This window comes from Cherax quadricarinatus, chromosome 31 (assembly GCF_038502225.1).
Source record: "Cherax quadricarinatus isolate ZL_2023a chromosome 31, ASM3850222v1, whole genome shotgun sequence".
In the NCBI taxonomy this organism is placed as follows: Eukaryota; Metazoa; Arthropoda; class Malacostraca; order Decapoda; family Parastacidae; genus Cherax; species Cherax quadricarinatus.
In genome coordinates, this window is record NC_091322.1 from 20,824,776 (window position 1) to 21,096,288 (window position 271,513).

The 271,513-nt window shown below is 42.0% G+C and overlaps 1 protein-coding gene across 3 annotated transcripts; it reads right to left on the bottom strand.

Moving 5' to 3' along the window:
• Positions 1 to 92,628: 92,628 nt before the first annotated feature.
• Positions 92,629 to 221,354, bottom strand: LOC128699059 (uncharacterized). Of its 3 annotated transcripts, none has more exons than XM_070090242.1 (6): positions 221,117 to 221,354; positions 164,495 to 169,613; positions 146,912 to 147,081; positions 114,589 to 114,733; positions 103,172 to 103,363; positions 92,629 to 97,121 (listed from the first exon to the last, which is right to left on the bottom strand). In XM_070090242.1, the coding sequence occupies exons 2-6, from the start codon at positions 169,606 to 169,608 to the stop codon at positions 97,031 to 97,033; spliced, it is 5,712 nt and encodes a 1,903-aa protein (XP_069946343.1). In that variant the 5' UTR covers positions 169,609 to 169,613; positions 221,117 to 221,354; the 3' UTR covers positions 92,629 to 97,030. The 3 variants fall into 3 exon arrangements, with proteins under 3 accessions (XP_069946343.1, XP_069946342.1, XP_069946344.1); XM_070090241.1 differs by having other exon boundaries at positions 164,495 to 169,695; XM_070090243.1 differs by lacking the exon at positions 103,172 to 103,363 and having other exon boundaries at positions 164,495 to 169,695.
• Between the last annotated feature and the right edge of the window lie 50,159 nt (positions 221,355 to 271,513).

Below are 271,513 nucleotides of genomic sequence, written 5' to 3' on the forward strand. Positions count from 1 at the left end.
CTAAGTTCTCATCTCTCCATTCATTGACCAACTGATAGTGATTATTATTAAATCGACGACTGTTATTGTGGGAGAGAATTTTCTCCCATACATCACCCATCAAATTAGCCTGGTCCTGAGGATCATCGAGTTTAATCTCAACGCCTTCATCGTCATCATCAGTGAAGGTATGAATTAGGCCTTGTGCTTTGTACCTAAAAGTTGCCGAATCTTGCTCCAAAATTTTGCAGGCTCTCGTTTATACTGATTAGCTTTTAGTACTAGAAATTTCCATAAGTCACGTTTGTGATGACTAATCATGTTAATTAATTCTTGCCTCAATCTATACAATGCAGCTACTGGACAATCACCTAAAGTCGGTGCCTGACCAGCCGGGCTGTGGCTCGTACGTTGGTTTGCGTGCAGCCAGCAGTAACAGCCTGGTTGATCAGGCTCTGATCCACCAGGAGGCCTGGTCAAAGACCGGGCCGCGGGGGCGTTGACCCCCGGAACTCTCTCCAGGCAAACTCCAGGTAAACTGGTGGTTGTCGTGTTTGAAGATGCCTTCAACATTCTGTTTGATAATTTCTCATACTGTCTCTAATTTCCCTCGTAGGTTTATATTGTTGGCAGATCTTTGTGGAAGTTAATTGGCAAGTTGCATTAGTAGCATCAATTATTCGATTATGAAGGGACCTGATCGCAACATCAATTGCATTGGAAGGTAGATTTTCCAACGACATAATTTCATCTTCACCCAGAAATGCCCTGAAGGGGTCAAATTCTAGGATGTTGAGATTGGGTTTAGGAGGTACAGGTATTCTAAGTGGAGAAGTTTGTAGTTGTATTATAACTGGGATATGGTCAGATCCTACGTTTCCACCAGGAGAGATACGACAATGAAAGAGGTCACAATCTCTGTTTGTCAGGACTATATCTGGTGTTCCTGGATAAGGACCAATATACGATTTAAAGAATGGGCCTTGAAATGACAAGTTTCTGGCTGTCATGATATTAAATAGTTGTTTTCCTTTCAAGTCACACAGTGGATTACCAACTCCACAGTTAAAGAGGGCAGGGTGATGAGCATTAATTAAAATCTCCCGCTAGAATTGTTGGAATATTTCTGTTTAATATCCTATGTAGAGGAATTGACTCTATATATGGTTGTCTCGGTGAAAAATATCCAGTTCCTATCACTAGTTGGCCATGATACGTCGTCAGTTCTATTGCAAGAATGTTATCTTCATCAACATGAATATTTCTAAATGCACAGCCTAATTTAACTAAGATGGCTACGCCACTATAGGGTCCTCTCGATTTCTCCACAGTAGAGTAACCACGTAATTTAATATGTTGATCAACTCCCGCAGATGTCTCATTCAAGAGTATAACATCGGGATTGGAATTATGTAGTTTAACTTCAAGGAGGTAACGGTTATTAAAGAAATGTTGAACATTAAGTTGGAAAATTGAAATCCCCATTATTTCTTGCACTTCGCACGTGTACTGCGGTCTGAACGTCTGCAAGTAATTTCATGTTTGGTATATACACTATCCCTGCTGGACTCGTCAAGGGGACGGAAATTCTGAATCGTTGCTTGTGTATTAAAAGTGTCACCATCCTCACTAGAATTGGTAATATTAACAGAATCATTGGAATCATTAGAGTCATCATCAGAAAACTGAGGTGTGATATTCCCAGTTTCAGGAAGCAGAGGCTCATGAGAGTTAATGGGAGACTGTGGAGGCTCCAAGGGAAAATTTGGTAGGCCAGGTGAATTACCCTGAGAAAGTTCCTGTTCAACAGGATCAGCTGCAATAGCGGAGGTAAGCACAAATCTCTGGGGCATCGTTAGGGTCAGGTATTGACTCGGGTTGAGGGGAGTTGACCACCTGGTTATACGAGGAAGTGATCCCTGAAAAAGGGATGAATTAGGCTTATTTGTAGAAGTAGAGTAGGGCACATACTTCTTGTTATGAGAAGGGTGAGCCATAATAACATTATCTGGGATAGTGATGGGAGTGATCCCATTAGCCATTAACAAATCATTTAAAATCTTAGAGCAGAGTCGAATGTCACCACCTGCTATGCCTGTGGCCATCATATACATTAGTTGCGCTCTCGTCATATCCCCGGCTGTGGATACCTGAGACATGGGAGGTGAGGCTGAACTTTGTTGTTGCGTTTGTGTATGTTGTAGGTGAGGGTTATATTGGGGCACTCCAAGAGGGGCAGAATTCCAAACATTGGAACCAGTGGAAGAGACCTGAGGAGTCCCACTAGAACCAGGCAAAGCTGGGAAGGAAGTTTGGGACATTGTTGGAGGTGCCTGGGGAGTGGTCTTCTTAGAATTGGATAGTTTCTTGGCATCAATAATTTTTTGCATTTCCTTTTTCCTCTCAGGACAGATAGCAGAAATAGCATGGTGTTTTCCATTGCAGAGGACACACTTGGGCTTAGTTTTGTTATGACAATCTCTATGAGAATATTGGCCAGAGCAAATGCTGCAAATCTGTGCTTGAGTACTGAATTTGTTGGTGGTATGACCAAAGGCATAACATTTGTAACATTGTATAACGCTGACAAATCGTTCAAGAGAGATTTGGTCAGGTGTACATCTGGTGCCAAAACATTTGAAGCCATCTTGACACACTAGTTTGGCTGCTTCAGGTGTATTAACTTTAATGTTACCTGGTTGTTGCCAGGTTTAAAGAATTTATGTGCTTGGACAGCCTGAAAGTCAGAATTCTCTGTATTAAAGTCAGCAAGTTCATTCACTGAGCTATCTCTCATGATACTGTTAATTCTGGCAACAAACAGTTAGCTGGGCTTGATAGCTTTCAGGTGCAATTGGGTGGATGCCAAAAGTCTTCAATTTGTCCAGGACGTCCTGCTTAAGTAGTTGAAGTAACTTCTTCAGAAGAGAGGAGAAGTACTACCCCAGCGTGGGTTTGAAAAACATCCACTGGAGCAACAGCTGAATTTGAGCAAATGCATGCTAGAATTTCTTTCCTCGTCTTTTGGTTGCCATCAACCCGTAATCTTACTCTTATGCGCGCCATGATGTCCAGGAAGGTACATCTGACACATAAGTTACTTTAACAAAAAGGATCTTTCCTTAGTGTTAGTCTAACATCCTATTTCACCTGACTTATGAAGGTCAGCCCCTAAGATAGCCTACCCTCGAGTGGTGAGGAAAAAAGGGCCCAAGGCAAAGATCGGCCGGATTTTAAAAAACCACACGGGCTACCGGATGGTCAAAATGCCTTGTGTTAACTCGCCAAAGGCGAAGTTGCCGAAAAAGAAGAAGATAGGAAAGTCAGAAGGATAACAATGTAAGTAGTGTGTTAGTGTGTGGGCCAGTGTAGATGTTTGTGAGGGGAGGATGGGGAAGGATGGGGGGATGGGGAAGGATGGGGGGATGGGGAAGAGAGGGGTGAACAAGCAAGCAAGTCACCGCCTTACCCTCTTGATGGGATGGTGCTCGAAGTGACTGCAAGCAAGTTTCCTCTCAGTTCTGGTCAAGAACAACTCAGGATAACCCTAGAAAAATCTCGAGTAACAGTGTTCAGAGTTGCTCAGCTTGAGAATTACTCAGGATCACTGAAGAGCAGGAACGACGACGTCTTCTCTCCACGGCGGCTGGACGGCTTCTCCCTGTGTATTGTGTATCGTTGTTCTTGTTCGATACACCAGTGTTGGATGTATCAACACAGTCAGAAGAAGCTTTCTCAGGGTATCATCATTGTGGAAACGTTTCGCCAGCCAGCGGCTTCATCAGTCCAACACAGAGAAGAACGGTGATAGATGAGGAAAATGAGGTAATCAGGAATAATGTATATAAAACTGACCAGAGAGCACCTGCACAATGGCAATAATTCCACAAACTTTCGCTCATTTACATTAAATCAGCTCTGAAAAATTTGATGCCGATCGGATGAAGCGTTCTCAGGTTATAAATTAAAAACTTGGAAGCAAAAAAATGATCTCTATCGGGGATACTTAGTAATATCAATAAATAGTTGATGAGATTTAGTTTCTCTTGTTTGGCCAGCAGTATTACCTTCCCGGCCTGGTTAGCCAGGTTATTGGTGCTACCAGCATGCACTGCAACGTAAGCATGTCAGTACCATTGACACTTGTAATAAAAAAGGCCAATTAACTTTCTGCGCGCTGCCTAGCTGGAAAAAATCTAAAATTTTATTCTGGCAGATAGTTTTATCTTTATACTCAGGTTGTTGACAACTGTCTGTCACCTGTAAATGACCATAATTTTTAAAGGGGTGGACCGGTAAGCCAGCGGAAGGCCTCGGTCAGATGACCAAAAGCTCCAAAGGCGGGTCATCATCTGACTAAGACCCGCGTCAGGAAACATTTGTCCTGTTTCCTGACGAACCTTACCTAACCTAACCTAACCTCTGTCACCTGCAACCTAGCAGGAAAAGTGGGGGTAATGAGCAGCCAGTGTGAGAGAGAGAGAGAGAGAGAGAGAGAGAGAGAGAGAGAGAGAGAGAGAGAGAGAGAGAGGCCAATATTGTCAAAATACCACACTTGGATCCACTTCGAGGACAGCGTGAAACAAGCTTTTATGCCACAAGACGGGCAGAAAGCAGCAACTTCACTCTGGCTGTACCCTTCTCCAGAACATCGCTCCATCTGAGATCATACATACCCAGGATGACTCGAGTATGGAACACATTCGTACAGCATAATGATATCAACGAGATAAAGTCAGTTGATCAAATGAAAATGCTGGCCCACAGATGGCTCCAACTTCATCCTGTCCCGTACTTGTATGTCTCATAACAATAAAAATGCTTTCAAATGAGCTGATGTAGGTAACAGCTCTTAGCTTGCCAATAAAATTAGGAATCCTTAACCTGTAATATAGCTGTCAATAAAGCTAGGGATCCTTAACCTTGTCAAACCCTGTGTAAAAAAAAAAAAAAAAAAAAAAAAAAAGAGAGAGAGAGAGAGAAATACAGAGCGCCGAGACCAAAAGGTCATTTGGTGATGTGTGCAGCAGTAAAAGGTCTCACACACACATGCATGTATATCAAACACTAACAAGAGTAATATATAAAAGCAGGGAAAACAGTTCCCAGAAAAAAACACACACCAGTAAACATAAGAACAAGATAAAGAAGGAATACTGCAGCAGGCCTACTGACCCATGCGAAGCAGGTCCACCCCCAGGATAAACCCAATGACCCACCTAGTCAGGTCACTTCCACTTAAGGAAGGAGCACGGCACCAGACCTGGTAGCACAAGCTAGTCAGTTCCAACTCACACCCACCCACACCCACTCATGTATTTATCTAACCTATTTTTAAAACTACAAAACGTCTTAGCTTCTATAACTGTACTCGGGAGTTTGTTCCATTCATCCACAACTCTATTACCAAACCAGTGCTTTCCTATATCCTTCCTGAATCTGATATTTTCCAACTTGAAACCATTGCTATGAGTCCTGTCTTGGCTGGAAATTTTCAGCACGCTATTTACATCCCCTTTATTGATTCCTGTTTTCCATTTATTCACCTCGATCATATCGCCCCTAATTCTACACCTTTCTAGAGAGTGCAGATTCAGGGCCCTCGGTCTATCCTCATGAAATAGCAAATGATCTGAAATATCCAAGAAACGTAATTGATAAATCTTTTAAAATTGCTAGAAATACTTTTTACAATCCAAAAAGGGAAAACCAACCTTATTCAACTAAAAATATGTTGGTTCTCCCTTACCATGAAAACTTGGTTGATATGCCTTCTTTTCTTAAGACTTTTAATGTCAAAGTTGTATTTAAAAATCTCTTTACAGTAAAAAAAACTTTTGATGAAGAATTCCCCCCAAAATGCACCAGTCAACTATAGTGATAATATAGCATTTATTGTGGTGGAGACGGAAAAACAAAAATAGAAAAGCCAGATACAGCGATTGATAAACAAAGAGGTCGACTGTACGTCATTGTAGGAGCTGCCAGATATCACCGGCTCTTCAACACGCAAGTTATACTTTTGTATCAGTCAAATCACATATTACTCGGGTAGATAATTTCCAGTAGATCCTTCATGTGTTAGCTCAAATCACCGACCAGTATGTTTTAAATAAGTGACCCACTGATCAGAGCAGATCGACTGGTCCGAACCCTTGACTGGTCCGAACCCGGGACTGGTTTCAAACAGTTTCGTTGGACAATAAAGCAGACTGTAAACGGATGGGTTTGTAGGCGCCCTTATAAACACAAACATTAAAAATCAGGAACGTGACGGTAAGCTGTCCAATATACAAAAAGAGTTAGAAACAGAAATACAAATAGCTAGAGCTTCATTTAAGGTTATTAATATAATATTCAAGAGGTTGCTAGTAGACTTGCAGTAAATCAACCATTCAAATCATTATGAAGCTGTGTGTAGTCTGTGGTCAGTCAAACAAACGGGCTACCACATGGATAAATTGTCATTTTTGTGGAAATTGGTGTCACGCCCCTTGTGCAGATATCCCAGAACTAGCTACAAGCAGTATTAAAACAGAGAAGTGTTTTTGGGTATGCCCAAATGAGGAAAATCTGTGGACTAAAATCACAAGGGTATTAAAAGAGGATAACATCAAAGCTGCTTTCATAGAAAACCTGGAAGCTTTCTACAACAGATGGGAACATAAAAAGTCCGGGCTGAATGGTACTGCCCTTGATACTGGCCATGTAGTCACAAACTGTAAGGCTGGAGGTGATGTCCTGGTAGTCAGTAAATGTGGGGCTGATAGTGCTGTCCTGGGAGACAGTAATGGTGAAGCTGGAGGTGCTGTCCTGGGAGACAGAAATGGTGAAGTTGGAGATATTGTCCTGGGAGACAGTAATGGTGAAGCTGGAGATTTTGTCCAGGTAGTCGGGAATTATACGCAGGAAGGAATACATATAAATGACCTCATAGAGGACAGGAGCCATAGTAGGGAAACAAGTGTAGTCAAAGATAAGATAAAACCAATATTGCAAACCAGAAATACCGCAGGAAATAGCAAACAAGAGGACTCCAATAGCAATAGTGAGGATAAATTACCAAAAACAACTGGTGGGAGCTCCATTGTTGGTGCTAAGGAGGATAGGAATAAGACAGGGAAACATGCACCAACAGGGAATACAGTCACAGAAACCCAAGGCAAACGGAAACCAAGCCTGTGCACATACTATGCACTTGGTATCTGCTGGCATGGGAAATCTGGAAAAACAGATGGGACATGCAACTATGACCACCCTAGAAAATGTCATGCCCATATGACAACAGGAAAATGCAAACTCCCTTCCTGTAAGCTTTTTCACCCTGAAATGTGTACCTCTTCAGTACAGGAAAGACTGTGCTATAACTTAAATTGCCAGGCATACCATCTAAAGGGGACAAAAAGATACAAAACATCCAGGCCATGGGAAAACCTGGGTAGCCACAGCCACTCAAGAGGGAGAGGTTTTTTAGTGCCAGGAAGGAAAAAAAACTGGCAGGAAATGGCAGAAATCGTACACCAAATCCAGTCATTCCTGGAGTGGAACCACAGTCGATGGCCTCCACTCCAAACCAACAGATACAGATACTAATGCCGGAAAAAAAATCCCCCCCCCAGTACCAACAATACCACCAGTCCGATAACATTCTTCTTTGCAAATATACAGGGTCTAAAGCCAGCAATAAACAACAAAATACCTTTCATCCGTGGACTGCTTGCAGAGGCAAAGGCAATGTTCGCGGCTTTCACTGAGACCCACATAAAGGATCACTTGGACAACGAAATATGGATCCCAGGTTACAACCTATACAGATGTGACAGAGTGAACAGGCAAAAGGGGGGGGTTGGCCTGTACATTGCAGAGTCACTTGTTTGCACAGAACTGCTTAATGCCTCAAATGACGTAGTGGAAGTTTTAGCAGTAAAGGTCGAGAACCAAAACCTAGTCATTGTGGTAGTCTACAAGCCTCCGGATGCAACATCCCAGCAATTCCAGGAACAGCTGTTAAAAATTGACCACTGTCTGGAAAATCTTCCAGCTCCTGCACCCAACATCTTGCTCCTGGGGGATTTCAACTTAAGGCACCTAAAATGGAGGAATATAGCAAATAATATTGTTGCAGTAATAACACCAGGAGGCAGCTCTGATGAAAACTCACACTCACACGAGCTTTTAAATCTCTGCACAAAATTCAATTTAAACCAGCAAATAATAGAGCCTACTAGACTGGAGAATACACTAGACCTCATCTTCACTAACAATGATGATCTGATAAGAAATGTCACCATATCAAAAACAATATACTCAGATCACAACATAATTGAGGTTCAGACATGTATGCGTGGAGCCCCAGACCGACAAAATGAGACTAGTCACGAGGGAGCATTCACCAAATTCAACTTCAATAACAAAAACATAAAGTGGGACCAAGTAAACCAAGTCCTAACCGATATAAGCTGGGAAGATATACTAAGCAACACAGACCCAAACTTATGCCTAGAACAGATTAACTCGGTGGCACTCGATGTATGCACAAGGCTTATTCCTCTAAGAAAAAGGAGGAGTAGATGTAAAATAGAAAGAGACAGGCGCTCCCTTTACAGGCGACGGAAAAGAATAACAGAGCGGCTAAAAGAGGTCAATATATCAGAAATGCGCAGGGAGACACTGGTCAGAGAAATAGCAAGCATCGAACTTAAGCTAAAAGAATCCTTTAGGAGTCAGGAATCGCGGGAAGAACTAAAAGCCATAAATGAAATCGAAAGAAACCCAAAGTATTTCTTCTCCTATGCCAAATCAAAATCGAGAACAACGTCCAGTATTGGGCCCCTACTTAAACAAGATGGGTCCTACACAGATGACAGCAAGGAAATGAGTGAGCTACTCAAGTCCCAATATGACTCAGTTTTTAGCAAGCCGCTAACCAGACTGAGAGTCGAAGATCAAAATGAATTTTTTATGAGAGAGCCACAAAATTTGATTAACACAAGCCTATCCGATGTTATCCTGACGCCAAATGACTTCGAACAGGCGATAAATGACATGCCCATGCACTCTGCCCCAGGGCCAGACTCATGGAACTCTGTGTTCATCAAGAACTGCAAGAAGCCCCTATCACGAGCCTTTTCCATCCTATGGAGAGGGAGCATGGACACGGGGGTCGTCCCTCAGTTACTAAAAACAACAGACATAGCCCCACTCCACAAAGGGGGCAGTAAAGCAACAGCAAAGAACTACAGACCAATAGCACTAACATCCCATATCATAAAAATCTTTGAAAGGGTCCTAAGAAGCAAGATCACCACCCATCTAGAAACCCATCAGTTACACAACCCAGGGCAACATGGGTTTAGAACAGGTCGCTCCTGTCTGTCTCAACTACTGGATCACTACGACAAGGTCCTAAATGCACTAGAAGACAAAAAGAATGCAGATGTAATATATACAGACTTTGCAAAAGCCTTCGACAAGTGTGACCATGGCGTAATAGCGCACAAAATGCGCGCTAAAGGAATAACAGGAAAAGTTGGTCGATGGATCTATAATTTCCTCACTAACAGAACACAGAGAGTAGTCGTCAACAGAGTAAAGTCCGAGGCAGCTACGGTGAAAAGCTCTGTTCCACAAGGCACAGTACTAGCTCCCATCTTGTTCCTCATCCTCATATCCGACATAGACAAGGATGTCAGCCACAGCACCGTGTCTTCCTTTGCAGATGACACCCGAATCTGCATGACAGTGTCTTCCATTGCAGACACTGCAAGGCTCCAGGCGGACATCAACCAAATCTTTCAGTGGGCTGCAGAAAACAATATGAAGTTCAACGATGAGAAATTTCAATTACTCAGATATGGTAAACATGAGGAAATTAAATCTTCATCAGAGTACAAAACAAATTCTGGCCACAAAATAGAGCGAAACACCAACGTCAAAGACCTGGGAGTGATTATGTCGGAGGATCTCACCTTCAAGGACCATAACATTGTATCAATCGCATCTGCTAGAAAAATGACAGGATGGATAATGAGAACCTTCAAAACTAGGGAGGCCAAGCCCATGATGACACTCTTCAGGTCACTTGTTCTATCTAGGCTGGAATATTGCTGCACTCTAACAGCACCTTTCAAGGCAGGTGAAATTGCCGACCTAGAAAATGTACAGAGAACTTTCACGGCGTGCATAACGGAGATAAAACACCTCAATTACTGGGAGCGCTTGAGGTTTCTAAACCTGTATTCCCTGGAACGCAGGAGGGAGAGATACATGATTATATACACCTGGAAAATCCTAGAGGGACTAGTACCGAACTTGCACACGAAAATCACTCACTACGAAAGCAAAAGACTTGGCAGACGATGCACCATCCCCCCAATGAAAAGCAGGGGTGTCACTAGCACGTTAAGAGACCATACAATAAGTGTCAGGGGACCGAGACTGTTCAACTGCCTCCCAGCACACATAAGGGGGATTACCAACAGACCCCTGGCAGTCTTCAAGCTGGCACTGGACAAGCACCTAAAGTCAGTTCCTGATCAGCCGGGCTGTGGCTCGTACGTTGGTTTGCGTGCAGCCAGCAGCAACAGCCTGGTTGATCAGGCGCTGATCCACCAGGAGGCCTGGTCACAGACCGGGCCGCGGGGGCGTTGACCCCCGAAACTCTCTCCAGGTAAACTCCAGGTAAACTCCAGATGTGTCTATAAGATTCCTTGCGATAAAGTTTATTACGGTCAAACTGGTAAAAGTCTCGAACTTAGATTAAAACAACATAAATATAGCATTATAACTGGTCAAGATTCCAATGCTCTATTTATTCATGTGAGAGATTTTAACCATCCAATTGATTTTCAAAAAGCTGAGAAAGTTGTATCAAGCAAGTCCATGGTCGACAGAAATATAATTGAATCTTGTTTCATAAAACAAAGTTTTGATGAATATTTCCTTTGGTTTATATAAATTAGATCCATTTACACTTAACAGAATTTGGGAAGAATTTAATAATACATTAAATAAGTGGGACATGTGACCCACATGTCCCACGCTGGGGGGACATGTGACCCACATTTCCCACGCTGGGGGGACATGTGACCCACATGTCCCAATCTGGGTGGGACGGTTGTGTGCGACGTCACAATTGAAGTGCAATATCAGCCTTGCAAATCTTCTGTTCACTTATTTTTACTCTGTTTTCTTGAAAAATATTTTTACGGAATATGTTCATTGTCATACAAATAACTTGACTTGATGTTGGACAAATGAATGTGCAGGACAGGTTTGTGTGAGGTGTTGTCACCTTCTCTGAGTGAGGTGTTGTCACCTTCTCTGAGTGAGGTGTTGTTACCTTCTCTGAGTGAGGTGTTGTTACCTTCTCTGAGTGAGGTGTTGTTACCTTCTCTGAGTGAGGTGTTGTCACCTTCTCTGAGTGAGGTGTTGTCACCTTCTCTGAGTGAGGTGTCACCTCAGTGTCTAACATTTAAAATGTACTTCTCGTGCCTCTTTTTCCTTTTCCTCTGAAGATGTGTAAGCACAAGAGAGCGCTCAGGTTTTATTTCCTTTTTTCATTGTGGTATTTTTACCATGTATACATACGTACATTAATGCATACATACAAATATTCATATATTTAAAAGCCTTCATCACTCATTCTTCAATGTTCTCCAGAGTTCATTGCTCCTTATATTAATAATGACTGTGTAAACGAGGACATAACCCATCACGCTGTGTAACGAGCTGTTGTCACAATTATGACGAGACGTTAAAGATCTTTATACGTGGAAATTAATTAAAAATTTCTCATTAAGTACTGACATAAAGCCAATACTGCAAATAAGTAATTATTTGCAAGTAGCCAGAGGCTACAATTCAGTTTATTACGAACTCTGAGATCAGCTGGACTCTTGTTACACTCAGTGTGATCCATTAACCTGTAGATAAGCTCCTAGACAACCTACTGCATAGTAACAGTATATTACACGAATTCCTATAAAAAATATATATTCAGAGAACTTAATTTTCTGTAGTATTCAAGAAATACGAGATGATAAAGGAAGCAACAAACAGCGCTGGATCTTGGCCTTGGCGTTTAATAATTATTGGTTGTCAGATACTTGGTATATTTCCATATACTTTGTCTGAGACAGAACATCGCTGCCGTTTTAAATTCAGTCTTAGGATCTGCCTCTGGGGTGTCTTGTTACAAGTCGCCATTTTCTCACTTAACTGTTTACGTGTAAGACACATCATTTCACTGTATAAAAATCTCGATATAGGATCTGCAACATTTGTTACTGCCATTTTTTCTTTTTCATTCTCACTAATTGTTATTATGATTTTATTGTTGGCGAGAAGTAAAGACTTAGCAGATTTATTGGAAGACCTTTCGAACATCTTGGGAAGTTATGAACGCGTTGAACGAAAACCAATAATCTTAATAATGCTGGTCATATTAATTGTACCATTCTATATAATTCACAATACATTTCACTATGGAATGACCACAATCATTGAGATAGCTTACGTTGTATTCTGCTCCTTGCTAAACGATCTCTGCTGGATTGCACCTCTTGAACTCTTCATGTTGACTTGCAAGCTTCTCGCAAGACATCTTTATCTTAGTACAGAGAGAATTCACAGAATTTCAGTGAGTGAGATCTCTTCAACATCAGCTAATGAGTTGATGCACTCAACAGAATTCCTCAACACTGAAAGCAAAATAATAATATCAAATGCCCTATATTTTATGGGACACACGATTCGCAAGGTGAGTCAATTATCTATAAATCTGTATGTCTCATATATATATATATATATATATATATATATATATATATATATATATATATATATATATATATATATATATATATATATATATATATATATATATATATATATATATATATATATATATATATATATATATATATATATATATATATATATATATATATATATATATTGATAAATAACAATACACAGTAACTCATAGAAGAAAACACATTCACCATCATGAATTCAATTATGGTCTTGCCGGAAGTGTGTTGAAATCACAATTCATATTACTGCAACATCCTCCCTCCTCCTTCAGAGTGCATTTACTACCCTTCCCGCGTCTAGAACACAACTCAGGGAGAGCGATTTATCTGATTTTCGTCATAGATGTTCTCTTGCTCACACTCTAACAGCAAATCCATTACAAAACCACCTGTCTTCATTTCAGTGTATCACGGTTACAGAAGACTTGGATTCTCAAGTCCTCAAGTCTCTAAGCCTCTTTTACTCCCTCCATTCTCTCCTGGAACGACCGCTTTCCTCCTACCCTCCGCCATAACTTCATGCATCCTCTCCGTCATTCTATCCCTCTTCACCCTCTATGTATGACCAAACCGCCTCAACAACTTCTCCTCACTCCTCAACATTACCTTATAATTTTTACGTTCCTAATTTTTCTGCATGATAATCGTCTAATACATTGCAGTCCAACATAACTTCTCCATTGCTTGTAGCCTCTTGGCTGCAACGTTCAAACACTATACTTCACAACCACTTAAAATGGGTATCACAACACATTCCGCTGGTAGAGAAATCTTAAGATTAATAGCCTGATTGAAGAGTATAAAAGCAGTTTATGATAAAGCCTTCAATTTACCTCCATTCCTTTGAGCTGTTTGAAATTTTTATTTATCTTGATTAATTTTTAGTTGTGTTGACTTCCCACACACAGTTTTACACAAACAAAATTGATCAAAATTTAAGTTTCGCATGAAGCCTAAATGAGATTCTTTTCCTTTTCCTTGGCACAAGAAATCAAAACAAGTTACCGAAATATAATAAAAATTAATTAATTAGCGATGTTTGAGACTAATTCATTGATTTTTATCAACAGGTCGAGGTCCTGCGGGAGAAAATTGTTGGCTTCTTTTTTCACGGGATCAGCTTGTTACTTGTGGTGTCTCTGGTTCTGGCCATCGCCACGTCTTATGCTTTATTCCAGGGAGTCCTGGTGAACGGAGGAACGGTGCTTCTCTTCACCTACAGCTACTATCTTCTCTGGCAAATTAATCGCGTTGGACAGAATTTTGTCACTGAGGTGAGGCCACCAATTATTTTTTTTTTAATTTGCCCAGAAGCAACACTTAATCACGTGACCTGAACATATGCTGTTCAATATCTGCTTTTGTAAAAAAAAGTGCAACTGAAAATTACAGTTTCCAGAGGAAGGCTGGAGTAATAAAGTTGCGACTATCTTAGCCAAGTCCCTGGAACAGGTAAGTGGCTCATTTAAAGAGTATTATCCAAAAAAAAAAAAAAAAAAAAAATGGCCCAAAGCTAGACCCACGTAATTTCTTGCAATTGTCACGGTTTTGGCTGAAACCAGACATTTTAGATAATATGCAAATTTTGAAGTAAATATCTTCATATGGGTCTCTTCTAAGTGATGAATAACTGAACCTAAATTTACCCTGGGAACCATAATTTTTCGGTACATGAATAATATACTCCATGAAAAATTACGTAACAATATTAAAAATTCACGTAAAAATATATTAAACTTTTTTTTTCTATTCAAAACGTTTTTAATACGAATTTGGCCCCAAAAAAATCTTTAAAGCATTCATTAGGTACCTTTAAGACATTACCTGAATTTTATTTATTCGTCCAACAACATTTCAATATTATTTTACTAGTAACTCTTGAAAGCCTCATCGAATCGGCTTCAATTTTTCAAAACTTTATGATAACGAGGAGCAACTTTCTGGAACAACTGGCAAGTTCAGATGACCTGTGAAGAGAGATGATGAACCTTTCCAAGCATCCTAGAATGGCTTGAATAACTTCCAAAATCCTCAGCTTCAAACGTTCAAAATAAGTGTCAAAAATATGCCGACGGCGGAGAGTTAAGTTTAGATGTTTAGGTGAAGACGTATCAGTTTCGTGTGCTAAATTGTGAAATGTTTATTGCAGTTAAATCACGATAAATAAACTACAGTTTCCCTCTTCTGAACAGTTTCAATATTTAACGGCTGATGCATCTTAGGACCAGGATAGTACCTATAAAGTCTAGTTTGATGCATCTTAGGACCAGGATAGTACCTATAAAGTCTAGTTTGATGCATCTTAGGACCAGGATAGTACCTATAAAGTCTAGTTTGATGCATCTTAGGACCAGGATAGTACCTATAAAGTCTAGTTTGATGCATCTTAGGACCAGGATAGTACCTATAAAGTCTAGTTTGATGCATCTTAGGACCAGGATAGTACCTATAAAGTCTAGTTTGATGCATCTTAGGACCAGGATAGTACCTATAAAGTCTAGTTTGATGCATCTTAGGACCAGGATAGTACATATAAAGTCTAGTTTGGCTGCAAACAAATTGATTGATGTAAAATTGTATAAAACTTAGAATCATTGTTGTGAGGGAAAAGTTAATTAGATAGGAGTGGTGGAAGTATGAATGAATGGTTCTGAAAAATTTTTTGGGGGCGGTATGCTTGTTTTGTTAGGTGTGGGCATAGTTTCCACTACCCCCCCCCCTTTCTTTCCCTGTCATCACCCGGTGGGAGGTGACATGTGTCCCTCCGACCAGTTTACAGTCACTTGACTTTCGGCTCCCATCAAGTCTGTAAGTATTCATTCCATTCTTGCTATATTTATAATGTGTTTAGGTTAATTTAGTTTAAACAAGACCTTTACTCTTGTTTAGGTTTCTATCGCTAATTCTTCCTGTCCTGATTTGAACTTACGTAATTTAACATTATCATTTATGTCTTCACCATTTCTTGAAAGAAATTGTGAGGACATAAATCATTACGGCTATCATGAGAGATTTCTCGACTGATGTGTAATTTTGTTCATTTGATTGTCGGTTCGGGTCGTCCGATACAAGAGATATAAGAGGGGCGGCTTTGATCTTTAACAAGTTTTACATTCAATCTGGCATCTGTACCTTCACTTGTCCCTTTCCACTCCTAGCCGACTCGCAAGCAGCTACACACCATTCCAGCAGCCGGTGGTTCTCGACTGGCAACTCACCTGCTTCACAAGTGTTGTGGTGGTCAGAGGATCCCAGTACCTTTGTTTGTCAGAACCTTACTCGTGTTGGGGTTACTGTCTACTGAAAGTGTTATAACAATCACGTTCACCTCCCCCCCCCCCCCCACGTCACCAACGCTCCAAACTATGATACACAGCTACTCACCCAGAACATCGGCACGACAACTTTCTTAATTAATATATTGTGTACATATTAGCTTTGTCACTAATTTATGTATTTCATTTTTCATTTCCTTGTTTCAAGTAGGATTAATTTTATGTTTAAGTGTTTTATATTTTACATAATATAAACAATTTTAATAATATGCTATTAATTTTTCTATCTTTCCATTTCTATAAGGGGGGACCAGCCTTATCAAATACACTTTGAGGGTCTGATTGGCTTGTTGAACCTTGAGTTCTGTTCCCTTCAATATCTGAACAATAACTCATCTGATCAGCTTCAAATTTTCGCCAATAGCCTGGTTTTCTAAATACAAGGTTCACACTGCCATTAGATGGCGTAAGTCACAATTTTCCGATGTTATTGAGGAAATAATGATGATTATTAATTATAGAGTGCCTCCGATTGGCTTCAAAATTTTAACGAAGATGTATTCTATAATAAGGATCAAAACCCATAAGCTTAGCCCTATTACGCGTAACTTTCAAATTTTACTGAAAGTCAAAATAAACATGTAATAGTTGGAATCAGATCAAATACTAAAGAATCTCATTGGCTTCAAACTTTTACCATCAATGAGTTTTATTCCCACAGAGACTGACACTTGGAGTCGTGAAAATTTCAATTTGCCAATTTTCTTCAGTATGTTTCCCTTGTAACAGTTAACACTTCCTCGAACCATAAGTGTTGGAGTTCCTTAATAAAAAAAATTTTTGTATTAATTCTGAGCTGTGTAACTGCCAGTTTGCCGGGGGGGGGATCATTGCTTGAATAGAGCTTGAATGCCTCGGATTACACAGGCGCTATACGACTTCAACGGGTTTAGCGCTTTCATCTAATTAAAACGTAACACTTGTGAAGAGTATAAAATTTTCAGTGGCTGATGCATTGCGTAAACTGGAATAATCGTTTCCTAGAGTATGTTGTGTGGCCTGGTGGCTAAAGCTCTGGCTTCACACGGCGAGGGTCTGGGTTCCATTCCCAGCGAGGGTAGAAACACCGGGAGTGTTTCTTTACACCTGTTGTCTATGTTCCCCATCAGCAAAATGGGTACCTGGGTGTTAGTCGACTGGCGTGGGTCGCATCCTGGGACAAAACTGACCTAATTTTCCCGAAATGCTCAGCATAACAAGTGGCTTTCTATATAGTAGTATGTTAGTGATGTCAGCTAGGACTGTATACCTTGTATATGTACTTGTAGTAAATAAAGACATTATTGCTATTATTATATTATTTTCTCAAAAGTTGGTCAGTCCTAGAGAAAATTTGGACCAATTATGACCTGTGGGTTGCTATTTGCTAGTATTTTTTTTTTTTAAATTGGAAAGTTTTTAATAATGCTTTTCATGTAATAATTTCAGTGTTGCTACTGATGAGCCTCGACCCTTCAATGCTAATTACTTGCTAGTACATCTCTTCAATGCTAATTACTTGCTAGCACAACATCTCTTCAATGCTAATTACTTGTTAGTACATCTTTTCAATGCTAATTACTTGCTAGCACAACATCTCTTCAATGCTAATTACTTGCTAGTACAACATCTCTTCAATGCTAATTACTTGCTAGTACAACATCTCTTCAATGCTAATTACTTGCTAGTACAACATCTCTTCAATGCTAATTACTTGCTAGTACAACATCTCTTCAATGCTAATTACTTGCTAGCACATCTCTTCAATGCTAATTACTTGCTAGTACATCTCTTCAATGCTAATTACTTGCTAGTACAACATCTCTTCAATGCTAATTACTTGCTAGTACATCTCTTCAATGCTAATTACTTGCTAGTACAACATCTCTTCAATGCTAATTACTTGCTAGCACATCTCTTCAATGCTAATTACTTGCTAACACAACATCTCTTCAATGCTAATTACTTGCTAGTACAAAATCTCTTCAATGCTAATTACTTGCTAGCACAACATCTCTTCAATGCTAATTACTTGCTAGTACAACATCTCTTCAATGCTAATTACTTGCTAGCACATCTCTTCAATGCTAATTACTTGCTAGCACAACATCTCTTCAATGCTAATTACTTGCTAGTACAAAATCTCTTCAATGCTAATTACTTGCTAGCACAACATCTCTTCAATGCTAATTACTTGCTAGCACATCTCTTCAATGCTAATTACTTGCTAGTACAACATCTCTTCAATGCTAATTACTTGCTAGTACAACATCTCTTCAATGCTAATTACTTGCTAGTACAACATCTCTTCAATGTTAATTACTTGCTAGTACAACATCTCTTCAATGCTAATTACTTGCTAGTACAACTTCTCTTCAATGCTAATTACTTGCTAGCACATCTCTTCAATGTTAATTACTTGCTAGTACAACATGTCTTCAATGTTAATTACTTGCTAGTACAACATCTCTTCAATGTTAATTACTTGCTAGCACAACATCTCTTCAATGTTAATTACTTGCTAGCACAACATCTCTTCAATGTTAATTACTTGCTAGCACAACATCTCTTCAATGCTAATTACTTGCTAGTACAACATCTCTTCAATGTTAATTACTTGCTAGCACAACATCTCTTCAATGTTAATTACTTGCTAGCACAACATCTCTTCAATGTTAATTACTTGCTAGCACAACATCTTTTCAATGCTAATTACTTGCTAGTACATCTCTTCAATGTTAATTACTTGCTAGCACAACATCTCTTCAATGTTAATTACTTGCTAGCACAACATCTCTTCAATGCTAATTACTTGCTAGTACAACATCTCTTCAATGTTAATTACTTGCTAGTACAACATCTCTTCAATTTTAATTACTTGCTAGCACAACATCTCTTCAATGTTAATTACTTGCTAGCACAACATCTCTTCAATGCTAATTACTTGCTAGAACAACTACTCTTCAATGCTAATTACTTGCTAGCACAACATATCTTCAATGCTAATTACTTGCTAGCACAACATCTCTTCAATGCTAATTACTTGCTAGCACAACATCTCTTCAATGTTAATTACTTGCTAGTACAACATCTCTTCAATGTTAATTACTTGCTAGTACATCTCTTCAATGTTAATTACTTGCTAGTACATCTCTTCAATGCTAATTACTTGCTAGCACAACATCTCTTCAATGCTAATTACTTGCTAGCACAACATCTCTTCAATGTTAATTACTTGCTAGTACAACATCTCTTCAATGTTAATTACTTGCTAGCACAACATCTCTTCAATGTTAATTACTTGCTAGTACAACATCTCTTCAATGCTAATTACTTGCTAGCACAACATCTCTTCAATGCTAATTACTTGCTAGTACAACATCTCTTCAATGCTAATTACTTGCTAGTACAACATCTCTTCAATGCTAATTACTTGCTAGTACAACATCTCTTCAATGCTAATTACTTGCTAGTACAACATCTCTTCAATGCTAATTACTTGATAGTACAACATCTGAACGACTCTAAGTTTAACATGTTGTGCATTTTAGAATGTTGATACGTATGGTCCCTCTGAAAAAACCTGAATTATATTTGGCCTATGTATGTCTAAATTTCCGATTTTTTCTTAAGAAATTGGATACTTGTTTCCATATGATTTGTGAATGCCTCTTCTGATTCCCTTCAGATCTTCAAAGGTAATATGTAATTGCATTATCAACTTATGCCGCACTCTGCACTATTCTATTCGCGTGTATTGAGACACATTGCACTGGGGTTATGGAAGTATATATAAATATATATATATATATATATATATATATATATATATATATATATATATATGTATATATATATATATATATATATATATATATATATATAATATATATATATATATAATATATATATATATATATATATATATATATGTCGTGCCGAATAGGTAAAACTGGTCAATTAGCAAGAACTCATTTAAAATTAAGTCCTTTCTAAAATGCTCTCTTATACGTTTAAAGATAAAAAATTTTCATTAATGTTAATGCAAAAATTTTTAGTTTTGCACCAAAAGAATCTTAGAAAACTTACCTAACCTTATTATAACAAGAACAATTTATTTTAGCCTAACCCAACTAAATATATTTTAGATTTGTTTACAATAATTTAATACTAAACAAACACAGTGAAATATATTTTTTTCGTTAGGTTCAGAATGATTTTGGCGAAATTATTGCAAACACAAATTTTCGCTTGTCCTATATGGCAAGATGAGCGTTGCTATTTAAGCCAAGATCGCAAGTTCTGCCTATTCGGCACGACATATATATATATATACATACATATATATACATATATATATATATATATATATGTATATATATATATATATATATATATATATATATATATATATAATGTCGTGCCGAATAGGCAGAACTTGCGATCTTGGCTTAAATAGCAACGTTCATCTTGCCATATAGGACAAGTTAAAATTTATGTATGCAATAATTTCGTCAAACTCATTCTGAACCTAACGAGAAAAATATATTTGATTGTGTTTGTTTAGTACTAAATTATTGTAAACGTATTTAAAACATATTTAGGTGGGTTAGGCTAAAATAAATTGTTCTTGTTATAATAAGGTTAGGTAAGTTTCCTAACATTCTTTTGGTGCAAAATTCAAAATTTTTACATTAACATTAATGAAAAAAAAGATATCTTTAAACGTATAAGAGAAAAGTTCAGAAAGGACTTAATTTTAAATGAGTTCTTGATAAATGACCAGTTTTACATATATATATATATATATATATATATATATATATATATATATATATATATATATATATATATATATATATATATATGCAATAAGATCACAGTAAACAGGTGATTTCAAAATATGCAAAACAACCACTCTGAAAAAATAGAGAAATTCCAAGCGCTTTCGTGACTACTCACATTATCAAGGAACTATCCTTGATAATGTGAGTAGTCACGAAAGCGCTTGGAATTTCTCTATTTTTTCAGAGTGGTTGTTTTGCATATATATATATATATATATATATATATATATATATATATATATATATATATATATATATATATATATATATATATATATATATATATATATATATATATTCAAGAATACGCAAAACTGATCAATTTGCAAGAACTCATTTAAAGTTAAGCCCTTTTTAAAATTTTCTCCTATACGTTTAAAGATATCTTTTTTTCATCAATGCTGATGTAAAAAATTATAATTTTGCACCAAAAGGAACTTAGAAAACTTACCTAACCTTATTATAACAAGCGCAATTTATTTTAGCCTAACCCAACAAATTATATTTCAGATTTGTTTACAATAATTTAATACTAAACAAACACAGTGAAATATATATTTTTCGTTAAGTTCAGAATGATTTTGGCGAAATTATTGCATACACAAATTTTCACTTGTCCTATATGGTAAGATGAGTGTTGCTATTTTAGCCAAGATCGCAAGTTCTGCCTATTCGGCACGACATATATATATATATATATATATATATATATATATATATATATATATATATATATATATATATATATATATATATATATATATATATATATATATATATATATATATATAATGTCGTGCCGAATATGTAAAACTGGTCAGTTAGCAAGAACTCATTTAAAATTAAGTCCTTTCTAAAATTTTCTCTAATACGTTTAAAGATACATTTTTTTTCATTAATGTTAATGTAAAAAAATTTAATTTTGCTCCAAAAGAATCTTAGAAAACTTACCTAACCTTATTATAACAAGAACAATTTATTTTAGCGTAACCCAACTAAACATATTTTAGATTTGCTTACAATAATTTAATAATAAACAAACACAGTGAAATATATTTTTTTCGTTAGGTTCAGAATGATTTTGGCGAAATTATTGCATACACAAATTTTCGCTTGTCCTATATGGCAAGATGAGCCTTGCTATTTAAGCCAAGATGGCAAGTTCTGCCTATTCGGCACGACATATATATACATATATATATATACATATATATACATATATATATATATATATATATATATATATATATATATATATATATATATATATATATATATATATATACGTCGTGCCGAGTTAGGGTAATGTCGGAAATCTGTCATAAATTGATGGAGTCTTGAGGCTCATTACAACCCAGGAGTCCCAAAGGCCTGTTATCCTGGGTGTAAAGGGAGCAAATTAAACACAGCAGAAAAACTTGACTTGTATTATCCTTCACCAAGTAAGAACAGAAGTATGTACACTATATACACTATGTACAACAATAGGTATTAGTGCACTCCACGGTAAGCAAGGCAGAACAGAAGCCACTAGAGAGCAGACCGTGCTTCAACCTGCTCTAGAATGGGAATGACAAGGACAGACAGGTGAGTGGTACCCACAACACCTCTGCGATTGCCAAAACCATCTTCTCATTGGCTGAAACCTCAACCTTAGTACCTTGTTCGCTGGTTGGGGAAGATAGCCTTTCAATGAGGGTGTGTACATGGGCCGAATAAAGGTTACGTACTCTTTGCATGCCACAAGGCTCATTCATGAAGAAATCATTTGGATTGTCGATCTTCAGACTGATTAGTGGGTCACTAAACACAGAGTCATACTGGGATTTCAGTATTTCACTCATTTCTTTGTTGTCATCTGTGTAAGTCCCATCCTGTCTGAGCAAGGGCCCGATGCCAGAAGTGACATTTACCTTGGTTTTGCCATATGAAAAGAAATATTTCGAATTTCTTTCAATTTCACTAATCGCTTTAAGCTCCTCCTGTCTCTCCTGGTTCCTGTAAGAGTCCTTTAACTTAAGTTCGATACTTTTCACTTCCCTGGTCAGCGCTTCCTTCCGTGTATCAGATAATCTAGCGTTTTTTGTAGAGGGAGTGCCTTTCTCTCTCCAGTTTACTCCTGCTCTTCTTCATTCTCAGGGGAATATGCCTAGAACATACTTCAGCTGCCAGGAAGTTGATCCTTTCAAGGCATTGGTTTGGATCCATGTTATTTAGGATATATCCCCAACATGTTTCATTTAAGATATGGTTTACCTGGTCCCAGTTGATGTTCTTGTTGTTGAAGTTGTATTTTGTGAAGACACCTTCACAGATACATGCATTTTGCTGATTAGGACCCCTGTGCATGTAAGTCTGAACTTCGATTAGATTGTGATCGGAATCAGTTGCTTTTATATTGTTATGTCTCTTACCAGGTCCTCATTACTTGTGAAGATAAGGTCAAGTGTGTTTTCTAGTCTTGTTGGCTCCACTGTCTGCTGACTTAAGGTGTGTTTATCGCAGAGACTTAGTAGCTCAAGTGTGTATGACCTTTCATCGGCGCTACCCCCAAGGATTGTTTCTGCCATAACATTATTCTCTACATTCTTTCATTTTGTATACCTTAGGTTGAAATCACCAAGCAGTAAGATGTTTGGGGATGGAGCTGGAAGACTTTCCAGACAATAATCAATTTTCAGTAGCTGTTCCTTGAACTGTTGGGAGGTTGCATCTGGTGGCTTGTATACAACTTCAATAACTAGGTTTTGGTTCTCGATCTTCATTGTTAGAACTTCAACTACATTATTTGTGGTGTTCAGCAACTCCGTGCAGATGAGCGACTCTTTGACATACAGGCCAACCCCTTCCCCTTGTTGCCTGTTCTTTCTGTCACGTCTAAAAATGTTGTACCCACTTATCCATATTTCGTTGTCAAAGTGATCTTTTGTGTGGGTCTCTGTAAGGCTGCAAACATTGCATTAGACTCCTCTAGAAGTCCACTAATAAAAGGTATTTTGTTGTTGGTGGATTGCTTAAGGCCCTGTATATTAACAAATATAAACGAGGTTGTATTCTGTGTTTGTTGAGAGGATTTTGTTATTGGCATCAGTAGTTGTAGTTCTGGAGGGCCATGGGTGGCCACTGGCCACTGACTATTTTTGTTATTTCCTTCCATTTTCTTTTTTCGTTTCCTGCCACTAAAGAATCAACTGGTCCGTTTTAGATGGTATGCAGTGTAGCTGATGTTGTAACACTGCTTTTGGAGGACCGAAGAGTGACACATTTTTGAGTGAAAGAAAGTACTGGAGGAAGAACGACACATTCCTTTAGACAGGAGGTCACTACATTTTTTGGGATGCTCAAAGTTGCATGTCCCATTTTTTTTCTGATATTCTATGCTTGCAGATGCCCCAAACAAGGAATTTGCACAATTTCACTTTTGGTTGGGTAGAATTGTTGGGAGGTGTGTTGTCAGTTTCTGCAGTTTCTGGGACTGCACTATAATCCTCAGTATCCAAGCCAGGGTCACTCCGTCCTGGATTCCATCTACTTTCCCCTAGAAGGAGACTCCTTCCCTACATCTGTTATGTGAGCTATGGTCTTGTCCAATGATGGTTGTATATTTAAAGTTTTAGTGGTGACTATGGTAGGGTCTCTAGTAGAGTCTGGACTGGCACTAGGGATGGGGGCTGAACCTGGGCCAGCACCAGCGCTGTGGGCAGAAGTGCTATGACTGGGGTCTGGGTCTGGGTTAGCACTATGTGGGGGGTTGGGTTAACTGACGTTTTTGCTTCCTGTGTTTTTTTTTTCAGTGGGTGACCATATAGTTTCGAGTCATCTGTTGTGGTATGGGCATTATGCATTTTTTGGTTCACTCCTATCTCTTTCTCCAATGTTTTATATAATTTTGGTAGACTGTTCAAGAGGTCATCTTTGTTTTCTTGATTATTTTTATCATTTATTACTCTTCTTAGTACCTTTCTGATACCTGCCCAAAGTTCTATATCTTTATTGCACAACCAGAAGCACCTTGCTAGTTCCAGGTAATTTTTTGAGGCTGTGTTTAGTCTAGTACAACTCTCAAACATCCCAGGTGAAGGATGAAGAAAGTACGGTGTGTACACAACTCCCAAACATCCCAGGTGAAGGATGAAGGAAGTATGGTGTGTATACAACTACCAAACATCCCAGGTGAAGGATGAAGGAAGTATGGTGTGTACACAACTCCCAAACATACCAGGTGAAGGATGAAGGAAGTATGGTGTGTACACAACTCCCAAACATCCCAGGTGAAGGATGAAGGAAGTATGGTGTGTACACAACTCCCAAACATACCAGGTGAAGGATGAAGGAAGTATGGTGTGTACACAACTACCAAACATCCCAGGTGAAGGATGAAGGAAGTATGGTGTGTATACAACTACCAAACATCCCAGGTGAAGGATGAAGGAAGTATAGTGTGTACACAACTCCCAAACATCCCAGGTGAAGGATTTATTTATTTATTTATTTATTTATTTAAAAATTTGAGCACACATACAGAGGTACAACAAATACAGGTAAGAGCAGTATGCCAAAGCCACTTATACTATGCATAGCATTACGGGCTGGCTTAAAATTAACTTAAGATTAACTAAGCAATGATGAAATCAGTGATAAAACATTAATGTAAACAGGTTACTATAAAGCACAAGTGAGTATTACAAAGACAGGTCATATGGTTGTATGCATTGTTGTACATTCAGTAGAATGGAGTATTCTGTTAGGTAGTGTATTTAAAAAATAATAAAGTTAGATTGGGTTTTAGGTTTAACATTTATGTGATATAATTGTGAGAAACATTTAAGATATACAATTTATAAGGTTCAGTTATTCAGTATTTATTTGGTTTTGGGTGAGTAAGTGATCTTTGAGAAGAGACTTGAATTTATAAACAGGTAGTGTTTCTTTTATATTTACAGGTAATGAATTCCAGATTTTAGGGCCTTTTATGTGCATTGAGTTTTTACATAGTGTGAGATGGACACGAGGAACATCAAAGAGTGATCTGTGCCTTGTGTTATGGTCATGTGTTCTGTTGAGGTTGGCAAGGAGATGTTTGAGGGGAGGGTTAATATCAGAGTTAAGTGTTCTATGTATGTAATAGGTGCAGTAGTAAGTATGGATGTTTTGTATGGTGAGGAGGTTTAGTGTATTGAATATTGGTGGAGTGTGCTGCCTATAGTGAGAATTTGTTATCATTCTAACTGCAGCCTTTTGTTGGGTAATTAGTGGTCTGAGATGGTAAAGAGTGTTGCAATGATTGGTGATAGCACTTGTGACACTTTTTTGTATATAAAGGGTGGTAAGGTATTTAAATCTCCTGCCTTGTTTTTTATTGTGTTGATAATAAGGAAGACTTCGTATGGGTTAGTCGGAGCTAGGAACAGTGTGTTCGGGTAGTTGCCGGTGAGGTAGTCATTTGGTGGGGTATCTGAGCTTGGGATTTTATTGGCAAGGTTTTGTCCTATAGTGGAGAAGAAATCATTGAGTCTGTTTGCTGTTTCTGTTGGTGGGAGTTGGGGTTCATCTGATTTTGCTAATTTTATTTCGCTATTTCGTGATATCTTTTTTGTTCCTAGAATTTCTGATAGGGTTTTCCAGGTCTTTTTTATATCACCTCGTAAGTTGGATAATCTGTTCTCATAATACAATTTTTTTGCCCTTCTTATCAGGCTGGTTAGGATTGACGAGTAACGTTTTGTTTGGTCTCTGGTTATGTGACCCATTCTGTACTGTTTTTCATATTGGTGTTTTGTATTTATGGATTTGAGAATGCTGGGTGTTAGCCAGGGACTGTTCAGTCTCTTAGCTGTCATCTGTTTAGTTTTTTTAGGGCAGTGCTTGTTATAGAGGTATTGGGTCTTTTTTAGAAAATTATTAATACATTCGTCAATATCTGTATAGATTTCTAGCTCAGTGTGCCAGTCAATGTTTGCTACTGCTGTTGTGAAGTTATTAATGGCTGCCTCATTGTGAAGTCTGAAGGTGACTTTAGTAGTGTCTTGGGGTAATTTACCAAGGATGAAGGAAGTATGGTGTGTATACAACTACCAAACATCCCAGGTGAAGGATGAAGGAAGTATGGTGTGTACACAACTCCCAAACATACCAGGTGAAGATTAGATTTTAGATTTTGCCACCGAAGTGGCTAGTTTATTGTGCACCCCATATCCATCCTGTGGACGGTAGCGCGAGAGCATATGGATACACAAAAGGCCTAGGAACTAGGCCCCAAAGGGTTAACAGGAATACATATGGATTTATATCTACATATCTATAGTTCACTTATCTGTTACAAGCAAATTTAGGAAATTTGCTTAGTATATCTGGTATCTTATTTTCATTAATAAGATATCTTGACATGTCACATAGGTTATTATACTGTCTGTCTCTGTATTCCTCAATAAGTGGACAATTAAGCACATAGTGTTCAAGAGATACCAGGTGAAGGATGAAGGAAGTATGGTGTGTACACAACTCCCAAATATCCCAGGTGAAGGATGAAGGAAGTATGGTGTGTACACAACTCCCAAACATACTAGGTGAAGGATGAAGGAAGTATAGTGTGTACACAACTACCAAACATCCCAGGTGAAGGATGAAGGAAGTATGGTGTGTACACAACTACCAAACATCCCAGGTGAAGGATGAAGGAAGTATGGTGTGTACACAACTCCCAAACATCCCAGGTGAAGGATGAAGGAAGTATGGTGTGTACACAACTACCAAACATCCCAGGTGAAGGATGAAGGAAGTATGGTGTGTACACAACTACCAAACATCCCAGGTGAAGGATGAAGGAAGTATGGTGTGTACACAACTACCAAACATCCCAGGTGAAGGATGAAGGAAGTATGGTGTGTACACAACTCCCAAACATCCCAGGTGAAGGATGAAGGAAGTATGGTGTGTACACAACTACCAAACATCCCAGGTGAAGGATGAAGGAAGTATGGTGTGTACACAACTCCCAAACATCCCCATAAGTTTCACATTACTGTTTGCGGGTTATTTGTGTTTATTAATGCAACTAAAATATTTATACAATTTGTGTTATTATGAAGTATTTAGTTTACGAGGGTAACTGTGCTTAAATTTAGTATTGTTAATTATCTGCTTATTATTTTCTAGAGAATAATCACTGTGCATATAGGAGCTTATTTTTTCTGAATTAAAATACAAATAATGCATTTAAATTTCTTATTTTTATCAATAAAATTATTTTAATTTAGTGAATTTATTGTTTATTTTCAGATAAACAAAACTGTGGGAATCTTGAAAGATATAAAGTGCCGGATCAAAGATCTTGATCTTAAGTTACAAGTAAGTTGAATATTTACTTGCAATGTTTCACAGATGTAAGTTGAATTTGTCATCTTTGAGATGCGTTGCACAATGATTTTTTTAATTTGAAACTATGACGTAATTTCAAGTGTGATGTTGCAAATGAGTTGAAGGATGATTTAATGAGCTGCAGGTTGCGCTTGAGTTGTTTCGTAGGTTTAAAGTGATTTACATGGAGCATTATTATGATTATTAAAATAATTAAACAGACTTCCTAATGATGAAGTAAATGTAACAAAGGTGACAGCATCAGAGGGGAAGAAGGACAGATAAAGTTTCAGACCTTTCCTGAGGTGAACTTCAGGAAGAACGATCATGAAATATTAGTCTCTGAGGACGACACAGCTGCACGTGTGTGTGTGTACTCACGTAGTTGTGGTTGCAAGGGTCGATTCACAGCTCCTGACCCCGCCTTTTCACTGGCCGCTACTCGGTCACTCTTCCTGCTCCATGAGCTTTACCATACGTCTTCTTAAAGCTATGTGTGGATCCTGCCTCCACTACATCACCACCCAGACTATTCCACTTCCTGACAACTCTGTGACTGAAGAAATACTTCCTAACATCCCTGTGTTTCATCTGAAACTTCAACTTCCAACTGTGTCTCCCCTTGTTGCTGTGTCCCATCACTGGAACATCCTGTCTCTGTCCACTTTGTCTATACCTCTCAGTATTTTATATGTCTTTATCATATCCTCCCTATCTCTCCTGTCTTCCAGTGTCGTCAGGTCGATTTCCCTTAACCTCTCCTCTTAGGACATACTCCTTAGCTCTGGGGCTAGTCTTGTTGCAAACCTTTGCACTTTCTCTAGTTTCCTTACGTGTTTGGCTAGGTCTGGGTTCCAAACTGGTGCCATATATTCCAATATGGGTCTAACGTACACAGTGTACTGGGTCCTGAATGACTCCTTATTTAGATATCGGAATGCTATTCTTAGGTTTTGCTAGGCACCCTAGATTGTACTCCGTCTGTGGTCTTCTTTGCCCTTCCCCAATCTTCATAACTTTGCACTTGGTGGAGTTGAACTCCAGGAGCCAGTTGCTGGACCAGGCCTGCAGCCCGTCTAAATCTCTCTGTAGTTCTGCCTGGTTCTCGTCCGATTGAATTCTTCTCATCAACTTCACATCATCTGCCAACAGGGACACTTCGGAGTCTATTCCTTCCGTAAATGTCGTTCACAATTACAATAAACAGTACCGGTCCTAGGACCGATCCCTGTGGCACCCTGCTCGTTACAGGTGCCCACTGTGACACCTCGCCACGTATCATGACTCGTTGCTGTCTTGATAAATTAGACACATGTGCAACTCTTGGGTATCTTTATTGAGGAAACGTTTCGCCACACAGTGGCTTCATCAGTCCATACATAGGAGAAACTTGAAGAACAGGAGGAGAATGAGGTAATCAGTCCCTCAACCTTGAGTCGATGTGTTCAGTCCATCAATCTTGAATAGAATACTTACCCTAGAGTTGCACATGTGTCTAATTTATCAACATGTCGGTTCTCTGAACCATTCATCTACAAACTCGTTGCTGTCTTCCTGACAGGTATTCCCTGGTCCATTGTAGTGCCTTCCCTGTTATCTCTGCTTGGTCCTCCAGCTTTTTCACTAATCTCTTGTGTGGAACTGTGTCAAACGTCTTCTTACAATCCAAGAAAATGCAATCTACCCACCCCTCTCTCTCTTGTCTTACTGCTGTCACCTTGTCATAGAACTCCCGTTGAAGGAGATCTTGCCGAATTCTTATTCGAGTCATACTAGTTAAAAAAATAATTATTAAAAGTCTTAATGTATTGTATTAAAAAGAATGATGACTGTAATTTAACAAGAATAAACGGTTTATATTTTAAGAAGATTCTCTCATTCGACTATTTTTCACATATACAGAAGTGAAACGTTAAAAAGTCTTACCGTATGTTGTGCATGTGTTTGTCAACAGGTGCACCAAGTGATCACAAGCCTGAAACCTTTGCAGGAGTTCGACATGTGTGGCTGGTACACCCTGGGCTCCAGCTCCTTCCTCTCGGTGAGTCTCAACCCCAGATAAAGGTATTCATTTTTATTATTCACAAAGGGCAATGTTTACTTTAACATCTGTTACCATGTAAACAAAAACCTTAATGTTGTTTATAAATGTTAATGTTGTCAATTTAACTCCTTGTTTCAGTGTATCTCCGGATTCTTGTATCCATTATCAGGAATTATTAAATATGTTAGGTAAGACACATATACAACAGTTACCTAACTGTTGCACATGTGTCTTACCTAACAACCTGTCGGTATTTCATACCATTTTAATATTCATTATTAAGTATCCCTGAATAGAGAATTTTAAGGAATTACCAGATTTCTCGTTTATTTTCTTCCTCCAGCTTTTTGCTTCTTCTTTGCTTATAGCTCAAGAACGCTTCATTCGAACGACTTCAAATTTCGAATGTTTGCGTACGGTAACGGGGACTAGACTGATTGAACAACTGGCATATGCAAATGTCGTATGACCAAAGTTAGTGAACATATTCCCAGCATCCTGGAATGGCTGAAATAACATCTAAAATCCTGAGAGGAGTAACATCAAATCATGCGATGTGGATAATAATAATAATAATAATAATAATTATAATAATAATATCTTTATTTACTACAAGTGCATGTACGAGGTATACAGACCATAGCTGACATATAGCAAGTCGCTTGTTATGCAGAGCATTTCAGGCAAATTAGGTCAGTTTTGTCACAGGACGCGACCCACACCAGTCGGCTAACACCCAGGTACCCATTTTACTGATGGGAAACATAGGCAACAGGTGTAAACAAACACGCCCAATGTTTCTACCCTGGCTGGGAATCGAACCCAGGTACTCGCCGTGTGAAACTAGAGCTTTAGCCACCAGGCCACTCAGAAGTCAACGACAGAAAGAGGGGAAACTGAAGAGTAACAGTCAGAAATTTTTGTTTCTATTAAACCATGTTAAATAAGTGTCAGTAAACCTCTTCTAAACAGCTATAATATTTAATGGACGATGCAACTTACGGCAGGATAGTACCTACTGATTTCTTTTTGCACGTGGGAAAAATTTATCAGTATTGTATAATAGTTAAAAAGAAACTGGTATCTTGGAATCTGTGTCACATCTAGCGAATGCCTCTTCTGATCGGTTGCCAACTTTCACCAGTATCCTGGTGTTCCGAACGCATGGTAAGTGCTGCTATTAGGAGGTATCAGTCCCAATTTGCCAATTTTATTGAATAAATAGCGATGTTGACTGATGTTCAATAACTAATGGATACTTCTTCTGTTCGTCTTCATAATATAATTAAGATACATTGTGCATGAAGGTTGTTGTACCATAAGTCTTGGCTATTTGATATTTTGCCGGAATTTATAGAAAAAGATATCTTAAGACTCAGATCAAATTACTTGGTGGTTCATACGTTACTGTGACGAGCAGTGTGGTTCATACGTTACTGTGACGAGCAGTGTGGTTCATACGTTACTGTGACGGGCAGTGTGGTTCATACGTTACTGTGACGAGCAGTGTGGTTCATACGATACTGTGACGGGCAGTGTGGTTCATACATTACTGTGACGAGCAGTGTGGTTCATACGTTACTGTGACGGGCAGTGTGGTTCATACGTTACTGTGACGAGCAGTGTGGTTCATACGTTACTGTGACGAGCAGTGTGGTTCATACGTTACTGTGACGAGCAGTGTGGTTCATACGTTACTGTGACGAGCAGTGTGGTTCATACGATACTGTGACGAGCAGTGTGGTTCATACGATACTGTGACGAGCAGTGTGGTTCATTCCAACACACACTGAATAAACCCGTCCACCATTACTCTCACACTCTGATTCATCTATTCTTCTCTATCCAGAGAAGAATAGATGAACCAAATTGTCGCTCTCATCCTATTCGTGTTACTCAATATACAACGCATTTACAACTGCGTTCAGTGTCCACACTTGTGACCAATACTGTCCACACACTTGTGACCAATATTGGCCACACACTTGTGACCAATACTGTCCACACACTTGTGACCAATACTGGCCACACACTTGTGACCAATACTGTCCACACAATTGTGACCAATACTGGCCACACACTTGTGACCAATACTGGCCACACACTTGTGACCAATATTGGCCACACACTTGTGACCAATATTGGCCACACACTTGTGACCAATACTGACCACACACTTGAGACCAATACTGGCCACACATTTGTGACCAATACTGGCCACACACTTGTGACCAATACTGGCCACACACTTGTGACCAATACTGGCCACACACTTGTGACCAATACTGTCCACACACTTGTGACCAATACTGGCCACACACTTGTGACCAATACTGGCCACACATTTGTGACCAATACTGGCCACACACTTGTGACCAATACTGTCCACACACTTGTGACCAATACTGGCCACACACTTGTGACCAATACTGTCCACACACTTGTGACCAATACTGGCCACACACTTGTGACCAATACTGGCCACACACTTGTGACCAATACTGGCCACACACTTGTGGCCAATACTGGCCACACACTTGTGACAAATATTGGCTACGCACTTGTGACCAATATTTGCCACACATTTGTGACCAATACTGGCCACACACTTGTGACCAATATTGGCCACACACTTGTGAGCAATACTAGCCACACACTTGTGACCAATACTGGCCACACACTTGTGACCAATACTGGCCACACACTTGTGACCAATACTGGCCACACACTTGTGAGCAATACTAGCCACACACTTGTGACCAATACTGGCCACACACTTGTGACCAATACTGGCCACACACTTGTGACCAATACTGGCCACACACTTGTGACCAATACTGGCCACACACTTGTGACCAATACTGACCACATACTTGTGACCAATACTGACCACATACTTGTGACCAATACTGACCACACACTTGTGACAAATACTGGCCACACACTTGTGACCAATACTGACCACATACTTGTGACCAATACTGACCACATACTTGTGACCAATACTGGCCACTCACTCGTGACCAATACTGACCATTAATCAGTAAGATTGGATTGTTAAATTGATTGGTTGGCGGAGCAGTGTTGCTATAAGCAGTGTTGCTATAAGCAGTGTTGCTATAAGCAGTGTTGTTATAAGCAGTGTTGTTATAAGCAGTGTTGTTATAAGCAGCGTTGTTATAAGCAGTGTTGTTATAAGCAGTGTTGTTATAAGCAGTGTTGTTATAAGCAGTGTTGTTATAAGCAGTGTTGGAAGTCTGTCTAATTGATTTACTTCTTGTTTTGAATATCATTAATATACGATCACTAACAATATAAAGAACGAACAGGGTATAACAATAATGTGGGCAACATACCCATGTACGAGAGGGCACTGATCCCATGAACAGTTTTCAAGTAACTTACCCAACATCTCACCTACTCCAGTTCATGTCGTTTTCCGAACCAATTTCGACCCTCTCATCGTTCAGTGTTCTAATCGATCAAGCAAATGGAAGAGCACCTATGAAAAAAATATTTCTGTACACAGTCTATGATATCATAAAGTTAAATTATTTCCACGAGCTTAGAAAACCTATAATTATCACATAAATATATAAAAATGGAAGAGCAATGATTCTAGGCCGGTCAATGTCAAATCCAGCAGTTTTCACTCAAAAAATTTATCTAACCTATTTTCAGAGATTCCAAACTTTTAGTTTCAATGGCTATACTTGGTACATTGTTCCACTAGTCAACTACACTCTCCCCGAACCAGTACTTATTATCATAGCTAAATCTGAATTTATACTACCTTGAATCCATTGTTCAAAGCTCTTTTTTTGGTTACATATTCTTAGCACCAAATATAGTAAGTGGGCACTTTATTAGATACACCCATCTAGTGCTGGGCAGGGTCCCCATTTTTCCCAGAACAGACTTAATTGTTTGTGGTGTGGATTCAACAGGATGCCGGGAACATTCCTTAGACTTTGTGGTCCGTGTTGACATGATAGCATGACGCTGTTGCTCCAGATTTATGGGTTCCTCGTTCATGATGTGATTCTCACTTTCCACCACATTTCAAGGGTTTACTCTAATATCTGACTCTAACATATGCATGATGCAGATTCGTAAGACCAGGCGACACTTGTCGAATCTTCAACTGTGCTCTTTTGGTGAGCCTGCGCCTGCTATATCCTGGGTCTAATGTTTTTAGCTGACAGGAGTAGAATTTGATGTGGTCTTCAGCTGTAGCTCATTCACTTGAATGTTCGACATATGCTTTCTGAAATGTAACACTTTCTTATTTGACTTACTGTCACCTTCTTGTCAGCTTGTATCAGTCTGGCCATTCTCCTCTGACCTCTCTCAGTATCATGGCGTTGTTGCTCACACAACTGTCTCTCACTGGATATTTTGTGCTTTTCGTATTCTCTGTAAACTCTAGAAACTGTTGTACTTGAAAATCACACAAGATCAGCAGTTTCTGAGATACTCAAACAACTCAGTCTGGCACCAACAAGCATTCCTCGGTCAAAGTCACTTAAGTCACATTTCTTTCCCTTTCTGATGTTCAGTCTGAATAATATCAGCTGAACCTGTTGACAATGTCTGCGTGCGTGTAGGCACTGAGGTGCTGCCACGTGATTGACTAATGAGATATTTGTATCAAGGAACAGGTGTACCTAATAATGTGACATATATATATATATATATATATATATATATATATATATATATATATATATATATATATATATATATATATATATATATATATATGAAAAAAACAAGTACTGTGAAAGAAGAGAGAAATTGCAAGCGCTTTCGTCACTACTCACATTATCAAGGAACAATAAAAGTAATGCATCAAAGGAAAGCATATAAAGGGTCTAAACCACACCTCACTATCACATCCCACAACAAAGCAACACCTGACGCACGACTCATAAGAAAGGGAACACTGCAGCAGGCCCGCTGGCCCAACTAGACAGGTCCTTCACACAACCCACCAACAAACTATTCTACAAAAGAATTAAGAATTTTAAAATTTATTATTAGTCCAATGTATTATTAAATTATTCCAAAATTCTATTAATTATAAATGGATCTAATTTATATAAACCAAAGGAAATATTCATATTACTGTCAAAACTGTTTTTTATGAAACAAGATTCAATTATATTCCTGTCAACCATAGACTTGCTTGATACAACTTTCTCAACTTTTTGAAAATCAATTGGATGGTTAAAATCTCTCACATGAATAAATAGAGCATTGGAATCTTGTCCAGTTCTAATGCTATATTTATGTTGTTTTAATCTTAGTTCGAGATTTTTACCAGTTTCACCGTAATAAACTTTATCGCAAATTTTACAAGGAATCTTATAGACACATCCGTCAGTATTTTGGGGGGAATTCTTTATCAAAAGTTTTTTACTGTATCAAGATTTTTAAATACAACTTTGACATTAAAAGTCTTAAGAAGAGAAGGCATATCAACCAAGCTTTCATGGTACCTGGAGTTTACCTGGAGAGAGTTCCGGGGTTCAACGCCCCAGCGGCCCGGTCTGTGACCAGGCCTCCTGGTGGATCAGAGCCTGATCAACCAGGCTGTTGCTGCTGGCTGCACGCAAACCAACGTACGAGCCACAGCCCGGCTGGTCAGGAACCGACTTTAGGTGCTTGTCCAGTGCCAGCTTGAAGACTGCCAGGGGTCTGTTGGTAATCCCCCTTATGTATGCTGGGAGGCAGTTGAACAGTCTCGGGCCCCTGACACTTATTGTATGGTCTCTTAACGTGCTAGTGGCACCCCTGCTTTTCATTGGGGGGATGTTGCATCGTCTGCCAAGTCTTTTGCTTTCGTAGTGAGTGATTTTCGTGTGCAAGTTCGGTACTAGTCCCTCTAGGATTTTCCAGGTGTATATAATCATGTATCTCTCCCGCCTGCGTTCCAGGGAATACAGGTTCAGGAACCTCAAGCGCTCCCAGTAATTGAGGTGTTTTATCTCCGTTATGCGCGCCGTGAAAGTTCTCTGTACATTTTCTAGGTCAGCAATTTCACCTGCCTTGAAAGGTGCTGTTAGTGTGCAGCAATATTCCAGCCTAGATAGAACAAGTGACCTGAAGAGTGTCATCATGGGCTTGGCATCCCTAGTTCGAGGGAGGGAGAACCAACATATTTTTAGTTGAATAAGGCTGGTTGTCCCTTTTTGGTTGTAAAAAGTATTTCTAGCAATTTTAAAAGATTTACCAATTACGTTTCTTGGGTATTTCAAATCATTAGCTATTTCATAATTTTTGGATATTTCTTCATCTATGAACTCTGGACTACAAATACGTAAAGCTCTCAAAAACATTGATGAGAAAACAGACAATTTAACTCTATCTTGATGTGAAGAATATTCTGAAATCACCTGTTTACTGTCATCTTATCATCTTATTGCATATATATACATACATATATATACATACATATATATATATATATATATATATATATATATATATATATATATATATATATATATATATATATATATATATATATATATATATATATATATATATATATAATCTCAATAACAACACTGTGACTAGCCAAGGAATCGTACTCATGCTGCTTTGGCCCGCCTCATGGTGAGCAAAAGTGCTCTAACCCACAGTACCACGCAATCCTACAAGAATGACGCACCCAGCCAAGCTAGGTGTTTTACCATCATCCGAGGACATACGGTGGTGTGGGTGCCTCTGAGCTAATTTCATTCTACTCCCTGTTTGGTATACTAGCCCAACGAGCAGTATTTTATATTGTTGTAACCACGAACGAGTAGTATTGATCAATAACAACACTGCGACTAGCCAAGGATTCGAACCCATGCTGCTTTGGCCCACTTCATGATGAACGAAAACACATGACGCTCTAACACACAGGACCACACAATCCATGCTTGGCTGGGTGCATCATTCTTTCAGGATTGCGTGGTCCTGTGGGTTAGAGCGTCATGTGTTTTTGCTCACAATGAGGCAGGCCAAAGCAGCATGGGTTCGAGTCTTTGGGTAGTCGCAGTGTTGTTATTGATCAATACCGCTCGTTCGTGTTTATAATATATATATATATATATATATATATATATATATATATATATATATATATATATATATATATATATATATATATATATATATATATATATATATATATATATGTCGTGCCGAATAGGCAGAACTTGCGATCTTGGCTTAAATAGCAACGTTCATCTTGCCATATAGGACAAGTGAAAATTTGTGTATGCAATAATTTCGCCAAAATCATTCTGAACCTAACGAAAAAAATATATTTCACTGTGTTTGTTTAGTATTAAATTATTGTAAACAAATCTAAAATATATTTAGTTGGGTTAGGCTAAAATAAATTGCTCTTGTTATAATAAGGTTAGGTAAGTTTTCTAAGATTCTTTTAGTGCAAAATTAAAAATTTTTACATTAATATTAATGAAAAAATATATCTTTAAACGTATAAAAGAAAATTTCAGAAAGGACTTAATTTTACAGGAGTTCTTGCTAATTGACCAGTTTTACATATTCGGCAACACATATTATATAAATATATATATATATATATATATATATATATATATATATATATATATATATATATATATATATATATATATATATATATATATATATATATATATATATATAATATTTCGCAAAAATCATTCTGACCCTAACGAAAAAAATATATTTCGTTGTGTTTGTTTATTATTAAATTACTGTAAACTTATCTAAAATATATTTAGTTGGATTAAGCTAAATTAAATTGCACTTATTATAAGGTTAGGTAAGTTTTCTAAGATTCTTTTGGTACAAAATTATTATTTTTTACATTAACATAAATAAAAAAAATATATCTTTAAACGTATAAGAGAAAATTTTAGAAATGACTTAATTTTAAATGAGTTCTTGCTAACTGTCCAGCTAGCAAGTATTTGCTAGTTGTATCATGTATCATCTTACTAACATTAAAATAATTTGTTGTGACAGTGTGTGAGTATGGTTGTGACATACCTGGTGATACTACTACAGGTGAGCTCAGATGCAGCAGCCAACAACTGTACGTCCACCAACATCACCAGCTGAGATGCAGCAGCCAACAACTGTACGTCCACCAACATCACCAGCTGAGATGCAGCAGCCAACAACTGTACGTCCACCAACATCACCAGCTGAGATGCAGCAGCCAACAACTGTACGTCCACCAACATCACCAGCTGAGATGCAGCAGCCAACAACTGTACGTCCACCAACATCACCAGCTGAGATGCAGCAGCCAACAACTGTACGTCCACCAACATCACCAGCTGAGATGCAGCAGCCAACAACTGTACGTCCACCAACATCACCAGCTGAGATGCAGCAGCCAACAACTGTACGTCCACCAACATCACCAGCTGAGATGCAGCAGCCAACAACTGTACGTCCACCAACATCACCAGCTGAGATGCAGCAGCCAACAACTGTACGTCCACCAACATCACCAGCTGAGATGCAGCAGCCAACAACTGTACGTCCACCAACATCACCAGCTGAGATGCAGCAGCCAACAACTGTACGTCCACCAACATCACCAGCTGAGATGCAGCAGCCAACAACTGTACGTCCACCAACATCACCAGCTGAGATGCAGCAGCCAACAACTGTACGTCCACCAACATCACCAGCTGAGATGCAGCAGCCAACAACTGTACGTCCACCAACATCACCAGCTGAGATGCAGCAGCCAACAACTGTACGTCCACCAACATCACCAGCTGAGATGCAGCAGCCAACAACTGTACGTCCACCAACATCACCAGCTGAGATGCAGCAGCCAACAACTGTACATCCACCAACATCACCAGCTGAGATGCAGCAGCCAACAACTGTACGTCCACCAACATCACCAGCTGAGATGCAGCAGCCAACAACTGTACGTCCACCAACATCACCAGCTGAGATGCAGCAGCCAACAACTGTACGTCCACCAACATCACCAGCTGAGATGCAGCAGCCAACAACTGTACGTCCACCAACATCACCAGCTCAGATGCAGCAGCCAACAACTGTACGTCCACCAACATCACCAGCTGAGATGCAGCAGCCAACAACTGTACGTCCACCAACATCACCAGCTGAGATGCAGCAGCCAACAACTGTACGTCCACCAACATCACCAGCTGAGATGCAGCAGCCAACAACTGTACGTCCACCAACATCACCAGCTGAGATGCAGCAGCCAACAACTGTACGTCCACCAACATCACCAGCTCAGATGCAGCAGCCAACAACTGTACGTCCACCAACATCACCAGCTGAGATGCAGCAGCCAACAACTGTACGTCCACCAACATCACCAGCTGAGATGCAGCAGCCAACAACTGTACATCCACCAACATCACCAGCTGAGATGCAGCAGTCCACCAACATCACCAGCTCAGATGCAGCAGCCAACAACTGTACGTCCACCAACATCACCAGCTGAGATGCAGCAGCCAACAACTGTACGTCCACCAACATCACCAGCTCAGATGCAGCAGCCAACAACTGTACGTCCACCAACATCACCAGCTGAGATGCAGCAGCCAACAACTGTACATCCACCAACATCACCAGCTCAGATGCAGCAGCCAACAACTGTACGTCCACCAACATCACCAGCTGAGATGCAGCAGCCAACAACTGTACATCCACCAACATCACCAGCTCAGATGCAGCAGCCAACAACTGTACGTCCACCAACATCACCAGCTGAGATGCAGCAGCCAACAACTGTACGTCCACCAACATCACCAGCTGAGATGCAGCAGCCAACAACTGTACGTCCACCAACATCACCAGCTGAGATGCAGCAGCCAACAACTGTACGTCCACCAACATCACCAGCTCAGATGCAGCAGCCAACAACTGTACTCAGATGCAGCAGCCAACAACTGTACGTCCACCAACATCACCAGCTGAGATGCAGCAGCCAACAACTGTACGTCCACCAACATCACCAGCCATGTACAGTGATGTAGACTTTACCTTAACTTTGATTGAAGAAACAAACATATAATACTTAGTGTCCCTCATCTGTACTAGAAACTTGCGCCATTAGACGGACACATGTATGGTGAGGGTTGTATGTAGTAACAGGTGATTTTAAACAGTAACTAACATAAGCGACATTAAAAATGTTAAAATGTATGATACTCATCAACTGAAAGGAAAAATCCAATATATATATATATATATATATATATATATATATATATATATATATATATATATATATATATATATATATATATTACAGTAGTAGGTTGGTAGACAGCAACCACCCAGGGAAGTACTACCGTCCTGCCAGATGACTGTGAAACAGAAACCTGTAACTGTTTTGCATGATGGTAGGATTGCTGGTTTCTTTTTCTGTCTCATAAACACGCTAGATAACAGGGATATCTTGCTACTCCTACTTACACTTTGGTCACACTTCACAGACACGCACATGCATATATATATATACATACATCTAGGTTTTTCTCCTTTTTCTAAATAGCTCTTGTTCTTTTTTATTTCTTCTATTGTCCATGGGGAAGTGGAAAAGAATCTTTCCTCCGTAAGCCATGCGTGTCGTATGAGGCGACTAAAATGCCGGGAGCAATGGGCTAGTAACCCCTTCTCCTGTAGACATTTACTAAAAAAGAGAAGAAGAAAAACTTTATAAAACTGGGATGCTTAAATGTGCGTGGATGTAGTGCGGATGACAAGAAACAGATGATTGCTGATGTTATGAATGAAAAGAAGTTGGATGTCCTGGCCCTAAGCGAAACAAAGCTGAAGGGGGTAGGAGAGTTTCAGTGGGGGGAAATAAATGGGATTAAATCTGGAGTATCTGAGAGAGTTAGAGCAAAGGAAGGGGTAGCAGTAATGTTAAATGATCAGTTATGGAAGGAGAAAAGAGAATATGAATGTGTAAATTCAAGAATTATGTGGATTAAAGTAAAGGTTGGATGCGAGAAGTGGGTCATAATAAGCGTGTATGCACCTGGAGAAGAGAGGAATGCAGAGGAGAGAGAGAGATTTTGGGAGATGTTAAGTGAATGTATAGGAGCCTTTGAACCAAGTGAGAGAGTAATTGTGGTAGGGGACTTGAATGCTAAAGTAGGAGAAACTTTTAGAGAGGGTGTGGTAGGTAAGTTTGGGGTGCCAGGTGTAAATGATAATGGGAGCCCTTTGATTGAACTTTGTATAGAAAGGGGTTTAGTTATAGGTAATACATATTTTAAGAAAAAGAGGATAAATAAGTATACACGATATGATGTAGGGCGAAATGACAGTAGTTTGTTGGATTATGTATTGGTAGATAAAAGACTGTTGAGTAGACTTCAGGATGTACATGTTTATAGAGGGGCCACAGATATATCAGATCACTTTCTAGTTGTAGCTACACTGAGAGTAAAAGGTAGATGGGATACAAGGAGAATAGAAGCATCAGGGAAGAGAGAGGTGAAGGTTTATAAACTAAAAGAGGAGGCAGTTAGGGTAAGATATAAACAGCTATTGGAGGATAGATGGGCTAATGAGAGCATAGGCAATGGGGTCGAAGAGGTATGGGGTAGGTTTAAAAATGTAGTGTTAGAGTGTTCAGCAGAAGTTTGTGGTTACAGGAAAGTGGGTGCAGGAGGGAAGAGGAGCGATTGGTGGAATGATGATGTAAAGAGAGTAGTAAGGGAGAAAAAGTTAGCATATGAGAAGTTTTTACAAAGTAGAAGTGATGCAAGGAGGGAAGAGTATATGGAGAAAAAGAGAGAAGTTAAGAGAGTGGTGAAGCAATGTAAAAAGAGAGCAAATGAGAGAGTGGGTGAGATGTTATCAACAAATTTTGTTGAAAATAAGAAAAAGTTTTGGAGTGAGATTAACAAGTTAAGAAAGCCTAGAGAACAAATGGATTTGTCAGTTAAAAATAGGAGAGGAGAGTTATTAAATGGAGAGTTAGAGGTATTGGGAAGATGGAGGGAATATTTTGAGGAATTGTTAAATGTTGATGAAGATAGGGAAGCTGTGATTTCGTGTATAGGGCAAGGAGGAATAACATCTTGTAGGAGTGAGGAAGAGCCAGTTGTGAGTGTGGGGGAAGTTCGTGAGGCAGTAGGTAAAATGAAAGGGGGTAAGGCAGCCGGGATTGATGGGATAAAGATAGAAATGTTAAAAGCAGGTGGGGATATAGTTTTGGAGTGGTTGGTGCAATTATTTAATAAATGTATGGAAGAGGGTAAGGTACCTAGGGATTGGCAGAGAGCATGCAGCAGCAAGGCAAAGGGGATAAAAGAGAGTGCAAAAATTATAGGGGGATAAGTCTGTTGAGTGTACCTGGTAAAGTGTATGGTAGAGTTATAATTGAAAGAATTAAGAGTAAGACGGAGAATAGGATAGCAGATGAACAAGGAGGCTTTAGGAAAGGTAGGGGGTGTGTGGACCAGGTGTTTACAGTGAAACATATAAGTGAACAGTATTTAGATAAGGCTAAAGAGGTCTTTGTGGCATTTATGGATTTGGAAAAGGCGTATGACAGGGTGGATAGGGGGGCAATGTGGCAGATGTTGCAAGTGTATGGTGTAGGAGGTAGGTTACTGAAAGCAGTGAAGAGTTTTTACGAGGATAGTGAGGCTCAAGTTAGAGTATGTAGGAAAGAGGGAAATTTTTTCCCAGTAAAAGTAGGCCTTAGACAAGGATGTGTGATGTCACCGTGGTTGTTTAATATATTTATAGATGGGGTTGTAAGAGAAGTAAATGCGAGGGTCTTGGCAAGAGGCGTGGAGTTAAAAGATAAAGAATCACACACAAAGTGGGAGTTGTCACAGCTGCTCTTTGCTGATGACACTGTGCTCTTGGGAGATTCTGAAGAGAAGTTGCAGAGATTGGTGGATGAATTTGGTAGGGTGTGCAAAAGAAGAAAATTAAAGGTGAATACAGGAAAGAGTAAGGTTATGAGGATAACAAAAAGATTAGGTGATGAAAGATTGAATATCAGATTGGAGGGAGAGAGTATGGAGGAGGTGAACGTATTCAGATATTTGGGAGTGGACGTGTCAGCGGATGGGTCTATGAAAGATGAGGTGAATCATAGAATTGATGAGGGAAAAAGAGTGAGTGGTGCACTTAGGAGTCTGTGGAGACAAAGAACTTTGTCCTTGGAGGCAAAGAGGGGAATGTATGAGAGTATAGTTTTACCAACGCTCTTATATGGGTGTGAAGCGTGGGTGATGAATGTTGCAGCGAGGAGAAGGCTGGAGGCAGTGGAGATGTCATGTCTGAGGGCAATGTGTGGTGTGAATATAATGCAGAGAATTCGTAGTTTGGAAGTTAGGAGGAGGTGCGGGATTACCAAAACTGTTGTCCAGAGGGCTGAGGAAGGGTTGTTGAGGTGGTTCGGACATGTAGAGAGAATGGAGCGAAACAGAATGACTTCAAGAGTGTATCAGTCTGTAGTGGAAGGAAGGCGGGGTAGGGGTCGGCCTAGGAAGGGTTGGAGGGAGGGGGTAAAGGAGGTTTTGTGTGCGAGGGGCTTGGACTTCCAGCAGGCATGCGTGAGCGTGTTTGATAGGAGTAAATGGAGACAAATGGTTTTTAATACTTGACGTGCTGTTGGAGTGTGAGCAAAGTAACATTTATGAAGGGATTCAGGGAAACCGGCAGGCCGGACTTGAGTCCTGGAGATGGGAAGTACAGTGCCTGCACTCTGAAGGAGGGGTGTTAATGTTGCAGTTTAAAAACTGTAGTGTAAAGCACCCTTCTGGCAAGACAGTGATGGAGTGAATGATGGTGAAAGTTTTTCTTTTTCGGGCCACCCTGCCTTGGTGGGAATCGGCCAGTGTGATAATAAAAATATATATATATATATATATATATATATATATATATATATATATATATATATATATATATATATATATATATATATATATATATATATATATATATATATTATATATATATATACATATATATGTATATGTATGTATAATCTAAATCTCCTTTTAAAATTATTAGTCAGAAAAACAAGAGAATACGATTAAATATAATAGTTTAATAATATTTGATCATGTCTGTATAAATATTAAGATTTGACGAACGTGGTACACCTCAAGTACATTATTAACGTAATTTTTGTATGATATTTGAAGCTAAACTTGAAGATGTGTCTGGCAGAGGTGCATAAAATTTCTGCAGTGTTTCCCGTGTACACGTCTCTGATAGTCTCATTGTCTTGCAAATCAGCAAATTCCATCTGAATTATTTAATACCAGTCCTGTGGTGAAACTTGGAAAGGTTACAAAACACGTTCACGTGATCATTATTGTGGTAATCACCAAGACTTTTCTGGAAGTGAAGCTCCAGATTTCACCGTGAAATGAGGATTTAATTAATTGTTGAATGTAAGGAAGGACAAGTGTGAACAATTACCGTCACTCTCAGTGAATGATCTGCCTTTCTTGTCAATATATTTGGCTACGTAATAGGTATCCCTCACGGTGCATACATTTCCACCACTACCCCTGGTATCCCTCACGGTACATACATTTCCACCACTACCCCTGGTATCCCTCACGGTACATACATTTCCACCACTACCCCTGGTATCCCTCACGGTACATACATTACCACCACTACCCCTGGTATCCCTCACGGTGCATACATTTCCACCACTACCCCTGGTATCCCTCACGGTACATACATTTCCACCACTACCCCTGGTATCCCTCATGGTACATACATTTCCACCACTACCCCTGGTATCCCTCACGGTACATACATTACCACCACTACCCCTGGTATCTCTCACGGTACATACATTACCACCACTACCTCTGGTATCCCTCACGGTACATACATTTCCACCACTACCCCTGGTATCCCTCACGGTACATACATTTCCACCACTACCCCTGGTATCCCTCACGGTACATACATTACCACCACTACCCCTGGTATCCATCACGGTACATACATTACCACCACTACCCCTGGTATCCCTCGCGGTACATACATTACCACCACTACCCATGGTATCCCTCACGGTACATACATTACCACCACTACCCCTGGTATCCCTCACGGTACATACATTACCACCACTACCCCTGGTATCCCTCACGGTACATACATTACCACTACCCCTGGTATCCCTCACGGTACATACATTACCACCACTACCCCTGGTATCCCTCACGGTACATACATTACCACCACTACCCCTGGTATCCCTCACAGTACATACATTACAACCACTACCCCTGGTATCCCTCACGGTACATACATTACCACCACTACCCCTGGTATCCCTCACAGTACATACATTTCCACCACTACCCCTGGTATCCATCACGGTACATACATTACCACCACTACCCCTGGTATCCATCACGGTACATACATTACCACCACTACCCCTGGTATCCATCACGGTACATACATTTCCACCACTACCCCTGGTATCCATCACGGTACATACATTTCCACCACTACCCCTGGTATCCATCACGGTACATACATTTCCACCACTACCCCTGGTATCCATCACGGTACATACATTACCACCACTACCCCTGGTATCCATCACGGTACATACATTACCACCACTACCCCTGGTATCCCTCACGGTACATACATTACCACCACTACCCCTGGTATCCCTCACGGTACATACATTACCACCACTACCCCTGGTATCCCTCACGGTACATACATTACCACCACTACCCCTGGTATCCATCACGGTACATACATTACCACCACTACCCCTGGTATCCCTCACGGTACATACATTACCACCACTACCCCTGGTATCCATCACGGTACATACATTACCACCACTACCCCTGGTATCCATCACGGTACATACATTACCACCACTACCCCTGGTATCCATCACGGTACATACATTACCACCACTACCCCTGGTATCCCTCACGGTACATACATTACCACCACTACCCCTGGTATCCCTCACTGTGCATACATTACCACCACTACCCCTGGTATCCATCACGGTACATACATTACCACCACTACCCCTGGTAAAAACTCTTTCCTGTCAAGTTTTGATAGAAATGGTCCCACGTATTTACACTTTCTGCCGAAACAATGAGTAGCTCTTGCGAGGTGCCTTTTAACATTGTATTTCTTAGAACAAAACATTTATTTTCAATATATTCCTGGTCAATGTCTCTGTTACTCCTTAAAACAACTAAATCATTACTCCACTTCTCACTGACTGCACGACATTCTTTTGTTCTGTTTTTTTCAAGCAAAGGTGTTTGTTCCAGCCATCTTTTTTTAGCAACTTCCTGGAAAGCATAATAGGCACCATATTACCTTCATTTCTATCTCTACTACGTCGCCTTTAATTGTGCCTCCATGTCTACGGTATACCTCTATATTAACTGTGCTCAGCATCACAAGCGGCTTTCTGTATAGTAGTATATCACTGATGTCAGCTAGGACTATGTACCTTGTTCATGTATTTGTAGTTAATAAAGATATTATTATTATTATTATTATTATTATTTTTATTATTATTATTATTATTATATTATTATTATTATTATTATTATTATTATTATTATTATTATTTTTTTATTATTACAATCACTATATTAACTGCTCTTCTCTAAATTAACTCTACCTTCTGCCGTCATAGATTTATAGATCTATATATTATATTTAACAATATAAAGGTTTAATGCTAGGCAGGAAGCTAGAGTCCTGTGTTAGTTGTGGCCACATGACAGTGGCACTGTGGCTGCCAACACTTGCACGGTCACATGACAGTGGCACTGTGGCTGCCAACACTTGCACGGTCACATGACAGTGGCACTGTGGCTGCCAACACTTGCACGGCCACATAACAGTGGCACTGTGGCTGCCAACACTTGCACGGTCACATGGCAGTGGCACTGTGGCTGCCAACACTTGCACGGTCACATGACAGTGGCACTGTGGCTGCCAACACTTGCACGGTCACATGACAGTGGCACTGTGGCTGCCAACACTTGCACGGTCACATGACAGTGGCACTGTGGCTGCCAACACTTGCACGGCCACATGACAGTGGCACTGTGGCTGCCAACACTTGCACGGTCACATGACAGTGGCACTGTGGCTGCCAACACTTGCACGGTCACATGACAGTGGCACTGTGGCTGCCAACACTTGCACGGTCACATGACAGTGGCACTGTGGCTGCCAACACTTGCACGGTCACATAACAGTGGCACTGTGGCTGCCAACACTTGCACGGTCACATGACAGTGTCACTGTGGCTGCCAACACTTGCACGGTCACATGACAGTGTCACTGTGGCTGCCAACACTTGCACGGTCACATGACAGTGGCACTGTGGCTGACAACACTTGCACGGTCACATGACAGTGTCACTGTGGCTGCCAACACTTGCACGGTCACATGACAGTGGCACTGTGGCTGCCAACACTTGCACGGTCACATAACAGTGGCACTGTGGCTGACAACACTTGCACGGTCACATGACAGTGGCACTGTGGCTGCCAACACTTGCACGGTCACATAACAGTGGCACTGTGGCTGCCAACACTTGCACGGTCACATAACAGTGGCACTGTGGCTGACAACACTTGCACGGTCACATAACAGTGGCACTGTGGCTGACAACACTTGCACGGTCACATGACAGTGGCACTGTGGCTGCCAACACTTGCACGGTCACATGACAGTGGCACTGTGGCTGCCAACACTTGCACGGTCACATGACAGTGGCACTGTGGCTGCCAACACTTGCACGGTCACATGACAGTGGCACTGTGGCTGCCAACACTTGCACGGTCACATGACAGTGGCACTGTGGCTGCCAACACTTGCACGGTCACATAACAGTGGCACTGTGGCTGCCAACACTTGCACGGTCACATAACAGTGGCACTGTGGCTGCCAACACTTGCACGGTCACATAACAGTGGCACTGTGGCTGACAACACTTGCACGGTCACATGACAGTGTCACTGTGGCTGCCAACACTTGCACGGTCACATGACAGTGTCACTGTGACTGCCAACACTTGCACGGTTACATGACAGTGGCACTGTGGCTGCCAACACTTGCACGGTTACATGACAGTGTCACTGTGGCTGCCAACACTTGCACGGTCACATGACAGTGGCACTGTGGCTGCCAACACTTGCACGGTCACATGACAGTGGAACTGTGGCTGCCAACACTTGCACGGTCACATGACAGCGGAACTGTGGCTGCCAACACTTGCATGGTCACATGACTGTGGAACTGTGGCTGCCAACACTTGCACGGTCACATGACAGCGGAACTGTGGCTGCCAACACTTGCACGGTCACATGACAGTGGAACTGTGGCTGCCAACACTTGCACGGTCACATGACAGTGGAACTGTGGCTGCCAACACTTGCACGGTCACATAACGGTGGCACTGTGGCTGCCAACACTTGCACGGTCACATAACAGTGGCACTTACTTTAGTAACTGGTTCCCAGGTTTATTTTAATTTAGGTTATGTAATCCCTCTTGTTAAACCTTTCAATGGGATTGCATTTTTGTCACACCAGGTTTAAAACCAATTCACAAAAAATATTTTCAGAGAAAATATTGATTTCTATTTATCAATTTAATAATTAGACAGTAATATTTATTTTTGATAATGGGTTTAATACCCACTTAAACCTTGGTGGATCATGGACTGACTTCCTTAGTAATTTCAATTTGTATTGATCCTGAAATTGTAATTCACAGTACGTAAGAAAGTGGTTTAAATCACAGTTTGTAATCTGGTGCTTTGATTTGTTGTTACGAGTGTAAGACAGTAGCCAGAGTCAAGCTGAGACCATTGTTGTCTAAACGAGTGTAAGACAGTAGCCAGAGTCAAGCTGAGACCATTGTTGTCTAAACGAGTGTAAGACAGCAGCCAGAGTCAAGCTGAGACCATTGTTGTCTAAACGAGTGTAAGACAGTAGCCAGAGTCAAGCTGAGACCATTGTTGTCTAAACGAGTGTAAGACAGCAGCCAGAGTCAAGCTGAGACCATTGTTGTCTAAACGAGTGTAAGACAGCAGCCAGAGTCAAGCTGAGACCATTGTTGTCTAAACGAGTGTAAGACAGTAGCCAGAGTCAAGCTGAGACCATTGTTGTCTAAACTTGTGCGAAATTTGTGGGGAATGTTCTTTGGTTGGATGTGAATGTTTATAAAAATTATCGCATTGTAAAGTGGTGATTACTCTGAATATTTATTATTATTGTTATTATTGTTATTATTGTTATTATTATTATTATTATTATTATTATTATTATTATTATTATTATTAGTAGTAGTAGTAGTAGTAGTAGTAGTTGTATTATTATTATTAGTAGTAGTACTATTAATAGTAGTAATACTATTAATAGTAGTAGTAGTATTACTATTAGTACTATTAGTAAAAGTAGTACTATTAGCAACAGTAGTACTAATAGTAGTAGTAGTAATTGGACGCCTGAGGAATGGGAGACAATCAGGTTCGATCAGAGAGAAAAAAGAATAATCTCTATTATTCTGATCAAGAGACCTTGACTCTCATTAATGCTCCCAAATGTTGATGATAATTGAAGTACCTGTATGTTTAAGTCTAATACCTTTATTATGTACCCCATACCCATCCTGTGGGCGGTAGTCACCCCATACCCATCCTGTGGGCGGTAGTCACCCCATACCCATCCTGTGGGCGGTAGTAACCCCATACCCATTCTATGGGCGGTAGTCATCCCATACCCATTCTACGGGCGGTAGTCAAAACACCCTTCCTGTGTGCGGTAGTCGCCCCATACCCATCCTATGGGCGGTTGTCACCACATACCCATCCTGTGGGCGGTAGTCACCCCATACCCATCCTGTGGGCGGTAGTCACCCCATACCCAACCTGTGGGCGGTAGTCAAAAGATTACAGAGGTACATAATGGGTCCAGTGACTGGACCACAAAGTTATGATCACAATCATGACAGGTTACAAAGGTAATGGAACTGTATGCACACATGACTTGTATGTTTACTAAAACATTTACTAACTTCAGGTTAATGGAAGCAAATACTTTGCTATGTGATTCCATGATCTGGTGTTGTATGTCCGTTTAAATATTGGTGGTGAGACGCCCACTAGGTAACAGCGTCTCACGGAATTGAATTTCTAAATTTGTGAGATCATATTTCCACTCTAGTGTTCTCTTGAAGCAGTTATCGTACTGACGTTACCTTGAGTATTGCCACATATGTTTTACTGTTGCTTTATTAGTTTTAGAGACTATATTTGCACAAAGGTAATTGCTATTGAATATCACCAGCACACAGCTAGTCAAGAAAAATTTATTCTTACAAATAAAGATAAAAATGTGTTATTGGTGTATATACATTAAGAAAAATAAACATTGTGGAGTATGTATGTTATATACAATGTCCTCAATTAAAAGAAAAAATCCATGGTTTGTGATCTATAAACATTCTGAGAACGATATCCCAAGTATCTAATAAGATATACTATAATTTAGGTTTTTAAATAACACACTCAAACAACTCTTGACGCTTAAGTCACTTCAGTAGTTTCATAAACATTCTAACCATCAACGAATAAATGTTAACACATAATGAAACATACACGAAGGATCTTAATGAGAGCAAGAAGTTAATGTTCCTGTACGAACATCAAGTGCTCTCATTACTATACATCATGGTTAGATTTTTTTTTTATATTTTATTTAAAAACTTTACAGCTTAATATTAAATAAAAAGATATAAAATGGGTACAGTAGGATCCTCAATCCTATTGAACATACACTAACAAGTTTTAACAACACATTGTAATTGACATAAAAGAGGTTACACATATACACTCACAACTTTTTCCATATAACATACTATAATATAAACAATATAAACTATATAACTATATAAACTATATAAAATATAAACTATATAAACCTTTCAGATTTGTATAGTTAACATACTATGACTGACATATGACAAAGGTTCACAACCTTCACTGTAGATAATCAGAGGAATGACCTACATCACAATCTCAGTTAAAAAAAATAAAATACATGCACTTCCCAAAATTAACTCCCTATACAATAAGAATTACCTAAACACATACATACGTGCCTCACTACAATCCCTCTTTAGGCATTGAAAAAAATGAAAATCCTAAGCCTCACACTTATACTAAATAAATATTAATAAATATTACTAAATATTAATACAGCCTCTTCCACCTGCTGAGCACATTATATAAAGTAAGAGACTAAACCATACTCTCCCATTACAAAATTTTAACGAGTCATTACAAATTTATGGAAGTCATTAGCGTTCCATCTCTCATCAACTGGATGAGCACATTATATAATGCTAAAATAAAGTCAGTACACTCGCTAAAACCCCAACTCTAAACACAAACAACATAATTTAAATAACCTCTCATTGCGATACGATTATCGCACATGAAATATGCCCAATAAAGGCTATAAACGCACACTCTACATCAGCCCAAAAGCTCTTCAAGGTATTACACCTATAATCTTGACACCATTCACACTTAATACATGAAGAAGGTCATGACGACCCTGACACAAGTATTGTCTGCATCGCTCTTGGGCCGTGTAGACCTCCTGCGCAAACGCACTTCAGTTCCCTGACAGCAGTAGTGTGAGGTGGTGCTTCGCGCCTCTTCCGTCAGCCCAGGAGAACCACCATTAGTCAACATGGCGTTCAGTTATAGACGCAGGATCAACACTGTCGGCGTTGGACTTCTCAGTGGGGCAATAACGCCAGCTTCAGCCCAGGTATTACTACCTAAAATCATCAGAGACACGTATGGCATTCAGGATGGCGAGTTGTACGGAGTAGCATTGAACGGGGCACCTAGATTTTTTGTGAAACTGCTCTCAGCAACGGTTTATAAGTCGTTGGTCAATCGTTTTCAGGACGTAAGTCTTGATGCAACACCAGCTGTGCATGTGAGGATGATCGATGTATCCAGACATTATACATGGATTAAACTGCGTAATGTCCCCTCTGAGGCTGATGAGACAGATATCAGAAAAGCTTTTGAGGAATACGGAACTGTTCATTTGGCCCAGCATGGTAAGTGGGTGACAGGTGCCTACACAGGTCTGCCGGAGGGCACTTTTAACCTAAAAATGACATTACGACACCCCATACCGTCTTACGTGTACCTAAAGGAATTCAGGACACAGGTCATGGTGTCATACGCCGGGCAAAGGCGTACATGCCGACTTTGTGGGGAATATGATCACATAGCGGCAGAGTGTGGGAAGCGGCAACGAGCTCCTGGCCCTGGGGAGGAGACATCCGCTTCTACACCGGGAGAAGCAGGTGATGATCAACGACGTGAAGGAGGGCGTGGTCGTCTATGGAGCGAGATAGTGGATGAGGCGCATAAGGCTGGGGGAGAGGGTGAGGCCCTTGACCAGTTACCTGGCCCAGAGACACTTCCAGTGGATCGGGTTGAGGAAAAAGTACAGGAGGAAGTGTTGGAAATTGAGGAGGAATTAGCCGAGGTTCTGAAGTCCTTGTCACCGCCTGAGGAGGTGGCTGCTCCTGGAAAGGTGGTAGAAGACTGAGTTGAAGGCTGTGGTGCATCAACAACAGAACTATTCGGACGACGGGAGTGACAGCGTGACTGTGGTGTCACCGAGATCATTGCCACTGTGTACAGTGGAGGTTGAGGTACATTGTGAGGCATCCCCACACCAAGCCATGGAGGATGCGCCTGTCACAAGAAAGAGAGCCGCTGCGTCGGATTCAGATGATGTCCTAACGCCAGCGCAGCGGACTGGGAAGCAAATATGGGCAGAAGGTGAAGGTAGTGGTGGCCATGACAGGAGGCACCGAAAGAAGGGGGGGGGAGAGGGAAGTGTGCAGGTGACAAGTGGTCCCACACGTTCTGGTGCCCATCGGAAGAGTGAAGAGAGGAGGCAGGGGTGGAAACTTTAATAGGCCTCCGGTGTATGACAGTAAACGTTAATGGTTTATGTAATAGTGTAAAGAGAGAATGGTTTCGAATGTTTATGAATAAATTTAGAGTGGATGTTGTGTTCCTTCAGGAGCATAATTTTAAGGAGGGTAGGGTGTTGGAGATGGAGGGGTTTCGAGTGGTAACCCTGCCATCTGACCGTTTGAAAGGAGGGGTGGGTATATTAATTAGGGAGGCGAGCCCGTTTGTTTTGCAGAGAAGTGAGGGGGGGATGGTGAAGGGTGTTGCGCGTAGATGGTTTGTGGATGGGAAAACGTGTGGCCTTTATTAACGTATATGTGCCTGCAGAGAATAATGTACAGGTGAAGCAGGAGTTTGTGTGTGAGGACCTTGTGTTTTTTTTCCGTGCATTACCAGAGGTGGCAATAGTAGGAGGTGATTGGAACTGCATCATTAGGAGGGCTGATGTGGAACCGAAAGGGGCAGGTTATGTGTCGGTGGCCCTACGAGATTTATTGAGGGATATTAGGTTAAGGGACGCATTCGAGGGGGAGGGGCATGGGAGACAGAGCATACATTTGTTAGGGGAGGGTATGCAGCGAGGTTAGAGTGTATCTTTCTCACGGGGTTGTAGTGAGATCTTTCAAAACTGTTGAAGTAGCATGGTCGGATCATAGAGTAGTGTTGGTGGAGGTTGGGTGGGAGGCGCTTGCGGAAATATACAGGAGTTACTGGAAATTAAATATAAGTGCATTGAGTGATGAGGAGGGGTTAGTGGGATTTTCTGTCCTATGGAAGGAGCTTAGCGAGGAGGCACAGGGAGTGGAAGATGTCGTACAATGGTGGGATTGTGTAGCCAAGGAAAGGATTCGGAAATATTATGTGTGGGTGGGCAAACGTATAAATGATTTAAAATATGGCCTTTCAAATTATTTAGAGGACAGGTTAAGGGGCTGTTATTGGAAGGGGGCTGTTGGGGGCAACTATCCTATGGATGAAATTGTCGAGGTCAATGGGAGACTGAGGGAGCTACAAAATGAGAGGTTTCAAGCAGTAAGGGTGCAGGCAGGGGTAGAGGAGGTGCTTTGGGGAGACAAGCCATCGGCGTGTGTGTTGCGACGTCAAAAACAAAGACAGCAGGTTACAGCTATTCCGAGGTTAGAGGTACATGAGATGGCGGGGGGTTATAGAATGGGTCAGGAGATACTAACTATGAAAGGAATGTGTGCATATGCGAATAAATGGTATGAAGGGTATTGGACAAGTGGGAATGTGGGGAATGTGGATTTAGAGAAGGTGTGTGAGTATGTGATGTGTAATTTAGGGAATAGTGATAGAAAGGCTTTAGGGGGGGTAATAATGGAAGAGGAAATAGAGTTGGCTTTAAGGGGAATGAGGAAGGGCAAAGCACCGGGAATAGACGGTCTCCCGGCTGAATTTTACCTCCAACATTGGGAGGTGATAAGGGGATTCATGGGTAGGTTATTTAATCAGATGAAGGAGAAGGGTGTAATGGGGGACAAGCAAGCAACAGCAGTTGTAGTGTTGGTCCAGAAGGGTAAGGGGCAGCACACCCTCAAGGAGTACCGTGCCATATCTCTGTTATGTGCTGATTATAAGTTGTTCACTAAAGTCTTGGTTAATCGGTTTAAATGTGTGGTAGGGAGAGTGGTTTAGAAACACAGTATGGTTTGCCTGGAAGGTCGATGATTGAGGGTCATGGAATACTGAGAAGTTTTGTGGAGTCAAAAGGGGGGGAAGGGAGGGCGGTGTTGTTGGCCTTAGACTGGCAGGGGGCCTATGACAGAGTGGAAAGGGGAGCATTGGAAGCTATGCTTAGGAGGCAGGGTTATGGGGAAGAAATAGTTAATTGGGTAACCACGTTGTACAATGGAGCTAAGATGAGGGTACAGATTAATGGATGCTTGGGGGAGGAGATTGTAATGGGTAGGGGACTTAGGCAGGGGTGTCCCATGTCACAAATGTTGTTTGCGTGCATTCAGGACCCCTTCTATAGAATTGTTGAACGTTGTGTATGTGACACGAGTGGAGGTGTGGGGGAGGTCGGGAAAGTGTGGCCTGGAATAATAGGATATGTAGACGATACAACAGTCCTGGTTCGAGAGGGGATGGCGTTGGGTGTTTTGTATCGTTTTCTGCATGACATACTACCGTCGGGGGAGGTACTAAGGACCAGAGGGGTAATTGTGGGCGGAAGGTGTGGAATCTGTGGGGAGGATGAGACGGCGTTCCATGCAGTATACTTTTGTGGGGGACTGGAGGGTGTTAGGTATTGGTTAAGTAGGGTTGTACAGGGGGTGGGGGGCCGAGGGGTGTCGGTTCTGCGTGCACTAAGCCTAGATGTGGGAGGGTTCGATGAGAGTGTTATAAGAGCTTTGGATTATATAATAGTGGATTATATATATATATATTGTGGGTGATGAGGGGGAGGGGGGATTGTGAGGTGCAGAGGCGGGTACTAGCGGCAACGGTTTATCGTATGATGTGTCGTAATAGAGAACTGTATTACCTGGAGTTTACCTGGAGAGAGTTTCGGGGGTCAACGCCCCCACGGCCCGGTCTGTGACCAGCCCTCCTGGTGGATCAGCGCCTGATCAACCAGGCTGTTGCTGCTGGCTGCACGCAAACCAACATACGAGCCACAGCCCAGCTGATCAGGAACTGACTTTAGGTGCTTGTCCAGTGCCAGCTTGAAGACTGCCAGGGGTCTGTTGGTAATCCCCCTTTTGTGTGTTGGGAGGCAGTTGAACAGTCTCGGGCTCCTGACACTTATTGTATGGTCTCTTAACGTGCTAGTGACACCCTTGTTTTTCATTGGGGGGATGGTGCATCGTCTGCCAAGTCTTTTGCTTTCGTATTGAGTGATTTTCGTGTGCAAGTTCGGTACTAGTCCCTCTAGGATTTTCCAGGTGTATATAATCATGTATCTCTCCCTCCTGCGTTCCAGGGAATACAGGTTTAGAAACCTCAAGCGCTCCCAGTAATTGAGGTGTTTTATCTCCGTTATGCGCGCCGTGAAAGTTCTCTGTACATTTTCTAGGTCGGCAATTTCACCTGCCTTGAAAGGTGCTGTTAGAGTGCAGCAATATTCCAGCCTAGATAGAACAAGTGACCTGAAGAGTGTCATCATGGGCTTGGCCTCCCTAGTTTTGAAGGTTCTCATTATCCATCCTGTCATTTTTCTAGCAGATGCGATTGATACAATGTTATGGTCCTTGAAGGTGAGATCCTCCGACATAATCACTCCCAGGTCTTTGACGTTGGTGTTTCGCTCTATTTGGTGGCCAGAATTTGTTTTGTACTCTGATGAAGATTTAATTTCCTCATGTTTACCATATCTGAGTAATTGAAATTTCTCATCGTTGAACTTCATATTGTTTTCTGCAGTCCACTGAAAGATTTGGTTGATGTCCGCCTGGAGCCTTGCAGTGTCTGCAATGGAAGACACTGTCATGCAGATTCGGGTGTCATCTGCAAAGGAAGACACGGTGCTGTGGCTGACATCCTTGTCTATGTCGGATATGAGGATGAGGAACAAGATGGGAGCTAGTACTGTGCCTTGTGGAACAGAGCTTTTCATCGTAGTTGCCTCGGACTTTACTCTGTTGACGACTACTCTCTGTGTTCTGTTAGTGAGGAAATTATAGATCCATCGACCGACTTTTCCTGTTATTCCTTTAGCGCGCATTTTGTGCGCTATTACGCCATGGTCACACTTGTCGAAGGCTTTTGCAAAGTCTGTATATATTACATCTGCATTCTTTTTGTCTTCTAGTGCATTTAGGACCTTGTCGTAGTGATCCAGTAGTTGAGACAGACAGGAGCGACCTGTTCTAAACCCATGTTGCCCTGGGTTGTGTAACTGATGGGTTTCTAGATGGGTGGTGATCTTGCTTCTTAGGACCCTTTCAAAGATTTTTATGATATGGGATGTTAGTGCTATTGGTCTGTAGTTCTTTGCTGTTGCTTTACTGCCCCCTTTGTGGAGTGGGGCTATGTCTGTTGTTTTTAGTAACTGAGGGACGACCCCCGTGTCCATGCTCCCTCTCCATAGGATGGAAAAGGCTCGTGATAGGGGCTTCTTGCAGTTCTTGATGAACACAGAGTTCCATGAGTCTGGCCCTGGGGCAGAGTGCATGGGCATGTCATTTATCGCCTGTTCGAAGTCATTTGGCGTCAGGATAACATCGGATAGGCTTGTGTTAATCAAATTTTGTGGCTCTCTCATAAAAAATTCATTTTGATCTTCGACTCTCAGTCTGGTTAGCGGCTTGCTAAAAACTGAGTCATATTGGGACTTGAGTAGCTCACTCATTTCCTTGCTGTCATCTGTGTAGGACCCATCTTGTTTAAGTAGGGGCCCAATACTGGGCGTTGTTCTCGATTTTGATTTGGCATAGGAGAAGAAATACTTTGGGTTTCTTTCGATTTCATTTATAGCTTTTAGTTCTTCCCGCGATTCCTGACTCCTAAAGGATTCTTTTAGCTTAAGTTCGATGCTTGCTATTTCTCTGACCAGTGTCTCCCTGCGCATTTCAGATATATTGACCTCTTTTAGCCGCTCTGTTATTCTTTTCCGTCGCCTGTAAAGGGAGCGCCTGTCTCTTTCTATTTTACATCTACTCCTCCTTTTTCTTAGAGGAATAAGCCTTGTGCATACATCGAGTGCCACCGAGTTAATCTGTTCTAGGCATAAGTTTGGGTCTGTGTTGCTTAGTATATCTTCCCAGCTTATATCGGTTAGGACTTGGTTTACTTGGTCCCACTTTATGTTTTTGTTATTGAAGTTGAATTTGGTGAATGCTCCCTCGTGACTAGTCTCATTTTGTCGGTCTGGGGCTCCTCGCATACATGTCTGAACCTCAATTATGTTGTGATCTGAGTATATTGTTTTTGATATGGTGACATTTCTTATCAGATCATCATTGTTAGTGAATATGAGGTCTAGTGTATTCTCCAGTCTAGTAGGCTCTATTATTTGCTGGTTTAAATTGAATTTTGTGCAGAGATTTAAAAGCTCGTGTGAGTGTGAGTTTTCATCAGAGCTGCCTCCTGGTGTTATTACTGCAACAATATTATTTGCTATATTCCTCCATTTTAGGTGCCTTAAGTTGAAATCCCCCAGGAGCAAGATGTTGGGTGCAGGAGCTGGAAGATTTTCCAGACAGTGGTCAATTTTTAACAGCTGTTCCTGGAATTGCTGGGATGTTGCATCCGGATTCTTGTAGACTACCACAATGACTAGGTTTTGGTTCTCGACCTTTACTGCTAAAACTTCCACTACGTCATTTGAGGCATTAAGCAGTTCTGTGCAAACAAGTGACTCTGCAATGTACAGGCCAACCCCCCCCTTTTGCCTGTTCACTCTGTCACATCTGTATAGGTTGTAACCTGGGATCCATATTTCATTGTCCAAGTGATCCTTTATGTGGGTCTCAGTGAAAGCCGCGAACATTGCCTTTGCCTCTGCAAGCAGTCCACGGATGAAAGGTATTTTGTTGTTTGTTGCTGGCTTTAGACCCTGTATATTTGGGAGGAGGTGGGAGAAGGATTTTTCGGAAGGGTATAGAATGTTAACGTTAGGGTTTCTCATGAATCTACGACTTGGGCTGAATGAGTAAGGGGGGGGGGGGTTTGGGGATTACATACGAGAAGGGGGAATTCAGCAGGATACAGCGGGATCGCCTCCTGGGGAGGGGTGAGAGTGAGGTGTATGTGGGTATAGAAGGTGTAGATGTGTGGCATAAGTGTATGTAGCATGCAAGTGGGCACAGAAAGCATAGGTGATATCAAGTAATTACGTAGTAACGAATGGAGAATTCTGTGTTTGATGTGTCACGGTCGTCATGACCTTCTTCATGTATTAAGTGTGAATGGTGTCAATATTATAGGTGTAAAACCTTGAAGAGCGTTTGGGTTTATGTAGAGTTTGCGTTTATAGCCTTTATTGGGCATATTTCATGTGCGATAATCGTATCGCAATGAGAGGATATTTAAATTATGTTGTTTGTGTTTAGAGTTGGGGTTTTAGGGAGTGTACTGACTTTATTTTAGCATTATATAATGTGCTCATCCAGTTGATGAGAGATGGAACGCTAATGACTTCCATAAATTTGTAATGACTCGTTAAAATTTTGTAATGGGAGAGTATGGTTTAGTCTCTTACTTTATATAATGTGCTCAGCAGGTGGAAGAGGCTGTATTAATATTTAGTAATATTTATTAATATTTATTTAGTATAAGTGTGAGGCTTAGGATTTTCATTTTTTTCAATGCCTAAAGAGGGATTGTAGTGAGGCACGTATGTATGTGTTTAGGTAATTCTTATTGTATAGGGAGTTAATTTTGGGAAGTGCATGTATTTTATTTTTTTTAACTGAGATTGTGATGTAGGTCATTCCTCTGATTATCTACAGTGAAGGTTGTGAACCTTTGTCATATGTCAGTCATAGTATGTTAACTATACAAATCTGAAAGGTTTATATAGTTTATATTTTATATAGTTTATATAGTTATATAGTTTATATTGTTTATATTATAGTATGTTATATGGAAAAAGTTGTGAGTGTATATGTGTAACCTCTTTTATGTCAATTACAATGTGTTGTTAAAACTTGTTAGTGTATGTTCAGTAGGATTGAGGATCCTACTGTACCCATTTTATATCTTTTTATTTAATATTAAGCTGTAAAGTTTTTAAATAAAATATAAAAAAAAATAAAGGCTATAAACGCACACTCTACATAAGCCCTAAAGCTCTTCAAGGTCTTACACCTATAATCTTGACACCATTCACACTTAATACATGAAGGTCATGACGACCCTGACACATCAAACACAGAATTCTCCATTCGTTACTACGTAATTACTTGATATCACCATTGCTTTCTGTGCCCACTTGCATGCTACATACACTTATGCCACACATCTACACCTTCTATACCCACATACACCTCACTCTCACCCCTCACCAATGGCGACCCCGCTGTGTCCCCCTGAATTCCCCCTTCTCATATGTAATCCCCAAACCCCCCCCCCTTTACTCCCTCAGCCCAAGTCGTAGATTCATGAGAAACCCTAACGTTAACATTCTACACCCTTCCGAAAAATCCTTCTCCCACCTCCTCCCATACAGTTTTCTATTACGACACATCGTACGATAAACCGTTACCGTTAGTACCCGCCTCCGCAACTCACAATCTCCCCTCCCCCTCATCACCCACGATATATATATATAATCCACTATTATATAATCCAAAGCTCTTATAACACTCATCGAACCCTCCCACATCTAGGCTTAGTGCACGCAGAACCGACACCCCTCGGCCCCCCACCCCCCTGTACAACCCTGCTTAACCAATACCTAACACCCTCTAGTCCCCCACAAAAGTATACTGCATGGAACGCCGACTCATCCTCCCCACAGATTCCACACCTTCCGCCCACAATTACCCCTCTGGTTCTTAGTACCTCCCCTGACGGTAGTATGCCATGCAGAAAACGATACGTTACCTCCCTTATCCTAGGCTTTAACTTCAACTTGCTAAACCTATACCAAATACTCTTCCATGCGTACATGGGGAACAATCCCTCAACTGGTACAACACTCCTTTCTGCAAGCAGCCTACACAAAACCCCTACTCGAATTTTCCTGGGTTCTCTAACCAACATCAAAGCCCTCAAAACAGTTTCACATTCCCTCAACTCCACACCACCATACAACTTACCCAACCTATCATGTACTTTTCCCAGCTGCCCTCCACTCACACCTTCGCGCAAAACCTCCCATTTAAGAAACACACATTTAATCCTCCTTCTCAGATCCATCAACCCCAACCCACCCTGGAGCACAGGTAACATTACAACCTCTCTCCTCAGCCAATCGCACCTTGAACCCCACAAAAAGTTAAACACTCGTCTCAGAATTCCCACAATCGCCGTCTCTGTTAATGAGAACATGGCTGCTACGTGCCAAACCTTACTATACAATAATACATTTATAACAATCACTTGTTGCACGAGAGTCAGATGATGAGGTCGCAATGCACCCAGATGCCCCTGAATCCTTTCCATTAATCTATTCGAGTTTTCCTCTCGAGCAGCATCCAAGTCATCCTTATAGGTGATACCACAAATTTTTAAAGACACCGTTTGTTTCCTCACAACGTTACATCTCCCCCCCCCTCCACCCAATCACCCAACCCCATGATCATTGACTTCTCTCTATTTATCTGCATCCCTGTTGCATTTCCGAACTGTTGCACATCACCCAAAACACTCAATGCCATCCCCTCTCGAACCAGGACTGTTGTATCGTCTACATATCCTATTATTCCAGGCCACACTTTCCCGACCTCCCCCACACCTCCACTCGTGTCACATACACAACGTTCAACCATTCTATAGAAGGGGTCCTGAATGCACGCAAACAACATTTGTGACATGGGACACCCCTGCCTAAGTCCCCTACCCATTACAATCTCCTCCCCCAGGGATCCATTAATCTGTACCCTCATCTTAGCTCCATTGTACAACGTGGTTACCCAATTAACTATTTCTTCCCCATAACCCTGCCTCCTAAGTATAGCTTCCAATGCTCCCCTTTCCACCCTGTCATAGGCCCCCTGCCAGTCTAAGGCCAACAACGCCGCCCTCCCTCCCCCCCTTTTGACTCCACAAAACTTCTCAGTATTCCATGACCCTAAATCATCGACCTTCCAGGCAAACCATACTGCGTTTTCGAAACCACTCTCCCTACCACACATTTAAACCGATTACCCAAGACTTTAGTGAACAACTTATAATCAGCACATAACAGAGATATGGCATGGTACTCCTTGAGGGTGTGCTTCCCCTTACCCTTCTGGACCAACACTACAACTGCTGTTAGGTAAGACACATATGCAACAGTTAGGTATCTTTATTTCGAAACGTTTCGCCTACACAGTAGGCTTCTTCAGTCGAGTACAGAAAAGTTGATAGAAGCAGAAGATACTTGAAGACGATGTAATCAGTCCATCACCCTTAAAGTTTTGAGGTGGTCAGTCCCTCAGTCTGGAGAAGAGCATTGTTCCGTTGTCTGAAACAATATGAAGTTGAAGTGACAGAATGGGGCCTTATATAGTGCCAGGAGGTGAGACGTAGGTTGCTTTGGGAGGGCAGGTCCCTTTCAAACCCAGCCGTTCTCACTAGTAGAGGTTGTCGAAGTGGTCTGTACCAAGATACCCTTGTGTTGATCCTGCGTCTATAACTGAACGCCATGTTGACTAATGGTAGTTCTCCTGGGCTGACGGCAGAGGCGCGACAAGCACCACCTCACACTACTGCAGTCAGGGAACTGAAGTGCGTTTGCGCAGGAGGTCTACACGGCCCAAGAGCGATGCAGACAATGCATGGTTAGATTAAGACCTAGCAAGACCACACCACTACCTACCATGTATCTGCATCAACACCCAGTGAGACAACACCACTACCTACCATGTAGCTGCGTCAAGACCCAATTAGGCCACACCACTACCTACCATGCAGCTGCGTCAAGACCCAGTGAGACCACACCACTACCTACCATGCAGCTGCGTCAAGACCCAGTGAGACCACACCACTACCTACCATGCAGCTGGTTCAAAACCCAGCAAGACCACATCAATACCTACCAGGCAGCTTGGTCAAAACCCAGCGAAACCATGCCACTACCTACCATGCAGATGGGTCAAGACCCAACAAGACCATACCATTACCTACCAGGCAGCTGGGTCAAGACCCAGTGAAACCAAACCACTACCTACGATGCAGCTGGGTCAGGACCCAGCAAGACCACACCACTACCTACCATGCATCTGGGTCAAGACCCAGCAAGACCACACCAATACCTACCATGCATCTGGGTCAAGACCCTGCAACACCACATCACTACCTACCATGCATCTGGGTCAAGACCCAGCAAGACCACACCACTACCTACCATGCATCTGGGTGAAGACCCAGCAAGACCACACCACTACCTACCATGCAGCTGGGTCAAGACCCAGCAAGACCACATCACTACCTACCATGCAGCTGGGTCAAGACCCAGCAAGGCCACATCACTACCTACCATGCAGCTGCGTCAAGACCCAGCAAGATCACATCACTACTACTTACCATGCTGCTGCGTCAAGACCCAGCAAGACCACACCACTACCACAGTCGATGGCCTCCACTCCAAACCAACAGATATAGATACTAATGCCGGAAAAAAAGTCCCCCCCAGTACCACCAATACCACCAGTCCGATGACATTCTTCTTTGCAAATATGCAAGGTCTAAAGCCAGCAACGAACAACAAAATACCTTTCATCCGTGGACTGCTTGCAGAGACAAATCGCGGCTTTCACAGAGACCCACATAAAGGATCAATTGGACAACGAAATATGGATCCCAGGTTACAACCTATACAGATGAGACATAGTGAACAGGCAAAGGGGGGGGGGGTTGGCCTGTATATCGCAGAGTCACTTGTTTGCACAGAACTGCTTAATGCCTCAAATGATGTAGTGGAAGTTTTAGCAGTAAAGATCGAGATCCAAAACCAAGTCATTGTGGTAGTCTACAAGCCTCCGGATGCAACGTCCCAGCAATTCCAGGAACAGCTGTTAAAAATTGACCACTGTCTGGAAAATCTGCCAGCTCCTGCCCCCAACATCTTGCTCCTGGGGGATTTCAACTTAAGGCACCTAAAATGGAGGAATATAGCAAATAATATTGTTGCAGTAATAACACCAGGAGGCAGCTCTGACGAGAACCCACACACACACACGAGCTTTTAAATCTCTGCACAAAATTCAATTTAAACCAGCAAATAATAGAGCCTACTAGACTGGAGAATACACTAGACCTCATCTTCACTAACAATGATGATCTGATACGAAATGTCACCATATCAAAAACAATATACTCAGATCACAACATAATCGAGGTTCAGACATGTATGAGCGGAGCCCCAGACCGACATAATGAGATTAGTCACGAGGGAGCCTTCACCAAATTCAACTTCAATAACAAGACCATAAAGTGGGACCAAGTAAACCAAGTCCTAAACGATATAAGCTGGGAAAATAGACTAAGAAACACAGACCCCAACTTATGCCTAGAACAGATTAACTCGGTGGCACTCGATGTATGCACAAGGCTTATTCCTTTAAGAAAAATGAGGATTAGATGTAAAATAGAAAGAGACAGGCGCTCCCTTTACAGGCGACGGGAAAGAATAACAGAGCGGCTAAAAGAGGCCAACATATCTGAAATGCGTAGGGAGTCACTGGTCAGAGAAATAGCAAACATCGAACTTAAGCTAAAGGAATCTTATAGGAGTCAGGAATCGTGGGAAGAACTAAAAGCCATAAATGAAATCGAAAGAAACCCAAAGTATTTCTTTTCCTATGCCAAATCAAAGACGAGAACAACGTCTAGTATTGGGCCCCTACTTAAACAAGATGGGTCCTACACAGATTACAGCAAGGAAATGAGTGAGCTACTCAAGTCCCAATATGACTCAGTTTTTAGCAAGCCGCTAACCAGACTGGGAGTCGAAGATCAAAATGAATTTTTTATGAGAGAGCCACAGAATTTGGTTAACACAAGCCCATCTGATGTTATCCTGAAGCCAAATGACTTCGAACAGGCGATAAATGACATGCCCATGCACTCTGCCCCAGGGCCAGACTCATGGAACTCCGTGTTCATCAAGAACTGCAAGAAGCCCCTATCACGAGCTTTTACCATCCTATGGAGAGGGAGCATGGACACGGGGGTCGTCCCACAGATACTAAAAACAACAGACATAGCCCCACTCCACAAAGGGGGCAGTAAAGCAATAGCAAAGAACTACAAACCGATAGCACTAACATCCCATATCAAAAAATCTTTGAAAGGGTCCTAAGAAGCAAGATCGCCACCCATCTAGAAACCCATTAATTACACAACCCAGGGCAACATGGGTTTAGAACAGGCCGCTCCTGTCTGTCTCAACTATTGGATCACTACGACACGGTCCTAGATGCACTAGAAGACAAAAAGAATGCAGATGTAATATATACAGACTTTGCAAAAGCCTTCGACAAGTGACCATGGCGTAATAGCGCACAAAATGCGTGCTAAAGGAATAACAGGAAAAGTTGGTAGATGGATCTATAATTTCCTCACAAACAGAACACAAAGAGTAGTAGTCAACAGAGTAAAGTCTGAGGCAGCTACAGTGAAAAGCTCTTTTCCACAAGGCACAGTACTCGCTCCCATCTTGTTTCTCATCCTCATATCTGACATAGACAATGATGTTAGCCACAGCACCGTGTCTTCCTTTGCAGATGACACCCGAATCTGCATGACAGTGTCTTCCATTGCAGACACTGCAAGGCTCTAGGCGGACATCAACCAAATCTTTCAATGGGCTGCAGAAAACAATATGAAGTTCAACGATGAGAAATTTCAATTACTCATATATGGTAAACACGAGGAAATTAAATCTTCATTAGAGTACAAAACAAATTCCGGCCACAAAATAGAGCTACAAACCAACGTCAAAGACCTGGAAGTGATCATGTCGGAGGATCTCACCTTCAAGGACAATAACATTGTATCAATCGCAGCTGAAATATTGCTGCACATTAACAGCACCTTTCAAGGCAGGTGAAATTGCTGACCTAGAAAATGTACAGAGAACCTTCACGGCGCGCATAACAGAGATAAAACACCTCAATTACTGGGAGCGCTTGAAGTTCCTGAACCTGTATTCTCTGGAACGCAGGCGGGAGAGATACATGATTATATACACCTGGAAAATCCTAGAGGGACTAGTACCGAACTTGCACAAGAAAATCACTCACAACGAAAGCAAAAGACTTGGCAGACGATGCAACATCCCCCCAATGAAAAGCAGGGGTGTCACTAGCACGTTAAGAGATAATACAATAAGTGTCAGGGGCCCGAGACTGTTCAACTGCCTCCCAGCATACATAAAGGGGATTACCAATAGACCCCTGGCAGTCTTCAAGCTGGCACTGGACAAGCACCTAAAGTCGGTACCTGACCAGTCGGGCTGTGGCTCGTACGTTGGTTTGCGTGAAGCCAGCAGTAACAGCCTGGTTGATCAAGTTCTGATCCACCAGGAAGCCTGATCACAGACCGGGCCGCGGGGGAGCTGACCCCAGGAACTCTCTCCAGGTAAACTCCAGGTATCTACCATGCAGCTGCGTCAAGACCCAGTGAGACCACATCATTACCTACCATGCAGATGGGTCAAGACCAAGCAAGACCACATCACTACTTATCATGCAGCTGCGTCAAGATCCAGTGAGACCACATCACTTCCTACCATGCAGATGGGTTAAGACTCAGCAAGACCACACCACTACCTACGATGCAGCTGGGTCAACACCAGGCAAGACCACACCACTACCTACCATGCAACTGCGTCAAGACCCAGTGAGATTACATCATTACCTACCCTGCAGCTGTGTCAAGACCCAGCAAGACCATATCACTACCTACGAGGCAGCTGAGTAGAGACCCAGTAAGACCACACCAGTATCTACCATGGAGCTGGGTCAAGATCCTGCAAGACCACACCACTACCTACCATGAAGCTGGGTCAAGGCCTAGTGAGGCCAAATCACTACCTACCATGCAGCTGGGTCAAGATTCAGGAAGACCACACCAATACCTACCACGCAGGTGCGTCAAGACTCAGTGAGACTACATCTCTACCTACCATGAAGCTGTGTCAAGAACTAATGAAACCATATCACTACCTACCATGCAGCTGGGTCAAGACCCAGCAAGACCACACCAGTATCTACCATGCAGCTGTGTCAACACCCAGCAGGACCACACCACTACCTACCATGAAGCTGCTGAAGACCAAGCAAGACCACATCACTACCTACCATGTAGCTGGGTCAAGACCCAACAAGATCACATCACTACCTACCATGTAGCTGGGTCAAGACCCAGCAAGACCACATCACTACCTACCATGCAGATGCGTCAAGATCCAGTGAGACCACATCACTTCCTACCATGCAGATTGGTTAAGACCCAGCAAGACCACACCACTACCTACCATGCAACTGAGTCAAGACCCAGTGAGACCATATCACTACTTACCATACAGATGTGTCAAGACCCAGCAAGACCACATCACTACCTACCAGGCAGCTGGGTCAAGACCCAGTGAAACCACGCCACTACCTACCATGCAGATGGGTCAAGACCCAGGAAGACCACACCATTACTTATCAGGCAACTGGGTCAAGACCCAGCAAGACCACACTACTACCTACGATGCAGCTGGGTCAAGACCCAGCAAGACCACACTACTACCTACGATGCAGCTGGGTAACACAAGGCAAGACCACACCACTACCTACCATGCAACTGCGTCAAGACCCAGTGAGATTACATCACTACCTACCCTGCAGCTGTGTCAAGACCCAGCAAGACCATATCACTACCTACCAGGCAGCTGAGTAGAGACCCAGTAAGATCACACCAGTATCTACCATGCAGATGGGTCAACACCCAGCAAGACCACATCACTACCTACAAGGCAGCTGGTTCAAGACCCAGCAAAGCCACATCATTACCTACCATGCAGGTGGGTCAAGACCCAGCAAGGCCACATCACTAACTACCACGTAGCTCGGTCAAGACCCAGCAAGGCCACATCACTACCTACCATGAAGCTGGGTCAAGACCTAGTGAGGCCTCATCACTACCTACCATGCACCTGCGTCAAGTCCCAGTGAGACTACATCTCTACCTGCCATGCATCTGTGTCAAGGAATAATGAGACTATATCACTACCTACCATGCAGATGGGTCAAGACCCAGCAAGACCACACCACTACCTACCAGGCAGCTGGGTCAAGACGCAGTGAAACCACACCAATACCTATGATTCAGCTGGGCCAAGACCCAGCAAGACCACACTATCACCTACCATGCATCTGGGTCAAGACCCAGAAAGACCACATCACTACCTACCATGCAGCTAGGCCAAGACCCAGCAAGGCCACATTACTACCCACCATGCAGCTGCGTCAAGACCTAGCATGAGCACACTACTACCTACCATGCAGCTGGTCAAGATCCAGCAAGACCACACCACTACTTACCATGCAGCTGCGCCAAGACCCAGCAAGACCACACCACTACCTTCTATGAATCTGAAGACCCAGCAAGACCACACCACTACCTACCATGCACCTAGTCAAGACCCAGCAAGACCACACCACTGCCTACCATTCAGCTGCGTCAAGACCCAGTGAGACCACGTAATTACCTACCATGAAGATGGGTAAAGACCCAGCAAGACCACATCACTACTTACCATGCAGCTGTGTCGAGACCCAGTGAGACTACGTCACTACCTACCCTGCAGCTTTGTCAAGACCCAGCAAGACCACATCACTACCTACCAGGGAGCTGGGTCAAGACCCAGCAAGACCACACCAGTGTCTACCATGCAGCTGGGTCAACACCCAGCAAGACCACATCACTACCTACTAGGCAGCTGCGTCAAGACCCAGCAGGACCACACCACTACGTACCATGAAGCTCGGTCAAGACCTAGTGAAACCACATCACTACCTACCATGCAGCTGGGTCAAGACCCAGCAAGACCACACCACTACCTACCAGGCAGCTGGGTCAAGACGCAGTGAAACCACACCAATACCTATGATTCAGCTGGGTCAAGACCCAGCAAGACCACACTATCACCTACCATGCATCTGGGTCAAGACCCAGAAAGACCACATCACTACCTACCATGCAGCTAGGCCAAGACCCAGCAAGGCCACATTACTACCCACCATGCAGCTGCGTCAAGACCTAGCATGAGCACACTACTACCTACCATGCAGCTGGTCAAGATCCAGCAAGACCACACCACTACTTACCATGCAGCTGCGCCAAGACCCAGCAAGACCACACCACTACCTTCTATGAATCTGAAGACCCAGCAAGACCACACCACTACCTTCTATGAATCTGAAGACCCAGCAAGACCACATCACTACCTACCAGGCAGCTGGGTCAAGACCCAGTGAAACCACGCCACTACCTACCATGCAGATGGGTCAAGACCCAGGAAGACCACACCATTACTTATCAGGCAACTGGGTCAAGACCCAGCAAGACCACACTACTACCTACGATGCAGCTGGGTCAAGACCCAGCAAGACCACACTACTACCTACGATGCAGCTGGGTAACACAAGGCAAGACCACACCACTACCTACCATGCAACTGCGTCAAGACCCAGTGAGATTACATCACTACCTACCCTGCAGCTGTGTCAAGACCCAGCAAGACCATATCACTACCTACCAGGCAGCTGAGTAGAGACCCAGTAAGATCACACCAGTATCTACCATGCAGATGGGTCAACACCCAGCAAGACCACATCACTACCTACAAGGCAGCTGGTTCAAGACCCAGCAAAGCCACATCATTACCTACCATGCAGGTGGGTCAAGACCCAGCAAGGCCACATCACTAACTACCACGTAGCTCGGTCAAGACCCAGCAAGGCCACATCACTACCTACCATGAAGCTGGGTCAAGACCTAGTGAGGCCTCATCACTACCTACCATGCACCTGCGTCAAGTCCCAGTGAGACTACATCTCTACCTGCCATGCATCTGTGTCAAGGAATAATGAGACTATATCACTACCTACGATGCAGATGGGTCAAGACCCAGCAAGACCACACCACTACCTACCAGGCAGCTGGGTCAAGACGCAGTGAAACCACACCAATACCTATGATTCAGCTGGGCCAAGACCCAGCAAGACCACACTATCACCTACCATGCATCTGGGTCAAGACCCAGAAAGACCACATCACTACCTACCATGCAGCTAGGCCAAGACCCAGCAAGGCCACATTACTACCCACCATGCAGCTGCGTCAAGACCTAGCATGAGCACACTACTACCTACCATGCAGCTGGTCAAGATCCAGCAAGACCACACCACTACTTACCATGCAGCTGCGCCAAGACCCAGCAAGACCACACCACTACCTTCTATGAATCTGAAGACCCAGCAAGACCACACCACTACCTACCATGCACCTAGTCAAGACCCAGCAAGACCACACCACTGCCTACCATTCAGCTGCGTCAAGACCCAGTGAGACCACGTAATTACCTACCATGAAGATGGGTAAAGACCCAGCAAGACCACATCACTACTTACCATGCAGCTGTGTCGAGACCCAGTGAGACTACGTCACTACCTACCCTGCAGCTTTGTCAAGACCCAGCAAGACCACATCACTACCTACCAGGGAGCTGGGTCAAGACCCAGCAAGACCACACCAGTGTCTACCATGCAGCTGGGTCAACACCCAGCAAGACCACATCACTACCTACTAGGCAGCTGCGTCAAGACCCAGCAGGACCACACCACTACGTACCATGAAGCTCGGTCAAGACCTAGTGAAACCACATCACTACCTACCATGCAGCTGGGTCAAGACCCAGCAAGACCACACCACTACCTACCAGGCAGCTGGGTCAAGACGCAGTGAAACCACACCAATACCTATGATTCAGCTGGGTCAAGACCCAGCAAGACCACACTATCACCTACCATGCATCTGGGTCAAGACCCAGAAAGACCACATCACTACCTACCATGCAGCTAGGCCAAGACCCAGCAAGGCCACATTACTACCCACCATGCAGCTGCGTCAAGACCTAGCATGAGCACACTACTACCTACCATGCAGCTGGTCAAGATCCAGCAAGACCACACCACTACTTACCATGCAGCTGCGCCAAGACCCAGCAAGACCACACCACTACCTTCTATGAATCTGAAGACCCAGCAAGACCACACCACTACCTTCTATGAATCTGAAGACCCAGCAAGACCACACCACTACCTACCATGCACCTAGTCAAGACCCAGCAAGACCACACCACTGCCTACCATTCAGCTGCGTCAAGACCCAGTGAGACCACGTAATTACCTACCATGAAGATGGGTAAAGACCCAGCAAGACCACATCACTACTTACCATGCAGCTGTGTCGAGACCCAGTGAGACTACGTCACTACCTACCCTGCAGCTTTGTCAAGACCCAGCAAGACCACATCACTACCTACCAGGGAGCTGGGTCAAGACCCAGCAAGACCACACCAGTATCTACCGTGCAGCTGGGTCAACACCCAGCAAGACCACATCACTACCTACTAGGCAGCTGCGTCAAGACCCAGCAGGACCACACCACTGCGTACCATGAAGCTCGGTCAAGACCTAGTGAAACCACATCACTACCTACCATGCAGCTGGGTCAAGATTCAGCAAGATCACACTAATACCTACCATGCAGCTGCGTCAAGGCTCAGTGAGACCACATCTCTACCTACCATGCAGCTGTGTCAAAAACTAAGGAGACCACATCACTACCTACCATGCAGATGTGTCAAGACCCAGCAAGACCACACCACTCTTATGTTCTTATGTTAACTCTACCAGCAGCTAAAAGAGGAGCTTAGGGTTCGTAAGCTTGAGATACGGCGTTTGACGGAGGAAAACAAGAGGAATCGAAGTAATCCTCCTTTTGTGAGTCCTCAGGTCAAGAGAGGAACCTGGTCAGTGGCCGGCCAACATGGAACAAAGCTGAAAATCAAGAAGACTGTTGGAGCGGTGGAAACAACGAAGATCCAGAAGACTGCTGTGGAGACTTCCAACCCATTTTCGGTGCTACCAGACGAATGTGTGTTGTCTACTGGAAACGTCGAAATGAATACCAAGAATCATTGACAGAGGAGGGTGAGCCGACATCCCGTGAAACCACAACGAAGACCATCGAAAACGTCACTACGAACTCCACCAGTGAAGGTAAGAACATTGTTTTAGTTGGGGACAGTTAAGTGAAATTTATGGATAGGGCATTTTGTCTTAGGGACAGGAAGAGGTGGTGACGTGTACTTAGCTCAGTGAGGACGTTAGTGTACTCTTCTTGGACTGAACCAAGGTGCCCTCCATCGAGCAAATTTACCAGCATATCAGAATGGTATACAATACCGACAGGTTGGTAGGTAAGACACATAGGCAACATTTAGGCAACTTTATCCCGATACGTTCTGTACTCGACTGAAGAAGCCTACTGTGTATGCGAAACGTTTCGGAATAAAGTTGTCTAAATGTTGCCTATGTGTCTTACCTACCAACCTGTCGGTATTGTATACCATTTTGATATTCACTCTGTCAGACACTGCAACACAATGGCATCTTGGTACAGAAGAGAAAACACCTTGGACAACTTTTTCAAGTGAGAATTGTTTGATCTGAGAGGGACGTGACCTCTCAGTGGCTACATTCTCACTACTACTACTCTGCACCTCTCCTGCCGACAGTACTTAAGTCTCAACACTGTCGCTTGATCTTCCGTTAGTTCCAGACTTTGGAACAGAAATTCTCCAGGCTGAGGGACTGACAACCTCAAATCTACGACTTCAAGGGTGATGGACTGATTACATCTTCTTCACATCTCTACTGCTCCTGCCTACTTTCTGTACTCGACTGAAGAAGCATACTGTGTAGGCGAAGCGTTTCGGAATAAAGTTGCCTAAATGTTGCTTATGTGTCTTACCTACCAACTTTACCAGCAGCTTAAGAAAGAATTGAGGGTAGTGAAGATAGAGATACGGCGATTGACTGAGGAAAACAAGAGGATTCGTAGTAGTCCTCCTGTTTTGAGTCCTCAGGTCAAGAAGGGAACCTGGACAGAGGCTGGACAACATGGAACGAAGTTGACGATCAAGAAAACGAATGGAAAGGTAGAAACGATGAAGAAGAAAGAGACTGCTGTGAATACTGTTGTGGAAACATCTAATGCATTCTCCGTGCTACCCGACGAATGTGAGTCGACTACTGGGAACGTCACGACGAACGACACCAAGGAAGGTAAGAATGTTGTTGTTGTTAGGGATATCCAGGTTAGGTATATAGATAGGGCTTTCTGTTTGAAGGACAGGAGTAGAAGACAGAGGGTTTGCTTTCCTTGGGCTGGGATGGAGGATATTGTTAGCCAGCTTGACAACATCATGAACGGTAATGGGATAAATCCTATTATCTGCCTCAGTGCTGGAGGCAATGATGCAGGCAAGCGTAGAAGTGAGGATTTAGTTAGAAGGTTCAGGACAGCAATAGACATAATTAGGAAGATGGGGGCACCCTGTTATATGTGGCATTTTGCCAAGAAGGGGTGTTGGAAATGAATGGTTGTCGAGAGCAATTGGTATTAATTGTTGGCTGGATAAACACTGTAAGGATAATGTACTACCATTCATTGACAACTGGGACAACTTCTGTGGCCGAAATGACATGTATGCCAGGGATGGGGTTTACTTATCCAGGGCAGGTGTGGGTTTTCTTGCTAGCTCAGTTGAGGGGGTTGTTATTCAAATTCAAATTCAAATTCAAAGTTTATTCTCTATAAGGATTACAGTGCTGAGTTTACAGAAATTTGGTTATTGTTAGGTTTACATGTAGTAAAATTGTGATTACAGAGTGTACCACTAGAACGCTTAGCATGGCTAGGCATTTCGGGCATACTTAGTTTTATTCTTAATTGTAAAATATTACAAATTATGAGGTAAGTTGGTATTATGGCTAAGTGACTAAATACTAGTTTGTGAGTTTAGCAATGTGAATGCTTTTGTTTTGGCACAGTATATAGTTTCAGTATTGGAGTATCACAGGATACATTATTTTAAGACTGAGATTAATATTTCTGTTTATGGTCAAATGAGTGAGCGAGTGTAAGTGTGAACCACCAGGTGGTATTCGTGTAGTTAGGGCTTTAAACTAGGATTAGTTAGAGGTATGGGTTTAGAAATGATAAATAATGAGTATGGATATATTGACTTATGCTCTGATATTAAGAATCTTAATAGTAACTGTCATGGAGTAACTCTGGGCAATGATAATTTCAGAAATTGTGTAAAAACAAAGATGAATAGGAAAAATGTGCAGAAGAAAAAACATATGATGGTAGTTTATGCTAACAATCGAAGTGCAAGAAATAAGATTAATGAACTACATTTGGTAGTATGTGCTGGGAATTTTGATGTTATTGCATTAACTGAAACGTAGCGTTATTTAAAGTGTCGGGATATGATTGCTGAGTGTAATATTCAAGGGTTTAGGCTGCTCCATGTGGATAGATGTAATGGGAAGGGGGAGGAGTTGCATTATATGTTCGAGAAAATATTAATTGTTGCATGGAAACAGGTATAAAAATAGATGGAACAGTAACAGAATCTGGGTAGCGTTTGTAGAAGGTCAAGTAAAACTAATTCTAGGTGTAATATACCGATCTCCAAGCTTAGATCACGATAGAGGGAGACTTCTATGGGACGAAATTGTTAGGGCTTGTAGACTCAATAACTCAGTGATAGTAGGGGATTTTAACTTCAGTCAAACTGACTGGAATTCTTTGACCGGTAATCTGGAGTCCAGTGACTTTATGGAAACAGTTAAAGACTGTTTTCTGAAGCAGTGCGTAACAGAGCCTACCAGGGGTAATAATTTGCTAGACCTAGTCTTGTCAAATAAGGAAACACTCGTAAATAATCTAGAGATCACTGAAGAGCTTGGCGCAAGTGATCACAAATCCATCACTTTTAGCATTAACTGGGAATACAAGAATAATGATAATAAGGTAAAAAAATCCCTGATTTTCATTCTGCCGATTACAATGTACTTAGGGAACACCTGTTTAATCTCGATTGGGGTTATCTAGCTAATGATTATATTGACGATTATCATACTTATGATTACGAAGGGATCTCCATTTATGATTTTTTTCTTTATAATATACACCGTGCTCAGAGTATATACATTCCCCAGAGAGAAATTAGGTCTAATAATAACGATCCCAAATGGACTAACAGGAGGCTGAATCATCTATTAGGGGAGAAAAGGGGAATTTATAAGCGCATCAGAAGGGGAGAGATTAACCTTACTGACCAATATGTTCAGCTTAAAAGAGAAGTGAAAAAGGGAATTAGAAAGGCTAAACGTGACTATGAAATTAGAGTTGCTAATGAATCAAAGATTAATCCAAAGGGGTTCTTTCAAGTGTATAGGACGAAGGTGAAGGAAAAAGTAGGACCTCTGGAAATTGGGAATGGACAGCTCACGGATAATGAACTGGAAATGTGTTCCTTATTTAATGACTATTTTTTATGAGTTTTTACACAGGAAGACATAAATGAGATTCCAGAAATTAACAATTATTCAGTTCCTGACAAACTCCAATTGACTAATATTACTGTCCTACGAATTGTTCTCCAGGGCACTTAAGGAATGCAAGATGGAACTTAGTCAGCCATTAACGAGTGTATTTAATGCGTCCATCCTTACTGGTGTTGTGCCAGAGTTGTGGAAGCTAGGTAATGTGGTTCCTACATTCAAATCTAAGGATAAGTCCACTCCTTCAAATTACCGTCCAATAAGCCTGACATCTATAGCGGGCAAGTTACTAGAATCAATTATAGCTGACATTATTAGAAGTCACCTTGAAGAGCATAACTTGATAAATGAACCTCAGCATGGGTTCACGAGAGGTCGTTCCTGCCTGACAAATTTACTGATGTTCTTCAATAGAACATTTGAGTCAGTTGACAGTGATAAAGAATATGGTATTGTTTATTTGGATTTTAGTAAAGCCTTCGATAGAGTACCTCACAAGAGACTCTTAAGAAAAGTGGCAGCTCATGGTATGGGAGGTAAAGTTCTAGCATGGATAGGGGCATGGCTTACCAATAGAAAGCAGAAAGTTTCGATTAATGGGGTCAAATCTGAATGGGGATTAGTTACTAGTGGCATTCCATATGGATCAGTTTTAGGCCCTCTCTTGTTCATAATTTACATTAATGACCTTGATGAAGGGATTACGAGTGACATGAGTAATTTGCTGATAATGCAAAGATAGGCCGTATGATTCATTCTGAGGAGGATAGCAATGAACTCCAGGAGGATTTGAACAAATTAATGTCTTGGTCTGAAAAAATGGCAGATGAAGTAGAGCTTGATCATACAGAATGTGAAAGAGACTTAGGAGTCATGGTAAGCAGAAACCTAAAGCCAAGACAGCAATGCATAAGTGTGTGCAACAAGGCTAACAGAATACTTGGATTTATCTCAAGAAGTATAAGTAACAGAAGTCCAAAAGTTATCACTAGTGAGGCCTCCTTTAGATTATGCTGCTCAGTTTTTGTCTCCTTACTACAGGATGGATAGAGACTCATTAGAGAACATACAGAGAAGAATGACTAAAATGATTTACTGTGTAAGGAATCTCCCGTATGAAGATAGACTTAAAGCCTTAAATCTCCACTCTCACTACTTTACTACATGTAAACCACACAATAACCAAATTTCTCTAAACTCAGCATTGTAATCCTTATAGAGAATAAACTTTGAATTTGAATTTGAAAAAAATAAGTGGATGACGGGAATAAACAAAGGAGATATTGAACATTAAAATGGTATAAAATACCGACAAGTTGTTAGGTAAGACACATATGCAACAGTTAGGTATCTTTATTATGAAACGTTTCGCCTACACAGTAGGCTTCTTCAGTCAAGTACAGAAAAGTTGATAGAAGCAGAAGATACTTGAAGACGATGTAATCAGTCCATCACCCTTAAAGTTTTGAGGTGGTCAGTCCCTCAGTCTGGAGAAGAGCATTGTTCCATAGTATGAAACAATATGGAGAAGAAGTGACAGGATGGAGCTTTTTATAGCGCCAAGAGGTGAGACGTAGGCCACTAGGAGAGGTATGAACTCAGATGTTGAGAGGTCAGGTCCCTCTCAAATCCAGCCCCTCTCACTAGTGGAAGTTGTCGAAGTTGATTGCAGGTCTGTACCAAGACACTGCAACACAAGGGTATCTTGGTACAGACCTGCAATCAACTTCGACAACTTCCACTAGTGAGAGGGGCTGGATTTGAGAGGGACCTGACTTTTCAACATCTGAGTTCATACCTCTCCTAGTGGCCTACGTCTCACCTCTTGGCGCTATAAAAAGCTCCATCCTGTCACTTCTTCTCCATATTGTTTCATACTATGGAACAATGCTCTTCTCCAGACTGAGGGACTGACCACCTCAAAACTTTAAGGGTGATGGACTGATTACATCGTCTTCAAGTATCTTCTGCTTCTATCAACTTTTCTGTACTTGACTGAAGAAGCCTACTGTGTAGGCGAAACGTTTCATAATAAAGATACCTAACTGTTGCATATGTGTCTTACCTAACAAAGGAGATATTAATAAAGTACTGAGGGTGTCGAACCAGGTAAAAACCAGAAATGTGTTGTTGTTAGGTAAGACACATATGCAACAGTTAGGTATCTTTATTCCGAAACGTTTCGCCTACACAGTAGGCTTCTTCAGTCGAGTACAGAAAAGTTGATAGAAGCAGAAGATACTTGAAGACGATGTAATCAGTCCATCACCCTTAAAGTTTTGAGGTGGTCAGTCCCTCAGTCTGGAGAAGAGCATTGTTCCGTTGTCTGAAACAATATGAAGTTCATATTGTTTCAGACAACGGAACAATGCTCTTCTCCAGACTGAGGGACTGACCACCTCAAAACTTTAAGGGTGATGGACTGATTACATCGTCTTCAAGTATCTTCTGCTTCTATCAACTTTTCTGTACTCGACTGAAGAAGCCTACTGTGTAGGCGAAACGTTTCGGAATAAAGATACCTAACTGTTGCATATGTGTCTTACCTAACAATCTGTCGGTATTTTATACCATTTTAATGTTCATTCTTAAAAACCAGAAATAATGGATTTAAGTTGGATAAATTTAGATTTAGAGAGGACATAGGTAAGTAATGATTTTCTAACAGAGTTGTGGATGCGTGGAACAGTCTTCCCAGTAGGGTAATAGAGGATAGGACCTTGGTTAGTTTTAAGAAGAGATTGGGCAAATATATGAGTGGGAGGGGCTGGGTTTGATTGGTGTCATTGGGTACGGGAGTTAATTTTTGCGTTGCTTTGGGTAGAGGTGGTTTTGATAAGGACCTGCCTTGTATGGGCCAGTAGGCATTTATCAGTGTTCCTCCATTCTTATGTTCTTATGTTCTTAAGAGGAGGCAGAGGGTATGTTTTCCTGGGGCTGGGATGGGGGTATAGTTAGCCGTCTGGAAGATATCATGAGGGGTAATGGGAGCAATCCTATTATCTGCCTTAGTGTGGGAGGCCATCGAGTGTGATTCCACTCCAGAAATGATCGGATTTGGTGTACGAGTTCTATCATTTCCTACCAGCTTTTTTTCTTTCCCGGAGCTACAAACCCTCTCTCTCTGGAGTGGTTGTGGCTACCCTGGTTTTCCCATGGTCTAGATGTTTTGTCTCTACTCGTCCCCTCTAGGTAGTGTGCTTGGGATATATAAGTTATAGCATTGTCTTTCCATAACTGAAGAGTGACACATTTCAGGGTGGAAAGGCTTACAGGAAGAAAGGATGCACTTCCCGGATATTCCGTGCCTGCAGATACCTAATGCATTGAATTTGCATAGGCCTGGTTTCTGTTTGCCTTGCTTTTTTTGTCACTGCATTCCCTACTGGTGCATGTTTTCTTGTCTCATATAAGATATGACATTGTTTGGATTTTTAATGCCGCAGGGTTAGCCATCCAGGATAACCCAAGAAAGGCAGAATGTTATTGATGGACTCTCTTATTTCTATTGAGGTCCTCAATCTTGTCCCCCAGGACGCGGCCCACACCATTCGACTAACACCCAGGTACCTACTTGCTAGGTGAACAGGACAACAGGTGTAAGGAAAAGCGAGTGAAGCGAGAGCTTTGCCAACCAGACCACGAGTCCTGACTACTTCAGTAGGAAGTTGCTTTTCTGTTAGAACATGGATTGGTGGAGGAATCATGCAGCCCGTGTGCTTCACCATGCATCCTTGTTAAGAAGCCTGATGGAGGATTCTGAGTGTGTACCGATTATCATAAGGTGAATGAGGTCACAGTACCGGATACTTACCCTCTTCCACGACTGGATGATATGGTGGACTTTATGGTTAAGGGCCCTTTCATTTCTAAAGCAGATCTTCTTAATGGATACTATCAGGTACCTTCAACAGATAAAGCACAGGAGATTTATGCATTCATAATTCCAGGTCACTGGAATGCGGAACTCACTTGCCTTTCCAAAAAATGATCCATAAGACTATTAAAGGATTTAAGGCACAGTAGCTCATCTGGACGATATAGTTTTAGTTTTCGATAAGTATGATCAACGTGTCCCATCTTGAATCCCTCTTTGAGAGGTTCAGAACCTTTCAACTCACTATAAACCTGAGTAAATCCTCTTTTAGCCATTTTCTTTTCTTAGGTCATGAAGTAGGTAGTGGCAAAGTCGCACCTAAATTTGTTAAAGTTTTGGCTATTAAAAATTATCCTGTTCCTCAGGATAAGAAGTTCCTGCAAAGTACCTTGGGAATGATAGGATTGTACAGAAAATTGTACAACAACTTTGCAGACTTCGTAACCCCCCTAACATTACTTACCAGTCACAAGAATAAATTTTGTTGGACCCCAAATTGTCATTAGGCATTTGACAAGTAATTTTGTCTCTGATTTCTCAAAAAACATTTGGTTGATGCTTTTTAATCAGGAATTTGGGCAGTGTTACTCCAAGCTTCTGATGAGGGTGGCCTGAAGCCTATCAATGGGCCTATTCCACTATAGAGGAGGCCCTGGCCCTTGTACTTGTGCTGGAACATTTCGACGTGTTTGCCATCAGTTTATTCCATGTGGTCACTGTCTTCATTGACCACAATCCTCTGACATACTTTACTTCAATGAAGAAAAAGAACACATGACTTATGCATTGGATGATACGGTTGCAACTGTACAACATCTCCAACACCACAGAGCCAGCAAAAATAATGTGCTGGCTAATGATGTCTTCAGAAACTAATTTGTTAGGATACATTAGGGACAAAATGGGCAGTAAACTCTTGTTTTCCCCTTATGGCCACAAAGTAAATTTGAGTTAATTTGACCACACAAGGTTTTTTTTAGTGAGAGGATATTTGCTTCTGACTGTGTAGAAAATACTGTATATTTTCAAAAAATACAATGTATTTTATATGCAAATTGATGGCCTATATTGTAGGTAATAACAATTAATTTGTAAATAAATAAAGAACCAGCAATGGGTGAGCATCGCTGGGGGGAGACGTCATTGTTTTGAATAGGGTAAAAGCACGCTAGTGAAATGTGCATAAATTTCATCGCTCTGGAAGTTAAATTGTTGTTGAAACTTCCCAAATAGGAGCCGAAATTGTTGGATTTGCAGTCCTGCATAACGTGAGCATTAAGCAGATGGACAGGACACCTTTAGAACCCCAACTAAGTTGTCTAGTTATGTTGAAATTCTGGCCAGTATTTTCTTCATATTTTAGGCAGGGGGGTTTGTATGACACACCGTAATCTCCAGACTAATTGGTGAGTCTTATTATTATAAATTCTCCTTCAATGTATATATATTCACATTTTAAATTTAATATACAGTCCACATATTTATATTAATGTTTTTACCAGAATTCCTGGTGATGTATGTTTCATTTGAAATTAATATAGGTCCAGAGTGACTTGTCGAGAGATAGATTATCATAGGTATCGAAGGAGGACATTTTTTGCTGCCCAAGTGCCCTAAAATTCCTACTTGTCTCTGTAACCTTGATAAAGAATAATTATCTTTGTTACCATTTACTGGCATGTATCTTATGAGTTACATCAAGGTAAATTAAATTTTCCACAATAGTAGCCCGTTGCTCCTTGATCAAACTGGATGTAATTAGCAAAGTCATTAATTAGTGAATTAATTACTTAATAATTATATGCGAAATAAGAGAAGGAGGTGGATGTTAGGTCCATAAATTTAATTAATGTGTAGTGGATTATAATTTTTACAATACTAAATTTGCTAAGCCAAAGTCTGGCTAGGATTTATATTAGTGTATTTGTATAGCATTAATTTTCCTAAGCCAAAATCTGGATAGGATTTATATTAGTGTATTTGTATAATATTAATTTTCCTAAGCCAAAGTCTGGCTAGGATTTATATTAGTGTATTTGTTTAATATTAATTTTGCTAAGCCAAGGTCTGGCTAGGATAAGCCAAGTCTGGCTAAGATTTATATTGATGTGTATTTAAAATTTATATTATAATTTCCTTACATGAGTAATTGCTAAGCTCAAGTGTAGCTAAGATTATTTGTGTATATTTAAAGTTATAATATAATTTCCTTACATGTAATTGCTAAGCTCAAGTAGCTAGCATTTATTCAAAGTAAGTTATAAAGTGCATAATTAAGTACATAATCAGTGTTATTAATTAAGTTGAATTTAATACATTGCACCATGGGTGAAAATGAGGAAATTAATGTAGATGATGAACACTTGGAAGTTAGAGCAAAAAAATCATCATTGCAGGCTAGAAAGGGTCATGTAACAAAGTCATACAATAAATGTTTGGAATTAATGAATCAAGAAACTGTGAATACTGATGATTTAAAATTGTATTTAAGGAACATAAGGAACATAAGGATGTAGGAACACTGCAGAAGGCCTACTGGCCCATACGAGGCAGGTTCTTATCAAAACGATCTCTACCTAGATGCTTTAGGGAATGGATATGATTCATACAAATTATATTACAACAAATATGAAGGAGACTTGTTAGTAAATTGTCGAGATGAGACAGAAATAAATCTTATGATTAACCAGCATTATGAATTAGAAGAAAAGATTCTTGTAAAAGCCAGCCTTTGAATAAATTAAAAGTTTAAACCAGGCAGTTAATCTATTCCAACAAATAAGATGTCTTTGCCAAAACTCTCAGAATTATGTTTACCTGTATTTAATCCTGGAGAAAATTGGGAGGAGTTTTGGTCAATTTTTAAAGCAGCTGTGCATAACAGGAGTGACCTGGCCTGTGTAACTAAATTATTTTACCTCAAAGGACAGATAAGAGGAGATGCTCACATGCTCATACAAGCCTTTCCCAATGTAGATGACTCTTACAAGGAAGCAGCTGACTTGTTCAAAGTCACTTATGGTAATATAGAAGAAAGTAGGTTGGATCTAGTGAATATCATTGTTAATTTAAAACTCCAGATCACACTTACGAAGGTTTACAACAGTTTAGAGTTAAACTGGAGAGCACTCTCAAAACTTTAAGTAATAAATATAATCTGAAGGAATCAGACTGGTTATTGAGTGCCATTGTACAGAATAAATTAAGCTGTAAAACACTTGAATGACTCTCGAACAAATATCACAAAGGTTATTTTGGTCTGGAGGAAATAAGACTAGGTCTACAAGAATTAATTGTTCAGTTGCAGACCAGCCAACCAACTCATTTTAAAGATGCAACACATTATAACTCTTAGGTATCTGTCAAGTTTCACAAAGGGAAAAATTATCCCAATAGTAATAATCAAAATTCGTTTCCTAAAAATAGTTGCATAGGTGCATATCAAGTAGCAGGAATCAGAAATAATGATTCTCCACAAGGTAAGAAGAATAAGTACCCTCCTAAGAGTAGCTCAGTTATCAAGAAACCAGTCAAAGAAAAGAGAGATTCACTTCTCTGCAAGGGTACTCATTTTTCTAAGAATTGCAATGTATACAATTCATGGAATGATGAAATTGAAAAATTTGAAGAACTTGACAGATGTATCAGATGTGTAGGTAATCACAATGTAAAAGATTGTCATGCCAAATTAAACAACTGTTATCAATGTCACAAAGGAAGACACCATATAGTCATGGGTAAGGGTCTATATGATAATGTTGATAATAATGATGATGTTGACAATCCTGACACAACAGTAGCTAATGTAAAAATTGCTGCTAATGTTAATAACGATGGTTTTGCTGAAGTAGTCTTACCTGTGTTACAGGTAAAAATTGATGATAAAAGGCATAAATCAAAAAATGTAACTGCATTATTAGACCACTGATCCCAACGTACTTTCATAAAACGTAAATGTCTTAATGGGATGAAAGTACAGATGGGAGATCCTACCACTCTAAAATTATCTGGTTTTCTCTCGGATAAAAGGGCTCAATTGTATGACACTGTTTATGTAACTGTCAGGTTGGGCAATGAGGAGAAAAAACGTGTTAATGCAGTAATTGTAGATAGACTTCCAGAGAAAATATCTACAGTAGGACTTAGTAAAGCTACAGAAAGACTTTCACATAATGTAAATTTAGCACCTTCCGTAGGCCCAATAAATATTTTGATAGGTAGCGACTATTATGCCTCCTTTGTAAAGGGTATGGTAAAGAAATGTGGTGTCACTGCAGGAGGCCATATAATGCATGGTAGGATTCCTCGTAATAATAATGCATGACTAGAGGAAACTATAAATACTATCACTGTGTGTCTTGCTCATGAGATCGTGCCCCAGTATAATTCTTCCATAGAGGATGATGTTGAGCCAGTGCATAAATTGTGGGAATTAGACAGCATTGAAATAAATGTAAATGAAGAAAGTCCAGACGATTCTTTTACTCAGGAACAGTACCTGAGAGATGTAAAATTTGAATCTGGACAATACTGGGTACGACTTTCATGGAGACTGAACCATTCAGAATTGCCCACTAATTACAGAATGGCATATGGACAATTAAAGGCTCAGCTCTGCAAACTGAGTAAGACAAGAGAATTGTTGACTGCCTATAATGATATAATTACTGAACAATTAATTAATAAATTTATAGAAGTACCTCCTGAGGAAGCCAAAATTTATGGTCACTATTTGCCACATCATGGAGTGAAGAAGGATTCTAAGACCACTCCTCTGAGGATTGTGTTTAATTGTAGTGCCAGGAGTAACAAAAATGTACATAGTTTAAATGACTGTTTGAAGACAGGTTCATCGTTGATGGAAAAATTAGGAGATACATCATTAAATTTCATGGTGAAGAATTTTGCCTTTACGGCTGACATAAGTAAAACTTTCCTCAGAGTGGGTTTACAAGAGGCTGACCGGGATTGTACCCGCTTCTTATGGCCTGAGAATCTTAGTGACCCACTTGGCCCTTAGGAGTATATTATTTGGGGCTACATCCAGTCCGTTCCTACTTCAAGCGGCCATAAATGCACACCTTAAATGTACGGGAAGTCCATTGAGTAAAGTAATGAGCAAACAATTTTGTGTGGGCAATTTCATGGGTGTGACGTCAACTGAAGATGAACTGTTAATGACTTATGGAGAGGCTAATAAAATAATGCAAAGTGCAAATATGCCTCTGAGTGAATGGAATAGTAATTCGTCCAAATTAAAGGACAAAATAAGTAAAGATTACCTTAGAGATGAAGAACCAAAATGTAGTAATATTGGGATTAACTTGGGATACTGAAAGAGATTTGTTAATGTTAAAACCTAATAATTACAGTATGCCCAATAAATTAACTAAGAGAGTTTTGCTTGCTGAAGTTTTCAAATGTTTTGATCCACTAGACTTAATATCACCCCTTACTATAAGAGGGAAATTATTAATACAAGAGGCATGAAAGCTTAAATGTGCTTAGGATGAAACTGTACCTGAGGAATTCATTAACAGGTGGGATGAATTAATTGGTAATTATGAAAAAATTCCAATGTTGGAGTTCCCACGTCAGGTGGCCAATACAAATGGAAAAAATATTCTCCACATTTTTTGTGATGCTTCAAAATTGGCATATGGAGCAGTTGCTTATCTTCATTGTAATAGTGTTATTTCTCTTGTTATGTCTAAGGCTAAAGTGTCTCCAATTAAATCACATACCTTACCTCAGTTGGAATTAACAGCCATTTATGTAGGTGTCAAATTAGCTAATTATATAAGAAATAAGTTGCAGGTGATAAATATTAGTGACACTCTAATATGGTCTGATAATGAGGTATCCTTACAATGGATTCGTAATGGAAACAGTAAAATTGTGTACGTACAAAACAGAGTCACTGAAATTAATCAGATGTAAGAGAAGTATAATAGTTTGGGTCAGCATATGTTAACATTTAATCATATACCTAGTGAGGAGAATTCAGCTGATTTCTTGTCTCAAGGTTTACCTTATGCTAAATTTGTAAATGCTGTATCATGGTCTGAAGGACCGAGCTTGTAGGTAAATAAAGTTAATTGGCCTGTGCAAAGGTGTATACTGCTCCTGTTGAAATTACTGTGACCACCGCTCCAATAGTTTATCCTTCCTTAGCCATTGATATAAATAGGTATTCTTCTTTACCCAAACTAATCAATGTAACTAAGTTGGTGTTTGAATTTCTAAACAAGATGAATATCTCATATAAGTTTTCACATCCTCTTGAATATTGGATATAGAAGGTACAAGAAGAAATCTATGGAAATGAGATTAAATTGATGGTGGAAAGGAACAATTGTGAAAATGTCCATAATAGAGAAATTGGGGTTGTATTTAGAGAACACTGTAATTAGTTGAAGAGGTAGGTTACAAAATGCTGAATTGGGTGATTATGCTAAACACCCTATCTTACTGCCCAAAATTCATCATTTAACAAATTTAATTGTTATAAATGCCCATAAATATGTAATGCATGGTGGGGTACAAGATGCCTTAAATTGTATTAGGGAAACTTTCTGGATTCCACAAGGATGGTGTGGAAAATTAAATTTACCTTGATGTAACTTATCAGATACATACCAGTAAATGGTAACAGAAATAATTACTTTTTATCAAAGTTACAGAGACAAATAGGAATTTTAAGACAACTAGGTCACAAAAAATGTCCCCCTTCGATACCTACTACTGTCATATCCTCAAGTCACTCTTGACCTATATTATTTACAAATGAAATAAACATTACCAGGAATTATGGTAAACATTAATATATATATATGTGGACTGTATGTTAAAATTAATAAATGATTTCATATACACATTTAGGTAACAGAAGGAGAATTTATAATCATAACACTCACCAATTTGTCTGGAGATTACTGTGTATCTTACTAACCCCCTTGCCTAAATTTATGAAGTAAATACTGGCCAGAATTTCAATACAAATAGACAACTTAGCTGGGGTTCTGAAGCTGTCCTGTCCATCTGCTTAATGCTCACGTTATGCAGGACTGCTCGTCAGCGCAGGCACAGAGCTTCCCTGTCGGTTCACTTCTTTAAAAAACACTTTAGAACAATAGTAATGCATTAATCAGGTTTATTTACACAGCATAATTTTGGGAAATTATTTTCCACACTTTGGCCGGGCGGAGGTCGTTGCTAAACAACTCAAATTACTCCTTCCTTTAGGAGACGATTCCAGCCAGTTCTGGCTTGAGTGGCTGTTCTCCTAGTAGGTCTTACTACAATTTCATCTTCCTGTATCACTTGGTCAGCGTTACCTTCAATATCACTCATGTCACTTTCCATTAGATTTTCATATACCTTTGATTGAATACCATTTAATTCCATGGGAATAAATTTATTAATTGTATGTAAACTTTCCTGGCCACAACACAACACTTTGACATTCTGGACAACACCTTGTGCATCTGGGTACAATGTCAATACTTTGCCCAGAGGCCACAATGTTCGATGTTGTTCAGTATCAATTAACACAATGTCACCTTGTTGAATGTTCTGTTGATTTATTGCCTCTGTCACACCATAAAAGTGTTCACGTAGTGTATTCCTTACACCACACATTAGACCAATGATTAATTACTTTAACATTTTAAATTTATCACACAATGCTGCCACATCACTGCAATCTTCATCACTTTCCTCAGGATTATCTCTATAGACAGGGGCAGCTTCCAATTTCCTTCCACATATTAGGTGAGAAGGTGTTAATACATCTGTATCAGGTGTATCACTCATGTACGAGAGAGGTCTATTATTTATACGATTCTCTGCCTCCACTAACATTGCATGGAATTCTTCCAAATTAATTCTCTTCCAGTGAAGTGTGTAGTACTTTACGGAGACACCTCTTCACTGTGCCTATCAGTCTTTCGTACAGCCCTCCCTGCCAATGGGCTCTAGGGGTAATAAATTTACATGTATACCCTGGTTGGGTTAACAGAGATTGAACATCGTTACTGATATTTAATTCTATCAGGTGTTGAGCACCCGCTACAAAATTTTAGGCATTTTCCGAAATCATCAATTTCGGACAGGATCTCCTACCTGGAAATTTTCGAAACAGCTGTATAAACTGTTCTGTAGACAAGTCCTGAGCCACTTCTAAATGAACTGCCCTAGTAGCAGTACAGGTGAACAAGCATACATACACTTTCAGTGGAACACCATCTGAAGTACCTGTTAAAATGATTGGACCACTATAGTCTACACCTGCTACATCGAATGGTTTCACTAATTGTACACACTCCTTTGGCAATGGTGGAGGACCTGGGTACACATAGGATCTGGCATCCACATGGCGACATATTACACACGATTTTATCACCCTTTTCACACTTTGCTGTCCTTGTGGAATCCAGAAAGTTTCCCTAATACAATTTAAGGTATCTTGTACCCCACCATGCATTACATTTTTATGGGCATTTAAAACAATTAAATTTGTTAGATGATGAGTTTTGGGCAGTAAGATAAGATGTTTAGCATAATCACCCAATTCAGCATTTTGTAACCTACCTCTGCATCTAATTATATTGTTCTCTAAATACAGCCCCAATTTCTCTATTATGGAACCTTTCACAATTTTTCTTTCCATCATCAATTTAATCTCATTTACATAGATTTCTTCTTGTACCCTCTTTATCCAATATTCAAGAGGATGTGAAAACTTGTATAAGATTTTCATCTTGTTTAGAAATTCAAACACCAACTTAGTTACATTGATTAGTTTGGGTAAAGAAGAATACCTATTTATATCAATGGCTAAGGAAGGACAAACTATTGGAGCGGTGGTCACAGTAATTTCAACAGGAGCAATATACACCTTTTGTACAGGCCAGTTAGCTTTATTTACCAACCAGCTCGGTCCTTTAAACCATGATACAGCATTTACAAATTTAGCATAAGATAAACCATGAGACAAGTAATCTGAATTCTCCTCACCAGGTATATGATTAAATGTTAACATATGCTGACCCAAACTATTATACTTCTCTTGCATCTGATTAATTTCAGCGACTCTGTTTTGTACGTACACAATTTTACTGTTTCCATTAAGAATCCATTGTAAGGATACCTCATTGTCAGACCATATTAGAGTGTCACTAATATTTATCACCTGCAACTTATTTCTTATATAATTAGCTAATTTGACACCTACATAAATAGCTGTTAATTCCAACTAAGGTAAGGTACGTGATTTAATTGGAGACACTTTAGTCTTAGACTTAACAAGAGAAATAACACTATTACATTGAAGATAAGCAACTGCTCCATATGCCAATTTTGAAGCATCACAAAAAATGTGGAGAATATTTTTTCCATTTGTATTGGCCACCTGACGTGGGAACTCCAACATTGGATTTTTTTCATAATTACCAATTAATTCATCCCACCTGTTAATAAATTCCTCAGGTACAGTTTCATCCTAAGCACATTTAAGCTTTCATGCCTCTTGTATTAATAATTTCCCTCTTATAGTAAGGGGTGATATTAAGTCTAGTGGATCAAAACATTTGGAAACTTCAGCAAGCAAAACTCTCTTAGTTAATTTATTGGGCATACTGTAATTATTAGGTTTTAACATTAACAAATCTCTCTCAGTATCCCAAGTTAATCCCAATATTACTACATTTTGGTTCTTCATCTCTAAGGTAATCTTTACTTATTTTGTCCTTTAATTTGGACGAATTACTATTCCATTCACTCAGAGGCATATTTGCACTTTGCATTATTTTATGAACCTCTTCATAAGTCATTAACAATTCCTCTTCAGATGACATCACACCCAGGAAATTCCCCACATAAAATTGTTTGCTCATTACTTTACTTAATGGACTTCCCGCATGTTTAAGGTGTGCATTTATCGTCCCTTGAAGTGGGAACGGACTGGATGTGGCAACAAATAATATGCTGCTAAAGTGAAAGGTTTTCAGAGGGCTAAGTGGGTCACTAGGATTCTCAGGCCATAAGAAGCGGGTACATTCCCAGTCAGCCCCTTGTAAACCCACTCTTAGGAAAGCTTTACTTATGTCAGCCGTAAAGGCATAATTCTTCACCCTGACATTTAATAAGATATCTCCTAATTTTTCAGTCAATGACAGACCAGTCATTTAAATTAGGTACATTTTTGTTACTCCTGGCACTACAATTAAACACAATCCTCAGAGGAGTGGTGTTAGAAACCTTCACTTGCTCAGGGGGTATTTCTTCTAAAAATTTAATAATTAATTGTTCAGTAATTATATCATTATAGGCAGTCAACAATTCTCGTGTCTTAGTTTGCGGAGCTGAGCCTTTAATTGTCCATATGCCATTCTGTAATTAGTGGGCAATTCTGGATGGTTCAGTCTCCATGAAAGTCGTACCCAGTATTGTCCAGATTCAAATTTTACATCTCTCAGGTACTGTTCCTGAGTAAAAGAATCGTCTGGACTTTCTTCATTTACATTTATTCCAATGCTGTCTAATTCCCACAGTTTATATGCTGGCTCAACACCGTCCTCCATGGAAGAATTATATTGGGGTACAATTTGATGAGTAAGACAGTTATAGTATTTATAGTTTCCTCTATTCATGCATTATTATTACGAGGAATCCTACCATACATTACATGGCCTCCTGCAGTCTTTAAAAGGGTGACACCACATTTCTTTACCATACCCTTTACAAAGGAGGCATAATAGTCACTACTTATCAAAATATTTATTGGGCCTTCTGAATCATCATTTACACCAGAAGGTGCTAAATTTACATTATGTGAAAGTCTTTCTGTAGCTTTACTAAGCCCAACTGCAGATATTTTCTCTGGGAGTCTATCTACAATTGCTGCATTAACACGTTTTTTCTCATTGCCCAACCTGACAGTTACATAAACAGTGTCATACAATTGAGCCCTTTTATCTGAGAGAAAACCAGATAATTTTAGAGTTGTAGGATCTCCCATCTGTACTTTCATACCATCAAGACATTTACTTTTTATGAAAGTACGTTGGGATCCCTGGTCTAATAATGCAGTTACATTTTTTGATTTATGCCTTTTATCATCAATTTTTACCTTTAACACAGGTAAGACTACTTCAGTAAAACCATCATTATTAACATTAGCTGCAATTTCTACATTAGCCACTGTTGTGTCAGGATTGTCAACATTATCATTATTATCAACTTTATCATATAGACCCTTACACATGACTATATGGTGTCTTCCTTTGTGACATTGATAACAGTGGTTTTATTTGGCATAACAATCCTTTACATTGTGATTACCTAGACATCTGATACATCTGTCAAGTTCTTCCAATCTTTCAACTTTATCATTCCATGAATTGTATACATTGCAATTCTTAGAAAAATGAGTACCCTTGCAGAGAAGTGAATCTCTCTTTTCTTTGACTGGTTTCTTGTTAACTGAGCTACTCTTAGGAGGGTACTTATTCTTCTTACCTTGTGGAGAATCATTATTTCTGATTCCTGCTACTTGATATGCACCTATGCAACTATTTTTAGGAAATGAATTTTGATTATTACTATTGGGATAATTTTTCCCTTTCTGAAACTTGACAGATACCTAAGAGTTATAATGTGTTGCATCTTTAAAATGAGTTGGTTCGCTGGTCTGCAACTGAACAATTAATTCTTGTAGACCTAGTCTTATTTCCTCCAGACCAAAATAACGTTTGTGATATTTGTTCGAGAGTCATTCAAGTGTTTTTCAACTTAATTTATTCTGTACAGTGGCACTCAATAACCAGTCTGATTCCTTCAGATTATATTTATTACTTAAAGTTTTGAGAGTGCTCTCCAGTTTAACTCTAAACTGCTGTACTCCTTTGTAAGTGTGATCTCGAGGTTTTAAATTAACAATGATATTCACTAGATCCAATCTACTTTCTTCTATATTACCATAAGTGACTTTCAACAAGTCAACTGCTTCTTTGTAAGAATCATCTACATTGGGAAAGGCTTGTATGAGCATGTGAGCATCTCCTCTTATCTGTCCTTTGAGGTAAAATAATTTAGTTACACTGGCTAGGTCACTCATATCATGCACAGCTGCTTTGTTTAGTCCGTCGCATCTTAATAGGTTATAACCTTGGATCCATATGTTATTGTCAAAGTGAGTTTTCATGAGGTTCTATGTGAAAGCCGCAAATATTGCATTTTAGTTTGTGAGCAGTAGTAGGTTTGCCAGCTTTGTCCCGGCACGGGTCTTCTCCAGGTGGTGACACAACTCTCTCTGTGTGCAGTAGTAGTAGGTTCGACAGAGTTGTCCCGGCCCAGGTCTTCTCCAGGTGGTGACACAACTCTCTCTGTGTGCAGTAGTAGTAGGTTCGACAGAGTTGTCCCGGCCCAGGTCTTCTGGAGGTGGTGACGCAGCTCCCTGCGTGAACAGCCATTGATGAATGGTATTTTGTTGTTGATGGCTTTAGACCCTGTATGTTTACATAGATATATGTTGCTATGTTATTATTATTATTTTTATTATTATTATTATAAAAATCATTATTATTATAATAAAAATAATTTTTATAATAATAATAATAAAAATAATAATAATAATAATAATAATAATAATAATAATTATTATTATTATTATTATTATTATCATTATTATTATAATAAAAATAATAATAATAATAATAATAATAATTATTATTATTATTATTATTATTATTATTATTATTATAACAACAACAACAACAACAATAATAATAATAATAATAATAATAATAATAATAATAATAATAAAAATAATAATAATAATAATAATAATAATAATAATAATAATTATTATTATTATTAATATTATTATCACTCTTTTTCTTTTTCTTCTTCTTGTTGTTGTTCTTGTTCTACTTATTATTATTATTATTATTATTATTATTATTATTATTATTATTATTATTATTATTATTAAAGCATTAAGAAATACAAAAATATTTACAAGTGAGTTATGAAGCATTAACATTTGTATTAATTGTTCATTTGTTGGTAGTAATCCAAGGTAAAATAATCCTCTTCAGTGTTCAAACATTATTTATTAATATGTTATTACTGTATTGTTAAACACTGCAGAACTATGAGAAACTGTTAACACAGAACAATGTCGTAGATCAGCTTCGGTAAACTAATGAAAATATTTTTCATCTACAAGCTCTTCTTCCCAGACTAAAATTATATATTATTTGACATTAACTTTGAAATTATAGCAAAGAGAAAATGTAATTCAGATAAGACTTTTAGATTTACGAGTAAGAAAATGTTATCGTGGTTTACCATCCGTCTCCCACCCTGGTGGTGACCAGTCTCCCACCCTGGTGGTGACCAGTCTCCCACCCTGGTGGTGACCAGTCTCCCACCCTGGTGGTGACCAGTCTCCCACCCTGGTGGTGACCAGTCTCCCACCCTGGTGGTGACCAGTGATACAGGAAAATACTTTCACTCTCGTTCATTCACTCACTGTTTCGCCAGAAACATGGCAGCATCATAGTTCAGATGACCTCTAGAGTTCGTCGCCCACATCCGTTCTGCTGAATGCAGGCACTGTACCTCCCACCTACAGGACTCGAGTCCTGTTAACAAGTTTCCAAGAATTCCTTCATAAATGTTACTTGCTCACACTCCAGCAGCACGTCAAATCATAAAATGCACTTGTCTTCATTACTAACACGCTTATAGAAGCTGTTTGGATAAACAGGATAACCATGCTTACAGATATCAACACGTTATCCAGGTATACAAGTATGAACAAGTTATCTTGACTTGCTGGTAAAAAAAAAAGTTATCCAGGCATACTGGTTTGAACAAAATACCCTGGTTTATTGGTATTGATAAGTTATCCAGGCATACTGGTTTGAACAAAATACCCTGGTTTATTGGTATAGATAAGTTATCCAGGCATACTGGTTTGAACAAAATACCCTGGTTTATTGGTATAGATAAGTTATCCAGGCATACTGGTGTGAACAAAATACCCTGGTTTATTGGTATAGATAAGTTATCCAGGCATACTGGTGTGAACAAAATACCCTGGTTTATTGGTATAGATAAGTTATCCATGCATACTGGTGTGAACAAAATACCCTGGTTTATTGGTATAGATAAGTTATCCAGGCATACTGGTTTGAACAAAATACCCTGGTTTATTGGTACAGATAAGTTATCCAGGCATACTGGTGTGAACAAAATACCCTGGTTTATTGGTATAGATAAGTTATCCATGCATACTGGTGTGAACAAAATACCCTGGTTTATTGGTATAGATAAGTTATCCAGGCATACTGGTTTGAACAAAATACCCTGGTTTATTGGTACAGATAAGTTATCCAGGCATACTGGTGTGAACAAAATACCCTGGTTTATTGGTATAGATAAGTTATCCAGGCATACTGGTGTGAACAAAATACCCTGGTTTATTGGTATAGATAAGTTATCCATGCATACTGGTGTGAACAAAATACCCTGGTTTATTGGTATAGATAAGTTATCCAGGCATACTGGTTTGAACAAAATACCCTGGTTTATTGGTACAGATAAGTTATCCAGGCATACTGGTGTGAACAAAATACCCTGGTTTATTGGTATAGATAAGTTATTCATGCATACTGGTGTGAACAAAATACCCTGGTTTATTGGTATAGATAAGTTATCCAGGCATACTGGTTTGAACAAAATACCCTGGTTTATTGGTACAGATAAGTTATCCAGGCATACTGGTGTGAACAAAATACCCTGGTTTATTGGTATAGATAAGTTATCCAGGCATACTGGTTTGAACAAAATACCCTGGTTTATTGGTATAGATAAGTTATCCAGGCATACTGGTTTGAACAAAATACCCTGGTTTATTGGTACAGATAAGTTATCCAGGCATACTGGTGTGAACAAAATACCCTGGTTTATTGGTATAGATAAGTTATCCATGCATACTGGTGTGAACAAAATACCCTGGTTTATTTGTATAGATAAGTTATCCAGGCATACTGGTTTGAACAAAATACCCTGGTTTATTGGTACAGATAAGTTATCCAGGCATACTGGTGTGAACAAAATACCCTGGTTTATTGGTATAGATAAGTTATCCAGGCATACTGGTTTGAACAAAATACCCTGGTTTATTGGTATAGATAAGTTATCCAGGCATACTGGTGTGAACAAAATACCCTGGTTTATTGGTATAGATAAGTTATCCAGGCATACTGGTTTGAACAAAATACCCTGGTTTATTGGTACAGATAAGTTATCCAGGCATACTGGTGTGAACAAATTATTTAGGCTTTCTGATCAGGACAAGTTATCCAGGTCAACTGGTCTGGATAAAATATTCAGTCTTCCTGGCCTGGACAAGTTATCTAGATTCACTAGTCTGGACAAATTATCCAGACTCATTGGCCTGGCTATGCAATTCAGATTTACTGGTTTTGTGGAAAATTGCATTTATCTGAATGTAACTAATTATGTACATAACAGTAAATGATAACAAAGATAATTATTATTTATCAAAGTTACATAGACAAGTAGGAATTTGGGACACCTAGGTCGCAAAAATGTCCCCCTTCGATACCTACAACTGTCATATCCACAAGTTGCTCTGGACCTATTAATTAAATGAATTATACATCAGGAATTCTGGTAAATATATAAATTTGTGGACTATATTAAAAAATGATTATATATAAACACAATTACATAACGGAAGGAAACTATATATTAATATCACTCACCAATTTGACTGGATATTAAGTTGTATCATACTCAGAAAAACCTCACTAACTAAATTTATGAAAACACTGGCCAGAATTATACACAAATCTAGAGAGCTTATCTGAGGTTCCTGGAGCTGTCTTGTCCAGTCGTCTGATATCTCAAGTTATGCAGGAATGCATGTCCAACAATTTCGCCTCCTATTTGAGAGGTGTCAGCCCAATTTCAACCTCTAGAGCACGAAAATTCCTTCTCATCACACCAACGTTGTACACAATTCAAAACCAAGATGGCGAGTCTCGTCTGCGCAGACGCAGGCTTTCCGTTTTCTATGACATAAATATTATTAAATACAGTATGGCCATCTATTTACATATAAATACTGAATTTCTGGAAAATATATACAGTATTTTCCACAGGTTTAGACAAGTTATACAGAATAACTGGTATGTACAAGATATCCAGACCTCCATTGTCTTTACAAGTTATCCAGGATTATTGGTTGGAATAGGTTTTCCAAGCTTAATGGTCTGGATAAGTTATCTAGACTTACGAACAAGCTATCCAGGATTCCTTGTCCGAACAAGTTAGCCAGGATTACTGGTAGGATCAAGTTATTCAGGACTTCACGTCTTGACAAGCTATTCAGGCGTCGCAGTCTGGATGAATTACCTGGGGATTCTAGGTATGGATAAGTTTTCCAGGATTTCTGATCTAGATAAGTTATCCAAGCTTGATGCTCCAAACAAATTATCCAAGTTTACTGGTTCTGACTTGTAAGCCAGGCTTATCGGTTCTGACTTGTAAGCCAGGCTTGCTGGCTCTGACTTGTAAGCCAGGCTTACTGGTTCTGACTTGTAAAGTCAGGCTTACTGGTTCTGACTTGTGAGCCAGGCTTATCGGTTCTGACTTGTAAGCCAGGCTTGCTGGCTCTAACTTGTAAGCCAGGCTTACTGGTTCTGACTTGTAAAGTCAGGCTTACTGGTTCTGACTTGTGAGCCAGGGCTAATGGTTTGGATGATTTATCCAATCATCCTGGACAGTCCATTAAAACTTCCTGGCCTGGATAAGGTATCAAGAATCACTGAAGTGAACAAGTTATCCATGCTAACTGATCTGGACAAGTCATCCAGGATATCTGGTCAGGTCAATTTATCCAGACTTCTTAGTCAAGAACAATTATCCAAGCTTCCTAATCAATACAAGTTATTCAGATTTCTTGGTCAGGACAATTATACAAGTTTCTTGGTCAGGACAATTATACAAGTTTCTTGGTCAGGACAATTATACAAGTTTCTTGGTCAGGACAATTATACAAGTTTCTTGGTCAGGACAATTATACAAGTTTCTTGGTCAGGACAATTATACAAGTTTCTTGGTCAGGACAATTATACAAGTTTCTTGGTCAGGACAATTATACAAGTTTCTTGGTCAGGACAATTATACAAGTTTCTTGGTCAGGACAATTATACAAGTTTCTTGGTCAGGACAATTATACAAGTTTCTTGGTCAGGACAATTATACAAGTTTCTTGGTCAGGACAATTATACAAGTTTCTTGGTCAGGACAATTATACAAGTTTCTTGGTCAGGACAATTATACAAGTTTCTTGGTCAGGACAATTATACAAGTTTCTTGGTCAGGACAAGATTTCCAGAGCTGGACAAGTTATCCAGACTTCCTGTCTCTGCAAGACTTTCATGTCATCAGTTTCAGTAAAGTTACGCGGATTCATCTGATTCATCTGAGTCTTCTGATTCATCTGATTCATTTGAGTCTTCTGATTCATCTGATTCGTCTGATTCGTCATCTCTGAAAAATAAAAGACAATTAAATTCTCAGTGCAGAAAAACTTAATGGAACAATTAAGCTGAAAACAACTTTACTGCACCAAGGCATTTTTTCAGTGAAAAATATAAGAAGGAGCACTGCAGCAGGCCTACTGGCCCGTGCTAGGCAAGTCCAAGTCAAACCTATTTAAGAAGGGAGAAGCACTGCTACAGGCCCAATGGCCCAAGCTAAGCTGAACCATCTCAAACCCACCAACACACACTCATGTACTTCTCTAACCTATTTTTAAAGCTATTCAAGAGTTTAGCTTAAACGATGCTGCTCGGGAGTTTGTTCCACTCATCCACAACTTTGTTATTCTTTCTAAATCTAATGTTTTCCAACATGAACCAATTACTGCGAGTCTTGTCTTGGCTAGATATTTTAAGAACGTTATTTATGTCCCTTTTGTTTATTCCTGTTTTCCATTTATGCACCTCAATCATTATCTTTTTATTATTAGTAACACATTGGCCGCTTCCCACCAAGGCAGGGTGACCCGAAAAAGAAGAAACACTTTCGACATCATTTACTCCATCACTGACTTGCCAGAGGCGTGCCTACACTACACTCCTTCAGAGCGCAGGCACTGTACTTGCCACCTCCAGGACTCAAGTCTGGCTAACCAGTTTCCCTGAATCCCTTCATAAATGTTACTTTGCTCACACTCCAACAGCACGTCAAGTCATAAAAACCATTCGTCTCCACTCGTCCCTATTTAATACGCTCATGCACACTTGCTAGAAGTGCAAGCCCCTCGCACTTCCAGAAAGCAAACCATGATACGGGTGGGGATTGAACTCGCGGCAAGTGAGTCATAAAAACCCAGGCCAGCGCGTAAGCGCTGGGTTTACGCGTTGCAATCATGTTATTGCGATTTCGTGAGTCACGATTCCAGCGAGCGTGCGTGAGCGTGTTAGACAGGTTCGAGTTGAAACAAGTGGTTTTCATGACTTGATGTGCTGTTGGAATGTGAGCAGAGTAACATTTATGAAGGGATTTAGGGAAAATGGCAGGCCAGATTTGAGTCCTGGAGATGGGAAGTACAGAGCCTGCACTCTGAAGGAGGGGTGTTGAAATACTGCAATTTTATAACTGTAGTGGAGGAACGCCTCTGGCAAGACAGTGATGGAGTGAATAATGACAATAAAAGTGTTTCTTCTTTTCTCGGGTCGCCTGCCTTGGTGAGTATCGGCCGATGTGTTAATAAAATAACATCATATTCCCTCTAATTCTACGCCTATCTGTGCAGATTCAGGGTCCTCAGTCTGTTCTTGTAAGAAATATTTCTAATACATGGGAATAACTTTATCTTCTTTCTCTGTGCGGTTTCCATCGTATTTCTGTCCATTCTGTAATATGGTGACCAGCACTGTGCAGCATGATCTAAGTGAAGCCTAACCTACGATTTATAGAAGAATGACCTAAGGACTCCTGTAATTTAGACTTCTTGATATAAAACCAAGAATTTTACTCGCTTTATTGCAAACACTTGTTGACTATTGTTTTAATATTAGATTACTTCTAACAAGACTCCTAAATCTTTTCGTATTCAAATTGCATAAGACCTACATTATGTACTTTACAAACATCATTGTTATTTACTCTACAAAGCTTATAACTTTGCATTTGTCTATACCGAACTATATTTGCCACTTCTTTGATCATTTCAGAATTAATCCGACAGCTATTGTAGTATCATCGGCAAACTTGTTTATGCCGCTGTTTATTCCCATCTTTGTCATAATGTTGTGAACAACAAGGAGCCCAGCACTTACGCCTGTGGAACAACGCTTGTGACTCTTCCACACTCTGATTTCTCCCCATTTATGCATACTCTCTGTTGCTTATCTGTCAACTACGCTTCTATCCAGAAAAAAAATCTACTCTTATTCCGTGTGTCTACTTTCCTCCACACTCTCTGATGTATGTGTAACTCTATCAAAACCCTTACTGAAGTTCAATACACAATGTCAAATTCATTACTGTGATCTAACCTCTTATATCTTTTAGAAAAAAAAAATAGTAAATTCGTAAGGCAGAAACGCCCCTTTGTAAAACTGTACTGAGATTCATTGATCAATTTATGTCTTTCAAGGTAACTTCGAATAACCTGGCAATTATTGATTCCCTCAGTTTTTCTACAATGTAGGTTAGGGTAACTGGTCTATAATTTGCCATTTTCCAATTATCTGGCATAATGCCTGTTTGTAGTGATATGTTGAAAAGGTGTGCTAATGGTTTGCTAAGTTCCTTCTTATATGCCTTTATAACCCTTGAGAACACTTCATCTGGGCTCAAAGATGTGTTAAATTTTAATTTATCTATTTGTCTGAGAACCTTGTTACTAGTGTCTACGATCGTCCTGATCTACATAATTTGTAGATCGTAAAAATTGAGAGGAAATACGTGTTGAAGGGAGGTTTTCTAAACATATATTTACTAATAGACGTAGTGCGAGAAATAAGATGGACGAATTAAGATTAGTTGCAAGTGCGGGTAACATTGATGTTTTTGCTATAACTGAGACGTGGTTTAATATGAAAAATAGGGACATGCCTGCTGAATGTCACATTCAGGGTTTTAAATTGTTTCAAGTAGATAGAAGTATCGGGGAGGGGGGTGGGGTGGGGTGGGGTGGCACTCTATGTCCGAGATCGTTTAAATTGATGCATAAGAGTATAAAGTCTGAAACATATACCTGGAGTTTACCTGGAGAGGGTTTCGGGAATCAACGCTCCCGTGGCTCGGTCTGAGACCAGGCCTGATGGTGGATCAGTATCTGATCAACCAGGCTGTCACTGCTGGCCGCACGCAAGCTGACGTACAAACCACAGCCCGGTTGATCAGGTACAGAATGGATATAAACGCGTTAGAAAACATTCAGCGTAGAATGACTTAATTAGTTCATAGCATTAGAAATCCTCCGTATGAAGAAAGATTGAAGACCCTTGAATTACATTCACTTGTTAGACGAAGAATGAGGGGAGACATGATCGAAGCGTATAAGTGGAAGATGGGTATTAACAAAGGGGATATCAATAAGGTCTTGAGGATATCTCTCCAAGACAGAACCCACAATAATGGATTCAAATTAGATAAGTTTAGATTTAGAAAGGATATAGGAAAGTATTGGTTTGGAAATATGGTAGTTGATGAGTGGAACAGTCTGTCTAGTAGGGTTATTGAAGCTAAAACCTTGGGTAGTTTCAAATTTAGGTTGGATAAATACATGAGCGAGAGGGGTTGGATTTGAGTGGGACTTGCACATGAGTCAGTGGATTTATCAGAACATATTGTTAGGGAAGAACTAAAGTGGGTTGGGCAAATATTTTGTTAGCTGGTTGGATCTGTGAAGGACCTTAGTGAACTGACCAGGGAGGTACTACCGTCCTGCCAAGTGAGTATAAAACGGAAACCTGTATTTGTTTTACATGATGGTAGGATTGCTGGTGTCTTTTTTCTGTCTTATAAACATGCAAGATTTCAGGTACGTCTTGCTACTTCTACTTACACTTAGGTCACACTACACATACATGTACAAGCATATATATACACACCCCTCTGGGTTTTCTTAATAGTTCTTGTTTTTGTTTATTTCCTGTTATTTCCATGGGGAAGTGGAACAGAATTCTTCCTCCGTAAGCCATGCGTGTTGTAAGAGGCGACTAAAATGCCGGGAGCAAGGGGCTAGTAACCCCTTCTCCTGTATAAATTACTAAATTTAAAAAGGGAAACTTTCGTTTTTCTTTTTGGGCCACTCTGCCTCGGTGGGATACGGCCGGTTTGTTTGTTGAAAGAAAGAATCTTGTCCTTAATCTTACTTCTATATACCTGAAAGAAAACTTTTGGGTTAATTTTCGAATCCCTTTGTAACTTTAACTTCATATTCTCTTTTCGCTTTTCTTATTCTTGTTTTTATTTCTCTTTTCAACTGAATATATTGATTTCTTAAGTAGGTATCTCACTTTCTGATTCGCCTGTAAATGCTTCTCTTTGACCTATGAGATGCTTTAATCTATTGTTTATTCATTTGGGGTCATTTTTATATGATATATTTCCTTATTTGAAACATAAGAAGTCTGGGCAGCTTGAAGAATGATTGGAAAATGTCACACTGGCAACAGTCACCGCCTACCTGACTTATAGGATAATGACCAGTCAGATCACAACAGTTCATCTAACAGGTTATTTCTCAGTCCTATGAAAGCGGTCAAGCGGAAGTCGTGGACATTGGCTTAGGTGTTTTTATTAAGGTAATTCCACGAAATATTGAAACTGATTTGTGATCGCTTTCTCCAAGTTCATTATGATTCCTTATTGGTAAGAACCAAGTCAATAAAGTTGTTTCCTCAAGTTGATTCTCTAAAAACAGCTGCTTTAAAAAGTAATCATAGATGCTATCAAGAAAGTCGGTAGACTCAAGATTTTCTGTTAAATTATTACAATCAAGTTGTCTAAAGTTAAAAATCTCCCATTAACACAAGATTTTCATATTTAAAAGTCTCATGAATTTCGACCCATAGTAGTTTATCGCTTTCCCTATCAAGGTTTAGAAGCCTGTAAATCAACCCCAAGATCAGTTTTTCACGTCCCTCTAGAAAGTGTAGTTAAGCAGATTCAGTGTCCGTCGCTTCTGCTTTTATATTTTGTCTAATACAACAGTTTAAATTATCTCTGACTTATATCGCCACTCCACCACCATTTTTATTGACCCTGTCGGTGTTGAATAATTCATAAGCTTGTAGGTGGCATTCAGGAGGTATTTCTCTCATGTTCAACCAGGTCTCTGTTGTAGCGTAACATCTATGTTTTCTGTACATCAAACTAATCTTAGCTCATTATCTTGTTTCTTACACTGTTAAGGGAGCTGGTTACTCACTGCCCTTTGCTGTCCCTCTTTGTTTGTTAATCACTTCCACTGAATTTATTAGTAACTTTATGATGAATAATGTCTGTTGAACATATCCTTGAGGTATCCTGCAAATTTTGCTGTTTTCATCCATCGTACTTTAACCTATTTGTTTCCCACACGCACTCATACCTTTATCTTCTGTCAGTTTAAAATCTTAGACAACTCAGCAACGGCTCTGTCAAGACAATTGGCTAACACTACCACTCTTGCCGCAGAGAGTTGCACTTTGCATACATATCATGTTTGCCATAGAAATTGTCCCGGTAGACAACGAAAGGGATTGCAAATTCTTTGCAGTTCCCGTCTAGCCAGGCACACTGATTTCCCTCGACATCCATTTATTACCAACTCCTCTTACCCATGAAGGCAGCAGCAGCAACTGCCATTAAAGTAAAAGCAGCTAAAATGAAGGCAGCAGCAGTGGCAATAATGACAACAGCAGCTACCAAGTATGCAGCAGCCACTATCACGAACTCAGTAGCAGCTGTATCGAAGGCAGCAGCAGCTATCAGGAGCAGCTCTCTGAAGACAGAAGTAGCAGCAGAAGCTACTGTAAAGGCAGTAGCAGCCACCGCTAATATGAGAGAAGCAGCAGTGGAAGCACCCTGAAGAAAGGAGCAGCTACCGTGAAAATTGTAGAAGCTACCATAAGGACAGTAACAGAAATTACCTTGAAGGAAGCAGAAGCAGCAGTCACCATGAAAGTAACAGTAGCAACTACCAAGAAGGCAGCAACAGCAGTTACCATTCAAGCAGTAGCAGCAGCAGCAGCGTGTACCTTGAAGGAAGCAGAAGCAACTTCAATGATGGCAGCAGCACTAGCTTTTGTGAAGGCAGCAACAGCAGGTAGCATGAAGGCAGCAGCAGCTATCACGAAAGCAGCAGCAGCATACTTTGAAAGCAGCTGTAGCAGGCAGCAGCAACAACTACCATGAAGACAGCAGTAGCAGGCAGCAGCAACAACTACCATGAAGACAGCAGTAGCAACAAACATTAAGGGAGAAATTACCCCTGTTAAGGCAGCTGCGGCATTTGCCATGGAAGCAACAGTAACAACTACCATGAAGACAACAGAAGCTACCATGAAAGGAGGATGACACAAGTAACAGACACTCACATGGTAAAGTCACAGTTGAGGGTTGTCTTAGTCAAAGTGATCAGCTGGTGACGCTGGGGTTGTGTTATGGTGACGCTGGTGTATACTATTAACCTGTCCTTCACCATAACACTGTGGTGATGCAGGCCGTAGATCATGTCTTGGATGCCCACCACTGTTACTGCGCTGGGGTAGCACCAGATCACCCAGTACCTATTAATGATGAAACACCTATAGTTACCTGTGTACGTGTTATTGGTGACTCCTGAAGTTACCTGTGTGCTTATTATTAAATACATATCTGTAGTTAACTATGTACCTGTTGATGGTAACAAAATTTTAGTTGTCCGTGTTCTTTTCTTATTATGGCACACCTGAAGTATCCTGTGTACATGTTGATGTCACACCTGCAGTTACCTGTTAATGATGACACACCTGTAGTTACCAGTGAACCTGTTGATAATGACACATCTGCAGGCACCTGCGTACCTTTTGATAATGACATATATGTAGCTCTTGATGATGATACATTTGTAGCTACCTGTGTATCTGTTGATACATTTGTAATTACTTGTGTGTCTGTTGATAATAACACACCTGTGATAAAAGGTTTTAAAAACTGACAAGTTGAATGTTGCAAAATTATCTCAGTCTCAAACTTGAAGGTTCTCAAAACCATTTATCACATGTGTCAGACACTGCAACATCATGGGATCTTGATACAAGGAATTCTTCAATACTTGCCCAACGTTTGGACGAAGACCTACTTACACCAGTGGATGGTACCGCTGTGACCCCGCCTCCTCCTGCCTCCACTCACCTGACTACAGTATATAAGCCACTTCCCCGGGCCTATGCTCTACTTTCTACAAGAGTGATGGATTGAACACACCGATTCCAGGCTGAGGGACTGATTACCTCAAACTCCTCCTCTCCTTACACCTTTCTGCTTCTTATCGGACTGATGAAGCCACTGTGTGGTGAAACGTTTCCTTAATAAAGATTCCCATACGTAGCATAAGTGTCTCAATCTCCAATAATACACCTGTGGATACCTGTTGATGAAGAAACACATGTACTTGCCTGTGTACCAGTTGATGATCCCACACTGTAGCTACCAGCTGATACTCCACACTACCACCATCACTAGCACTACCACCATCAATATCACTTCCACCATCACTATCACTAACACCATCACTATCACTTCCACCATCACTATCACTTCCACCATCACTACTATCAATACTACCATCACTACTCTCACTACCACCATCACTGTCACTACCACCATCACTATCACTACCACCATCACTACTCTCACTACCACCATCACTCCTCTAACTACCACCATCATTACTCTCACTACCGCCATCACTGTCACTACCACCATCACGATCACTACCACCGTCACTACTCTCACTACCTCCATCACTGCTCTAACTACCACCATCATTACTCTCACTACCACCATCACTACTCTCGCTACCACCGTCACTACTCTCACTACCACCATTACTATCACTACCACCATTACTGCTCTCACTACCACCGTCACTACTCTCTCTACCACCATCACTATCACTACCACCGTCACTACTCTCACTACCACCATTACTATCACTTCCACCATTACTACTCTCACTACCACCATCACTACTCTCACTACCATCATCACTATCACTACCACCATCACTACTCTCCCTACCACCGTCACTACTCTCACTACCACCATCACTACTCTCGCTACCACCATCACTATCACTACCACAGTCACTACTCTCACTACCACCATCACTATCACTCCCACCATCACTATCACCATCACTGCTCTCACTACCACCATCACTATCACTACCACCGTCACTACTCTCACTACCATCATTACTATCACTACCACTATCACTACTCTCACTACCACCGTCACTACTCTCACTACCACCATCACTATCACTACCACCGTCACTACTCTCACTACCACCATCACTACCACTACCACCGTCACTACTCTCACTACCACCATCACTATCACTACTACCGTCACTACTCTCACTACCACCATCACTATCACTACCACCATCACTACTCTCACTACCACCATCACTATCACTACCACAGTCACTACTCTCACTACCACCATCACTATCACTACTACCGTCACTACTCTCACTACCACCATCACTATCACTACCACCATCACTATCACTACCACCATCACTGCTCTCACTACCACCATTACTACTCTCACTACCACCATCACTATCACTACCACCATCACTATCACTACCACCATCACTAATCTCACTACCACCATTACTACTCTCACTACTACCATCACTATCACTATCACCATCACTGCTCTCACTACCACCATCACTACTCTCACTACCACCTTCACTATCACTACCACCATCACTGCTCTCACTACCACCATTACTACTCTCACTACCACCGTCACTATCACTACCACCATCACTATCACTACCACCATCACTATCACTACCACCGTCACTACTCTCACTACTACAATCACTACTCTCACTACCACCATCACTGCTCTCACTACCACCATCACTACTCTCACTACCGCCATCACTATCACTAACACCATCACTACCACTACCACCATCACTGCTCTCACTACAACCATTACTACTCTCACTACCACCATCACTGTCACTACCACCATCACTATCACTACCACCATCACTACTCTCACTACCACCATTACTACTCTCATTACCACCATCACTATCACTACCACAATCACTATCACTACCACCATCACTACTCTCACTACTACCATCACTACTCTCACTACCACCATCATCACAATTGCCATCACCACCACCATCACGACCATCACCGTCACCACCACCACTACCACCACCAAAACCATTGCCATCATCACCACCATCACCGTCACCACCACCGCCACCACCACTACTACCACCAACACAACCACCAACACCGCCATCAACACCACCACCACCAACACAAATATTACCAGCACCATCACCACCATCGTCTCCACCACCACAATCACCACTCTCATCACCACCACCCCACTATCATCATCACCACCACCACCAAAATTACCGCCACCGCTATCATCACCACCACCACCCCATTGAGAGACAACACAATAAGTGTCAGGGTCCCAAGACTGTTCAACTGCCTCCCAGCATACATAGGGGGATTACCAATAGACCTGTGGCTGTCTTCAAGAAGGCACTGGACAGGCACCAACCGGGCTGTGGTTCGTACGTCAGTTTGCGTGCGGTCAGCAGTAACAGCCTGGCTGATCAGACCCACACTACCATGAGGCCCGGTCTCAGACTGAGCATCGGGGGGCGTTCACCCCCGAAACCCCCTCCAGGTAAAATCTAGGCAAAACCACTACCGTCATCACCATGACCACCACCGCTATCACCACCACCACTACCACCAACACCACCACTGCCATCACCACCATCACTATCACCATTATCACTGCTCTCAACACCTTCACCACCATCATTGCTCTCACCACCACCACCAACACTATCACTGCTCTCAACACCTTCACCACCATCAGTGCTCTCACCACCACAACCACCACCAACACCACCACCAACACTATCACTGCTCTCAACACCTTCACCACTATCATTGCTCTCACCACCACCACCACCACCACCAACACTATCACTGCTCTCAACCCCTTCACCACCATCATTGCTCTCACCACCACCACCACCACCACCAACACTATCACTGCTCTCAACACCTTCACCACCATCATTGCTCTCACCACCACCACCACCAACACCACCACCAACACTATCACTGCTCTCAACCCCTTCACCACCATCATTGCTCTCACCACCACCACCATCACCAACACTATCACTGCTCTCAACCCCTTCACCACCATCATTGCTCTCACCACCACCACCATCACCAACACTATCACTGCTCTCAACCCCTTCACCACCATCATTGCTCTCACCACCATCACCAGCACCAACACTATCACTGCGCTCAACACCTTCACCACCATCATTGCTCTCACCACCATCACCAGCACCAACACCATCACTGCTCTCAACACCTTCACCACCATCATTGCTCTCACCACCATCACCAACACCAACACTGTCACTGCTCTCAACACCTTCACCACCATCGTTGCTCTCACCACCACCACCACCACCATCACCAACACTATCACTGCTCTCAACACCTTCACCACCACCACTAGCACCAACACTATCACTGCTCTCAACCCCTTCACCACCATCATTGCTCTCACCACCATCACTAGCACCAACACTATCACTGCTCTTAACCCCTTCACCACCATCATTGCTCTCACCACCATCACCAGCACCAACACTATCACTGCTCTCAACACCTTCACCACCATCATTGCTCTCAACACCATCACCAGCACCAACACCATCACTGCTCTCAACACCTTCACCACCATCATTGTTCTCACCACCATCACCAACACCAACACTGTCACTGCTCTGAACACCTTCACCACCATCGTTGCTCTCACCACCAACACCATCACCAACACTATCACTGCTCTCAACACCTTCACCACCATCATTGTTCTCACCACCACCACCACCACCATCACCACCATCACCAACACGATCACTGCTCTCAACACCTTCACCACCATCATTGTTCTCACCACCACCACCATCATTGCTCTCATCGCCACCACCACCACCACCACCACCACCACCACCACCACCACCAACACCATCACCAACACGATCACTGCTCTCAACACCTTCACCACCATCATTGTTCTCACCACCACCACCACCACCACCAACACCAACACCAACACTATCACTGCTCTCAACACCTTCACCACCATCATTGCTCTCACCACCACCACCACCACCACCACCACCAACACCAACACCAACACTATCACTGCTCTCAACACCTTCACCACCATCATTGCTCTCACCACCACCACCACCACCAACACTATCACTGCTCTCAACACCTTCACCACCATCATTGCTCTCACCACCACCACCACCACCACCAACACCACCACCAACACTATCACTGCTCTCAACACCTTCACCACCATCATTGCTCTCACCACTTCCACCACCACCAACACTGTCACTGCTCTCAACACCTTCACCACCATCATTGCTCTCACCACCACCACCACCACCAACACTATCACTGCTCTCAACACCTTCACCACCATCATTGCTCTCACCACCACCACCACCACCAACACCACCACCAACACTATCACTGCTCTCAACACCTTCACCACCATCATTGCTCTCACCACCTCCACCACCACCAACACTATCACTGCTCTCAACACCTTCACCACCATCGTTGCTCTCACCACCACCACCACCACCAACACTATCACTGCTCTCAACACCTTCACCACCATCATTGCTCTCACCACCACCACCACCACCACCACCACCATCACCAACACTATCACTGCTCTCAACACCTTCACCACCATCATTGCTCTCACCACCACCACCATCACCAACACTATCACTGCTCTCAACACCTTCACCACCATCATTGCTCTCACCACCACCACCAACACCACCACCAACACTATCACTGCTCTCAACACCTTCACCACCATCATTGCTCTCACCACCTCCACCACCACCAACACTATCACTGCTCTCAACACCTTCACCACCATCATTGCTCTCACCACCACCACCACCACCACCACCACCACCAACACTATCACTGCTCTCAACACCTTCACCACCATCATTGCTCTCACCACCACCACCACCACCAACACTATCACTGCTCTCAACACCTTCACCACCATCATTGCTCTCACCACCACCACCATCACCAACACTATCACTGCTCTCAACACCTTCACCACCATCATTGCTCTCACCACCACCACCACCACCACCACCAACACCAACACTGTCACTGCTCTCAACACCTTCACCACCATCATTGCTCTCACCACCACCACCAACACCAACACCAACACTATCACTGCTCTCAACACCTTCACCACCATCATTGCTCTCACCACCACCACCAACACCAACACTGTCACTGCTCTCAACACCTTCACCACCATCATTGCTCTCACCACCACCACCAACACCAACACTGTCACTGCTCTCAACACCTTCACCACCATCATTGCTCTCACCACCACTACCAACACCAACACTGTCACTGCTCTCAACACCTTCACCACCATCATTGCTCTCACCACCACCACCAACACCAACACTGTCACTGCTCTCAACACCTTCACCACCATCATTGCTCTCACCACCACCACCACCACCACCACCAACACCAACACTGTCACTGCTCTCAACACCTTCACCACCATCATTGCTCTCACCACCACCACCAACACCAACACCAACACCAACACTATCACTGCTCTCAACACCTTCACCACCATCATTGCTCTCACCACCACCACCAACACCAACACCAACACCAACACCAACACTGTCACTGCTCTCAACACCTTCACCACCATCATTGCTCTCACCACCACCACCAACACCACCACCAACACCAACACCAACACTGTCACTGCTCTCAACACCTTCACCACCATCATTGCTCTCACCACCACCACCAACACCACCACCAACACCACCACCAACACTGTCACTGCTCTCAACACCTTCACCACCATCATTGCTCTCACCACCACCACCAACACCACCACCACCACCAACACTGTCACTGCTCTCAACACCTTCACCACCATCATTGCTCTCACCACCACCACCACCACCACCACCAACACCAACACTGTCACTGCTCTCAACACCTTCACCACCATCATTGCTCTCACCACCACCACCAACACCAACACTGTCACTGCTTTCAACACCTTCACCACCATCATTGCTCTCACCACCACCACCAACACCAACACCAACACCAACACCAACACTGTCACTGCTCTCAACACCAACATGAACATCTGGACGAGAACATATACTAAGGTAATTTGTCTGGCGCTCAGCAGACGGTGGATCAAGTCTCCGTCACGTCTTGCAATGAATAACCCGCATGGGTTTAGCGCTTAACAAGAATAAAAAAAAACAGAACAACATGTACACCATCACTGCTGTTAAGGTTCACAAGAGCAACAGTGAAGGACTAACCCTCGTGATGGCTGCAGCTCTTGGACCACCTCACTCATACCAGTGTCATTCACACCAGTATCACTCGCACCAGTGTCATTCACACCAGTATCACTCGCACCAGTGTCATTCACACCAGTATCACTCGCACCAGTGTCATTCACACCAGTATCACTCATACCAGTGTCATTCACACCAGTGCCACTCACACCAGTGTCACTCACACTAGTGCCATTCATACCAGTGTCACTCACACCAGTGTCATTCACACCAATGTCACATCAGTGTCATTCACACCAGTGTCAGTCGCACCAGTGCCACTCTCACCAGTGTCACTCACACTAGTGCCATTCATACCAGTGTCGCTCATACCAGTGTCATTCACACCAGTGTAACTCACACCAGTGCCACTCACACCAGTGTCACTCACACCAGTGTCACTCACACCGGTGTCACTCACACCAGTGTCACTCACACCAGTGTCACTCACACCAGTGTCACTCACACCGGTGTCACTCACACCAGTGTCACTCACACCGGTGTCACTCACACCAGTGTCACTCACACCAGTGCAACTCACACCAGTGTCACTCACACCAGTGTCATTCACACCAGTGTCATTCACACCAGTGTCACTCACACCAGTGTCACTCACACCAGTGTCATTCACACCAGTGTCACTCACACCAGTGTCACTCACACCAGTGTCACTCACACCGGTGTCACTCACACCAGTGTCACTCACACCGGTGTCACTCACACCAGTGTCACTCACACCAGTGCAACTCACACCAGTGTCACTCACACCAGTGTCACTCACACCGGTGTCACTCACACCAGTGTCACTCACACCAGTGCAACTCACACCAGTGTCACTCACACCAGTGTCACTCACACCGGTGTCACTCACACCAGTGTCACTCACACCAGTGCAACTCACACCAGTGTCACTCACACCAGTGTCATTCACACCAGTGTCATTCACACCAGTGTCACTCACACCAGTGTCACTCACACCAGTGTCATTCACACCAGTGTCACTCACACCAGTGTCACTCACACCAGTGTCATTCACACCAGTGTCATTCACACCAGTGTAACTCACACCAGTGCCACTCACACCAGTGTCACTCACACCAGTGTCACTCACACCGGTGTCACTCACACCAGTGTCACTCACACCAGTGTCACTCACACCAGTGTCACTCACACCGGTGTCACTCACACCAGTGTCACTCACACCGGTGTCACTCACACCAGTGTCACTCACACCAGTGCAACTCACACCAGTGTCACTCACACCAGTGTCATTCACACCAGTGTCATTCACACCAGTGTCACTCACACCAGTGTCACTCACACCAGTGTCATTCACACCAGTGTCACTCACACCAGTGTCACTCACACCAGTGTCACTCACACCGGTGTCACTCACACCAGTGTCACTCACACCGGTGTCACTCACACCAGTGTCACTCACACCAGTGCAACTCACACCAGTGTCACTCACACCAGTGTCACTCACACCGGTGTCACTCACACCAGTGTCACTCACACCAGTGCAACTCACACCAGTGTCACTCACACCAGTGTCACTCACACCGGTGTCACTCACACCAGTGTCACTCACACCAGTGCAACTCACACCAGTGTCACTCACACCAGTGTCATTCACACCAGTGTCATTCACACCAGTGTCACTCACACCAGTGTCACTCACACCAGTGTCATTCACACCAGTGTCACTCACACCAGTGTCACTCACACCAGTGTCATTCACACCAGTGTCATTCACACCAGTGTCACTCACACCAGTGTCACTCACACCGGTGTCACTCACACCAGTGTCACTCACACCGGTGTCACTCACACCAGTGTCACTCACACCAGTGCAACTCACACCAGTGTCACTCACACCAGTCTCATTCACACCAGTCTCATTCACACCAGTCTCATTCACACAAGTGTCATTCACACCAGTGTCACTCACACCAGTGTCATTCACATTCTTGTCACACCAGTGTCATTCACACCAGTGTCACTCACACCAGTGTCATTCACATTCTTGTCACACCAGTGTCATTCACACCAGTGTCACTCACACCAGTGTCATTCACATTCTTGTCACACCAGTGTCATTCACACCAGTGTCACTCACACCAGTGTCATTCACACCAGTGTCACTCACACCAGTGTCATTCACATTCTTGTCACACCAGTGTCATTCACACCAGTGTCACTCACACCAGTGTCATTCACACCAGTGTCACTCACACCAGTGTCAGTCACACCAGTGTCAGTCACACCAGTGCCACACCAGTGTCACACCAACGTCATTCACACCAGTGTCACTCACACCAGTGTCACTCACACTAGTGTCACTCACACCAGTGTCATTCACACTAGTGTCACACCAGTGTCATTCACACAAGTGTCACACCAGTGTCACACCAGAGTCATTCACACCAGTGTCACTCACACCAGTGTCACTCACACCAGTGTCGCTCACACCAGTGTCATTCACACCAGTGTCACACCAGTGTCATTCACACCAGTGTCACTCACTCCAGTGTCACTCACACCAGTGTCATTCACACCAGTGTCACTCACACCAGTGTCACTCACACCAGTGTCACTCACACCAGTGTCACTCACACCAGTGTCATTCACACCAGTTTCATTCACACAAGTGTCACTCACACCAGTGTCATTCACACCAGTGTCACTCACACAAGAGTCACTCACACCAGTGTCACTCACACTAGTGTCATTCACACCAGTGTCATTCAGACCAGTGTCACTCACACCAGTGTCATTCACACCAGTGTCACTCACACAAGAGTCACTCACACCAGTGTCACTCACACTAGTGTCATTCACACCAGTGTCATTCAGACCAGTGTCACTCACACCAGTGTCATTCACACCAGTGTCACTCACCAGTGTCACTCACCAGTGTCACTCACACTAGTATCATTCAAACCAGTGTCACTCACACTAGTGTCACACAAGTGTCACTCACACCAGTGTCACTCACACCAGAGTCACTCACACCAGTGTCACTCACACCAGTGTCATTCACACCAGTGTCATTCAGACCAGTGTCACTCACACCAGTGTCACTCACACCAGTGTCACTCACACCAGAGTCACTCACACCAGTGTCACTCACACCAGTGTCATTCACACCAGTGTCATTCAGACCAGTGTCATTCACACCAGTGTCACTCACCAGTGTCACTCACCAGTGTCACTCACACTAGTATCATTCAAACCAGTGTCACTCACACTAGTGTCACACAAGTGTCATTCACACCAGTGTCACTCACACCAGAGTCACTCACACCAGTGTCACTCACACCAGTGTCATTCACACCAGTGTCATTCAGACCAGTGTCACTCACACCAGTGTCACTCACACCAGTGTCATTCACACCAGTGTCATTCATACCAGTGCCATTCTCACCAGTGTCAGTCACACCAGTGTTATTCACACCAGTGTCACTCACACCAGCTTCACACCAGTGTCACTCACACCAATGCCACTCACACTAATGTCACTCACACCAGTTTCACACCAGTGTCACTCACACCATTGTCACTCACACCAGTGTCACTCACACTAGTATCATTTACATCAGTGTCACTCATACCAATGTCACTCACACCAGTGTCACACCAGTGTGACACCAGTTTCACTCACACCAGTGTCACTCATACCAGTGTCACTCACACCAGTGTCACTCACATCAGTGCCATTCACACCCGTGTCATTCACTCCAGTGTCACTCACTCCAGTGTCACTCCAGTGTCACTCACACCAGTGTCACTCACACCAGTGTCACACCAGTGTCACTCACTCCAGTGTTATTCACACCAGTGTCACTCAAGTGTCACTCACACCAGTGTCACTCCAGTGTCACTCACACCAGTGTCACTCCAGTGTCACTCACACGAGTGTCACTCCAGTGTCACTCACACCAGTGTCACTCACTCCAGTGTTATTCACACCAGTGTCACTCCAGTGTCATTCACACCAGTGTCACTCACTCCAGTGTTATTCACACCAGTGTCACTCCAGTGTCACTCACACCAGTGTCACTCACTCCAGTGTTATTCACACCAGTGTCACTCCAGTGTCATTCACACCAGTGTCACTCCAGTGTCACTCACACCAGTGTCACTCCAGTGTCACTCACACCAGTGTCACTCCAGTGTCACTCTCAGTACTCAGCACCAGGTACATAAACACTGAAAGATACGTAAGAACAACAGTGAAGGACTCACCCTTCTGGTGGTTGTAGCTCCTGGGCCACATTACAGGCATGACTCACTAAAGCATCACTCACATCAGTCAGCTTGAGCGTCACCCACTGTGTGCTGGGTAGTGACATCAACGCTGCTGGGGACACTTCTGCTGGTACACTCACTCCTGTACAAATACACTATTCTGTCAATTGCTGTGTGCACAGAGTATATTACATTTTATCAAGCATTTTTTACACAACTATTGGCATGCTCTCTCGACCAGTGAATTAACAATTCAGATTATAGCAGTTCTGGGGCCCCTTTATTGTCCAGTTTAATCCACCAATTAAGAGAGAGCACGCTTAAAGGCAGACTTTCGCCTACCTGTTTAAACCACTTATTGCTTTGAATGACTCTTGTTTATTTCATAATAATACTGCTAACTTGTTATGATAGCACTGTAAATATTGTAAATAAATAGTGAATTAATACATGGGCAAAGAAATCTACCCCTGCTGTGTTTGTCTTACCCTAATCTTACTCTCTCGATTGCTGTATATTGCTGACGTTTTTACGGCCAGGTGCTACAGGCCTTAAATGCTTCCTATTTCCTAATATGGAATTCTGTCTGGAAGCCTTTGTTTTCTCTGCATTGCGATGCAGTCCAGAGAAAACAATGCAGCTCACTCCACTCAGGTAATTTCTCATTCCTATGAAATCGGTCAAACAGAAGTCGGTGACACTGACTTGGCTGTAGTTATTAAGGTAATTACGTTATATTGAGAATGAGTGATTTGTGATCACTTTACCCAACCTCATCATTAACCTCTGTACAGTCCTCGCAGATAGTGGTGCCATATATATTATGTACATATTTCTTTTTCATATAATTTTTGGTGCTGATTTTCTTAATAGCTAAAATGAAAATCTAATGACTTATATTAGTTTATGCACGCAAGTAGACTGTAACAACTACACCTCTCATTGTGCTCATCGAATGAGAATTTCGATTGGCTGCCAATACTGCAAACTACCTGCCTGCTTGTTTCGTGGTTGGTGCCTGGCATAAGCTGGCACTAGTCACCCAACAATGTCTCTGCTAGGCATACCTTGCTCTCTCTTTCTCTCTCTCTCTCTCTCTCTCTCTCTCTCTCTCTCTCTTCCTCCAGTATTGTTCCTCACAGAGGAAACACCTCCTCACCATTTCTCTGTTTGGGAGAATGCTGTTTTCTTCAACTCATGTTATTTAGACTCTTGTTTTCGGTAGAGTATGTCTCCATTGGTGAGCCAAGACCAGCTTCTCATAATACTGTGCAGCTCAGTTTACAGAGCATTATTTAGACTTAGTGATATTTGATGTTTTCAAAGGTTGTGTGTCGTGAGACACTCTATATCTCCCGTCCCGAGTTCAACTCTCAACCTACATTGTTCTGGCCTCTGCGCACTGTTGTAGTCAGAAATTCGAATTGCTGATCTCAATTTCAATTATATGGGAGTTTTATACCTTTTAGGGAGGATGTGCCATGCAATATGGACAGTATGACAATACATTTACAGAACAGCAATATTGCTCAAAATAGGAGTAAACAGCACAGCGTCAGGCAAGGAATCAAGGAGACCAAAATGACCCTAAGTGGGGACCCGGAGTATACCTGGAGAGGGTTTCGGGAGTCAACACCCCTGCAGCCCAGTCAGTGACCAGGCCTTGGATCAGGGCCTGATCAGCCAGACTGTTACTGTTAGCCACACATAAACCGACATACGAACCACAGCCCAGCTGGTCAGGTACTGACTTTAGGTGCCTGTCCAGAACCTCCCTGGTGCCTTGACATGGTAGAACCTCTCCAGGCAGTACAGGTTCCAAACAAGGCCAATATCATCAAAGTACCACACTTGGCTCTACTCTAAGGATAGCGAGATGCGATATTCTACACCACAAGACGGGCAGCATGCAGCAGCTTCACTCTGGCAGTAGGTACATCTGAGATCATTTATTCCTACGATGACTTGAGTCTGGAACATGTTCGTAGAACATAATGATATCAGCGAAATAAATTCAGTTGATCAACTGAAATTGCTGGCCCACAGATGGCTCCAACTTCATCTTGTTCCCCTACTTGTATGTCTTATAACAATAAAATGGCTCTCAAATGAGCTGCTGTAGGAAACAACTCTTAGCTTGTAAATAAAGTTAGGAACCCTTACCCTAACCTTGTCAAACTGTGTAAAAAAAAAAATCTGACGCTTCTCGCCACAATTTGAACATCTAGATTCTGTAGCTTCACTTTTCTTAAATTTATCAAAGCAATCCTTGGTTGGGTGAGACTCGTGCAAATGCCGCATACTTCTTTAAACTGCCAAACAGCGCTAAGGTGGTTGTACCTCTGGCACCTGAAACACCTTGAAGGTTCTGGGTTGTACATCTTAACCTTGGTATGTCCCCCAGCAACCCAGATCCATTTGTGCTGCGAGACGTCCTCTATGCTGGATCAGGACCTGCCTCATAGGCACGTTGCCGTCCTACTTGGCTTAGAGCCACTCAACTTTCAGAATGTTTTTGTTGCCATTGATTGCATCGAGAGGCTTGTCTATCAGATAGCACATTAGAACGCCTTTTGTTACCGGCTCTGTGGATTTTAGTTCTGTGAGAACAAGTGGTAATTCAAGGTCGTTCACCTTCTACAGTACCCCAGAATTCTTTGTTGCGGGGAGTGAGAATAAACTCTCCTTTTTAAATTTGGGGACACTGATATCTTCAGATCATATTTTCACTCCAGGGAAATTATAGGAGCATACGCGGTGTCATGGTGTCCTCTGTTGATGAGTCTGAATTTGTTGCTTATGGATATTTTAGCTTGACCAGTTAGCGAAGAAACACTATGCCTCCCCTTGGACTTTGAAGATATAACTTCCTGCCAACCTTTGCCATACGGTATTTCTGTGGTAGGGAAGGGTATTTCTTCACACCAATCTCGCTGGCAAGGCTGATTTCACTTGTATCACTGTCCCAAGAGCCCAGGGAGTCCAGCGAGTGGTCTTGAGGGGCGTGGCAAATTAATTTTGGGTGTGATTTATAGGCCCCCAAACCTTGATAGGGAGGGCAGTAAGCTGTATTGGGATGAAATTTATAAGGCATCTAGATATGAAAATGTTGTGATAATGGGAGATTTTAACTTTAGACAAGTTGATTGGAACAATATGACAGGAAATCTTGAGTCTAGTGACTTTCTTGATACGGTTCAGGATTGCTTTTTAGAACAGGTTGTGACAGAACCAACTAGAGGAAACAATCTGCTTGACTTGGTTCTTGCCAACAAAGATTCACTAATTAATAATCTTTAGGTTAATGATGAGCTTGGGGAAAGTGATCACAAATCACTTAGTTTCAATATATCATGGAATTACCCAGATAACTGCAATCAAATCTCTGTCCCAGATTCTCACTTGGCCGACTTCATGGGACTGAAAAATTACCTGGGTGGGCTAAACTGGGATGTCCTGACTATGGGTCAGGTAGGTGATCTTGGTTGCCAATATGACGTTTTCCAGAGCATAGTTCTAGCTGCCCAGACGACTTTTGTTCCGAGTAGGGAAATTAGATCTAACAAAAATGATCCCAAATGGATGAACAATAGATTAAAACATCTCATTGGTCAAAAGAGAGGTATATATAGGCGTATCAAAAGAGGGGATGGGCAGTTAAGAAATCAATATATTAAAGAGAGAAATAAAGAAAGTAATAAGAAAAACAAAGAGATTATGAGGCTAAGGTCGCAAGGGATTCAAAGACTAACCCAAAAGGGTTCTTTCAGGAATACAGAAGTAAGATTAGGGACAAGATTGGCCCACTTAACAGTAACTCTGGTCAGATCACTGACAGTGATAAGGATGTGTGAAATTCTCAATACCTACTTCCTCTCAGTTTTCACCCAGGAAAATACTAGCGATATTCCTGAAATAATAGATTATGTAGAACAGGATAATAAACTATGTACGATTGTGGTAACTAGTGACATGGTCTTCAGAAAAATAGAGAAACTAAAACCTAATAAATCCCCAGGCCCTGATGAACTGTTTGCAAGGGTGTTAAAGGAATGTAAAGAGGAACTTAGCATACCTTTGGCTAATCTTTTTAACATATCACTACAAACTGGCATAGTGCCTGATAAGTGGAAAATGGCAAATGTAATACCTATTTACAAGGCAGGTGACAGGTCCTTGGCCTCGAACTATAGACCAATAAGTCTTACCTCCGTAGTGGGAAAATTTATGGAATCAATAATTGCCGAAGCAATTCGTAGCCATCTTGACAGGCACAGATTGAGTAATGAATCTCAACACGGTTTTACAAAGGGGCGTTCCTGTCTTACGAATTTACTAACTTTTTTCACTAAGGTGTATTAGAGATTTTGCCACCGAAGTGGCTAGTTTATTGTGCACCCCATATCCATCCTGTGGACGGTAGCGCGAGAGCATATGGATACACAAAAGGCCTAGGAACTAGGCCCCAAAGGGTTAACAGGAATACATATGGATTTATATCTACATATCTATAGTTCACTTATCTGTTACAAGCAAATTTAGGAAATTTGCTTAGTATATCTGGTATCTTATTTTCATTAATAAGATATCTTGACATGTCACATAGGTTATTATACTGTCTGTCTCTGTATTCCTCAATAAGTGGACAATTAAGCACATAGTGTTCAAGAGAGTGACCATATGCCTGATCACATAATTTACATTTAGTTTGATCATCATCTGTGTGTCTCCCAAACTGCCAGAAGTACTTGTAACCAAGCCTAAGCCTGGCCACTACAACATCAGTCAGTCTGTTCACATTGCAAGTTGCTCCATAAACATACTTATCTACGTTCATGTTATCATAGTGGGTTATAGATCTACTCAGGCTTCTAACTGCATTCCTATAACAATCATTTTCATTATTTACTTCTCTCCTAATATTATTCCTAATGCTAGACACAGTTATACCAAAGTTATATTCTACGTTCTCCTTCTCGATACTCTTCTTGGCTAACATATCAACTTTATCATGAAGGAGTAATCCAATGTGTGATGGGATCCATAGCAATTGTACATTAATTCCTTTGTCCCTAATTTTTGAGTATCTATACCTGGCTTCCCCAATGAGCATGTTGTTGGAGTCATTATATGAGTCAAGAGCCTTCAGTGATGACATAGAATCAGTAATGATGATAGAGTCAAGCTCAGTGTCATAGGTTAGCTTTAGCGCCATTAGGATTGCAAACAATTCAGTTTGCAGTGTAGACGCCCAGTTGTTAATTCTTATGCCTAACTCAACAAATTTATTATCGTTCTTAACTAGGGAGGTGGCAACAAGAGCAGATGCAGCCCTGCCAGAAGACTCCTGTTTAGATCCATCAGTGTATATAACTTGTGATAACTTGTTACTACCAGCTAGGTGAGAAATTTCTTCTTGAGCAGTTGCTCTAACAAGAGATTTAAGGAAGGGATTACTAGCAATGAGCTTCTTGGGAGGGACTAAGGTGTATGAGGAGGTAGATCATGGTAATGAGTATGATATTGTGTGACTCACGAAATCGTAATGACACGATTGCAAACAAACCATACCCCGGCCGGGATTGAACCCGCGGTCAGAGAGTCTCAAAACTCCATCCCGTCGCTTTAGCCACTAGACCAGCTAGTCACAATAAGATTCGTCCAACTAGGTATATTTCTACACCATAGGAAGGTTAGCACAGGCACCACTGTGACCACAAATGCAAGTTTTTACAGACGAATCTCCAGCTAGCGTGGCCGTGAGGAACTCTAGCTCAAGTCCCTTCACGGCAGTGAAGGGACTTGAGCTAGGTTCAATCCCGGCCGGGGTATGGTTTATGATATTGTGTATATGGACTTCAGTAAGGCTTTCGATAGAGTTCCACATCAGAAGCTATTGGGGAAACTAAAGGCGCACGGAATAGGAGGAGAAATTTTTTCCTGGGTAGAGGCATGGCTGACAAATAGGCAGCAGAGAGCTTGCATAAATGGAGAGATATCAGAATGTGGGCACGTCACAAGCGGTGTTCCTCAGGGGTCAGTGTTGGGCCCGTTGTTGTTCACAATTTACATAAACGACATAGATGAGGGAATAAATAGCGACATAAGCAAATTTGCTGATGACACCAAAATAGGCTGTCCAATTCATTCTAATGAGGAAACTAGAGCACCCCAGGATGATTTGAATAGACTGATACAATGGTCGGAGAAGTGGCAGATGTAGTTTAATACTGACAAATGCAAAGTTCTAAATGTTGGACAGGAAAATAACCATGCTACATATAAACTAAATAATGTAGATTTTAATACTAATGATTGCGAAAAGGATTTGGGAGTTCTGGTTAGCAGTAATCTACAACCAAGAAAACAGTGCATTAGTGTTCGCAATAAAGCTAACATAATTCTTGGCTTCATATCTAGAAGTATAAATAATAGAAGTCCTCAGGTTGTTCTTCAACTCTATATATCCTTGGTTAGGCTTCATTTAGACTATGCTGCTCAGTTCTGGTCACCGTATTACAGAATGGATATAAATGCTCTGGAAAACGAACGTACAGAGGAGGATGACAAAGATGATCCCATGTATCAGAAATCTTCCATATGAGGATAGACTGAGGGCCCTGAATCTGCACTCTCTCGAAAGGCATAGAATTAGGGGGGATATGATCGAGGTGTATAAATGGAAAACAGGAATAAATAAATGGGATGTAAATAGCGTGCTGAAAATTTCCAGCCAAGACAGGACTTGCAGCAATGGTTTCAAGTTGGAAAAATTCAGATTCAGGAATGGTATAGGAAAGCACTGGTTTGGTAATAGAGTTGTGGATGAGTGGAACAAACTCCCGAGTACAGTTATTGAGGCTAAAACGTTGTGTAGTTTTAAAAATAGGTTAGATAAATACATGAGTAGGCATGGGTGGGTGAGAGTTGGACCTGACTAGCTTGTGCTGCTGGGTCTGGTGCCGTGCTCCATCCTTGAGTGGCGGTGACCAGACTGGGTGGGTCATTGGGCTTATCGGGGGGTCATTGGGCTTATCCGGGGGGGTCATTGGGCTTATCCGGGGGGGGGGGGGGACATGGACCTGCTCCGCATGGGTCAGTAGGCCTGTTGCAGTGTTCCTTCTTTCTTATGTTCTTATGTTCAGCAGAACTGCGCCCCACATTGCCAAATCCAAGTCCTCGGTTGAGCCCTTGAAACATCTTGACCTCTTCCTTTCGGAAGTCATATGCTTCCTTGTGCCTGTCTCGGACTGTTTATGTGCGACTCCGTGAGACCTGGAGGTGACGTACAAACAATGCAAGGACACAGAGGGTTTATATAGGTATAGATTGAGGAGCAGAGGATAACATAATCGTTGTAGGCAGTAAGAGTAGTAGTGGTAGCAGCTATGTGATCCCGGGGTTTATTGTTTTAAGAAGAATTCTTTGCTAATAAATAATAAATAAGTAGTAATATCTTTATTTCTTCAAGTACATGTACAAGATATACAGGCGTAGCTGACATCAATGACATACTACTATACAGAAAGCCGCTTGTTATGCAGAGCATTTCGGGAAAATTAGGTCAGTTTTGTCTCAGGATGTGACCCAAGTCCTAATGTTTTCCAGCCGTACCAGGGATTCGATCTCAGAACCTCAGTGTTTGAGCTGAGTGCGCTAGCGATCGAGCTATGGGACACCATACTTTAGAGATGGTGAGTACAACACCAGAATTCCGCCAACCACTTTATGAAATTCATCGACGTCCGACAAGTGATTAAAGAACACAATTTCCTTAGACTTAAATGCCTTGAATCATCATTAATCGCTGTCTCTAAAACAAATAGAATGAAGGCATCTTCACCATCTCTAAAGTATTAGCAAAAATTCTCATCAAAACAAGCCCTTCCGTCACATAGCTGCTACTGCCACCACCACAAGTATTGCAACTACCAATACTATTACCGCCAAAATTAGTACTACTATTACCTACAACGATTATAATATGCTTTGCACCTCACTCACTCTGTTCCCTTATTGTTTGTATTGGTTTGACAATGCTCCTGGAGAGTGCAATGTTGCCACAGTGAATTGTCACAGTAGTTGCATATGGCATGCTACAAGTATGTTATAGATTGTAGATTGATGGACTGAACACATCGACTCCAGGCTGAGGGACTGATTACCTCATACTCCTCCTCTCCTTACGCCTTCCTCTTTGTATTGGACTGATGAAGCCACTGTGTGGCGAAACGTTTCCTGAATAAAGATTCCCATATGCTGCATAAGTGTCTCAATCTTCAACTTGTCGGTTTTTCAAACCATTCATCACAAGTATGTTATATTTTATTCGGTGTATGTCACATTCCCGTTTAGGCTGCCTACTGACCAGTGAACCAGGTGCTAAGGATTTAACGATCAACAGAGGCACCATCGTTATATTAGTACCTTGGTTCACTGGTCATTATAGATAAGTCTGCCAAAGCTGTGAAGCAGTATGGTTCACTTGTGACACACGAATTGGCAGACTTGTCTAGGGCTGCTGGTCATACATGGTGCATTCTCTGGCTCTTGCATTTTGCCTCCTTGGTTCACCATGGTGTACACTTATTCCTACATTACTGTACATATTGTAAATAGTGTACATACTCTAAATACCAGCATGTCTATTTAGTGCAGGAAATACAAGTCATATGCTGCTGTTGAGTTTGGCCAACTCTAGCACCAACGAAGTTGACTCGCCCTAAGACAAACCCGATTCTCCACCTGTTTCACAAAATTACTGGTCTGATTCCCACATTACAAAGGAACCGAAGCCTGCAGTAGCATAGATCTTAGTTTGGTACGCCATATTATTTTCTTCAGCCTTAAATTTGTTGCGAATACTTTCACGAAGCTGAGCGGCAGTAAGAGTTCGTTGATATTCTATTTCAATGGAACAAACAATTCGCCAGCAGCTCTGTAGAGACAGTCTGGGCTAATTTAGTAGAGTATACTCAGACACCACTTGCCTAACACGTGTTGCTGGCATAACCCACTACAAGAAAACGCTGTTTGCAATATATGTAACATGTAGTAACAGCACAGTATCACTTGCATGATACACACAATGCTGAAAGCGATAACAAGGATCACGCACTGCTAAAAGCGATACAAGAGACAATCTGAAAGATATTACGACCAGCTCCGGCTCCTGGTCACGCCCCATCTTGCTAACACAGGTGTAGTATGGCCCACGCGCCTGGTTGTAATAGGAAAGTGGAGCAATCAAAACTCAACAGCAGTACATGACTTGAATTTCCTTCATCAAATAGACAAACTAGTATTTACAATAGGTACACTATTTACAATATGTACAGTATTGTAAGAGTAAGTGAATCAATGAAACAAAATGCATAACCAAAAAAGTAAAATGCAAGAGCCAGTGTACCACCACCTGCAACCTTGAGGACTATAGAATGCTTTGCAGGCATCTTCTCCCATCCATCCTTCCTCGAGTACTCGTAGGGGACGTCTCGCATTGGGCCAGAAGATTAGCTCAAATGGGCTGTAACCTATAGATTCCTGAACAGTTTCTCTCATTATGAACAGCAACAGAGGAAGTGATTCATCCCAGTCTGTATGAAAATGCATGCGAAAGGTTCTCATCATAGCTTTTAAAGTTCAGTGAAATCTTTCCAAGGCGCCCTGTGACTGAGAATGATAGGCTGTCAATAAATAGTTGGTAATTAATACCCAGCCTAGTTAAAGCTTCACTGAATGATTTTGCTGTAAAATTAGTACCCTGGTCACTTTGGGTAGACTTTGGAATTCCAAAATAGGTAATAAATTTAGTATAAGGTTTAAGAATGGCTTAGTATTTATACTATACATTTGGATTGCTTCCCGATATCTAGTAACTTTGTTCATGATTGTGAACAAATACTTGTTACCTTACTTTGCTTTTGGTAATTGTCCCACACAGTCAATAATTAGCTCAGGAAAGGCTTCTCCATCTGCAGGTATGGGATGAAATGGTATGGGTCTAATGGAGTGACCAGGTTTATCTATTTTTTGAAATTGTACTCACCTAGTTGTGGTTGCAGGTTCCACAACTCCTGGCCCCGCCTCTTCATTGGTCGCTACTAAGTCACTTTTCTTGCTCCATGAGCTTTATCATACCTCTTCTTAAAGCTGCCTCCACTACATCACTTCCCAGACTGTTCCGCTGTGATTGAAGAAATACTTCCAGAAATTGAAAGAAATTCGAAATATTTCTTCTGATATGCCAAAAAAAAGTCTAAAATCACTTCTAGTATAGGCCCCCTGCTCAGACAAGACGGATCCTACACAGACGACAACAAAGAAATGAGCGAGATACTGAAATCGCAGTATAACTCAGTGTTCAGCTAGCCACTAACCAGTTTAAAGATAGACAATCCAAACAATTTTTTCATGAATGAGCCTCAAAACCCTGCCAATGTAGGCTAGATTTATGACATAACCCTAAGTCCACTAGAATTTGAGAAAGCCATCGACGACATGCCCATGCACTCTGTGAAGGCTTACTCAGCCCTGTAACAACTTCAGACAGTATTACCAAGGCTGGCTCCTCCTCAGGAAAATTAATGAATATAAAAAGAAATAATAATTCACAAAGATAAACACTTTATTATTTATTAAAACAAACATAAAACAATAAAACATGACAGGTAAATCCTATTTGAAAGAAAAATGAAAAATTAAATGAATAAAATAACATTTGAACTCAACGCTAATAAATATAGGGGTGTCTGGTGTTGGTGACACTGAGTGTTGTTGAAATCGTAGCAGTTGCTGATGATGGGGGGGGGAGGGGTCGCAGGTGTTGGTTACAACCCACCGGTTCATTCTTCACAGTATAGCCGTGAGTATTCTATCCTGATGACAGGAAAGCAGGTTCTTTACCGCTGCAGTGATGAGGGGTTACGTCCTGCAATTTCATACAGGTGCACAGGTAATTAAATCCAAAAAGGGGAAGTCTCAGGACGTTAGTCCATCTCCATCAATTCTACTCGTTGATTGACAGGTGACCCTCTCTGTCATTCAAGCTGGAAAGATAGACATGTTACCCACTGCTTAAGAAATCACTCTCCATGATAAGTACAATACCTAAAAGATGTGGTGATTATTACAACAGTCACCTTAGAGCAAGACTGAAATGACTAAGTTTATTATTGGTCAAAAGTGAAGCTTTCAACCAATAAATCCACTAGAATACAAGGCAGGCATGTACTTACAGTAGTGCTGGGAGCTGTGAGTCTAGTGATTACTGTTTGGACTGGAGCCCCACACGTCACCTTTCGGGGGGGGGAAGAAGGAGGGGAAGGGATAGTGGGAGCTAGACTGACCCTACCTTAACAAGCAGCCGGCAATCAAACTATCACTTTAGGGGTGGGGGAGAAAAGGCGGGAATAGCGGGAGCTCGACTTACCCTACCTTAACAAGTAGCCGGCAATGAAACTATTGTTACTGTATACTCCCTCGCTACTCCTATCTATTGAACTTTTCCCTCACACACTCAGCCCCAGGCCAAGACTCGTGGAACTCGTTGTTCATTAAAAACTGAAAGAAACCCCTCTCACGGGCCCTAAGTATGCTATGGAGAAGGAGCTTAGACACAGGCAAGATTCCAGTCACTAAAAACAACAGATATAGCCCCACTCCATGAAGGTGGCAGCAACGCAGTAGCTAAGAACTATAGACCAATAGCTTTAACGTCCCTCATAATAAAAATCTTTGAAAGAGTTCTAAGAAGCAGGATAGCAAACCACCTGGACTCCCAAAAATTGCACAACCCAGGGCAACATGGTTTCAGAGCAGGTCTCTCCTGCCTTTCGCAACTGCTTGACCACTATGATATGGTCCTAGATGCACTGGAAAACAAACAGAATGCGGATGTAGTATACACAGATTTTGCAAAAGCCTTTGACAAGTGCGACCATGGTGTAATAACATACAAAATTCGTGCTAAAGGGATAACCGGCAAAGGGGCAGATGGATCTTCAACTTTCTAACCAATTGCACACAAAGAGTAGGGGTAAACAGAGTTAAGTCAGATGCTGCCACAGTGAAGAGCTCTGTCCCACAAGGCACAGTACTCGCACCTATCCTGTTCCTTATTCTCATATCAGACATAGACAGAGATGTAAACCACAGCACTGTATCATCTTTTGCAGACGATACTAGGGTCTGCATGAGAATGCCATCCATTGAGGACACGGCAAAGCTCCAAGAAGATATAAACCAAGTTTTCCAATGGGCAACAGAGAACAATATGATGTTCAATGAAGACAAATTCCAACTACTCCGTTATGGAAAACTGGAGGAAATAATAACTAGGACTGAGTATACTACAAACTCCAATCACACAATAGAGCGGAAAAGTAATGTGAAGGACCTGGGTGTGGTAATGTCCGAAAACCTCACCTACAAGGACCACAACCGTGCCACTATCACATCTGCTAGGAAACTGATAGGATGGATAATGAGAACATTCAAGACAAGAGATACTAATCCATTGATGATCCTTTTTAAATCACTTATTCTCTCTAGGCTGGAATACTACTGTACATTAACATCCCCATTCAAGGCAGGTGAAATTGCAGAACTAGAGAATGTACAGAGAACCTTTACTGCACATATAAGTTCCATCAAACACCAAGCACCTGGAAGCACTTGACTTGTACTCACTAGAACGCAGGCGAGAGAGATATATCATAATCTACACCTGGAAGATTCTGGAGGGACTGGTCCCTAATATGCACACAGCAATCACTCCATACGAAAGCAAAAGACTTGGCAGGCAATGCAACATACCCCCAGTGAAAAGTAGGGGCGTCACTGGTACACTAAGAGAAAACTAAATAAGTGTCCGGGGCCCAAGACTGTTCAACAGCCTCCCACCAGCAATAAGGGGCATTACGGGAAGACCCCTGGTTGTCTTCAAGAGGGAACTGGACAGATACCTAAAGACGGTGCCGGATCAGCCGGGCTGTGGTTCGTACGTTGGATTGCATGCGGCCAGCAATAACAGCCTGACATACACGGTGTACAGGGTCATGAACAATTCATTACTGAGACGTTGGAATGCTATTCTTAGATTCGCTAGGCGCCCATATGCTGCAGCAGTTATTTGGTTGATGTGCACTTCAGATGTGCCCGGTGTTATACTCACCCCTTGAGTGAGGTTTGTAGTCTCTTGCCCCCTAGACTGTACTCTGTCTGCGATCTTCTTTGCCCTTCTCCAGTCTTCATGACTTTGCACTTGGTGGGGGTTGAACTCCAGGAGCCACTTTCTGGACCAGGCTTGCAGCCTGTTCAGATCCCTTTGAAAAAGGAGGTTCTACTTCTTCAGGAGGAAAATAGGATGCTGAAGCGAAGCTTCAGCATCCAAGCTGATGGGCGAAGTATGGGATAACATTCTCTCACACAACGACAGTAGAAGATTTAACAACATCCACTACCAGTGGGTCAACCATTGGCGTGACGAGAACCTAGAAGACTTTCATCCCATACCATCAATTGACACAACTACCCTCGAAGACGAACATCCCCTCACCAGACCAATCACGCTCAGAGAAGTGTCCTGGCCCATCAGGCTCCTGGCCCATCAGGCATAAGAGCTAAACAACTAAAGTACCTCCCCCAAAACTGCAAGATGTCTCTGGTGAATATCTACAATGCCATCTTGGCATCGGGTCACTTCCCAGAGGCTTTCAAGACAGCTAAGATGATCTTCATCACCAAACCAAACAAGGACAACTGCAACCCTGAGAACTACAGACCCATCTCCCTACTCGAAGTCACGGGCAAAGTCTTCGAAAGAATAATCTCCAACTGACTCAACTACTACATGGAGTTCAACCACCTATTCTCTGAACATTAAAATGGTATAAAATACCGACAGGTTGTTAGGTAAGACACATAGGTATCTTTATTTCGAAACGTTTCGCCTACACAGTAGGCTTCTTCAGTCGAGTACAGAAAAGTTGATAGAAGCAGAAGATACTTGAAGATGTAATCAGTCCATCACCCTTAAAGTTTTGAGGTGGTCAGTCCCTCAGTCTGGAGAAGAGCATTGTTCCATGGAATGAAACAATATATTGATATTTTCAGCACGTTATTTACATCCCCTTTATTTATTCCAGTTTTCCATTTATACACTTCAGTCATATCCCACCTAATTCTAAGCCTTTCTAGAGAGTGCAGATTCAGGGCCCTCAGTCTATCCTCATAGGGAAGATTTCTGATACATTGGATCAGCTTTGTCATCATCCTCTGCACGTTTTCCAGTGCATTTATATCCATTCTGTAATATGGTGACCAGAACTGTGCAGCATATTCTAAATGAGGCCTAACCAAGGCTGCATTGAGTTGAAGAACAGCCTGAAGACTTCTGTTATTTATACTTCTTGATATGAAGCTAAGGATTCTGTTAGCTTTATTGCGAACACTTATGCACTGTTGTCTTGGTTTCAGATTACTGCTAACCAGAACTCCTAAATCTTTTCCGCAGTCAGTAGTATTAAGATCTACACTATTCAGGTTTATAAGCGGCATGGTTATTGTCCCGTCCAACATTTAGAACTTTGCATTTGTCTGTATTAAACTGCATCTGCCACCTCTGCGACCACTGCATCAGTCTATTCAAATCATAGTGGAGTATACTAATGTCCTCATTAGAATGAATTGGACCGCCTATTTTTGTGTCATCAGCAAATTTGCTTATGTTGCTATATATTCCCTCATTTATGTCGTTTATGTAAATTGTGAACAACAACGGACCCAACACTGACCCTTGCTGAACACCACTTGTGACGTGCCCCCATTCTGATTTCTCCCCATTTATGCAAACACTCTGCTGCCTATTTGTCGATCATGCCTCTACCCAGGAAAAAAATTTCTCCTCCTATTCCGTGTGCCTTAAGTTTCCTCAATACCCTCTGATGTGGAACTCTATCGAGAGCCTTACTGAAGTCCATATACACAATATCATATTCATTACCATACCATGATCTACCTCCTCAAACACCTTAGTGAAAAAAGTTAGTAAATTCGTAAGACAGGAACGCCCCTTAGTAAAATCGTGTTGAGATTCATTTAACAATTTATGCCTTTCAAGATGGCTACGAATTGCCTCGCCAGTTATTGATTCCATAAATAGGAATGTCAGGAAGAGAGTGTGCCTCCCAGGAGCTGGTGTTGGTGACATAGTCAGCATTTTGGATAATATTATGTCAGGTAATGGGAACAAGCCCATTATCTGTCTTAGTGATGGTGGAAATGACATCAGGAAGAGCAGGAGACAGGAATTGCTGGATAAGTACAGGTCAGCCATAGATATAGTCAGGTCTATGGGAGGGATCCCAATCATATGTAGCATCTTGCCTAGAAGGGGAGTGGGCAATGAATGGATGTCTAGAGCAGTTGGTATAAATTGCTGGCTAGACAGGTGTTGCAAACCCTGAATTAATCTGGTTATTTAAACATTTTGTATCTTTAATAATTTGCATATTTTATCATAATTGTTTATTGGAGATATTTCCATTATTAGCTAAGATGAAAGTATCTTACTTTATATTATTATGTGATATAGCTATGTCTTAGGTAGGATGCAACATTCACATTTCATATTTGAGAATTGTGGTTGGCTCGCCACAAGGGAAACATGTTTGGCTAACTATGGGCTCACTGGTTCACCTGCCGGTGACTGCTGTATCACTGTGAGTCACCGTCATCACACCCAATGTTGGGGCTGTGAGGGTTGACCTCACTCAGTCATCAGCTGGTCTCTCATAGACAACACAGTTCACCATCATCTGTGAAGAGAGTCACACCTTGCTTACTGGAGCTAACCTCGGACCCCTATTGAGCTTCCTTCATGATCCTCCAACACTGGTTGGCCTTGTACCAGAGTTCCTTGGATGGAGTGCGGATGGCTGCATCAAGGCGCTCTTGAGTGTCACTGTATCCTCAGGAAGCATTCCAGTGTCTTTAGTGTGAAGAGTTCAAGGAGTTACCCCTCGCATTCAGTTGCATCAACGAACTCATTTCATATTGAGAGTGCCAATATGTGTATGAAGTGTGGAGACTATCGATATGTGTATTAAGTGTTTTGGTGGAGACCATTGCAAATTGGATGAGAGTAGTGGATACTTATGCTCGGATAAACGTAAAGTGCTAGTGAATTTAAACATATTAAGACTCCATGCTCATTGAGATGTATTCTAGAAAAAGGCTGTAATGTTTATGTCAATATCTCAGTGTAAATATCTTATGATTGTTATATTTTATAGCGTTGCCTTTTAAAGAAATAGTATAAAACCCCTCTGCAGTTTATTGAGCAACTCAATAAATATCAGAAAAAACCTAAAAATAATTTCAAATTGAACTCTTGAATGAATTTGTTTTGAGCAGAATATGTTTTCCTATTCCTTGTTGTTTGAAGGGCTTAACAGGCTTTCTTATTGCCCTAAGTGCAACAACAGGTACTGCAAGAAACTTGCAGTCTCATTCGTTGATAACTGGGACAATTTTTTTCGAAAACGTGATATGTATGCAAGGGATGGGGCTCATCTCTCTGGGGCTGGAGTGGTTGCATTAGACAATTCGATTGAGGGGTCATTGATGACTTGTAGGAAATTAAACTGAGAGATTATAGATGGTATGGGTGTTTGTGGAAAACAATCAGGCTGCAGCATTAGGGTTGAAAACAGCAGATGTTACCAGGATACCCCAGGAATATGTTTAAAAGACAATTGTGGAAGTTTAGCATACAAACAAGCAAAGTCATTTAAGTGAACTGTAATAGGACTTAGCTTGTTGATGACTCAACTCTTCTGCAGCCACTGCCAAAAAGTTCTTGGAGTAGTCAATGTAACCACCATTGGGCTGTGTCAAGAGATGGATTGTATAATTATAATTACCCCTATGGGGTGTTATTCAGCATATCTCAGAAACTGACTGCTGAAATTACTACTGTGGGCTCGATGGCCCTCGGATCACTGAGTGTATGGTCATATATCTAGAGAAAAAATAAACTAGCTATCTGCTGTGCAGCTGGGTGACTAGTGTCGTCAATGACTAGACCTGCCTGGGTATTTGTAATGGACCCATGTGTTCACTCAGGTATCAGTGACGTGATTGAAACAAACGTATTCTGAAGAATGTCGCACTGTCTTCCACTCCATTGGGAAATTCGCAACACTCGTTGTTTACACTGTTTATCAAGATTTGTCTATGGTTCACAGTCATATCACTAAAGAAGCTGTTCTCACTGCTCTGTAAATATGCTGTGTTCTTTGAGATTCTTTTATGCACAAAAATGCACGGATCAGTGTTCTTTGTTCGTTATCCTGACATTAATGTTGTCCGTGGCTGGGCTAAAAGCAATATGAGCTATGACGCCTCTCACCAGACCTCGCTTGCCCCCAGCTACAAAGGAAAAGCTGACAGAGCATATTTCCCCTGCTTGGCAATTTTCCACCAGGAAGCAAAGCAGAATGCTTGATTTCGAGAAATGTCTTGATCACTAAGAGTTCATTATAGTCCCACATGTGAATAAAGTGAGGTAGAAGTTCCCTATACCTTTCCTGTACCCTCCCTGTACCTTTCCCTATGAGGATAGACTGAGGGCCCTGAATCTGCGCTCTCTAGAAAGGCATAGAATGAGAGGGAATATTATGGCCCAGGTAATTACGGCCTGTTATCCTGGATGTAAAGGGAGCTTGGAACGACATAAACACAGCTAAAATCTTTGAATTGTATTTTCCTTCACCAAGTATAAACATAAGTATGTACACTATATACACTATGTACAGCAAATAGGTATTAGTGCGCACCACAGTGGTCAAGACAGAGTAGCAGCCAAGAGATAAGAGACAACCGTGATTCAACCATCAGGAGAATGAAAATGACAAGGGTGAAAACGTGAGTGGTAACCACGTCACCTTCACATTTGCCAGATACACATTATGATTGACTGAACCTAGGTACTGATCTGATGATGGGGCCACATTGGATTGTCAGAACCTTAGTGCCTGGTTTGCTGGTTGAGAGATAGCCTATGTGAGAATGTTGACATACTCTGAATAAAGGTTACATACTCTTTGCATGCTACAGGGGATATGACTAAGGTGTATAAATGGAAAACAGGAATATATCAAGGGGGTGTTAATAGTGAGGTAAATGTTTCTAGCCTAGGCAGGACTTGCAGCAATGGTTTTAAGTTGAAAAAATTCAGATTGAGGAAGGATATAGGAGAGTGCTGGTTTGGTAGTAGAGTTGTGGATGAGTGGAACTACTAGGTCAGACGCCGTGCTCCTTCCTTAAGTGCATTTGACTTGACGTGACTAGGTTAGGGCATTTTCTTAAGCCAGTAAAAGACTTGGACCTGCCTCCTATTTGCCAGTAGGCCTGCTGCAGTATTACATCTTATGTTCTTTGGAGTTCTAACTGGTCCTCGTCCAACTGAATTCTCATCAACTTCACATCATCTGCGAACAGAGACACTTCTGAATCTATTCCTTCCGTCATGTCGTTCACACATACCAGAAACAGCACTGGTCCTAGGACTGACCCCTGTGGAACCCCGCTCGTCACAGGCACCCACTGTGACACCTTATCACGTACCATGATTTGCTGATGTCTTCCAGACAGGCATTCCCTGATACAATACAGTGCCTTCCCTGTTATACCTGCCTGGTCCTCCAGCTTATGCACTAATCTCTTGTGTGGAACTGTGTCAAAATCCTTCTTACAGTCCAAATTAATGCAATCTGCCCAAACTTTTCTTTCTTGTCTTACTGAAGTCACCCTGTTACAGAATTCCAGTAGGTTTGTGACACAGTATTTCCTGTCCCTGAAACCTTGCTGGTTGTCATTGATAAGCTCATTCCTTTCTAGGTGCTCCACCACTCTTCTAATAATCTTCTCCATGACTTTGCATACTATACATGTCAGTGACACTGGTCTGTAGTTTAATGATTCGTGTCTGTCTCCTTTTTTAAAAATTGGGACTACATTTGCTGTTTTCCATACCTCAGGCTGTCACCCTGTTTTGATAGATGTGTTGAAGATTGTTGTTAGTAGTACACATACCACCTCTGCTCCCTCTTTCAGGACCCATGGAGAGATGTTATCCGGCGCCATCGCCTTTGAGGTATCTAGCTCACTTAGCAGCCTCTTCACTTCTTCCTAGGTTGTATGTATTGTGTCCAACACTTGATGGTGTACCCCATCTCTCCTTTCTGGAGTCCATTCTGTCTCCTCTGTGAACACTTCTATGAATCTCATGTTAAGCTCTTCACGTGCTTCTCGGTCGTTTCCTGTAATCTCCCTTCCTTCTTTCCTCAGCCTGATCTGACCTGGTCCTTGACTATTGTTTTCCTCCTGGTGTGGCTGCACAGCAACTTGGGTCAGATTTGGCTTTCGCTGCTGTCATTTTCGAAATGTCATTGGGCCTCCCTTCTTACCTGTGCATATTCATTTCTGGCTCTATGACTGCTCTTTTTATTCTCTTGAGTCCTTTGCCTTAACTAATATCTTTAACTTATCTCTTCAGACAGGTGTAGTGTCTGATATGTGGAAGATGGCTAATGTAATTCCTATTTTTAAAGCAGGAGACAAGTCTTTACCGTCAAATTACCGCCTGATAAGCCTGACCTCAGTTGTAAGCAAATTGCTAGAGTCAATCATAGCTGAGTTTATAAGAAGCCATGGTTTAGAAAGACACGTAAGCAAACACTGTGACATATTTATTAGAAAACGTTTCGGTCCTGGGACCTTGATCATAGTGTTTGCTTACGTGACTTTCTAAACCAACTTTTCGGTATTTATTACCAAGATTTATACCATAAGAAGCCATCTGGATAAGCATAGTCTGATTAATGATACTCAGAATGAATTCACGAGAGGCCGTTCTTGTCAAACTAATTTATTAACTTTTTTTCAGTAAAGCTTTTGAGGCTGTCGATCACGATAAAGAATTAGATATTGTTTATTTAGATTTTAGTAAGGCTTTTGATAGAGTACTGCACCAAAGACTGTTAAAGAAAGTGGCAGTTCATGGCACTGAGGGAAAAGTGCTCTCATGGATCGAGTCATGGCTCACTGAAAGGAAGCAGAGACTGTTGATAAATTAGACACATGTGCAACTCTTGGGTATCTTTATTGAGGAAACGTTTCGCCACACAGTGGCTTCATCAGTCCATACAAAGGAGAATCTTGAAGAACAGGAGGAGAATGAGGTAATCAGTCCCTCAACCTTGAGTCGATGTGGTCAGTCCATCAATCTTGAATAGAATACGGCATACGTGCTGAGAAGGAGCTTATAAACCGTTGGCAGGAGAGGTGCAGCAGTCATAGGTCGTGTAACATTTGTTCAATGTTGAAGTAGGTCGTGCCCAAGAATTAGGCAAGCGAAGAATTCCCAAGTATTAAGATCCCAAGAAGTTGCAGTGTCTGACAGGTTTGTAGATGAATGGTTCAGAGAACCGACATGTTGATAAATTAGACACATGTGCAACTCTTGGGTATCTTTATTGAGGAAGCGTTTCGCCACACAGTGGCTTCATCAGTCCATACAAAGGAGAATCTTGAAGAACAGGAGGAGAATGAGGTAATCAGTCCCTCAACCTTGAGTCGATGTGGTCAGTCCATCAATCTTGAATAGAATACGGCATACGTGCTGAGAAGGAGCTTATAAACCGTTGGCAGGAGAGGTGCAGCAGTCATAGGTCGTGTAACATTTGTTCAATGTTGAAGTAGGTCGTGCCCAAGAATTAGGCAAGCGAAGAATTCCCAAGTATTAAGATCCCAAGAAGATGCAGTGTCTGACAGGTTTGTAGATGAATGGTTCAGAGAACCGACATGTTGATAAATTAGACACATGTGCAACTCTTGGTTATCTTTATTGAGGAAACGTTTCGCCACACAGTGGCTTCATCAGTCCATACAAAGGAGAATCTTGAAGAACAGGAGGAGAATGAGGTAATCAGTCCCTCAACCTTGAGTCGATGTGGTCAGTCCATCAATCTTGAATAGAATACGGCATACGTGCTGAGAAGGAGCTTATAAACCGTTGGCAGGAGAGGTGCAGCAGTCATAGGTCGTGTAACATTTGTTCAATGTTGAAGTAGGTCGTGCCCAAGAATTAGGCAAGCGAAGAATTCCCATCTACAAACCTGTCAGACACTGCAACTTCTTGGGATCTTAATACTTGGGAATTCTTCGCTTGCCTAATTCTTGGGCACGACCTACTTCAACATTGAACAAATGTTACATGACCTATGACTGCTGCACCTCTCCTGCCAACGGTTTATAAGCTCCTTCTCAGCACGTATGCCGTATTCTATTCAAGATTGATGGACTGACCACATCGACTCAAGGTTGAGGGACTGATTACCTCATTCTCCTCCTGTTCTTCAAGATTCTCCTTTGTATGGACTGATGAAGCCACTGTGTGGCGAAACGTTTCCTCAATAAAGATACCCAAGAGTTGCACATGTGTCTAATTTATCAACATGTCGGTTCTCTGAACCATTCATCTACAAACCTGTCAGACACTGCAACTTCTTGGGATCTTAATACTTGGGAATTCTTCGCTTGCCTAATTCTTGGGCACGACCTACTTCAACATTGAACAAATGTTACACGACCTATGACTGCTGCACCTCTCCTGCCAACGGTTTATAAGCTCCTTCTCAGCACGTATGCCGTATTCTATTCAAGATTAATGGACTGACCACATCGACTCAAGGTTGAGGGACTGATTACCTCATTCTCCTCCTGTTCTTCAAGATTCTCCTTTGTATGGACTGATGAAGCCACTGTGTGGCGAAACGTTTCCTCAATAAAGATACCCAAGAGTTGCACATGTGTCTAATTTATCAACATGTCGGTTCTCTGAACCATTCATCTACAAGCAGAGACTGTGCATAAATGGGGTTAAATCTGAGTGGGGATCTGTAACGAGTGGCGTTCCACAGGGATCAGTCTTGGGCCCCTTGTTGTTTATAATATATATCAATGATCTTGATGAGGGAATTACAAGTGATATGAGCAAATTCGCCGATGTCACAAAGATAGGTAGGATAAATGATTCAAACGTAGATATCAAGGAACTTCAGGAGGATTTAGAAAAACTCAATACCTGGTAAGAAAAGTGGCAGATGCAGTTCAATGCAGATAAATGCAAGGTTCTGAAGCTCGGGAGTGTCCATAACCCTAGCACTTATAAGTTAAATAATGTAGAACTTAGCCATACAGATTTCGAAAAGGACTTGGGGGTTATAAGAACATAAGAAAGGAGGATCACTGCAGCAGGCCTGTTTGCCCATACTAGGCAGGTCCTTTACAATCCATCCCACTAACAAAACATTTGCTCAACCCAATTTTCAATGCCTTCCAAGAAATAAGCTCTGATAACTCTATCCACTCATTTGTAGGTCCCAATCAAATCCAACCCCTCCCACTCATATTTTTATCCAACCTAAATTTGAAGCTACCTAAAGTCCTAGCCTCAATAACCCAACTAGGTACACTGTTCCACTCATCAACTACCCTATTTCCAAACCAATACTTTCCTATGTCCTTTCTAAATCTAAACTTGTCTAATTTAAATCCATTACTGCGGGTTCTCTCTTGGAGAGACATCCTCAAGACCTTATTAATATCCCCTTTATTAATACCCATCTTCCACTTATCACTTCGATCAGGTCTCCCCTCATTCTTCTTCTAACAAGTGAATGTAATTTAAGAGTCTTCAATCTTTCTTCATAAGGAAGATTTCTAATGCTATGTATTAATTCAGTCATTCTACACTGAATGTTTTCTAACGAATTTATATCCATTCTGTAATATGGAGACCAGAACTGAGCTGCATAATCTAGGTGAGGCCTTTCTAATGATGTATAAAGCTGCAGTATAACCTCTGGACTTCTGTTGCTTACACTTCTTGATATAAATCCCAATAATCTATTTGCCTTATTACGTACGCTTAGGCATTGCTGTCTTGGTTTAAGGTTACTGCTCACCATAACCCCCAAGTCCTTTTCGCAATCTGCATAGCTAAGTTCTACATCATTTAACTTATAAGTACTAGGGTTATGGGCGCTCCCGAGCTTCAGAACCTTGCATTTATCTACATTGAACTGCATCTGCCACTTTCCTGACCAAGAATATAGTTTGTTTAAATCCTCCTGAAGTTCCCTAACATCTACGTTTGAATCAATTATCCTACCTATCTTTGTGTCATCGGCGAATTTGCTCATATCACTAGTAATACCCTCATCAAGGTCATTGATATATATTATAAATAACAACGGGCCTAAGACTGATCCCTGTGGAACGCCACTTGTTACAGATCCCCACTCGGATTTAACCCCATTTATGGACACTGCTTCCTGTCTGTGAGCCATGACTCGATCCACGAGAGCACTTTTTCCCCAATGCCATGAGCTGCCACTTTCTTTAACAGTCTTTGGTGTGGAACTCTATCAAAAGCCTTACTAAAATCTAAGTAAATAATATTAAATTCTTTATCGTGATCAACCGCCTCAAAAGCTTTATTGAAGAAAGTTAATAAATTAGTTAGACAAGAACAGCCTCTCGTGAATCCATGCTGAGTATCATTAATCAAGCTATGCTTATCGAGATGGCTTCTTATAATCTCAGCTATAATTCACTCTAGTAATTTTCCTACAATTGAGGTCAAGCTTATTGGGCGGTAATTTGACGGTAACGACTTGTCCCCTGTTTTAAAAATAGTAATTACATTAGCCATCTTCCACATATCAGACACCACACCTGTTCGAAGAGATAAATTAAATATATTAGTTAATGGTTCACAGAGTTCCATTTTGCATTCCTTAAGAACCCTTGAAAAAACCTCATCAGGACCCGGCGACTTATTTTGCTTAAGTCTGTCTATCTGCTTCGCAACCATTTCACTAGTGACTGCGATGTTACATAATTTATCTTCTTCAGGCTCACTATAAATATTAATTACTGGAATATTGTTAGTGTCTTCCTGTGTAAAAACCGAGAGAAAATAATTATTTAAAATCGAGCACATTTCATTCTCTTTGTCAGTAAGATGCCCATAGTTATTTTTAAGGGGACCTATCTTATCTCTGACTTTTGTTCTATATACCTGGAAAAAACTTTTTGAGTTAGTTTTAGAATCCCTAGCAACTTTAATTTTATAGTCCCTTTTAGCTTTTCTTATCCCCTTTTTAATGTCCCTCTTAATGTCAATATACTGATTTATGAGATGACCCTCACCTCTTTTGATACGCCTATAAATTCCTTTCTTATGCCCAAGTAGATATTTCAGCCTATTATTCATCCATTTTGGGTCATTTCTATTTGATCTAATTTCTTTATACGGGATAAACGTTCTTTGAGCAGCATGTATTGTGTTCAGAAAACTGTCATATTGATAGCTCTCGTCGTTACCCCAGTCAACAGATGATAAGTGTTCTCTAAGCCCATCGTAATCTGCTAAGCGATAATCTGGAACTGTTACTGAGTTATCCCTACTATCATACTTCCATTCAATGCTAAATGTAATCGATTTGTTGTCGCTAGCACCCAGTTCCTCTGAAATTTCTAAATTATTAACAAGGGATTCATTGTTTGCCAGAACTAAGTCAAGCAGGTTATTACCCCTTGTAGGTTCTGTCACAAACTGCTTCAAAAAACAATCCTGAACTACTTCTAAGAAGTCGTATGATTCTAAATTCCCAGTCAAGAAATTCCAATCAATATGACTAAAGTTAAAGTCGCCTAGAATTACTACATTATCGTGTCTTGTGGCCCTAACAATTTCCTCCCACAGTAGTCTCCCCTGGTCTCTAAGTTTGGGGGACGGTATATCACACCTAAAATCAATTTTTTTATGCCCCTCTGAAAATTCTATCCAAACAGATTCTGTATGTGTTACTTGAGACTCAATACCCGTTTTTATGCAACAGTTCAAGCGATCTCGGACATACAATGCCACCCCACCCCCCTTCCCGGTACTTCTATCTACTTGGAACAATTTAAAACCCTGAATGCGACATTCCGCAGGCATGTCCCGACTTTTTGAATTAAACCACGTCTCAGTTTTGGCAAATACATCAATGTTACCTGCACTAGCAACTAGTCTCAACTCGTCCATCTTATTCCTAGCACGACGACTATTTGTGTAATATATATTTAAGGACCCTCCTTTCTCTTTACCCTTCCTGCTCCTTTTTGTTATTCCACTAAACCTATTACTGTCCTTGTCAATTAGTGCCACTGGCTTTCCAGTATCCACCTCATTTTGCCTATTACTAGTTCTCCTAGTACTCGTATTACTACACTGCGACTTCACTGTTTTCCCGCCAAAACCCATACCACTAACTATTCCTAGTTTAAAGACCTAACAGCTCCCTCCACTGCGTTGGCCAGTGCTCCCACCCCACACCTAGATAAGTGAACCCCATCCCTGGCATACATGTCATTTCTTCTATAGAAGAGGTCCCAGTTGTCAATGAATGTTACTGCATTTTCCTTACAGTATTTGTCCAGCCAACAATTGACACCAATTGCCCTGGACAACCATTCATTTCCAACTCCTCTCCTTGGCAAAATACCACATATGACAGGGTTCCCACCCTTCCTCCTAATTATCACTATTGCTGACCTGTACCTGCTAATCAGGTCCTCACTTTTACGTCTGCCAACATCGTTGCCTCCAGCACTGAGACAGATAATAGGATTGCTCCCATTACCTCTCATGATGTCATCCAGACGGCTAACAATATCCTTCATCCCAGCCCCAGGAAAACACACTCTCTGCCTCCTACTCCTATCCTTCAAGCAGAATGCCCTATCCATGTACCTAATTATGGTAAGCAGTATCCTTAAGCCAAGACAGGTTGTACAAGAATGGTATACAATACCGACATAATGAAATTGAGACACATGTGCAACATCTGGGTATCTTTATTGTAGACGTTTCGCCATCCAGTGGCTTTATAAATACAAATTCCAGGACGGTAGGTAAGACACATAGGCAACAGTTAGGCAACTTCATTCCGAAACGTTTCGCCTACACAGTAGGCTTCTTCAGTCGAATACAGAAAGTAGACAGGAACAGTAGAGATGTGAAGACGATGTAATCAGTCCATCACCCTTGAAGTCGTAGAATTTGAGGTTGTCAGTCCCTCAGCCTGGAGAAGTTCAGTTCCATAGTCAGGAACTATCTGAAGATCAAGCGACAGTGAGGAGACTTAAATACTGTCGGAAGGAGAGGTGCAGAGCAGTAGTAGCAGTGAGAATATAGATACTGAGAGGTCATGTCCCTCTCAGATCCAACAATTCTCACTTGAAAAGGTTGTCCAAGGTGTTTTCTGTACCAAAATGCCATGTGTTGCAGTGTCTGACAAGTTGTTAGGTAAGACACATATTGATAAATTAGACACATGTGCAACTCTTGGGTATCTTTATTGAGGAAACGTTTCGCCACACAGTGGCTTCATCACACCCTACCAAATTCATCCACCAATCTCTGCAACTTCTCTTCAGAATCTCCCAAGAGCACAGTGTCATCAGCAAAGAGCAGCTGTGACAACTCCAATTTTGTGTGTGATTCTTTATCTTTTAACTCCACGCCTCTTGCCAAGACCCTCGCATTTACTTCTCTTACAACCCCATCTATAAATATATTAAACAACCACGGTGACATCACACATCCTTGTCTAAGGCCTACTTTTACTGGGAAATAATTTCCCTCTTTCCTACATACTCTAACTTGAGCCTCACTATCCTCGTAAAAACTCTTCACTGCTTTCAGTAACCTACCTCCTACACCATACACCTGCAACATCTGCCACATTGCCCCCCTATCCACCCTGTCATACGCCTTTTCCAAATCCATAAATGCCTCAAAGACCTCTTTAGCCTTATCTAAATACTGTTCACTTATATGTTTCACTGTAAACACCTGGTCCACACATCCCCTACCTTTCCTAAAGCCTCCTTGTTCATCTGCTATCCTATTCTCCGTCTTACTCTTAATTCTTTCAATAATAACTCTACCATACACTTTACCAGGTATACTCAACAGACTTATCCCCCTATAATTTTTGCACTCTCTTTTGTCCCCTTTGCCTTTATACAAAGGAACTATGCATGCTACCTGCCAATCCCTAGGTACCTTACCCTCTTCCATACATTTATTAAATAATTGCACCAACCACTCCAAAACTATATCCCCACCTGCTTTTAACATTTCTATCTTTATCCCATCAATCCCGGCTGCCTTACCTCCTTTCATTTTACCTACTGCCTCACGAACTTCCCCCACACTCACAACTGGCTCTTCCTCACTCCTACAAGATGTTATTCCTCCTTGCTCTATACACGAAATCACAGCTTCCCTATCTTCATCAACATTTAACAATTCCTCAAAATATTCCCTCCATCTTCCCAATACCTCTAACTCTCCATTTAATAACTCTCCTCTCCTATTTTTAACTGACAAATCCATTTGATCTCTAGGCTTCCTTAACTTGTTAATCTCACTCCAAAACTTTTTCTTATTTTCAACAAAGTTTGTTGATAACATCTCACCCACTCTCTCATTTGCTCTCTTTTTATATTGCTTCACCACTCTCTTAACCTCTCTCTTTTTCTCCATATACTCTTCCCTCCTTGCATCACTTCTACTTTGTAAAAACTTATCATGTGCTAACTTTTTCTCCCTTACTACTCTCTTTACATTATCATTCCACCAATCGCTCCTCTTCCCTCCCGCACCCACTTTCCTGTTTACCTGGAGTTTACCTGGAGAGAGTTCCGGGGGTCAACGCCCCCGCGGCCCGGTCTGTGACCAGGCCTCCAGGCCTGTAACCACAAACTTCTGCTGAACACTCTAACACTACATTTTTAAACCTACCCCATACCTCTTCGACCCCATTACCTATGCTCTTATTAGCCCATCTATCCTCCAATAGCTGTTTATATCTTACCCTAACTGCCTCCTCTTTTAGTTTATAAACCTTCACCTCTCTCTTCCCTGATGCTTCTATTCTCCTTGTATCCCATCTACCTTTTACTGTCAGTGTAGCTACAACTAGAAAGAGATCTGATATATCTGTGGCCCCTCTATAAACATGTACATCCTGAAGTCTACTCAACAGTCTTTTATCTACCAATACGACTTGTCCCCTGTTTTAAAAATAGGAATTACATTAGCCATCTTCCACATATCAGACACTACACCTGTTTGAAGAGATAAATTAAAAATATTAGTTAATGGTTCACAGAGTTCCATTTTGCATTCCTTAAGAACACTTGAAAAATCCTCATCAGGACCCGGCGACTTATTTTGCTTCAGTCTGTCTGTCTGCTTCACAACCATCTCACTAGTGACTGTGATGTTACATAATTTATCTTCTTCTAGCCCACTATAAAAATTAATTACTGGAATACTGTTAGTGTCTTCCTGTGTAAAAACCGAGAGAAAATAATTATTTAAAATCGAGCACATTTCATTCTCTTTGTCAGTAAGATGCCCATAGTTATTTTTAAGGGGACCTATCTTATCTCTAACTTTTGTAGCACTGAACCTCATGAAGGAAATTCTTCATGCCTGTGTAGTCCCCCCTACTTTGTATACGAAGCTCAGAACCACGTAGTCACTGGCCCCGAGGGGTCTTTCGTAGGTGATATCCTCAATATCTGCACTACTCATGATGACTACTAGGTCCAGTCACCTCTCCTCGCTGGTAGTGTCCTATACGTGTTGGTACACGAAGTTTCCCAGTACCATCTGTATTACGAACACAGGTAATAGAATGGCCTGACGAGGTCACAGTTTGAAGTTATAAAACATAAATCAAAGGGATGTTAGGAAATACTTCTTTAGCTATAGAGAAATCAGGAAGTGGAATGACCTAGACAGCGAAGTGGTATAGGTAGAATCCATACATCGCTTTAAGAACATGTATGATAGAGCTCATGCAGCCAGGAGAGTGTGAAACCATTATCGTCAAGCAAAGAGGCGGGACCAGGAGCTGAGACTCGACTTATGCAACCACAATTAGGTGAGTACAGTAAAGAGCGTAGTAGTAACATCGCTAACGCCACCACTCACACCATCAATAGCAAAACAACTATCACCATAAATAACACAACTACTAACATCACCATTAACACCACCACTAACACCAGTACTTACTCCACTTCTGGTAGCACAGCTAACACCAACTCTATAACCTCTAGTGACACCACCAGTAACACCACCTCTAAGACAACAACTAACACCATTAACACCGCAACTAACACCGCTCACAAAGTAAGGAATATTAATCAGCCTAGAAGTGAAACTATCACTAGCAACACCACTACTAACACCAGTATTAACTACACTAACAGTAACTACACCAGTATTAACTACACCAGTATTAACTACACTACATTAACTACACCAGTATTAACTACACTAACACCACTACTAACACCAGTATTAACATTACTACTATTTCCATTATCAAACACTAGCACCAAAACTAATATCACCAATATCATCATTAATAACCACTAACATCATTATTAAGCACCACACTACTAACACAATTAACACTTTCAATAGCATGAACGTTAACATCACAGCTAGCACCACCACAGTTACCTGAACTAGCACCGCCACAAACACCACAACAACTGCAACCACTAGTATAATCACTGTCACTACCACTAACATCAACATATTCATCTCTACTAGCACCAACGCGAGCACCCCTACAAGCACAGCTGCAGGCACCATCACAAACACCACCAAAAACACAGCCGAAGGCACCACCACAAGCACCACCAATAACATTTTGGCACAAAGAGAGAGCATACAGTCAATAACAAGGAACATCAGTAGCACCACTACTAACACCACAACAGGCATCATTATTAGCTTCACCACAAGCTTCACCACAAGCTTCACCACAAGCTTCACCACAAGCTTCACCACAAGTTTCACCACAAGCTTCACTACATGCTTCACCACAAATTTCACCACAGTCACCACCGCAAGCTCCACCACAAGCACCACCATAAGATCCACCACAAGCTCCACCGCAAGCACCACAACAAGCTCCACCAGAAGCCCCACCACAAGCTCCACCACAAGCACCACCACCAGCTACACCGAAAGAACCACCACAAGCACCACTACAAGCACCACCACAAGCTCAACCACAAGCACTACCACAAGATCCACCACAAGCAACACCACAAGCACCACTATTAGCTGAAGAGTAAGATACATGTACAACAGTTGAATACCTTTATTTTCGATTGAAAAGTTTTCTCCTACGAAATCAGACTTGAGCGAGATAGAGAGGCAGTATCAGTAGCCCGTCCATCAACCTCGCTGAAACAGTGTTTGAGGTGGTGAGTCCTTCAGGCTAGAGAATAGTTCATCTCCATAGTCTGTTCAGATCAGTTGTTCCAGACTATGGAGCTGAACACTTCTCCAGGCAGAGGGACTGATCTCCTCAAAAACTGTAGCACGCATATGTGTCTTACCATTCTCATCGTACCATCATAAGCATCTCCACTAATAGCGTCACAAGCCCACTCACTAGCACCTCCACTAGTACCACAACTAGTACCACCACGACAAGCAGCACAACTATCCCAAGCAATCGCTGTCACACAAAGAAAGTTTGCTGTCCCCAACTTCCACGACCAATTGCACCACCTCTACAACCATCTACAACACTCGCAGACAGAGGATACAGTCCACAAATAGCGCCTCCACTAGCACCACCACCCCTAACGCCACTATTAGCACCTACACAAGAATAATAACTAGCACTGATGGTAGGCCTTTATAATACAATCACAGGTACCTCCACTAGCACCACCATTAGCAATGGTGGTGCTAGCATCTCTACTAGTACTACTAATAACACTGTCACACAAAGATATAATAAACTTTCAACAGCTAGCACCACTGGATGAATGGTTCAAAGAACCATTCATCTACAATCCTGTCAGACACTGCAACTTCTTGGAATCTTAATGCTTTGGAATTCTTCACTTGCCTAACCCTTGGGCACGACCTACTTCCACATTGAACAAATGTGACACCACCTACGTCTGCTGCACCTCTCCTGCCTACGGTATACAAGCTACTTCTTCGCACATATGCTGTATTCTTTTGAAGATTGATGGACTGTCCACATCGACTCAAGGTTGAGGGACTGATTACCTCATTCTCCTCCTGTTCTTCATGATTCTTCTACTTTGCATGGACTGATGAAGCCACTGTGTGGCGAAACGTTTCCTCGATAAAGATACCCAAGAGTTGCACATGTGTCTAATTTATCAACTAGCACCACCTCCACTAACACCATCGCAAACATCTTCCCTACTACCACCAGTGCTAGTGATGATCTACTTCCACAACATTACCACAAGTACCTGCACTAGCACCATCACGACCACTGAAAACAATATGATGTCCAGTGAGGACAAGTTAAATAAACTCAGTTATGGAAAACTTGAGGAATTAAAAGAAAGAACGGAGTAGAGGATAAATTCTAACCATATAACAGAGTATAAAACAAATGTGAAGGACTTGGGAGGGATAACGTGAGAGGATCTCACTTTCAATGATCACAACCGTGTCAGTATCACAACTGTGAGGAGAATGATAGGATGAATAATGAAAACCTTCAAAACAGTGAATGCCAAACCAGTGATGATCCTCTTAAACTCACTTTTTCTTTCTTGGTTGGAATATCACTAATAACCCGTTTCAGGTAGGTGAAATTGAAGACCTGGAGGATGTACAGAGGACCGTCATTGCACACATAAGTTCAGCAAAGGATCTCAGTTACTGGGAACGTTTGAAGGCCCTAGACCTGTACTCCTTGGTCCATCATAATTTACACCTGGAAAATTCTAGAGGGACCGATCCCAAATCTGCATACAATTTTTTTTTAATACAGTAAAAGACTTGGCAACATCACCACTGAAAAGCAAGGGAGCGTGAGTACAATGAGAGAAAACGCATTAAGTGCCTGTCTTCGAGAGGGAACTGGACAGATACCTGAAATTATTGTCTGACCAGTTGGGCTACGATTCGAACTTTGGTTTACACGCGATCAGCAGTAACAGCCTGGTTGATCGTGCCCTGATCAACCGTGTCATGGACCTGGCCGAGCTGGCGTTGTCCCTCAGAATTCCCTACAGGAAACACTAGGTAGCACCACTGACAGAGAAAGAGGCAGTGCACAACCAGCGCCATGACACAGTAAGGCACACAACACAGTGGAACACTCACCTAGGTTCTTTAGTTGACGTAGCTTGAAGGTGACAGCAGCGTGTAGTTGTGGCAGGAAACAACGAGCGTGATCATCACTCACTACAGCCAGGTTGAGTCGCCTCAGGCTGGGACACTCCTCCAGCAGTACTCCAGCAGACAGACAACCCTCGAACTCGAGCAGGTGACTCCTGTACCAGTATAAAACACTGATGAATACCTAACTTTAACTGACTCATCACCTACATTGTTACACCATATTACACTAAGTGTTAGTGACCAAGTGCACGAATAATAATAAATAATATCTTTATTTCTATAAGTACATGTACAAGGTATACAGTCCTAGCTGGCATCAATGACATACTACTATATAGAAAGTCGCAAATTAGGTCAGTTGTATCCCAGGATGCGACCCACACCAATCCACTAACACCCAGGTACCCATTTAACAGGTGAGAAACATAGACAACCGGTGTAAAGAAAAAAAATCCAATGTTTCCCTCACTAGGGATCGAACCCGGACGATCGCCGTGTGAAGCGAGAGATTTAGTCACCAGGCCACGGGGCACTGTACATTGTAACAATGTGACATTGCATATTACATCAAGTAGTGGTGGCCAAGTACAATGGATCACTATACATTACACCAAGTGGTGGTGACCAAATGTAGTGTTACCCTATATTACACAAAGTGCTGTTGACAAAATGCAGTATGTGGCAAGCAAAGAGTACCTTACATTTTATTCGGCACATGTACACCCTCCCATATAGGCTACCTCACAACCAGTGAACCAGGTGCTAAGGGTTTAACGGTACGGGTACCCATCGTTAAATCAGTACCTTGGTTCATTGTCCAGTCACAGACGAGCCCGATAAATGCTGATGTGATGTGGTTCACTTGCCTCTAGCTGGTCGAAACACGGTGCTCTCTCTGGCGTCTGTCTTTTCCTTTATCACCGTGTGGTACTTATATTTCAGCTCCTGTACATAGTGTACATAAGTGTACGTAGTGTACATAAGTGTACATAGCATATATAATTGTTGACGGAAAGCCCAGTGTTTATTTTCACTTCAAACCCATGACGACCAGGTCAACAGGCCATTATTTACATGTGTTCGTAATACAGTATTACAATGAATATAACACTAGGTGGTGGCGACCCAGTACAAAGTTACATTGAATATTATACTAGGTGATGGTTACCAAGTACAGTATAACAATGTGCATTTAAACTAAGTGATGGTGACCAATAGTATTTCTCTGGTGGGGTGATTAATAAGTCTTTGGAGGAATAATAATAATAATAATAATAATAATAATAATAATAATAATAATAATAATAATAATAATAATAATAATATCTTTATTTCTACAAGTACAAGGTATACAGGCCTAGCTGACATCAATGACATACTACTCTATGGAAAGCCGCTGAGGACAAAATTAACCTAATTTTTGGCAAAATTTACCTAATTTTGGCAAAATTGACCTAATGATTTTTAGCCGTTCTGGTACAGGCAATGTGACTCACGAGCCCTAGTCAGGCCTACTAGCCTCACGAAAAGGGGTTAGAGAGGCAGATGTTGCCTGTAGGCTGAATGGTGCAAAAAATGAGGAAGATAGAGCGAGTTGGGGAGTGAACCCTAGGTAGGCCTATGGAGGTCGATAGATGGCAGCAACTGCCTAGTGACATGGCGCGAAATATAATTCAGAACAGCGGTACAACATTGGTACACTGTATATTATACCAAATGGTGATGAACAAGTATAATGATACACTGTATATTATACCAAGTGGTGGTGAACAAGTATAATGATACACTGTATATTATACCAAGTGGTGGTGAACAAGTATAATGATACACTGTATATTATACCAAGTGGTGGTGAACAGGTATAATGATACACTGTATATTATACCAAGTGGTGATGAACAAGTATAATGATACACTGTATATTATACCAAGTGGTGATGAACAGGTATAATGATACACTGTATATTACACCAAGTGGTGATGAACAAGTATAATGATACACTGTATATTATACCAAGTGGTGGTGAACAGGTACAATGATACACTGTATATTATACCAAGTGGTGGTGAACAAGTATAATGACACTGTATATTATACCAAGTGGTGGTGAACAGGTATAATGATACACTGTATATTATACCAAGTGGTGGTGAACAAGTATAATGACACACTGTATATTACACCAAGTGGTGATGAACAAGTATAATGATACACTATATTATACCAAGTGGTGGTGAACAAGTGTTTACCTGGAGTTTACCTGGAGAGAGTTCCGGGGGTCAACGCCCCCGCGGCCCGGTCTGTGACCAGGCCTCCTGGTGGATCAGAGCCTGATCAACCAGGCTGTTGCTGCTGGCTGCACGCAAACCAACGTACGAGCCACAGCCCGGCTGGTCAGGAACCGACTTTAGGTGCTTGTCCAGTGCCAGCTTGAAGACTGCCAGGGGTCTGTTGGTAATCCCCCTTATGTATGCTGGAAGGCAGTTGAACAGTCTCGGGCCCCTGACACTTATTGTATGGTCTCTTAATTAACGTGCTAGTGACACCCCTGCTTTTCATTGGGGGGATGTTGCATCGTCTGCCAAGTCTTTTGCTTTCGTAGTGAGTGATTTTCGTGTGCAAGTTCGGTACTAGTCCCTCTAGGATTTTCCAGGTGTATATAATCATGTATCTCTCCCGCCTGCGTTCCAGGGAATACAGTTTTAGGAACCTCAAGCGCTCCCAGTAATTGAGGTGTTTTATCTCCGTTATGCGCGCCGTGAAGGTTCTCTGTACATTTTCTAGGTCAGCAATTTCACCTGCCTTGAAAGGTGCTGTTAGTGTGCAGCAATATTCCAGCCTAGATAGAACAAGTGATCTGAAGAGTGTCATCATGGGCTTAGCCTCCCTAGTTTTGAAGGTTCTCATTATCCATCCTGTCATTTTTCTAGCAGATGCGATTGATACAATGTTATGGTCCTTGAAGGTGAGATCCTCCGACATGATCACTCCCAGGTCTTTGACGTTGGTGTTTCGCTCTATTTTGTGGCCAGAATTTGTTTTGTACTCTGATGAAGATTTAATTTCCTCGTGTTTACCATATCTGAGTAATTGAAATTTCTCATCGTTGAACTTCATATTGTTTTCTGCAGCCCACTGAAAGATTCGGTTGATGTCCGCCTGGAGCCTTGCAGTGTCTGCAATGGAAGACACTGTCATGCAGATTCGGGTGTCATCTGCAAAGGGAGACACGGTGCTGTGGCTGACATCCTTGTCTATGTCGGATATGAGGATGAGGAACAAGATGGGAGCGAGTACTGTGCCTTGTGAAACAGAGCTTTTCACCGTAGCTGCCTCGGACTTTACTCTGTTGACGACTACTCTCTGTGTTCTGTTAGTGAGGAAATTATAGATCCATCGACCGACTTATCCTGTTATTCCTTCAGCACGCATTTTGTGCGCTATTACGCCATGGTCACACTTGTCGAAGGCTTTTGCAAAGTCTGAATATATTACATCTGCATTCTTTTTATCTTCTAGTGCATTTAGGACCTTGTCGTAGTGATCCAATAGTTGAGACAGACAGGAGCGACCTGTTCTAAACCCATGTTGCCCTGGGTTGTGTAACTGATGGGTTTCTAGATGGGTGGTGATCTTGCTTCTTAGGACCCTTTCAAAGATTTTTATGATATGGGATGTTAGTGCTATTGGTCTGTAGTTCCTTGCTGTTGCTTTACTGCCCCCTTTGTGGAGTGGGGCTATGTCTGTTGTTTTTAGTAACTGTGGGACGACCCCCGTGTCCATGCTCCCTCTCCATAGGATGGAATAGGCTCGTGATAGGGGCTTCTTGCAGTTCTTGATGAACACGGAGTTCCGTGAGTCTGGCCCTGGGGCAGAGTGCATGGGCATGTCATTTATCGCCTGTTCGAAGTCATTTGGCATCAGGATAACATCGGATACACTGCATATTATACCAAGTGGTGATGAACAAGTGTAATGATACACTGTATATTATACCAAGTGGTGATGAACAAGTATAATGATACACTGTATATTATACCAAGTGGTGATGAACAAGTATAATGATACACTGTATATTATACCAAGTGGTGGTGAACAGGTATAATGATACACTGTATATTATACCAAGTGGTGGTGAACAAGTGTAATGATACACTGTATATTATACCAAGTGGTGATGAACAAGTATAATGATACACTGTATATTATACCAAGTGGTGATGAACAAGTATAATGATACACTGTATATTACACCAAGTGGTGATGAACAAGTATAATGATACACTGTATATTATACGAAGTGGTGATGAACAAGTATAATGATACACTGTATATTACACCAAGTGGTGATGAACAAGTATAATGATACACTGTATATTATACCAAGTGGTGATGAACAAGTATGATGATACACTGTATATTACACCAAGTGGTGGTGAACAGGTATAATGATACACTGTATATTATACCAAGTGGTGGTGAACAGGTATAATGATGCACTGTATATTACACCAAGTGGTGGTGAACAGGTATAATGATACACTGTATATTATACCAAGTGGTGGCGAACAGGTATAATGATACACTATGTATTATACCAAGTGGTGGTGAACAAGTGTAATGATACACTGTATATTACACCAAGTGGTGATGAACAAGTATAATGATACACTGTACATTATACCAAGTGGTGATGAACAAGTATAATGATACACTGTATATTACACCAAGTGGTGGTGAACATGTATAATGATACACTGTATATTACACCAAGTGGTGGTGAACAGGTATAATGATACACTGTATATTACACCAAGTGGTGGTGAACAGGTATAATGATACACTGTATATTACACCAAGTGGTGGTGAACAGGTATAATGATACACTGTATATTATACCAAGTGGTGATGAACAAGTATAATGACACACTGTATATTATACCAAGTGGTGGTGAACAGGTATAATGACACACTGTATATTATACCAAGTGGTGGTGAACAAGTATAATGATACACTGTATATTATATCAAGTGGTGGTGAACAAGTATAATGATACACTGTATATTATACCAAGTGGTGGTGAACAAGTATAATGATACACTGTATATTATACCAAGTGGTGGTGAACAAGTATAATGATACACTGTATATTATACCAAGTGGTGGTGAACAAGTATAATGATACACTGTATATTATACAAAGTGGTGGTGAACAGGTATAATGATACACTGTATATTATACCAATTGGTGGTAAACAAGTATAATGATACACTGTATATTATACCAAGAGGTGGTAAACAAGTATAATGATACACTGTATATTATACCAAGTGGTGGTAAACAAGTATAATGATACACTGTATATTATACCAAGTGGTGATGAACAAGTATAATGATACACTGTATATTATACCAAGTGGTGGTGAACAAGTATAATGACACACTGTATATTATACCAAGTGGTGGTGAACAAGTATAATGATACACTGTATATTATACCAAGTGGTGGTGAACAAGTATAATGATACACTGTATATTATACCAAGTGGTGGTGAACAAGTATAATGACACACTGTATATTATACCAAGTGGTGGTGAACAAATATAATGATACACTGTATATTATACCAAGTGGTGGTGAACAAATATAATGATACACTGTATATTATACCAAGTGGTGGTGAACAAATATAATGACACACTGTATATTATACCAAGTGGTGGTGAACAAGTATAATGACACACTGTATATTATACCAAGTGGTGGTGAACAAGTATAATGACACACTGTATATTATACCAAGTGGTGGTGAACAAATATAATGATACACTGTATATTATACCAAGTGGTGGTGAACAAATATAATGATACACTGTATATTATACCAAGTGGTGGTGAACAAATATAATGACACACTGTATATTATACCAAGTGGTGGTGAACAAGCATAATGACACACTGTATATTATACCAAGTGGTGGTGAACAAATATAATGATACACTGTATATTATACCAAGTGGTGGTGAACAAGTATAATGATACACTGTATATTATACCAAGTGGTGGTGAACAAGTATAATGATACACTGTATATTATACCAAGTGGTGATGAACAAGTATAATGATACACTGTATATTATACCAAGTGGTGATGAACAAGTATAATGATACACTGTATATTATACCAAGTGGTGATGAACAAGTATAATGATACACTGTATATTATACCAAGTGGTGATGAACAAGTATAATGATACACTGTATATTATACCAAGTGGTGATGAACAAGTATAATGATACACTGTATATTATACCAAGTGGTGATGAACAAGTATAATGATACACTGTATATTATACCAAGTGGTGATGAACAAGTATAATGATACACTGTATATTATACCAAGTGGTGATGAACAAGTATAATGATATACTGTATATTATACCAAGTGGTGATGAACAAGTATAATGATACACTGTATATTATACCAAGTGGTGGTGAACAAGTATAATGATACACTTTATATTATACCAAGTGGTGGTGAACAAGTATAATGATACACTGTATATTATACCAAGTGGTGGTGAACAAGTATAATGATACACTGTATATTATACCAAGTGGTGATGAACTTGTACAATATGACATATATGATATAAGTCATATCATATATTATATAATATATATGATATGACTCTCCGATATTCAATCTCTGCTTTTGCTCACTGATAATACTATGTGATATTTCTCTGTGATATTACCCTTTGATATTACTATTACCCCCTGATATTAGTCTCAGATATTAATCACTAATAAAACTCACTGATATTATCTTTGATATTTCACTCTGATACTTATCTCTGTTATAATAAACTGATATTACCCTTTGATATTACTCAAGCAAATTACTAATATTACCCTATTATATTACTCTCTGATGTTACGCACAAAAATTACTTTCCGATGTTACCGACTAATAATACTTTCTGATGTTACCGACTAATATTACTTTCTGATGTTACCGACTAATATTACTTTCCGATATTTACTCTTATTGCTATTTTTATGTCGCTATTTTTTGTCACCGATATTTTTCTTTGAAATTACACTGATTTAATTGACATTAATCACCGATATAACTCCGATATTACTCTAATCAGATCAGGGAATAGGTGTAGCTGCAACCTATGGAAATTGAATCCTAAAACACACAGGTCAGTGTGTTACCCACTCGCCCATCTAACTCTAAATGAGGTTCAGCCAACTAAATATATTTCTATACAACGTTAGGAAGTTAGCATGGGCCACCACAGTGACCACAAATGCTGTTTTTGTTTTAAAGACGAATCCTTTACCTGTGTGGGTGTAGTGAACTCTAGCTCAAGACCCTTCAAAGCCTCCATCATGACTGATCATATCGCAATAACAACGACTGCATGAAAGTCACGGAACTCTAGGAACTCTCGTGGCCGTAATGCACCAAGCAGAAACAAACAAGTATAAAGAGAGTATAATCGCAGTCACCAGGACTGAAAGTCACGTCAGAAGGCTGGCAAGGTTGCGAAGTGTGCTCTACACCACTCGGCCACAAATGCCACATAAGCTGGGCAGCCTGGTTTACAAGCCATGTTTCTACCGGCCTGTACTATTCTCTGTATATATCCGTTTGTTTCTGAATGCTGCATTGTTATAAAAATCACTTGTGTGGTCAGAACGTACAGGAGGAGATTGAAATAACTAGAAACCATGTTTGAAGCTCACTGTGTACTCACCTAGTCGTGGTTGCAGGGGTCGAGTCATAGTCCCAGGCCCCGCCTCTTCACTGGTCGCTACTCCCTGAACCATGAGCTTTATCATACCTCTGCTTAAAGCTGTGTATGGATCCTGCCCCTACTATTTCGCTTCCCAAACTATTCCATTTCCTGACTACTCTGTGACTGAAGAAATACTTCTTAACATCCCTGTGATTCATCTGTGTCTTCAACTTCCAACTGTGTCCCCTTGTTGTTGTGTCCAGTCTCTGGAACACCCTGTCTTTGCCCACCTTGTCAATTCCTCTCAGTATTTTATATGTCGTTATTATGTTCCCCCTATCTCTCCTGTCCTCCAGTGTCGTCAGGTCGATTTCCCTTAACCTCTCTTCGTTGGACATACCTCTTAGCTCTGGGACTAGTCTTGTTGCAAACCTTTTCACTTTCCCTAGTTTCTTTACGTGCTTTCCTAGGTGTGGGTTCCAAACTGGTGCCGCATACTCCAATATGGGCCTAACGTACACGGTGTACAGGGTCCTGAACTAGTCCTTATTAAGATGTCGGAATGCTGTTCTGAGGTTTGCTAGGCGCCCATATGCTGCAGCAGTTATTTGGTTGATGTGCGCTTCAGGAGATGTGCCTGGTGTAATACTCACCCTAAGATCTTTTTCCTTGGGTGAGGTTTGTAGTCTCTGGCCCCCTACACTATACTCCGTCTGCGGTCTTCTTTACCCTTCCCCAATCTTCATGACTTTGCACTTGGTGGGGTTGAACTCCAGGAGCCAATTCCTGGACCAGGTCTGCAGCCTGTCCAGATCCCTTTGTAGTTCTGCCTGGTCTTCGTACGAATGAATTCTTCTCATCAACTTCACATCATCTGCAAACAGGGACACTTCAGAGTCTATTTCTTCCGTCATGTCGTTCACAAATACCAGAAACAGCACTGGTCCTAGGACTGATCCCTGTGGGACCCCACTCGTCACAGGCGCCCACTCTGACACCTCGCCACATACGATGACTCGCTGCTGTCTTCCTGACAAGTATTCCCTGATCCACTGTAGTGCCTTCCCTGTTATCCCTGCCTGGTCCTCCAGTTTTTGCACTAATCTCTTGTGTGGAACTGTGTCAAATGCCTTCTTACAGTCCAAGAAAACGCAATCTACCCACCCCTCTCTCTCTTGTCTTACTGCTGTCACTCTGTCATAGAACACCAGTAGGTTTTTGACACAGGATCTCCCGTCCCTAAAACCATGTTGGCTACTGTTGATGAGATCATTCCTTTCTAGGTGTTCCACCACTCTTCTCCTGATAATCTTCTCCATGACTTTGCATACTATATATGTCAGTGACACTGGTCTGTAGTTTAGTGCTTCATGTCTGTCTCCTTTTTTAAAAATTGGGACTACATTTGCTGTCTTCCATACCTCAGGTAATCTCCCTGTTTCGATAGATTTGTTGAATATTGTTGTTAGGTGTACACATATTGCCTCTGCTCCCTCTCTCAGGACCCATGGAGAGGTGTTATCCGGCCCCACCGCCTTTGAGGTATCTAGCTCACTCAGAAGCCTCTTCACTTCTTCCTCGGTTGTGTGTACTGTATCCAACACTTGGTGGTGTGCCCCACCTCTCCGTCTTTCTGGAGCCCATTCTGTCTCCTCTGTGAACACTTCTTTGAATCTTATGTTGAGTTCCTCACATACTTCACGGTCATTTCTTGTTGTCTCTCCTCCTTCCTTCCTTAGCCTGATTACCTGGTCCTTGACTGTTGTTTTCCTCCTGATGTGGCTGTATAACAGCTTCGGGTCAGATTTGGCTTTCGCTGCTATGTCGTTTTCATATTGTCGTTGGGCCTCCCTTCTTACCTGTGCATATTCATTCCTGGCTCTACGAATTGCTCTCTTTATTCTCCTGGGTCCTTTGCCTTCTATACTTCTTCCATTCCTTAGCACACTTACACTTGGTTTTTGCCTCCCTGCACCTTTGGGTGAACCATGGGCTCATCCTGGCGTTTTCATTATTCATGTTGCCATTGGGCACAAACGTCTCCTCAGTTTCCTTGCATATTGTTGTTATATATTCCATCATCTCGTTTACTGGCTTCCCTGCCAGTTCTCTGTCCCACTGAACCCCGATCAGGAAGTTCCTCATTACCGCATAGTCCCATTTTTTTGTAGTTTGGCTTCATTCGCCCGGCCCTTCCTGCTCCCCCCTCCACTTGTAACTCTACTGCGTGTGTGCTCACCTAATTGTACTCACCTAATTGTGGTTGCAGGGGTCAAGACTCAGCTCCTGGCCCCGCCTCTTCACTGATTGCTGCTAGGTCCTCTCCCTCTCTGCTTCCTGAGCTTTGTCATACCTCTTCTTAAAACTATGTATGGTTCCTGCCTCCACTACTTCACTTGCTAGGCTATTCCACTTCCTGACGACTCTATGACTGAAGAAATACTTCCTAACATCCCTGTGACTCGTCTGAGTCTTCAGCTTCCAGTTGTGACCCCTTGTTTCTGTGTCCCCTCTCTGGAACATCCTGTCTCTGTCCACCTTGTCTATTCCCCGCAGTATCTTGCATGTCGTTATCATGTCTCCCCTGACCCATCTGTCCTCCAGTGTCGTCAGTCCGATTTCCCTCAACCTTTCCTCGTACGACATTCCCCTGAGCTCTGGAACTAGCCTTGTTGCAAACCTTTGTACTTTCTCTAACTTCTTGACGTGTTTGACCAGGTGTGGGTTCCAGACTGGTGCTGCATACTCCAGTATGGGCCTAACATATGTGTGTGTACTCACCTATTTGTACTCACCTATTTGTGGTTGCAGGGGTCGAGTCCTAGCTCCTGGCCCCGCCTCTTCACCGGTTGCTACTAGGCCCTCTCTCTCCCCGCTCCATGAGCTTTATCAAACCTCGTCTTAAAACTGTGTATGGTTCCTGCCTCCACTACGTCATTTTCTAGGCTATTCCACTGCCTTACAACTCTATGACTGAAGAAATACTTCCTACGATCTCTCTGACTCATTTGTGTCTTCAACTTCCAATTGTGGCCTCTTGTTTCTGTGTCCCCTCCCTGGAACATCCTGTCTTTGTCCACCTTGTCCACCTTGTGTGTGTGTGTGTGTGTGTGTGTGTGTGTGTGTGTGTGTGTGTGTGTGTGTGTGTGTGTGTGTGTGTGTGTGTGTGTGTGTGTGTGAGAGAGAGTGTGTGTGTGTGTGTGTGTGTGTGTGTGTGTGTGTGTGTGTGTGTGTGTGTGTGTGTGTATGTGTGTGCACTCTCGTGTGTGTGTGACCCAATTAATATTTACACTAACAACTCATTACAGTTGTGACCGGATGTGAACGTGTGAATGGCTCATTACTTTGTAAGTTGTTCATGAATGTAACCATGTATAGACGTGTAGATGGTTCATTACCTTTGCATCTTGGTCATGATTGTGACCAGATCTACCTGGAGTTCATTACCTTTGTAACTTGTTCAGCTATCATAACTTTGGGGGTCAGTCCCTGGACTACCGCCCACAGAATGGGTATGTGGTTCATAATAAAGATATTTAATTTAAGGTTCACTTCATTCATGTAGGTTCGCCGGTACTTCCGGCGAACCTACAGATGAAGTGTTAGACAAACATACAACTGCTGCTCTAGGTTTTGGCCTAAGTTTTGCAACTTCAAAAAAAACTTAATAATGTTGAAATTTCAAAAGCCTTTTGTAACTTTGAAAAACCTTCCGATTTATCCACTGATGAAATTAATATTAGTAAAGGAATGGTATATAACTCTATGTTAAAACCAAACATTCCCAATTACCCTCAAAGATTCTTTAAGTCTTATGATACACTTAATAATAATAAAAATTTGCGCCTTATCAAATCAGATGAAATCAATGCAATAGTAATTATGAAAGAAAATGATTACCAAGAAAAAATGAATAATCTCTTAGATGATACTGAAACCTATTCTAAACTTAGGAAAAATCCCCTAGAAACCGTTAACAGCAATTTCAATAAAACAATAAAACTTCTACTGAAAGGCAAAGATGAATTAGTCAAACAATTTACTTCCACTAATCCATCTTTACCTTACATGTATGGACTAATAAAAACACACAAACCAGGGAATCCAATCAGACCAATTATTAGCTCCATAGGGTCAGTTTCATATAAATTATCCAAATGGCTTGTTGACATTTTGAGCCCTATTGTTGGCAAAATTTCTAACTTTAATGTTAAAAACAACATAGATTTAGTTGATAAATTAAGCTCCTTGACTGACCTAAATGATTTTAACATGGTTAGTTTTGATGTTACTTCCTTGTTTACGAAAGTTCCTGTTGATGATTTATTAAGTTTCTTATCTGAAGAACTCGTTAACTATGATTTACCATTGCCAGTTCCTACTATCATTAAACTTATTAAACTTTGCACTGTTGATGCAAAATTTGTATTTAATGATAGGTTTTACACTCAGAAGTTTGGTATGGCAATGGGAAATCCTCTTTCACCTGTTCTTAGTAACCTATACATGGAATTTTTTGAAACAAGGTTGCTTAACACAATCCTCCCTAATAGAGCTAAATGGTTCAGATATGTTGATGATATTTTGTGTCTTATGCCCAAAAATGTAGATATACACCATTTCCTTGGCAAATTAAATAGCTTAGCACATACACCATTCTATAAACTTTACTGTTGAGTTTAAGGAAAATAACTCATTGCCTTTTCTAGATGTTTTAATTATTAAGAGTAATAATGAATTAAAATTTAAAATTTACAGAAAACCTACAAATAACTGTTTCTATGTACACTATTATTCTTCCCATCAAGATAGAGTTAAACTGTCTGTTTTCTCATCAATGTTTTTGAGAGCTTTACGTATTTGTAGTCCAGAGTTCATAGATGAAGAAATATCCAAAATTTATGAAATAGCCAATGATCTGAAATACCCGAGAAATGTAATTGATAAATCAACCTTATTCATCTAAAAATATGTTGGTTCTCCCTTACCATGAAAACTTGGTTGATATGCCTTCTCTTCTTAAGACTTTTAATATTAAAGTTGTATTTAAAAATCTTGATACAGTAAAAAAAACTTTTGATAAAGAATTCCCCCCAAAATGCTGATTGATGTGTCTATAAGATTCCTTGTAAAATTTGCGATAAAGTTTATTACGGTCAAACTGGTAAAAATCTCGAACTAAGATTAAAACAACATAAATATAGGATAAGAACTGGACAAGATTCCAATGCTCTATTTATTCATGTGAGAGATTTTAACCATCCAATTGATTTTCAATGTTGAGAAAGTAGTATCAAGCAAGTCCATGGTCGACAGGAATATAATTGAATCTTGTTTCATAAAAAGCAGTTTTGAAAGTAATATGAATATTTCCTTTGGTTTATATAAATTAGATTCATTTATAATTAATAAAATTTGGGAAGAGTTTAATAATACATTGGACAAATAATAAACCTTATTTCTTGGGTAGAATATTTTGTTAGTGAGATGTCGTGAGGACCTGTCTAGTTGGACCAGCGGACCTACTGCAGTGTTCCTCTTTTCTTATGAGTCCGGTATTGTCGAGCGTCAGGTGTTTCTTTGTTGTGGGAGTTGACTGTGAGGTGTGGTTTTAGCCCTTTAATTGCCTTCCTTTGATGTATTACTTTCATAGTTCCTTGACAATGTGAGTAGTCACGAAAGCGCTTGGAATTTCAATACTCTTTCACAGTGGTTATTTTGCATATTTTGCATATATATATATATATATATATATATATATATATATATATATATATATATATATATATATATATATATATATATATATATATATATATATATATATATATATATATGTATATATATATATATATATATATATATATATATATATATATATATATATATATATATATATATATATATGTATATATATATAATATATATATATATATATATATATATATATATATATATATATATATATATATATATATATATATATATATATATATATATATATATATATATATATATATAGGGGTAGGTTTAAAAATGTAGTGTTAGAGTGTTCAGCAGAAGTTTGTGGTTACAGGAAAGTGGGTGCAGGAGGGAAGAGGAGCGATTGGTGGAATGATAATGTAAAGAGAGTAGTAAGGGAGAAAAAATTAGCATATGAGAAGTTTTTACAAAGTAGAAGTGATGCAAGGAGGGAAGAGTATATGGAGAAAAAGGGAGAGGTTAAGAGAATGGTGAAGCAATGTAAAAAGAGAGCAAATGAGAGAGTGGGTGAGATGTTATCAACAAATTTTGTTGAAAATAAGAAAAAGTTTTGGAGTGAGATTAACAAGTTAAGAAAGCCTAGAGAACAAATGGATTTGTCAGTTAAAAATAGGAGAGGAGAGTTATTAAATGGAGAGTTAGAGGTATTGGGAAGATGGAGGGAATATTTTGAGGAATTGTTAAATGTTGATGAAGATAGGGAAGCTGTGATTTCGTGTATAGGACAAGGAGGAATAACATCTTGTAGGAGTGAGGAAGAGCCAGTTGTGAATGTGGGGGAAGTTCGTGAGGCAGTAGGTAAAATGAAAGGGGGTAAGGCAGCCGGGATTGATGGGATAAAGATAGAAATGTTAAAAGCAGGTGGGGATATAGTTTTGGAGTGGTTGGTGCAATTATTTAATAAATGTATGGAAGAGGGTAAGGTACCTAGGGATTGGCAGAGAGCATGCATAGTTCCATTGTATAAAGGCAAAGGGGATAAAAGAGAGTGCAAAAATTATAGGGGGATAAGTCTGTTGAGTATACCTGGCAAAGTGTATGGTAGAGTTATTATTGAAAGAATTAAGAGTAAGACGGAGAATAGGATAGCAGATGAACAAGGAGGCTTTAGGAAAGGTAGGGGGGGGTGTGGACCAAGTGTTTACAGTGAAACATATAAGTGACCAGTATTTAGATAAGGCTAAAGAGGTCTTTGTGGCATGTATGGATTTGGAAAAGGCGTATGACAGGGTGGATAGGGGGGCAATGTGGCAGATGGTGCAAGTGTATGGTGTAGGAGGTAGGTTACTGAAAGCAGTCAAGAGTTTTTACGAGGATAGTGAGGCTCAAGTTAGAGTATGTAGGAAAGAGGGAAATTTTTTCCCAGTAAAAGTAGGCCTTAGACAAGGATGTGTGATGTCACCGTGGTTGCTTAATATATTTATAGATGGGGTTGTAAGAGAAGTAAATGCGAGGGTCTTGGCAAGAGGCGTGGAGTTGAAAGATAAAGAATCACACACAAAGTTGGAGTTGTCACAGCTGCTCTTTGCTGATGACACTGTGCTCTTGGGAGATTCTGAAGAGAAGTTGCAGAGATTGGTGGATGAATTTGGTAGGGTGTGCAAAAGAAGAAAATTAAAGGTGAATACAGGAAAGAGTAAGGTTATGAGGATAACAAAAAGATTAGGTGATGAAAGATTGAATATCAGATTGGAGGGAGAGAGTATGGAGGAGGTGAATGTATTCAGATATTTGGGAGTGGACGTGTCAGCGGATGGGTCTATGAAAGATGAGGTGAATCATAGAATTGATGAGGGGAAAAGAGTGAGTGGTGCACTTAGGAGTCTGTGGAGACAAAGAACTTTGTCCTTGGAGGCAAAGAGGGGAATGTATGAGAGTATAGTTTTACCAACGCTCTTATATGGGTGTGAAGCATGGGTGATGAATGTTGCAGCGAGGAGAAGGCTGGAGGCAGTGGAGATGTCATGTCTGAGGTCAATGTGTGGTGTGAATATAATGCAGAGAATTCGTAGTTTGGAAGTTAGGAGGAGGTGCGGGATTACCAAAACTGTTGTCCAGAGGGCTGAGGAAGGGTTGTTGAGGTGGTTCGGACATGTAGAGAGAATGGAGCGAAACAGAATGACTTCAAGAGTGTATCAGTCTGTAGTGGAAGGAAGGCGGGGTAGGGGTCGGCCTAGGAAAGGTTGGAGAGAGGGGGTAAAGGAGGTTTTGTGTGCGAGGGGCTTGGACTTCCAGCAGGCATGCGTGAGCGTGTTTGATAGGAGTGAATGGAAACAAATGGTTTTTAATACTTGACGTGCTGTTGGAGTGTGAGCAAAGTAACATTTATGAAGGGATTCAGCGAAACCGGCAGGCCGGACTTGAGTCCTGGAGATGGGAAGTACAGTGCCTGCACTCTGAAGGAGGGGTGTTAATGTTGCAGTTTAAAAACTGTAGTGTAAAGCACCCTTCTGGCAAGACAGTGATGGAGTGAATGATGGTGGAAGTTTTTCTTTTTCGGGTCACCCTGCCTTGGTGGGAATCGGCCAGTGTGATAATAAAAAAATAATAAAATATATGTATATATATATATATATATATATATATATATATATATATATATATATATATATATATATATATATATATATATATATATATATATATATATATATATGTATATATATATATATATATATATATATATATATATATATATATATATATATATATATATATTTATATATATATATATATATATATATATATATATATATATATATATATATATATATATATATATATATATATATATATATATATATATATATATATTGCGCCGAACAGGAAAAACTTCCGAGTTTTGCTTAAATATGCAAAAAGCCAATGTGAAAAAAATTCTGAAATTCCAAGAGCTTTCGTGATTTCTCACCTTATCAAGGAACTAAAGGAACTGTAAAAAAAACAGCAGTAACAGCCTGGTTGATCAGACCCTGATTCACCGGGAGGCCTGATCGTGGACCGGGCCGCGGGGGCGTTGATCCCCGGAATACCCTCCAGGTAGCAGAATACCTATAAGGCTGAGAGTCAAGGACCTGTCACTGAGAGTCAAGGACCTGTCACTGAGAGTCAAGGACCTGTCACTGAGAGTCAAGGACCTGTCACTGAGAGTCAAGGACCTGTCACTGAGAGTCAAGGACCTGTCACTCATTAAATTCTTACCAAATTTTATAAATTATAAATGACTAATCTGTATAATTTGTATAACTGACGGCTATTTAATTATATTTCTCTCGACCATAGACCAGCTTGATGCACCTTTCTCGTCTTTTTTTAAATCAATTGTGTTAATATTTCTTATATAAATAAAGAAACTAGGCTCTTGTTCGGTTTTACTGCTGTGTTTATGTTCTTTTAATCTTAGTTCAAGCCTTTCCAATTTCATTATAATTATTTTTTTTTACGTTTTTATAGAGGATCTTTTAGAGGCAACCATCACCATTTTTTCGTGAATTTCTGATCATATGTTTCATTTTCTGTATCAAGATTTTTAATACAACTTTGATTTTAAAATTATTAAGTACAGGAGGCAGTAGAAGCAGTAAAGGTGTTAAAACGATGTCATCAGTCCATCATACACTAGGATGTAGTTCTGAGGTGGTTAGTCCCTCAACCTGGAGAAGAGTTCGGGTTATGAAGCAGAACTCTTTGCTAGGCTGAGGGACTGACCACCTCAAATGTACATCTTCCAGGGTGATGGATTGTTTATATAGTCTTTATATCTCTACTGCTCTTACTGCCTCCTTTATATTTGACTGAAGAAACCTTCTGTGTAGCTGAAGCCTCTCTGAATAAAGATACTTAACTGTTACACCTGTGTCTTACTTATCAACTTGTATGTATTCGATAACATTATTATATTCTCACCTTCAATAATGTTAATACCTATAACAATGTTAACTCCAACAACAAAGTGAACAATAATGTTAATACCTATAACAATGTTAACTCCAACAACAAAATGAACAATAACGTTATATGAGTGACATCAACAATAACAACTTACCGAGGCTGCACAAGTTGTAAGAGGCTGTCAGAAGTGGTGGTTTTGTCAGCATGGAAGTAGTGGCGACGCAGTGTTAGGTATTTACAGAGGTGGTGGGTGAGAGCAAGCAGCAGGTCAGGTAGGTCAGGCAGGTCACCAGGGTCATCATCGATATGAATGCGCACTTCGCACGACCTGAGGTATGGTAGGAGAGCCACGTAGCTCCTCACACGATTATAATCACTTACGACAATTGTTTTATCTGTACTAAAGAAGTGAGTTATTTCTTTGACCGTTACTGGAGATATCTTAGTGTTCTGAAGAAGGTAGAGCCAGTGATTGTTGCCTTCCATACCAGACTCGTGCAGGAGATGAACCACTTCCCTCTCAATTTCCTCAGGTAACTGGTCCAGTAACAAGTGCAGCAGCCCAGCCACATGTATCAGAACATTCTGGTACTTATTCATGTCTGTCTTGGTTACTCTGATGTTGTGTTCTAACACTTTCCTGATACTGACAGGTGAGGCAGGTGTAGGTGTGGTTGGTGGAGGACGTGCTAGTGCAGGTGAGTCGAGAGGAGGTGAGGCTAGTGCAGGTGAAATTGGTGAAGGTGGCGCTGGAGTAGACGATGCTGGTGTAGATGGCACTGGCGGTGATGCTGGTGTAGATGGCACTGGTGGTGATGCTGGTGTAGATGGCACTGGTGGTGATACTGGTGTAGATGGCACTGGTGGTGATGCTGGTGTAGGTGGCACTGGTGGTGATGCTGGTGTAGATGACACTGGTGGTGGTGCAGGTGTAGATTGGACTGGTGGTAATGCTGGTGTAGATGACACTGGTGGTGATGCTGGTGTAAATGACACTGGTGGTGGTGGTGTAGGTGTAGATAGAACTGATGGTGGCACAGGTGTAGACGACACTGGTGGTGGTACAGGTGTAGATGACACTGGTGGTGATGCTGGTGTAGATGGCACTGGTGGTGGTACAGGTGTAGATGACACTGGTGGTGATGCTGGTGTAAATGACACTGGTGGTGGTGGTGTAGGTGTAGATAGAACTGATGGTGGCACAGGTGTAGACGACACTGGTGGTGGTACAGGTGTAGATGACACTGGTGGTGATGCTGGTGTAGATGGCACTGGTGGTGGTACAGGTGTAGATGACACTGGTGGTGATGCTGGTGTAAATGACACTGGTGGTGGTGGTGTAGGTGTAGATGGAACTGGTGGTGGCACAGGTGTAGACGACACTGGTGGTGGTACAGGTGTAGATGACACTGGTGGTGATGCTGGTGTAGATGGCACTGGTGGTGGTACAGGTGTAGATGACACTGGTGGTGATGCTGGTGTAAATGACACTGGTGGTGGTGGTGTAGGTGTAGATAGAACTGATGGTGGCACAGGTGTAGACGACACTGGTGGTGGTACAGGTGTAGATGACACTGGTGGTGATGCTGGTGTAGATGGCACTGGTGGTGGTACAGGTGTAGATGACACTGGTGGTGATGCTGGTGTAAATGACACTGGTGGTGGTGGTGTAGGTGTAGATAGAACTGATGGTGGCACAGGTGTAGACGACACTGGTGGTGGCACAGGTGTAGATGACACTGGTGGTGGTACAGGTGTAGATGACACTGTTGGTGGTGTAGGTGTAGATGACACTGGTGGTGGTGCAGGTGTAGATGACACTGGTGGTGGTGTAGGTGTAGATGACACTGGTGGTGGTGCAGGTGTAGATGACACTGGTGGTGGTGTAGGTGTAGATGACACTGGTGGTGGTGTAGGTGTAGATGACACTGGTGGTGGTGTAGGTGTAGATGACACTGTTGGTGGTGTAGGTGTAGATGACACTGTTGGTGGTGTAGGTGTAGATGACACTGTTGGTGGTGTAGGTGTAGATGACACTGTTGGTGGTGTAGGTGTAGATGACACTGGTGGTGGCACAGGTGTAGATGACACTGGTGGTGGTGTAGGTGTAGATGACACTGGTGGTGGTGCAGGTGTAGATGACACTGGTGGTGGTGTAGGTGTAGATGACACTGTTGGTGGTGTAGGTGTAGATGACACTGTTGGTGGTGTAGGTGTAGATGACACTGTTGGTGGTGTAGGTGTAGATGACACTGTTGGTGGTGTAGGTGTAGATGACACTGTTGGTGGTGTAGGTGTAGATGATACTGTTGGTGGTGTAGGTGTAGATGACACTGTTGGTGGTGTAGGTGTAGATGATACTGTTGGTGGTGTAGGTGTAGATGATACTGGTTTAGGTGATGGTGATATAAGAGTTGTAGGTGAGGTTAGTGAAAGTAATGGTAATGGTGCTGGTGTAGGTGAGGTTGGCGTAGATGAAGGTTGAGCAAGTGATGGTGATACAGTTGTCACAGGTGGTTGGGTAGACACAGGTAGTGTAGGTGATGGTGATACAGTTGTCACAGGTGGTTGGGTAGACACAGGTATTGTAGATGATGGTGATACAGTTGTCACAGGTGGTTGGGTAGACACAGGTAGTGTAGGTGATGGTGATACAGTTGTCACAGGTGGTTGGGTAGACACAGGTATTGTAGATGATGGTGATACAGTTGTCACAGGTGGTTGGGTAGACACAGGTAGTGTAGGTGATGGTGATACAGTTGTCACAGGTGGTTGAGTAGACACAGGTAGTGTAGGTGATGGTGATACAGCTGTCACAGGTGGTTGAGTAGACACAGGTATTGTAGGTGATGGTGATACAGTTGTCACAGGTGGTTGGGTAGACACAGGTGGTGTAGGTGATGGTGATGCAGTTGTCACAGGTGGTTGAGTAGACACAGGTAGTGTAGGTGATGGTGATACAGCTGTCACAGGTGGGTGAGTAGACACAGGTGGTGTAGGTGATGGTGATGCAGTTGTCACAGGTGGTTGAGTAGATGCAGATAGTGTAGGTGATGGTGATACAGTTGTCACAGGTTTTTGAGTAGACACAGGTATTGTAGGTGATGGAGATACAGTTGTCACAGGTGGTTGGGTAGACACAGGTGGTGTAGGTGATGGTGATGCAGTTGTCACAGGTGGTTGGGTAGACACAGGTATTGTAGGTGAAGGTGATGTAGTTGTCACAGGTGGCTGGGTAGACACAGGTGGTGTAGGTGATGGTGATACAGTTGTCACAGGTGGTTGGTTAGAGACAGATGGTGTAGGAGATGGTGATACAGCTGTCACAGGTGGTTGGGTAGACGCAGGTGGTGTTGGGTGCTGGGTGTACAAGACTGGGAGTGCTGAAGAGTGTAGCTGGTGTCTGAGTGTCATCACAATATGCAGAGCACTGAAGTAGTCTTGGATTCCCTTGTGTGGTGCAAAGTAGCGTTCCTCGATGCCTTGCCAAGTCCATATTGGCTTCAAACTCAAGAAAGCAGACAGCATCTCATTATAAGGTATATGATATTTGTTACAAGCAGATATTACTTCTTCTACACTCTCTTCATCAAGACTCAACTGGTCACGTGAGAGACTCTTTAGTGATGTCGCGTATATTATCTTCAATATTTCTTCAACACTGTTTTGGAGGACACTTTTATTCGTCGCCTTTGTAATTGAACTGTCCGCTAATCTCTCTAATAACTTACTTTGACACATATGATGCATTTTATGGTAGAGTTCTGTATGTGTTATGGTTGCTATGTTCAGCTCATCAGGTTCTTGGTCCCAGATATAAACAAAAAATGTTAAATTCATTGGTAAACGCAAGTGTTCGTGAAGATCTTCAACTTCCATCACCTTATTTACCAGTTTATCAGTGCTTCTGTTGCTGTTGGTCAACTTAGTTATCTCCTGGTGAGTCCGACGCATAAATTCTTCTATGTGTTCTTCCTTTATGCCTCGTAGTTCAGCATTAGTCACATCATAATCTTCAGGGATCGTCATGCTGAACATTTCTACTGCTTCAGGTCTTGAGGTACACATAAATGTTGTGGTAATCGAGTTTTGGAATTCCAGTAAAAGACTTTTGACTAATGTTCTAGAGTTGTTATTGAGTTCATCCAGACCGTCAACGAGTATTATTACCTTACAAAGCTTAATAATTCTAGGCAGAATATTTCTGAATTTTGCTGAAACATCTGGTATGAGTCGGTCTAGAAGATCCTGGAAGCTGTTAATGGCTGGGTCCCTGCACTGTACCCACAGTAAGAGATCATAATTATCTAAACTTTTCATATTACCTTGACCACCTTGTATCCATTCCTCAGTTACTAGCTTCACTAGAGTGGTCTTGCCACTGCCTGCCACACCTTCCAGCAGCAGTATTTGAGGTCGTGCAGAGGAACCTTGTTGTTGTGTGCCAGAGCTCACACCTGATGCCACACATGTTGTCTGGACAAGTGTGAGAAGGTCTCCATAATCTACATGCTTAGTTTTACCTCTGTATTTTCTTTGTTTAACTTTAATATCGACAAAAATTTTGTCTACTTTCAGTTGAAAGTCACTGGTGATAAAAGACACTGGGTTAACATAAGTGATTTCTTGTAAGATCTTCTTCAGATTATTACAGCTGTCATTAATGATAATCTGTTTGATATCATCACTACAATATTTTATTATGTCTTCCTCTCCGAGAATCTCATTCATGATGTAGTCCAGGTCATCATTCATCTTCTTGATCTTCTCATTTACTTCAGTCTCGTCCTTCCCATACCTCTCTCCAGATGTCTTAAGACAACCAGTTAACACCTCCCGAAGCTGTCTTATATTTTCAAAATAATCTTCATCATGAACTGCAAGTGGACCGTGAAGAGCATCGTTCCTTAAGTTCTTTACAGCAGTGATATAATACTCCATTTCCGTACTGGGAGTGATCCACTTTGGATCATTGAAAGAAGCAACATTCTCACACGCTAACTTAATGCTTAGACACAATAGTGGAACATCAAACCCGGCTCCATCTGCACTTTCATTAATCAGTTTCTTTTGTGTTTTGTTAAACCTTCTTTGATTCCTTGAGAGTTTTAAGTAATTGGCTGATGATGTTTGTTTCAAGGTGTTGAGGTAATGATCAAGTGTTGTAGCAGCAGGTTTATCTGGGGTTCCCCAGCAGAAAGTGTTATGTAACACTCGTCTACCGCACTCACTTAAAGCTTTCATGAATCTGAAGCCATTATTTTCCATAGTTACTGTAGCCATGAGATAACAGAAGAAAGATTATGTTAATGTTGGTGACGGTGCTCCAGAGAGTTGAGCAGAAGATCAAGAATGCTGGAAATATGAAGACATGACTGAAACATGTATAAAATTACAAGTATCAGCTTAAATATGTATATAACAGGTGAAAGACTGAAACATGTTTAACATTACAAGTATGAGACTGGGAAATGTATAATACATATATGTCGTGCCGAATAGGTAAGACCTGCGATTTTGGCTTAATTAGCAACGCGGAATTTTGTTTATGCAAAAATTTCTCAAAAATCATTAAAAACACAACGAAAAAAATATATTTCATTGTATTTGTTTATTAAATTATTGTAAACTTATCTAAAATATATTTAGTTCGATTAGGCTAAATTAAATTGCGGTTGTTATAATATGGTTAGGTCCGTTTTCTAAGGGTCATAGGGTACAAAATTATTCATTTTAACATTAACATAAATGGAAAAATATATCTTTAAACGTGTAAGAGAAAAATTTAGAAAGGACTTCATTTTAAATGAGTCATTGCTAACTGACCAGTTTTAACTATACACCAAAAAGGGAGTAGAATGAAACTAGCTCAGAGGCACCCACACCACCTTATGTCCCCGGATGATGTTAAAACACCTAGCTTGCTTGGGTGCGTCATTCTTGTAGGATTGCGTGGTCCTATAGGTTAGAGCACTTTTGCTCACAATGAGGCTGGCCAAAGCAGCATGGGTTCGAGTCCTTGGCTAGTCGCAAGCTGGCTACATTGCGGACCTGGAGAGTGTACAAAGAACTATCACGGTACACATAAGTAAGACAAGGCACCAAAATTACTGGGAACGGTTGAAGGTCCTTGATCTGTATTCCCTGGAACGCAGGCAAGAGAGATACATGATAATATACACTTAGAAGGTCCTGGTGGGATTGGTACCAAACCTGCACACGAAAATCACTCCATCTGAAAGCAGAAGACTCGGCAGGAGATGCAACTTTTCTCCGATGTAAAGCAGGGGCGCCACGAGTACACTGAGAGACAACACAATAAGTGTCCGGGGCCCAAGACAGTTCAATTGCCTCCCAGCATACATAAGGAGGATTACCAATAGACATAAGATCATAAGAAATAAGGAACACTGCAACAGGTCCACTGGTCTATGCGAGGCAGCTCCAACTCTCCCCACCGGCTCAAGCCAATGCCTTGACCTAGTGAGGTCAGACACGTCACTTAAGGGAGGAGCACTACGTCCGACCTAGTAGCTTGTCAGGTTCACACACCCACCCACACCCACTCATAAGAACATAAGAAAGAAGGAACACCGCAGCAGGCCCACTGACCCACGCGAAGCAGGTCCATGTCCCCCCCCCGGATTAGCGCAATGACTCATCTAGTCAGGTCACTTCCACTTAAGGAAGGAGCACGGCATCAGACCTGGTAGCACAAGCTAATCAGGTCCAACTCACACCCACCCACATCCACTCATGTATTTATCTAACCTATTCTTAAAACTACATAACGTTTTAGCCTCAATAACTGTACTCGAGACTTTGTTCCACTCATCCACAACTCTATTACCAAGCCAGTGCTTGCCTATATCCTTCCTGAATCTGAATTTTTCCAACTTGAAACCATTGCTGCGAGTCCTGTCTTGGCTGGAAATTTTCAGCACGCTATGTACATCCCCTTTATTTATTCCTGTTTTCCATTTATACACCTCTATCATATCCCCCCTAATTCTACGCCTTTCGAGAGAGTGCAGATTCAGGGCCCTCAGTCTATCCTCATAGGGAAGATTTCTGATACATGGGATCATCTTTGTCATCCTCCTCTGTACGTTTTCCAGAGCATTTATATCCATTCTGTAATACGGTGACCAGAACTGAGCAGCATAGTCTAAATGAGGCCTAATCAAGGATATATAGAGTTGAACAACCTGAGGACTTCTATTATTTATACTTCTAGATATGAAGCCAAGAATTCTGTTAGCTTTATTGCGAACACTAATGCATTGTTGTCTTGGTTTTAGGTTACTGCTAACCAGAACTCCTGAATCCTTTTCGCAATCAGTAGTATTAAGATCTACATTATTTAGTTTATATGTCGCATGGTTATTTTCCTGTCCAACATTTAGAGCTTTGCATTTGTCAATATCAAACTGCATCTGCCACTTCTCCGACCATTGCTTCAGTCTATTCAAATCATCCTGGAGTGCTCTAGTGTCCTCTTTAGAATGAATTGGACAGCCTATTTTGGTATCATCAGCAAATTTGCTTATGTCGCTATTTATTCCCTCATCTATGTCGTTTATGTAAATTGTGAACAACAACGGGCCCAACACTGACCCCTGTGGAACACCGCTTGTGACGTGCCCCCATTCTGATTTCTCCCCATTTATGCAAACTCTCTGCTGTCTATTTGTCAGCCATGCCTCTACCCAGGAAAAAATTTCTCCTCCTATTCCGTGTGCCTTAAGTTTCCTCAATAGCCTCTGGTGTGGAACTCTATCGAAAGCCTTACTGAAGTCCATATACACAATATCATATTCATTACCATGATCTACCTCCTCAAACACCTTAGTGAAAAAAGTTAGTAAATTCGTAAGACAGGAACGCCCCTTTGTAAAACTGTGTTGAGATTCATTAATCAATCTGTGCCTGTCAAGATGGCTACGAATTGCTTCGACAATTATTGATTCCATAAATTTTCCCACTATGGAGGTAAGGCTTATTGGTCTATAGTTCGAAGCCAAGGGCCTGTCACCTGCCTTGTAAATAGGTATTACATTTGCCGTTTTCCACTTATCAGGCACTATGCCAGTTTGTATTCGTATTCGTATTTCAGACCAGAGTCTTTGGTAAGATGGGTAAGGAAGAAGGATGGGTAAGGAAGAAGGATGGGTAAGGAAGAAGGATGGGTAAAGAAGAAGGATGGGTAAGGATAAAAATATTGGAAAAGGGTGGGAGGGAGGAGTGAGGTAAGATATAAAAGGTAAGTGGCACAACCACTTTGGTGCAATTTAAAAAGTGTATGTGGAATAATAAAACATTCTTGAAGGGGTATAATACTAACCCATCAGAGTCACATAGATATAACAGATATATAAGTACATGACTCTGAATTGGTAGTATATATACAAGTTGCAATTGCCTTTTTTTTTTTTTTTTTTTTTTTTTCGATTGCACAACGAGTATTTAAACTACAATCAAGGCAGTAATTTACTGAAGAGTTCATAAAGAATTACTTGACACGTTAGCTTCTTTCAAGGTGGTGTCCCGCCATAGTAAATGTAGTATAATTTTAACTGACTCAAGAAATCGTAATGACACGATTGCAAATAAACCATACCCCCGGCCGGGATTGAACCCGCGGTCATAGAGTCTCAAAACTCCAGCCCGTCGCGTTAGCCACTAGACCAGCTAGCCACAATAAGATTCATCCAACTAGTATATTTCTACACCATAGGAAAGTTAGCACAGGCACCTCTGTGACCACAAATGCAAGTTGGTGTAGAAATATACCTAGTTGGATGAATCTTATTGTGGCTAGCTGGTCTAGTGGCTAACGCGACGGGCTGGAGTTTTGAGACTCTATGACCGCGGGTTCAATCCCGGCCGGGGGTATGGTTTAGTATAATTTTAACAGTAGAATTGTTATACAAGATATCTCCCTAATCGGGGGCTATGATTTTCTTAGTAGACATAGAAGGGTTCTGGTGTTACCCAGTCATCTTCATCTGCAGGCAGGTTGCTCAAGATCATTGGTCGATGGTAATCGTCTTTATGGATGAAGCGACGCAGCCTCTGTGGGAGAGTCATTCTTTGGGTCTTCTGAGGAGGAGTATTAATGATATAGTCAGTGGTATTTTCAACTTGGAGAGAATGTTCTTTATCTGGCATGTAGAGTTCTTGCATTGCATAGAGTTGTTTCTTCTTTAGCGTATCAAGGCGTACATTCAAGGCGGTAATATTCTGTTGTACGTGTAAATCTGCCATTTTGACTCTGTCTCTCTTCCTGGTACCCGTAATAAAGCGGAGAGCTCTATTCTGGACCCGTTGCAACTTTAGCATGTTGGTCTTTGTTGTTAACGACATTGGGACACATGGGTATTCGAATATTGGTCTTATCATCATTTTATACAGATGTTTTTTGACATATGAAGGGGCTTGATTAAATCTAAAGAGACTGCTAAGACCCGCTTTGGCTATGTTGATATTTTTATTGACGTGAGATGTTGAGTGGAGCAGCCTGTCTATTTCATATCCCAGGATCTTGTTAGGATTTCTAATGGCTACAGGTGTACCTCTGATGGAGATACCTCCCTTATCTTCGATGGTTGATGCAAAACATCCTATCGTGCTAACCAGGACTTTGTCAGGGTTAGTCGTAATTCTCCATTTCATTTCCCAATTGGATGTTCGACGAAGTTCAATATTCATTTTTTCTATGACTCTTTCATATTTGTATTTTCCAGTGACAGGAGTTGACGAGACGACATGGATAACATCATCTGAAAATTGTGTTATAATTGTATCTTTAAACTCTGGTTGAGGAAGATCATTCACATAAATATTGAATAAAATTGGACTAAGACAAGAACCTTGTGGGACACCAGCTGTTGGAATAAAAGGCTCTGTTGACTTGCCATGAAAAGTAGGAATGATTTTCCTTTGAGTTAAGAAGTTATACATAAATCTGAGAAAGGTCCAGTTATGGTCTGGTAGGTCAATAAGTTTGTATATAAGACAATCATGCCATAAGCTATCAAAAGCTTTATGAACATCTCTGGTGGCAATTAGGGCAAGGTTCCCCTGATGTTTCAGACTTTCTACAGTATCAAAAATAACATTTATTGCATGGTTGGTACCTCTATGTGTTCTAAAGCCAAATTGTTTTTCAGTAAAAAGGTGATTAAACTCCATTAAACTGTTGGAAATTATTTTTTCAAGAATCTTCCCAGTGACTTCTAGTAAGGATATAGGTCTATAGTTTCCTGGTTGATGGATGTCTTTATTGGGTTTAGCAAGAAAGATCATCCTAGCAGTCTTAAAAACCACTGGAAAATGTCCCGAGGCTAAGATGACATTTTTTGATATTAACCAAAGACTGTTTACAATTTCTGGGTAGGAACTTTATTTGTTTCATTGTTATTCCAGAGAGACCAGGGGCTCTATTTCGCATTCTTCCAATAACTTGACTCGTCTCAAGTAATGTAATAGGTCCAGTAAGCGGGTGGTCATCTTCAAGAGTTGAAGTATCGATGGAAGGTAGTGGTTGTAGATCAGCTAAATTCTCATCTCTCCATTCATTGACCAACTGATAGTGATTATTATTAAATCGACGACTGTTGTTGTGGGAGAGAATTTTCTCCCATACATCACCCATCAAATTAGCCTGGTCCTGTGGATCATCGAGTTTAATCTCAACGTCTTCATCGTCATCATCAGTGAAGGTATGAATTAGGTAGGTAGGAGCCTTGTGCTTTGCACCTAAAAGTTGCCGAATCTTGCTCCAAAATTTTGCGGGCTCTCGTTTATACTGATTAGCTTTTAGAAGTAACAATTTCCACAAGTCACGTTTATGATGACTAATCATGTTAATTAATTCTTGCCTTAATCTATACAATGTAGCTACTGGTGGTTGTCGTGTTTGAAGATGCCTTCGACTTTCTGTTTGATAATTTCTCATACTGTCTCTAATTTCCCTCGTAGGTTTATATTGTTGATAGATCTTTGTGGAAGTTAACTGGCAAGTTGCATTAGTAGCATCAATTATTCGATTGTGAAGGGACCTGATCGCATCGTCAATTGCATTGGAAGGTAGATTTTCCAACGACATAATTTCCTCGTCACCCAGAAATGCCCTGAATGGGTCAAATTCTAGGATGTTGAGATTGGGTTTAGGAGGTACAGGTATTCTAAGTGGAGAAGTTTGTAGTTGTATTATAACAGGGATATGGTCAGATCCTACGTTTCCACCAGGAGAGATACGACAATGAAAGAGGTCACAGTCTGTTTGTCAGGACTGTACCTGGTGTCCCTGGATGAGGACCAATATACGATTTAAAGAATGGGCCTTGAAATGACAAGTTTCTGGCTGTCATGATATTAAATAGTTGTTTTCCTTTTAAGTCACCCAGTGGAATACCAGCTCCACAGTTGAAGAGGGCAGGGTGATGAGCATTAAAATCTCCCGCTAGAATTGTTGGAATATTTCTGCTTAATATCCTATGTAGAGGAATTGACTCTATATATGGTTGTCTCGGTGAAAAATATCCAGTTACTATCACTAGTTGGCCATGATACGTCGTCAGTTCTATTGCAAGAATGTTATCTTCATCAACATGAATATTTCTAAATGCATAGCCTAATTTAACTATGATGGCTACACCACTAAAGGGTCCTCTCGATTTCTCCACAGTAGAGTAACCACGTAATTTAATATGTTGATCAACCCCAGCAGCTGTCTCATTCAAGAGTATAACATCGGGATTGTAATTATGTAGTTCAACCTCAAGGAGGTAACGGTTATTAAAGAAATGTTGAACATTAAGTTGGAAAATTGTAATCCCCATTATTTCTTGCACTTCGCACGTGTACTGCGGTCTGAACGTCTGCAGGTAATTTCATGTTTGGTATATACACTATCCCTGCTGGACTCGTCAAGGGGACGGAAATTCTGAATCGTTGCTTGTGTATTAAAAGTGTCACCATCCTCACTAGAATTGGTAATATTAACAAAATCATTAGAATCATTAGAGTCATCATCAGAAAACTGAGGTATGATATTCCCAGTTTCAGGAAGCAGAGGCTCGTGAGAGTTAATGGGAGACTGTGGAGGCTCCAAGGGAAAATTTGGTAGGCCAGGTGAATTACCCTGAGAAAGGTCCTGTTCAACAGGATCAGCTGCAATAGCGGAGGTAAGCACAAATCTCTGGGGCATCGTTAGGGTCAGGTATTGACTCGGGTTGAGGGGAGTTGACCACCTGGTTATACGAGGAAGTGATCCCTGAAAAAGGGATGAATTAGGCTTATTTGTAGAAGTAGAGTAGGGCACATACTTCTTGTTATTAGAAGGCTGAGCCATAATAACATTATCTGGGATAGTGATGGGATAAGATAAGATAAGATTTCGTTGGGATTTTTAACCCCGGAGGGTTAGCCACCCAGGATAACCCAAGAAAGTCAGTGCGTCATCGAGGACTGTCTAACTTATTTCCATTGGGGTCCTTAATCTTGTCCCCCAGGATGCGACCCACACCAGTCGACTAACACCCAGGTACCTATTTGCTGCTAGGTGAACAGGACAACAGGTGTAAGGAAACGTGTCGAATGTTTCCACCCGCCGGGAATCGAACCCGGACCCTCCGTGTGCGAAGCGGGAGCTTTAGCCACCAGGCCACCGGGCCTGTGATCCCATTAGACATTAACAAATCATTTAAAATCTTAGAGCAGAGTTGAATGTCACCACCTGCTATGTCCTTGGCCATCATATACATTAGTTGCGCTCTCGTCATATCCCCGGCTGTGGATACCTGAGACTTGGGAGGTGAGGCTGAACCTTGTTGTTGCGTTTGTGTATGTTGTAGGTGAGGGTTAGATTGGGGCACTCCAAGAGGGGCAGAATTCCAAACATTGGAATCAGTGGAAGGGACCTGAGGAGTCCCACTAGATCCAGGCAAAGCTGGGAAGGAAGTTTGGGACATTGTTGGAGGTGCCTGGGGAGTGGTCTTCTTAGAATTGGATAGTTTCTTGGCTTCTAGAATTTTTTGCATTTCCTTTTTCCTCTCAGGACAGATAACAGAAATAGCATGGTGTTTTCCATTGCAGAGGACACACTTGGGCTTAGTTTTGTTATGACAATCTCTAAAAGAATGTTGACCGGAGCATATGCTGCAAATCAGTGCTTGGGTACTGCATTTGTTGGTGGTATGACCAAATGCCTAACATTTGTAACATTGTGTAACACTGACAAACAGCTCAAGAGAGATTTGGTCAGGTGTACATCTGGTGCCAAAACATTTGAAGCCATCTTGACACACTAGTTTGGCTGCTTCAGGTGTATCAAGTATTAACTTTAATGTTACCTGGTTGTTGCCAGGTTTAAAGAATTTATGTGCTTGGACAGCCTGAAAGTCAGAATTCTCTGTATTAAAGTCATCAACAATTTCCTGCACTGAGCTATGTCTCATGAAGCTGTTAATTCTGGCAACAAACACAGTTCGCTGGGCTTGATAGCTTTCAGGTGCAATTGGGTGGATACCATAAGTCTTCAGTTTGTCTAGAACATCTTGCTTGAGCTGTTGAAGTAACTCTTCTTCAGAAGAGAGGAGAAGTACTACCCCAGCGTGGGTTTGAAACACATCCACTGGAGCAACAGTTGAATTCGAACAAATACATTCTAGAATTTCTTTCCTCGTCTTTTGGTTGCCATCAACCCGTAATCTTACTCTTATGCGCGCCATGATGTCCAGGAAGGTACATCTGACACATAAGTTACTTTAACAAAAAGGATCTTTCCTTAGTGTTAGTCTAACATCCTATTTCACCTGACTTATGAAGGTCAGCCCCTAAGATAGCCTACCCTCGAGTGGTGAGGAAAAAAGGGCCCAAGGCAAAGATCGGCCGGATTTTAAAAAACCACACGGGCTACCGGATGGTCAAAATGCCTTGTGTTAACTCGCCAAAGGCGAAGTTGCCGAAAAAGAAGATAGGAAAGTCAGAAGGATAACAATGTAAGTAGTGTGTTAGTGTGTGGGCCAGTGTAGATGTTTGCGAGGGGAGGATGGGGAAGGATGGGGGGATGGGGAAGGATGGGGGATGGGGAAGGATGGGGGGATGGGGAAGAGAGGGGTGAACAAGCAAGCAAGTCACCGCCTTACCCTCTTGATGGGATGGTGCTCGAAGTGACTGCAAGCAAGTTTCCTCTCAGTTCTGGTCAAGAACAACTCAGGATAACCCAAGAAAAATCTCGAGTAACAGTGTTCAGAGTTGCTCTGCTTGAGAATTGCTCAGGATAACTGAAGAGCAGGAACGACGACGTCTTCTCTCCACTGCGGCTGGACGGCGACTCTGTGTCTGTGTATCGAATGAATGTATCTGTGTTTGTCCAGCTTTTAGTGATATGTTAAAAAGATTAGCCAAAGGTATGCTAAGTTCCTCTTTACATTCCTTTAACACCCTTGCAAACAGTTCATCAGGACCTGGGGAATTGTTAGGTTTTAGTTTCTCTATTTGTCTGAGGACCATGTCACAAGTTACCCCAATCGTATATAGTTTATTAACGTCCTGTTCTACATAATCTATTATTTCAGGAATATCGCTAGTATTTTCCTGGGTGAAAACTGAGGGGAAGTAGGTATTGAGAATTTCACACATATCCTTATCACTGTCAGTGATCTGACCAGAGTTACTCTTAAGTGGGCCAGTCTTGTCCCTAATCTTACTTCTGTATACCTGAAAGAACCCTTTTGGGTTAGTCTTTGAATCCCTTGCGACATTAGCCTCATAATCCCTTTTTGCTATTCTTATTCATTTCTTTATTTCTCTCTTTAATTGAATATAATGATTTCTTAACTGCCCATCCCCTTTTTTGATACGCCTATATATGCCTCTCTTTTGACCAATGAGATGTTTTAATCTATTGTTCATCCATTTGGGATCATTTTTGTTAGATCTAATTTCCCTACTCAGAACAAAAGTTGTCTGGGCAGCTAGAACTATGCTCTGAAAAACGTCGTATTGGCAACCAAGATCACCTACCTGACCCATAGTCAGGACATCCCAATTTAGCCCACCCAGGTAGTTTTTCAGTCCCATGAAGTCGGCCAAGAGAAAATCTGGGACAGGGATTTGATTGCAGTTATCTGGGTAATTCCATGATTGAAACTAAGTGATTTGTGATCACTTTCCCCAAGCTCATCATTAACCTCAAGATTATTAATTAGTGACTCTTTGTTGGCAAGGACCAAGTCAAGCAGATTGTTTCCTCTAGTTGGTTCTGTCACAACCTGTTCTAAAAAGCAATCCTGAACCGTATCAAGAAAGTCACTAGACTCAAAATTTCCTGTCATATTGTTCAAATCAATTTGTCTAAAGTTAAAATCTCTTATTATCACAACATTTTCATATCTAGATGCCTTATGAACTTCGTCCCATAACAGCTTACTGCCCTCCCTATCAAGGTTTGGGGGCCTATAAGTCACACCCAAAATTAATTTGTTACGTCCCTCGAGAAACTGTAGCCAAACAGAGTCTGTGTTCGATGTTTCTAATCTTATATCCTGTCTAAGACAACAATTTAAATTTTCTCTGACATACATCGCCACACCACCACCCTTCCTGCTGACCCTATCAGTGTGGAATAGTTTATAACCCTGTATGTTGCATTCAGAAGGCATTTCTCTATCTTTCAGGTTGAACCAATCAATCAATCAAGGACTCACAGGTAAGTACCCACGAGGGGCGAGGGGCAAGTGGGGACAGTGCGAAGAATAGACGGTGAGAGGAATGTCTTGAGTCGAAGAGAGAAGAGTCAGGACTAGACCCAACTGCTAAGCCTGGATAAACAATAACGAAGACGACATAGAAGACAGCAGGAACTCTGCGGGCGCTGACTGCAACTTGCTGGATGGAAGATTGCTGCATCTTGATGTTGATTGGCGGCTGGCAGAAGCTGGAGGCGTGGTCAAGGGAGGCTAGCTTCTTGATTGGTCAGGTGTCATTAAATTGTGAGTCAGGAGTTACTTCATTTCTTCAGTGTGGGAGGCATTCCGTATGTTGTGCAGTTGTTGGAAGGAAACGATGAGTAGTCTTGTAATCTTGGGTCGAAATGCTGGGTCGGCTTGTAACTGGTCAAGGGTCATCTTGAGTGTAGTGAAGGAGCAGTGGGATCCTTTACGATTTGTAAACTTGACTGTTCTGTCGTGTAATTTCTCGTACAAAGTGTCGACATTCATGGTGGGTTCTTGGTCAGGAGTCGTATAAAAAGTTATATCTTTCCAGTGCAGGTATGGATCTCGATGTTGGTCTTCTGTATTAATACGTCGAGTGATGGCTGGAGAGGTTTTTTTTGGTGGTTGCAGCATTGAAGGTTCTTTCAATGTTGGTATCTCTGCTAGAGAGTGTGTAGAAGACTGTGGTAGAATCGTGGCTTCTGATTGGTCCATATGAGAAGTGGTGAGTGGAGGTGAAGGAGGTACGCCGCCACGACGAGCCAATCGACGAGTAGGAGGCGATCGACGAATAGGAGGCGTAGTGCAGACTTGGATGTTATCAGGTGAACGTTGATTGGAGGATTCAGAAAAGGATGCGTCGTCATTGTCAATTATTAATTCCTTCAAGTCATCTGGCGCTTCAAAACGGACGATCTTCGGGATTATTTTCAAAATTTCAGCTGATGGTGGACTTGCAGGGAAGTTAAATGATGGCATGTTGTTGAGTGCAAGAAGTTCATTGATAGTCGTGTTGAAAGAGCCAGGTTTTGCAGCATTTTGCATGTGGGCAAACATCATGCCTGGAGTTTACCTGGAGAGAGTTCCGGGGGTCAACGCCCCCGCGGCCCGGTCTGTGACTAGGCCTCCTGGTGGATCAGAGCCTGATCAACCAGGCTGTTGCTGCTGGCTGCACGCAAACCAACGTACGAGCCACAGCCCGGCTGGTCAGGAACCGACTTTAGGTGCTTGTCCAGTGCCAGCTTGAAGACTGCCAGGGGTCTGTTGGTAATCCCCCTTATGTATGCTGGGAGGCAGTTGAACAGTCTCGGGCCCCTGACACTTATTGTATGGTCTCTTAACGTGCTAGTGACACCCCTGCTTTTCATTGGGGGGATGGTGCATCGTCTGCCAAGTCTTTTGCTTTCGTAGTGAGTGATTTTTGTGTGCAAGTTCGGTACTAGTCCCTCTAGGATTTTCCAGGTGTATATAATCATGTATCTCTCCCGCCTGCGTTCCAGGGGATACAGTTTTAGGAACCTCAAGCGCTCCCAATAATTGAGGTGTTTTATCTCCGTTATGCGCGCCGTGAAGGTTCTCTGTACATTTTGTAGGTCGGCAATTTCACATGCAGTAATAGAATTTGGTGGAAATATCATGAGGTGGAGGTTGGGTAGTGAGAGGTGGTGGAGACGACTATTGAGTAGCTTGTAGAATCTTGGATGTTGTAGATTGAATCTTGGCAATTGCAGCGTATGAAGGAGAGGTTCCAGATGACTTCTTTGTTTCTTCCTTTAGTTTCTTAGAAAGGATATCCTTTCGCACTGGACACTTGGCTGCAAGAGTATGGTGATCACTCTTACAGTTGATGCAAGTGGGAGCAGCAGTGGAAGTGCAAGAACGAAAATCGTGTCCTGCAGACCCACAGGTGGAACATATCTTCTTATTCTTCACGTGGCAGTCGGCAGTAGAGTGACTTTACGAGTAACATGTCCAGCAAGGTGTTATGTACGTGAAGCGTTCAGGTTCAATCTGTCGAGGGTTGATATAGTAGTAAGAGATGGCCAGGCCATCAGACAGTGCTCTGGTCGCCATGGTAACTTCCAGGAATGTGACCTTGAGCATTGAGGAAGCGTTGGGAATCTTCACTACAGTGTCAATCTTGGCCCAGGTGTTGAGGTCTTCAAGTGATGTAGTAATTTCCTGGATGGTCATGTTCGTGATCAGCTTGTCAAGACGTTTCATAAACACTGAAAGTTTTGCAAGCATGTATGGTGACGTAGAGATGGTAAAGCCTCGGTCTTCTAAGGTCTTCATGGCAGTAGGTGTAAGCACTTCGTCAGCTTCAGTATCATCGAGAAAAGTGACGATGAAAGCTTCCTTCAGTGACGTGATCTTGGAGAACTTTGCGTGCAGACAAGTGTTGAGAGAAGCTGCAAGCTCAAGCTTCTTGGCGTCATCGACTATTGGTATAACAGAGACCTGGTTGAACCAGGTCTCTGTTATACCAATAATATCTATATTACCTACACTTGCAAGTAATCTTAGGTCATCTATCTTATTTCTTAGACTCCTACTATTTGTATAGTAAACTTAAGGGAGCTAGTCACTCGTTGCTCTCTACTATCTCTTTTTGTTGATCAATTGATTTGCCATTACTAGCAACTGGCTGTCTTCAAGAAGGCAATGGACAGGCACCTAAAGTCAGTACCTGACCAACTGGGCTGTGGTTCGTACGTCAGCTTGCGTGCGGTCAGCAGTAACAGCCTGGTTGATCACACCCTGATCCACCATGAGGCCTGATCTCAGACCGGGCTGCGGGGGCTTTGACCCCCGGATCCCTCTCCAGGTAAACTCCAGGTATATATATAGATATACAGTATATTTATGTATATATACATATATGTGGTCCACCTCTGGTGTAAATTGTGGGACCCATAGCCTCGGAGAAGTGGATAAAAAGGCTTCAAGGAAGAATATTTGGATTTCTTCCTGAAGCCGTTTGAATATTCCACTTCCATACCACCCCATCTTTTCATTCTCTTTTTCTATTAGGTATATTTATTACATAATATGGTACAAAAGATTTAAGAGATACATTGTTGATATAAAGATGACATATACAGTACATGAGATGTGAGAGATACATGTCTAGTACATATTGTTACATGTTTGTCAGTGATTATAATGCGAAAATCTCATCCATCTCCACAGAACTGGGGCGTGTGCCCAAAATACATCAGGCATTACCCCTCTGAATAGCAGCGCTGAGTCGCTGGAACAGAAAACTAGCTGCCATGGTACCCCTAATTACCCTGATGAGTCTTTTGCCCAGCTCCTTAAGAAACTTAGATGCACTCTTTCCCCACGAGCCAAGGGTCTCCGAGCCTATGGGAACAAACATATAAGGATGAGCAAGTTCTCTGTATTTTCTAGGCTTTTGGGACTCCCTGAAGATGGCGGCTGCCCCTCCTTCCTCCCTGGTGTATTGGACATACACCAAGGCAGATACACATGTGCAATCACACACCACCTTCTTGCTGTCTGTTCAGGCTTGAAGGGTGATACCATCAAGACACTTGGCTGCCATCAGATCTGCATAGTTGGGGTGGCTCCCTTACTGCTGGGCATCCGGCTGTTGTGAGGCTCCTCTTGATAATGTTATTAACCTCCTCATGTCTTGCAATCTTTCCCTAGGATTTACAGCACACAAGACCATGGTACCCGAATCGGTCTGCTGCTTCACTGCCACAAATACACCTGTGTTCGGCGAGAATAGCGGCAGCAAGTCGAAGGGCAACACCAATGTGAATGGTCTGTGGATCGAAGCGTGTGCCAAGGCTGGAGTTGGGACCAGCCAACAGAAAGTGCCCTGCACGAGGAGCTCTCACTGCCAGGAGGCGGGCTCTATCCTTCCCTGACACACTCTAAAGCATTGTTGAGGCTATATTCTCCACTACTGGACCATACCAGTGCGATTGTTTGTAGTTGTTGGGGAGAGCAAGTCTGGTTTCAGGGAGAATAGGAATAGGTACTATAAGCCCTCTGGATGCAACGCATGAGGACAGTGAAGCAGGTAGTGCAATCTGTGATGACTTGCGGATACCAATGCCTCCTAGTCTGACTGGAAGTGTAGCTTGGTCCTACTGCCAGTCTTCTAGAGTAAGGTTCAGTACTTTCGTAAAAATCTGCCTCAGGATACTGTCATATTCGTGCAATACAGGGTTATCATATGAAGGTGCACATCTTAGGAAATATGTCAACCTGGGCAGACTCAAGCACTTTGTGAGAAGGTACAAGGCATCGTGGGTGTCAAGATTGCCTATTCGTTGTTCCATTCTCCTCAACTCTTCCAGTTTCTTCCTGAGAATTGTGCCAATGGCATCGCTTCCCAGAGGTGCTCCGAGGAAGACTTTCTCTCTCTCTCTCTCATATATATATATATATATATATATATATATATATATATATATATATATATATATATATATATATATATATATATATATATATACATATATATATATATATATATATATATATATATATATATATATATATATATATATATATATATATATATATATATATATATATATATATATATATATATATATATATATATATATATATATATATATATATATATTTATTTATGTATGTTTTGGCCCGCCTCATGGTGAGAGAAAACGCGAATGCCAGACTGAAGTTCCTGTATAGACAAGCACAGTGTCTACCTACTGAGGCTCGCAGGACTCTATGTCTAGCCCTTATACAATGCCATATGGATTACGCTTGCTCTTCTTGGTACTCTGCCTTGACAAAAAAACTGAAAGATAGACTGCAAATCACCCAGAACAAAATCGTAAGATTCATCCTGGGGCTGGGACCAAGAGAACATGTAGGCCAGGATGAATTACAGCAGTTGGATATGCTGAATGTTGAAGACAGAGTAAAACAACTGAAGCTAAATCATGTTTATAAAATTGCTCACAAGCAATGTCCAGAATATCTTGCTGTCAATTTTGTCAAGGCTGGGAACCAAAGCAATCATAGAACTAGGGGGAGAGAGCACAACTTTGTAGTACCCACAGTCAGTGGCCAGGCTTCAAACACCTTTTATTGTACAGCAATAAAGGAATGGAACAGACTACCCGCACATGTCAAAGCCAGTCATAGCGTGAACCAGTTCAAGAAGAGTGCCAAAAGGTGTCTGATGAATGTAGCTACAGAAAGGGAGGGGAATGATTTTCTATTTTTTAGCTAACATACGTGTAAATTTTACCTTATTCCTTGTAATGACCCTCGTATTGTAGATAGTCTTAATGACCTTGGTGTCGCAGATAGTCTTTTTAGTATGATAATAAGATGTTATCTTCATTGTAGAACAATAAGAAAATATTATAACCTTTATACTATAATAATAAGGTAAAAGGACCCCAATGGAAATAAGTCACTCTGTCTGACTTTTTTGGGTTATCCTAGGTTCTCTACACATATGCTGCTATATATGATAATTCTATGTAACTGTATTTGTGTATACTTGAATAAACTTACTTACTTACTTACTTACTTACTTAGACCAAACAATCCTTAGCGTCCCGCTAAGCTAGATGTTGTACCCACCATCGAAGGACATACGGTGGTGTGAACGCCTCAGAGCTAATTTCATTCTACTCCCTGTTTGTGTACTAGCTCAACAAGCAGTATATTATATTATTATACCCACGGAACAAGTGGTATTGATCCATAACAACACTGCACTAGCCAAGAAGTCGAACCCATGCTGTTTCGGCCTGCCTCATGGTGAGAGAAAACACATGACGCTTTAGACCACTAGACCACACAATCCTTAACAATGGTGCATCCTGCCATGCTAGATGTTGTACTCACCATGGGCTCGACTCCCTGGCTAGTGCAGTGTTGCTATTGATCAATACCACTTGTTCCGTGGGTACAATAATATAATATACTGCTTGTTGAGCTAGTACACAAACAGGGAGTAGAATGAAATTAGCTCTGAGGCGTTCACACCACCGTATGTCCTTCGATGATGGGTACAACATCTAGCTTGGCTGGATGCACCATTGTCAAGGATTGTGTGGTCTAATGGTCTAAAACGTCATGCGTTTTCTATCACCATGAGGCGGGCCAAAACAGCATGGGTTCGTCTCCTTGGCTAGTGCAGTGTTGTTATTGATCAATACCACTTGTTACGTGGGTACAATATATATATATATATAGGTAGTAGGTTGGTAGACAGCAACCACCCAGGGAAGTACTACCGTCCTGCCAGATGACTGTGAAACAAAAACCTGTAACTGTTTTGCATGATGGTAGGATTGCTGGTTTCTTTTTCTGTCTCATAAACACGCTAAGATAACAGGGATATCTTGCTACTCCTACTTACACTTTGGTCACACTTCACAGACACGCACATGCATATATATATATACATACATCTAGGTTTTTCTCCTTTTTCTAAATAGCTCTTGTTCTTTTTTATTTCTTCTATTGTCCATGGGGAAGTGGAAAAGAATCTTTCCTCCGTAAGCCATGCGTGTCGTATGAGGCGACTAAAATGCCGGGAGCAATGGGCTAGTAACCCCTTCTCCTGTATACAATTACTAAAAAAGAGAAGAAGAAAAACTTTATAAAACTGGGTTGCTTAAATGTGCGTGGATGTAGTGCGGATGACAAGAAACAGATGATTGCTGATGTTATGAATGAAAAGAAGTTGGATGTCCTGGCCCTAAGCGAAACAAAGCTGAAGGGGGTAGGAGAGTTTCAGTGGGGGGAAATAAATGGGATTAAATCTGGAGTATCTGAGAGAGTTAGAGCAAAGGAAGGGGTAGCAGTAATGTTAAATGATCAGTTATGGAAGGAGAAAAGAGAATATGAATGTGTAAATTCAAGAATTATGTGGATTAAAGTAAAGGTTGGATGCGAGAAGTGGGTCATAATAAGCGTGTATGCACCTGGAGAAGAGAGGAATGCAGAGGAGAGAGAGAGATTTTGGGAGATGTTAAGTGAATGTATAGGAGCCTTTGAACCAAGTGAGAGAGTAATTGTGGTAGGGGACTTGAATGCTAAAGTAGGAGAAACTTTTAGAGAGGGTGTGGTAGGTAAGTTTGGGGTGCCAGGTGTAAATGATAATGGGAGCCCTTTGATTGAACTTTGTATAGAAAGGGGTTTAGTTATAGGTAATACATATTTTAAGAAAAAGAGGATAAATAAGTATACACGATATGATGTAGGGCGAAATGACAGTAGTTTGTTGGATTATGTATTGGTAGATAAAAGACTGTTGAGTAGACTTCAGGATGTACATGTTTATAGAGGGGCCACAGATATATCAGATCACTTTCTAGTTGTAGCTACACTGAGAGTAAAAGGTAGATGGGATACAAGGAGAATAGAAGCATCAGGGAAGAGAGAGGTGAAGGTTTATAAACTAAAAGAGGAGGCAGTTAGGGTAAGATATAAACAGCTATTGGAGGATAGATGGGCTAATGAGAGCATAGGCAATGGGGTCGAAGAGGTATGGGGTAGGTTTAAAAATGTAGTGTTAGAGTGTTCAGCAGAAGTTTGTGGTTACAGGAAAGTGGGTGCAGGAGGGAAGAGGAGCGATTGGTGGAATGATGATGTAAAGAGAGTAGTAAGGGAGAAAAAGTTAGCATATGAGAAGTTTTTACAAAGTAGAAGTGATGCAAGGAGGGAAGAGTATATGGAGAAAAAGAGAGAAGTTAAGAGAGTGGTGAAGCAATGTAAAAAGAGAGCAAATGAGAGAGTGGGTGAGATGTTATCAACAAATTTTGTTGAAAATAAGAAAAAGTTTTGGAGTGAGATTAACAAGTTAAGAAAGCCTAGAGAACAAATGGATTTGTCAGTTAAAAATAGGAGAGGAGAGTTATTAAATGGAGAGTTAGAGGTATTGGGAAGATGGAAGGAATATTTTGAGGAATTGTTAAATGTTGATGAAGATAGGGAAGCTGTGATTTCGTGTATAGGGCAAGGAGGAATAACATCTTGTAGGAGTGAGGAAGAGCCAGTTGTGAGTGTGGGGGAAGTTCGTGAGGCAGTAGGTAAAATGAAAGGGGGTAAGGCAGCCGGGATTGATGGGATAAAGATAGAAATGTTAAAAGCAGGTGGGGATATAGTTTTGGAGTGGTTGGTGCAATTATTTAATAAATGTATGGAAGAAGGTAAGGTACCTAGGGATTGGCAGAGAGCATGCATAGTTCCTTTGTATAAAGGCAAAGGGGATAAAAGAGAGTGCAAAAATTATAGGGGGATAAGTCTGTTGAGTGTACCTGGTAAAGTGTATGGTAGAGTTATAATTGAAAGAATTAAGAGTAAGACGGAGAATAGGATAGCAGATGAACAAGGAGGCTTTAGGAAAGGTAGGGGGTGTGTGGACCAGGTGTTTACAGTGAAACATATAAGTGAACAGTATTTAGATAAGGCTAAAGAGGTCTTTGTGGCATTTATGGATTTGGAAAAGGCGTATGACAGGGTGGATAGGGGGGCAATGTGGCAGATGTTGCAAGTGTATGGTGTAGGAGGTAGGTTACTGAAAGCAGTGAAGAGTTTTTACGAGGATAGTGAGGCTCAAGTTAGAGTATGTAGGAAAGAGGGAAATTTTTTCCCAGTAAAAGTAGGCCTTAGACAAGGATGTGTGATGTCACCGTGGTTGTTTAATATATTTATAGATGGGGTTGTAAGAGAAGTAAATGCGAGGGTCTTGGCAAGAGGCGTGGAGTTAAAAGATAAAGAATCACACACAAAGTGGGAGTTGTCACAGCTGCTCTTTGCTGATGACACTGTGCTCTTGGGAGATTCTGAAGAGAAGTTGCAGAGATTGGTGGATGAATTTGGTAGGGTGTGCAAAAGAAGAAAATTAAAGGTGAATACAGGAAAGAGTAAGGTTATGAGGATAACAAAAAGATTAGGTGATGAAAGATTGAATATCAGATTGGAGGGAGAGAGTATGGAGGAGGTGAACGTATTCAGATATTTGGGAGTGGACGTGTCAGCAGATGGGTCTATGAAAGATGAGGTGAATCATAGAATTGATGAGGGAAAAAGAGTGAGTGGTGCACTTAGGAGTCTGTGGAGACAAAGAACTTTGTCCTTGGAGGCAAAGAGGGGAATGTATGAGAGTATAGTTTTACCAACGCTCTTATATGGGTGTGAAGCGTGGGTGATGAATGTTGCAGCGAGGAGAAGGCTGGAGGCAGTGGAGATGTCATGTCTGAGGGCAATGTGTGGTGTGAATATAATGCAGAGAATTCGTAGTTTGGAAGTTAGGAGGAGGTGCGGGATTACCAAAACTGTTGTCCAGAGGGCTGAGGAAGGGTTGTTGAGGTGGTTCGGACATGTAGAGAGAATGGAGCGAAACAGAATGACTTCAAGAGTGTATCAGTCTGTAGTGGAAGGAAGGCGGGGTAGGGGTCGGCCTAGGAAGGGTTGGAGGGAGGGGGTAAAGGAGGTTTTGTGTGCGAGGGGCTTGGACTTCCAGCAGGCATGCGTGAGCGTGTTTGATAGGAGTGAATGGAGACAAATGGTTTTTAATACTTGACGTGCTGTTGGAGTGTGAGCAAAGTAACATTTATGAAGGGATTCAGGGAAACCGGCAGGCCGGACTTGAGTCCTGGAGATGGGAAGTACAGTGCCTGCACTCTGAAGGAGGGGTGTTAATGTTGCAGTTTAAAAACTGTAGTGTAAAGCACCCTTCTGGCAAGACAGTGATGGAGTGAATGATGGTGAAAGTTTTTCTTTTTCGGGCCACCCTGCCTTGGTGGGAATCGGCCGGTGTGATAATAATATAATAAAAAATATATATATATATATATATATATATATATATATATATATATATATATATATATAGATATATATATATATATATATATATATATATGTATATGTCATGTGGGTTTCGAAAACGTGGATAGGGTAAAAATACTCACGTAGGCTGGTAGTACGTATAATATAACGGAATGTGTGTGAAGCGCCAACAGCCGACCTGCCTCTCTCTGGCTCCCTGACTAGACTGACCCATGAGTGCTTATGGGCGAGGGGGTGTTCAGGTAGAGGATGAGTTGTCACCTGACCAGTGGGTCGGTGCTATTTCTACCGGGGAGACCTCATCCACTTCACTGGATCAATCTGTTCCACCAGTTGAGGAGAAAGACTTAGCTCCCACTGACTTCCCAGATGAAGTCAAGCGTTTGTTGACTGTTGAACAAACGTCGTAAAGCCATTGCCTTACCAGGTGAGAAGATGGGTATTACGACCTTATTGTCCCATCGTATTCCACTTGAACCTGGTACTAGACCCATCTATATACCTGTGTACAGAATGCCTCATTCACAAGTTGCTGTCGCAGAAGAATTGATCAATCAAATGCTTGATGATGGAGTTATTGCACCTAGCAATTCACCTTGGAATGCACCCTTGATCCTAGTACCTAAGAAGGATGGTATTTGGCGCCCAGTGATTGACTTTAGGAAGTTAAATGCGAAAACTATTCCAGATCGCTTCCCACTTCCTGTACTGGGTGATCTTTTACGTAACATCGGAGATAACAAAGTCTTTTCAACCCTGGATTTGTTACAAGGGTTTTGGCAAGTCCCTCTTCACGAGGACAGCCAAGAGCTAACTGCATTTTCCACTCCTACAGGTCATTATCACTTCCTCCGTATGGCGTTTGGATTACGATCCTCCCCTATCACGTTCTCAAGGCTCATGACTAATATCTTTAGAGGTCTCATTGGTAATGCACTTATGGTGTACTTAGATGACGTAATCGTCATGTCTAAAGACGTGGATACACACTTGAAAAGACTTGATGTAGTACTTGGTAAGCTTGAAGAAGCCAATTTAAAGATCAAACTGTCTAAATGTCAATTTTTCAGATCAGAAATTAAGTTTCTTGGTCACATAGTCACTCCTAGAGGGGTTACAACTGACCAAAGTAAAGTAACTGCAGTACTAAATTTTCCAACTCCCAAAACTGCTGATGCTGTAAGATCCTTTGTGGGCTTAGCAGGTTTTTATAGATCTTTTATTGCCAATTTTTCTTCCATAGCTGCTCCTCTAACTGAGTTGCTTAAGAAAGATGCTCCTTTTGTTTGGACCTTCCGTCAAGAAAGAGCATTCCAAACTCTAAAAGAAAAGCTAACATCTGCTCCAATTTTGAAATTTCCAGATTTTTCTAAGCCCTTCTATCTGACAACTGATGCTAGTTCAACTGGCATAGGCGCCGTACTAGCTTAGATGACCGATGGCAAGTACAACGCAGTTGCATTTGGTAGCCGAGTCCTTACAAAGGCTGAATGTAATTATACAGCAACTGAGCAAGAAGCTTTAGCAATAGTATGGTCTTTAAAGCACTTCTGAGACATTATTTATCAGTACTCTGTTCATGTCTTGACAGACCATGCTCCACTGATACCTTTATTCCAGAACAAACAACCTACTGGAAGGTTAGCCAGATGGACCTTGACTATCCAAGAGTTCAATCCCACTGCTGCCACCATTTGTCATGTGGGTTTCAAAAACGTGGATAGGGTAAAAATACTCTCGTAGGCTGGTAGTACGTATAATATAACGGAATGTGTGTGAAGCGCCAACAGCTGACCTGCCTCTCTCTGGCTCCCTGACTAGACTGACCCATGAGTGCTTATGGGCAAGGGGGTGTTTGAAATCCTGCTATGGTCAGCAGCAATATGAATACAGTCAGTGATTCACGCAGAGACGGTTGGTAGTGAGTCATCTACTGATACACTGGTTACTGGTAACTGGTTACTAGGAACTGGTACTAGTACTGAGATATATATATATATATATATATATATATATATGTATATATATGTTTATATATATATATATATATATATATTTATATATCTATATATATGTATATATATATATATATATATATTTATATATATATATATATATGTATATATGTATATATATATATATATATATATATATATATATATATATATATATATATATATATATATATATATATATATATATATATATATATATATATATATATATATATATATATATATATATATATATATATATATATATATATATATATATATATATATATATATATATATATATATATATATATATATATATATATATATATATATATATATATATATATATATATATATATATATATATATATATATATATATATATATATATATATATATATATATATATATATATATATATAAATGGCAATTAATTGAACTTCTTTAGTACATTCTGAATTAAAATAATCAAAATATTCATGAATTATCTAGTACTGAAAATGAATTAGCAGGGAGTGAAAATGAGGTAATAGGCAGTGAACGAGGAGAAAGTACTGCTAGAAGATGGTGTCACTAGTGTGGTGGGTCTACTAGTGCTAGAAAGTATTGCTAGAAGATGGTGTCACTAGTGTGGTGGGTCTACTAGTGCTAGAAAGTATTGCTAGAAGATGGTGTCACTAGTGTGGTGGGTCTACTAGTGCTAGAAAGTATTGCTAGAAGATGGTGTCACTAGTGTGGTGGGTCTACTAGTGCTAGAAAGTATTGCTAGAAGATGGTGTCACTAGTGTGGTGGGTCTACTAGTGCTAGAAAGTATTGCTAGAAGATGGTGTCACTAGTGTGGTGGGTCTACTAGTGCTAGTACGTTATTTCTACAAGCTGAGCCAGAGATATAACAGAATATATAAAATGTTGAGAGAAGAAACAGTTGAACTCTCTCACTGGCTCATCCATAGACGAACATGATTAACATTAAGGTAGCTTACCAAGCACTACATTATCAGTCAGCTTCCTCAGATAAGCTGTGAGTGTGCTGTGAGTGTGCTGTGAGTGTGCTGTGAGTGTGCTGTGAGTGTGCTGTGAGTGTGCTGTGAGTGTGCTGTGAGTGTGCTGTGAGTGTGCTGTGAGTGTGCTGTGAGTGTGCTGTGGGTAGTAGGTCAAGTAGTTGCAGTAGATTAGGCACAGAAGATGAGCCAGAGATCTAACAACAAATTTTGGAAGATAAGAAGAGACGTAGTAGTGAATGAAGAAGTCACATGTGGGAGGGGCCATCAGTGCTGGGAACTAAGGCTTATAAAGAAGATCAAAGATTAAACAAAAGATAAGTAGATGTGGAGAAATGCAGCGGTTGATGATGCATGCAGTTGATGACACGACCAAGTAGTGGCAGTAGGTAACTCCTTAAGTTGGGGTAGAGATTTAATTACAGAATTGCAAAAAATGTGGAGATACAGAAGTTAAATATGTGACATATGTGCAGCGACGAGTGGTAGAAATATGTCATTCCGATGAAAACTGCCAAGGATTTAACAGCAGAGTTGTCAATGGAGAGATGCAGCATTTTAACATATTATATATGAGCATGGACACGTGATATGTGGGCATGAGCATGTGACTCGTGAGTATGAACATGTCACATGAGCACAAACATGTTATATGTGAGCATATGGAAATCTTTCTGGCATTACGCCGATAAGACAGACCAAAAATTTATCAGTAAATTTAACGATAAGAAGAGATGCAGCAGTTGATTATATGATCACTTGTGAAAGGGGCCAAGTTGAAGGGCACGTTAGTGGGGCCCATTAGCTGTATCAGATTTGAAAATAATTTTAAATGATGTTGAAAGACGCAGCAGTTGAACATGTTATTACATATTTTTAAGGGTACACTATAGGTAATAAGACCGGTCCATGAGGTGATACAGAAATTAAACAGTTAAGTTGTAGATATAGATAGATGCTGCAGGTGAACACGTGTCCACATGAGTGGTAATAGGGGAGGCTCATAAGGAGGTCCAGTGATTTACCATTAAATTTGTAGAAGATAAGGAGATGCAGAAGTGTAAGACGTGGTCACAATTTTGTGAGGCTGTCTAGTGGTACCAGATCAAGCCCATTAGGTGGATCAAAGATTTACTAAGAGAACTGTTGGTGTGAAAATATGCAGTAGTTTAACATGTGGTCACATATGGGGAGGGCCCTCAAGTTGTAGCAGTTAAAGCACGTAAGGTGGACCAGAATTATAAGAACAGATCTGAAGATGTGGAGAGAGAGAGGCAGAACATGTGAACAAGGTCTTCTAGTAGTAATAAGTCAAGCCCATATGGGAAGCCAGATACTTAACTGTACACTTGAAGATGGAGAGAGATGAAGCAATGTAAAGAGCTGTCACGAGTGGGGGAGGCCCACTCGCTAGTTGTAGGTCAGCCACACAGAGGAGAGAGATTTAGCAATAGAGTTGTAGACGAATGGAGATGGAGCAATATATTATGTTGACATGTGAGTGGGGCCGGTTAATCGTAGTAGGACAGGCCCATAAAGTAGAGAGTAAAGGATTTAACAATAGAGTTATGATGTAAAGAGATGCAATATTTCAACATTTAATCGTAAGTGGGAATCAGGTTAGGCCATAATCTGAGCCAAATATGATAATAGACTTGAATATGTGGAGAGAAGAAGGAGTTAAACATGTAGCTATAAGTGGACAGCGCAGTATGTTGCTAGGTCAGCACCATAAGAAAAGCCAGATATTAAACAATAGTGATTTGTAAAGTGCAGAGAGATGGAACAGTGTACGAAGTGGTCACATGTGGGTGAAGGTCACTAGTGTAAGTATGTCAGACCCAAAAGTCTGACAAAATATTTAACATGAGAGATGCAGGAGTTGAACACATTGATAAATGTAGGCAGACCTATAATGGGTAGTAGGTTAAACACTGTTGCATATCTTGATATATGCAGCAGTGAATGATTTGGTCATATGTGAACTGGCACTACCTGATGTAGCAGGCCACACTTATAAGACAGACAAGGCAGTCTACAATAGAGTCATAGACGTGGATGACTCCATCACTGGAAGTAAGTCAGGTTCTTACAGTGGACTAGAGATTTAATAATAGAGTTGTAGATGATGTGGAGGTATACATTAATGTAAGAAGTGGTAACACACTGGTAGAAACTCAGGTCCATAAGATAATGCAGAGATTTAACACTTAAATTGTAGATTTGGATAGTTCCAGCAGTTTAAAAAAACATGTCACATGAGAGCTAGGTGGCGAGAGGGGAGGGGGGTGAGACGGTTTATGTATCAGGCCCATAAGGTTGATCAATAAATCTAACAACAGAATTTTTAATAATCTTGAGAGATAGATCACGTTAACATTTGGCCACATATAAGTAGGACTCACCTATATGAGGTTTAACAGTACAGATATAAATGTTAAGAGATGTAGGTTCTGACATGTGGGCAGGACTTACTACATGAAGTAAGTCATTCCCATAAGGTATGCCATAGGTTTAGAAATAAAGTTGTGGATGTTGAGAGACGCAGCAGTTTTATATATCGTCACATGTGAGTAGGGCCTAATAGTGATAGTTGATCAAGCTTGTAAAGTGAACTTCATAGACGCAGTAGTTAAAAATATAGCTGAATTTGGGGGGAGCCCACTAGTCGTTGTAGGAGAGGTCATGATGAGCCAGAGATATAGCAACAGAGCTGTAGATGTGCTGAGCTGCAGCATTTCAACATGTAGTCACATGTGGGTGGGGCACACAAGTGGTAGTATGTAAGGTGCGAAAGTTGCGCAGGAGATTTAAATACTGAATTATTGATCTGCAGAAATGCAGCAATGCAAGAAGTGGTCACATGGAGGCAGGGTTCTAAAGTGGCAGAATTGAGGCCCATAAGGTGAGCCAGACAATTAATAATAAAGTTAAAATTTTGGAGAGAAATAGAAGTTAAATATGCTCACAAGGGCCTTCAATTGATAGTAAATCAGGCATTTAAGGTGAGCAAGAGAGTTAACAATAGAGTTGCAGATGTAGAGAAATGCAGCAGCATATGGTGTGGTTACATGGTAGTAGTCATAAGTTCGATATTGCTTGTACCTCAGGCCCTTTGTATGGACTGATGAAGTCACTGTGTGGAGAAACATTTCCTCATTAAAGATATCCAAATGTTGCACATGTGTCTAATTTATCACCTCAGGTCCTTACGTTGGGCCAGAGAATTAACTATAAAAGATATAGAGAAGATAGAGAAAGATGCAGCAGTTGAACATGTGGTATCAAGGACCACTTGGAATAGTAGGTCACATCTATAAAATGGACCAGAGATTTAATGTTAAGTGGTGCAGCAGAGGGAGAAGTGATACCCTTTGGAAAAAGACCATTAGAGGTAAAAGATCAGACACATAAAGTTAGCCAGAAATTTTAAACTAAAGTTCTTTACAAATGGAGCGGGAACCCATTATCAAATGGGGAAGATAGATGACCGCTTGAGGAAGTAGGTTAAGCTCATATGGTGAGCTACAGACTTAAAATTAGAGTTGAAGATGATGTTGATACCTACAGCAGAAGAACACCTCGTCATTATGGATGGAGTCAAGCAATGGTCAGGACAATGTTGTCAGCCACAAGGTTAACAATTGTGTTTTAAAAAGAAATAGATGCACCGTTAAAGATATGGCTACGTATCATAATATACATCTTTATTTCTACAAGTACATATAAAAGGTATACAGTCCTAGCTGACATCAGTGACATACTACTACACAAAAAGCATCTTGTTATGCAGAGCATTTCCCGCAAATTAGGTCAGTTTTGTCTCAGGATGCGACCCACACCTGTCGAATAACACCCAGGTGCTCATTATACGGATGGTGAACATGGACAACCAATGTAAAGAAACACGTAGAATGTTTCCACCCTTTCGACGGGAATCGAACCCAGATCCTCACCGTCTCAAGCAAGAGCTTTAGTCCCCAGGTCACGGGGAAGGGGACCACAAGTGGTAATAGATGAGAGGACCACAAGTGGTGGTAGGTGATTGGACCACTAGTGGTGATAGATGAGGGGACCACAAGTGGTGGTAGATGATGGGACCGCAAGTGGCGATAGATGAGGCAACAACTAGTGATGGTGGATGAGGGGACCACAAGTGGTGGTAGTCGAGGCGATCACTAGTGGTAGTAGTTATTGGGACCACTAGTGGTGGTAGATGAAAGAACCATTAGTGGTAGTAGACGAGGGGACCACTAGTGGTAATAGATGACGGCACCACTAGTGGTAATAGATGAGGGCACCACTAGTGGTGGTAGTTATTGGGACCACTAGTGGTAGTAGATGAGGTGACCACTAGTGGTGGTAGTTATTGGGACCACTAGTGGTAGTAGATGAGGGCACCACTAGTGTTGGTAAATATGGAGACCACTAGAGGTAGTAGATGAGGTGACCACAAGTGGTTGTAGATGAGTGGACTACTAGTAGTAGTAGATGAGGGGACCACCAGTGGTGGTAGATGAGTGGACCACTAGTGGTAGTAGATGAGGGTACCACTAGTGGTGGTAGATAAGGGGACCACTAGTGGTGGGAGATGAGGGGACCATAGTGGTAGTAGATGAGGGGATCACTAGTTGTAGTAGATGAGGGGACCACTAGTTGTAGTAGATGAGGGGACCACTAGTTGTAGTAGATGAGGGGACCACTAGTTGTAATAGATGAGGGGACCACTAGTTGTAGTAGATGAGGGGACCACTAGTTGTAGTAGATGAGGGGATCACTAGTTGTAATAGATGAAGGGACCACTAGTTTTAATAGATGAGGTGACCTCTAGTGGTAGTAGGTGAGGGGACCACTAGTGGTGGTAGATGAGGGGACCACTAGTTGTAGTAGATGAGGGGACCACTAGTTGTAGTAGATGAGGGGACCACTAGTGGTGGTAGATGAGGGGACCACTAGTGGTGGTAGATGAGGGGACCACTAGTTGTAGTAGTTGAGGGGACCACTAGTGGTAGTAGATAAGGGGACCATTAGTTGCAATAGATGAGGGGACCACTAGTTTTAATAGATGAGGCTACCTCTAGTGGTAGTAGATGAGGGGACCAGTAGTTGTAGTAGATGAGGGGACAACTAGTGGTGGTAGATGAGGAGACCACTAATGGTGGTAGATGATGGGACCACTAGTTGTAGTAGTTGAGGGGACCACTAGTGGTAGTAGATGAGGGGACCACTAGTTGTAGTAGATGAGGGGACCACTAGTGGTGGTAGATGAGGGGACCACTAGTGGTGATAGATGAGGGTACCACTAGTTGTAGTAGATGAGGGGACCACTAGTGGTAGTAGATGAGGGGACCGCTAGTTGTTTTAGAAGAGGAGACCACTAGTGGTAGTAGATGAGGGGACCACTAGTTGTAGTAGATGAGGGGACCACTAGTTGTTTTAGAAGAGGAGACCACTAGTGGTAGTAGATGAGGGGACCACTAGTGGTAGTAGATGAGGGCACCACTAGTTGTAGTAGATGAGGGGACCACTAGTTGTAGTAGATGAAGGGACCACTAGTGGTAGTGGGTGAGGGGACCACTAGTGGTAGTGGGTGAGGGGACCACTAGTGGTAGATGAGTGGACCACTAGTGGTGGTAGATGAGGGGATCACTAGTGATGGTAGATGAGGGGGACCACTATTGGTAGTAGATAAGGCAACCACTAGTGGTGGTAGATGAGGGGACCATTAGTGGTGATAGATGACGGGAGCACTAGCGCAGTGGATCTCAACTAGTGGTCCATGGTGACCTTTTGGATGGTCCAAATACGTTCACAATATTTGGTAATAAACTGAAGATTGGTGCATATATTCTAAATTTTATCGAAAATTAAGTGTGGATCAGCGATATGTGTATTGACAAGCGTGAACTGGGGTGGTCGGATAATGGATTCGCCTGTGTTAACTGCAGCGACAGTCAAACTGCGGAAGTGATATTACGTGAACGATGCGTGCTGAGACAGTTGGTTCGTGACGTCGTGTGTGTGTACTCACCTAGCTGAGGTTGCAGTGGTCGAGTCCAAGCTCCTGGGTCCGTGTGTGTGTGTGGGTGTGCGCGCGTGAGTGTGCGGTCCATTCTTGTTCGATTTCTGTCAGCTGCCACATGGGTGCACATAATTCTGTTGTTTAGTGCAGTAGACAATGAACTGCTGAGCTAATTAGTTGTGTTTCGTCCTGCAGTGTTTTACAGGTGTGGTGAAGCTGATTTGGGTTTCTTCTGTAATATATAATATAAAAGGAAGCTGGGAAGAAGATTAGAATACTGCTGTGTGCTGTGTTGTGCTGTTGTGTGCTGTGTTATGCTGCTGTGTGCTCTGTTGTGCTGTTGTGTGCTGTGTTGTGCTGTTGTGTGATGTGTTATGCTGCTGTGTGCTCTGTTGTGTTGTGTGCTGTGTTGTGCTGTTGTGTGATGTGTTATGCTGCTGTGTGCTCTGTTGTGCTGTGTGCTGTGTTATGCTGCTGTGTGCTCTGTTGTGCTGTTGTGTGCTGTGTTATGCTGCTGTGTGCTCTGTTGTGCTGTTGTGTGCTCTGTTATGCTGCTGTGTGCTCTGTTGTGCTGTTGTGTGCTGTGTTATGCTGCTGTGTGCTCTGTTGTGCTGTGTGCTGTGTTATGCTGCTGTGTGCTCTGTTGTGCTGTTGTGTGCTGTGTTATGCTGCTGTGTGCTCTGTTGTGCTGTTGTGTGCTGTGTTATGCTGCTGTGTGCTGTGTTATACTGCTGTGTGCTGTGTTATACTGCTGTGTGCTGTGTTATGATGCTGTGTGCCGTGTTATGCTGCTGTGTGCTGTGTTGTGCTGTTGTGTGCTGTGTTATGCTGCTGTGTGCTGTGTTGTGCTGTTGTGTGCTGTGTTATGCTGCTGTGTGCTGTGTTATACTGCTGTGTGCTGTGTTATACTGCTGTGTGCTGTGTTATGCTGCTGTGTGCTGTGTTATGATGCTGTGTGCTGTGTTATGCTGTTGTGTGCTGTGTTATACTGCTGTGTGCTGTTTCATGATGCTGTGTGCTGTGTTATGCTGCTGTGTGCTGTGTTATGCTGCTGTGTGCTGTGTTATAATGCTGTGTGCTGTGTTATTCTGATGTGTGCTGTGTTATGCTACTGTGTGCTGTGTTATACTGCTGTGTGCTGTGTTATCCTGCTGTGTGCTGTGTTATGCTGCTGTGTGCTGTGTTATACTGCTGTGTGCTGTGTTATGCTACTGTGTGCTGTGTTATATTGCTGTGTGCTGTGTTATGCTGCTGTGTGCTGTGTTATGCTGCTGTGTGCTGTGTTATGCTGCTGTGTGCTGTGTTATACTGCTGTGTGCTGTGTTATGCTGCTGTGTGCTGTGTTATACTGCTGTGTGCTGTGTTGCACTGCTGTGTGCTGTGTTATACTGCTCTGTGCAGTGTTGTGCTGCTGTGTGCTGTGTTGTGCTGCTGTGTGCTGTGTTATACTGCTGTGTGCTGTGTTGTGCTGCTGTGTGCTGTGTTATACTGCTGTGTGCTGTGTTACACTGCTGTGTGCTGTGTTATACTGCTGTGTGCTGTGTTGTGCTGCTGTGTGCTGTGTTATACTGCTGTGTGCTGTGTTATGCTGCTGTGTGCTGTGTTATACTGCTGTGTGCTGTGTTTTACTGCTGTGCGCTGTGTTATACTGCTCTGAGCTGTGTTATACTGCTGTGTGCTGTGTTACATTGCTGTGTGCTGTGTTATGCTACTGCGTGCTGTGTTATACTGCTGTGTGCTGTGTTATCCTGCAGTGTGCTGTGTTATGCTGCTGTGTGCTGTGTTATACTTCTGTGTGCTGTGTTATGCTACTGTGTGCTGTGTTATACTGCTGTGTGCTGTGTTATGCTGCTGTGTGCTGTGTTATGCTGCTGTGTGCTGTGTTATGCTGCTGTGTGCTGTGTTATACTGCTGTGTGCTGTGTTATGCTGCTGTGTGCTGTGTTATACTGCTGTGTGCTGTGTTATACTGTTGTGTGCTGTGTTATACTGCTGTGTGCCGTGTTATACTGCTGGGTGCTGTGTTGTGTTATACTGCTGTGTGCTGTGTTATACTGCTGTGTGCTGTGTTATGCTGCGGTGTGCTGTCTTATACTGCTGTGTGCTGTGTTATACTGCTGTGTGCAGTGTTGTGCTGCTGTTTGCTGTGTTATACTGCTGTGTGTTGTGTTATGCTGCTGTGTGCTGTGTTATGCTGCTGTGTGCTGTGTTATGCTGCTGTGTGCTGTGTTATACTGCTGTGTGCTGTGTTATACTGCTCTGTGCCGTGTTATACTGCTGGGTGCTGTGTTGTGCTGCTGTGTGCTGTGTTATACTGCTGTGTGCTGTGTTATGCTGCTGTGTGCTGTGTTATGCTGCTGTGTGCTGTGTTGTGCTGCTGGGTGCTGTGTTGATCTGCTGTTTGCTGTGTTATACTGCTGTGTGCTGTGTTATGCTGATGTGTGCTATGTTGTGCTGCTGTGTGCTGTGTTATACTGCTGTGTGCTTTGTTATGCTGCTATGTGCTGTGTTATAGTGGTGTGTGCTGTGTTATACTGCTGTGTGCTGTGTTATACTGCTGTGTGCTGTGTTGTGCTGCTGTGTGCTGTGTTATACTGCTGTGTGCTGTGTTATACTGCTGTGTGCTGTGTTATGCTGCTGTGTGCTGTGTTATGCTGCTGTGTGCTGTGTTATACTGCTGTGTGCTGTGTTATACTGCTGTGTGCTGTGTTGTGCTGCTGTATGCTGCCGAATGCTGTGTTGTGCTGCTGTGTGCTGTGTTATACTGCTGTGTGCTGTGTTATGCTGCTGTGTGATGTGTTATACTGCTGTGTGCTGTGTTATGCTGCTGTACGCTGTGTTGTGCTGCTGCGTGCTGTGATATACTGCTGTGTGATGTGTTGTGCTGCTGTGTGCTGTGTTATGCTGCTGTGTGCTGTGTTGATCTGCTGTGTGCTGTGATATACTGCTGTGTGCTGTATTGTGCTGCTGTGTGCTGTGTTATACTGCTGTGTGCTGTGCTATACTGCTGTGTTATGCTGCTGGGTGCTGTGTTATAATGTGTGCTGTGTTATGCTTCTGTGTGCTGTGTTATACTGCTGTGTGCTGTGTTATACTGCTGTGCGCTGTGTTGTGCTGCTGTGTGCTGTTTTATACTGATGTGAGCTGTGTTATACTGCTGTGCGCTGTGTTGTGCTGCTGTGTGCTGTGGTATACTGCTGTGTGTTGTGTTATACTTCTGTGCGCTCTGTTGTGCTGCTGTGCGTTGTGTTATACTGCTGTGTGCTGTGTTATACTGCTGTGCGCGGTCTTGTGCTGCTGTGTGCTGTGTTATACTGCTGTGTGCTGTGTTATACTGCTGTGCGCTGTGTTGTGCTGCTGTGTGCTGTGTTGTGCGGCTGTGTGCTGTGTTATACTGCTGTGTGCTGTGTTATACTGCTGTGCGCTGTGTTATACTGCTGTGTGCTGTGTTATACTGCTGTGCGCTGTGTTATACTGCTGTGTGCTGTGTTATGCTGCTGTGTGCTGTGTTATACTGCTGTGTGCTGTGTTATACTGCTGTGTGCTGTGTTATACTGCTGTGTGCTATGTTATACTTCTGTGTGCTGTGTTTTACTGCTGTGTGCTGTGTTATGCTGCTGTGTGCTGTTATACTGCTGTGTGCTGTGTTATGCTGCTGTGTGCTGTGTTATACTGCTGTGTGCTGTGTTGTGCTGCTGTGTGCTGTGTTATACTGCTGTGTGCTATGTTATACTTCTGTGTGCTGTGTTTTACTGCTGTGTGCTGTGTTATGCTGCTGTGTGCTGTGTTATACTGCTGTGTGCTGTTATACTGCTGTGTGCTGTGTTATACTGCTGTGTGCTGTGCTGTGCTGCTGTGTGCTGTGTTATGCTGCTGTGTGCTGTGTTATACTGCTGTGTGCTGTGTTATACTGCTGTGTGCTGTGTTATACTGCTGTGTGCTGTGTTATACTGCTATGTGCTGTGTTATACTGCTGTGCGCTGTGTTTTCCTGCTGTATGCTGTGTTGTGCTGCTGTGTGCTGCGTTGTGCTACTGTGTGCTTTTTTGTGCTGCTGTGTGTTGTGTTGTGCTGCTGTGTGCTGTGTTGTGCTACTGTGTGCTGTGTTGTGCTGCTGCGTGCTGTGTTGTGCTGCTGCGTGTTGTGTTATACTGCTGTGTGCTGTGTTATACTGCTGTGTGCTGTGTTATAGTGCTGTGTGCTGTGTTATACTTCTGTGTGCTATGTTATGCTGCTGTGTGTTGTGTTATACTGCTGTGTGCAGTGTTATACTGCTGTGCGCTGTGTTATACTGCTGTGCGCTGTGTTATACTGCTGTGTGCTGTGTTATACTGCTGTGTGCTGTGTTATACTGCTGTGTGCTGTGTTATGCTGCTGTGTGCTGTGTTATGCTGCTGTGTGCTGTGTTATACTGCTGTGTGCTGTGTTATGCTGCTGTGTGCTGTGTTATGCTGCTGTGTGCTGTGTTATACTGCTGTGTGCTGTGTTATACTGCTGTGTGCTGTGTTATACTGCTGTGTGCTGTGTTATGCTGCTGTGTGCTGTGTTATACTGCTGTGTGCTGTGTTATACTGCTGTGTGCTGTGTTATACTGCTGTGTGCTGTGTTATACTGCTGTGTGCTGTGTTATACTGCTGTGTGCTGTGTTATGCTGCTGTGTGCTGTGTTATACTGCTGTGTGCTGTGTTATACTGCTGTGTGCTGTGTTATACTGCTGTGTGCTGTGTTATACTTCTGTGTGCTGTGTTATACTGCTGTGTGCTGTGTTATGCTGCTGTGTGCTGTTATACTGCTGTGTGCTGTGTTATAGTTCTGTGTGCTGTGTTATACTTCTGTGTGCTCTGTTATGCTGCTGTGTGTTGTGTTATACTGCTGTGCGCTGTGTTATACTTCTGTGTGCTGTGTTTTACTGCTGTGTGCTGTGTTATGCTGCTGTGTGCTGTGTTATACTGCTGTGTGCTGTGTTATACTGCTGTGTGCTGTGTTATACTGCTGTGTGCTGTGTTATGCTGCTGTGTGCTGTGTTATACTGCTGTGTGCTGTGTTATACTGCTGTGTGCTGTGTTATACTGCTGTGTGCTGTGTTATACTGCTGTGTGCTGTGTTATGCTGCTGTGTGCTGTGTTATACTGCTGTGTGCTGTGTTATGCTGCTGTGTTATGCTGCTGTGTGCTGTGTTATACTGCTGTGTGCTGTGTTATACTGCTGTGTGCTGTGTTATACTGCTGTGTGCTGTGTTATACTGCTGTGTGCTGTGTTATACTGCTGTGTGCTGTGTTATACTGCTGTGTGCTGTGTTATACTGCTGTGTGCTGTGTTATACTGCTGTGTGCTGTGTTATGCTGCTGTGTGCTGTGTTATACTGATGTGTGCTGTGTTATACTGCTGTGTGCTGTGTTATACTGCTGTGTGCTGTGTTATACTGCTGTGTGATGTGTTATACTGCTGTGTGCTGTGTTATACTGCTGTGTGCTGTGTTATACTGCTGTGTGCTGTGTTATACTGCTGTGTGCTGTGTTATACTGCTGTGTGCTGTGTTATACTGCTGTTTGCTGTGTTATACTGCTGTGTGCTGTGTTATGCTGCTGTGTGCTGTTATACTGATGTGTGCTGTGTTATACTGCTGTGTGCTGTGTTATGCTGCTGTGTGCTGTGTTATACTGCTGTGTGCTGTGTTATACTGCTGTGTGCTGTGTTATACTGCTGTGTGCTGTGTTATGCTGCTGTGTGCTGTGTTATGCTGCTGTGTGCTGTGTTATACTGCTGTGTGCTGTGTTGTGCTGCTGTGTGCTGTGTTATGCTGCTGTGTGCTATGTTATTCTGCTGTGTGCTGTGTTATACTGCTGTGTGCTGTGTTATACTGCTGTGTGCTGTGTTATACTGCTGTGTGCTGTGTTATACTGCTGTGTGCTGTGTTATACTGCTGTGTGCTGTGTTATACTGCTGTGTGCTGTGTTATACTGCTGTGTGCTGTGTTATACTGCTGTGTGCTGTGTTATACTGCTGTGTGCTGTGTTATGCTGCTGTGTGCTGTGTTATACTGCTGTGTGCTGTGTTATGCTGCTGTGTGCTGTGTTATACTGCTGTGTGCTGTGTTATGCTGCTGTGTGCTGTGTTATACTGCTGTGTGCTGTGTTATGCTGCTGTGTGCTGTGTTATGCTGCTGTGTGCTGTGCTGTGCTGGTTTATGCTGCTCATGAAACTGTGCTTTATTATTGCATATGTATTATTATCTTCTGTTTTTCATATCTTTCTTAATGGCAAACTCGACATATAATAAATATATATGTCGTTATATTGTCCACAGATATAGATATATGACAATGGCAGGAATGAATGTTAAGCTCAAGTATTCAGAGAACGACACTAAATTCGGCTTCACCTGTCAAGAAAAAGATAGCATGGAATTACCACAGTGTGTTATTTGTTTCAAAGTTTTGGGGAACGACTCACTGAAGCCAGCTAAGCTTAAACTCCATCTTGAAAAGCGTCACCCAATTTGTTGCAAATGGATAAAGATTATTTCGAGCTGCAGTTATCACTTTTCAAGCGGCAGCACCTTGACGAGACAGTTACATTCTATGAAAAGACCAGCAGTGCAGTGCGCGCTTCCTACACTGTCGCATGCAGAGTCTCACAGGCCAAGAAGCCTCATACGATTGTAGAGAAACTTGTAATAATAGTGTCGAGACGGATACCTGAGATCTAACAAAACATCAGTGAACAAGTTGTGGATGAAATAAAGAAATCTCCATTACTTGCCATACAGCTGGATGAATCAAGTGATGTTTCACTGTCTTCTCAGCTATTGGTATCTGCATGATACATGGCCGAGTCAGACGAGTTTCTCTTTTGTAAGACTCTTTATACCACTTATTATTATAATTTTTTTTATGTAAATAGTTTGGATTGGGTAAATTTGGTGGGTGTTACCACTAATGGTGCACCCGTGATGCCAGGTTCAAGCTCAGGCGTGCAAGCATTAGTAAAACAGCGTGCTCCATTGGTAACAGTAATTCACAGTTTCATTTACAGAGACGGACTGGTAACAAACACACTACCTGATCACCATTTTCAAAGGATTGGTGAAGGTGGTTAATTACATCAAATCGTCAGCAGTGAACACCAGACTGTTCAGAAAATTATGCCAGGACATGGGTTCTGACTTTGAGGTATTGTTGTTCTAAACTTCTGTACTGTGATGGTCAGCAGGGAATGTAGTCAACAGAATTTTTGAACTGAGAGAAGAATTGAGAAGGCCTGAGCTTGCTACCATCTGCAGCTCATAAGACTGCCATCCCCACGAGCCCCTTTGGGGCGGGGCAGATGGCAGACCAGAGGCCTAGCTTCTCCCTATGAGCCCCGTGAGGGCGGGGAATGTGGCTAGGCCCGGGGACAGTTGGTCCCAAAGATGAGGAGGTACTTATACCTCCTCCCAAGGGAGAGTTAGGTCTCGAGACATTCCCCAGATAGGGAGCCAAGGCCGGGTCACCACTACTTGGAAAAGACCCGGGCCGGGAGAATACCGGCGAATAAAAAAAAAAAAAAAGATAGAAGAATTGATTATTTTTCCAGTCTCAAGGAAAAGAAGGTGCATATTCACGAGCATTTACAAAAGCTGCGGGATGAATTTCAGCGATACTTTCCGGAGGTGGACATGACATTCGATGGGTTTTCTTTCATCAGGAATCCATTCGTAACAGATCTTCATGGTGTTCCAGAGGCTATGCAGGAAGAGTTCTTGGACCTGACAAATGATTTGGCATCTGAAGATGTGTACCAGTGGTCTTCCATGGGAAATTTTTGAGTCAGTATGATTGTTACTTACCCAAATCTGTCAACACGTCCAATCTGATTTCTTTTGACATTTGCATCAACTGACATGTGTGAGAGTGGATTTTCATGTTTGTTGTACATTAAGTCCAGACAGAGGACTCGGTTTGCAGTTGAAAACGATATTTATTGTGCATTATCAAGTACCACTCCTAACATTATCAAGTACCACTCCTAACATTATCAAGTACCACTCCTAACATTATCAAGTACCACTCTTAACATTATCAAGTACCACTCCTAACATTATCAAGTACCACTCTTAACATTATCAAGTACCACTCCTAACATTATCAAGTACCACTCCTAACATTATCAAGTACCACTCCTAACATTATCAAGTACCACTCTTAACATTATCAAGTACCACTCCTAACATTATCAAGTACCACTCTTAACATTATCAAGTACCACTCCTAACATTATCAAGTACCACTCCTAACATTATCAAGTACCACTCCTAACATTATCAAGTACCACTCCTAACATTATCAAGTACCACTCCAAACATTATCAAGTACCACTCCTAACATTATCAAGTACCACTCCTAACATTATCAAGTACCACTCCTAACATTATCAAGTACCACTCCTAACATTATCAAGTACCACTCCTAACATTATCAAGTACCACTCCTAACATTATCAAGTACCACTCCTAACATTATCAAGTACCACTCCTAACATTATCAAGTACCACTCCTAACATTATCAAGTACCACTCCAAACATTATCAAGTACCACTCCTAACATTATCAAGTACCACTCCTAACATTATCAAGTACCACTCTTAACATTATCAAGTACCACTCCAAACATTATCAAGTACCACTCCTAACATTATCAAGTACCACTCCTAACATTATCAAGTACCACTCCTAACATTATCAAGTACCACTCCTAACATTATCAAGTACCACTCCTAACATTATCAAGTACCACTCCTAACATTATCAAGTACCACTCCTAACATTATCAAGTACCACTCCTAACATTATCAAGTACCACTCCTAACATTATCAAGTACCACTCCTAACATTATCAAGTACCACTCCTAACATTATCAAGTACCACTCCTAACATTATCAAGTACCACTCCTAACATTATCAAGTAAGACTCCTAACATTATCAAGTACCACTCCTAACATTATCAAGTACCACTCCTAACATTATCAAGTACCACTCCAAACATTATCAAGTACCACTCCTAACATTATCAAGTACCACTCCTAACATTATCAAGTACCACTCTTAACATTATCAAGTACCACTCCAAACATTATCAAGTACCACTCCTAACATTATCAAGTACCACTCCTAACATTATCAAGTACCACTCCTAACATTATCAAGTACCACTCCTAACATTATCAAGTACCACTCCTAACATTATCAAGTACCACTCCTAACATTATCAAGTACCACTCCTAACATTATCAAGTACCACTCCTAACATTATCAAGTACCACTCCTAACATTATCAAGTACCACTCTTAACATTATCAAGTACCACTCCTAACATTATCAAGCACCACTCCTAACATTATCAAGTACCACTCCAAACATTATCAAGTACCACTCCTAACATTATCAAGTACCACTCCTAACATTATCAAGTACCACTCTTAACATTATCAAGTACCACTCCAAACATTATCAAGTACCACTCCTAACATTATCAAGTACCACTCCTAACATTATCAAGTACCACTCTTAACATTATCAAGTACCACTCCTAACATTATCAAGTACCACTCCTAACATTATCAAGTACCACTCCTAACATTATCAAGTACCACTCCTAACATTATCAAGTACCACTCCTAACATTATCAAGTAACACTCCCAGCATTATCAAGTACCACTCCTAACATTATCAAGTACCACTCCTAACATTATCAAGTACCACTCTTAACATTATCAAGTACCATTGCTAACATTATCAAGTACCACTGTTAGCATTATCAAGTACCACTCCTAACATTATCAAGTACCACTGCTAACATTATCAAGTACCACTCCTAACATTATCAAGTACCACTCCAAACATTATCAAGTACCACTGCTAACATTATCAAGTACCACTGTTAACATTATCAAGTACCACTCCTAACATTATCAAGTACCACTGCTAACATTATCAAGTACCACTCCTAACATTATCAAGTACCACTCCTAACATTATCAAGTACCACTCCTAACATTATCAAGTACCACTCCTAACATTATCAAGTACCACTCCTAACATTATCAAGTACCACTCCTAACATTATCAAGTATCACTCCTAACATTATCAAGTACCACTCTTAACATTATCAAGTACCACTCCAAACATTATCAAGTACCACTCCTAACATTATCAAGTACCACTCCTAACATTATCAAGTACCACTCTTAACATTATCAAGTACCACTCCTAACATTATCAAGTACCACTCCTAACATTATCAAGTACCACTCCTAACATTATCAAGTACCACTCCTAACATTATCAAGTACCACTCCTAACATTATCAAGTACCACTCCTAACATTATCAAGTACCACTCTTAACATTATCAAGTACCACTCCTAACATTATCAAGCACCACTCCTAACATTATCAAGTACCACTCCAAACATTATCAAGTACCACTCCTAACATTATCAAGTACCACTCCTAACATTATCAAGTACCACTCTTAACATTATCAAGTACCACTCCAAACATTATCAAGTACCACTCCTAACATTATCAAGTACCACTCCTAACATTATCAAGTACCACTCTTAACATTATCAAGTACCACTCCTAACATTATCAAGTACCACTCCTAACATTATCAAGTACCACTCCTAACATTATCAAGTACCACTCCTAACATTATCAAGTACCACTCCTAACATTATCAAGTACCACTCTTAACATTATCAAGTACCACTCCTAACATTATCAAGTACCACTCCTAACATTATCAAGTACCACTCCTAACATTATCAAGTACCACTCCTAACATTATCAAGTACCACTCCTAACATCATCAAGTACCACTCCTAACATTATCAAGTACCACTCCTAACATTATCAAGTACCACTCCTAACATTATCAAGTACCACTCCTAACATTATCAAGTACCACTCCTAACATTATCAAGTACCACTCTTAACATTATCAAGTACCACTCCTAACATTATCAAGTACCACTCCTAACATTATCAAGTACCACTCCTAACATTATCAAGTACCACTCCTAACATTATCAAGTACCACTCCTAACATTATCAAGTACCACTCCTAACATTATCAAGTACCACTCCTAACATTATCAAGTACCACTCCTAACATTATCAAGTACCACTCCTAACATTATCAAGTACCACTCCTAACATTATCAAGTACCACTCCAAACATTATCAAGTACCACTCCTAACATTATCAAGTACCACTCCTAACATTATCAAGTACCACTCTTAACATTATCAAGTACCACTCCAAACATTATCAAGTACCACTCCTAACATTATCAAGTACCACTCCTAACATTATCAAGTACCACTCCTAACATTATCAAGTACCACTCCTAACATTATCAAGTACCACTCCTAACATTATCAAGTACCACTCCTAACATTATCAAGTACCACTCTTAACATTATCAAGTACCACTCCTAACATTATCAAGTACCACTCCTAACATTATCAAGTACCACTCCTAACATTATCAAGTACCACTCTTAACATTATCAAGTACCACTCCTAACATTATCAAGTACCACTCCTAACATTATCAAGTACCACTCCTAACATTATCAAGTACCACTCCTAACATTATCAAGTACCACTCCTAACATTATCAAGTACCACTCCTAACATTATCAAGTACCACTCCTAACATTATCAAGTACCACTCCTAACATTATCAAGTACCACTCCAAACATTATCAAGTACCACTCCTAACATTATCAAGTACCACTCCTAACATTATCAAGTACCACTCTTAACATTATCAAGTACCACTCCAAACATTATCAAGTACCACTCCTAACATTATCAAGTACCACTCCTAACATTATCAAGTACCACTCCTAACATTATCAAGTACCACTCCTAACATTATCAAGTACCACTCCTAACATTATCAAGTACCACTCCTAACATTATCAAGTACCACTCCTAACATTATCAAGTACCACTCCTAACATTATCAAGTACCACTCCTAACATTATCAAGTACCACTCCTAACATTATCAAGTACCACTCCTAACATTATCAAGTACCACTCCTAACATTATCAAGTACCACTCCTAACATTATCAAGTACCACTCCTAACATTATCAAGTACCACTCCTAACATTATCAAGTACCACTCCTAACATTATCAAGTACCACTCCTAACATTATCAAGTACCACTCCTAACATTATCAAGTACCACTCCTAACATTATCAAGTACCACTCCTAACATTATCAAGTACCACTCCTAACATTATCAAGTACCACTCCTAACATTATCAAGTACCACTCCTAACATTATCAAGTACCACTGCTAACATTATCAAGTACCACTCCTAACATTATCAAGTACCACTGCTAACATTATCAAGTACCACTGTTAACATTATCAAGTACCACTCCTAACATTATCAAGTACCACTCCTTACATTATCAAGTACCACTCCTAACATTATCAAGTACCACTCCTAACATTATCAAGTACCACTCCTAACATTATCAAGTACCACTCCTAACATTATCAAGTACCACTCCTAACATTATCAAGTACCACTCTTAACATTATCAAGTACCACTCCTAACATTATCAAGTACCACTCCTAACATTATCAAGTACCACTCCTAACATTATCAAGTACCACTCCTAACATTATCAAGTACCACTCCTAACATTATCAAGTACCACTCCTAACATTATCAAGTACCACTCCTAACATTATCAAGTACCACTCCTAACATTATCAAGTACCACTCTTAACATTATCAAGTACCACTCCTAACATTATCAAGTACCACTCCTAACATTATCAAGTACCACTCTTAACATTATCAAGTACCACTCCTAACATTATCAAGTACCACTCCTAACATTATCAAGTACCACTCCTAACATTATCAAGTACCACTCCTAACATTATCAAGTACCACTCCTAACATTATCAAGTACCACTCCTAACATTATCAAGTACCACTCCTAACATTATCAAGTACCACTCTTAACATTATCAAGTACCACTCCTAACATTATCAAGTACCACTCCTAACATTATCAAGTACCACTCCTAACATTATCAAGTACCACTCCTAACATTATCAAGTACCACTCCTAACATTATCAAGTACCACTCCTAACATTATCAAGTACCACTCCTAACATTATCAAGTACCACTCCTAACATTATCAAGTACCACTCCTAACATTATCAAGTACCACTCCTAACATTATCAAGTACCACTCCTAACATTATCAAGTACCACTCCTAACATTATCAAGTACCACTCCTAACATTATCAAGTACCACTCCTAACATTATCAAGTACCACTCTTAACATTATCAAGTACCACTCCTAACATTATCAAGTACCACTCCTAACATTATCAAGTACCACTCTTAACATTATCAAGTACCACTCCTAACATTATCAAGTACCACTCCTAACATTATCAAGTACCACTCCTAACATTATCAAGTACCACTCCTAACATTATCAAGTACCACTCCTAACATTATCAAGTACCACTCCTAACATTATCAAGTACCACTCCTAACATTATCAAGTACCACTCCTAACATTATCAAGTACCACTCCTAACATTATCAAGTACCACTCCTAACATTATCAAGTACCACTCCTAACATTATCAAGTACCACTCCTAACATTATCAAGTACCACTCCTAACATTATCAAGTACCACTCCTAACATTATCAAGTACCACTCCTAACATTGAAAAACTTGTCAGATCATATTTCAATGAAAAAATGTTGGTTGTATACTTCATAATATCAAAATTATTCTCGTTAGAAAGAAATTTCACAGCAAAATGATAAATATGTATTCATTTATTTCCATGAAATTATGTTCGTGTGAAATATATTTCAGACCAAAATGGTAGATATCAATTATTTTAAATAACTTCTCGAATTTCAGTCTGTAAGACATATATTCCAGATCAATTTGTCTGTTGTCTTTGCATTGCCTTTATATATCATTACTCAAAAAATGAAATGGTGCACGCTATTTTTATAATTGGTTTGGTGGTTCATGGGCAGAAACAAGTTGAGAACCACTGCACTAGTGGTAGTGGCTGACTTTGGAAAGGAAGCTATCTTGTTTTGTTCTACTTTCTGCATCCAATAATCCAAATGCTGAAAAAAAAATTTCTGGCTGTAATAACATTGATGTTTTTTCCTTGAAATTCTTTGTTCAATGCTTCCACATATCCAAAGATGTCAGCTAAATATGCAAGATGTGCAACCCAAGAGGAGTTTGTTAACTTATGTGAGAGGACATGCTTTTGATCATTCATTTCAAGTTTAGTTTTGAGAGCCCAAACTTGATTCATTTCCAGTTGAAATCCACGTCGCTTTTTCAGCCTCACATGATTCACAAAATAGCTGCTTGTTTATTGCAAGTCCTTTGACAAACTACATATTAATTGTTTGAAAAATATAACTTTCGTAATTTGCTTCGTTTATTAAATAATAAATTTTTGTACAATTATATATATACGTTATTCAGCCTTCATTACCCCAGAGATTTTCATTTTTACCCATTTGGGGTAATTTACCCCAGTTCTCCGACCCCTGGTATACAGTATCAAAGAACTTAGGGTGTCCCATAGCTCGATCACTAGCGCACTCAGCTCACACACTGAGGTCCGGAGATCGAATTCGACACCTGCTGTCCCTGTTCACTCATCAGTATAAAATGGGTACCTGAGTGTTAGTCGACATAACAAGCGGCTTCCTGTATATTAGTACGTTAATGATATCAGCTATGACTGTATACCTTGTACATGTACTTGTAGAAATAAAGATATTATTATTATTAATATTATTTTTATTATTATTATTATTATTATTATTATTATTATTATTATTATTATTATTATTATTAATATTATTATAACTCTTACTGCTGCACAGCTTCGTGACTATACGCAAGAAATTAAAGGTTGACCGGAGAAACATGGCGTACCAAACTGAGGTTTCTGCTGCAGTGGGAGTTATTCAAGTGCATACCAGAATAAGCTCCACACAGACATTTCTGACAAATTTCAGGATCTTTTTTGCTTAAAATCCTAGATATCAGCAACGAGGAAACAGTAATGGTGGAAGAAAAACTGATGCCACTCCAAATGACATTGAGCTGAGGCCAAAGTTCAAGAAAACAAATATTTTTGGTTAGAAAAAACATTTTTGACAGCTACCCTGGACTGTGGAACAAATACCTTAATGCCTTCCCAAACGTCTGATTAAAATTGTGAAGGCAGTTTAGTTATCGTTTAGATGTAAATTTACACTTTCAAATTTTTATATAAATTGATTTATATGTTAATTTTTATTCGTGAAATAAATACACTTGTTTAAAGTTGTGGAAAATAATGTATTTTCCCGAAAAAATACAGTGTATTTTTTATGTAAATTAGTGTAATACATTGTATTTAATAAAATTTATGTTATAAAAATGTGAAATTCTGCGCCTGCGCAGAGGAGACTCGCTGTTGATGTTTGAATTGAACACAAACGTTAGTGAATAATGGGAAGATTTTCGTGCTCTAGAGGTAAAATTGGGCTGACACCTCTCAAATAGGAGCCGAAATTGTTGGAATTTGCAGTCCTGCATAACTTGAGATATCAGGCGACTGGACAAGACAGCTCTAGGAACCTCAGATAAGTCTTATGTTGTAACTCTGGCCAGTGTTATTTTCATAGATAGACAGTGAGGTTTTCTGAGTATGATACACCTTAATCTCCAGTCAAATTGGTGAGTGATATGAAGATATATTCTCCTTCTGTTATGTAAATGTGTATATATATATAATCCTTTATTAATTTAATATACAGTCCACAAATTTTTATATTTACCAGAATTCCTGGTGATACATATTTCATTTGTAATTAATAGGTCCAGAGCAACTTGTGGATATGACAGTGGTAGGTATCGAAGGGGGACATTTTTGCGACCTAGGTGTCCCAAATTCCTACTTGTCTATGTAACTTTGATAGATAATAATTATCTTTGTTATCATTTACTGTTATGTACATAATGAGTTACATTCAGATAAATGCAATTTTCCACAACAGTGTTAGATTACTTGTAGTTTTGAATTTGCTGTAAAAATAATACCTAGTGGGGCTAAGGATGTGTCCATGGGGACAGCAGCTTCAAAAAGTTTGGGAACCACTAGTCTATATGTCCTGCTATATATACAATGAGACACATTCACCTCTGTGTGTATATATCATGGGTGTAACCAGTCACACAAGAGTTCGGCTGCATAATAACAACACCAGGAATGACTAACTGTGACAAGACCATCCAAGCAGTCATAGATAGCCATACCCAACAAATAATATCTCTTAATACAAAGGTTGAAGAAGCAGTAAAAGACTGGAAGAACAACTTAGATAACCAGTTCAGTGACTACTTTGCTCTCCAAGAAGATAAAACTGAACAAGATAAACTATCGGACGCAGTAATAGTTAACAGTCCACTTTTTCCCAGTGATATGAACCAAACAAACAGTAAAGAAATTACTCTGCAGATCATAAAGGACCAAACAAGTGTTATTGTACCCGAGTCTGAAATAAAAGAAGCCAGGTTACTAGGATCCCATGGTAGAAAAAGTGTTATGCTTAGATTCCACTCACATGACAGAAAAAAAGACTTAATTATTGCATCTATTAAAGTAAAGAAAGAGGTATACATAAACGAGTGTCTTACCAAAAAACGTCAGAACCTCCTGTATAGAGTCAGAAAACTTAAGCGGGAGAATAACGACACAATACACCAATGCTTCACACGGGATGGGAAAATTCTTGTTAGGAAAACAAATGTAGGTCAACTGTACACAATCACGAACGAGAATGATCTATCACGATTTCTCAGGGATACTAATCTTACAGAGAATAACTAAACAATGTCCAACTTAAAAGCCTACGTAGTGTAGTGTATGTTTTGCTCCATTATTGTTCAAATTTCATTGTACAATCTCTTAGTAATTAAATAATCAACTACCTCATTTTGTGATTTTACTAGTAAGCATAAGTCACCTTATCTAATTTTCTTATTTACTATTGTTCGCTTAAACATTAGCTGAATTGATACTTTCTCTGTCCATATTACTACCTCATTTTTTAAATACTATCAATTGATATTACTTACTAAAATTAATAATTATCATTTTTACTAAAATTTCAATTTACTCTTAACATTTTTGACATTTAATAACCATTACTTGTCTAATTACCTTTACCTGTTTTAATACCACATTTACTATCTTAGATTACTCTTAATTACCTTGTACTGCCATATAACCTCAAGTATAACTACCAGTGCAATATTGAATGAAATAAACATTACTTTTTCACTTTTTTGTAATCATTATTACTTACTAAAATTTTATTAAACACCATATTTACTACCAGTCAATTTTACTTTTGTACATTAAACATTATTTTATACTTCCCATAACATTTTGTTGCCAAATTTTCAAGTTTGTATATTCAACCCCAACCTTTATATTATCCTTTGTACCTGTGTACCTGTGTACCTGTCTACCATCTTACTATCATATTATAACCAAGACATTACCATTGTTATTTTTTTACTATTATTCTTTTGGTACTTTAATTGTGAATTTTATTTTGTCAATTTAAATCTAGTTATACTCTTGATCTTGTCAATAACCTATACCAGACTCTAGTGCAATTGCAAGTACCATTTCAAATTGTATTTTTATATTATAAGTTTATATTATAATTCCTACCATCTGTCCATTTAACTTTGTTTACCATTACTTAATTTTAGTCCCTTATATATTTTCTCCTTTATTTTAGCTTTATATAACTACCCTAGTTTATATAGTCACAATTGTTAAAATAATCAAGGTGCTATTCTCAGGTGCTAAAGTAGAATAAGTTCACAATTTTGCCATTATATTCCAAAGCTCATTTATTTGATTACCACTTTATTGTTCACCACAACTTATATTAGTCCCTTTTATATTATAATTTTATACTATAATTCTAACTTTAAAAAATTACCTTTATAGTACTACCTACTATCATATTCCCAAGCTCCATTATTTGATCATCACTTTATTTGTATTAGTCCCTTTTATATTGTCTCCTTTATTTTAGCTTAAAAAAAAAAAAAAAAAAAATACCTTAGCTCATTATTTAACATTTGTTAAATAATTCAGGTGCCATTTTTTAGCTTAAGACTATTTACTTTGTTTTATACTTAATTCTAACTATAGATTCACTACAAATCTTATGATTACAAGCATTGATCCTGATACCAACCTCTTATTTAATGACTTAAATGAATCAAACAGTTACTGTAATTACTACACTGCAGAACAATCAAAGGCACTTCTCAGTGCCAACAACAGCATAACTATCTTTAACTACAATATCAGATCTTTAAGCAAACATTACGATGACCTCATAGCATTACTAAATTCCTTACATGCCAATATGTCCATCATTACACTAACTGAAACCTGGCTAAAGCCTTATAGTACAAATGTCTATGCCATTCCTGGTTACACAGCCATACACAACTGTAGGCCAGACCAACAAGGGGGTGGCACAGCCATATACTACTCAGACCAACTAGAATGTATCACTAATACTTGCACAAGGGATGAACATGGGGAATATATAATAGCTAAATTCAAATCCAAACACCTACAAAAACCTCTCACATTGATAAACATCTACAGAGTTCCACAGTCAAACATTAGCCAATTTAGTCAAAACCTAGGAAGTATGATAACTGATGCACGCATGAACAAAGATCACTTACTACTCTCAGGTGACTTCAATATAAATCTCCTGCAAGACCAGGACCCACACGTTACTGAATTCACAAACACAATGAGTAACTGTATGTTACTACCAACAGTAACAAAACCTACAAGAGTTACAGAGACTAGTGTTTCCCTACTTGACCACATCTGGACCAACACCATATCCCCTTTAAAATCAGGCATAATTACAGATAATACCACAGACCACTACCCTACTTTCCTCATAACAACTCTTGGTAAACTACCCCAAGACACTACTAAAGTCACCTTCAGACTTCACAATGAGGCAGCCATTAATAACTTCACAACAGCAATAGCAAACATAGATTGGCACACTGAGCTAGAAATCTATACAGATATTGACGAATGTATTAATAATTTTCTAAAAAAGACCCAATACCTCTATAACAAGCACTGCCCTAAAAAAACTAAACAGATGACAGCTAAGAGACTGAACAGTCCCTGGCTAACACCCAGCATTCTCAAATCCATAAATACAAAACACCAATATGAAAAACAGTACAGAATGGGTCACATTACCAGAGACCAAACAAAACGTTACTCGTCAATCCTAACCAGCCTGATAAGAAGGGCAAAAAAATTGTATTATGAGAACAGATTATCCAACTTACGAGGTGATATAAAAAAGACCTGGAAAACCCTATCAGAAATTCTGGGAACAAAAAAGATATCACGAAATAGCGAAATAAAATTAGCAAAATCAGATGAACCCCAACTCCCACCAACAGAAACAGCAAACAGACTCAATGATTTCTTCTCCACTATAGGTCAAAACCTTGCCAATAAAATCCCAAGCTCAGATACCCCACCAAATGACTACCTCACCGGCAACTACCCGAACACACTGTTCCTAGCTCCGACTAACCCATACGAAGTCTCCCTTATTATCAACGCACTAAAAAACAAGGCAGGAGATTTAAATACCTTACCACCCTTTATATACAAAAAACTGTCACAAGTGCTATCACCAATCATTGCAACACTCTTTAACAAATCCATAGAATCCTCCACCTTCCCTACAGTACTCAAAATAGCAAGGGTCACCCCGATCCACAAAGGAGGAGACCAAACAGAGTTGAATAACTATAGGCCAATATCCAACTTACACCCTCTCTCAAAAATCTTCGAAAAATTAATTCATAAACGAATCTACTCCTACCTTATCTCCCAAAACATACTCAACCCCTGCCAATTTGGATTCAGGCCTAATAAAAATACTAATGATGCTATTATACACATGCTAGAACATATATACACTGCAATAGAGAAAAAAGAAGTCCCACTGGGGATCTTCATTGACTTACGTAAAGCTTTTGATACAGTTGACCATGACTTGCTCCACGTAAAATTGTCACACTATGGTATAAGAGGGCACTCCCTCAACTACCTCAAGTCATCCCTCAGCAACAGAAGCCAATATGTGTACGCAAATGGGGCAAACTCTTCTGCGCAACCAATTACAGTTGGTGTCCCACAGGGAAGTGTCCTTGGCCCTCTTCTCTTTCTCCTATACATAAATGACCTTCCAAATGCTTCGCAATTACTCAAACCCACACTATTTGCAGATGACACTACATACGTCTTCTCTCACCCGAGCCCAGTCACGCTAGCCAATACTGTAAATACCGAATTACAGAAAATATCTACCTGGATGAGGACTAACAAACTTACACTAAACATTGACAAAACCTACTTCATTCAGTTTGGTAACAGAGCTACAGATGTCCCTCTTAACATAATGATAAACGGATCACCTATCACAAAGCTAACAGAGGGAAAATTCTTAGGAATCCACCTTGATAATAGACTCAAATTTCATACACATATACAACAAATTTCTAAGAAAATTTCCAAGACTGTAGGCATACTATCGAAGATACGGTATTATGTTCCACAGTCAGCCCTCCTGGCCCTATATCACTCTCTTATTTACCCCTATCTCACCTATGGAATTTGTGCATGGGGCTCAACAACAATTAACCATCTCAGACCACTAATTACCCAACAAAAGGCTGCAGTTAGAATGATAACAAATTCTCACTACAGGCAGCACACTCCACCAATATTCAATACACTAAACCTACTCACCATACAAAACATCCATACTTATTACTGCACCTATTACATACATAGAACACTTAACTCTGATATTAACCCTCCCCTCAAACATCTCCTTGCCAACCTCAACAGAACACATGACCATAACACAAGGCACAGATCACTCTTTGATGTTCCTCGTGTCCATCTCACACTATGCAAAAACTCAATGCACATAAAAGGCCCTAAAATCTGGAATTCATTACCTGTAAATATAAAAGAAACACTACCTGTTTATAAATTCAAGTCTCTTCTCAAAGATCACTTACTCACCCAAAACCAAATAAATACTGAATAACTGAACCTTATAAATTGTATATCTTAAATGTTTCTCACAATTATATCACATAAATGTTAAACCTAAAACCCAATCTAACTTTATTATTTTTTAAATACACTACCTAACAGAATACTCCATACGGCTGAATGTACAACAATGCATGCAACCATATGACCTGTCTTTGTAATACTCATTTGTGCTTTATAGTTATCTGTTTACAATAATGTATTATCACTGATTTCATCATTGCTTAGTTAATTTTAAGCCAGCCCGAAATGCTATGCATAGTATAAGTGGCTTTGGCATGCTGCTCTTATCTGTATTTTTTTGTACCTCTGTATGTATGCTCAAATTGTAAATAAATAAATAAATAAATAATCTATTGAATATATACTAAAAGACATGCACATCTACAGGGTCATATATCCTGGATGTAAAAAGTCACGCAAAGGTTGGTCAATATAGTCCATTGTATATGCTGAGAGACATGCACCTCTGGGTGTATATACACTGAGACATTCACCTCCGGGTGTATTTACACTGAGAGACATGCCTCTGCGGGTGTACATATCCTGTACAAGTAAGTTTATGTATAGAAAACGGGCACTGTTATCGTAACTGTTAATGCCTAACTCTTATAAAATAGCTTTGCACTTTGTAGTGGTTAATATTATGTTATAAAGAAGTTCACGAAACTGTTTCTTAATGTTACTAACTGACACTTAATACACTCACTGAGGGAGACTTTATTTATGGTACCTATTAAAGAAGAAAATTATAAGTAAATGATTTACATATGACCAGGGCAGATTTTTTCCTAAAGTGAGTGATAATACGCAAATAAATTTTGTTTAATAAAGTTTAATAAGAATTACCTTTTTCAGTATTCAAGACTGTTTCTTGTCTTTATAATAAATTGAAAAAGTTCACTTACACTATACACACCGGGTGGGGCTCCACACTGTCTCCTCACATTAACTTCACACTGATAATTTTCACTAATTTTAGGAAGGAACAGTAATTCAGTATGTTATTAGATGTTACACTTTGAACTACAATGGTTCAGATGTTGAATTAACAAGGTGTTGGCAGCATGGTCTTGGAGGATGAGTGTTAGCAGTGTGGTACTGGCAGTGAAGTGTCGGGAGTGAGTTGCTGGCACTACGATAGTGACACTGAGCAATACTGTCGACCTTGAGTGCTGCCAGCAGAAGCATCAGATGTTCATCCTGCTATGTTATTGTACCGCTACATCACACTGTATATTGCAACATTTAACTTTTAGAGAAGGTTAACTCATGAGTAACATGTTGCACACAATTTCTGAGTGAGTAAAGATAATTATCTTCCAGTATATTCCCTGTTGGCAGAACTTAAGTCTTGTTTGATACACCTTACGCTTGACACTTTACGCTTGACTCTTTACACTTGACACTTTGACTGCACTTAAGTTATCTATATTCCATATTAATTCTTTTATTTTACTCATTCAAATTTTTATGATTTTTAGTGAAGAGATAATCATGTCAATCACATAGTGTAGTGATATACATCATGACAGCCACACAGTGTAATGATATACATCATGACAGCCACACAGTGTAGTGATATACATCATGACAGCCACACAGTGTAGTGATATACATCATGACAGCCACACAGTGTAGTGATATACATCATGACAGCCACACAGTGTAGTGATATACATCATGACAGCCACACAGTGTAGTGATATACATCATGACAGCCACACAGTGTAGTGATATACATCATGACAGCCACACAGTGCAATGATATACATCATGACAGCCACACAGTGTAGTGATATACATCATGACAGCCACACAGTGTAGTGATATACATCATGACAGCCACACAGTGTAGTGATATACATCATGACAGCCACACAGTGTAGTGATATACATCATGACAACCACACAGTGTAATGATATACATCATGACAGCCACACAGTGTAATGATATACATCACGACAGCCACACAGTGTAGTGATATACATCATGACAACCACACTGTGTAATGATATACATTATGACAGCCACACAGTGTAATGATATACATCATGACAGTCACACAGTGTAGTGATATACATCATGACAGCCACACAGTGTAGTGATATACATCATGACAGTCACACAGTGTAGTGATATACATCATGACAGATATACATCATGACAGCCACACAGTGTATGATATACATCATGACACCACACAGTGTAGTGATATACATCATGACAGCCACACAGTGTATGATATACATCATGACAGCCACACAGTTTAGTGATATACATCATGACAGCCACACAGTGTAATGATATACATCATGACAGCCACACAGTGTAGGGATATACATCATGACAACCACACAGTGTAATGATATACATCATGACAGCCACACAGTGTAGTGATATACATCATGACAGCCACACTGTGTAATGATACACATCACGACAGCCACACAGTGTAGTGATATACATCATGACAACCACACAGTGTAATGATATACATCATGACAGCCACACAGTGTAGTGATATACATCATGACAGCCACACAGTGTAATGATATACATCATGACAACCACACTGTGTAATGATATACATCATGACAACCACACAGTGTAATGATATACATCATGACAGCCACACAGTGTAATGATATACATCATGACAACCACACTGTGTAATGATATACATCATGACAACCACACTGTGTAATGATATACATCATGACAACCACACAGTGTAGTGATATACATCATGACAGCCACACAGTGTAGTGATATACATCATGACAGTCACACAGTGTAGTGATATACATCATGACAGCCACACAGTGTAGTGATATACATCATGACAGCCACACAGTGTAGTGATATACATCATGACAGCCACATATACATCATGACAGCCACACAGTGTAGTGATATACATCATGACAGTCACACAGTGTAGTGATATACATCATGACAGTCACACAGTGTAGTGATATACATCATGACAGTCACACAGTGTAATGATATACATCATGACAACCACATATACATCATGACAGCCACACAGTGTAGTGATATACATAATGACAGCCACACAGTGTAGTGATATACATCATGACAGCCACACAGTGCAGTGATATACATCATGACAGTCACACAGTGTAATGATATACATCATGACAGCCACACAATGTAATGATATACATCATGACAGTCACACAGTGTAATGATATACATCATGACAGCCACACAATGTAATGATATACATCATGACAGCCACACAGTGTAGTGATATACATCATGACAGCCACACAGTGTAGTGATATACATCATGACAGCCACACAGTGCAGTGATATACATCATGACAGTCACACAGTGTAATGATATACATCATGACAGCCACAGAGTGCAGTGATATACATCATGACAGTCACACAGTGTAATGATATACATCATGACAGCCACACAGTGTAATGATATACATCATGACAGCCACACAGTGTAGTGATATACATCATGTGTAATGATATACATCATGACAACCACACAGTGTAATGATATACATCATGACAGCCACACAGTGTAATGATATACATCATAGTGTTATGATATACATCATGACAGCCACACAGTGTAATGATATACATCATGACAGCCACACAGTGTAGTGATATACATCATGACAGCCACACAATGTAATGATATACATCATGACAGCCACACAGTGTAGTGATATACATCATGTAGTGTAATGATATACATCATGACAGCCACACAGTGTAGTGATATACATCATGACAGTCACACAGTGTAGTGATATACATCATGACAGCCACATATACATCATGACAGCCACACAGTGTAGTGATATACATCATGACAGTCACACAGTGTAGTGATATACATCATGACAGCCACACAGTGTAGTGATATACATCATGACAACCACACAGTGTAATGATATACATCATGACAGCCACACAGTGTAATGATATACATCACGACAGCCACACAGTGTAGTGATATACATCATGACAACCACACAGTGTAATGATATACATCATGACAGCCACACAGTGTAGTGATATACATCATGACAGCCACACTGTGTAATGATATACATCACGACAGCCACACAGTGTAGTGATATACATCATGACAACCACACAGTGTAATGATATACATCATGACAGCCACACAGTGTAGTGATATACATCATGACAGACACACAGTGTAGTGATATACATCATGACAGCCACACAGTGTAGTGATATACATCATGACAGCCACACTGTGTAATGATATACATCATGACAGCCACACAGTGTAGTGATATACATCATGACAGCCACACAGTGTAGTGATATACATCATGACAGCCACACAGTGTAGTGATATACATCATGACAGTCACACAGTGTAGTGATATACATCATGACAGCCACACAGTGTAGTGATATACATCATGACAGCCACACAGTGTAGTGATATACATCATGACAGCCACATATACATCATGACAGCCACACAGTGTAGTGATATACATCATGATAGTCACACAGTGTAGTGATATACATCATGACAGCCACACAGTGTAGTGATATACATCATGACAGTCACACAGTGTAGTGATATACATCATGACAGCCACATATACATCATGACAGCCACACAGTGTAGTGATATACATCATGACAGCCACACAGTGTAGTGATATACATCATGACAGCCACACAGTGTAGTGATATACATCATGACAGTCACACAGTGTAGTGATATACATCATGACAGTCACACAGTGTAATGATATACATCATGACAACCACATATACATCATGACAGCCACACAGTGTAGTGATATACATCATGACAGCCACACAGTGTAGTGATATACATCATGACAGCCACACAGTGCAGTGATATACATCATGACAGTCACACAGTGTAATGATATACATCATGACAGCCACACAATGTAATGATATACATCATGACAGTCACACAGTGTAATGATATACATCATGACAGCCACACAATGTAATGATATACATCATGACAGCCACACAGTGTAGTGATATACATCATGACAGCCACACAGTGTAGTGATATACATCATGACAGCCACACAGTGCAGTGATATACATCATGACAGTCACACAGTGTAATGATATACATCATGACAGCCACACAGTGTAGTGATATACATCATGACAGCCACACAGTGTAGTGATATACATCATGACAGTCACACAGTGTAGTGATATACATCATGACAGTCACACAGTGTAATGATATACATCATGACAACCACATATACATCATGACAGCCACACAGTGTAGTGATTTACATCATGACAGCCACACAGTGCAGTGATATACATCATGACAGTCACACAGTGTAATGATATACATCATGACAGCCACACAATGTAATGATATACATCATGACAGTCACACAGTGTAATGATATACATCATGACAGCCACACAATGTAATGATATACATCATGACAGCCACACAGTGTAGTGATATACATCATGACAGCCACACAGTGTAGTGATATACATCATGACAGCCACACAGTGCAGTGATATACATCATGACAGTCACACAGTGTAATGATATACATCATGACAGCCACACAGTGCAGTGATATACATCATGACAGTCACACAGTGTAATGATATACATCATGACAGCCACACAGTGTAATGATATACATCATGACAGCCACACAGTGTAGTGATATACATCATGACAGCCACACAGTGTAATGATATACATCATGACAGCCACATATACATCATGACAACCACACAGTGTAATGATATACATCATGACAGCCACACAGTGTAGTGATATACATCATGACAGCCACACAGTGTAGTGATATACATCATGACAGCCACACAATGTAATGATATACATCATGACAGCCACACAGTGTAGTGATATACATCATGACAGTCACACAGTGTAATGATATACATCATGACAGCCACACAGTGTAGTGATATACATCATGACAGCCACACAGTGTAATGATATACATCATGACAGCCACATATACATCATGACAGCCACACAGTGTAGTGATATACATCATGACAGCCACACAGTGTAGTGATATACATCATGACAGCCACACAGTGTAGTGATATACATCATGACAGCCACACAGTGTAATGATATACATCATGACAGCCACACAGTGTAATGATATACATCATGACAGCCACACAGTGTAGTGATATACATCATGATAGCCACATATACATCATGACAGCCACACAGTGTAATGATATACATCATGACAACCACACAGTGTAGTGATATACATCATGATAGCCACATATACATCATGACAACCACACAATGTAATGATATACATCATGATAGCCACATATACATCATGACAGCCACACAGTGTAGTGATATACATCATGACAGCCACACAGTGTAATGATATACATCATGACAACCACACAGTGTAGTGATATATATCATGATAGCCACATATACATCATGATAGCCACACAGTGTAATGATATACATTATAACAGCCACACAGTGAAGTGATATACATGGCGGCAGCCACTCAGTGAAGTCATATACATGGCGACAGCCACACAGTGATGACCTCCTGGCACTCCTTGAATCACTAAAGACACCCTTCTCCTGCATTATTCTTACTGAGACCTGGCTTAAGCAGGACACAATAGATATCTACCCTCTACCAGGATACACAGCAATTCACAACTGCAGAACAAACCAAGTTGGGGTGGTATTGCAATCTATTACTCTAACCAATTATCTTGTATTAGCACCACTTGCTTTAGTGATGAATATGGGGAATACATTTTTGCTAATTTTACTGTAAAAAAACCTTAAGACATCTATAACAATCGGTGCCATTTACCGGATACCTCACACAAACATCCCAAATTTCAGTGAGAAATTAAAGTCACTAATAACAAACAGACAAATGAATAAGCACCACCTTCTCTTAGCTGGAGACTTCAACATCAACCTTGGCTTACTAGATGATCAGCCTGTAACTGATTTCATCAACAAAATGAACAACACACTCCTCATACCAACAATAACTAAACCAACCAGGCTCACTGAGACAAGTGCAACCATAATAGACCACATATTGACCAATATACTAGCCCCCCTTAAATCAGGGATAATCACAGATAGCACTACAGACCACTACCCTACCTTCCTCCTGACAAACATTAGTAAACCACCACTTGAATACAACAAAGTCTCATTTAGACTCCATGACGAGGCCTCAATAAGGAAGTTCACAGCTGACCTAGAGATTGTTGACTGGCCTACAGAATTCTCCAAGGCCAATGGTATTGATGACTGGACAGACATTTTTCTTAACAAATTACTTAGACTATACAACAAACATTGTCCTATAAAAACGAAACAGATCACAAACAAACGGCTTGGTTGCCCATGGCTAACCAGCACCATTCTGAAATCCATTGACAAGAAACACCAATATGAAAAGCAATATAGACAGGGCTTAATACACAAAGATATTCTTAAACACTATTCATCAGTTCTCACCAAAGTAATAAAGAAAGCCAAACAACTATACTACTCTGGTAGATTCACAGACACTAGAGGAGATATAAAAAAGACCTGGAAAATACTCTCTCAGATTCTAGGGACCCACAAACTGAAAAAAAAACAAGAATATTGTCCTAACTAAACCTAATGAAACACCACTACATCCCACTGACACAGCTAACAAGATAAACGACTTCTTCTCAACCATAGGATCTAATCTCACCAATAAAATCCCACATACCAATGCCCATGCCGGGGACTACCTAGATGGGAATTTCCCAAATTCCTTCTATCTTGCACCAACTGAGCCCTCGGAAGTCACTGAGATTATAAAGTCACTTAAAAACAACTCAGGGAATCTGTCTAATGTCCCACCATTACTGTACAAGCGAGCGGCCCATATCCTTTCGCATGCTACTTCATTACTTTTTAACAAGTCACTAGAAACTAGCACCTTCCCTAAACTACTCAAGATGGCAAGGGTTACACCAATACATAAAGGTGGTGACCCTACAGACTTAAACAACTATAGGCCAATATCAAACTTACCATTGCTATCCAAAATCTTTGAGAAACTCGTGCACAGGAGACTATATTCATTTATAACGGCACAAAACATACTCAACCCCTGCCAATTTGGATTCAGGAAAAATAAAAGCACTAATGATGCAATCATAAAAATGCTAGATCTGCTTTACACAGCATTGGAAAATAAGGAATATCCACTAGGAATTTTTATTGACCTAAGGAAAGCTTTTGACACAGTAGACCACGACATCCTACTCCACAAACTTGACCATTACGGTATAAGAGGCCATGCGCTTGCTTATTTCAAATCTTACCTTACTAATAGGTATCAGTATGTCACCATTAAAGACACAGCATCAACAACACGGCCACTTGATACTGGAGTTCCGCAGGGAAGTGTCCTTGGTCCCCTGCTCTTCCTCATATACGTCAATGATCTTCCAAACGTATCCCAACACCTGAAACCCATTCTCTTTGCTGACGACACGACTTATGTCATCTCTCACCCTAATCTTGCCACCCTCAACACCATTCTTAACGAGGAGTTGATCAAAATATCGACTTGGATGACAGCCAATAAACTTACGCTTAACACTGACAAAACTTACTATATTATGTTTGGTAGCAGAGCAGGAGATGCACAAATTAACATTAAGATCGACAACACTCTAATTACCAGACATAATGAGGGCAAATTCCTAGGCAACAACCTGAATTTCAGCACCCAAATCCAACACATAACCAAAAAAGTATCCAAAACGGTTGGGATCCCCTCCAAGATACGATACTACGTGCCGCAAAATGCCCTTCTCACACTATACCACTCACTTATTTATCCATACCTCACCTATGCTATTTGTGCTTGGGGATCAACTGCAGCAACACACCTAAAGCCAATAATAACCCAACAAAAAGCTGCAGTAAGAATAATCACTAAATCCCATCCCTGGCAACACCCCCCCCCCCACTCTTCATAGACCTAAACTTACTCCCTGTTCAGTACATCCACACTTACTACTGTGCAATCTACATCTACAGGACCTTAAACTCCAATATCAACCTTGACCTAAAACGCTTTCTTGATAGTTGTGACAGAACCCACAGGCACAACACCAGACACAAACATCTCTACGACATTCCCCGTGTCCGACTAAACCTTTACAAAAATTCAATGTATGTCAAAGGCCCTAAAATCTGGAACACCCTACCTGAGAACTCTAGAACTGCAGACACATTCATCACCTTCAAAACTACCATTAGAAAACATCTTATCTCCCTGATACACCCCATCAACTAACTACACGAATACCACCTGGTGGTTCACACTTACACTCACTCACCTATTTGACCATAAACAGAAATATTAATCTCAATCTTAAAATAATGAATCCTATGATACTCCAATACTGAAACTATGTACTGTGCCAAAACAAAAGCATTCACATTGCTAAACTCACAAACTAGTATTTAGTCACTTAGCTATAATACCAACTTACCTCATAATTTGTAATATTTTAAAATAAAGAATTAAACTAAGTCTGCCCGAAATGCCTAGCCATGCTAGGCGTTCTAGTGGTACACTCTGTAATCATTATTTAACTACATGTAAACCACACAACAACCAAATTCTGTAAATTCAACATTGTAATCTTTATAGAGAATAAACTTTGAATTTGAATTTGAATTTGAATTTGAATATACATGGCGACAGCCACACAGTGAAGTGATATACATGATGACAAAGATTCACTAATTACTAATCTTGAGGTTAATTATGAGCTTGGGGAAAGTGATCACAAATCACTTAGTTTCAATATATCATGGAATTACCCAGATAACTGCAATCAAATATCTGTCCCAGATTTTCGCTTGGCCGACTTCATGAGACTGAAAAATTACCTGGGTGGGCTAAATTGGGATGTCCTGACTATGGGTCAGGTAGGTGATCTTGGCTGCCAATATGAAGTTTTTCAGAGCATAGTTCTAGCTGCCCAGACAACTTTTGTTCTGAGTAGGGAAATTAGATCTAACAAAAATGATCCCAAATGGATGAACAATAGATTAAAACTTCTCACTAGTCAAAAGAGAGGCATATATAGGCGTATCAAAAGAGGGGATGGGCAGTTAAGAAATCAATATATTCAATTAAAGAGATAAAAAAGAAAGGAATAAGAATAACAAAAAGGGATTATGAGGCTAAGGTCGCAAGGGATTCAAAGACTAACCCAAAAGGGTTCTTTCAGGTATACAGAAGTAAGATTAGGGACAAGACTGGCCCACTTAAGAGTAACTCTGGTCAGATCACTGACAGTGATAAGGGATATGTGTGAAATTCTCAATACCTACTTCCCCTCAGTTTTCACCCAGGAAAATACTAACGATATTCCTGAAATAATAGATTATGTAGAACAGGATAATAAACTATGTACGATTACAGTAACTACTGACATGGTCCTCAGACAAATAGAGAAACTAAAACCTAACAAATCCCCAGGCCCTGATGAACTGTTTGCAAGGGTGTTAAAGGAATGTAAAGAGGTACTTAGCATACCTTTGGCTAATCTTTTTAACATATCACTACAAACTGGCATAGTGCCTGATAAGTGGAAAACGGCAAATGTAATACCTATTTACAAGGCAGGTGACAGATCCTTGGCTTTGAACTATAGACCAATAAGCCTTACCTCCATAGTGGGAAAATTTATGGAATCAATAATTGCTGAAGCAATTCGTAGCCATCTTGACAGGCACAGATTGATTAATGAATCTCAACACGGTTTTACAAAGGGGCGTTCCTGTCTTACGAATTTACTATTTTCACTTAGGTGTTTGAGGAGGTAGATCATGGTAATGAATATGATATTGTGTACATGGACTTCAGTAAGGCTTTCAATAGAGTTCTACACCAGAGGCTACTGAGGAAACTTAAGACATACGGAATAGGAGGAGAAATTTTTTCCTGGGTAGAGACATGGCTGACAAATAGACAGCAGAGAGCTTGCATAAATGCGGAGAAATCGGAATGGGGCACGTCACAAGCGGTGTTCCTCAGGAGTCAGTGTTGGGCCCGTTGTTGTTCACAATTTACATAAACGACATAGATGAGGGAATAAATAGCGACATAAGCAAATTTGCTGATGACACCAAAATAGGCCGTCCAATTCATTCTAATGAGGACACTAGAGCACTCCAGGATGATTTGAATAGACTGATGCAGTGGTCGGAGAAGTGGCAGATGCAGTTTAATATAGACAAATGCAAAGTTCTAAATGATGGACAGTTAAATAACCATGCCACATATAAACTAAATAATGTAGATCTTAATACTACTGATTGCGAAAAGGATTTAGGAGTTCGGGTTAGCAGTAATCTAAAACCAAGACAACAGTGCATTAGTGTTTGCAATAAAGCTAACAGAATTCTTGGCTTCATATCTAGAAGTATAAATAATAGAAATCCTCAGGTTGTTCTTCAACTCTTTATATCCTTGGTTAGGCCTCATTCAGACTATGCTGCTCAGTTCTGGTCAACGTATTACAGAATGGATATAAATGCTCTGGAAAACGTACAGAGGAGGATGACAAAGTTGATCCCATGTATCAGAAATCTTCCCTATGAGGATAGACTGAGGGCCCTGAATCTGCACTGTCTCGAAAGGCATAGAATTAGGGGGGATATGATCGAGGTGTACAAATGGAAAGCAGGAATAAACAAAGGCAAGGCAAATAGCGTGTTGAAAATTTCCATTCAAGACAGGACTCGCAGCAATGGTTTCAAGTTGGAAAAATTCAGATTCAGGAAGGATATAGGAAAGCACTGGTTTGGTAATAGAGTCGTGGATGAGTGGAACAAACTCCCAAGTACAGTTATTCAGACTAAAACATTGTGTAGTTTTAAAAATAGGTTAGATAAATACATGAATGGGTGTGGGTGGGTGTGAGTTGGACCTGACTAGCTTGTGCTGCTGGATTTGGTGCCGTGCTCCATCCTTTAGTGGAGGTGGCCAGACTGGGTGGGTCATTGGGCTAATCTGGGGGGGTGATTGGGCTAATCCGGGGGGGGGGGGACACGGACCAGCTCCGCATGGGTCAGTAGGCCTGTTGAAGTGTTCCTTCTTTCTTATGTTCTTATGACAGCCACACAGTGATGTGATATACATCATGACAACCACACAGTGTAGTGATATACATCATGACAGCCACAGAGAGTAATGATATACATCATGACAGCCACACAGTGTAGTGATATACATCATGACAGCCACACAGTGTAATGATATACATCATGACAGCCACACAGTGTAATGATATACATCATGACAGCCACACAGTGTAATGATATACATCATGACAGCCACACAGTGTAGTGATATACATCATGACAGCCACACAGTGTAATGATATACATCATGACAGCCACACAGTGTAGTGATATACATCATGACAGCCACACAGTGTAGTGATATACATCATGACAGCCACACAGTGTAATGATATACATCATGACAGCCACACAGTGTAATGATATACATCATGACAGCCACACAGTGTAATGATATACATCATGACAGCCACACAGTGTAATGATATACATCATGACAGCCACACAGTGTAATGATGTACATCATGACAGCCACACAGTGTAATGATATACATCATGACAGCCACACAGTGTAATGATATACATCATGACAGCCACACAGTGTAATGATATACATCATGACAGCCACACAGTGTTGATGATATACATCATGACAGCCACACAGTGTAGTGATGTACATCATGACAGCCACACAGTGTAATGATGTACATCATGACAGCCACACAGTGTAATGATGTACATCATGACAGCCACACAGTGTAATGATGTACATCCTGACAGCCACACAGTGTAATGATGTACATCATGACAGCCACACAGTGTAATGATATACATCATGACAGCCACACAGTGTAATGATGTACATCATGACAGCCACACAGTGTAATGATATACATCATGACAGCCACACAGTGTAATGATGTACATCATGACAGCCACACAGTGTAATGATATACATCATGACAGCCACACAGTGTAATGATGTACATCATGACAGCCACACAGTGTAATGATGTACATCATGACAGCCACACAGTGTAATGATGTACATCATGACAGCCACACAGTGTAATGATGTACATCATGACAGCCACACAGTGTAATGATGTACATCATGACAGCCACACAGTGTAATGATATACATCATGACAGCCACACAGTGTAGTGATATACATCATGACAGCCACACAATGTAATGATATACATCATGACAGCCACACAATGTAATGATATACATCATGACAGCCACAGTGTCTAGTGATATACATCATGACAGCCACACAGTGTAATGATATTCATCATGACAACCACACAGTGTAGTGATACACATCATGACAGCCACACAGTGTAATGATATACATCATGACAGCCACACAATGTAATGATATACATCACGACAGCCACATAGTGTAGTGATATACATCATGACAGCCACACAGTGTAGTGATACACATCATGACAGCCACACAGTGTAGTGTTATACATCATGACAGCCACACAGTGTAGTGATATACATCATGACAGCCACATAGTGTAGTGATATACATCATGACAGCCACACAGTGTAGTGATACACATCATGACAGCCACACAGTGTAGTGATACACATCATGACAGCCACACAGTGTAGTGATATACATCATGACAGCCACACAGTGTAGTGATATGCATCATGACAGCCACACAGTGTAGTGATATACATCATGACAGCCACACAATGTAATGATATACATCATGACAGCCACACAGTGTAATGATATACATCATGACAGCCACACAGTGTAATGATATACATCATGACAGCCATACAGTGTAGTGATATACATCATGACAGCCACACAGTGTAATGATATACATCATGACAGCCACACAGTGTAATGATATACATCATGACAGCCACACAGTGTAATGATGTACATCATGACAGCCACACAGTGTAATGATGTACATCATGACAGCCACACAGTGTAAAGATATACATCATGACAGCCACACAGTGTAGTGATATACATCATGACAGCCACACACTGTAATGATATACATCATGACAGCCACACAGTGTAATGATGTACATCATGACAGCCACACAGTGTAATGATATACATCATGACAGCCACACAGTGTAATGATGTACATCATGACAGCCACACAGTGTAGTGATATACATCATGACAGCCACACAGTGTAGTGATATACATCATGACAGCCACACAGTGTAATGATATACATCATGACAGCCACACAGTGTAGTGATATACATCATGACAGCCACACAGTGTAGTGATATACATCATGACAGCCACACAATGTAATGATGTACATCATGACAGCCACACAGTGTAGTGATGTACATCATGACAGCCACACAGTGTAATGATGTACATCATGACAGCCACACAGTGTAATGATATACATCATGACAGCCACACAGTGTAATGATGTACATCATGACAGCCACACAGTGTAATGATATACATCATGACAGCCACACAGTGTAATGATGTACATCATGACAGCCACACAGTGTAATGATGTACATCATGACAGCCACACAGTGTAATGATGTACATCATGACAGCCACACAGTGTAATGATATACATCATGACAGCCACACAGTGTAATGATATACATCATGACAGCCACACAGTGTAATGATATACATCATGACAGCCACACAGTGTAATGATGTACATCATGACAGCCACACAGTGTAATGATGTACATCATGACAGCCACACAGTGTAATGATATACATCATGACAGCCACACAGTGTAATGATGTACATCATGACAGCCACACAGTGTAATGATATACATCATGACAGCCACACAGTGTAATGATGTACATCATGACAGCCACACAGTGTAATGATGTACATCATGACAGCCACACAGTGTAATGATGTACATCATGACAGCCACACAGTGTAATGATGTACATCATGACAGCCACACAGTGTAATGATGTACATCATGACAGCCACACAGTGTAATGATATACATCATGACAGCCACACAGTGTAATGATGTACATCATGACAGCCACACAGTGTAATGATGTACATCATGACAGCCACACAGTGTAATGATGTACATCATGACAGCCACACAGTGTAATGATGTACATCATGACAGCCACACAGTGTAATGATGTACATCATGACAGCCACACAGTGTAATGATGTACATCATGACAGCCACACAGTGTAATGATGTACATCATGACAGCCACACAGTGTAATGATGTACATCATGACAGCCACACAGTGTAATGATGTACATCATGACAGCCACACAGTGTAATGATGTACATCATGACAGCCACACAGTGTAATGATGTACATCATGACAGCCACACAGTGTAATGATGTACATCATGACAGCCACACAGTGTAATGATGTACATCATGACAGCCACACAGTGTAATGATGTACATCATGACAGCCACACAGTGTAATGATGTACATCATGACAGCCACACAGTGTAATGATGTACATCATGACAGCCACACAGTGTAATGATGTACATCATGACAGCCACACAGTGTAATGATGTACATCATGACAGCCACACAGTGTAATGATGTACATCATGACAGCCACACAGTGTAATGATGTACATCATGACAGCCACACAGTGTAATGATATACATCATGACAGCCACACAGTGTAATGATGTACATCATGACAGCCACACAGTGTAATGATGTACATCATGACAGCCACACAGTGTAATGATATACATCATGACAGCCACACAGTGTAATGATGTACATCATGACAGCCACACAGTGTAATGATGTACATCATGACAGCCACACAGTGTAATGATATACATCATGACAGCCACACAGTGTAATGATATACATCATGACAGCCACACAGTGTAATGATGTACATCATGACAGCCATACGGTAGTCCTGGTTTACTAATAGTTTCGCTAAATATTTTGCATATTACCTTCTCTGTGGAACTAGAATCCATACAACCTATATACGTAAATGTTTAATATATCATATCCTGCCAACGAGTCAATTGTGGAGAAATTTTCTCCAGGAGTGGGGCTTCAGCCCCTTTGAGCCCCTTTCAGCCCCTTTCAGCCCTGAGGGGCCCAACCCTATGGTGACGGGACCACTGTAATAAGTGGTAAAATTAGTGAATAATGGTAGAACCAGTGGTGACTGGTGTGCCGCCATGGAGTGTGTCCAGGGGAAAATACCCGTGATTTAATCCTCAATCATCGGTCTCAGATTTTAATGGAGTGACCTCTAATATGTATAATAATTATGAGACATTAAATCGTCTTGTGAATTGTAATGTAATCAATGATAATAACACTAAGTTAAGAGAATGCGTGAAGTGAAATAAGTCGCCTTGCTCCGAGTGAACACGTTAGACCTTGTTGTTCCTGTCCCGAGGATAGTGAAGTTTTTATTGAGTCACGACTTCTAAACCAGGACAAACCAACGGATACCTCGTCCTGCTGGAATAAGAACCATGTCGGTGTAGCAGGACATCGAAATGAGATGGTGAATGGAGGAAATAAGGAGCATCAATCACCCACAGTTAAGTAACCCTTCTAGTTATAGCAGACTGATACTGGCCAGTTAGGTATGTTGTAATTGGATAGATTATGGGTGATCCAGCTACATCAAGTGACCACCAGAGAATATCTGGTAAGTGGTGGGATTATGTACAAGTGTTTTTCCTTGATGGATATATCCATTGGTAACCTACCCCCCCCCCCTTCATTCAGTTAAACTAATACAATCTATACAGTCCACAATTAATTAGCAGCGCCGTACTTGTGGGTGCTATCCAATTTATACTGGTCTCGGATAGATATGGATAAGATTGTAAGTGTCGAAGGGCCACCTGCAGTGACCAGGGGTGGTTAACTTTTCTCACATGTCTACACGGGGTGACTACAGTAAACAATATAGTTGTTGTCTTCCAGTGAGATTACTTGCATGCATGTAATGTTGAGGTACACACAGGTAACACCCTAGAAAATTTTCCATATCTGCCCGCTGGTCCTTCCTGAACCGGAAAGCCCACTGTGTGGGTGAAACGTCAATAAAGGATCACATTATACTGCATATGTGTTTATATTTCCACAGGCATTGCTGTCTTGGTTTAAGGTTGCTGCTCACCATAACCCCCAAGGCCTTTTCGAAATCTGTATGGCTAAGTTCTACATCATTTAACTTATAAGTGCTAGGGTTATGGACACTCCCGAGCTTCAGAACCTTGCATTTATCTACATTGAACTGCATCTGCCACTTTTCTGACCAAGAATATAGTTTGTTTAAATCCTCCTGAAGTTCCCTAACATCTACGTTTGAATCAATTATCCTACCTATCTTTGTGTCATCGGCGAATTTGCTCATATCACTAGTAATTCCCTCATCAAGGTCATTGATATATATTATAAACAACAACGGGCCCAAGACTGATCCATGTGGAACGCCACTTGTTACAGATCCCCACTCGGATTTAACCCCATTTATGGACACTCTCTGCTTCCTGTCTGTGAGCCATGACTCGACCCATGAGAGCACTTTTCCCCCAATGCCATGAGCTGCCACTTTCTTTAACAGTCTTTGGTGCAGAACTCTATCAAAAGCCTTACTAAAATCTAAGTAAATAATATCAAACTCTTTATCGTGGTCAACAGCCTCAAAAGCTTTACTGAAGAAAGTTAATAAATTAGTTAGACAAGACCGGCCTCTTGTGAATCCATGCTGAGTATCATTAATCAAGCTATGCTTATCGAGATGGCTTCTTATAATCTCAGCTATAATTGATTCTAGTAATTTGCCTACAATTGAGGTCAGGCTTATTGGGCGGTAATTTGACGGTAACGACTTGTCCCCCGTTTTAAAAATAGGAATTACATTAGCCATCTTCCACATATCAGACACTACACCTGTATGAAGAGATAAATTAAAAATATTAGGTAATGGTTCACGGAGTTTCATTTTGCATTCCTTAAGAACCCTTGAAAAAACCTCATCAGGACCTGGCGACTTATTTTGCTTCAGTCTGTCTATCTGCTTCACAACCATTTCACTAGTGACTGTGATGTTTCATAATTTATCTTCTTCTTGCCCACTATAAAAATTAATTACTGGAATATTGTTAGTGTCTTCCTGTGTAAAAACCGAGAGAAAATAATTATTTAAAATCAAGCACATTTCATTCTCTTTGTCAGTAAGATGCCATATAGTTATTTTTAAGGGAACTTATCTTATCTCTAACTTTTGTTCTATAGACTTGGAAAAAACTTTTTGGGTTAGTTTTAGAATCCCTAGCAACTTTAATTTCATAGTCCCTTTTAGGTTTTCTTACCCCCTTTTTAATGTCCCTCTTAATGTCAATATACTGATTCATAAGATGACCCTCACCTCTTTTGATACGCCTATAAATTCCTTTCTTATGCCATTTTGGGTCATTTCTATTTGATCTAATTTCTCTAGACGGGATAAACGTTCTTTGAGCAGCATGTATAGTGTTCAGAAAGCTGTCATATTGATAGCTCTCTTCGTTACCCCAGTCAACAGATGATAAGTGTTCTCTAAGCCCATCATAATCTGCTAAGCGAAAATCTGGGACTGTTACTGAGTTATCGCTACTATCGTACTTCCATTCAATGCTAAATGTAACTGATTTGTGGTCGCTAGCACCCAGTTCCTCTGAAATTTCTAAATTATTAACAAGGGATTCATTGTTTGCCAGAACTAAGTCAAGCAGGTTATTTCCCCTTGTAGGTTCTGTCACAAACTGCTTCAAAAAACAATCCTGAACTACTTCTAAGAAGTCGTATGATTCTAAATTCCCAGTCAAGAAATTCCAATCAATATAACTAAAGTTAAAGTCTCCTAGAATTACTACATTATCGTGCCTTGTGGCCTTAACAATTTCCTCCCATAGTAGTCTCCCTTGGTCCCTATCTAAGTTTGGGGGACGGCATATCTCTCCTAAAATCAGTTTTTCATGCCCCTCTGAAAATTCTATCCAAACAGACTCTGTATGTGTTACTTCAGACTTAATACCCGTTTTTATGCAGCAGTTCAAGCGATCTCGGACATACAATGCCACCCCACCCCCCTTCCCGATACTTCTATCTACTTGGAACAATTTAAAACCCTGAATGTGACATTCCGCAGGCATGTCCCGACTTTTTGAATTAAACCACATCTCAGTTAAGGCAAATACATCAATGTTACCTGCACTAGCAAGTAATCTCAACTCGTCCATCTAATTCCTAGCACTACGGCTATTAGCATAATAAACATTGAAAGACTCTCCTTTCTCTTTACCCTTCCTGCTCATTTCTGTTTTTCTGCTAAACCTATTACTGTCCTTATCACCCAGTGTCACTGGCTTTTCAATATCTACCTCGTTCTGCTTATTACTAGTTCCTCTAGAACTCATAATGTTACTGCACTGGGAGTTCACTGTTTTCCTGCCAAAACCCATACCACTAACTATTCCTAGTTTAAAGTCCTAACAGCTCCCTAACATTACTTGATGTTATGCCTGCGCAATATCAATCTCTGAAAAGAAGGAAGAGTCATAAAATTTGTGTAGATCGCTATCTATTAAGGGCATAGGCTCAGCATCCCACCGAGTTATAGCATTAAGGCCTCTGAAGTCAATAGCAAGTCTATATGAATTATCCTCCTTCTTAACCATGACTACTGGTGAACAATATGCAGATACTGAAGGTTCAATGATCTTTAGTTTTAATAATTTGTCTACCTCTCGGTCAAATGCATCCCTAAGGTGAACTGGAACTGGGTATAATTTCCGTTTGATAGGATTGCCCGTGACTAAGTCAATCTTATGGACTACCATGGAGGTAACACCTGGAATATCAGTAAAAACGTCTGAGAAGTTACTCACACATTGAAGTAGTTCATGTTTCTTATGGTCATCCAAAGACTCATTAATATTAATGTTCGTTACACCCGAGTGGTCAAGAGTCACCAAGTCATGTAGTTCTCTGTCATAGTCTAAGTTAGAGGTGTCAGTTACGCACACCTTACACTCCTCAGTTGTATTATCAAGTTCGTGTGGAAAAACTAAGTCAAAATATTAAGGCAGTTAACCGAATTTCTTCGGTAATATTTCTTAAGGATGTTGATATGATAAAGCTTAGGTTTCCCCTTGACTTCTATGAGGTAATCAACCTTCCCACAAATTTTTAACACCTTATATGGACCTTACCCTGCTACTAATAATTTATTTGACTTGATAGGCAAAAGTACCAGAACTTCATCCCCTACTTTAAAACTTCTCCTCTGACTTTTGGAATCAAAATAGGTTTTGACACTATGTCAGAGGTCTCCTCAAGTTTGGATCTAAGGTCAAGGAGAAACTGATAAAAAGACTGAACCTCAGCCTTTACGTCCTCATTAGTCCATAAGTCATGAAGGATGGACAATGGGCCTCTGGCCTGTCTACCATAGAGAAGTTCAAAAGGTGAAAACCCCAAAGAGTCACTGGGAACTTCCCTCATGGCAAACAAAGCACAGGGTAGGTAATGATGCCACTCCTTAGGTTTAAGGGAGCAAAGTTTCCTTAAAATGGATTTGTGAACCGAATGCTGGCGCTCAATCCTCCCATTACAGCTGGGATGATAGGGTGTGGTGAAGAGAGGCTTGACTCCCAGAAGTTGGTATAGATGTTGCATTAAGTCAGATGTGAATTGTGTCCTACGGTCAGACAAAATTTCTCTAGGAATGCCCACTCTGGAGAAGATGGACAAAAGGGCTTCAGCCACCTCTGTAGTAGCTATGGTCTTTAAAGGTACGGCTTCAGGGAAACTCGAAGCATAATCAACTAATGTTAATATATATCTATGTCCCCCAGATGAAAGTGGTGATAAAGGACCAACGATGTCAATAGCTACTCTTTCAGACGGTACCGTTAAGATTGGCATTTTGACCATAGGTACTCGCCGGGTACCTCGGGAGGATGACAGTTGGCAAACTTTACACAATCTACAATAGGTAGTGATATCTGAGGATATTTTGGGCCAAAAATAGGTTTCCCTAATTTTATTTAAGGTTTTACGATACGAGAAATGTCCGGCCACTGGTAGGTCATGAGCCATTTTAAGAACAGTCTCTCTGCATTGACTTGGAACAACTAAGATGGAATAGTCTATCTCATCTGAATTTAATTTAAATACTGACTTGTACAAGATACCTTTTATATAATGAAATTTATATGAAAAGTTTTTCCTTTGGATAACTTGATTTTGTTTAGCGGCATTATGGCAATTCTGAAGAGAAGGGCAATTACGTTGTAAATTGACAAAGGAGTCCTTCGATATATCTAAAGGCTTAAATTCAGGGAAAATCAAAGGATGGACAGTAGGAGAAACCTGGGCTTTGGTCTTAGCACTAGTCAAGACATTTATGGTATCGGAGGTGATATCCTCACTTTCATCTAGCAAGTGAACCGGTGATCCTACTAACTCGCTTTCGAGAGTAGCATCACTGGTTTTTAATCCCACATAAATATCACGAGACATTGCCTCATCTGAACTTTCGAGGGGCTTCTCTGACTCTACAGAAAGAGGAGCTGAAAAGCTTATGTCCATCTTTGGTGATGAAAAGTCAACCTCAGAAGGAAGAATGGCACCTTTTACATTACCTATTAGTACGGAGCAAGAAGTGATGGGAGCTAGTACGGCTTCAGACCAGCCTGTGAACCATTTAGACCTAATGTAACAACGGATTGTAGGAAAAGTGTCCATACGGCCCAATTAGTCTGAAAGTATAGCAGAGGAATGAGTTTCTTTAAGATTAGGGAACAGCTTATCAGAAATGACTATACATGTGCATCCAGTGTCTCGTAAAATGGTAGATACATTAAGTCCATTAACTGTTCCTGAACAGAAGGGTGCTTGGTCATTACAGTCTTTAAAACATCTTCCAACTTTTTGGACCTTCTTAGAAGGACAATCTGGACGTTTATGTCCCTTAACACCACACAAATGACAAACAGGAATAAAAGAAGTCATTTTACTTTCCACTAGAGGCTTTGATTTCTTAAGGTCTGATGAACCCTTGCCCTTAGGGTTCGATCCCTTTAGGTCTTTATAGGAATTGTGAGCCTCAGCATAAAAGTCAGTGGCCTCAGCAACTTCCTCAGCTTTAATCAGGTTACATTCTCTAATGAATATTCGTATCTGGTGGGGAAGAGCTGTCAGGAACTGGTCAGCAACCATGAAGTCTCTAAGAGATTCATAACTGTGATCAATTCCTGAACTCTCTATCCAAAAGTCGAACAAACGAAAGAGTGTTACCTGTAACTGCTGAAAGTTTTGGCCATGTTGTAAGGTGGCATACCTGAAAAATCTTTCCTATAAGAATTTGTGGTTTTCTGATATGCTTTAAGGATTACCTTCTTTAGTAGGTTATAATTACATATGATATCCTGCGACAAAGTTGCATAGATATTCAAAGCTGTACCAGAAAATAACATTCCTAACCTGGTAGCCCAGGTGTCAGCAGGCCATTCACAGAGGGTAGCGGTGTTTTCAAACCTGATAATGTATGAAGTAATGTCTTCACCCTCTGTGAAGGGAGGTAAATTAGGTGTTGGAATATGTGCACTAGCTGCATGATGTTCAATTACTCCTTCCTCTAATTGTTGTTGTGTAAAAGTTAACTTTTTATTCTCTAATTCAAGGCGAGCTTTTTCGAGCTTGCGATCTTTCTCTCTCTCTCTTAACTCATGTTCTCTAGCTCTTTCCTCACGTTCTCTATCCTTTGCTCTTTCCTCAAGTTCTCTTAATTTAACTTGTTCCTCACGTACTTTAGCTCTCTCCTCACGATCAAGTCTATCATGCTCCTTTTTGTCTTCTCTCTCTCTTTCTAACTGTCTTTCTTGGCTTTCTCTTTCTATTCTTTCTCTCTCCTTTTTCTCTTCTCTTTCAATTCTCTTTCTCTCCTTTTCCTCTTCTCTTTCGATTCTTTCTCTCTCCTTTTTCTCTTCTCTTTCGATTCTCTCTCTCTCCTTTTCAATTATTTCCTGGATTTTAGCACTAATGCAAGATTCTAAATTTTTTCCTGTTATTCCTAACTTGCTTCCAGCATTCATCCAAAAAATGGTATTCCTCCATACTTGCAAGAATAACTTAAACTACCAGAGGAAAATGAAACGGGTATCAAAGAAAACGAAGGGTTCAATTCCTGCTCTGCTCAAACTGTAAGTAAACCAGAGGGCTCGATCCCAGCTTCGATTAAACAATATGTATTAATGAAAATGAAGGGTTCTATGCCGGCTCCGAGCAAACAGTAAGTAGAATGGGGTCCCTTGACCATCCAATCTTCTCACCAATAAATCAAGAGTGTCCTACGACAGTTCCCTTGATATAATAAAGAGCTCAATGAAACAAATTGTCACTGGAAAATCTCGGGCCCCTAGAGTCTAATCCTCCAAATCGTTTCAAGCTCACAATAGGTGGCAGAATTAACTAGTATATCCTGCCTTGACTTGACTTACAATAAATTGAAACTATAACAATCACCAAATGACTCAAGAAATCGTAATGACACGATTGCAAATAAACCATACCCCCGGCCGGGATTGAACCCGCAGTCATAGAGTCTCAAAACTCCAGCCCGTCGCGTTAGCCACTATGGTGTAGAAATATACCTAGTTGGATGAATCTTATTGTGGCTAGCTGGTCTAGTGGCTAACGCGATGGGCTGGAGTTTTGAGACTCTATGACCGCGGGTTCAATCCCGGCCGGGGGTATGGTTTAATCACCAAATCTTTTAAATACCTGTACTGTAGTCCTACCATAGAGAATGATTACTCATGGCTGGTGGTAACCGTCTGTGGTGTGCGGCGTTGAAGTTCCATTGGTAGATTCAAAATGGAGTCGAATCTTGATTCATTCGAGCAAATCCTGGCAAGGTCGCCACTTGTGAAGGCTTACTCAGCCCTGTAACAACTTCAGTCAGTATTACCAAGGCTGGCTCCTCCTCAGAAAAATTAATGAATAGAAAAAGAATAAAAACTGACAAACATAAACACTTTATTATTTAGAAAATATAAAGTATAAAATGCTTAAATATGAAATATTTATCCTACTTTAAAGAAAAATGAAAAATAAAAAATATAAATGATATCTGAATTCAACGCTAATATATACAATTAAACTTGGGTGTCTGGTTGATGTTGACACAGTCTTGTAGAGAATATAGCCGTTGTTGATGATGTGTAGGGGGGTCACAGGTGTTGGTGACAACCCAACGGCCAGTTCTTCACAGAGTCTATAGCCTTGATTAGTCAGTTCAGATGACAGGAATGCAGGTTCTTTACCACTGCAAAGATGAGGGGTTGTGTCCTGCGGTGGTGTACAGTACATCAGGTAGGTAATTCAAAGAGTGACGTCTCGGGACGTTAGTCCATCTCCTTCAATACTTCTCGTTGGTTGGCAGGTGACCCAATCTGTCATTCCAAGCTGGAAAGAGAGATAAGTTACCCACTGCTTAAAAAATCACTCTCCATGATAAGTACAATACATAAAAGATGTGGTGATTATTAAAACATCTAACATAGAGATCAATGCTGAAAGGACTAAGTTTATTATTGGTAAAAAGTGAAGCTTTCAACCAATAATTCCACTAGAATAGGAGCAGGCTTGTACTTACAGTTGTGCTGGGAGCTGTGAGTCGAGTGATTACTGTTTGGCCGGAGCCCCACACATCACCTTTCGGGGTGGGGGGAGGGGGGATAGCAGGAACAAGACTTACCCTACCTTAACAAGCAGCCGGCAATCAAACTATCGTTACCATATACTCACTCGCTACTCCTATCTGTTGAACTTTTCCCTCACAATTTGCTTTATCTGTTTCGTAAGGTGAAGTCCAGGATCTTTCCTTAATTCATAAGAACATAAGAAAGAAGGAACACTGCAATAGGTTTACTGACCCATGCAGAGTAGGTCCATGTCCCCCCCCCCGGATTAGACCAATGACCCACCCCCCGGATTATCCCAATGACTCACCCAGTCTGGTCATCCCCACTCAAGGATGGGGCACTGTACCAGACCCAGCAGCACAAGCTAGTCAGGTCCAACTCACACCCACTCACACCCACTCATGTATTTATCTAACCTATTTTTAAAACTACACAACGTTTTAGCCTCAATAACTGTACTCGGAAGCTTGTTCCACTCATCCACAACTCTATTACCAAACCAGTGCTTTCCTATATCCTTCCTGAATCTGAATTTTTCCAACTTGAAACCATTGCTGCGAGTCCTGTCTTGGCTGGAAATTTTCAGCACGCTATTTACATCCCCTTTATTTATTCCTGTTTTCCATTTATACACCTCGATCATATCCCCCCTAATTCTACGCCTTTCGAGAGAGTGCAGATTCAGGGCCCTCAGTCTTTCCTCATAGGGAAGATTTCTGATACATGGGATCATCTTTGTCATCCTCCTCTGTACGTTTTCCAGAGCATTTATATCCATTCTGTAATACGGTGACCAGAACTGAGCAGCATAGTCTAAATGAGGCCTAATCAAGGATATATAGAGTTGAACAACCTGAGGACTTCTATTATTTATACTTCTAGATATGAAGCCAAGAATTCTGTTAGCTTTATTGCGAACACTAATGCACTGTTGTCTTGGTTTTAGGTTACTGCTAACCCGAACTCCTAAATCCTTTTCGCAATCGGTAGTATTTAGATCTATATTATTTAGTTTATATGTGGCATGGTTATTTAACTGTCCAACATTTAGAACTTTGCGTTTGTCAATATTAAACTGCATCTGCCATTTCTCCGACCATTGCGTCAGTCTATTCAAATCACCATGGAGTGCTCTAATGTCCTCATTAGAATGAATTGGACGGCCTATTTTGGTGTCATCAGCAAATTTGCTTATGTCGCTATTTATTCCCTCATCTATGTCGTTTATGTAAATTGTGAACAACAATGGGCTCAACACTGACCTCTGAGGAACACCGCTTGTGACGTGCCCCCATTCGGATTTCTCCCCATTTATGCAAACTCGCTGCTGTCTATTTGTCAGCCATGTCTCTACCCAGGAAAAAAATTCTCCTTCTATTTCGTGTGCCCTAAGTTTCCTCAATAGCCTCTGGTGTGGAACTCTATCGAAAGCCTTACTGAAGTCCATATACACAATATCATATTCATTACCATGATCTACCTCCTCGAACACCTTAGTGAAAAAAGTTAGTAAATTCGTAAGACAGGAACGCCCCTTTGTAAAACCGTGTTGAGATTCATTAATCAATGTGTGCCTGTCAAGATGGCCACGAATTGCTTCGGCAATTATTGATTCCATAAATTTTCCCACTATGGAGGTAAGGCTTATTGGTCTATAGTTCAAAGCCAAGGACCTGTCACCTGCCTTGTAAATAGGTATTACATTAGCCATTTCCCACTTATCAGGCACTATGCCAGTTTGTAGTGATATGTTAAACAGATTAGCCAAAGGTATGCTAAGTATCTCTTTACATTCCTTTAACACCCTTGCAAACAGTTCATCAGAGCCTGGGGATTTGTTAGGTTTTAGTTTCTCTATTTGTCTGAGGACAATGTCACTAGTTACCGCAATCGTACATAGTTTATTATCATCCTGTTCTACATAATCTATTATTTCAGGAATATCGCTAGTATTTTCCTGGGTGAAAACTGAGAGGAAGTATAACTTAATGAAAAATGAACATGTTATTAGAAGACTGATTAACTTACGTACCTCTTAAAATTTATCTTCCCTTTCCTCGAATCAAACATGATTGCCTGCCCATTCTTTAGGCGCTATATTTTTTTAAGTCACTTTCTCAGGTTCTAAAATTGACTGAGTCACCAAACTTAAAAGAAAAAATATTTGCAGCATTTATATAGAAAGAAATGTTGAGTTGTTAGACAAACACCAGTAGAGGCAGTGGTACCAATCCTAGCCAACTAACACTCCTAGCCAACTAACACTCCTAGCCAACTAACCCTCTTAGCCAACTAACACTCCTAGCCAACTAACCCTCCTAGCCAACTAACCCTCCTAGCCAACTAACTCCTAGCCAACTAACACTCCTAGCCAACTAACCCTCCTAGCCAACTAACCCTCCTAGCCAACTAACACTCCTAGCCAACTAACACTCCTAGCCAACTAACCCTCCTAGCCAACTAACACTCCTAGCCAACTAACACTCCTAGCCAACTAACCCTCCTAGCCAACTAACCCTCCTAGCCAACTAACACTCCTAGCCAACTAACACTCCTAGCCAACTAACCCTCCTAGCCAACTAACACTCCTAGCCAACTAACACTCCTAGCCAACTAACCCTCCTAGCCAACTAACCCTCCTAGCCAACTAACCCTCCTAGCCAACTAACACTCCTAGCCAACTAACCCTCCTAGCCAACTAACACTCCTAGCCAACTAACACTCCTAGCCAACTAACCCTCCTAGCCAACTAACACTCCTAGCCAACTAACACTCCTAGCCAACTAACCCTCCTAGCCAACTAACACTCCTAGCCAACTAACACTCCTAGCCAACTAACACTCCTAGCCAACTAACACTCCTAGCCAACTAACACTCCTAGCCAACTAACACTCCTAGCCAACTAACCCTCCTAGCCAACTAACCCTCCTAGCCAACTAACCCTCCTAGCCAACTAACACTCCTAGCCAACTAACACTCCTAGCCAACTAACACTCCTAGCCAGCTAACCCTCCTAGCCAACTAACCCTCCTAGCCAACTAACCCTCCTAGCCAACTAACCCTATTAGCCAACTAACCCTAATAGCCAACTAACACTCCTAGCCAACTAACACTCCTAGCCAACTAACACTCCTAGCCAATTAACCCTCCTAGCCAACTAACACTCCTAGCCAACTAACACTCCTAGCCAACTAACACTCCTAGCCAACTAACACTCCTAGCCAACTAACCCTCCTAGCCAACTAACACTCCTAGCCAACTAACACTCCTAGCCAACTAACCCTCCTAGCCAACTAACCCTCCTAGCCAACTAACACTCCTAGCCAACTAACACTCCTAGCCAACTAACACTCCTAGCCAACTAACACTCCTAGCCAACTAACACTCCTAGCCAACTAACCCTCCTAGCCAACTAACCCCCTAGCCAACTAACACTCCTAGCCAACTAACACTCCTAGCCAACTAACCCTCCTAGCCAACTAACACTCCTAGCCAACTAACACTCCTAGCCAACTAACCCTCCTAGCCAACTAACACTCCTAGCCAACTAACACTCCTAGCCAACTAACCCTCCTAGCCAACTAACACTCCTAGCCAACTAACACTCCTAGCCAACTAACACTCCTAGCCAACTAACCCTCCTAGCCAACTAACCCTCCTAGCCAACTAACACTCCTAGCCAACTAACACTCCTAGCCAACTAACCCTCCTAGCCAACTAACACTCCTAGCCAACTAACACTCCTAGCCAACTAACCCTCCTAGCCAACTAACCCTCCTAGCCAACTAACACTCCTAGCCAACTAACACTCCTAGCCAACTAACACTCCTAGCCAACTAACACTCCTAGCCAACTAACACTCCTAGCCAACTAACACTCCTAGCCAACTAACACTCCTAGCCAACTAACACTCCTAGCCAACTAAACCTCCTAGCGAGCTAACGCTCCTAGCCAACTAACCCTCCTAGCCAACTAACCCTCCTAGCCAACTAACCCTCCTAGCCAACTAACACTCCTAGCCAACTAACACTCCTAGCCAACTAACCCTCCTAGGCAACTAACCCTCCTAGCCAACTAACACTCCTAGCCAACTAACACTCCTAGCGAACTAACACTCCTAGCCAACTAACCCTCCTAGCCAACTAACCCTTCTAGCCAACTAAACCTCCTAGCCAACTAACCCTCCTAGCCAACTAACACTCCTAGCCAACTAACACTCCTAGCCAACTAACACTCCTTGCCAACTAACAATCCTAGCCAACTAACACTCCTAGCCAACTAACACTCCTAGCCAACTAACCCTCCTAGCCAACTAACCCTCCTAGCCAACTAAACCTCCTAGCCAACTAACCCTCCTAGCCAACTAACCCTCCTAGCCAACTAACACTCCTAGCCAACTAACACTCCTAGCCAACTAAACCTCCTAGCCAACTAACCCTCCTAGCCAACTAACACTCCTAGCCAACTAACACTCCTAGCCAACTAACCCTCCTAGCCAACTAACCCTCCTAGCCAACTAACACTCCTAGCCAACTAACCCTCCTAGCCAACTAACCCTCCTAGCCAACTAACACTCCTAGCCAACTAAACCTCCTAGCCAACTAACCCTCCTAGCCAACTAACACTCCTAGCCAACTAACCCTCGTAGCCAACTAACACTCCTAGCCAACTAATCCTCCTAGCCAACTAACACTCCTAGCCAACTAACACTCCTAGCCAACTAACCCTCCTAGCCAACTAACCCTCCTAGGCAACTAACACTCCTAGCCAACTAACCCTCCTAGCCAGCTAACCCTCCTAGCCAACTAACCCTCCTAGCCAACTAACACTCCTAGCCAACTAACACTCCTAGCCAACTAACACTCCTAGCCAACTAACACTCCTAGCCAACTAACCCTCCTAGCCAACTAACCCTCCTAGCCAACCAACCCTCCTAGCGAACTAACCCTCCTAGCCAACTAACACTCCTAGCCAACTAACCCTCCTAGCCAACTAACCCTCCTACCAACTAACCCTCCTAGCGAACTAACCCTCCTAGCCAACTAACACTCCTAGCCAACTAACCCTCCTAGCCAACTAACCCTCCTACCAACTAACCCTCCTAGCCAACTAACACTCCTAGCCAACTAACACTCCTAGCCAACTAACACTCCTAGCCAACTAACACTCCTAGCCAACTAACCCTCCTAGCCAACTAACCCTCCTAGCGAACTAACCCTCCTAGCCAACTAACACTCCTAGCCAACTAACACTCCTAGCCAACTAACCCTCCTAGCCAACTAACACTCCTAGCCAACTAACACTCCTAGCCAACTAACCCTCCTAGCCAACTAACCCTCCTAGCCAACTAACACTCCTAGCCAACTAACACTCCTAGCCAACTAACACTCCTAGCCAACTAACACTCCTAGCCAACTAACACTCCTAGCCAACTAACACTCCTAGCCAACTAACACTCCTAGCCAACTAACACTCCTAGCCAACTAAACCTCCTAGCGAGCTAACGCTCCTAGCCAACTAACCCTCCTAGCCAACTAACCCTCCTAGCCAACTAACCCTCCTAGCCAACTAACACTCCTAGCCAACTAACACTCCTAGCCAACTAACCCTCCTAGGCAACTAACCCTCCTAGCCAACTAACACTCCTAGCCAACTAACACTCCTAGCGAACTAACACTCCTAGCCAACTAACCCTCCTAGCCAACTAACCCTTCTAGCCAACTAAACCTCCTAGCCAACTAACCCTCCTAGCCAACTAACACTCCTAGCCAACTAACACTCCTAGCCAACTAACACTCCTTGCCAACTAACAATCCTAGCCAACTAACACTCCTAGCCAACTAACACTCCTAGCCAACTAACCCTCCTAGCCAACTAACCCTCCTAGCCAACTAAACCTCCTAGCCAACTAACCCTCCTAGCCAACTAACCCTCCTAGCCAACTAACACTCCTAGCCAACTAACACTCCTAGCCAACTAAACCTCCTAGCCAACTAACCCTCCTAGCCAACTAACACTCCTAGCCAACTAACACTCCTAGCCAACTAACCCTCCTAGCCAACTAACCCTCCTAGCCAACTAACACTCCTAGCCAACTAACCCTCCTAGCCAACTAACCCTCCTAGCCAACTAACACTCCTAGCCAACTAAACCTCCTAGCCAACTAACCCTCCTAGCCAACTAACACTCCTAGCCAACTAACCCTCGTAGCCAACTAACACTCCTAGCCAACTAATCCTCCTAGCCAACTAACACTCCTAGCCAACTAACACTCCTAGCCAACTAACCCTCCTAGCCAACTAACCCTCCTAGGCAACTAACACTCCTAGCCAACTAACCCTCCTAGCCAGCTAACCCTCCTAGCCAACTAACCCTCCTAGCCAACTAACACTCCTAGCCAACTAACACTCCTAGCCAACTAACACTCCTAGCCAACTAACACTCCTAGCCAACTAACCCTCCTAGCCAACTAACCCTCCTAGCCAACCAACCCTCCTAGCGAACTAACCCTCCTAGCCAACTAACACTCCTAGCCAACTAACCCTCCTAGCCAACTAACCCTCCTACCAACTAACCCTCCTAGCGAACTAACCCTCCTAGCCAACTAACACTCCTAGCCAACTAACCCTCCTAGCCAACTAACCCTCCTACCAACTAACCCTCCTAGCCAACTAACACTCCTAGCCAACTAACACTCCTAGCCAACTAACACTCCTAGCCAACTAACACTCCTAGCCAACTAACCCTCCTAGCCAACTAACCCTCCTAGCCAACTAACACTCCTAGCCAACTAACACTCCTAGCCAACTAACCCTCCTAGCCAACTAACACTCCTAGCCAACTAACCCTCCTAGCCAACTAACACTCCTAGCCAACTAACACTCCTAGCCAACTAACCCTCCTAGCCAACTAACCCTCCTAGCCAACTAACACTCCTAGCCAACTAACACTCCTAGCCAACTAACACTCCTAGCCAACTAACACTCCTAGCCAACTAACACTCCTAGCCAACTAACCCTCCTAGCCAACTAACCCCCTAGCCAACTAACACTCCTAGCCAACTAACACTCCTAGCCAACTAACCCTCCTAGCCAACTAACACTCCTAGCCAACTAACACTCCTAGCCAACTAACCCTCCTAGCCAACTAACACTCCTAACCAACTAACACTCCTAGCCAACTAACCCTCCTAGCCAACTAACACTCCTAGCCAACTAACACTCCTAGCCAACTAACACTCCTAGCCAACTAACCCTCCTAGCCAACTAACCCTCCTAGCCAACTAACCCTCCTAGCCAACTAACACTCCTAGCCAACTAACACTCCTAGCCAACTAACACTCCTAGCCAACTAACACTCCTAGCCAACTAACACTCCTAGCCAACTAACACTCCTAGCCAACTAACACTCCTAGCCAACTAACACTCCTAGCCAACTAAACCTCCTAGCGAGCTAACGCTCCTAGCCAACTAACCCTCCTAGCCAACTAACCCTCCTAGCCAACTAACCCTCCTAGCCAACTAACACTCCTAGCCAACTAACACTCCTAGCCAACTAACCCTCCTAGGCAACTAACCCTCCTAGCCAACTAACACTCCTAGCCAACTAACACTCCTAGCGAACTAACACTCCTAGCCAACTAACCCTCCTAGCCAACTAACCCTTCTAGCCAACTAAACCTCCTAGCCAACTAACCCTCCTAGCCAACTAACACTCCTAGCCAACTAACACTCCTAGCCAACTAACACTCCTTGCCAACTAACAATCCTAGCCAACTAACACTCCTAGCCAACTAACACTCCTAGCCAACTAACCCTCCTAGCCAACTAACCCTCCTAGCCAACTAAACCTCCTAGCCAACTAACCCTCCTAGCCAACTAACCCTCCTAGCCAACTAACACTCCTAGCCAACTAACACTCCTAGCCAACTAAACCTCCTAGCCAACTAACCCTCCTAGCCAACTAACACTCCTAGCCAACTAACACTCCTAGCCAACTAACCCTCCTAGCCAACTAACCCTCCTAGCCAACTAACACTCCTAGCCAACTAACCCTCCTAGCCAACTAACCCTCCTAGCCAACTAACACTCCTAGCCAACTAAACCTCCTAGCCAACTAACCCTCCTAGCCAACTAACACTCCTAGCCAACTAACACTCCTAGCCAACTAACCCTCCTAGCCAACTAACACTCCTAGCCAACTAACACTCCTAGCCAACTAACCCTCCTAGCCAACTAACCCTCCTAGCCAACTAACACTCCTAGCCAACTAACACTCCTAGCCAACTAACACTCCTAGCCAACTAACACTCCTAGCCAACTAACACTCCTAGCCAACTAACACTCCTAGCCAACTAACACTCCTAGCCAACTAACACTCCTAGCCAACTAAACCTCCTAGCGAGCTAACGCTCCTAGCCAACTAACCCTCCTAGCCAACTAACCCTCCTAGCCAACTAACCCTCCTAGCCAACTAACACTCCTAGCCAACTAACACTCCTAGCCAACTAACCCTCCTAGGCAACTAACCCTCCTAGCCAACTAACACTCCTAGCCAACTAACACTCCTAGCGAACTAACACTCCTAGCCAACTAACCCTCCTAGCCAACTAACCCTTCTAGCCAACTAAACCTCCTAGCCAACTAACCCTCCTAGCCAACTAACACTCCTAGCCAACTAACACTCCTAGCCAACTAACACTCCTTGCCAACTAACAATCCTAGCCAACTAACACTCCTAGCCAACTAACACTCCTAGCCAACTAACCCTCCTAGCCAACTAACCCTCCTAGCCAACTAAACCTCCTAGCCAACTAACCCTCCTAGCCAACTAACCCTCCTAGCCAACTAACACTCCTAGCCAACTAACACTCCTAGCCAACTAAACCTCCTAGCCAACTAACCCTCCTAGCCAACTAACACTCCTAGCCAACTAACACTCCTAGCCAACTAACCCTCCTAGCCAACTAACCCTCCTAGCCAACTAACACTCCTAGCCAACTAACCCTCCTAGCCAACTAACCCTCCTAGCCAACTAACACTCCTAGCCAACTAAACCTCCTAGCCAACTAACCCTCCTAGCCAACTAATACTCCTAGCCAACTAACCCTCGTAGCCAACTAACACTCCTAGCCAACTAATCCTCCTAGCCAACTAACACTCCTAGCCAACTAACACTCCTAGCCAACTAACCCTCCTAGCCAACTAACCCTCCTAGGCAACTAACACTCCTAGCCAACTAACCCTCCTAGCCAGCTAACCCTCCTAGCCAACTAACCCTCCTAGCCAACTAACACTCCTAGCCAACTAACACTCCTAGCCAACTAACACTCCTAGCCAACTAACACTCCTAGCCAACTAACCCTCCTAGCCAACTAACCCTCCTAGCCAACCAACCCTCCTAGCGAACTAACCCTCCTAGCCAACTAACACTCCTAGCCAACTAACCCTCCTAGCCAACTAACCCTCCTACCAACTAACCCTCCTAGCGAACTAACACTCCTAGCCAACTAACACTCCTAGCCAACTAACCCTCCTAGCCAACTAACCCTCCTACCAACTAACCCTCCTAGCCAACTAACACTCCTAGCCAACTAACACTCCTAGCCAACTAACACTCCTAGCCAACTAACACTCCTAGCCAACTAACCCTCCTAGCCAACTAACCCTCCTAGCCAACTAACACTCCTAGCCAACTAACACTCCTAGCCAACTAACCCTCCTAGCCAACTAACACTCCTAGCCAACTAACCCTCCTAGCCAACTAACACTCCTAGCCAACTAACCCTCCTAGCCAACTAACCCTCCTAGCCAACTAACACTCCTAGCCAACTAACACTCCTAGCCAACTAACACTCCTAGCCAACTAACACTCCTAGCCAACTAACACTCCTAGCCAACTAACACTCCTAGCCAACTAACCCTCCTAGCCAACTAACCCCCTAGCCAACTAACACTCCTAGCCAACTAACACTCCTAGCCAACTAACCCTCCTAGCCAACTAACACTCCTAGCCAACTAACACTCCTAGCCAACTAACCCTCCTAGCCAACTAACACTCCTAACCAACTAACACTCCTAGCCAACTAACCCTCCTAGCCAACTAACACTCCTAGCCAACTAACACTCCTAGCCAACTAACACTCCTAGCCAACTAACCCTCCTAGCCAACTAACCCTCCTAGCCAACTAACCCTCCTAGCCAACTAACACTCCTAGCCAACTAACACTCCTAGCCAACTAACACTCCTAGCCAACTAACACTCCTAGCCAACTAACACTCCTAGCCAACTAACACTCCTAGCCAACTAACACTCCTAGCCAACTAACACTCCTAGCCAACTAAACCTCCTAGCGAGCTAACGCTCCTAGCCAACTAACCCTCCTAGCCAACTAACCCTCCTAGCCAACTAACCCTCCTAGCCAACTAACACTCCTAGCCAACTAACACTCCTAGCCAACTAACCCTCCTAGGCAACTAACCCTCCTAGCCAACTAACACTCCTAGCCAACTAACACTCCTAGCGAACTAACACTCCTAGCCAACTAACCCTCCTAGCCAACTAACCCTTCTAGCCAACTAAACCTCCTAGCCAACTAACCCTCCTAGCCAACTAACACTCCTAGCCAACTAACACTCCTAGCCAACTAACACTCCTTGCCAACTAACAATCCTAGCCAACTAACACTCCTAGCCAACTAACACTCCTAGCCAACTAACCCTCCTAGCCAACTAACCCTCCTAGCCAACTAAACCTCCTAGCCAACTAACCCTCCTAGCCAACTAACCCTCCTAGCCAACTAACACTCCTAGCCAACTAACACTCCTAGCCAACTAAACCTCCTAGCCAACTAACCCTCCTAGCCAACTAACACTCCTAGCCAACTAACACTCCTAGCCAACTAACCCTCCTAGCCAACTAACCCTCCTAGCCAACTAACACTCCTAGCCAACTAACCCTCCTAGCCAACTAACCCTCCTAGCCAACTAACACTCCTAGCCAACTAAACCTCCTAGCCAACTAACCCTCCTAGCCAACTAACACTCCTAGCCAACTAACCCTCCTAGCCAACTAACACTCCTAGCCAACTAATCCTCCTAGCCAACTAACACTCCTAGCCAACTAACACTCCTAGCCAACTAACCCTCCTAGCCAACTAACCCTCCTAGGCAACTAACACTCCTAGCCAACTAACCCTCCTAGCCAGCTAACCCTCCTAGCCAACTAACCCTCCTAGCCAACTAACACTCCTAGCCAACTAACACTCCTAGCCAACTAACACTCCTAGCCAACTAACACTCCTAGCCAACTAACCCTCCTAGCCAACTAACCCTCCTAGCCAACCAACCCTCCTAGCGAACTAACCCTCCTAGCCAACTAACACTCCTAGCCAACTAACCCTCCTAGCCAACTAACCCTCCTACCAACTAACCCTCCTAGCGAACTAACCCTCCTAGCCAACTAACACTCCTAGCCAACTAACACTCCTAGCCAACTAACCCTCCTAGCCAACTAACACTCCTAGCCAACTAACACTCCTAGCCAACTAACCCTCCTAGCCAACTAACCCTCCTAGCCAACTAACCCTCCTAGCCAACTAACCCTCCTAGCCAACTAACACTCCTAGCCAACTAACCCTCCTAGCCAACTAACACTCCTAGCCAACTAACCCTCCTAGCCAACTAACACTCCTAGCCAACTAACACTCCTAGCCAACTAACCCTCCTAGCCAACTAACCCTCCTAGCCAACTAAACCTCCTAGCCAACTAACCCTCCTAGCCAACTAACCCTCCTAGCCAACTAACACTCCTAGCCAACTAACACTCCTAGCCAACTAAACCTCCTAGCCAACTAACCCTCCTAGCCAACTAACACTCCTAGCCAACTAACACTCCTAGCCAACTAACCCTCCTAGCCAACTAACCCTCCTAGCCAACTAACACTCCTAGCCAACTAACCCTCCTAGCCAACTAACCCTCCTAGCCAACTAACACTCCTAGCCAACTAAACCTCCTAGCCAACTAACCCTCCTAGCCAACTAACACTCCTAGCCAACTAACCCTCCTAGCCAACTAACACTCCTAGCCAACTAATCCTCCTAGCCAACTAACACTCCTAGCCAACTAACACTCCTAGCCAACTAACCCTCCTAGCCAACTAACCCTCCTAGGCAACTAACACTCCTAGCCAACTAACCCTCCTAGCCAGCTAACCCTCCTAGCCAACTAACCCTCCTAGCCAACTAACACTCCTAGCCAACTAACACTCCTAGCCAACTAACACTCCTAGCCAACTAACACTCCTAGCCAACTAACCCTCCTAGCCAACTAACCCTCCTAGCCAACCAACACTCCTAGCGAACTAACCCTCCTAGCCAACTAACACTCCTAGCCAACTAACACTCCTCGCCAACTAACCCTCCTACCAACTAACCCTCCTAGCGAACTAACCCTCCTAGCCAACTAACACTCCTAGCCAACTAACCCTCCTAGCCAACTAACCCTCCTACCAACTAACCCTCCTAGCCAACTAACACTCCTAGCCAACTAACACTCCTAGCCAACTAACACTCCTAGCCAACTAACACTCCTAGCCAACTAACCCTCCTAGCCAACTAACCCTCCTAGCCAACTAACACTCCTAGCCAACTAACACTCCTAGCCAACTAACCCTCCTAGCCAACTAACCCTCCTAGCCAACTAACACTCCTAGCCAACTAACACTCCTAGCCAACTAACCCTCCTAGCCAACTAACACTCCTAGCCAACTAACCCTCCTAGCCAACTAACCCTCCTAGCCAACTAACCCTCCTAGCCAACTAACCCTCCTAGCCAACTAACCCTCCTAGCCAACTAACACTCCTAGCCAACTAACCCTCCTAGCCAACTAACACTCCTAGCCAACTAACACTCCTAGTCAACTACCCCTCCTAGCCAACTAAGCCTCCTAGCCAACTAACCCTCCTAGCCAACTAACACTCCTAGCCAACTAACCCTCCTAGCCAACTAACCCTCCTAGCCAAATAACCCTCCTAGCCAATTAATCTTACAAGCGATCTATCCCTCCTAGCGAACTAACCCTCCTAGCGAACTAACCCTCCTAGCGAACTAAACCTCCTAGCGAACCCTCCTAGAGAACTAACCCTCCTAGCGAGCTAACCCTTCTAACGAACTAACCATCCTAGCGAACTAAACCTCCTAGCCAACTAACCCTCCTAGCGAACTAAACCTCCTGGCGAACTAACCCTCCTAGCGAACTAACGCTCCTAGAGAACTAACCCTCCCAGCGAACTAAACCTCCTAGCGATCCCTCCTAGAGAACCCTCCTAGCGAGCTAACCCTTCTAGCGAACTAACCATCCTAGCGAACTAACCATCCTTGCGAACTGAACCTCCAAGCGAACTAACCCTCTTTGCGAACTAACCCTCCTAGCGAACTAACCCTCCTAGCGAGCTAACCCTCCTAGCGAACTAACCCCCATAGCGAACTAACCCTCCTAGTGAACTAACTCCACTAGCGAACTAACCCTCCTAGCCATCTAAACCCCCTAGCAAACTAACCCTCATAGCCAACTAACCCCCTAGCGAACTAACCCTGCTAGCCAACTAACCTCCCTAGCCAACTAACCCTCCTAGCAACTAACCCCCTAGCGAACTAACCCTGCTAGCCAACTAACCTCCCTAGCCAACTAACCCTGCTAGCCAACTAACCCTGCTAGCCAACTAACCCTGCTAGCCAACTAACCCTGCTAGCCAACTATCCCTGCTAGTCAACTAACCCTGCTAGCCAACTAACCCTGCTAGCCAACTAACCCTGCTAGCCAACTAACCCTGCTAGCCAATTAACCCTGTTACATGTGCAACATCTGGAAATCTATTGTAGACGTTTCGCCTTCCAGTGGCTTTATCAATACATTGGAACAATGCTCTTCTCCAGACTGAGCGACTGACCACCTCTAAACTTTAAGGGTGATGGACTGATTACATCGTCTTCAAGTCTCTTCTGCTTCTATCAACTTTTCTGTACTCGACTGAAGAAGCCTACTGTGTAGGCGAAACGTTTCGAAATAAAGATACCTAACTGTTGCATATGTGTCTTACCTAACAATTAGAAGACAGTAGAACTATATACAAAAGATGAGGTAATCAGTCCTCAGCCTTGGAGTTAGTGTTGACAGCATCGTGGTGGTGGAGAATCTGGAGCAAAGGCAAGAAGACTGGCGGTTATGTAGGCGTCAGTGGATAAGGACGTGTAGCAGACGAGAGCATAAGTCACTGTCTGAACAGCATAGCCTGCAGGAAGGTCTGAACAGCCTAGCCTGCAAGAAGGTCCCTGAACAGCCTAGTCTGCAGGAAGGTCTCAACAGCCTAGCCTGCAGGAAGGTCTCAACAGCCTAGCCTGCAGGAAGGTCCCTGAACAGCCTAACCTGCAGGAAGGTTTGAACAGCCTAGTCTGCAGGAAGGTCTGAACAGCCTAGCCTGCAGGAAGGTCTGAACAGCATAGTCTGCAGGAAGGTATGAACAGCCTAGTCTGCAGGAAAATCTGAAGAGCCTAGCCTGCAGGAAGGTCTGAACAGCCTAGCATGCAGGAAGGTCTCTAAAAAGCCTAGCCTGCAGGAAGGTCTGAACAGCCTAGCCTGCAGAAAGGTCTGAACAGCCTAGTCTGCAGGAAGGTCTGAACAGCCTAGCCTGCAGGAAAATCTGAACAGCCTAGCCTACAGGAAGGTCTGAACAGCCTAGCCTGCAGGAAGGCCTGTACAGCCTAGCCTGCAGGAAGGTCCCTGAACAGCCTAGTCTGCAGGAAGGTCTCAACAGCCTAGCCTGCAGGAAGGTCTCAACAGCCTAGCCTGCAGGAAGGTCCCTGAACAGCCTAACCTGCAGGAAGGTTTGAACAGCCTAGTCTGCAGGAAGGTCTGAACAGCCTAGCCTGCAGGAAGGTCTGAACAGCATAGTCTGCAGGAAGGTATGAACAGCCTAGTCTGCAGGAAAATCTGAAGAGCCTAGCCTGCAGGAAGGTCTGAACAGCCTAGCATGCAGGAAGGTCTCTAAAAAGCCTAGCCTGCAGGAAGGTCTGAACAGCCTAGCCTGCAGAAAGGTCTGAACAGCCTAGTCTGCAGGAAGGTCTGAACAGCCTAGCCTGCAGGAAAATCTGAACAGCCTAGCCTACAGGAAGGTCTGAACAGCCTAGCCTGCAGGAAGGCCTGTACAGCCTAGCCTGCAGGAAGGTCCCTGAACAGCCTAGTCTGCAGGAAGGTCTCAACAGCCTAGCCTGCAGGAAGGTCTCAACAGCCTAGCCTGCAGGAAGGTCCCTGAACAGCCTAACCTGCAGGAAGGTTTGAACAGCCTAGTCTGCAGGAAGGTCTGAACAGCCTAGCCTGCAGGAAGATCTGAACAGCATAGTCTGCAGGAAGGTATGAACAGCCTAGTCTGCAGGAAAATCTGAAGAGCCTAGCCTGCAGGAAGGTCTGAACAGCCTGGCATGCAGGAAGGTCTCTAAAAAGCCTAGCCTGCAGGAAGGTCTGAACAGCCTAGCCTGCAGAAAGGTCTGAACAGCCTAGTCTGCAGGAAGGTCTGAACAGCCTAGCCTGCAGGAAAATCTGAACAGCCTAGCCTACAGGAAGGTCTGAACAGCCTAGCCTGCAGGAAGGCCTGTACAGCCTAGCCTGCAGGAAGGTCCCTGAACAGCCTAGCCTGCAGGAAGGTCTAAACAACCTAGCCTGCAGTAATGTCTGAACAGCATAGCCTGCAGGAAAGTCTGAAAAGCTTAGCCTCCAGGAAGGTCTGAACCGCCTAGACTGCAGGAAGGTCTCTGAACAGCCTAGTCTGCAGGAAGGTGTGAACAGCCTAGCCTGCAGGAAGGTCTGAACAGCCTAGCCTGCAGGAAGGTCCCTGAATAGCCTAATCTGCAGGAATGTTTGAACAGCCTAGCCTAAAGGAAGGTCCCTGAACAGCCTAGCCTGCAGGAAGGTTTGAACATCATAGTCTGCAGGAAGGTCTCAACAGCCTAGCCTGCAGGAAGGTTTGAACAGCCTAGTCTGCAGGAAGGTCTGAACAGCCTAGCCTGCAGGAAAATCTGAACAGCCTAAATAACAAAAAAAGGCACAATACCGTGACTGGAATGATACACAAATAACCCGCACATAAAAGAGAGAAGCTTACGACGACGTTTCGGTCCGGCTTGGACCAATTACAAAGTCACACTAAACAGAAGGGGAGCAGGACGGCTGGATATAGGCAGGAAGAGGTGGTGGTAGTAGAACAGGCGTCTCTCTTTTATATGCAGGTTATTTGTGTACTGAACAGCCTAGCCCGCAGGAAGGTCCCTGAACAGCCTAGCCTGCAGGAAGGTCTGAACAGCCTAGCCTGCAGAAAGGTCTCAAAAGCCAAGCCTGCAGAAAGGTCTGAACACTCTAGCCTGGCCTGCAGGAAGGTCTGTACAACCTGGCCTGCAGGAAGGTCTGTACAGCTTGGACTGCAGGAAGGTCTCTACAGCATTGCCTGCAGGAAGGTGTGTACAGACTGGCCTGCAGGAAGGTCAGTACAGAATGGCCTGCAGGAAGGTCTGTACAGCTTGACCTGCAGGAAGGTCTGTACAGCTTGGCCTGCAGGAAGGTCTGTACAGCTTGGCCTGCAGGAAGGTCTGTACAGCCTGGCCTGCAGAAAGGTCTGTACATCCTGGCCTGCAGAAAGGTCTGTGCAGCCTGGCCTGCAGGAAGGTCTGTACAGCCAGGCCTGCAGGAAGGTCTGTACAACCTGGCCTGCAGGAAGGTCTGTACAGCCTGGCCTGCAGGAAGGTGTGTACAGCCTGGCCTGCAGGAAGGTCTGTACAGCCTGGTCTGCAGGAATGTCTCTACAGCCTGCCCTGCAAGAAGGTCTGTACAGCCTAGCATGCAGGAAGATCTGTAGAGCATAGCTTGCAGGAAGGTATGTACTGCCTAGCCTGCAGGTAGGTCTGTACAGCCTGGCCTGCTGGAAGGCCTATACAGCCGGTCCTGCAGGAAGGCCTGTACAGCCTGGCCTGCAGGAAGGTCTGTACAGCTTAGCCTGCAGGTAGGTCTGTACAGCCTGGCCTGCAGGAAGGTCTGTACAGCCTGGCCTGCAGGAAGGTCTGAACACTCTAGCCTGCAGAAAGGTCTGAACAGCCTAGCCTGCAGGAAGGTCCCTGAACAGCCTAATCTGCAGGAAGGACTGAACAGCCTAGTCTGCAGGAAGGTCTGAACAGCCTAGTCTGCAAGAAGGTCTGAACAGCCTAGCCTACTGGAAGGTCTGAACAGCCTAGTCTGCAGGAAGGTACGAACAGCCTGGCCTGCAGGAATGTCTGTACGGCTTAGCATGCAGGAAGGTCTGTACAGCCTGGCCTGCAGGAAGGTGTGTACAGCCTGGCCTGCAGGAAGGTCTGTACAGCCTGGCCTGTAGGAATGTCTGTACAACTTGGCCTGCAGGAAGGTCTGTACAGCTTGGCCTGCAGAAAGGTCTGTACAGCCTGGCCTGCAGGAAGGTCCGTACAGCCTGGCTTTTAGGAAGGTCTATACAGCCTAGCCTGCAGGAAGGTCTGTACAGCCTGGCTTGCAGTAAGGTCTTTATAGCCTGGCCTGCAAGAAGGTCTGTACAGCCTAGCATGCAGGAAGGTCTGTACAGCCTTGCCTGCAGGTAGGTCTGTACAGCCTGGCCTGCAGGAAGGTCTGTACAGCCTGGCCAGCATGAAGGTCTGTACAGCCTGGCCTGCAGGAAGGTCTGTACAGCCTAGCCTGCAGGTAGATCTGTACAGCATAGCCTGCAGGAAGGTCTGCACAGCCTTGCCTGTAGGGACGTCTGAACACTCTGGCCTGCATGAAGGTCTGTACAGCCTTGCCTGCAAGAAGATCTCTACAGCCTGGCCTGCAGGAAGCTTTGTACAGCCTGGCCTGCAGGAGGGTCTGTACAGCCTGGCCTGCAGGAAGGTCTGTGCAGCCTTGCCTGCAGGAAGGTCTGTACAGCCTGGCCTGCATTAAGGTCTGTACAACGTGTCTTGCAGGAAGGTCTGTTCAGCCTAGCCTGCAGGAAGGTCTGTACAGCCAAGCCTGCTGGAAGGTCTGTACAGCCTAGCCTGCAGGAAGGTCTGTACAGCCTTGCCTGCATGAAGGTCTGTACAGCCTGGCCTGCAGGAAGGTCTGTACGGCCTAGCCTGCAAGAAGATCTGCACAGCCTGGCCTGCAGGAAGGCCTGCACAGCCTAGCCTGCAGGAAGGTCTGTACAGCCTGGCCGGCAGGAAGGTCTGTACAATCTAACCTGCAGGATGGTCTGTACAGCCTAGCCTGCAGGTATGTCTGTACAGGTTGGCCTGCAGTAAGATCTTTACAGCCTGGCGTGCAGGAAGGTCTGTACAGCCTTGCCTGCAGGTAGGTCTGTACAGCCTGGCCTGCAGGAAGGTCTACACAGCCTAGCCTGCAGGCATGTCTGTACAGTCTGGCCTGCAGGAAGGTCTGTACACCCTGGCCTACAGGTAGGTCTGTACAGCCTAGCCTGCAGGTAGGTCTGTACAGCCTAGCCTGCAGGTAGGTCTGTACAGCCTAGCCTGCAGGAAGGTCTGTACTGCCTGGCCTGCAAGAAGGTCTGTACAGCTTAGCCTGCAGGTAGGTCTGTACAGCCTGTCCTGCAGGAAGGCCTGTACAGCCTGGCCTGCAGGAAGGTCTGTGCAGCCTGGCCAGCACGAAGGTCTGAACAGGCTGGCCTGGAGGAAGGTCTGTACATCCTAGCCTGCAGGAAGGTGCAGCCTGGCCTGCAGAAAGGTCTGTACTGCCTGGCCTGCAGGAAGGTCTGTACATCCTAGTTTGCAGGAAGGTACAGCCTGGCCTGTAGGAAGGTCTGTACAGCCTTGCCTGCAGGAAGGTTTGTACAGCCTGGCCTGCAGGAAGGTCTGTACAGCCTGGCCTGGAGGAAGGTCTGTACTGCCTGGTTTGGAGGAAGGTCTATACAGCCTGGCCTGCAGGAAGGCCTGTACAGCCTGGCCTTTAGGAAGGTCTGTACTGCATGGCCTGGAGGATGGTCTGTACAGCCTGGCCTTTAGTAAGGTCTGTACAGCCTGGCCTGCAGGAAGGTCTGTACAGCCGGGCCTGCAGGAAGGTCTGTACAGCTTAGTCTGCAGGTAGGTCTGTACAGCCTGGCTTTTAGGAAGGTCTGTACAGCCTGGCCTGGAGGATTTTCTGTACAGCCTGGCAAGCAGGAAGGTCTGAACAGGCTGGCCTGCAGGAAGGTCTGTACATCCTAGCCTGCAGGAAGGTGCAGCCTGGCCTGCAGAAAGGTCTGTACAGCCTGGCCTGCAGGAAAATCTGTACATCCTTGTTTGCAGGAAGGTACAGCCTGGCCTGGAGGAAGGTCTGTACAGCCTGGCCTGCAGGAAGGTCTGTACATCCTAGCCTGCAGCAAGGTTTGTACAGCCTCTCCTGCAGGAAGGTCTGTACAGCCTGGCATGGAGGAAGGTCTGTACAGCCTTTCCTGGAGGATGGTCTGTACAGACTGGCCTTTAGGAAGGTCTGTACAGCCTGGCCTGCAGGAAGGTCTGTACAGCCTGGCCTGCAGGAAGGTCTGTACAGCCTGGCCTTTAGGAAGGTCTGTTCAGCCTGGTCTGGAGGATGGTCTGTGCAGCCTGGCAAGCAGGAAGGTCTGAACAGGCTGGCCTGCAGGAAGGTCTGTACATCCTAGTTTGCAGGAATGTACAGCCTTGCCTGGAGGAAGGTCTGTACAGCCTGGCCTGCAGGAAGGTCTGTACATCCTAGCCTGCAGGAAGGTTTGTACAGCCTGGCCTGCAGGAAGGTCTGTACAGCCTGGCCTGGAGGAAGGTCTGTACAGCCTGGTTTGGAGGAAGGTCTATACAGCCTGGCCTGCAGGAAGGTCTGTACCTCCTGGCCTTTAGGAAGGTCTCTACAGCCTGGCCTGGAGGATGGTCTGTACAGCCTGGCCTTTAGGAAGGTCTGTACAGCCTTGCCTGCAGGAAGGTCTGTACAGCCTGGCCTGCAGGAAGGTCTTTACAGCTTAGCCTGCAGGTAGGTCTGTACAGCCTGGCCTTTAGGAAGGTCTGTACAGCCTTGCCTGGAGTATGGTCTGTACAGCCTGGCAAGCTGGAAGGTCTGAACAGGCTGGCCTGCAGGAAGGTCTGTACATCCTTGCCTGCAGGAAGGTCTGTACATCCTAGTTTGCAGGAAGGTTCAGCCTGGCCTGCAGAAAGGTCTGTACAGCCTTGCCTGCAGGAAGGTCTGTACATCCTAGTTTGCAGGAAGGTACAGCCTGGCCTGGAGGAAGGTCTGTACAGCCTGGCCTGCAGGAAGGGCTGTTCATCCTAGCCTGCTGGAAGGTTTGTACAGCCTGGCCTGGAGGATGGTCTGTACAGCCTGGTTTGGAGGAAGGTCTATACAGCCTGGCCTGCAGGAAGGTCTGTACAGCCTGGCCTTTAGGAAGGTCTGTACAGCCTGGCCTGGAGGATGGTCTGTACAGCTTTGCCTTTAGGAAGGTCTGTACAGCCTGGCCTGTAGGAAGGTCTGTACAGCCTGGCCTGCAGGAAGGTCTGTACGGCCTGGCCTGCAGGAAGGTCTGCACAGCCTGGCCTGCAGGAAGGTCTGTACAGCCTGGCCCTTAGGAAGATCTGTACAGCCTGGCCTGCAGGAAGGTCTGTACAGCCTGGCCTGCAATAATGTCTGCACAGCCTGGCCTGCAGAAAGGTCTGTACAGCCTGGCCTTTAGGAAGGTCTGTACAGCCTGGCCTGGAGGATGGTCTGTACAGCCTGGCCTTTAGGAAGGTTTGTACAGCCTGGCCTGCAGGAAGGTCTGTACAGCCTGGCCTGCAGGAAGGTCTGCACATCCTGGCCTGCAGGAAGGTCTGTACAGCCTGGCCTGCAGGAAGGTCTGTACAGCCTGGCCTGCAGGAAGGTCTGTACAGCCTGGCCTGCAGGAAGGTCTGCACAGCCTGGCCTGCAGGAAGGTGTGTACAGCTTGGCCTGCAGGAAGGTCTGTATAGCCTGGCCTTTAGGAAGGTCTGTACAGCCTGGCCTTTAGGAAGGTCTGTACAGCCTGGCCTGCAGGAAGGTCTGTACAGCCTGGCCTGCAGGAAGGTCTGTACAGCCTGGCCTTTAGGAAGGTCTGTACAGCCTGGCCTTTAGGAAGGTCTGTACAGCCTGGCCTTTAGGAAGGTCTGTACAGCCTGGCCTTTAGGAAGGTCTGTACAGCCTGGCTTGCAGGAAGGTCTGTACAGCCTGGCCTGCAGGAAGGTCTGTACAGCCTGGCCTGCAGGAAGGTCTGTACAGCCTGGCCTTTAGGAAGGTCTGTACAGCCTGGCCTTTAGGAAGGTCTGTACAGCCTGGCCTTTAGGAAGGCCTGTACAGCCTGGCCTTTAGGAAGGTCTGTACAGCCTGGCTTGCAGGAAGGTCTGTACAGCCTGGCCTGCAGGAAGGTCTGTACAGCCTGGCCTTTAGGAAGGTCTGTACAGCCTGGCTTGCAGGAAGGTCTGTACAGCCTGGCCTGCAGGAAGGTCTGTACACCCTGGCCTACAGGTAGGTCTGTACAGCCTAGCCTGCAGGTAGGTCTGTACAGCCTAGCCTGCAGGTAGGTCTGTACAGCCTAGCCTGCAGGAAGGTCTGTACTGCCTGGCCTGCAAGAAGGTCTGTACAGCTTAGCCTGCAGGTAGGTCTGTACAGCCTGTCCTGCAGGAAGGTCTGTACAGCCTGGCCTGCAGGAAGGTCTGTGCAGCCTGGCCAGCACGAAGGTCTGAACAGGCTGGCCTGGTGGAAGGTCTGTACATCCTAGCCTGCAGGAAGGTGCAGCCTGGCCTGCAGAAAGGTCTGTACTGCCTGGCCTGCAGGAAGGTCTGTACATCCTAGTTTGCAGGAAGGTACAGCCTGGCCTGTAGGAAGGTCTGTACAGCCTGGCCTGCAGGAAGGTCTGTACATCCTTGCCTGCAGGAAGGTTTGTACAGCCTGGCCTGCAGGAAGGTCTGTACAGCCTGGCCTGGAGGAAGGTCTGTACTGCCTGGTTTGGAGGAAGGTCTATACAGCCTGGCCTGCAGGAAGGCCTGTACAGCCTGGCCTTTAGGAAGGTCTGTACTGCATGGCCTGGAGGATGGTCTGTACAGCCTGGCCTTTAGTAAGGTCTGTACAGCCTGGCCTGCAGGAAGGTCTGTACAGCCTGGCCTGCAGGAAGGTCTGTACAGCTTAGTCTGCAGGTAGGTCTGTACAGCCTGGCTTTTAGGAAGGTCTGTACAGCCTGGCCTGGAGGAAGGTCTGTACATCCTAGTTTGCAGGAATGTACAGCCTTGCCTGGAGGAAGGTCTGTACAGCCTGGCCTGCAGGAAGGTCTGTACATCCTAGCCTGCAGGAAGGTTTGTACAGCCTGGCCTGCAGGAAGGTCTGCACAGCCTGGCCTGCAGGAAGGTGTGTACAGCTTGGCCTGCAGGAAGGTCTGTATAGCCTGGCCTTTAGGAAGGTCTGTACAGCCTGGCCTTTAGGAAGGTCTGTACAGCCTGGCCTGCAGGAAGGTCTGTACAGCCTGGCCTGCAGGAAGGTCTGTACAGCCTGGCCTTTAGGAAGGTCTGTACAGCCTGGCCTTTAGGAAGGTCTGTACAGCCTGGCCTTTAGGAAGGTCTGTACAGCCTGGCCTGCAGGAAGGTCTGTACAGCCTGGCCAGCAGGAAGGTCTGTACAGCCTGGCCTGGAGGAAGGTCTGTACAGCCTGGCCTGCAGGAAGGTCTGTACAGCCTGGCCTTTAGGAAGGTCTGTACAGCCTGGCCTTTAGGAAGGTCTGTACAGCCTGGCCTTTAGGAAGGCCTGTACAGCCTGGCCTTTAGGAAGGTCTGTACAGCCTGGCTTGCAGGAAGGTCTGTACAGCCTGGCCTGCAGGAAGGTCTGTACAGCCTGGCCTTTAGGAAGGTCTGTACAGCCTGGCTTGCAGGAAGGTCTGTACAGCCTGGCCTGCAGGAAGGTCTGTACACCCTGGCCTACAGGTAGGTCTGTACAGCCTAGCCTGCAGGAAGGTCTGAAGAGCATAGCCTGCAGACAGATCTGAATAGTCTAGCCTGCAGGAAGGTCTGTACTGCCTAACCTGCAAGAAGGTCTGTACAGCTTAGCCTGCATGAAGGTCCCTGAACAGCCTTCCTGCATTAAGGTCTAAACAGCCAAGCCTGCAGGAAGGTCCCTGAACAGCCTTACCTGCAGGAAGGTCTGTACAGCCTGGCCTTTAGGAAGGTCTGTTCAGCCTGGTCTGGAGGATGGTCTGTGCAGCCTGGCAAGCAGGAAGGTCTGAACAGGCTGGCCTGCAGGAAGGTCTGTACATCCTAGTTTGCAGGAATGTACAGCCTTGCCTGGAGGAAGGTCTGTACAGCCTGGCCTGCAGGAAGGTCTGTACATCCTAGCCTGCAGGAAGGTTTGTACAGCCTGGCCTGCAGGAAGGTCTGTACAGCCTGGCCTGGAGGAAGGTCTGTACAGCCTGGTTTGGAGGAAGGTCTATACAGCCTGGCCTGCAGGAAGGTCTGTACCTCCTGGCCTTTAGGAAGGTCTCTACAGCCTGGCCTGGAGGATGGTCTGTACAGCCTGGCCTTTAGGAAGGTCTGTACAGCCTTGCCTGGAGGAAGGTCTGTACAGCCTGGCCTGCAGGAAGGTCTTTACAGCTTAGCCTGCAGGTAGGTCTGTACAGCCTGGCCTTTAGGAAGGTCTGTACAGCCTTGCCTGGAGTATGGTCTGTACAGCCTGGCAAGCTGGAAGGTCTGAACAGGCTGGCCTGCAGGAAGGTCTGTACATCCTAGCCTGCAGGAAGGTTCAGCCTGGCCTGCAGAAAGGTCTGTACAGCCTTGCCTGCAGGAAGGTCTGTACATCCTAGTTTGCAGGAAGGTACAGCCTGGCCTGGAGGAAGGTCTGTACAGCCTGGCCTGCAGGAAGGGCTGTTCATCCTAGCCTGCTGGAAGGTTTGTACAGCCTGGCCTGGAGGATGGTCTGTACAGCCTGGTTTGGAGGAAGGTCTATACAGCCTGGCCTGCAGGAAGGTCTGTACAGCCTGGCCTTTAGGAAGGTCTGTACAGCCTGGCCTGGAGGATGGTCTGTACAGCTTTGCCTTTAGGAAGGTCTGTACAGCCTGGCCTGTAGGAAGGTCTGTACAGCCTGGCCTGCAGGAAGGTCTGTACGGCCTGGCCTGCAGGAAGGTCTGCACAGCCTGGCCTGCAGGAAGGTCTGTACAGCCTGGCCCTTAGGAAGATCTGTACAGCCTGGCCTGCAGGAAGGTCTGTACAGCCTGGCCTGCAATAATGTCTGCACAGCCTGGCCTGCAGAAAGGTCTGTACAGCCTGGCCTTTAGGAAGGTCTGTACAGCCTGGCCTGGAGGATGGTCTGTACAGCCTGGCCTTTAGGAAGGTTTGTACAGCCTGGCCTGCAGGAAGGTCTGTACAGCCTGGCCTGCAGGAAGGTCTGCACATCCTGGCCTGCAGGAAGGTCTGTACAGCCTGGCCTGCAGGAAGGTCTGTACAGCCTGGCCTGCAGGAAGGTCTGTACAGCCTGGCCTGCAGGAAGGTCTGCACAGCCTGGCCTGCAGGAAGGTGTGTACAGCTTGGCCTGCAGGAAGGTCTGTATAGCCTGGCCTTTAGGAAGGTCTGTACAGCCTGGCCTTTAGGAAGGTCTGTACAGCTTGGCCTGCAGGAAGGTCTGTACAGCCTGGCCTGCAGGAAGGTCTGTACAGCCTGGCCTTTAGGAAGGTCTGTACAGCCTGGCCTTTAGGAAGGTCTGTACAGCCTGGCCTTTAGGAAGGTCTGTACAGCCTGGCCTTTAGGAAGGTCTGTACAGCCTGGCTTGCAGGAAGGTCTGTACAGCCTGGCCTGCAGGAAGGTCTGTACAGCCTGGCCTGCAGGAAGGTCTGTACAGCCTGGCCTTTAGGAAGGTCTGTACAGCCTGGCCTTTAGGAAGGTCTGTACAGCCTGGCCTTTAGGAAGGCCTGTACAGCCTGGCCTTTAGGAAGGTCTGTACAGCCTGGCTTGCAGGAAGGTCTGTACAGCCTGGCCTGCAGGAAGGTCTGTACAGCCTGGCCTTTAGGAAGGTCTGTACAGCCTGGCTTGCAGGAAGGTCTGTACAGCCTGGCCTGCAGGAAGGTCTTTACAGCTTAGCCTGCAGGTAGGTCTGTACAGCCTGGCCTTTAGGAAGGTCTGTACAGCCTTGCCTGGAGTATGGTCTGTACAGCCTGGCAAGCTGGAAGGTCTGAACAGGCTGGCCTGCAGGAAGGTCTGTACATCCTAGCCTGCAGGAAGGTTCAGCCTGGCCTGCAGAAAGGTCTGTACAGCCTTGCCTGCAGGAAGGTCTGTACATCCTAGTTTGCAGGAAGGTACAGCCTGGCCTGGAGGAAGGTCTGTACAGCCTGGCCTGCAGGAAGGGCTGTTCATCCTAGCCTGCTGGAAGGTTTGTACAGCCTGGCCTGGAGGATGGTCTGTACAGCCTGGTTTGGAGGAAGGTCTATACAGCCTGGCCTGCAGGAAGGTCTGTACAGCCTGGCCTTTAGGAAGGTCTGTACAGCCTGGCCTTTAGGAAGGTCTGTACAGCCTGGCCTGGAGGATGGTCTGTACAGCTTTGCCTTTAGGAAGGTCTGTACAGCCTGGCCTGTAGGAAGGTCTGTACAGCCTGGCCTGCAGGAAGGTCTGTACGGCCTGGCCTGCAGGAAGGTCTGTACAGCCTGGCCTTTAGGAAGGTCTGTACAGCCTGGCCCTTAGGAAGATCTGTACAGCCTGGCCTGCAGGAAGGTCTGTACAGCCTGGCCTGCAATAATGTCTGCACAGCCTGGCCTGCAGAAAGGTCTGTACAGCCTGGCCTTTAGGAAGGTCTGTACAGCCTGGCCTTTAGGAAGGTTTGTACAGCCTGGCCTGCAGGAAGGTCTGTACAGCCTGGCCTGCAGGAAGGTCTGCACATCCTGGCCTGCAGGAAGGTCTGTACAGCCTGGCCTGCAGGAAGGTCTGTACAGCCTGGCCTGCAGGAAGGTCTGTACAGCCTGGCCTGCAGGAAGGTCTGCACAGCCTGGCCTGCAGGAAGGTGTGTACAGCTTGGCCTGCAGGAAGGTCTGTATAGCCTGGCCTTTAGGAAGGTCTGTACAGCCTGGCCTTTAGGAAGGTCTGTACAGCCTGGCCTGCAGGAAGGTCTGTACAGCCTGGCCTGCAGGAAGGTCTGTACAGCCTGGCCTTTAGGAAGGTCTGTACAGCCTGGCCTTTAGGAAGGTCTGTACAGCCTGGCCTTTAGGAAGGTCTGTACAGCCTGGCCTTTAGGAAGGTCTGTACAGCCTGGCTTGCAGGAAGGTCTGTACAGCCTGGCCTGCAGGAAGGTCTGTACAGCCTGGCCTGCAGGAAGGTCTGTACAGCCTGGCCTTTAGGAAGGTCTGTACAGCC

Excerpts from the sequence above, each read along its gene's own strand:
- LOC128699059 (XM_070090241.1), bottom strand. The coding sequence starts at position 169,623 with ATGGCTACAGTAACTATGGAAAATAATGGCTTCAGATTCATGAAAGCT. Across the intron at positions 147,082-164,494 it reads TTACAACTTGTGCAGCCTCG|GAGTCACCTGCTCGAGTTCG; the intron begins GTAAGTTGTTAT and ends ATACTGGTACAG. Across the intron at positions 97,122-103,171 it reads CTCAACTGTGACTTTACCAT|AGATGACGAATCAGACGAAT; the intron begins GTGAGTGTCTGT and ends TTTATTTTTCAG.